Below are 218,247 nucleotides of genomic sequence, written 5' to 3'. Positions count from 1 at the left end.
TTGTATATTTTTTTATTATAAAACATTTTTATATTCTGTTTGTTTATTGTTATTAAAACAAAACAAATCATATTCCTCCTATGTGAAAACCATGTTGGTAATTGTGGTAATAACAGGGAGCATCTTTCAATATTATTGTTACATTTAAGTAAACATTCAGTGCCTCTCATTAAATTAAAGGTAGAAAATATTTGATATATTTTCACATTTTGACCTGTTAACATAAAAAGTATTATTCACGGCAGCAAAGCTCAATATTTATTTATTTATTTTAATATTTTAAATGGAAGAAAAGATCCAATTTCCGGGTTTTCCAACCAGCAGTAACTGTGTTTCCGTTTCCTGTCATTCATTTCTAAATTTATTTATGAAATTATCGTCAGAAGATAAATAACAAATAGATTAAAGTGGGAGTGAAGTACAGACAGTGTGTGGTTTAGTGGGTTAATTTAAAAACAGAAATCAATTTAAACAGAGAAATGAAAGATTGTTATTATTCCGTGTCCTGTCTGCAGGTGGCGCAGTTTGTTGACAGCAGGTCAGTGTCAATATGAAAGCTGTCAGACGGACGGACAGGGCGATGTCCCGTCACTAATGTCCTGCTGTAACTAAAACACCTGGAACAACATCTGGAACAACATCCTTCACTGTAAACTCTCAGTAAGTGACTGTCGGTTTTCCTCCTGCTGCTAACATTAGCCTGCCTGCTAACATCGAAGCAGCTGCTTTCATGTGATGCTAGCTAGCCCGCAGTGTCTCTGTGATGTAGAGGCTAGCTTAGTAAACAGCGTGATGTCTGCGTGACATTATGTGTGACTGTGTTGTTTTGGGAATGCTTACTGTATGCTGTCAGGTTTCACAACCGCCTGCTGAGCTAACATTGACCTGACGGTGCCGTATTTTCCTGTACAGACAGCGTCACACCAAGCCCCATTCAGTAAATGGCAAATTCAATATTTGGCTCAAGTTGAGCTGACTCAGCTTAACTGCAAAGCCTAATGTGAGCTTTGTCACACTTCGTGAAGTTGTTTTGTTTTATTCGGTGTATATCATCTTCACCAAACGGCGTTTAAATACTGTTAAATCTCAGCTATTTACGTTTGATCACGCTGTTCGTTGCCGCCCTCCATCACCCCAACGTCGGGTAGGGAGAGTAGTACAGCGGAAACTGCGGATAGATAATAAAAGGTTAACTTGGTGTGGAACGCCAAATGTTGTCACCTTGAATAAACCCCAACGACCCGTAATGTCTTGTTATAACAGTACTGTGTAGTCAGATAAAGAGTAAGGGAAATGTACAGACTTTTGTGACCGAGTTTGGTGCAGAACGTTCACGGTGTTCGTCACGCCAAACGTAATAAAGCATAATGGCAATTTGAACTATCTCTCCATTTGAACTGAATACAGTCACTTCAAAATCTGAATTAAGACGCCAGCTAGTTTGGGTAAGTGTTTCTCTTTAATTCGGCATATATCTGGTCCACCATACCAGACAGCAAATATTCACAAATCTGAGTTCACTCCAGATGAATATGAAGCAGTTCAGTCCTGAATGCACCTCTTCTCATGTTAATTTTCTGTGGGTTTTTAAATGGTGGTTTTGTATTGACTTTCAGGACCAGTTGAGTCCAGTTCAGCAGAAACATGGCGACCCCTCCTTCTGTCCTGAGAGAGTTCTGCCCGCTCTACTATCTGCTCAATGCAATCCCAGCCAAGGTAAAGAACCATTCCAAACCAGACTAAAACCCAGGCCAATGTATGGAACCGTTCCAAACCAGGGTGAAATCCATGCTAGGGTACTGAACCATTCCAAACCAGACTAAAACCCAGGCCAATGTATGGAACCGTTCCAAACCAGGGCTGAACCCAGGCCAAGATACTGAACTATTCCAAACCAGACTAAAACCCAGGCCAATGTATGGAACTGTTCCAAACCAGACCAAAACCCAGGCCAATGTATGGAACCGTTCCAAACCAGATCAAAACCCAGGCCATGGTACTGAACCATTCCAAACCAGATTGAAACCCAGGCCAAGGTACTGAACAGTTCCATGCCAGACCAAAACCTAGGACAAGTTACAGAACAGTTCCAAACCGGGAAAAAATCCAGGCCAAGGTACTGAACTGTTCCAAACCAAGGTGAAACCTAGGCCAAGTTACAGAACAGTTCCAAACTAGGCTAAAACCCAGGCCAGGGTACTGAACTGATCCATATGAGACCAAAACTCAGGCCACGGTACAGAATCCTTCCAAACCAAGGCAAAACCCAGGTCAAGGTACTGGGGGTGCCAGTAGTTCGATATTTAGGGGCGTGTCTTGGGAACCCAACGGTGGGTTATGGAGACTGGACTGTTGGTGCCAGTTTACCCCCTGGACACATAGATGCACGTGTCTGCGTATGTATTGTAAATAAAAACAAAATAAAAACGTGAATAACTTGAAGGACATGGATAAAGTTTTACATTATTATTGTTATTAATAATGTTGTTTTTATTATATATTGATGACAATATTAATGATAAAGTTAATATTAAAGATGCTGTTTATATTAATGATAATGATAACGCTGACGATGATGAAGGCTCCTGCATCTCTCTCTACCTGCAGGTGCAGCGTGGGTTCAGGTCCGTCCTGGTCTACCTGACGGCTCTGGACAGCAGCAGTGACTTCCTGGCTGTGGGCAGCAGCATTGGAATGCTCTACCTGTACTGTCGCCGCCTTGCACACATGAACAAGTACAGCCTGGAGGTCAGAGCTCTTCTTCCTCTGAATTAACAGTGAACAATAAACTTTTTTAAAAAAAATGATAGCCCTGATGCTCAGTATCCCAGAATGCATTGTGCTGCAGTGGTGTGTTCAGGTGATCCTCATAATGTGTGTGATGATTAATGTTGTTTAATTTTAGAGAATCAACACTTAAACGTGGAAACAGAACACCAGTCTCACTTCCTGTCCGTGTGTGTGTGTTTCTGTACATGTGTGTAACAGGGAAAGACTGATGCAATCACGGCCGTGAAGCTGCTCAGCTGTTTTGATGATCTGGTTGCCGTGGGAACAGCATCAGGTCGAGTTGCAGTCTTCCAGCTGGTGTCTCCACTTCCTGGTCGAAACAAACAGGTGAGAAGTCTGACAGGTGAGTTTCAGAAAGCTACAGCAGGGGCAGTATTCAGATCGTCGATCAGCGCCCTCATGCTTTATATATACTGTTGGTGACTCTAACTTGTCCGTAGGTGTGAATGTGAGGGTGAATTGTTGTCTGTCTCTGAGTGTCAGCCCTGTGATAGTCTGGCAACCTGTCCTGGGTGAACCCCGCCTCTAGGCATTGTCAGCTGGAAAAGGCCCCTCTACCTCCTCCCCCTGTGACACTGTACCAGGATAAGTAGTTATGGTAAATGAATGAAAATAAATTGGGCTGTTTATTATTCTGGGTCTACACTTAAAAATGTAAAATTAAGTGTTTCTAACAACGACAGATGACGCCAATTATCTGTAAAACTACTGTTGTTACTGAAGAGCCACTGTCCCTCACAGCTAGTCTGCAGTGCCAGGAGATTTAGGGGAATGCCACCATTACCAGAACCATCATTCAGCTCAGGGCCTTGAGACAAACTCACCACCAACAATGGCTCTTTCAGACACAACACCAACTCTCTTTTTCTTTCTCTGTTATTGTAGTTGAGGCGTTTCGATGTGGTCGGCCTCCATAAAGGCTCCATAACGTCTTTGGCGTGGAGCACCAACGGGATGAAACTTTTCTCTGGAGACGATAAGGGACGAGTCGTTTTCTCCTCTCTGGACCTGGACCAGGTGAAACCACAATTACACAACAGTCATATTTGATTAGCAGATAAATTAAAACAACTCAGACAAAAACGATTAACTGATTATTAAAATTGTTGCAGATGAATTTCCAGTTGATCAACTCATCACTTAATTGACTTGCAGCTCTACATAATACACACCATCCTGACTGTGTGTTTGTGTGTGTGCAGGGAGTGTGTAAACCTGTGCTGTTGTTGGAGGAGACTTCAGGTGTGGTTCAGATGGAGTACAGTCACCAGATACTACTGATCTCAACGCAGCAGAGATCTCTGCTGTACTGCACACAGACACAGGAAGTCCAGCAGCTGGGCACCAAGCCCCGCAAGAGGTAAACACACCACAAACATCTGCTACAATCACTGTTGTTATCAGATATTTTATACTGTGAAATACTGATATCAGTATTGGTCAGACTGTAGTTTGAACACCTGGATATAGCATCTGACAGACACCTGGAATATATAGAACCCAAGTTACATCAGTACCTTTTCTGTAGTGTGGTGAAGTGTGAAGAGGGGCCTTTCACAAACCAGCTCCTACACCCTCTCCCTACCCACCCTCACTCCGTTTCTGTGTTCATGTGGAGGGTCTTCCATATTGAGTGCTGTCCCAAACCAGCTGGTGAGGAGTGAAGTAAGTTGTAAAACCCTCCAGCAGCGAGTTTGTATCGACGCCAACTGACCATGTGTGACAGCATATTGTGTTCGTCATGAAGACGCTCCGTACAAAAAAAGTTCTGCGACTAACCTTACAAACGTAAACTGCTCAAACTAAGACAGACATTTATTGCCGTTTTCGACAGCCACCTTGGTTTGGACCATCAACTCAGTGCAGCAGGGATTTGGGGGGTTGGCTGCGGTCGGTGAGGCGCCACCACTATCCGCTTTTGGACCTACTCTAGAGAGGGTCCATCTCCGGCGCAGCTTGGTGTGGCACAGCGCGTCTACACTGATAATGGAAACACGTATCGGCACACCATGGCTTTACTCAGCACGGCCAAGAGTGACAATGGAAAAAGTGTATTATAGGCCTATTGTCATACAGATGCTAACATATTAAAGATTATATTGTATGTAGGATAAAATATGTCCTTCTATAGTCTCTAGAAAACAGACGCGCTCATTTGATTGTAGTGTTGTGTATTTATAAGAACTGCTACAAAAACCAAGCTGCTTATATCAAATTGAAAAACGAAAGGACCACCAAAGAAGCTTAGGAGTAAAAAATTTTGTTTATTTAATAGATTTATCTCAATTTATTGAGTTATTTGTTTCTTTTAATAATAAAAAGATCATATAAAAAACTTCAGATAAACAATAGCAGCACACAGAGATTAAATATAAGTGCTTCAAGTATATATATATGAAGAACCTTAAATTGGATTAAGCTTTTTCTCCATGCTCACTAAAAGTTACGACAGTTCCTCTCCCCGGCACTGAGAGTGAAGTTTGTCCCAAAGCTTACTGCTGTGTTTATCCCCTACATTCAGCTGTGAAGGTGACACCAAAGGAGATACACTCCCTGACATAGTTGGAGTGAGGAGGGTCCGGTTTGGGAAAGGCCCCAAGTTTTCACTTTAGTGTGACTGAACCTCCGAACTCAACTGGATGATGTCATCGTGCAGGTTCATGTGTCTGATCCCTAATTTTTGTGGACAGATCTAAATACTTAAGTATCCATGAGCTTCTGCTGCCGTTGCCATGGAGACGAAGGCCGTCAGAGCGGCTGTGAATTCCAAACACATCGCCATGGTTACTGAATTCTACGTAAAGTTGAGCTCAACATTAAAAGTGATCTGATTTAGCGTGAATAACTCATCACACTTACCTGAAGCGTCAGTGACATCAGTCCCCCTGAGCTGACTGGGAGCTACTGTATGTAATCACCACTGTACAACAACTGTTACATGTCATTTTACTTCTGTTGCATTTCTACCACTGACAGCAGCGGCAGGTTCGGCGCCTGCTTCCTGCCAGCTCTCTGTAAACAGAGCGATCTTCAGGTGTTTGCTGCTCGACCTGGACTCAGACTGTGGAGGTCTGACGTCAAAGGACAGGTGGAGGACACCCGGCTGCTCAAACCCCTCTTCAACGCACAGGTACAGTGGGAAAACACTGCTAACACTTACATCCATTCTGTTACTGATCCAGCTGTGAGCAGACGCTTCTGCTGAAGCCACATCATACAGATAGCTTTAGCAGAACTGCTGCTAATGTCACTGCGACTGATCTATGAGACAGGTCAAAGACAGCTGTATGAAGCTTTATTGGCTCTTATCCAGTGACTTTCAATAACTACATAAATTGCAGCCTCTCTGTTTGTTCATCCACCTGTCTGTCTGTCTCAGATTCCTCAGTTTGAGTTGTTTCCTCGTCCTGATCCAATCGGAGCGTACCGTCCAGCAGACAGACAGCTCGGTCTGCTCAGCTGTTTCCTCAGAGAGGGCTGGATCCTCAGCTGGAACGAGTACAGCATCTACGTCCTTGACTGTCTTAACGAGGTGCTACAACTATTTTTATACATAGAACTTGATTTTGTGTGAATGTATACATTGTGTGATTGTTACCCTGTGTAAATCCTGATTGTTTGTTATATCTGATCAGTTTTGTGTTTGCTGTTTTCAGATGATAGTCGGAGCGTTGGAGAGCAGTGGAGATATTGTGTCAGTGTCGTGTTGTGACAATGAGATCTTCATCCTGAAAGGAGACAGAGACATCATCCGTCTCTCCAACAGCCCTGAGGGACTGGCCTCCAACTGTGAGTAGTACTCCTCATAGTAGGTACTAGAGCTAGGCTAGCCAAACAGTGGTAGTGAGGAGTGGGTGAACCCTGCCGTCGGGTCATTAAGACAGATTATCAACCTGTCTGTGTCTCCTCTTCAGTGTTGGACCTCTCTGTCCGTGTGTCCTCGCCTTTGGCCACACCAACAATCTTCCCACCAACCGGATCAGTGGAAACAGCTCAACCAATCAGAACCATGGCGATCATTGTAGAGGGTGGGGGCAGGGAGGAGGGAGGGGGTGGATGGGAGCGGCATGGCGAGGACAGAGAGGAAGAGGAGGAAGTGGAGGAGGCGGAAGAGCAGCTGGAGGTGACTGACAGCTGTCTCCTATATTGGTTTAACTGGCTGAGACATTTACTCATGGACGGTTTAACTTACCTGTCTGTGTCATGTGATCCGGTTGTCCAGGTGACGGAGCAGTTCTGCCACCAGTCCGGTTTATTCACCAGCAGCTCTCGTAGCCGCAGCAGCTCCATCACTTCCTGGGACAGTCTCCATGGAAACACCCCGGTGACCACTTCCTCCGAGCAGAGCTCCAGACGCTACAGCGCCCCCCTGGGTCAGGGCGAGATGCAGCAAGAGCTCGTGGTGAAAGCCATCAGGGTGAAGAAGAAGAAGAGGAGACGACAAGGCAAGCAGACAGACAGACAGACAGACAGACAGACTGAGACGGACTGACTGAATGTTTTGTGTCTCTGTGTCCGTCCTCAGACAGCAGCAGTGGGAACCGCCTCTCTGAGAGCAGCTGCTCAGAATCCATGTTTGTAGTCCAGGACGGCAGCTGTAGTGACGGAGGGAGTGGAACTCCTCTAAGTGACAGAGCCTCCCTTGTGGGTCTGGACCTTCACAACCAGGACTCTCCCGAACAAAACCAGGAACAGAACTCACAGGAGGGAGTGAGTGGAGATGTAGAGATGGAGTCTTCCTCCACCCAGTCTAGGTTAGTACCTGAGCACCAGCGGACAGTGTCACTGTGTCTCATGCTTGTTTCCTGCTCCCACTGAGGTGTTTGTCTCATCCTTATTTCCTTGTCTCAGCTCCCTGCTCCCTCCAGACTCCCTGCTCCTCGAGGGTGTGGAGAACAAGCTGAATTCAGGAAAGGACTCTGGTTCTGGTGCAGAGGCAGTCGTCCCCCCAACCCCGGATGTGGATCTGCTTCTCGAGTGCACCTTTTCCTACATGCACAACACTGAGGAGGAGGATGAACAGGAGCAGCAGCCAGTGGAGGAGCAGGAGGACGAGTTTCTGAGCCCTCTGATTGGACCAGATGAAGAAGAGGAGGAGGAGGTGATGATGATCATGGAGGTTCTGTTATACTTAGATTAGTAGATGTTAAATTTTAACGTCAAATTACTGGGCATAACCGATCCTATCAGAGAACACTTGAACAAACAGCAGATAAAAAACTACCTGAAGTTCATGTAATTAATAAATGAGTTTCCTCTGTGTTTGTGTACAGATTGATGACCTGGCGCCCCCTCCTCGTCTGCCGGACCAGATGTTTTACTCCACTGTATCTAATCTGGACAGAAAACCCAGCATGTCCAGTGATGAAGAAGGAGACATCTACTGTCACAGTCTGCCCCCTCCTGGCAGCGGCGGAGAAGTCCTCAACTATCCAGCTAATCAGGCAGAGAAGACAATAGACAAACAAATGGACCAAGACGCTCAGGACAGAGACACGCACAAATCTGACCAGGTGAGACAAACACACAAACCTGACCAGGTGAGTCTGTCAGCAAAAAAAATATGAATATATTTTTTTGTCTTGTCTCTCTGCAGTTGGCAGAAAGCTGGATGGGATACTCGGGACCAGGATGTGGAATACTGAGCCTGCAGGTGACTGACAGGTGAGTCAGCAGACTTTATGTGTGGTGTGTGGACCAGAGTTCTGTCCGAACCTGATCCAAGTCCAAGAGAGCAGTGACCAAGCCAGGTATCTTACAGGTGACCTGTGTGTTTTAGGTATGTGTGGTGTCTGGACTTTAAAGGAGGACTTTTCTGTAGCCCTCTGCCTGAAACTGGACTCAACTGGCAGCGTTTTGAAGACAACGTCCACCAGGTGGCGGTGTCACCCTCAGGTACCCTCAGGTTTACTTTGACGTTTTACTTCATTTTTCCTTTTAAACCGACTTCATCTTCCAGTTCAAACACTGAGTTGATCTCATGTTAAAGCAGGCAGCAGACTGCCCGGTGTACAGGTGTATGTAGCATTAGCTGGATGCTAACTGTTGCACACTCCGTCAGGTAACCTGCTGTGGAAGGTGGAGCAGAAGACTATGACGGCGTTTGCATGTGCAAAAGTAACAGTTAAAGGGAAACGGCACTGGTACAAAGCTGTGGAGCAAACGGCCTTCGTGGCTCTCAGTGACGACTCCGCCTGGATTATCAGGACCAACGGAGACCTCTACCTGCAGACAGGTAACTAACCACCTGTCTCACTGTTTGTCTCACCTGTTCAGTAACACCAAACTTAACAGGAAGGACAGATAGAAACATACCGGTTTCCATATGTGATGCTGCAGTTACTCTGCAGGGGTCAAATCTAATCCCTCTCAATCATCACTTATGACCAATAAGCAGTGTGTGGCGGTGTCTATATCTGCATAGGCTCTGTCGTGTGCCTGGATTTTCTTATTTCCTTCTTATCTTGGTTTGTTTAGGATGTTTCTGGGTGTCAGCCTTTGGGTCATGGTGTGTAGCCCCCAGCCAACAACAGTGTGAGGTCAGGACTATATGAAAATGTAGCGTTAGCATGATTACTGGCATGATTCCAAGGATGTTGGTCTGTGAAGCCAACACTCTGATCCAGACTGAATTATCTCAAAAAGTATTTGGAAGGCCTGCCATGAAAGTTGTGACTCATATAAACAATATTCCTGCTAGTAATCAGCTTGTTAGCATGCTGATGTTAGCATTTAGCTAAGTTAAGCATTATCTGGTGATGAAAATGCTTGTTGACATAACGAGTTCACGTGTGGTTCGCATTTTCTAACAGCCAAAGTAAAGTTACTCCAACACTAGTCTGAACGGGCGGAAGGTCGCTGAATAGATCAGCCTCTCATTGGGCGGAACGAGCCACCCGCTGAAGTCCCGCCCTACCACCTCCAGTTGTGTAGCAGTTTTCAACCGTTTTCAACACGTCCTTTACTAACTTTTGCGGTGTTTGATCTTGCAGGGATGTAGCCATTTTTCTGCCATGGTTCGCGTCCTGTGGGCGATGTTTTTGTGGGCGTGTTACACCAAAACCTGTTTCCCCCCGGCAGTATTTTTGCAAGCGCACCGTTGCTGTGGCACCGCCCAGAACGATTGTGATTGGTTGAAAGAAATACAAGCAGCTAGGGCGTTTTTTTTCTCCAATCTTAAAGTGAGAGTCGGCCCAGCCAGACCTTTCTTTTCTTGAGAAAGGTCTGGTGAGCGAGACTACTCCAACAGACATGATGAAAAACCAAAAACTCAGAGGTTCATCATGCTGCAGATGCCAATAGAGCGGAGGTTGGCACTGGTTACCATGGTTATGTGTCTCTAATTGGCAAGGAGGCTCTTAGGAAGTGACAGGGTAATTACAGTGCATTCGAAAAACATACATACCACTGTTTATGTACACAAAAGTATGTTTAAAGGAAAGTACACAGTGTGTAGTGACCTCCTAAGCAATGATAGACTAAAAAGTATGGCTCAAGGTGTGTCACCCAATTTTGTTTCCAAAACATGATTATCTCAAGTGGTAGTAAGAAAAAGAAAAATATTAGGAGCCTTCAAGAAAGGTCATCGAATGTTTTCTGAGTATTGTTTTAATGACAGCTGTAGTCCTGGAGGTAAAACTGAATAAGTGACATCATCATACTGGAGGTTTCTGATTGGTTTACAGAAAATTAGAGTCACATTTAACAGACAGATGTATGTTATTCTCCCTTAGATACTCTTTATTTAAACTTAATTTAAACTCTTTTAGTAGGGCTGATCTTTGAAAACACTCAGGATCCTTTTCATTTGATGCTCCTCCTGCAGCTGTAATGTCTCTGTGTGACCACCCGGGGGCGATCTGCTGCTGTAACACCTCAGGTTCACTCTGCAGACTCAGTTTGTTAGTTTTATCATACAGATCACATACGACATATGAAGGTGAAGCTCTGGATGCTCAGCTGATGGTGTGTTTCCTCTGCAGGGTGTCAGCAGGATCCTCCAGGATGTCTTCCTGTGTGTTGTTTCCATAGTAACCATTGTCTCCATGTGTCCGTCAGGTCTGAGCGTGGACCGGCCTTGTGCTCGCTCTGTGAAGGTGGACTCTCCCTGTGTGTTCAGCCAGGTGTGTGTGAGCGCAGGTGTGGTCTGGGCCCTGAGCGAACACAAAGCGTTATTCTACAGAGAAGGACTCAACAGCTACTGCAGCGAAGGAGAGGGCTGGAAGTATGACACCGTCAGGTACGACTCCTGCTGCTACTGCTGGAGTACTGCTGTGCTACAGTACACAGACAGATGTAGTACTGAGTCGACTTCCAGTCACTGATATTTCATTGGCGTTTATGAAACAGTTTATGTTGGTACTGTTTGTTCACACTCAAAGGTTATTAGCATTATTAGCTTGGTTAGCATGCACCATTAAAATCAGTTGGACCTTTAGCTTTGAGCTAGTTTTTAAATGAGCCAAAGGAGAGGTAGCTGTGGATCTATTGGTCACAGTTTACAGATACTCTGTGTTTCTTATTGTGTTACTGTGTGTGTGTGTGTGTGTGTGTGTGTGTGTGTGTGTGTTACAGTGAGGCTCAGGGTCTGGAGTTGATGTGTGTGACCCTGGGAGACGGTGGTACAGCCTGGGCGCTGGACGCCAGCGGCAGCCTCTGGTTTAGAACTGGCATCTGTTCATCCAGGCCGCAGGGCAACGACGACCACTGGTGGCAGGTACGTAGAGACAGGAAGTCTGTCTGTCTGTCCCGATCTCAGTTCAGCTGTGCAGCCTAACAGCCTGTCTGTCTGTCTGTCTGTCTGTCTCTCTCCATCAGATCAGTATCTCAGACTACGTGGTCTTTGATCAGGGCAGCCTGTTCCAGACACTGCTGCAGGCCACCCAGAGTGTTGCCACGGTAACCAGGGCACCGGTGGAGCGGGTCGTGGCCTTCCTGTCCCAGTACTCACAGTGCCAGCCGAGCCTGGTCAGCGCCAACAGCAGTGGAGTCTGGGTGGCCTCGGGGCGGAACCAGCTGCACCTGGCCCGCGGCAGTCTCGTAGGTCAGTAGAGTCCAGTAGAGTCCAGCAGAGTCCAGTGGAGCTCAGTAGAGTCCAGTAGTCTTGGAAAGAACAGTAGAGCTCAGTAGAGTACAGTAGAGGCTAGTAGAGCTTAGTAGAGTCCAGTATAGTCCACTAGATTCCACAGTAGAGCTCAGCAGAGTCCAGTGGAGCTCAGTAGAGTTCAGTAGAGGCTGTTAGAGCTCAGTAGAGTCCAGTATAGTCCACTAGATTCCAGCAGAGTCCAGTGGAGCTCAGTAGAGTCAAGTAGTGCTCAATAGAGTCCAGTAGATTGTAGCAGAGTCCAGTGGAGTTTAGTAGAGTCCAACAGAATCCAGGAGAGCTCATTAGAGTCCAGAAGAGCTCAGTGGAGTCTAGTACAGCTCAGGAGAGTTCAGTGTAGTCCAGTAGATTCCAGCAGAGTCCAGCGAAGCTCAGTAGAGTCCAGTATAGTCAAGTATAGTCCAATGGAGCTCAGTAGAGTCCAGGAAAGTTCAGTAGAGACCAGCAGAACAGCAGAATAGACTTTGGAGCACAGTTTTCTAGTTTTCAGTTTCTTAGTTGTTCTTTGTTTGGTTCTCTCAGGAACTTTCTGGCAGAACGTTGTTCCAAGAGGAACCGTCTCAGCCACCAGGTGGACCTTCATCACGTCTTCAGCTGTGCCTCACAGAGAAGGTCATACACCTCTACACTACACACACCTGTACACTACACACACCTGTACTCCTCTACACTCATCTGGTCACCATCCATCTGTCATATATTACACTAAACGCACTGATCATCGGTCTACCTGTGTGTCACCTGTGTCTCAGGTACGTTCCTGTGGTTGGCTCAGAGCCGGAAGGATCTGTTCTGTGTTTGGGACCAGGATGGAGAGCTCCGCCCCTCGTCTGTCCCTCTACCACCTGAGGTAGAAACACGTGTCACCTGTCTCTGAGTCTGATTCTACTGGTCTCTTTTCACACCAATGGTCTCCCCCTGTGTTCTGCTGATGTTCTACTGTGTTCTGCCTTGTGTGTTCAGATGGAGCTGACCCACCTGTCTGCCTGTCGTGACGCTCTGTGGGGTTTGGACACTCACGGTCGAGTCAGTATCCGTACGCTGTCTCCGTCCTGTCCCTTTGGACTCCACTGGACCCCCCTGGACCTCAGCCAGCTCGGTACGTACCTGAGACATACAGGAGAAAGACTCCGCTGATATTCAACCAGCTGTGTGTCATCGCGTTGTGCGCAGATGAACGTTGTTTGCCTTCTACCAGAGATCCCTGCCCATCCGGTGATGTGGTGGTTCACTTTTACACTGTGATCTGTAGCCTATAGTTCGGCTTTAGCTTCTAACTATCTTTGTCTTTTTAACCTGTTGTTGCTGCTGAGTCAGTTTGACATCCTGGATATATCCTTCAAACACAGACTGTAGACCCCTCTGTCTGCTTCTCTCTGGAATCACTCTTTCATGATAATATTTCTTCAGGGAGTGCAGTTAGTTACAGTGACGGCTTCATGCTTACTTTGACAGCTTGACGGACCATCAATGTGCTGTAGTTTTACACCACCAAAACTAATAAGTCCAGTATGTTATTTCCATGGCCTTGGAAAGTCATATCAATATTTATGAACACAAGCTGCTCTGTCTCAAAGCCAGAAACCAGAGAAGGAAATCTCAAACTTGTGATGTCATAGGTTATGAAGTCTGGAGTTGCTCCATTGGCAATAAATGTGAGCCTGATTTTGTTTGTTTTCTTTTTTATACCCAAATGAGCTTCACTCTACTGTAGTGTTCTCAGTGCTGAAACACTGGCTGCTCCCAGTGACATCTGTCACCATTCATTGTCTATGGAGCAGCGCCAGACTCAATACCCTATGACATTACAAATCTGAGTGTTGGATTTGGGAAAGAGTTGTTCAAGTGTACTAATATTTTTGGGCTGTCTTAGGCCATAGGGATGATGTATGAATTTTGAAAATGGGGGTAGTTCCCTTTTTATGTCTTTAATTATGTAACGAAGTTGTTGGGTCTGATTTGAGGTCTGTGATTGGTCAAAGAGTGAGTGTGTGTTTGTGTTTTGGGGGCGGGGGGCATCATTCACTTGTGGTCAGATTTCAGTTTATCAGACTCACATGTACACACACACACATACACACACACACAGCTGTGTTTCTCTGTCACACTGACAGGTGGAGGGTGCGTAACAGAGTGTGTTCCTGTGAGTGTCTGTGTGTGTGTGTGTGTGTGTGTGTGTGTGTGTGTGTGTGTTCCTGTGTGCGTCATACTGTAACCTGACTGATAGGTCAGATCTGTTTTTAGTTCCTCCACACGTCTCACTAACAGAAACCACATGACTGTCTGTCTGTCTGTCTGTGTGTCTGTCTGTCTGTCATATCTACAGCTGATACAAACCAACATCTTGTTCTGGCTCTATATGTGTTCATTACTTTTGTTTGCACAATACTAATATCGGGCATCTAATTAATTACTCACTTTATTAGTAACTTAATTCTCTACTTTGTTCGGTTCCAGTTTATTCACAAGAAACAGTTAAAACAAACGACATGAGATGTAATGGAGATGTGAAATGAGACCCTGACAATGAGAACAGGGGCCCAGACACGAAGCAGAGAGTATTTAAAATGTGTTTACCAACATGTTGTCTAGCTTTAAGAAAAAGAAAGTATATGTATTATACAGTAACATCTCCAACCTACAAAACTCCCTAAAATGAATCCATGGTGACCCAAACTAGTAAATGGTCCCAGTACATTTATTCCATCAGTCTAAACATTGGTTTAGTAGCTAAGATATATTAAGGAGAGACATGGCAAGTGGAAATAACTGTCACTCGTTTGTAAGAATTGGGACAAAACCTTGTTTTTTTCAATTTTTGTTTAAGTTTTAACTCTTCAGTTAGACTGGGAAAAAACATTTTTAAAGATTAAAGTCTTGACTTTAAAACCTTGTAATGGGCCGACCTCCCGGTGATTTAATTTTTTCTTAAATGGCATACATGATGAATGTTACTGTGCATTCACACCAAAAGCGTCATGAGCGTCATAAGCGGCTGGCAGCCATTCATTTTCAATGTACGCTTGCTACGAAGGGCGTCAGGGGCGTCGGCTGCAGCGAGCGGTGCGATGCCAGCGACCAGAGCGTCAAGTAGAAGTTGAGAGAAGCTGAACTTTATGCAAATGAGCAGCGCCGCTGCCGAAGCAGCAGCCAATTGCACACCGGGATTCGGGTACGGAGGTCTGGGCTCTCCCGGGGCTGTACGAACCGGTGAAATTCACCGTGGAGTTGCCGGGTTTGCAGGACTCTGTGGACTGAGACGGCCCGACGGCTCCGGGCCTTGTGTTTCCTCAGCAAATACGCCGATGCAGTACAAAGGAGGCTTCCGAAAGTGCGATTAATGAGCTCCTGCTTATTTACTACCAATTACATTTCTCAGTGCTCCTACGTGCCAACAGGAGAGTAAAATCATAATTATAAAGGACTCATAAAGGCTATATTGACTGTGTTTATTAGCGTTATTTTAATTGTGCAATGAAAGTCATGCATAATACAAAGTGAAGACATAAATGATATATTTGTTCATCCTTGTAAAATGAACAGCCGTGTCAGCCTTGATGGACACATCTGCAGCAGCCGGCCCCGCCCCTTTGACCGCTGCAAGCGCCTGCTGGAGCTGCTGCCAGGCAGCGCGATGCCGGCGACCTGAGCGACCGCTGGCGCTCATGACGCTTTTGGTGTGAATGCACAGTTACTGTGCGTTCCCACCAAAAGCAACCAATCAAAATCGCCAGCAGTCGCTCAGGTCGCCGGCATCGCGCTGCCTGGCAGCTCTGGCAGGGCTTGCAGAAGGCTGCCAAGGGGCGGGGCTTTCAGGCTGCGATGCAGAAGATCTCTTTCTTTCTTTCACTGTCCCGCCTTGAGAATATTCACGGTCTGCAACTGGCTGCTGCTCGCTGCTGCTTCGGCGGCGTTGCTGCTCATTTGCATAAAGTTGAGCTTCTCTCAACTTCAGCTTGACGCTCGGGTCGCTGGCATCGCGCTGCTCACGGTCGCTCGCTGTAGCCGACACGAGTGACGCTCTTCGTTGCGAGTGTTCATTGAAAATGAATGGCTGCTGGCTGCTTATGACGCTCATGAATCTTTTGGTGGGAACGCACAGTTAGAGGTGAGATCTGGCGGAGTTGACAAAAAGTTAAACATTTATTAATTTCACAGCAGCTGTAGTAAGTCGCTGTTTTATTATTCAGCGTTGCTAAGAGTTTTCTTAAAGCTAATGAAAATACAAATTTTTATCCCTCTGTGTCAGCAATCGCTATGGCCAGAGGCATTATGTTTTCAGATTGTTTGTCTGTCCAATTCTTGTGAACGCAATATAACAAGAATGTCTTGAGGGAGTTTCTTCAAATTTGGCACAAACATCCACTTGGACTCAGCGATAAACTAATTAAAGTTTGGTGGTCAAAGGTCACTGTGACCTTGTCTGTCTTATTTTTGTGAACGCAAGATGTCAAGAACACCTTGAGGGAATTTCTTAAAATTCGGCGCAAACACCCAAGTGATAAACCCGAGTGATAAACTAATAAAAATTTGGTGGTCAAAGGTCAAGGTCACTGTGACCTCACATAACTAATATTCTTACACTTTTAATGCCTTATTGAACAGAGAAATTCAACCCTACACCTTCTGAATTTACGTCTCTTTGTTTCACCAAACTAAAATGAAATAAAACTCACCAAAATCATCTTTAAATATCTTTATTCTTGTTAGTCATCTATTTAGTGAGGCCACTGTTCTAACAAACACTAAGTGGTCAAAATAAACCCTGAATTAACCAAGTTAGATGTGAAAATGCACTGTTTTCCCCCACGGTCTCTCTTTCTGCTGTTGCTGGCCAGCTGTTGACAGTCCAGTAACGTCATCCACACCCCCACCACACTGAGTCTCGTGTCTGTCAGCTCAGCTCCCTGTAACTAGTGTTTTCTGTTACTCTGGTATCAAAAACAACCAGACATTTCCATCTGAAATACACCTTGTGTTCGTGTCCTTCAGATCTCCATACTTCTTTTGTGGTTTATCAAGTTTGCCAGTCGTGTTTTTGAATTCATACTTTAGGAAGTCCTTTACCGATTCTGTGATGGAGTCGCCGAAAACCTTCTTGACAAGTTCAATTAGAGAATCCACCAATATCTTGCTGATTTAGCTGATGAAAGTCCGTGAAACAGCAGATCAGTCTGCTTATTGTGTTTTGAAGATATGTTTTTTGGGCATTTTGCCTTTAATGGACAGGACAGGTAAGCATGAAAGGGGGAGAGAGAGAAGGGGGGATGACATGCAGCAAAGGGCCACAGGCTGGGTTCGCACCTGCTCTACCACTAAGCCACCGACGCCCCAAGCTTATTGTGTTTTTGATGTCAAGTTTGGTCGAGGTAAACCTGTGCTGCACTGTGGCACAGTCGTCTTCACACGCTGTGTTTGTCTTGATTCAGTTTCTTTGCTTGTTTGTTGCATTTATATTTTGTAAATGTTAGTTCGGTTGACCTAAAAGACAAAACGAATGTTTGACATGACGGACAGCTGCAGCAGCATATCATTGACATCCCTAGAGGTCAGCAGGACGGTTGGTCAGTCAGGCCTGAAACATGAAGCTGTTTACCAAAAACAGACTGGCCTGGAATCTGTTCTGAAACAGGACACAGCAACGTGATGCTGCTAACATTCCACCTCTTCACATCCGAAACTGTAATACTGTAATGTTTCTGTTTGGACAGCGCTGCATTTGACCTGATGAACAGCTGGTTCTGTCATATAGGTCACTGTTTGCCACAGCTTGACATGTTTACTTGGGTGGAACAGTATGTGACAGTGCAGTGTGTGACGGCAGTGTGCCAGGGAGCAGCGTTGTGATGTGTGTGACTGAGTGGCGTTGTGATAGCTTGCTTTGTCTGTTGTTGCACTCACAGTCTTACTACACGATGTATCTTCATAGAATGGTTTGTTTGATATCCTTCAAATTAGTGCCCCACGAAAGATGTTACATCCATAATGTACACTTACGTCATTGACATAAAGTTACTAAGGTTAGGTTTAGGAAAAGAAACATGGTGAGGACGTACTTTAAAATGACTCAGAGTTTGCTCAAATTTTACACAGTTACGAATACGCGTCGCCAGGGAAAGTCCACTTTTTTGTGATCCACCACCCCAATCTGCCTCCTTACAAGACTACTCCGGACTGCTTCCTTGCTTACTCCCGTCAGCACATTGGTCACGTGGTTGCAGTTTTTCAAATTACATAGGATATGTATGAATTTGGGTGCATTACTTTTCGTAGGAAAACATATGAACAGTTTATGAGAACAGCTATCTGGGGGGTCTTAATGTACCTGGGTGGATATTTAATCCTTAGGGGTCCATGAGGTTCCTCGGATGATCCATCCATGTAGAGGTTTTAAAGGTTCTTAGGGCAGTTCGAGTGATACTTAAGGGGTTCTAGTAGTCCAGGTTTTTAGGTTTCACGTGCTGTTGCATAAAGATGTAAATGTGTTGACAGGTGTGTTCAGGTAAAATGTCACCTGTGTGTTACAGGAGGTGTTCGTCTGGTCAGTGTGAGTTGCGGAAGTCAGAACGTCTGGGCTGTGGACAGTCGAGGAGTAGTTTACTTCAGAGTCGGAACCCAACCTCTGAACCCGAGCATGATGCTACCGGCCTGGATTCAAATAGAACCACCTGTACAGGTAACAGAGAAACATTGGACCCACATAGAACCACCTGCACAGGTAACAGGGAGGATCCACATACAGTAGAACCACGCTTACAAGTAACAATGAAACTCAGGATCTGCGTAGAATCACCTGTACAGGTAACAGAGACGATCCACATAGAACCACGTTTACAGGTAACAGGGAAACTCAGGATCCAAATACCTGTCCAGGTAACTGTGACATCATGTCTCTGCAGCCAATCGGAGTGCAACTGGTCAGTATTCAGACGAGTCCTAACGATCGTCTTCTCTGGGCATTGGACAACAGAGGAAGTGTCTTCGTCAGAACTGGACTCAGTGATGAGATGCCTGTGGGGACAGACTGGGAGCTGGTACCAGGTACATTCCTGTCCGTCTGATCAACACACCTGTCTGTCTGATCTATACACCTGTTCAGTTAGAACACTGAGTCACGTTCTTCGGAGCTCATGGCTGAGCTGTGTAGACATGGATTCACTGTGAGTCACCAGTATGTTTACTGGTGCTCCTGGTCTCAGTAGTATTGTGTATACTGCATTAACACATTGTGTTTACTGTTCAAATACTGTGTGTACTGTATTTGAATGTGCGTACTTGTGTTTGTGTGGTTTAGGTTTAGCCGTCAGTCAGCTGGTCCTCAGCTCTCGGACAGTTTGGGTTCGGTGTGTAAACGGAGATCTGGCTCGACGCTACGGCCTCTCTGAAAGAAACCCTGCAGGAGATTACTGGAAGAAGATCCCTGGAAACGCCAACTGGTTAACTGGTAAGACTGTGTTCATACATACTGGTGACAGGACAGGTGTAACAGACTGATGCTCAGGTGTCTCAGGTAACTCAGGTGTCTCTTTCTCTCTTCAGTAACTCCGGATGACGAGTTGTGGGCAGTGACTCTGATTGGTGGATTGTCTCGTCGGCTGACCAAACTCCTCCCACAGACTCTATGTAGACCCGCCCCCTCAGGCCCCGCCCTCAGCGGGGACGATGTCGACGATGAGTGGGAGCTCATCTGACCAATGACATCGCTGTGATGTCACCACTGTTTGGTGTCGGTCTTGTGGGTTGCAGTGATGTCACAGTGACACCACTTCCTGTTTACAAACTTGCTCCTGAAGCAGTAAGTGGACTGTGTGATGTCACCACTGGACCGACACTGCACAGGCAGGTGACATCACTTCCTGGGACTTTTAAGACTAGAGGACATTTTTGAAACAAGGTGGCTGCACAGAGGGAGCCCAGGTGGCTGCTGGGAAATGAAGTGAACTGAGACTTTGTTTTATTTTTTGTTTTAGCAGAAAGCACTTTATTCTAAAGGGACAGTGGGTTCTGACTGGTTCCTACTGGGCGTCAAACGGCTCGTTCTTCTCCAGCTCCAGTTCAAACTGGTTCAGTCTCAGTTGGAGTGGCTCAAACTGGTCCTAACTGGTTCTAACTGGTTCTAAATCTACTAATATTTATTCCAGTTTAGTTCATACTGGTTGTTGAGGATATTAAAGGGACATTTCACATTTTACTCCAGTTTTGTTCATTCTACGTCAAACTGGTTTGGAGCGGCTCGGACTGGTTTCTTGACCTGCAGTGAGGTTTAGCTCTGAGGTCTCAACTGGATTTATATTAAAAGATAAAACTCTTGGGAATGGTCCTTTAAACTCGTCGTCTTCTCTCCTCCTCATTTCCGACAGCGTTGCCATGGAAACCTGTGAAGATGTGACTCCGTTGTGATGTCATGGTGATGTCAGCTGATGGGTAGGATGTTCTGCTGCTGACCAATAAGAATTCAGTGTAAACTCCCCTGTTGTGTGGTTTCATTAATTATTAACTTAATAAACATGTTTAAACACAACAGCGTCAGTTTATTGATCAGGTTATTGAATCGGGGGGTGACGCCCACGGCTGGGACACACTTGTTGTTGCCATGGTTTTTAGTTGATGAAGTTATTAATGGGACAAAATAGTAGAGGCGGTAGTAAGTCACACTTCCAAGTCATAAGCAAGTCTCAAGCAAGTGTAGCAGTATCAACACCTCATACAATAAGAGGAGAGCCTGAGCATATAAAGCTAGCAGGGCATGTATCAGCTCTCACAGTGGTGACTGTGTGTGCGTAACGGCACCGAGCTGACAGTGTGTCGCTGGTTGCAAAGCACGTTCAACACTTCATGAGTTATTGAAAACTTAATTCACATGTATCACACGGATAGAACCGAATAAAACCATACGGTGAAGTTTATGATGCTGCTGCCATTCCTCTGAGGAGAGCTGTGGGTAGGAGGACAGAGCTGTGGTAGTACGGGTATGAATATCAGCCAGCAGGTCCTCCCCCGCTGCAATATCATCATATTTTTTAAAAAAAAACAAAGCAAAAAAAAAACAACTTATCAATATCTAGAAAAATACAAATATTAAATTAAAAAAGTCAAGTCCTTTCAAGTCATCTGTCTCAAGTGAAAGTCAAGTCTCAAGTCATGAATACCAAGTCAAGGTCAAGTTGAGTCTTTTATCCAGTGTTAGTCAAGCAAGGCTCAAGTCCTCAAATTTGCGACTCGAGTCCTCCACCTCTGCAAAATATACATCATTAATTGTGGCACATGCTGAAGTGATGTAGCAAATAATGCTGAACCTAACTTGACATTCTCACATGAGAATTCTGATCTGGGATGGGACATGAAGGACAACTGGTTAATTTAATAATAATAATCATAATACAGCACTTTATTTATATAGCACCTTTCATACAAGCAAAGCAGCACACTTTACAATAAGGACAGTACAAGCACTGAGTGCGTCACGCAAAGAAAGACTTAATGGACACATCAGAAAAAGTCATAAAATCAGAATTGTAAAATTAATTAATTTTCTGTAACCGCTTCGCCTGTTAGGGGGCGCGGGGGAGCTGGAGCCTATCCCAGCTGACATTGGGTGAGAGGCGGGGTACACCCTGGACAGGTCACCAGACTATCGCAGGGCTGACACATAGAGACAGACAACCATTCACACTCACATTCACACCTACGGACAATTAACCTGCATGTCTTTGGACTGTGAGAGGAAGCTGGAGCACCTGGAGGAAACCCACGCTGACACAGGGAGAACATGCAAACTCTGCACAGAAGGAATCCCACACCCTGGGTTCGAACAAGGAACCCTCTTGCAGTGAGGCAACAATGCTAACCACTGCACCACCATGCTGCCCTAATAATAATAACAGACCATATTTATTTAGCACCCTTCATACAATAAATGTTTTACAATAAGGGCAGTACAAGCACTGAGTGCGTCACATGAAAATAAACACAATGGACATAAAATAAAAAAGTCATAAAATCATGACATCATAAAGTCATAGAATTGTAAACTATAAATCATAAAATCAAGTAAGATTTTAAAGAGTTGCAGCAGCGTGAAGCACTTGGGTTTTATTTATTTTCAACATGATTTTCAACAAAACATGAGCCCAACAGGTTTCAGACAACACGTCCAACATATTTCATGTTTCCAACATACAAGAAGCAAATGTCTGTCATTTTTTTAAGATAAATACATTTTATTTACATCACAGTGTTGATCAAAGACCTGAGCTGAAGAAGGAAAGAAACAAAAAGAAATGATTTACTTGCCAGGTAGTAAAGTGTACGTCTGATCTTACATCCCGTTGAATGAAGTCAGTGAGATCATTAGGCCTCTGTACGTCCAGAAAACTGGCGTAATCTCCCTTTGATATCCACATTAAACACGTTCCTCATTGTGTTACAGGTTTTTCATTCAGGACACAAGAGTCAGTGCGATTAAAATGGACACCTCCTCTCTCTGCTTCTGGATCGCACATGAACAGACACACTCACACAGAGGAGATTAACAGGGATCAGTTGTGTTTGTAACATGAGGTGTTGTGTTCCTGTATCTGACAATTTATAAACTGAGGGGATGATTAAGTGATATGATTGAGGATATCGAATATATTTTATTTATTTTTGAATGTCTTTTTTTAGACAGGCTGCAGAAATGACGGGAAACAATGATGTCGAGCCGGATTCGAACCTGAGACGTGTTTCCTGTTGTGAAGCGTTAAAGCACAGAGAACTCTTCTTCTGTCTCGTCAGGACACTGAGGTAGAAACATCAGATTTACATGTGTCAGACTCTGTAGGTGACTGACTCAGCAGAATTGATCACTGATCAGTGATCAGGTCTGTTTTTAGTCTTGATTTACATTCTATTTACATCATCAATATACCGTCCAATCACAGCAATCCTGAGGTGATGGCAGTGTTGTTTGCATGGTGACAGATGATGTCACTGCCAGCTGTGTGGCTGCAGGAAGTCAGGCAGCGTGGTGATGTGGTCAGGGCCAGACCGGGCCAAACACCTGAGTGCCTGCAGCAGTAGGGGGGGCGGGGCTAGACCACACAGCCAGCTGAACACTTCATTTCCCAGCAGGCCTTGCCAACGATGTGGCTCGTCCCGCAGGTGGCAAAGCGACGGTGGTCCTGGCAGGAAGAGCAGTAGAAAGTCGAGGCAGCGCTGTGCGTGGCGTCGGTCTGTCGCCTCGGAGGTTACAAGTCGCTGCAGTGCGGCATCAAGGCCGTCAGGCAGCGCACCGTGAGCCAGCAGCAGCAACAGACATTCAGGCCGTGACAGCTCCACCGCCAGCTGCACTGCCGTCTTCCCTGAGTCTGCCACATGTGAGCAGCCGCCACAGCTGTCCAGATAGTTCTGCCGCATGCTCTTCGAGTCACAGTCCTTCAGAGCCTCTACCATCATGCTAAGGATCGACACGCGGTCATAGCGCACCGCCATGGTCAGGTGTGGCGCTCCGCTACTGCGGCAGCAGCAGAAGCTGCAGCGTGGCGGTTTGAGCGCGCTCAGTGAGTACGTGGTGAGTAGGTAGCGTGCATAGTCCTGGTGGTCGTGCACAAGCGCATAGAGCAGTGCCTCAGATGGCAGGAAGGGTCGAGGCTGTCCGTCTTCCCAGCTGAAGACCTCCATACTGCGCATGTCCTCCAGCAGCCAGACTGGCAGCTGCTCCCGCACTGCACAGTAGAACGAGAACGATGTCCGCTCACACTGACGCTCAGTCGGAGACGAAGACAGATGCTCCAACTGAGAGGACAGCAGCCACGGCATGATGATACACCTGGAGAGACACTGTTTACACCTGTCTTGAAGGAGACACGAGACACACCTGGAGAGACACTGTTTACGCCTGTCCTGAAGGAGACACAAGACACACCTGGAGAGACACTGTTTACGCCTGTCTTGAAGGAGACACAAGACACACCTGGAGAGACACTGTTTACGCCTGTCCTGAAGGAGACACGAGACACACCTGGAGAGACACTGTTTACGCCTGTCCTAAAGAAAACACAAGACACGCCTGGTCTGAGGGGGACAGACTCCCTGACTGATCCTGGTTCAGACACAAACAGTCTGCCTCTCAGTCAAACCTCCGTCGTCAGCGCCTTCACACTTTTATAGCTTCTCCTCCGTCACTGCAGCTCCATGTGTGGATGTTTGGCACAGGGGAGGGGGTGTCTCACATTGCATACATAGCGAACATAGTGGCCTATAAATGGCTGCAGTTTATGTAATGAAGGCAGTAAACAACAGTGTGTGTGTGTGTGTGTGTGTGTGTGTGTGTGTGTGAGTGTGTGAGTGTCATCAGCTGATTAAACCTTTTTATAAATCTGCAGCAGTAAAGGTTAAGAAACCTTTTTGAGTTGTACAGGTCCAGTGTGCAGAAATATAATATGGTAAGAATGTTTTCTTCAGTGTATAATGAAAATAAGAATCATTGTGTTTTGGTTACCTTAGAATGAGACGTTTCTATCTACATAGGGAGCGGATCCACTGCCATGTTTCTACATTAGCCCAGAACAGATAGACCAAACATTGGGTCTAGAAAGGGCCATTTACATCTTCCTGTTGAACATTGTAGTTCTCCTACATGTCAGTTACTGTAGTTCTCCTACCTGTTAGCCACTGTAGATATCCTACATGTTGGCCACCATACCATAGTTTGACATGTCGGCTACCGTAATTCTTCTACATGTTGGCAATCATAGTTCTCCTACATGTCAGCCATCGTCGTTCTCCAACTGTAGTTCTCCTATATGTTGACTGCTGTTGTTCTCCTACCTGTTGGCCACCATAGTTATCCCACATGTTGACAACTGTAGTTCTCCAACATGTCGGCCACCGTAGTTCTTCATATATTGACCACTGTTGACCACATGTTGGCCACCATATCATAGTTCTCCTACATGACGGAGACTGTAGTTCTCCTACATGTCAGGTACTGTAGTTCTTCTACTTGACGGCCACCATACGATCATTCTCCTACATATCAGCTACCATAGTTCTCTAAACTGTCATCTACAATAGTTCTCCTACATGTCAGGTACTGTAGTTCTTCTACCTGACGGCCACCATACCATCGTTCTCCTACATATCAGCTACCATAGTTCTCCTATATGTCATCTATCATAGTTCTCCTAAGTGTCAGCTACTGTAGTTCTCCTACATGTCAGCTACCATCGTTCTCCTACATGTCATCTACAATAGCTCTCCCACATGCCAGCTTCCATAGTTCTCCTACATGCCATCTATCATAGTTGTCCTAAGTGTCAGCTACTGTAGTTCTTCTACATGTCATCTACCATAGTTCTCTAACATGTCAGCTTCCATAGTTCTCCTACATGTCAGCTTCAATAGTTCTTCTACACGTCAGCTAACATAGTTCTCCTACATGTCATCTACCATAGTTCTCCTACATGTCAGCTACCATAGTTCTCCTGCATGTCATCTACCGTGGTTCTCCTACATGTCAGCTACCGTAGTTCTCCTACATGTCAGCTACCGTAGTTCTCCTAAATGTCAGCTACCATAGTTCTCCTACATGTCAGCTACCATAGTTCTCCTAAATGTCAGCTACCATAGTTCTCCCACATGTCAGCTACCATAGTTCTCCTACATGTCATCTACCGTAGTTCTCCTAAATGTCAGCTACCATAGTTCTCCTCCATGTCATCTACTGTAGTTCTCCCACATGTCAGCTACCATAGTTCTCCTACATGTCATCTACCATAGTTCTCCCACATGTCAGCTACCATAGTTCTCCTAAATGTCAGCTACCATAGTTCTCCTACATGTCAGCTACCGTAGTTCTCCTACATGTCAGCTACCATAGTTCTCCTCCATGTCATCTACCGTAGTTCTCCTACATGTCAGCTTCCATAGTTCTCCCACATGTCAGCTACCGTAGTTCTCCTAAATGTCAGCTACCATAGTTCTCCTCCATGTCATCTACTGTAGTTCTCCCACATGTCAGCTACCATAGTTCTCCTACATGTCATCTACCATAGTTCTCCCACATGTCAGCTACCATAGTTCTCCTACATGTCATCTACCATAGTTCTCCTACATGTCAGCTACCATAGTTCTCCTACATGTCATCTACAATAGTTCTCCTACATGTCAGCTACCATAGTTCTCCTACATGTCAGCTACCGTAGTTCTCCTAAATGTCAGCTACCATAGTTCTCCTCCATGTCATCTACTGTAGTTCTCCCACATGTCAGCTACCATAGTTCTCCTACATGTCATCTACCATAGTTCTCCCACATGTCAGCTACTATAGTTCTCATAGTTCTCCTACATGTCATCTACCGTAGTTCTCCTCCATGTCATCTACTGTAGTTCTCCCACATGTCAGCTACCATAGTTCTCCTACATGTCATCTACCATAGTTCTCCCACATGTCAGCTACCATAGTTCTCCTACATGTCATCTACCATAGTTCTCCCACATGTCAGCTACCGTAGTTCTCCTACATGTCATCTACTGTAGTTCTCCTACATGCTTGGCACACAGGAGAAGTTTCAGTTCTGCAACCTCATCACTAGATGTCACTTGATCTTATGCACTGGACCTTTAAAGCTTCTGTTTCTGTTTAAAGACTGAAGATGCGTGGTTTTCACCTGACAGCAGTCACATGACTCCTGATAAAAAATCAGTTAGTTTTTCTTATTACTTTATTGATCATTTTACAGTCCCATCAGTTTGAAGTCTGCGTTGTTTGAAAAGAAAAAACTGTTGATTTGATACAGAAACAAACTGAATACCTTCAGAAGTACATAACATACACAACATACAAGTACAGAGACAGTAAAGCTAAGGTATGTTGAGTAAAGATGAATGAAACAGTTATATTTATAAAAATTTATAATGAATACAAATATTTTCAGTGTGTAAAGCTGTGGTTCAAAGTATTTATTACTGTACTGGAGTACAGTTTTTAAGGTACTTGCATTTAACATGAGTATTTCCATTTGATGATCCTTTTGATACTTGTACTGCACCACATTAATCTGACAGCTGCAGTTATCCTGTGGCGTTTTCATATTAAGCATGTGTAAATCATAGAGAATATTGTATATAGGACCATCATCATCATCAGAAATCAACTCATGCAGACACTGGACAGAAACATGATGAAGAGCTCCTCCTGCTGTTCACTGACTCTAACTGCACACATAACTTTTGGAACCAGTCACAGTGCAGTATTGAGGATTCAGTCCAATCCAACAGAACCAAGATCAGATACATACAGACACACAAAGCTGGACGAAGGTCAAACATAAACACTGACAACAGATAGAGTAATAGAAAAATGAGACAAACTGCTGGAATAATTATGGCATGATTAATGTTAGGGAGACAGCTGCAGGTATTTGCTCATATACTTTTTCAATCAGTCAATCAGTCATTTATTTGTCGCTTGGAATTATACAAGATACAAATCCAGTAAAATGTGATCCCATCAGCTCCTCTAATTCGTGCTCTGTAAATTAGTCCTTTTGTGTCTTCTTACATTGTTTTCTGTTGCTTTATAATCATCTTTGATTCCGGATGGTGTTTTCTGGTTGTTGAAAGGTTTAACTGTTCACAGATCCCAACCCCAACAAGATGGCTGTAGGGTCGCTCCACCCGAACAAGGGCAGCAACTTCGCTCTGAGGCCGGCTCTATATGGTGTTTAGCAGTGATCCACAGCAGGAACAGGACAGCACCTCACATTCCCACTGTCACACTATAAAGCACACATGTCCTCTCCTTCTCTCACCAGGGTTCCATGCTCTGTCAGTTCAGCGTATAGAAAAGATGTCACCTGGTTGAATGGTACTGTCCAGGATTTAGCCAAATTTCGTGGGATACTGATATTCAGTTGGAAACTGATGCGGCACGAAGGTAGCTAGTTCAGCCGATGCCCATCCTCTCCATCTTTCCTCGATGTTTAGTGACGTTGACATTTGAAAACCTCAACCTGGCTAGCTAGCAGCTAGCTACAAGTTGGCAGGAGAGTTTACAGACAGGTGAGTTGATGTCCTCATCCTGATGAGTGACTCGCAGCTACAAGCCACCACTGTCCCAGCAAACCACATAAAGCACCACCAACACTGGCTAAACAGATATAAGAGGGTAAATTTAGCACAAATTGAGTTGACAGAGAGGCGACTGGAAACATCAGCATCTATGTCATACATCATCACTGACCTTGTATAGGTGCTTCTGATCCTGATCTTTATATACATGAAGTCATTGGATAAGACAGTCTATATACAGAGTACCTTTATTTGTTTTAATGATATATACATGTGAAAAAATGTATTAGTATATTGTGTATCATTTACAGGTATAGTGAAGTACAATGAGTGTTTGGTGTTCCAGGTTCCTGACAGTATGTGACTGGTTTTCAGTGTTCATTACTGTGACGGCCTGTAGAAATAGGCCTATTACGCCTACCAGAGGAAAGAAGTTGGAACAGGTTGTGTCCAAGGTGTGATGTCTGCAGTGATGTTCATTAACTCTGGAGGTGGAAAAGTCCTGGATGGAGTACAGGTGACAGGTTGTGTTCCAGGGTGTGATGGTCTACAGTGAGGTCACCTGACTCTGGAGGTGGAGAAGGCCTAGATGGAGGACAGGCTACCAACAGTGATTGTTTCAGTTTCAGTCCTGACTGTCCGTTGTAGTCTGCTCCTGTCCTGTTTGGATCCAAACCACGCAGTGATGGACGAGCAGAGAACAACAGGAGCTCCTGAGGCCAGGTTGAATCACAGACAATTGATAAACCAAGATGGCCCACTTCAGATTAATTTCCTTGACCTGTGACACATGGGTTTGGCCTCTTAGGAGAGTAGCTGCGCAGCCCTGAATCTATTCATTCCAATAGGAAAAGTGAATGTGAGTGCAGATTGTGGCCGTTTCCTTCATACTGGACCCATTTTTCACAAGCCCCAACCCATGTGGATATTCTGACATTAAGACAGCATTTTTTCAGACAGACGGAGGAAATCGGAGGAAAATTAAGTGAATTCGTGACATGTCTCTGTCTCAGCAACATACTCTCATCAGAACTGGCAACAACTGACGTGATCTTACACTCAGTTGATATCAGACATAAAGCTAGCAGATAGAAACGAGCGACAAAATAAGGAGCAAATATTAAATTTGTACTGTGTACAGTGTTGTATTGTTTTGAATCTGATTTCATATCTCACGTTGTTTACTACACGTCCAAACAAGAAGGGTCAGGGGGGATGCGGGGGAAAGACGACCATGCCCACTTAGGAGACTGAGGGTGTATACCATTTCATACCATTGATGCAGCTTTTAATGTGTTATCTTTTGTTATAGAAAATCTTTAGTTATACTTCCTGAGCTGGTGCAGGAAGTACACCCTCTGATGGTATCCATGTTGGACATCACTTCAGGTCCTGGGAGACAGTGAATCCCAGAAACCTGAAGGTTTCCACAGCAGACACAGTGTTGTTCAGGATGCAAATATACCAAACCTGGAATAGCGAAGGAATGAACCACCCTACTCTTGCTATGATTGGCTCGTACTCGTTGCCTTCATTGGCTGGATTGGTTGGGTTTCGGAAAGAGGAGTGGGACTGATTAGGGTAAGGGTAAGAATGTCAGGGCAAGCCAATCAAAGGCAGAGTAAGGAAAAGTACAGCGGGCCATTCCGTCGCTTTCCTGTGATATGCAAATTCATGTTCGGGATGGTGGTGCAGTAATGGGTGGGGTGTTTATCCTGAAGGCCATTTTGTTTGTTTTTGTTGTTGCAATAAAAAGTGTATATGTATGATCAGAATATAAACATGTAATAAATGGTTTATAACAGTGTAATGTAGCTGAAAGTAGATATTATTGTAATGTATTATTATTTATATTATTATAACTGGTATTATGTTGTTATTCCCTGTCTGTTTATACAGCAGAGGTATAGTTTATTAACACATTAATACACGCTTGGATCTATACAGATGTTATGTGTTACTGTGCCACGGTTCTGGAGCATGTTGAGGAATCCGTGAAGTCCTCCATGATGTGCGTATTGAGGCTTGTTTCATTTTAGATGAATGACATCACTGATGATGCCTGAGGCCTCGCTGCCTGTCCACACTGCGTGACTGGGTAAGGAAGTGGTCCAGATCTTTGCGCAAGATTTTGGCAGATAAACCCCACAGGTTCCCGTTCTTTTAGTGATGCCTCGATGAACCTCTTAAAGCAGAACAAATATTTACATGCTGGAACAAACGCTGCAGGAAGAAAAGGCAGCCAAGAGACAGGCTACATGCTCTGCAGTCGATAAGCATCATGTCACCTGCAACACTCCCCGACCCCACAGGTTCAAAGCCACAGGATGTTTCTGTACTACAAAACACAATGAAGCCATAAAAAGGCTAAAACCCCCTCTCCAACCATATCACAGGATGCTCAGATTGTAACCCAGGGCATTAGACACTAAGCACCGAATGGTGCCAAGACCCTGTTGAAACTGAAGGAATTATTATGATTACTTATGCAAATGAATCACATGAGGAGCTAAAGGTGATCAAAAACTTACCAAACTCGGGTGTCACATTATAGCTCAGAAGCGCCCCCTACAAAATTTCAACCAAGTAGCCCCTGTGTTACGTTTCACTGAGATGTAAGAAAATTAGGAGCAGAGGTGGGTAGGAACTCGTTACATTTACTCAGTTACATTTACTTGAGTAACTTTTTGGATAAATTGTACTTTTCAGAGTAGTTTTAATGCAAAATACTTTTTACTTTTACTTGAGTTATATTGTTTTAAAGCAACAATACTCTTACTTGAGTACAATATTTGGCTACTCTACCCCCCTCTGAGTACATAATTACATATATATATATATATATATATATATATATATATATATATATATATATATATGTACAGTATATACAAGAATATATTTGTTTCTTGTGCCTTGATTTATGTTATGTTTGTAAAGATTTAATTTATTTTTGTTTTAGTTAAAGGGGCATCATTTAAAATACATGAATTTGCAGATTATTATTTTTGATTGATTGATTACATTCATGTTCTTATTTTACAAATAAATCAGACGTTACTCAACAGTTACTCAGTACTTAAGTAGTTTTTTCACCAAATAGTCTTTTACTCTTACTCAAGTAATTATTTGGATGACTACTTTTTACTTTTACTTGAGTAATATTGTTCTAAACTCACCTCTCTCTACTCTACCCACCTCTGATTAGGAGACACATGTAACATCCCGAGATGTACAAAAGAGTCTCTTGGAGCCAAACCTAAACCCAACAGGAAGTCCGCCATTTTGAATTTACTGTGCAAATTTTGTGCATTTTTGACAATTCACAGGGGTTTTGACGAACTCCTCCTACTGATTTAATCCAACTGACTTCATATTTTGTCTGTACTGTCTAAAGCAGTGGTTCCCAACTGGTCCAGCCACAGAGTCCAGATTTCTCCTTCGTCATTAGTTCAAGGTCCACACAGTTCAATACATGCAGCGTCATACTTGTGTTTGGCCATGTCATTGCGCTGGTTTGCTGTCTTTGTCAAGTAGCTGTCTGTTATTTCGGAGGAAAATTAAGTGAATTTGTGACATGTCTCTGTCTCAGCAACATACTCTCATCAGAGCTGGCAACAACTGACGTGATCTTACACTCAGTTGATATCAGACATAAAGCTAGCAGATAGAAACGAGCGACAAAATAAGGAGCAAATATTAAATTTGTACTGTGTACAGTGTTGTATTGTTTTGAATCTGATTTCATATCTCACGTTGTTTACTACACGTCCAAACAAGAAGGGTCAGGGGGGATGCGGGGGAAAGACAACCATGCCCACTTAGGAGACTGAGGGTGTATACCATTTCATACCATTGACGCAGCTTTTCAAGTGTTATCTTTTGTTATAGAAAATCTTTAGTTATACTTCCTGAGCTGGTGCAGGAAGTACACCCTCTGATGGTATCCATGTTGGACATCACTTCAGGACCTGGGAGACAGTGAATCCCAGAAATCTGAAGGTTTCCACAGCAGACACAGTGTTGTTCAGGATGCAAATATACCAAACCTGGAATAGCGAAGGAATGAACCACCCTACTCTTGCTATGATTGGCTCGTACTCGTTGCCTTCATTGGCTGGATTGGTTGGGTTTCGGAAAGAGGAGTGGGACTGATTAGGGTAAGGGTAAGAATGTCAGGGCAAGCCAATCAAAGGCAGAGTAAGGAAAAGTACAGCAGGCCATTCCGTCGCTTTCCTGTGATATGCAAATTCATGTTCGGGATGGTGGTGCAGTAATGGGTGGGGTGTTTATCCTGAAGGCCATTTTGTTTGTTTTTGTTGTTGCAATAAAAAGTGTATATGTATGATCAGAATATAAACATGTAATAAATGGTTTATAACAGTGTAATGTAGCTGAAAGTAGATATTATTGTAATGTATTATTATTTATATTATTATAACTGGTATTATGTTGTTATTCCCTGTCTGTTTATACAGCAGAGGTATAGTTTATTAACACATTAATACACGCTTGGATCTATACAGATGTTATGTGTTACTGTACCAAGGTTCTGGAGCATGTTGAGGAATCCGTGAAGTCCTCCATGATGTGCGTATTGAGGCTTGTTTCATTTTAGATGAATGACATCACTGATGATGCCTGAGGCCTCGCTGCCTGTCCACACTGCGTGACTGGGTAAGGAAGTGGTCCAGATCTTTGCGCAAGATTTTGGCAGATAAACCCCACAGGTTCCCGTTCTTTTAGTGATGCCTCGATGAACCTCTTAAAGCAGAACAAATATTTACATGCTGGAACAAACGCTGCAGGAAGATGGAGATGTAAGAAAATTGGGAGCAGAGGTGGGTAGTAACTCGTATCATTAACTCAGTTACATTTACTTGAGTAACTTTTTGGATAAATTGTACTTTTCAGAGTAGTTTTAATGCAAAATACTTTTTACTTTTACTTGAGTTATATTGTTTTAAAGCAACAATACTCTTACTTGAGTACAATATTTGGCTACTCTACCCCCCTCTGAGTACATAATTACATATATATATATATATATATATATATATATATATGTACAGTATATATAAGAATATATTTGTGTTTCTTGTGCCTTGATTTATGTTATATTTGTAAAGATTTAATTTATTTTTGTTTTAGTTAAAGGGGCATCATTTAAAATACATGAATTTGCAGATTATTATTTTTGATTGATTGATTACGTTCATGTTCTTATTTTACAAATAAATCAGACGTTACTCAACAGTTACTCAGTACTTGAGTAGTTTTTTCACCAAATAGTCTTTTACTCTTACTCAAGTAATTATTTGGATGACTACTTTTTACTTTTACTTGAGTAATATTGTTCTAATGGTTGTCTGTCTCTATGTGTCAGCCCTGCGATAGTCTGGCGACCTGTCCAGGGTGTACCCTGCCTCTCGCCCAATGTAGCTGGGATAGGCTCCAGCCCCCCCCCCCCCCCGCGACCCTCAAGAGGATGAAGCGGTTAGAAGATGAATGAATGAATGAATATTGTTCTAAACTCACCTCTCTCTACTCTACCCACCTCTGATTAGGAGACACATGTAACATCCCGAGATGTACAAAAGAGTCTCTTGGAGCCAAACCTAAACCCAACAGGAAGTCCGCCATTTTGAATTTACTGTGCAAATTTTGTGCATTTTTGACAATTCACAGGGGTTTTGACGAACTCCTCCTACTGATTTAATCCAACTGACTTCATATTTTGTCTGTACTGTCTAAAGCAGTGGTTCCCAACTGGTCCAGCCACAGAGTCCAGATTTCTCCTTCGTCATTAGTTCAAGGTCCACACAGTTACATATACATGCAGCGTCATACTTGTGTTTGGCCATGTCATTGCGCTGGTTTGCTGTCTTTGTCAAGTAGCTGTCTGTTATTTACTCACTCTACAGCAGCACTTCAAAATAAAAACTGTGCTTGAAATTCATGGTACTGTGGTCCATTCAGAATGGATCTGCGACCCATTTTTGGATGCCTCCAGTAGTTAAGAACCACTGGTCTAAAGACCTTTGACATGAAAACTATTAAAAGCCTGAGTTTTTGTAATCTTGTTATCATGGTGAGACATCAAACAGGAAGTGGTTTGTAACTCAAAGGCACATGGTCCAGTCGGCCCCAAACTTCTTGTTAAGAGCCCCAAACACATAACTGCCAATGTTCTGTTATGGTTATGACGCCACAGACTGGCAACAGGGAATGAAATGTTTTATACTTTGACGTACTGCTCCTAGCAGCTTGATCAGATCCACCGATATCCCATATGCAGATAAGCCACAACTCCTTTGCCTGATAACCGATATCGATGTATCCACATTTTCCCCACCTAATTTTAGTGATCATCAAGTCTCTTCTGTAGTGGAATTACCATCATATTATACATACACGCTCTTATCGTGACGGCCCACCAGCAGATGGAGACGTGAAATATGATACTTTTAAATATATGTAATATTCACTCACTGTGCAAAATAACAAAAAGTATGTTGGCCGATTCTGATAGTTCATTTTGAAGACGTTATCGGACAATACAGATGACGATATTTCATTTTAAAGCATGGAAATATAGATATATTTACTGCTGACAGTCAGTGGAGTATCTGACAGATGTAAAACACATCTGCCTGTTTTATATTCTGTGACCAAAAACATGACAAAGTGTCAGAACTGTCCAATATTAAGATATAAATATAACAGCTTCAGATTATTTTCAACTGAGTGATTGATTCATAGATTACTGATGTGAGTTCTTTGGGAGTTATTTGAAAAGATGGGAGGTTTTAATATTTCTGTGGAGCATAATGAATGTGATCAATGTGAGTTATGATGAGGCTGTTTAACATCTGACCTGTGATGGCAGCAGAGATCACACACACACACACACACACACACACACAGATCCTCTTCTGAGATCGATCAGCCTCAGTGTGTCTAATCTCTAATCAGTTTTACAGCGGTCCTGATCGATCCCTCAGGCTGTGTTGGAGCCTGGGAGTCGGTGTCGGTCCGGTTCTATCTGGTTTGTTCTGGTTCCGGTAGCTTGTTCCGTAACTTTTCTGCCTCGGTGTAAAGCTTCAGTCTCGGGTTAACTGTTAGCATCTTTCGGCTGGAGCTCATCAATCTGCCGTGACCTCCTTTTCACGGATCTTTCCTGTGTTTCACACCGAAACCTGCCTCTGCTCACCGGACCCAACACTCTGCTCTGCCCCGAGGCTACTTAACGTTAGCCGGTTCGGTTCTGACAGCAGGGCAGCTAAGCTAACTAGCTAACTGTTAGCCTGACTTAGCACCTAGCGGTTAGTCCGGGTTGCCTCCGTCTTCCTCATGCCGGCGATGCTGGAGAGAAACCCGGAGGGTCCGGGAAAGAGAAGAGGCAGAGCCCCGGCGGGCAGCGGCAGCAGCGGCCCCGGGGCAGCAGCGAACCCCGGCGGGAAGAGCCTGTCCGGTAATGGAACCAGCACTAACAGCTGCTGGGAAGAAGGAAGCTCAGGCTCCAGCAGCGACGAGGAGCATGGTGGGTAGCCTCGATCACTGTGGTTCAGTTGTGTTCTGTGTGAACTTCTGAGTACTGGTTCTGAGTTCTGCTCTGCGTGTATTTGTGTGTAGGTGGAGGAGGGATGCGGGTCGGAGCACAGTACCAGGCCGTGGTTCCGGACTTTGACTCGGGTAAGTATTTAAGCACGGCTCGGTAGCCTAGAGGCGGAGTGGTAGCCTCGAACAACAAGAGTACTTAGCACACGATCCTGTTTCCAGTCCTCTCAAACTGGTTCCAGTTCTAGAGTCCAGGAGTCAAACTGGTTTTGATTCTGTAATAAACCACAGTGGTTCCAGTTCTGTACTGTATCTGTTAAACATCTTCTACAGTTTCTAGATCTATAACACATCCTGTCTAGTGTCTGTGTTTCTACACTGAGCAGTTTCTTCCTCTGCTGCTGATTCTGGATCAAACTGGCTTTTATTTTCATACTGGGTGTGTTATACTTCTAACTCAGATTAACTTATTTATTTTCACAAATAGTAAAATTTAATACAGTAAAGCTGTAAAGAGGATTGTTTTATACATTTCATATCAACAAAAGAAAAATATATGAAGACACAAACACAACATACAGAAGAAAGACAAGAATATATAAATAAATACAATGACCACTAATATATGCCAACCATAAAATTAACAAAAACATGTCAGACAGCTAGTATAATATGAGTCTGGCAGAGTTGTTTTAACTCTTAAAAAGTCCAGTGTGTCAGATTCAGGGGGGTGTAATGGTATCTCGCTGTGAAGATTGCTGATTACAACCAGCTCAAACTTCTCCTGGTTAGAATTCCTTCAGTGGTCTTTGTTCAGGAGGTTTTTACTGGGAGCTGAATTGTCCGCAGAGGTCTCATCCTCTGTCCACAACGCCAGGGATCAGCACCCCAGGGCTCCACCCCTGTCTGCCGCTTGGCACACAATGCACCGACCCCTGCATCCTGTCGCTGTGGGTGGTGGGCCCGCAGGGTGACGGCTCCATGTTATGTATTCGGGCCCAAGGCCTGGCCACCAGACGCTTGCTGGCGACCCCCCCACCCCTAAGGTCTGGCCCCGGTGTCCCCATACCAGGCAAGGTCCTCAAAGTTCAAATACGCACTTTCATCAAGGTCTTCTTGAATGGAGTATCTCAGGATCTTGTTCACAAGTGAGGGTAGAATGGAGCGTGAGATGGATCACGTCCCAGCCCTCACCTATGGTAATGCTCTGGGTAGTGACCGAAAGAATGAGATTGAGGATACAGTGGTCGTAATGAGTTTCCTCCGTGGGGTGGCTGGGCTCAGCCTTAGAGATAGGGTGAGGAGTTCGGACATCCAGAGGGAGCACGGAGTAGAGCTGCTGTACCTTCGCGTCAAAAGGGATTAGTTGAGGTGGTTCAGCCATCTGATCAGGATCCTCCTGGACACCTCCTGTTAGAGGTGTTCGGGGCACGTCCCTCTGGTAGGAGGCCCCGGGGCAGACCCAGAACACACTGGAGGGATTACATATCCCTCTAGCATCTGACTGTGAACAGACTTAAGTTCAATTTTACTCATTTTCTTCCAGTACGGCTACTACTTCTTCTGTTTAATGGTGGATGACACCATGTTTTGAAGGTGATTGCTGCCCCCTCTGCTGGTGTATTTGTAGTTTAATTATACTGAACATTTATTAAATTTGTTATATATTATAATTGTTAAAAATGATATTGTTACTGTTTTATCGGCCAGCCCTCATAACATGGATGAATTTTGAAAATAGGCATGTTTCCCCTTTAAAAATCACCCAGACTTGTCCCGACAGTCTTTTACAGTAGACATACAATAAAACCCAGTAACCCTGTCCGTTCCTACACACACTTCCTGTGTCTTTTTTTGGGGAGGTAAATGACATTAGACATTGGTGTCATTAAATTAAATGTCCGTCCCTGATGAAACACCCCTGACAACTGACTAAATCTCATAATAGCTCATAAACCAAAGTGAATGTAATAACGCTGTGTGTGTTATCAGAGGTGGCCAAGGCAGCTCAGCTCAGAGATAACCTCGGCATGTTGGTGTGGATCCCCAGCAACTGTCTGAACCAGACTCAGTGTAAGAAATTACAGATTAAACATATAAAATATAACCTGTGAGTGATGTTTGATGTTTGAGATATTGACAGTGTATTTTCTGTTCCAGTGGACGAGTACATCGCCATCGCCAAAGAGAAACATGGCTACAGCATGGAGCAGGTTGTACTCTAACTCTCTAACTGTGCTGTTACGTAGTGACTCATAGAGAACAGTGTTAGTGTGTATATATGTACTGTGTATCTGACAGTAGGCCTCTGTCCTCAGGCTCTGGGGATGCTCTTCTGGCACAAACACAACATTGAGAAATCTCTGGCCGACCTGCCGAACTTCACTCCATTTCCTGATGAGTGGACAGTGGAGGACAGAGTCCTGTTTGAACAAGCCTTCAGCTTCCATGGGAAGAGCTTCCACCGAATCCAGCAGATGGTAATGTATCACCAGTATATTTCTGTCACTGGGACCAGTACAGAGTGTTTATAAAGACTGTCTGTCTGTGTGCAGTTACCTGATAAATCCATGGCCAGTCTGGTTCGCTTTTATTACTCCTGGAAGAAAAGTCGCAGTAAAACGAGTCTGATGGACCGACAGACACGGAAAAACAAGAGAGAAAGAGACGACAGGTGAGCCCCAACCTGCACAGGTGACACTACAGGTGACATTACAGGTAACAATATAGGTGACACTACAGGTAACACTACAGGTAACAATATAGGTGACACTACAGGTGACATTACAGGTAACAATATAGGTGACACTACAGGTAACACTACAGGTAACAATATAGGTGACACTACAGGTGACATTACAGGTAACACTACAGGTGACATTACAGGTAGCGATATAGGTGACACTACAGGTAACAATATAGGTGACATTACAGGTAACACTACAGGTGACACTACAGGTGACACTACAGGTAACACTACAGGTAGCAATATAGGTGGCACTACAGGTAACAATATAGGTGGCACTACAGGTGACATTACAGGTAACAATATAGGTGGCACTACAGGTGACATTACAGGTAACAATATAGGTGACACTACAGGTAGCAATATAGGTGGCACTACAGGTGACATTACAGGTAACAATATAGGTGACACTACAGGTGACACTACAGGTAACACTACAGGTAGCAATATAGGTGGCACTACAGGTGACATTACAGGTAACAATATAGGTGACACTACAGGTGACACTACAGGTAACACTACAGGTAGCAATATAGGTGGCACTACAGGTGACATTACAGGTAACAATATAGGTGACACTACAGGTGACATTACAGGTAACACTACAGGTGACACTACAGGTAAAATTGTAGATGACACTACAGGTGGCACTGCAGGTAACACTACAGGTGACATTACAGGTTACAACACAGGTGACACTACATGGACACCGCAGGTAACATTACAGGGGATACTACAGGTAGCATTACAGCTGACAGTACAGGTAACATGACAGGTGACGGTACAGTTGACACTACAGATGACATTACAGGTTACACTAAAGGTGACACTGCAGGTAACACTACAAGCGACACTGCAGGTAACACTACAGGTGACATTACAGGTTACAACACAGGTGACACTGCAGGTAACACTACAGGTAACACTACAGGTGACATTACAGGTTGCAACACAGGTGATACTACATGGGCACCGCAGGTAACATTACAGGGGATACTACAGGTAGCATTACAGCTGACAGTACAGGTAACATGACAGGTGACGGTACAGTTGACACTACAGGTGACATTACAGGTTACACTAAAGGTGACACTGCAGGTAACACTACAAGCGACACTGCAGGTAACACTTCAGGTGACGCTGCAGGTAACACTACAGGTGACATTACAGGTTACACTCAAGGTGACACTGCAGGTAACACTACAGGTGACATTACAGGTTACACTCAAGGTGACACTGCAGGTAACACTACAGGCGACATTACAGGATACAACACAGTTGATACTGCAGGTAATACCTCAGGTGACACTACAGGTTACAACGCAGGTGACACTACATAGGACACCGCAGGTAACACTAGAGGTGACACTACAGGTAACATTACAGGGGATACTACAGGTGACACAACAGGTGACACTGCAGGTAACACTACAGGTGACATTACAGGATACAACACAGGTGATACTGCAGGTAATACCTCAGGTGACACTACAGGTTACAACGCAGGTGACACTACATAGGACACCGCAGGTAACACTAGAGGTGACACTACAGGTAACATTACAGGGGATACTACAGGTGACACAACAGGTGACACTACAGGTGTGCACCTTCACAGGTGAACTCTTTATGTGAATGTTTGTGGTTTTAGGTGGATTCTAATAAATGATTTAAACTCTGTGTTTCAGTGACGATGAAGTTGAGGACGGAAACCCCAATCCTCCCAGTGAGTCTGAACCTGACCCAAATAAAGACGACAAGAAGGAGGTAACTGTTTACTGACTGTTTACTAATTGTTTACTGACTGTTTACTCTTCACCGTTTATTGACTCACTGTTTACTGATGGTTGATGTCAGACTGTTTTTAAATGACTGGTTTTGTTTCAGGTGAGTTCTGGATCAGAGAGGCCAGAGGTCAAACCAGCTCCAGGACTGAAGGTAACAACACCTGAATCATTTCACCTTTATCATTATTAACACCTGTCTCACTCAGGTGGTACTAACCTGTCTACCTGTCTCAGTCAGGTGGTACTAACCTGTCTACCTGTCTCTCTGTGTACCTGTAGACAGGCAGTAAGGCGTCTCAGCGGCTGAAGAAACGTCCTCCTAAAGGAATGTTTCTGAATCAACAGGACGTTGTTTCGCTCTCGTCTTCATCTGCTCAGGGACTCATCAGACAATTGGACTGTCAACTGGTCTCCATCAAGAGACAGGTTTGTCTACCTGTCTGTCTACGCTGTCTGTCTCTCCTCACCGTCTCACTCTCTCCTCACCTGTGTGTCTCTCCTCACCTGTCTCACTCTCCTCACCTGTCTCTCTTTCTTTCTCCTCACCTGTCTGTCTACGCTGTCTGTCTCTCCTCACCTGTCTATGTCTCTCCTCACCTGTCTCTCTTTCTTTCTCCTCACCTGTCTGTCTACACTGTCTGTCTCTCCTCACCTGTCTATGTCCCTCCTCACCTGTCTCTCTCTCTGTGTTTCAGATTCAGACCATCAAACAGTCAAACAGCTCTCTGAAGGAGAAAATCAGCTCAGGAGTCGAAGAGTACAGACAGCCTGAGGTAACCACGGCAACACACACACACACACACACACACACACACCGTTGTCTGTTGGTGTTGCTTTATGTTAGTATTGCTGGTTGTAGTTTGTTGGTGTTGCAAGTGGCTGTCTGTTTGTTGTTGCTGCTGGTTGTTTGTTTTGCTGGTTGCTGTATTTTTGTTGGTGTTGCTGCTTGTTGTTTGTTGGTGTTGCTGCTTGTTGTCCGGTTGTTGTCAGTTGGTTGTTAATGCTTTAGGTTGGTGTTGCTGCTTGTTGACTGTCTGTTAGTGTTGCTTTAGGTTGGTGTTGCTTGTTGTTGTTGCTTGTTGTTGTCTTTTTGTTGGTGTTGCTGGTTGTTGGTGTTGCTGTAGTTGCTCTTTGTCTTCATGTTGCTGTGTTTTGTTGCAGGTGACTCAGAAGTTTAACACTCGTTGGACCACAGAGGAGCAGCTGCTCGCTGTACAAGGTAACACCTAAACTACCTGTAGCCAGGTGAACTGAGACACACCTGTGGTAATTAAGCCCTGATCACTTTGATTAAACCTCTCAATGACTGGCTGAATGAGTGACTCTATTCCTCTTGTCCAATGACATGCAGCCATCAGGAAATATGGGCGGGACTTCCAGGCGATCTCAGATGTGATTGGTAACAAGTCTGTGGTTCAGGTGAAGAACTTCCTGGTGAACTACAGACGGAGGTTCAACCTGGACGAGGTTCTTCAGGAGTGGGAGGCTGAACATGGGATGGAGGCGGGAGACAGGGGAGGAGGCGAGGAGGACAAGATGGAGGAGTGTCCTGCTGAGGAGGAGGAGGTCACTGCCAAGGAGACAAAGGAGACAAAGGAGGTGAGGAGGTGTTTTCATGTTTACTACAAATCCCAGAATCCTCTGTTTGTTCTAACAGAGTTTGGCTAACTTTATGTGATGGAGGATGAAAGCTGTTTATTGAAGAATAATAAATCACCTGCAGGTGAAATGTATTCTAACTCTTACTAGCCAGAGGCTCTACTGTGTTTCTACTGTAACTCTACTGTGATCTACTGAATCTCTACTGTAACTCTACCATGTTTCTACTGCAGCTCTACCGTGTTTCTGCTGTAGCTCTACTGTTTCTACTGTAGCTCTACCATGTTTCTACTGTAGCTCTACCGTGTTTCTACTGTAGCTCTACTGTGTTTCTGCTGAATCTCTACTGTGTTTCTACTGTAGCTCTACCGTGTTTCTACTGTAGCTCTACTGTGTTTCTGCTGAATCTCTACTGTGTTTCTGCTGTAGCTCTACTGTTTCTACTGTAACTCTACCATGTTTCTACTGTAACTCTGCTGTGTTTCTACTGTAACTCTACCGTGTTTCTACTGTAGCTCTACTGTTTCTACTGTAACTCTACCATGTTTCTGCTGTAGCTCTACTGTTTCTACTGTAACTCTACCATGTTTCTGCTGTAGCTCTACTGTTTCTACTGTAACTCTACCATGTTTCTACTGTAGCTCTACTGTTTCTACTGTAACTCTACCGTGTTTCTGCTGTAGCTCTACTGTTTCTACTGTAACTCTACAATGTTTCTACTGTAACTCTACAATGTTTCTACTGTAGCTCTACTGTTTCTACTGTAACTCTACCATGTTTCTACTGTAGCTCTACTGTGTTTCTGCTGTAGCTCTACCATGTTTCTACTGTAGCTCTACTGTTTCTACTGTAACTCTACCATGTTTCTACTGTAGCTCTACTGTGTATCTGCTGTAGCTCTACCATGTTTCTGCTGTAGCTCTACTGTTTCTACTGTAACTCCACCATGTTTCTACTGTAGCTCTACTGTTTCTACTGTAACTCTACCTTGTTTCTACTGTAGCTTTACCGTCTTTCTACTGTAGCTCTACCGTGTTTCTACTGTAGCTCTACTGTGTTTCTACTGTAACTCTACCATGTTTCTACTGTAGCTCTACTGTTTCTACTGTAACTCTACCGTGTTTCTGCTGTAGCTCTACTGTTTCTACTGTAACTCTACAATGTTTCTACTGTAACTCTACAATGTTTCCACTGTAGCTCTACTGTTTCTACTGTAACTCTACCATGTTTCTGCTGTAGCTCTACTGTTTCTACTGTAACTCTACCATGTTTCTACTGTAGCTCTACTGTGTTTCTGCTGTAGCTCTACCGTGTTTCTGCTGTAGCTCTACTGTTTCTACTGTAACTCCACCATGTTTCTACTGTAGCTCTACTGTTTCTACTGTAACTCTACCATGTTTCTACTGTAGCTCTACTGTGTATCTGCTGTAGCTCTACCATGTTTCTGCTGTAGCTCTACTGTTTCTACTGTAACTCCACCATGTTTCTACTGTAGCTCTACTGTGTTTATGCTGTAGCTCTACTGTGTTTATGCTGTAGCTCTACTGTTTCTACTGTAGCTCTACCGTGTTTCTACTGTAGCTCTACTGTTTCTACTGTAACTCTACCATGTTTCTACTGTAGCTCTACTGTGTTTCTACTGTAACTCTGCTGTGTTTCTGCTGTAGCTCTACCGTGTTTCTACTGTAACTCTACCGTGTTTCTACTGTAACTCTACCATGTTTCTACTGTAGCTCTACTGTGTTTCTACTGTAACTCTGCTGTGTTTCTACTGTAACTCTACCATGTTTCTACTGTGTTTCCACTGTAGCTTTACCATGTTTCTACTGTAACTCTACTGTGATCTACTGAATCTCTGCTGTGTTTCTACTGTAACTCTACTGTTTCTACTGTTACTCTATTGTGTTTCTGCTGTAACTCTACTGTATTTCTACTGTGTTTCTACTTTGTTTCTACTGTAACTCTACATTGTTTCTGCTGTAACTCTACTGTGTTTCTAGTTTAACTCTACTGTGTTTCCACTCTCTGCAGGACTCGTCCTCTCTCATGGACACCGAGAAGCCTCTGGCCTCCTGAGACTCTCTGACTCCGCCTCTCTGGTTTATGATGTCATCAAGATTTTGATTTTATTTTATTTTATTTTTCTTGTGTTGGACTTTCACTGGTCAGGTTTGAGCTTTGTGCCATGAACCTGTAATCGCTGATCTCTCTGGACCAATCAGAAATCAGGCCTGACCTGTCAATCAAAGTGGGCGGGGCCTGTTATTTGTCCTTTTTCCCCTCAGATTTCTATTTTAACAATGTTTTATGTTTTCAATCTTTTTTTCTTTCTTTATTTTCTCTCTTTGTGTTCGTTGGGGTGGGTTTGGGGTTGAACTGAAGCAGCCATGTTTGACGATGTCACTCAGGTAGGGGGCGTGGCTTTTATGACCTTTTGGGGAGTGACAATAAAACCAAAGTTCATCAATAAATGAATATGTTTCTTCTCTATCTCTCCTTTTTTAAACTTCTGTGTTTTGGTTTTCGGAAACAGGTTAACAAAATAATGAAACATATTATCACATGCTTTATTTTAATAATAATAAACTTTATTTATGCAACAAAATGCTTTATGGAATGAAAACAAGGTTAGAACAGCATCAAAATATACTTTAAGTATGAGTAAAAGTACTCATTCTGCAGAATAATATTTATATTATCGTAGTATAATTCTGGATGAATTCATGTGTTCATCACTTAAATGTTGCAGCTGGTAAAGGTGGAGCTCATTTTTTTCCACTTAATGTTTTTATTGATTGTCCACAGAGATACATTCTCACAGACAGATCCCATTTAATCCATCGTAACATTTCCAAATTGTTTGTTCACCTACACCTGCTGCGTTGCCTCTGTAGAGTCCTCAGTCAACAAATATTGAAACCAAAAGTTGCATGTATCAATTAAAGGTAAAATCTGGTCAGATCTGAGTTCCCAAACAACTTAATAAACTACTTTGTGCCTCTTCCAGGACGTCACAATCCAGGGTAAATAGAAAACAAGTTTGATTTTTGATAACTAAATAAATCGTCCTGGTTTTGGTTTACCTCGTCCTGTGGTTTCTATTTTTCTTTCCTCCTTTTACTTAAGTGCTTTTTGAAATTGCTTCTGGGAATACCTCGAGTAGTTTGACCGTGTTAGTTGACTATACACATAAAACAAAAAACTTTGAGAACATAAAAGATGAGCAGAGCCTGCGGGAGTAAACGAGTCAAACATCTACCTGGACAACATCATTACCTATATCGTTGTCTTTTTGTTTTATATTTGAACCATTCGTCCCAGTCTTTTTCAAATTGCTCTTCATTCATCTGTATACTGAAGGTAAGGTTCTCCAGGTGGAGCTCATTTAAATGACTCTTTAGAAACTGCTGCGTTGTTCAGTCTTACATTGATTATATTTTGTATCAATGATCTGAAGCTGTCAGATAAATGTAGTAAAAGAAAAAGTACAATATTTACCTCTGGTGAAGTAGTATAAAGTAAATATACTTGTTGTCTTTATGTATGATTCTGATTTAGTTTATTTCAATGATGAAATACATGAGGAAACATGAGTTGTCCTTGGTAGACCGAGTACAAACAGATTATCTGAGGGATTGATCTCTGATCATCACTGTGATCGATCTGAATGTTTGGAGAGCTGTAACATACTGACAAAAACTATATTCGATGTCAAACAGTGCCCTCCGGTGGTGATTGTGTTTGCAGACACTGGACAGAGGAGTATCTGCTGTGCTAGTATAACTGGATATGTATTTTAAAGGTATGAGGTAAGATCTGTTGTCAGTCTCTCCAGGTACGATATAGACTTTAATATTGTTACAGTTTACACAATAAGAACAAATTTAATAAAGAGAGACATGAAACTGTGTGACTACATGAGAAAACAAAAATAAAATAGAAAATAAAAATAGATAAATACATTTCCTTCCAATAAAGGAGAACTTGCTGTTTCTGTGTGACTACATGAGAAAATACAAAATAATATAAATAAATATAACAAGCAGAAGAATTGGCAGACATTTGGGAATTTAGCAACACAATCTGCCTTTGCATCAGCCGAGGCTTGAACTCACAACCTCTGCGGCTAATGATCAATTTCTATCTCACTGAGCTAATTAGTCAGTGGCAATTCATGTGTAGCTTCACAAATTGATTAAGCCAGACATGAAGGTTTAGCAGCTGTCCATGCATGGAACAGCAGATTTCAAACCACTGTAAAAAAAAATCAGTTATCAAAACAAAAATCTGAAAATACACATATTGCATTTAGACAGCATGGATGTGTTGGTAATTGACACATCCATGCTGTCTAAATTGAATTACATTGACTCCAATTGTTCACATTAGAGCAAAATTCAAAATGCTGTCAAAAATTCAGTTTTTGAGATAAAATTCTGAAATTTGCCACACATCATCTACCATGACTCTAGAATTTTATCATTTTTTTTCATGAACGTCGAAGATTTATTTAGCAAGAATTTGCATGTATATGTTTACAGTACCGCTTACAGTCAAACATTTTGATGCACTGTAGGCTCAATTTTTGATAAATCCAAAATCTGAGAAACATAGTTTTTGTAGGACAGTCTGAAGATGCTCTGTAGCAAGTTTGGTGTCAATTGAGCAAAAATTGTGGGAGGAGATAGGTTTAAGAAGTTTTACAGTTTTTGAAAAAAAAAAACAGTGATGGACTTCATAATTTTTAATAGGTTTAAATGTACAAAAGTTTCTTCAGTATTGGGGCTACAGTTTGATGAAAGTTGTGAAGTTGTAGCACGTATGGTTGATTTGTTGTGAATTTTCAAAGTTTTGAACTTTAGACGCTTGCTGTAGCGCCACCATCAGGACTATTGGCTTGAGTTTGCCGCTGAGGATATCTGGCATGAGACTGGACCTTTGTGCAAAGTTTGGTGAGTTCTCACCCATGGGAAGTATGATTTCCTCGCAAGAAGAAAGAAGAAAGAAGAAGAATACCTAGGATTACAGTAGTGTCCTGGCAATTTAGCTGCTCGGCCCCTAATAAAAAATAAAAATAAATAAATGAGAATGATTGTTTGTGGTGTTGGCCTACAAAGATGATTCTGATACAGGTTAAATGGATTATGTGACAAACAGCGCCCTCTGGTGGCCGGCTCTCAGCACACAGCGCCCCCCGGTGGCCGGCTGTCTCTCTCTCTCCGGGCAGCTGGGGGATTTCCTGGGCGGAAGCAGTAGAGGGGGTTTCCAGTGTGATCAGCCCAGTCCTCCCCGTTGGATCTCTGAACTGGATCCCAGTGACTTCTCTCGCTCGCGCACCCAGGACCGACAGAACCCGGAGAGCCCGCAGAACCCTGAACCCGAACCCGGACCATGAGGAGTCCGCCTGAGGCCCGGAGGCTCAGAGGCAGCGGCAGCGGCAGGTTGACGGTTTGAATCCTGGACAGAGACCGCCGAGCCTCGGAGCTGCTGAGCTGAGCTGTGGCCTGCGGAGGAGATTCATGTGAGTCCCGGAGACAGTAGAACCTCAGTAGAACCTCAGTAGAACCCGACAGCTGCTGCTAGAGGCGGACAACATGTTAGCTGTGTGTGTGTCTGTGTGTGTGTGTTAGCTTCAGAACACAACAGATGCTACAGCTAGCTCCGTGTGTGTGTGTGTGTGTGTGTGTGTGTGTGTGTGTGTGTGTGTGTGATTTAAAATGATCTTTATTGAACAAACAGCAACGAGAAGCTAAAGAAGCTAACAGTCTGTTAGCATTACTCAGCCAAACTGATCAGAAATAATCAATAAACGATCGATAGCTGCGTTTCTGGAGAGCCTACAGCCAGACCTGAACAATCAAACTGATGATTAAAGGTGGAATTATTCGCTCAGCCTCAACCTCAAACACGTCACAGTCATTTTAGTATTATCATTATTATTCTGAATGATATATTGATTATTAATCTGCCTCTCACTGTGGGACCAAATGTCTTTTACCTTATACAGTATTTATGTTAATAACCCTCAACACTGTCATTATAATTTAAATTAATGACATTAATATTCAGTTAACTGAATCAAAACTGGAGCTGCTTCTGTTCTGTTGCTCAACTAATCACTTATAACTCATTTTTAATATTATTTGCTCCAAAAGGGAAATGATACCATCATATATTAAGTTTTTTCAGTCGGCTGTTTGTATAAAATTTTACTCGATTGATCAAATTTAGCTGATTTTAAAATCTAAAAATGGTTTGCATTATTTTCACAATTTGTTTTATTGACGTATTTTAATCTTTTGCTCTGTAAATCATCAGACAGTGTCGTCAGTGTAAAAAAATGCCGTCCTCACACAGATTCAGTTACTGAAACAGAAACCAGAGGCCCAGTGCTGAAGGGATTATTGTGATATCAGCTGTGAGGTCGTAGCTGGTCGAGGTGGAGCTCAGGGTGGAGGATCAGAACATGGAGGCACTGCACATTGTACCTCTGTACAGCACCAGAGTCCATTATTACTGAACATGGCGTCAGTCTGTCAGCTCCTGTGATGCTGCTTTATTTTCAGTTAAAGCATTTTGTTGAGTGTGGTGTCACTGTGCACAGATCATAAGCAAATATATACAAGTAAAGATATTGTTAGTAAATATACAAATGCAATGTAAAGATAATTAGTGTATTAACAAAACGGATACAGACGCTGTTCTCTTTTAGAGTTTATAAAGATAAGAAAAAATATATATTTTTACCCTTCCACAACATCAGCGAGCGTTTCTTAGCTGACACAAAGAAATAAGCTGTTTTATTTTGATTTTTAAATAAAATGAATTGGATCAGATTCTTAATCAATATTTACATGATTAATTATTAATCTGTAGATTCATTTGTTGTTGAATTAAACATCATAAATGTGACTTCTCTGTCTGAGGACTAAACAGCCAAGAAGCTAGAACCAGTCAAATAACTGATCAAAGAAATGCTGGTGATTAAATCAGTTGATTGATTGATTTCTTGATTGATTCAGCTGTTGTTTTAAATGAAGAGCTGTGTGCTCTGTCAGGATAAAACCAGGGCCGGCTGCACAGAACACTCAAAGTTAAGATCTTCTTTAAAGTCTGACTTAAAGGTCCCGTATCATGCTCATATTCAGGTTCAAACTTGTGTTTTGGGTTTCTACTAGAACGTGTTTAAACGATTTACTGTTCAAAAAACACATTATTTTGCTTGTACTGTGCGCCTGAATATACCTGGGGTCACGAGCCCTTTTTAGACAGGAATTGTGTGAATTTGCAGGAAAGCTCAATCAGTCTTCTTTCAGCATTGGCAGTATAAAAACAAAATCGGGGAGTGCAGCAAAATGCTGCCTACCTACTTTTGTTTATACAGAATGCGCCTTTTTCGGGGCAATGGGGGGCGTGAGCAAGTAACAAAACGTGTAGCGGTGATTCTCTCATAAGTCGGCCCGTTCTTCACCGTCCCCGTCATCTGACGGTTAATGGCCTCTTCGTTTGCGAGGACAAGCAGGGCGCACAATTCCTTGTCTCCCCAGTTGCTCGTCTTTACAGTGTCTGTCAGGTTTGTGTTTCCCTCTTGCTACTAGCTGCTCGCTAATTCCTGCTATCAGCTGTTTCCTGTTTATCCACTGCCAGTGGGTCGCACATGCAGCGTCATCAACAGCTCCTCCCGTGGCTGAAGGGCTCCTCGGTCTGTTTAAAGCAAAAAGGTTCCGCCAATATGTCTCCCCTACGAGGTGGAAAATTGGGCACCTCGGATCAACTCGCCAATCCGGCTCTGTGTGTCTAAACACTAGCATCTTGCCGGCAAAACAGCCCAACATTCGCCGAAAATCTGGCAGTGTAAAAGGAGCTACAGTGTGTCTGAAACGATGTGTTTTTCTTTTTTATAATTCAAATCTTTATTGATTTTGTTTAGGTTGGTACATGACAGTTCTACACATCAAATGAGACGTTCAGTCTTGACAAACAAAAATAAAAACACAATACAAACAGGGTGATAGAGATCCGTACAAGACGGGGTGCAGCACCAGTCTGTATCCATAAGCTTTTAGAAAACGTGCACAAATACAGACAAAGTGAACGCAGAGTACAAACAATAGGCTTCGTCCGTCTCTGTATTTAACACTGAGCATAAATCACCCCTCATACTTAAGGAATCCTTAAACCATTGCACAAAGACCTTAGCAACCAAAGTCAAGAAAAAAACCTTTGCTACCTCTGACTGTGTCTTGGCAGCAACACGGCCGAGTTTATGTCAATTAATGAAGACCATAAGCTCATCCTGAGAAGTGTGTGTTCCACAGTCTTACTTGCACTTTTGATTTTACGCTATGGACGTGACTTAAATTAATTTTTGTTGCAGTTTCCTCCCACATTCACTGTTTTCTGTTTGCTGATATTTGCGGATCAAGCCAAGTTTGTGCTTTCCTTTATTGTATCCCTCCAGAAGTTTAATCTTTTCCCACTCTGAACAATTTGCTTTTCTTATCTTCTTATCTTCTGCCATATTTTACGATCTGTAGCCCAACTTTGTGAGGCGATGACAGGTATCACAAGCCTGAGTGCAAGCAAACAAACAGTCTCAATGGAAACTGTAAATTTTACCGAAAACTTGACGGTATAGTTCGGATTTTTTGAAGAGGGCTTTAGGGCTGCAACGGTATGAGATGTTCACGGTACCATAGCCATCTTAGAAAATATTGTGGTGTCACAGTATCACAGTATTAAAGAATTTATCTTACCATCAGTCAGAATGAGCCTTAAAGGAGTGAAAACAGGAGGGTTATTGTTTGTTGAACAAACAGTTTATGACTATAACTGAAACTTGAAAACATTTTGTCAATGGACGTTTGTGTAAAAAGTCTCTCCTTAGAAAATAACTTCATGCAAAGAGAGATTCAACGTCTAGTTGCATTTTTTTCAGTATCGTGATAAGAAAACGTATGATAACCATCAACTTATACATCACAGTATACCTTGAAACTGGTATATCGCTGCAACCCTGGTGGGGTTGTGTGAGGTACTTATCTATAGTCAAGATAACACCTACAGTAAATGACGGTCGGGACACCTCCAGTTCGGAGAAGCAGGCTGGAGTCTGACACAGAAGCTGAGCAATGTACTGCTGTGGACGGGGTCAGAAATAAAACATATTTTAGCCACATAAAAAAACAATATCAGTTTCAGTGTGTGCTGTATTGGGAGTATTTCACTGCTTACTTTAACACCAGACAGCAATGTCAGTCATGGAACTGAAGCCATTTCACTTTCTCTAAAGCCAGACTCCATTGAGAAAAACAGTGATTTAACAGAGTTGAACACAGGAGCTGCTGGGCTACCGCTGCCTGGATCAGTTTTGTTTGCCTGCTTCTCCAAAATGACGGCGTGTTGACCACCATCACATCATCTACTGCAGATAATACGCGTAAATTCCTCATACAACCCCACTTCAAAAAATCTGGACTGCCCCTTTCAGGTGTTTTGTCCAACTGGTTCCTGATCTGATGGATCAGCTGCTAACGCTCAGTCTGTTTCTGTTTCAGTAGGAACTGATGTTTCAGGCTGTTGTTTCTCTCTGGTCAGGTTATAGAGGAGCGCTCACACTGACGCTGTGTTATCAGTTCACTCATACATACAGCTTATATATGTGTGTGTGTGTGTGTGTGTGTGTAAATACTGTGTATGTCAGTATGTCAGTGAGACGGAGATTTGAGGATGTTCGTCCTTTAATGACACGTTTTATGTTGAATTCTATTAAGCATGTCAAAAGCAGGGTTTATGGTTGATGCCAAATTAAGCTTTATATCAATAACAATCTTAATTATTTTTGTAGATTATTAGATAAAGAATGTATAAATTCATCAGATCGCTGTAGAACAAAACGATGTGTTCAGCTCTGAAAGCCTCAGAGGTTTTTCGACCTTATTTTTAAACGCCTTTGCGCGTCTTCTCCCGTCAAGTTGACAAACTGTCACAGTACTACACACAAAACTTCATTTGGACATTCAGTCTTCTCTGTTAAAGAGGCAGGGATAGGCAACACAATGGGTACGGTCACATGCACACTAATATTCCACTGTTATTCAGAATACCATAAAACTTTTCAATTAGTAGCCCGGGCTATCATTTGCTTAAATCACTGCAATCAACAGACCTATATTTGGGACAGGCCTTTCACACAAAACCGTTAATGAGCAAACATCAGAAAATACAATCAAATTATTTATCTGAATCAGTATGAATATTACCTGTTAAAAAGTTAGGTTTCAGGTAATGTATAAATTCTGAATCAGTCATTTGATCTCGCTCTGACAGACAGCACATCAGACAGAGAGTGAGTCATGGCTCTCGAGAATTACGACACGCGGCGTACGGACGCAACTTGGTTTCATTTCTATGAAAAACCCCTTTGATTCTTTGGATCTGAGGACCCATACAGACTTAAGGAATATGAATAACTTACGGGGTGATGGAGGAATGGACACATAATTTGAGATAGCCAACAACCTGGTTTTATACATCTGAAGAACTTTAAAAATTAACTGCTTGACAACCAGACCAGGTGTCTAATTGAGACAGGCCTTTATTTGTGAAATGGTGTAGCCACACTGGGCCAGTAAAAGGGACTGGGCCTTTAATTGAAGTTTTACGTCATTACAGTATTCTGAATTTGATGCTGGTTATGTAAAGAGCATATTCTGTCTGGATTTTCCGAGTTAGCCCTTTTTCCGTATTTAGCATAGTCCGATTTAGACATGTGGGATGTGTTGGTGTTATTCTGGCTTTAGGAGCATTCTTTGTACAGGTATACAGCGCATTCAGAATATGTGTCTGAACTGGTTTTTTACTGCAGTTTGAGACACACGGCCCCTTGCCTGTTAGCAGTTGACTCTGTGGGTTGTCATGGATACGTTGTACACAAACCAACTTGCCAATAGTTTGCAGTGATGGTGTAAAAAAGCTCACACTTCTGGTCTGATGAAGACACACACTGACTTTAAACATTATGAAAGGCTTGGACACCAACAGGATTTTGGGTGTGCTGAAATATCGCAACACCGGCCTTTTTAAGAAGGTGGTTGAAGGAAGGAAAGAGGGAGGCTGTGTTTGCATGGTCGAACAAGTCCGCCGCCATTGTTAGGAAACTATGACAATGACAAGCAGTTCCACTTTTCTATTTTTGATGTGACAAACGACATTGTAATCGGAATATGCACAGCTGTATGTGAACGGAATATATGTTTTCATTAGCCACGTAAACATCTTAAAACTGGACTATTTTGTGCATGTAAATATACTCACTGTTTGAATTGGGGGATTAAATGACGGCTAAAAGAGAACCAACTCAGTTCTCACACCTGATACCGCTGTAGACTCACCTGTATTCTGTGTTTTCCTTTTCTTTTTTGTCGTTTAGAAAGCGTCTCGCGGAAACACTGATCTCTGTGCATCTGCTCCTGGTACAGACATGTACAGTTTTAATGCTACGCTGATGTCCATATCAAATCTAATTAACTAACTAACATTCATTTTCCGTAATCGCTTATCCTGTTAAGGGTCGTGGGTGAGAGACAGGGTTCACCCTGGACAGGTCGCCAGACTATCACAGGGCTGACACATAGAGACAGACAACCATTCACACTCACATTCACACCTACGGACAATTTAAATTCATCAGTAAATCATAAATTGCATGTCTTTGGACTGTGGGAGGAAGTCGGAGAACCCACAGAAAACCCACGCTGACACGGGGAGAACACAAGTCTCTGCTCTTTGCAGACGATGTAGTTCTGTTGGCTTTATCCCACTGTGCCCTCCAGCAGGCACTGGGGTGGTTAGCAGCTGATTGTGAAGCGGTTGGGATTAGAGTCAGCACCACCAAATCTGAGGTTGTGGTTCTCTGTTGGAAAATGGTGGATTGCCCCCTCCAGGTTGGGAGAGAGTTGCTTCCTAAGGGTGCTTTCACACCTGCTTTCTGTGGTTATGTTCCATCAAACCTAAGTTCGTTTGCCCCCTCAGTGCAGTTCGTTTGGGCAGGTGTGAGCACAGCAATCACACTCAGGTGTGCACCAAAACAACCAGACCGAGACCTTCTTGAAGAGGTGGTCTCAGTCTGGTTCCAAATGAACTCTGGTGCGGTTGGTTTGTGGTGAGAAGGTGTTCCGACCTGGATGTGAAGCAACTGCAGTCACATGACACATTGTTTGGGTTAAACATGAGCATGTTACAGTCCTGGAGGATTATTAATGTGCACCTCCTCCTGTACTGCCTTAATATGCACATTCAGCACATCCAATGCATCAAAACATTGTTTTGTTTAAAATCAACCTGCATAGTTGTCCCTCCATTGTGACATTAGAAAGTGTCACATTTATCTTGCAAGTGTACTCTTCTTCAACGTTTGCTTTACTTCCTGGATTTTTCCCACATGGAAATTCTGACCAATCAAGAGCAGCTTTCTCACACAAGGCATTTGATCTGGTCCTCTTGTAAATGCTGCCGTGAGAACACGAACCAACTCTAGGCAATTATGCAGCTTTTGGCAGCCATTGACCATGAGGATGAGGAGAAAGAGAGACTTGTGTTAAATTGTGTGGAGGTGTGTGTGGATGGAGTCGCAGCCAGGAGCGGTGAAACTCCATCTAGCACGACTCTGCACGACTCTCAGCAAGAGCCTCAGTTAAAGGCTGGTTTATAATTTACGCTGCAGGCGAGCCACCTGTGAGACGTGAAAGTGGTGTGACCCCCGATATGACTGTTCAGACTGAGGTGGCTGTGCGTGATTTAGGAGCTTATATGGAAGTGACTGAAATCAGGACGTAAACGATCAGATTCATGTGATGTAACCTGTTCACGCTGCTTTTAAAAGAACAGACTTGAGTCACACAAAAAGTCAGCTTTTGTCTGAACGTAGCCGAACTGTGTTCAGTGTGAGCTACGGGGCTGTTGGAGGGACAAAAAGGTTTTGAGGAGTGTCATTGAGACTGCAGAGGAATGAATCAGAGTCCAGGCAGATTCTGATACATTCACATGTTTGATGCCGAAGCTGAAGTGAAAGCAGCTTCAGGTGAAGTTTCGCTCTGACTGAAGAAACAAAGCAGAAGTGCAGTGGACTTGCAGGGTTTTTCCACGCGGCACGAGTACTGGTGCTGTACTGGTTCCCCGTGTTTCCCGTCTCCGTCTTGTAACTGGTGCTTAATGTGTCTGAGTTATGAGCGGCTGATTTTTGATTGGTTACCTGAAGAGGTGAAGTGAGACCTCAGTGCTGAGAAGCTGATTTCATTCCATTTAGTTCGTTAGTCAGCGAATCGCAGCGCCCTCTGCTGGTCTGAGTGTCTCACTGAACACAGATCCCAACATTTAAAGATCATTTGGAAAATGTTTTCTCCCTGGCTGTGTATGAAGTGTAGCAGCTGTGGTGTGCTGAGGAAACCCCCCTCTGCTGCTGTCAACCGAAACATCCCAGTTTCTGTTTCTGCTGCTCAGTCAGGATCTCACTCAGCGTGACACCAGCGTTTACTGTTCGGACTCTGTACAAATATTTACCACGGTGTACAGATAAGTACTGTACTACACAGATATTTACTACACTATAAAATATTTACTACGTTATAAGAAGATTTTCTACACTATAAAGATGGTTACTACAGTGTACAAATATTTACTACACTTAAACAATATTTATGACATTCTCGAAACATTTACTTCATAATAAAAATATTTACTACATTATAAAAATATTTACTTCACTTTACTATGCTATAAAAATATCTACTATTGTACAGGTAGTTTCTAGAGGAGTTTGCTTTCCCCTGTAATCTGTTGATCAGTTCTGATAGATTCAACCACAAACTGATCAAAGGAAGTCTTGAGTGATGATCAGTTTGTTCCTCAGGTCTCCAACCTGTCTCTCAGAGAACCTGTTTCTGTGGAAAACACTGTGATGAGTGAGTCAGGGAGGAGGAAGAGGTGATGAGGCTTCGACTAACTGATGTAGAGTCTGACTGGTCGGACTAGTGCTGAATGATCCGTGTCACCGGTGAGTCACATTTGAGTCTCTGCCTATAGGCAGGCAGAGGCAGAAATGAGGAGTGATGTGATTTGTTGAAGGGCAGGTGAGGGCGGGTCTTATGTCCGACCCAGAGAGTTTAAACTCATTGAATGTGTGACCTCCAGGCGTTGCATGGCTGAAGTCTTGGTGATATTGCAGGAGGACTTTCCTCAGGTTGGTGTTGTTTAAAAGCAGCTGCCGTGTGTCAGGTCTCTGCTGTCGATGAGTCTATACAGCTTGTCCAGTGCTCAGGCGGTGCGGCGTGTGATGGGATGTACACTGCCGTGAGAACATGATGTAAACTCTCTCTGGAGACAATGAGGACAAAATCTGATAATAAGATGCTCCAGATTAGGATGAAGAATCTGAGCTCCACTGGTTGTTGATCATAAAGCAGAAAAAACAACAACACATAGTTGAGGAGCTTGAGACACGGCAGTCGTCTCCAACGCCGCACACACAAACACACACACACACACACACACACACACACACACACACACACACACGCATGGTGGTTTGAATGGTGGTTTCTTCCCCGAACTGCTTCTTTATCAGCACATTCAGGTCTTTTATTTTGAAGTTTGGTCAGGAAATCATTCAGTTTTTCAGTCTGTGATGATGTCACACACGGGAAGTGTGTGTGTGTGTGTGTGTGTGTGTGTGTGTGTGTGTTAATGATGCAGTCAGTGGAAAAGCCCCTAGCATCCCCACAGCTGAGGCATGACAGGAAGTGATGCGTGTGTGTCTGTGTCTGCGTGTGTGTGTGTGTGTGTGTGTGTGTGTGTGTGTGTGTGTGTGTGGTGAACAGCTGATTCTGAGGTCAGAGGAAAAGTTAGAGGTCACATCTCTTCATATGCTCATGTCGGTTTTGTTCTTCTGGCTGATTTGTGTCCGTCAGCATTCTGTCAGGTTGAAACTGAGTCATGTTTGAAAATGTGCAGCTGCTTTATTTAAGGTTTCATTTAACTGTTTTTTTTAGTGGTGGTCAACGGGCAGAATTTAAACTTCAAACTTCATTTTCTTCAGCAAACCTTCAGCTACAGATGTGATTCAAACTTTAAATGAAGCTCCTGAATTAATAAATTCCAGTCTGCTTTTTAAAAATCTTTTGCAGTTTTTGAAGTGTGCCAGTTTAATGCTTTTTATTGACATTTTCAGGGTACGACAAGTGTGTATGGTGCCAAACAGTGACATCACTGCAGCAACCACCTGAAATACAAAGTCAACGCTTTAACTCCTTTAACTGCTTACCTTCAGTGCTAACAACTGACACTTTAAAGCACTTGCATTTCACCTGACTTTTCAGCTTCTTTCAGCTCTTTTTCACACTTTCACTCCTTTCAGCACTTTGACCTTCACTGACACTTCAGCTGCCTTCAGTGCCATCACCTCCTCTGACTTGTGAACATTTTGGGTCAGTTGTGATTCAGTGGACCTTTTCTACTTGAACTTGAATTTGAAATTGACCCAAATTGTTCACGAGTCAGTCGAAAAGTAGTTTGCCTGTCACACTTTTAATCCTTTCCGACACTTCATCTGCCTACAGTGCTGTTACCTCCACTGACTCGTGAACACCTTGTGTCAGTCCATGAACCTTTTTTACTTGAACTTGAAATTCAGCTGCCTTCAGTGCCATAACCTCAAGGGCAATTTTAATTGCGTTGACCTTTTCTACTTGAATGGGAGTCATTTCTGAAGGTGAAGTGCTGAAATGTCAGTTGAAGTGAAAGTACAATTCAAAATGTCACCAAACACTTCAACTCCTTTCGATTTTTCATACAATATTAAAGCTCACTTAACTTTTTATGGTCACTGTGACCTTGCATCTGTCTCATTCTCATGAACGCACTGTTTCAAAAGCACCTTAAGGAAATGTCTTTAAATTTGGCACAAACGTCCACTTGGACTGAACAATAAACTGATCAGAATTATGTGAACAAAGGTCATGGTCAGTGCAACCTCACAAAGGTTTTTTTGGCCATAACTCAAGAATTCATACGGTAATCATGACAAAACTTAACACAAATGTTTAATGGGGTATAATGATAAAGTGATGGCATATTATATCCAAAAGGTCAAAGGTGATTTGTGATTTCTGTTTAAATTATAGTTTAACGTGTGACCTGGCCTTTGTATCAGCCATAGGCCATGCCCCTCTGCAGGATTCCACTGAGCATGTGCAGACATCCACATTAACTCTCCCCTCCTTCCTCCTCAGGTCATGTCAGCGGGGAGGAGTGCTGACGGGAGGGAGGTGCAGATTCCCCTCCAGCAGGTGGCGCCCTCCCTGACCACACCCCTATCGGTGGTCCCGCCCATCCCTCAGCCCTCTCACCGCCAAGCCAATCCCTGGCCTCCCAGCGACCCCACTGCTTCACAAGGTAAGCACTTGAAACACCCACACCATCAGCTGGTCCCAGCCCTGCGCTGTGATTGGCTTGGTGTCCTGAGCTCAGGTGTGTCTGTGTTCAGGATCCTGATTTCAGGTGTGTCTCTGTGTTTAGGTGTCCCTGCAGGTTTCCTGCCTCTTCACGGAGGATTCAGAGATCACTTTGTAGAAACTCCAGAAGCCAAATACTGCTGCGAGGCCTGCAGGCTGGTCCTGTGTCAGCCCCGCCAGACTGAGTGTGGACACCGCTTCTGTCAGAGCTGCATCAAGGACATCCTCAGGTGAGAGACAGAGAGATAAAGTGTAAGACAAGGAGAGAAAGAGACAGTTAGACAGGAAGTGATTTTCAGGTGTGTGTGTGTGCCATGTAACCTTTCAGCTTCAAAAATAGAGGAGCCCCATGCTGCTCTCCTCTGTCCTCCACCACCACGTCCTCCTCTCCACCCTTGAAGGACTGGGCTCAGCATGCTCTCTTTTTGCATCCTACCTGACAGGTTGCTCCCACCAGGTGACATGCTCCACGTCCTACCTGTAAAAGGAGTTCCACAAAGCTCCGTCCTGGTCCTTCTGCTCTTCTTCTACAGAGGGACACTCTGTGCTGTCACACTCTCATGGCTTCACCTACCACCTCTACGCTGATGACACACAGCTATTCTTGTCACTCCTCCCATCTGACACTCAGGTGGAGGCATTGCTGCTCACCTGGCTGAGGCACCACCTAAAGCTCAACCTGGACAAGACTGAGGTTGTGTTTGTCAGATAGAAAGGGTCCCCTCACAGAGACCTGTCCATCACCCTGACAACACCAGTCATTCTCTGCAAACATGGCAGCAGTAGCTCCTGTCAGTTCCTCCTTTACAACATCAGGAAGTTTAACCCCCTCCTCACCAAGGAGGCAACCCAGGTGCTCATCCAGGTGTTGTCATGTCTCTGGACGTGTTGTTGTCCCATCACTCAGAGGAGCCTGTGGTCGCTCATCTCCATCAGACTATTCTTTGTTGTGGCTCCACAGTGGTGGAGAGCAGCTTTTCACACCTCACCAACCCTTGATAACACTTAATGTCTCATTTAAGAGAAGAAAGCCAAATCTCTCTCATCTCTAAGGACTTGTACTGCAGCACTGAATGTGAGCATTCAGTTGCTTGTTTACAAGGTACACACTCCAGTTTTGGATGATATCGAGCCCCGACGTGATTTGAATGCACTCACTGTAAATGTTTTGAACAAAGGCATCTGCCAAAAAAAGGTGAAGTCATGTAGATGCAGGTTGTCCCTATCGGTCTTCAGTTAAATCAGTAACTTTATGTCCTCTGTCCTCCTGCAGTCACCCAAACCCGGTATGTCCAGCTGACATGGAGCCTTTGTTCAAAGACAAGGTAGGAACGCACGACATCACAACAGAGATAAAGTTGGTATTAATAACCGTTTGATTTTTGATCAGTTACTGAAGCTCTTGTGTTTATGTTTCAGATCTTCCGAGACGTTTGCTGCCATCGGGAGATCATGGCACTAAAGGTTTACTGTCGTAGTGAAGCTAACGGCTGTCAGGAGCAGATGAGTCTGCAGCAGATACCTGTGAGAAAAACAACATGTTCATACAGAGAATCCTGCTCACTGGCTGTATAAATCCTACATGTGTACACCCTGGTGTCCACGCAAAGATGATGACCTGGTTTTAGCAGGACAACTCACTCATTCTGTCTGTCTCTCACTTGTCTGTCTGTAGGACCACCTGAATGTGTGTCCGTTCTACGAGGTTCCCTGTCCATTGGGGAAATGTAAAGAGCGAATGATGAGGAAAGAGATTCCCGACCACCTGAGCTGGAAATGTAAACACAGAGAGACCAGCTGCGAGTTCTGCATGACCAAGATGCCTCTGACTGACCTGCAGGTAACTCATGACATCACTGCTGACCGACCTGCAGGTAGTTCATGGCATCACCGCTGACAGACCTGCAGGTAGCTCATGACTTCACTACTGAGTGACCTGCAGGTAGCTCATGACATCACTGCTGACTGACCTACAGATAGCTCATGACATCACTACTGAGCAACCTGCAGGTAGTTATGACATCCCCGCTGACTGATCTGCAGGTAGCTCATGACATCACCACTCACTGACAATGCAGGTAGCACCAGAGGTCTGGGGACCAATTTCAGAGTTCTTGAGGCCCAGACACACCAAACCAACTTCAGAGAACTAGTGGTGACAAAGGCCCTGTGCTGTGTCTTGACCAAAAAGTTGTGCAGGGATACACCGCAAAGACTACAGCCGATGGCCAACCAGTACCTACGCTGCCTACTGCCCCTGCATTTTGTTTACTTTCCTCACTTCCATTTATCTTCTCTTGTGCTGAGCTGAACTACAAATCAGCGTGATTTCATTCAGCATCGCCGTTCCCAATTCACACACCGCACCAACTAGAGTTACGGACGCTTACTGATGGCCCAACATTGACTGACAGCCGACTGTTGGCTCGCTGTGTCAGGACCTTCATGTGGACTCCTCTTCTGACTTCCTGTCTCTTCAGAGTGGACTGGTCTGTGATTGAATCGATCTAAGTGGACTCGACGCAAACTGACCTGAGAACAGGAAGCTGAGCGTTCCTGTGGTTCTTTGACTGCTGTTGGTTTGTTTCTGTCTGACAGATGAAGCTGTTGTTCTGATTCTGAAGTTTTCTGTCTGTTTTCAGAAACACAAAGAGACGGTGTGTCCAGCGTTCCCAGTGTCGTGTCCGAACCACTGCACCTTCTCGTCCCTTCCCCGCAGTGAGGTACTGATCTTGTTTATCCCTGCTTTGGTTCAGTGTGTATCTGTGCCACTGTTTTACGTGTGTGACTCCAAAATTGATAATTCTGATTGATTTGTTTTGTGTCTCAGCTGTCCAGTCACCAGCATGACTGTCCCAAAGCTCAGGTGAGCTGTCAGTTCCACCGCTATGGCTGCACCTTCAAGGTAACTCCTCTTCCTCCTCTTCTCCTTCTGCCTCTTCCTCTCAGTGTGAATGAACCAGTGTGTTCTGCACGCCATGTGGTCATATCTTTACTGTGTTTGTGTTGCAGGGTTTGAACCAGGACATGAGGCAACATGAGTCGACCTTTGCAGCTGAACACCTGAGAATGATGGCCAGCAGAAACTCCACGTTAGAGAACAAGGTAACCATAGCAACCAGCCTGAGGTAACCATAGCAAAGAGTTCAGTGTGACTGATGTTTGTGTGTATTTCCAGGTGGAGGATATTAAAGGTGAGCTGTTGGAGAGGTATAAGGTGCTTCCTGCTCTCAGCAGTCGGCTGTCTGAACTGGAGAACCAGAACGATGAGCTGAGAGAGAAGAACCGACAGATGGAGCAGAAACTGGCCACCATGCAGGTAATACTGCAGTATATTTACGTTACACACTTCATATACTGTGTCGGTTCAGAGTCTGTTAAAATTCCATAACATGATTAAAGTGGAGAAAAATAACCCACACAGTTTAAACCTTAAAGTGAAGTCAATAGATAGTAAATGGAAATGTTGTGTTTTTCTTTGTAGATCAGATAAAAAGACCGAAGGCCTTTTTACACAGCACCAAACAACAGCATGCTGCTTCAGTGTGTCGTTTTAGACAGCATGCAGGCATTGCAGAAGCAGAAGAGGCATGACATGTAACACAACAGCATCAATCTCTAGTGCGACATATAATGTACACGTCAGCAGTGCCAATAAACAATAACAACGGCATTAACATGGTGATAACAATCCTTTACCGTCCCTGTCATATGGCGGCTGATCTCGTCCTTGTTTCCTGATTTGCTGACATTTTCAGCCTTTGTTCTTCTTCTTTGAGGTAGCTGCTAACTGCTACTTTTAGATCTCATCCTGTTTCGATCCGGACCTGCTGGCTGTCACGTTTATATAGACATTGTTTTATTGCTGTTGCAACTAGGGCTGGATGCTCTAACGACTATGCAATATATTGATATATTTTCAAGCAAGATGTAGATTTAGACAACACTTTATATTGATATAGGGTCAAGTTGCGACACGTAACACATACCAGTGTTCAACGCTCCTCTCTCTCACTCTCCTCACAGCTCCGCCCCCTCACTCAATCACAGTTTCTCCATCAACACTCAGAGAGACACACACTAAATCAGTCTGTGTGTTGCTCCTTTCCTCCCTCGGCCTCTGTTGATGTGCATAATTAAGATTGAAAGCCTAAATGAATAAAACTATTTCAGTCATTTTCCAGCACTAGATTCATTTGAAAGGCCAACGGATGGAAAAACGACTTTTTAACTCCCTCACAGAGATTTCTAATTGTTCCAAACTCCAGCTGATTAAGGCCTGCTTGATACTTTTATACTCATGTTATAGTTTTGTGTCCTGTGCTGCAAACCTTTAAACCTCTGTAGCTCCAGTGCTGTGTGCAAAACATTAATGTACAGCCCTGCTATTTATTTTATATCATTTTTCATTTACGTTGTGCAGCTGTATATTTTCAAACAGGGAATGAAATCCCTGTCTTTGCATTTTATTTTGATCACAGCCTGTAAATACCAAGATGTGAATTTTTGTCCAAATCACCCAGCCCTAGTTACTACCTCTGATTGTTTTATTTAAGGTGACTGCTAAAAGTTGCAAATCAGTCAAAAACCCCAAATCTGTGGCCTGACTCAGTTTTTACTGACAGAAGATGTGCAACAGTGTGGCACTGTACACAGCACTGAACTATATACAGTGCTGCGTACAGTACATCATTAGCCCCATTACAACCTCAGGGACTTTCCGCAGGAACTAGGGACCTTTTGAGGAACTCATTGTGTTTTTACTGCAGTGACCAACGTTTGAATGAAGTTTTGGGGGCTTTCTGAAACTACAGGAACTTTCAGGGTTGGGTTGGCAGAGATAACTGTCATTGATTGGTCAAACACACAGTGTTGCTGTAACAAAGAAGTATTTTAGAATCAGTTTAGGACCTTTTAGAACAAGGAGGGAAACATTTCTCTGTGTTTGATAGCATTACATGTAGAGTTAGACTTTGCTGTCAGATTCCAGACTCTTTTTAGACAGAGAGAAATACAGAGAAAGATCACACCAGGGAGCTGAGAGAGAAACAGTGCTGTGGTTCTGTGAGACAGCCTTGAATAAAATAAAATAAATGTTAGTTTCTGATTGTTTCACGGTGGTTATGTTCTAAAGCACAATAAATAACCATAAAAAAACTCAAGATGATTTACTGTGCTCTTAGTTCCATTTCCCACCTCTGCACTTCATTCATTACATCCGGCTTTCATCAGTACCTTGCAGCTGTAACCGTTAAAGTGTGATAAACCTGAGGTGTGTTTTTTTAGGGCTGCCCCCCTAACAGTCGACCAAACAGTCAAAAACAAAGCAAAAAACAAAAGTGAAACTTTATTAGGAGCTGCACCTTGTCAAAATAAATCCAAACCTATATGACTGGACCATGTGGGACTTTAATTTGAAAGGACAGACACAGGAAGTGTCCACGCTCAGCAGTCAGACAGGAGTCAGGTTAATCTCCAGGGCTGGTACCTGCGGTTATTCCACAGGCTAGTTGATAACATGTCGGGCAGGAAATCCAAAGTGTGGGATCATTTTGAGAAGGTGAAGGACAAACCCAAGGTGATATGTAAACTCATCTTCATTGGTCGACTACAAACATGACGTATCATCTGAAACATGGAAGTAGCTACATGCCCATTAGCCCACAGCGTCATTAACAGGCGGCTCGCTCAGTGTGTGACGTGCACTTGGAGATAAAATATAGGCCTATATTAATGAAGGTTCATTAGTACGGTTTTGTATTTCTCTGTAATGTAGCACAGTGTTAACAATGTTACTGATACTATTCTTTCTCACACCTTCAACTCAAACCACCAAAATATATCATTTAATCATTACATTCATATCAGAAACATGCAGGAGACTAGTCCACTGATGGACCTAAATGACGACTATTGGTCTGCTAGGAAAATTCATAGTCGGGGGGCAGCCCTAGATTTTTTTTTCATAGATAAAATAGATGTCACATTAAACTGCAGGCTGCAGAGTGTTCATCCCTGTGATCACCAGCAGCCCTCATCCCAACATGTTGCTTTTTCATATGTCAGCGGACCAATTTCCAGAATCTTCACGGGTCTTTAGATCGCGGTAGAAACACAAATCAGAATGGGCTGAAGGAACCTTTCAGTTTCTTGGATAGTTGTCCTCTTTGGGTTGAAACAAGGCCATACTTAATATGACCCTAAAGCCAGCCTGTCAGCTGTAAATAAATGTTTATGTTTTTAATGTTGGTGGGAACAATGGCCACTGTGAGGGCAGAACCTTAAAATGGGCTAGGATTCAAACTGTGACACCACTGGTACCAAAGACACCAAAGACCCCATCAACTACACTTGTGTCTGTCAGTCAAACTGACTGGCCCCGCCTCTAAACACGGACAGCCAATCATCTCTCTCTTACCACAGAAACTAATGAGCTCGCACTCAGAGAAGCTCCTGGAGGTGGAGCTGGAGCTTCGTTCTCTCCGCGTGCTCAGAGATGAGGTGGAGAACCTGAGAGGAACGCTGGAGAACGTCCGGACAAGACTGAACGCTCTGGAACAGGGGGGACGCAGCGGGACCGGGTCCACAACACACACTCTGGGTCAGAACACACACACAGGAAACGGGACTGGGAACCAGTTGTAAAGAATTAGTTGCAGAGGTGTGGGGACTCAAACACAGTTAATCTGTAACTCATTGCTAATATTCATCTCTCCACAGCTTCCCTGGAGACTCAGCTAAGTGTCCATGAGATCCGATTGGCCGACATGGACCTGCGTTTCCAGGTGCTGGAGACAGCAAGCTACAATGGGACTCTGATCTGGAAGATTCGTGACTACAAGAGACGGAAACAGGAAGCGGTAGCTGCAAAGACACTGTCCTTGTACTCGCAGCCATTTTACACCGGATACTTCGGGTACAAAATGTGCGCCCGCGTCTACCTGAACGGAGACGGCATGGGCAAGGGGACGCATCTGTCGCTGTTTTTTGTGGTGATGAGGGGCGAGTACGACGCACTGCTGCCCTGGCCCTTCAAACAGAAGGTACAGCCCGCTCACTGGCACTTTGACCAGGTGTTCTCCAACAGAAGTCTCATGGATTCAAACAGGTTAAAGTTTCTGTTGATGCTGACAGACCTGTCTGCCTCCCTGTCTGTCTGTTCATCCGTCAGGTGACTCTGATGCTGATGGACCAGGGACCGTCCAGGAAACACTTGGGGGACGCCTTTAAGCCTGATCCAAACAGCAGCAGCTTCAGGCGTCCTGCAGCAGAGATGAACATCGCCTCCGGCTGCCCTCTGTTTGTGTCTCAGAGCGTCCTGGAGACCGGCAGCTACATCAAAGACGACACCATCTTCATCAAAGTGAGGACACACAACACCTCCTGCTACTCCTCCTTCTCCTCCTTCTGTCCCTCCTGCTGCTCCTGCTGCTCTGCTTTACATCATATTACAGTCATTTGGTAGACAGTTATTTCTAATGAAGACCTGGATATGGGGACTAGTTACAGAGGGACTAACAACAGAGGGAGTAGTTAGAGAGGGATTAGTTACAAAGGGGCGAGTTATGGGGGGTTAGTTGCAGTTGGACTAGTTACAGAAGGACTAGTTACGGCAGGCTAATTACAGAGGGGCTAGTTATACAAGGATTAGTTACAGAGGGACAAGTTACAGAGGGTTTAGCTAGAAAGGACCAGTTATAGAGGGCATAGTTACAGAAGGACAAGTTACAGAGGGACTAGTTCTAGAGGGAGTAGTTACAAAAGAATTAGTTATAGAGGGACTAGTTAAAGAGGGTCTAGCTGGATGTCTGGTTTACAAACTAATCTCTGTGTTGACTGGTTTGATCGGCAGGTTACCGTGGATACCTCTGACCTTCCTGACCCGTGACGTTGCGACCTCTCTGACCTCTGACCTTGCTGGTCTGAGATCAGCTCACCTGTCCATGCCCAGTAAAGCAAAGGATGATGGGAAGGATCAGTCACAATGGAGATGGCTCGTCTATCTGAGAGCGATGCTGACAGCAGAGAAGAAGAATCAGACAGGAAGCAGCCAATCATAGTGAACTTTACAGAGACCAGAGGGCGGGTCCTCTTCTGATTGGCTGCTGGACTATAGAGCTGTGTGTGTGTGTGTGTGCGTGAATGTGTGAATGGATCAGTGTTGCCATGACATCAACATGGTGATATCACTCGGGGCCAACATGGCCACCGCAGCGAGGACGTTGTTGCTGCTCATTACTGATGCCGTGCATCAAGCTTACTTCCTGTTTATTACCTGTTTACCAAGGCATGCTGGGAAATCCACTGCAGCCACAGAGGAGCTCAGAAAACCAGTACACACCAGCAGGATCCAGTGCAGAAACATTTTTTATTAAAATGTACCCAGTCCAAACCAGGGATGACCATAAGACCTAGTACAAACCAGAAAAGACAATAGACCCAGTCCAATCCAGAGACTACCATAAGACCCAGTCCAAACCAGAGACTGCCATAAGACCCAGTCCAAATCAGAGACAACCATAAGACCCAGTCCAAACCAGAGACTGCGATAAGACCCAGTCCAAACCAGAGACAACTATAAGAAGGGGTCCAAACCAGAGACCACTGTAAGACCCAGTCCAAACCAGAGATGACCATAAGACCCAGTCCAATCCAGGGACAACCGTAATACCCAGTCCAAACCAGAGTTGACCATAACACCCAGTCCAAACCAGAGAAGACCATAAGACCCAGTCCAAACCAGAGACAACTATAAGAAGGGGTCCAAACCAGAGACCACTGTAAGACCCAGTCCAAACCAGAGATGACCATAAGACCCAGTCCAAACCAGGGACGGCCGTAATACCCAGTCCAAACCAGAGATGACCATAATACCCAGTCCAAACCAGAGACTACCATAAGACCCAGTCCAAACCAGGGATGGCCGTAATACCCAGTCCAAACCAGAGACTACCATAAGACCCAGTCCAAACCAGGGATGACCGTAATACCCAGTCCAAACCAGAGACAATTGTAATACCCAGTCCAAACCAGAGATGACCATAAGACCCAGTCCAAACCAGGGATGACCGTAATACCCAGTCCAAACCAGAGACAATTGTAAGACCCAGTCCAAACCAGAAACGACCGTAAGACTCAGTACAAACCAGAGACGATCTTAGGACCTAGTCAAGACCACAGACGACCAAGACCCTGATTCACAGATCTAAAATTTAACCTGAGGAAGACCTGAATGAAGCCCAAGATGAAGAGAATAATTTAGAAAAGAGATATGATTGAAAGTGACTGTAGTGATTCATAGTTCAGATCTAATTATAGAACAGTAGAATCCAGCAGATTCCCAGTACAAGGTCTCAGTTTGTCCCAGTATAAGTTCCCAGTTTGTGTCAGTATGAGTTCCCAGTATGTCTACTGGAGTTCCTCTGTGGCCTCTGAGTTTTTCAGTGTTGACAGAATTCATCTGACTCATTTGATTCATTTGCACAGTTTGAATGTTTGTTAAAGTGTGAAAATAAAAATATAAAGAAAACACAATGAATCAGTTTTATTAGATTATATTTACCTCTGCACCAGCGATAGCCGTGGCCGGCAGATCACCACAGCAACCACCTAAAATTTAATATCAAGACTTTAACCTCTTTAACTGCTTACCTTTATAGTGCTTACAAATAACACTTGTCAACACTTACGTTTAACCCGACTTTTCAGCTTCTTTCATCTGTCTTTCACACTTTCACTCCTTTCAGCACTTTGACCTTCACTGACATTTCAACTGCCTTCAGTGCCATCACTTCCACTGACTTGTGAACACTTTGGGTCACTTGTGATTCTGTGGACCTTTACTACTTGTATGGGAGTAATTGCTGAAGTGTCAGTTGAAGTGAAAGTACAAGTTAAAATGTCATCGGACGCTTCAACTACTTTCAATTTTTTATACAATACCAAAGCTCACTTCACTTTCTATGCCTCTGCTGTGGGTGGAAGCACTGTGTTTTTGTGTTTGTCTGTCCTATGCTTGTGAACCTAATATTTCAAGTACACCTAAAGGGAATTTCTTCAAATTTGGCCAAAGGTCAAGGTCACCTTTGTCCGTGTCATTCTGGTGAACAAAATATCTCAAGAACACCTGAAGGGATTTTTTTTTTTTTTTTTTTCAAATTTGGCACAAATGTCCACTTGGACTCATCAATGAACAAATTTATTTATGATGCTCATACAGTACAGGCCAAAAGTTTGGACACACCTTCTCATTCAATGCGTTTTCTTTATTTTCATGACTATTTACATTGTAGATTCTCACTGAAGGCATCAAAACTATGAATGAACACATGTGGAGTTATGTACTTAACAAAAAAAGGTGAAATAACTGAAAACATGTTTTATATTCTAGTTTCTTCAAAATAGCCACCCTTTGCTCTGATTACTGCTTTGCACACTCTTGGCATTCTCTCCATGAGCTTCAAGAGGTAGTCACCTGAAATGGTTTTCCAACAGTCTTGAAGGAGTTCCCAGAGGTGTTTAGCACTTGTTGGCCCCTTTGCCTTCACTCTGCGGTCCAGCTCACCCCAAACCATCTGGATTGGGTTCAGGTCCGGTGACTGTGGAGGCCAGGTCATCTGCCGCAGCACTCCATCACTCTCCTTCTTGGTCAAATAGCCCTTACACAGCCTGGAGGTGTGTTTGGGGTCATTGTCCTGTTGAAAAATAAATGATCGTCCAACTAAACGCAAAGCGGATGGGATGGCATGTCGCTGCAGGATGCTGTGGTAGCCATGCTGGTTCAGTGTGCCTTCAATTTTGAATAAATCCCCAACAGTGTCACCATCTTTTCTGCGTCTCACAAAGACACGGCGGTTGGAACCAAAGATCTCAAATTTGGACTCATCAGACCAAAGCACAGATTTCCACTGGTCTAATGTCCATTCCTTGTGTTTCTTGGCCCAAACAAATCTCTTCTGCTTGTTGCCTCTCCTTAGCAGTGGTTTCCTAGCAGCTATTTGACCATGAAGGCCTGATTCGCGCAGTCTCCTCTTAACAGTTGTTCTAGAGATGGGTCTGCTGCTAGAACTCTGTGTGGCATTCATCTGGTCTCTGATCTGAGCTGCTGTTAACTTGCCATTTCTGAGGCTGGTGACTCGGATGACCTTATCCTCAGAAGCAGAGGTGACTCTTGGTCTTCCCTCATGTGTGCCAGTTTCGTTGTAGCGCTTGATGGTTTTTGCGACTCCACTTGGGGACACATTTAAAGTTTTTGCAATTTTCCGGACTGACTGACCTTCATTTCTTAAAGTAATGATGGCCACTCGTTTTTCTTTAGTTAGCTGATTGGTTCTTGCCATAATATGAATTTTAACAGTTGTCCAATAGGGCTGTCGGCTGTGTATTAACCTGACTTCTGCACAACACAACTGATGGTCCCAACCCCATTGATAAAGCAAGAAATTCCACTAATTAACCCTGATAAGGCACACCTGTGAAGTGGAAACCATTTCAGGTGACTACCTCTTGAAGCTCATGGAGAGAATGCCAAGAGTGTGCAAAGCAGTAATCAGAGCAAAGGGTGGCTATTTTGAAGAAACTAGAATATAAAACATGTTTTCAGTTATTTCACCTTTTTTTGTTAAGTACATAACTCCACATGTGTTCATTCATAGTTTTGATGCCTTCAGTGAGAATCTACAACGTAAATAGTCATGAAAATAAAGAAAACGCATTGAATGAGAAGGTGTGTCCAAACTTTTGGCCTGTACTGTAGGTCAAAGGTCAAGGTTACTGTGACCTTGTCTGTCTCATCCTTATGAATGCAATATCTCAAGAACACTAAGGGTATTTCTTCAAATTTGGCACAAAATTCACTTGGATTTGAGGATGAACTGATCTGATTTTGGTAGTCAGAGGTCAAGGTCACGGTCACCTTGTCTGCCTCATTCTTGTGAATGCAATATCTCAAAAACACCTCAATGGAATTTCTTCAAATTTAATACAAATCTCCACTTGGACTGAAGAATAAACTGATTAGAATTTTGCGCTTGAAGGCCAAAGGTCAAGGTCACTGCGACCTCACTAAAGAGGTTTTTGGCCATAACTCAAGAATTTAGACACTAATTATGACAAAACATCACAGAAATATCTAATAGGATAAAATAATGAAGCAATGACATTTTCTGGCCAGAAGGTCAACATCACTGTGACATCATAAACACATTTCTGGCCTTTATTGAAAAAAGATCCCTCATATTTTCTAAGAATTTTAAGACAAAACACAAGCACTTTGATCATAAATGACATTGCACGTATTTTGAAAAAACAACAACATTAACCCATTGATTAAGATTATATTATAGTTTACAGAAGGATTCGGAAAGTCAGAAACATGTTACAAACACCTCGAATTTCAAAAGCCCTTAACAGGGGAAAAATTACCAATGATATTTCACATCAAAAAATATATATGAAGTTTGTCATAAGTTGAATTTTTACTCCTTAAACTCACCTTTAAATGTGCGAAGACACATAACTGGATCATCCCCTAATAATATTTTAATTTCTTAATTACACCACTAAGAATTCATAATTTAAGGTGTTACATGGTTAGAAACTGAGATTTACGGACTGACACCAGGGGGGCCGGGCTGTCCCTTTATTTGTTGACATGTCGTGGATCTGTGGGTGGATTTCCCTGGAATTGAAAACCAGTGAAACCAGTGTGGCCAGTAACTGTCTGAAGGAAAGAATGAAAGTAGAACTTGTCTATCTCCAGATGGTGGCAGTGGTGCAACTCTTCAGCGTGCAAGTTGCTCTTCTAGCTCAAAGAAGAAGAAGAACAACAACAGGGCCGTAGAAGAAGAAGAAGAAGAAGAAGAAGAAGAGCAGCAGTGGTGTTGTGTCTCAGCGGCTCCAGACTTCCAGACAACTTTCATCAGAGACTTAATTAAACAACCGGAACCACAACATTTCAGCGGGTTGTCCGTTTGGAAAGAATCGTGACTGTTCAGCGGAACTCGGTGAGTTTACCGGCAGGTTCGGCTCTGTAGAACCGGGGACGGAAGTTACTGAAACTTCACAGGTCATTTAACAGCTGAGCTAACAGGCTAACAGGCTAACTGGCTAACTGGCTAACTGGGTTTAAATCAGCACGGTAATAATCAGTTGCCTGTGTGTGTGTGTGTGTGTGTGTGTGTGTGTGTGTGTGTGTGTGTATTCGCTTCTAATGCCTGCACTCTGACGTAATTTAGGGGTTTTTTTGTCCTCAGTGAAGAACCAGTTTCAGACACACTATAACTCATCAAGTCAAATCTCACTGGGCTGCTTAAATATATTCAGTGAGATTATTAATATTTTTAGGTTCTAAAATTCATCTGTATGGTTTGTAGCAGTGACGTCACAGCCTCTACATAAGAAAAATATTACATACATTTTTATAACGTATGAAAATTATCTCCATTATTATTATCTGTTCAGGTTTCTTCACACTTATTTGAGTGGCATTTAAAGAGAGAACAAATCTGTCTGAGCTCCTGCTGTGCTCAGCTGTGATTTAGGTGTGCTACAGCAGCGGTTCGTCTGCATACAGGTTACGATCCGACTACAATCTGGCTGTAATCCGGTTTTAATCTGGCTGTAATACGGCTATGCTCTGGCTGCAGTCCAGCAGAACTGTGGCTGAGCTCTGGCTGCGGTCTGGCGGAACTGTGGCTGCAATTTGGATGTAATCTGGCTGCGCTCTGGCTGCATACCGGCTGTGATCTAGGTGTGCTCCAGCAGCCATTTGTCTACATACTTGCTATGATCTGGCTGATATGCGGCTGAGCTCAGGTTGAGTGCCTGCTACGCTCCGGCTGCGTAATGGCTATAATCTGACTGTTACCCAGCAGTGATTCGTCTGCATCTTGTCCACAATCTGGCTGCGCTGTGGCTGCAATCTGGCGGAACTGCAGCTGCGATTTATATGCTATCTGGCTGCGCTCCTGCTGAACTCAGGCTGCACATCTATTCGTCTGCATACTGGCTGTAATCTGGCTGTAATCTGGCTGTTATTGGTCTGAGCTCAGGTTGGGTGCCTGCTATGCTCAGGTTGGGTGCCTGCTATGCTCCGGCTGCGTACTGGCTATAATATGGTTGTGCTCTGGCTGTGACCCAGCTTCGATTTGTCTGCATACTGGCTACGCTCCAGCTACAATCCAGCTGTAATCCAGCTGCGCTCTGGCTGTGACCCAGCTGCCATTCAGTTCCCTTTTACTGTATCTGTCTTCACACACGTCCTCAGTGGACGAACTGAGAGAAATTTCATCATCATCCTCCCTCCTGCTCTGTGATTGGTCGACTGGCTGCTCGGTGGATGTTTGAGGTCAGTAACTGTTTGTTTGTTTTTTTGTTTTCTCAGATCAAATGTTTCTCCTGAGACGAACTGCCGCTCTGCAACCTCGTATCTCCAGACTGTTTTCCTCTTTACCCACTTTAACTCTGTACACTAAGGTAACAAACCCTCGCATCTCCAGACTGCTTTTTCCTCCACCCACTCTGTTTACTAAGGCAACAAAACCTTGTATTTCCAGACTGCTTTCCTCTTTACCCACTCTGACTGTATGTACTAAGGTAATAATAAATAATTTTCACTGTGTTAACTCTTCAGTACAATAATATTATTGATCGTTGTCTCTGTAGGATCCATGTCCTCTGTGTGATGAAGCTAAAGAAGAGCTGGAACCTTTCAAACACCGGGTGAGACTCGACACATGTTCACAAATTTAAACTCGGTATTACCTTAGCGCCACCTGCTAGGCAACAAAGCCAAATGTCACCTGAGTCCTCTACTCCATTAAATCAAAAGAGAATAGATATATTTAAGAGACAGTAAGGCATCTTCTTCACTGATCTTTTAAATCGTCTCTAAATGTTTCATTTACAGAAAGTTCAGGAAGAAGTTTCAGTTTCTATTGAAGTAAAAGTTTTATATTTAAGTCCAACAGAGAGACATTCCTCTAACTATCCGATCTGTCTCTGTCTCTACAGTTTGTCTTACAGCAGGTGGACATCACTCTTCCAGAGAACAAGGCGTGGTTCAACAAGTACAGGTGGGACATACCTGTCTTCCACCTGAATGGACAGTTTGTGATGAAACATCGAGTGGACATGGTGCTGCTGGACAAACTGCTGCGGGACGCTGAGACGCAGAAAACATGACAGTTTATTATCTGTTTGACTGAAAAAGATCAAATAAACAGAACTGATCGATAAATGTGTCTTTACATGTTTGTTATTTGACATTGATGAGTCAGGTTTCAGCGAGTCAGAGTAGAGGATCATTAGTGATGTCACTGAGGTGTCGATTAAAAACAAGTTATGAAGATTTTAAGTGTAAACTCACTGATCTTTTAACAAAAGTTTAGTTTGCTGTCAAACATGTAACAAAAACTGAGACAACAAACATTTTATTTGTGAAAAATCTTTAATATCTGTGATTGCAGCACACGAAATAAACAATATTCTTTTATAAACCATAAATATAAACACGGGGCTGAAATAATAGGACGGAATCAAAAGGAAAAATACAAAGAAATTAATTCTGCTGCTGAAAATAACACCTGAGTCACCCGATGCTCCGAGTTCATCAATATTTAACTTGCTGATGGTTCGGACTCTCTGGCTGTCGGCCAATCACAGCCCTCCTCCTCCTGTGTGACCTGGAAGTGCTGTGAGGTGGTGTAGAGTGTGCTGGTTGTCACAGAGACGGTCAGGTGTGTTTTTTTGTGAGGTGAAGGTGTGTTGATGGCGTCCAGCATCAGCAGAGCAGAAGATGTTCAGTTTGCTCTGCGGAGAGCCAAGAAAAAGATCAGCAACCTGCAGCAGCAACTTGACAACAAGTAAGAGACACCGAGATACAAGAGATAATTATGTCTTTATATTTATATCTGTAGCAACTATGAAAGTATGTAGTTAGGCTAACGGTGTAAATGTTCGGTTCCTTTAGTTAAAAGTGTGAACTTTGATCCTTAAGAAATGTGAATGGTATGTTCCCTTAGTTTATGTTAAAGGTTTGAAAATGTTCTAAATCTTCATTTAAATGTGTGAATGTTAGGTCCCTCTGACGTGTAAACATTCTGTGAACATTTGGTTCCCTTACTTGCAGGTGTGAATGTTTTGTTATCTCAGTAATAGGTGTGAACATTTGTTTCCCTCAGTTATAGGGGTGAATGTTCAGTTCCCTCAGTAATAGGTGTGAATGTTGGGTTCCCTCAGTTAAAGCTGTGAACATTTGGTTCCCTCAGTTATAGGTGTGAACATTTGGTTCCCTCAGTTATAGGGGTGAATGTTCAGTTCCCTCAGTAATAGGTGTGAATGTTGGGTTCCCTCAGTTAAAGCTGTGAACATTTGGTTCCCTCAGTTATAGGTGTGAATGTTAAGTTCCCTCAGTTATAGGTGTGAATGTTCAGTTCCCTCAGTAATAGGTGTGAATGTTGGGTTCCCTCAGTTAAAGGGGGGAATGTTTGGTCCTTCAGAGCTGTGAATGTTCTGTTCCTTTAGTTTAAGTTTAAGGTGTGAACATGTGGTTCTTTCAGTTAAAGGTGTATATGTTTCATCCTTATGATGTGTAAACATTCTGTGAACATTTGGTTTCCTTATTTACAGGTGCAACTTACAGGAATCAGGTTTTCTTTCCTCATGAACATTCCTTATGAACGTTTTGTTCCCATAGGTAAGGGCTTCAACATTTGGGTCTATGTCTTGTTCCCTCAGATAAAGGTGTGAAAGTCCGGTTCCCTAAGTTAAAGGTGTGAACGCATGGTTCCTTCAGTTATAGGTGTGAATGTTTTGTTCCCTCAGATAAAGGTGTGAAAGTCCGGTGGTTCCCTAAGTTAAAGGTGTGAATGTTTTGTTCCCTCAGATAAAGGTGTGAACGCATGGTTCCTTCAGTTATAGGTGTGAATGTTTTGTTCCCTCAGATAAAGGTGTGAAAGTCCGGTGGTTCCTTCAGTTAAAGGTGTGAATGTCTTGTTCCCTCAGATAAAGGTGTGAAAGTCCGGTTCCCTAAGTTAAAGGTGTGAATGTTTTGTTCCCTCAGATAAAGGTGTGAACGCATGGTTCCTTCAGTTATAGGTGTGAATGTTTTGTTCCCTCAGATAAAGGTGTGAAAGTCCGGTGGTTCCCTAAGTTAAAGGTGTGAATGTTTTGTTCCCTCAGATAAAGGTGTGAACGCATGGTTCCTTCAGTTATAGGTGTGAATGTTTTGTTCCCTCAGATAAAGGTGTGAAAGTCCGGTTCCCTAAGTTAAAGGTGTGAAAGTCCGGTGGTTCCTTCAGTTATAGGTGTGAATGTTTTGTTCCCTCAGATAAAGGTGTGAAAGTCCGGTTCCCTAAGTTAAAGGTGTGAATGTTTTGTTCCCTCAGATAAAGGTGTGAACGCATAGTTCCTTCAGTTATAGGTGTGAATGTTTTGTTCCCCCAGTTAAAGGTGTGAATGTTCCGTCTTTATGAGGTGTGAACGTTCAGTAAACATTTGGTTCCCTTACTTTCAGGTGTGAACATTTGGATCCCTTCCTTACAGGTGTGAGGGCTTTGTTCCCTCAGGCAAAGATGTGAATGTTTGGTTCTTTAGATTATTGTTACAGGTTCCAATGTTCGGTTCTTTCAGTTAAAGTAGTGAACGTTTGGTTCTCACTGTTAAAGGTGTGAATGTTAGGTCCTTATTAGGTGTTAGCATTCTGTGAACATTTGGTTCCCTTACTAACAGGTGTAAACATATTGTTCTCTCAGTTAAAGCTGTGAGCATTTGGTTTCCTCAGTTAAAAATGTTAATGTTCGGTTCTTCAGAGGTGTGAACGTTTTGTTCCTTCAGTCAAAGTTAAAGGTGTGAATGTTCGGTTCTCTCAGTGAAAGGTGTGAATAATTGGTCTTTATGAGGTGTGAACGTTCAGTAAACATTTGGCAACATTTGAATGTTTTGTTCCCTCAGTCAAAGGTGTGAAAGTTGTGATCCTTAAGTTGAAGTCAAAGGTTTCAACGTTCGGTTCTTTCAGGTAAAGATGTGAATGTTCTGTCCTTGAGGTGTGTAAATGTTCTGTGAACACCAGGTTCCGTCACCTAAATGTGTGAGTGTTTTGTTCCCTCATTTAAAGTTGTGAACGTTTGGTTCTTTAGAGGTGTGCAGGATCTGTTCCTTCAGTTAAAGTTAAAGGAGTGAATGTTTGGTTCCCTCAGTTAAGGGTGTGAACAGTCGGTTCCCTCACTTAAGGGTGTGAATGCTGTCTCTTCAGTTGAACGTGTGAACAATCGGTCTTTCGAGGTATCAACAATCAGTTGAAGATGTCACGTTCGGTTCCTTCAGAGGTGTGAATGTCAGGTTCCTTCAGTTGAAGGTGTGAAGTGAAATATAAGAGTTTAATATATCTTCATTATTTACATTGCTCGGTTACATGTTGGACAGAGGAATGCTGGGTAACGTGTTAGAGGACAGAAGAATGCTGGGTAACGTGTTAGAGGACAGAAGAATGTTGGGTAATGTGTCAGAGGACAGAAGAATGCTGGGTAATGTGTCAGAGGACAGAAGAATGTTGGGTAATGTGTCAGAGGACAGAAGAATGTTGGGTAATGTGTCAGAGGACAGAAGCAAGCTGGGTAATGTGTCAGAGGACAGAAGAATGTTGGGTAATGTGTCAGAGGACAGAAGAATGCTGGGTAATGTGTCAGAGGACAGAGGAATGTTGGGTAATGTGTCAGAGGACAGAGGGGATTGAGGAATGCTGGGTAATGTGTCACAGTGTGGTACAGATTAAACAGCCAATAAGCTGCAAGAACCATGTGACCTGCAGGTCATGTGATCAGATGTGTACACTCACTGGAGACCAGCTCAGTTTAACTGGTCCTGCTGAACTGTACTGGTCCTCAAGCAGGGGAGTCAGTCAGTCGAACTGGTCTGATTTATTTTGCTTTAGATATGTAACCCTAACGAAGAAGAAGTTTGGATCTGATCTAAACTGATCCAGGACCAGTCTGATGGTTATCACTGTGTGTTTCTGATGTGAAGGTGTGTTTATGTTTCCAGAGAAACCAGTTTACTCAGTCCAGGGGAGACCAGTTCAACATGGACGCCCAGCAAGGAGCTCCGGGACTCTCTGGTGGACATGTACAGAGGTAAAATATACTACTACTGATACTGACACACGTGTACAGAGGACAGAATACTACTACTACTAGTAGTAGCTACAGCTACTGCCACTGCTACTGATACTCATGTACAGAAGTAGAAATATTCCTACTCCCACTACTGCTGCCACAGAAAACATCTTCATCCTTCAGTCTCTTTTATTTTAAGTATCAGTGACATGTGACCTTATATTTAACGCTACCTGCAGACTGACTAAAGAAAATGTCACACCTGTATATCTCGTGGTTCTGACTCTTTAAACATGTTTTAGAGAAACATCACATCACAGCATTAGAGATGTGCTGAAAACAGGTAGTTTGAGGATGAGGAGGCAGATGACGTCACTCAACGAAGTGAATGATACAGACGGGCTGTGATATGATCCCAGGTTTGTGTTTAAAGCCTAAAGCTTAAATTTCATGGACAAACATCGCTGCAGGAACGGTTTCCTCCATCTGTCAGCTGTTCAAGAAGAAAGTGAGCAGGTGTAGTATGTCAGATTATCCACCAGGTGGAGCTGTGGTCCTTGACTGAGCTAAACAGCAACACTAAGCTCAACAGAGAGGAGGTCAGAGGTCACAGCACACACAACTGCTGCAGGAACACTACTACTACTGCTCCAACAAATAATAATAATAATAATAATAATAATAATTATGATGATAATGTTTGTAGAATAAGTATCTGTCCAACAGCAATCCCGAAATGTCTTCATGTGTTTTTGTGCTTAAATACCAAACAAGAGGCATTCATCAGTCTTACTACAGGTAAATATATAATCTGAAAACTACAAATTACAGTACAGATAGGACAAAAAAATTAAACAGATACATCATCATAACACACATAATTATTGATAGTCAATAAATAATCAAATGTGATTGGCTGAGGGCTGTTGAAGAAAAATAAAGGTTGAATTTAATCACAGTTTTTCTTTTTCATAAGTTTTTAATGACAAAAAAATCCATGATTTGAAGTCGAATGAGCCGAGGAGTAACCGCTTATTTTAGTTTAAGGTGTGATCACACGGTCCTTCAGTTAAAGGTGTAAATGGTTGTTCCTTCAAAGGTGGGAATAATTCAGTTAAAGAAGATGTTAAGGTTCTGTTCCTTCAGTTAAAGGTGCCAACGATCAGTCCTTAAGATTTCGGAATGTTCGGTTAATTCAGTTTAATGTATGATTGTTCTGTTCCTTCAGTTGAAGTGTGAATGTTCTGTGTCTTTAGTTAAAGGTGTGAACATTCTTTTCCTTCAGGTAAATGTGAGAAATTCGGTTATTCAGATGTGGGAATGTTTCGTTCCTTCAGTTTATGGTGTGAATGTTCTGTTTCTTTAGCTAAAGGTGTGAACGCTTGGTTCCTTCAACTAAAGGTTTTAATGTTCAGTTCTTTCGGTCAAAGGAGTGAATGCTCAGTTCCTTCAGGTAAACATGTGAATGTTCTGTTTCTCCATTTGTAGGTGTGAAAGTTAGGCCCTGTTTAGACGACAACTGTTTCTCTAAAAACGGAAAAGTCTGCCCTTTGCGTTTTAAAAGCTTCCACATTTATATGACAACGTCATTGAAACGATCCCCGTTCACACGGAGCCGCAAAATCTACTGGAAACGCTGTGGTATGCACACCAGGCCAATGGCTGGCAGTGTAAACTTGCAAAGCAACATCACGGCATGACGCCACCTGCCTGCGCTGAAGCGCCTTCCTCTACAACGCGGTGATTACAAACCAAAACAAAGAAGACACAATGACGAAAGCACGCGCAGGTAACTTTGTCTGGATGGACGACGAGGTGGAGTTGCAGCAGTAGATCTGCACTTTGCTGGAGAAGCATTGATAAATTCAACAGGGTGAGCGGCACAAACAGAGCTCGGCATTGTTGTTCTGTTGGTCGACTTTCTCGCGCATGCCTAGTGACTGGAACCGTAATGCGCACGTGCGAAAAGTCTCTGTTTTCAGAGGAACTGCATATTGCATGTTTATATGACAACGGAGACGCTGCCGTTTCCAAAAAAATGCACTCTGGAACCCGTTTTCAAAATGTTGTGTTTTCAGGCACCCAAAACGCTGCTGTTGTGTAAACGATCGGCCAAAACGCAACTAAAGTTTACCGTTTTCAGTTGACATCGTTATTGTGTAAACGGGACCTTAGGTTCCTTGATTTGAAGCTGCGAACATTGGGTTTCTCAGATAAAGATGTGAATGTCGAGGTTCTCTTCAATCATTGGTGTGAAGCTATGCTATGAACATCAGGTGTCTTCAGTTAACCCTATGGGCCCGAACGACACATATCACGTGAAACAGCGGAACTGTAGCTTTCTGACAAGACCAGGCACTTGTTGGTAGTCCAATGTTTTCACATAAAAAAAAAGATAAACTTACACTAAAATGATGTATAACAGAGCGTTCATACAGCTCTACACACACATTACTCTTGGATGGATTACTCGCGAATGCAGGATCGCACAGAAATGCCACACATATCACATGAAAGTGCAGGACCAGAGCTTTCCAGTGATACCACACACATCATTGTGCTGTCATCCCATCACGCTCTAAATACAGATCAGTTGTCTATAAAATAAAAACCTGACGAATTTCTTTACAACCCATTATATAGATCTTGTTATCAGTCACTTCATATAGTGAGGAATATCGTATCTTACCACGTCTTAGGCTTGCTTGTGTTTCTCCCTGTCTATCCACATTTGTAGTCCGGCTTTCAAGATGCAAATATCTCCATATTGTCCAGTTGACACTCCATCAAACTTTGTATGACAAGACCAGCCACTTCACCTTTGTGCACCCAGACAACTGCAGCCTAATTATGCATGCTGACAGGGCCGTAGTCACCATATACATTGAGGCCCCCCCCATTTTTTTTTACTGCAAACAATGTGGCAAATATCATCTTGCTATGGTGAGATACATGTAAAAATTTAAGAATTTAGTCATACAGATTTGTTTTTTCATTGATATAAAAATTAATATAAAATACAGGCACATAGAAGGACATGGATATAAAAATAAGATACAGCATGTGCACGTAGCCTTTATAATGACTGTGATATGAGCTCAAAAGTAAAGGCAGGAAAAATACCCCCAAAAAGGCCTAGGGCCCACAGGGTTAAAGGTATGAACATCAGGTGTCTTCGGTTAAAGGTGTGAACGTTGGGTTTCTCCAGCTGAAGGTGTGAACGTCTCTCCGTCCTCCTCAGTAATCTGATGCTGATCAGATCCTCATGAACATGGCAGAGTGTAATCTCCTGTGTAAACCCGTCTGGAGGACGTCAGTATATTTAGAGTTGGTCTTTTCCTTTCTCATTAAACAGGCTGGGTGTTAACACAGAGGATGAAACCTGCTGGAGATCAATGACACCCATGATTATTAGTTACTACGGCAACAATGACTTAACCCTCCCTCTCCACAGCTGTTCATGTTTTAAAGTCATCCACCTGGAGTATGAGCTTGTTTATATCTCACTGGCCGATACATGAGTTGATCGAGCTTCGACTTGGTTGTTTTATTTTGTAGGAGCCTCTGTGACATCACACATGGTGAGGGGATTGATTGAGGGTTATGAAGTGTTGATCTGAGCTCCAGACTCTCATCTGACTCTGTAGTTTGTTCTTTGAGGATTTAACGTAGCGACAGTCTGGAGCACCTGGACACCTGAGAGTGTCATGTGTTGTTGTTGGTTCTGTTGTCTAACTCCTGATCTAAAAACAAAATTGGTTTAGGGCCAGATAACACTGCATTTTACTTTGTGTGTGGGATTTTGTGTCTCACTAAGCGAGGTCATTTTGTGTCTGTTGTATTAAACTTTAGGTGACTCTGATAGTTCTGGTCCCAGACTGGTCCTGAGGCAGAACACTGGTTGAACTGATTTGGGAGCAAAGTGTCAGGACCAGCTGAGTGGGGCGACCTCTGTCCTTGTCCTTTGTCTTTTAACCAGATTAAATATTTTAGTCATTGGATCAAAGAAATCCGAGTTAATGTTAGCAGCAGCTCGACTCACAGTCCCCCGGATCCCCATTTCAACTTAAGAGTGAACAACTTAATTCCGTGTTTTTATCAGTTTAAATCACTTGGTGTTTTGAAGATGAAGAAACCTCTGCGGATAATTGCGTTCCCAGTCAAAATCTCCTGAACAATGAACACTGAAGGAATTCTACCCTAAAAACAAGCAGAGCCTCTAGAGACAACTTGAGCTAATATTAGCAGCAGCTCAGCCAGCAGCTCCTCCTGGTGTCTGGCCGCTGAAGAACGTCACAGAAATATAGACTTTTAACTTCAAGTTAGGGTTGCAGCAGTATGAGTTTTTTACGATAACTGTCTCAGAAAATATCACAGAATTATTATCAGTTACAGTGACCCTTAAAGAAATGAAAACAGAAGGGCTTTTATTAAGTTGAGCAGTCGTTTAATTACTATAATTGAAACGTGTAAAAAGTCTCCTCTTTGAAAATGAATAAAATTAAGGTGAGAGTCTCCGCCCAGTTGTATCCAATACTGTTGATCAGCAAATGTACACAGTATGATAACCATTAATTTTTATACCATGCTATACCTTGGAACCGGTATATCGCTACAACCCTACTTGAAACTCCTTTACACAGTGTTTTAAGCTGTTAGCATTTGCTAACCTATTCCAGGGCAGGTTAACGTATGAGGTTGGGATCACAGCCCATCAACACCCTGACCAATCAGCTCACTGGAAAAATGTGAAAGATTCTGTATTTTTGTAGGTCAGTGTAAGCATTTTATTGTTGCAGGCTTTCTATTTCCAGTCTGGTTTTAGAATAGAGCTTCTAACAAATGGAGATTGTTTACAACTCCAAACACATGATGATGATTTTAGCTGCGTTTTAATATTTTCTCCCCACAGTGATAGCTGACAGTGAGTCTGATTTTACGCTCTGATTCATCACTGCAGCTCAGAATAACACAAGACACCTGTGTGATGAGAGCTTGAAATAAAAACCAAAGATTGTCTTTTATTAGAAAAATCATCCGCACGCAGCAAATTAGCTCCTGTTTTTATAAATGCAACATTTCGGTCAGATAGACCTCATCAGTCATTAACGACTTTTACACCCCTGCTCTGAAGGGAATACACCAGTCCTTTAGTTGTTGTTAGCCACCGACCTGCGTTGTCAGCCATGTTTTAACTTCCTGCTCATTCTTTTTTACCACTTTTTTGTGGGCCGTTTTCACTCCAGCTTCTCTCCAGACTCTAATTCTCGTTGGTTCTCCTCTGCTCAGTCATTTCCTTTAAATTCTCTGAGGTTTGTCTCATTTTTAAACAGTTGAGGTTTGTATTTTCTGCAGAGCTGTAGTGAAGCATGTCTCTGTGTCTCTGTCTGTCTGTTAGAAGTCTCAGTGATAATCCGTCATCTGTCGGTGTCTCTCTCTCAGATCAAACATATGAAACAACAGTATTCAGTTATTCAGAGCCAGACTCTGATCAGACCCATATGTGGTCTTTATTTATGTCTTTATTTCTTATTCTGTGGTGGCAGCGTGCAGTCCTGTATTTCCTGTAGCTCTGTCAGTGTGTGAAATTGTCTCTGATCATCAGGTGACATCAGAAACTGACAACGTCCCCACTTAAGACAAGTCTTTGTAAATAAAATCAATGTGTCAGCAGAATATCATAGGCTCTCTCACCTGGAGCTGTTGCCCCCGACAACCTGGGACCACCGTAAGGTGCTGACACCTGCACAGCAAACTGCTTTCACTTACAAGGACTTTGCTTTGGTGTTTTGGTGCATGATATTATTATTACAGGTTCGGTGTGTAGGGTTTAGGGGGGTTTATTGGCAGCAATTGAATAGAATACAATGTTTTCTTTAGTGTTTAATCACCTGAAAATAAGAATTGTTGTGTGTTTGTTACCTTAAGGCTGATTTATACTTGTGTGTCAGCTCTATTCCCAAGCCTACGCACGTGGCCTACGCTGTTGTGAGCATTTAAACTTGTGCGATCGTGTGTCTTTGTCACTCTGCAGTTACACCTCCAAACACTAGACGACAGCTGGGTTTCTGTTAAGTGCTGTAAAATTTATTTGATATACCCACCCAAAACACACATTAAACACACATTAAACATGGCCTAATAGAGACAACTTCAGACACAAGTACACAAATCAGCTTCACTATAACTCGCAGCATTCACAGACAAACACTTGTCTTTATCTGGACACATTTTCCCCACAAATACAACATGCTAATGTTATTAGCACAAGCCTATGGCATTTTACATTGTATAAATTAGCCTAGCAGCTAGCTGACTTTTCCTCTACTCATATGAAGCCAGGGACAACAGCAACATTTAACAAAAGTAACGTTACAAAATTCAGCTCCATTACAACTCACAAGGTTCACTGACAAAACAACTGTCTGATACTAAACATGTTTTCCAAACAAATACAACATGCTAACGTTATTAGCACAAGCCTATGGCATGTTACATTGTATAAATTAGCCTAGCGACTAGCGGGGTTTCTTCTGCTCATATAAAGCCAGGATAAATCACACACAAATCACACACTGATTGTATGTGCACGCTTAGGGCGCCACCCACAGACCAGAAGTATCACTACAGATAGTAAAGACTACCAAAATAAAACTTAATACATTTCTTTTACAAGCGTGACTAAACTTTATTGATAAAGAGTCACAGATCAGAGCTTCATGTCTCTGATCAATGAGCAGCTGCTACACACACACACACACACACACACACACACACACACACACACACATTCCTACAGAGAGACATGAATAGCAGCTACTTCAGTCTGATCAAATAAACCAGTCTGCAGCCCACCCTCATCTAACAATACAACGTGTGTGTGTGTGTGTGTGTGTGTGTGTGTGTGTGTGTGTGTGTGTGCGCGCGTGTGAGCGTGTGTGTGTGTGTGTGTGTGTGTGTGGACCACCCACTCTGCAGATTAAACACAGTTCACACGACCATCTCCTCCCTCTCTCTCCTCATTCACTCTCAGCCTTGCTCTGCCTTTGTCGTCTTCTTCTGTCATTATATTAATCTACTGACCAGTGTGTGTGTGTGTGTGTGTGTGTGTGTGTGTGTGTGTGTGTTGTCTCTGTGAGTTAGAAAAGATAAATATGAGTAAAAAAAGTTCATATAAAAAACAAATGGAAACAGTTTAAAGCTCTGTCTCTTCAGTGTGCTCCTCTTTAATTTAACTCAGCGTTCAGGTGATTGTAACCATGGTGATGTGATAGGATATTATGGTCTGTAATAGCTAAATATTCAGCAGGACAAAAGACAAAAAAAAAGAAAGACAAAAGCCCCCACAGGGGGGCGCTGGAGAGCTGAAGGGGAGGCAGAGATCCTGCAGGAGGTGAATCAGAGTCTCCTCTTCATCACTCAGTGAAATGTGAACACACACAGACATGAAACACATGTTGATTTCAACATTATCTCTGATGTCTGTCCAGAAGAAACGTCCATGAATCCACTTGGAAAAAAGAATCATCATGTTTTTAAGTTTTCTTTAGTATCAAAGTACTCACGTTGTCAGTACGTCTGTGGGTGCGCTGCAGACAGGAGCTGCTCACACATCACTCAGCACACTTTGACTACACTGAACCTAATGTAGACCATAAAAACATCTGGATAGTGGGGACACATGGGTCTGTTTGCTGAACATCTGTATCGGCCGATATTTGCCTTAGTTGACTGCCATCAACTTATCTGTAAATATGTTAACCGATTGGCAGTAGCTGATGTTTTTCTGTTATGTTGCATCAACTTTGTGCCGTCTAAATGCTGTTTTGGAAGCCAGTGGCTGAACGAGACTCTGACACTCTGCCATGACGTAACAGCTCAACAGGTGCCGCTGCAGGTGTGGTGTGTTTACAAATAAAAGTGAAAGAAAAATGTGTGCCGGGTGGGAGTGTTGCACTGTCTCAGAGAAAGATCAGAGACGTGCAATTTGTCAGACATGCCTCTTTGCAGAGGCCCCATTTCCAGAAAAGCAACCACACTCGGATATTAGAGAAATAATCACCTCTGTTTCCCTGTCGTGGCACAAATGGCACGCAAATACCTATGTGCTCCATGCAGCAGCACGGACGGAGAGCGGCTGTTCAGCTCTGCATCTCATGTCTTGGAAGAGAAGAGAAATAGACTGAGCTGCAAGAAGGCAGAGATGGCTACAGTTTTTCAGTGGTTGTCGTTAGTAAAGGGATACAGGAAGTTGTAGAAAGGCATTTAAAGCTGTGATTTTCAACACAAGAATCTGAAAGAGATTTGTGTTCAAGTTGTGCTCGTTCAAAGTTAGTGTAAAGAAGGACTGAATGACTTTTGTCTTGACCTGGCTCTGAAGCCATGACAAAAAAGAGGGAATCGTTTTAAATGCAGGAAACACAAACACAAACTAAGGTAACAATAGGGTGTGATTATCAGTAGAATCAGTGCTGAAGGCCTGTGTCTGCATAAATAACAACAAAAACAAATTAAAGCTGCAAGCATTGATCACCAGGCACCTTAATGCACGTTGGAGTGCCAGCGGGACATCTATCAGCATGACCATAGAGTGCCCCAAGAATGTAACCTAAAGCCCTGAAATGAGTTAGCATGTTAGCACTCGCAATTCCCTCATTTCAAGTTCAACTGGTTTTTGGTTAGATGCTTTAAATAAGGTCTGCGGTCAACACAAGCTTTGAGAGACTTTCATGTTTTGTTCATTGAAATAATATAGGTCAGTAAATACCCCACTCGTGAATTTTTAAGCTTTAATGTGTGGTTTCCTAACAAGTGGCTAAAGGAGACTACAGAACGTCATCATGCCGATCATGGCTTTGCAGCCTCGTGGTGGTGGCGACGTTGAAGTCATGTGACTGTGATGTAGTTTGCTTACAGCCAAACATTAACTTTTTACTTGTGGTAATTACATTCAGGCTGTAATAATCCTGAAAGAAGTGTTCATTTGTGACGAATATCTCACTGAACAAAACGTGAAAGTATCATAAACTTTTGTTTGCCACAGAATGAGATTATCTGCCCATTTAACTCAATCTGGTGCAGAAGAAGCTCTGTCTTTTTACTTATGGCCATAAAAGCTAAAAACAATACGTTGATAATGTAAATAATTGTAACTGCTTGATTTCAATAAAGTTTACTTTAAGTTGACTCCACGAACACATATAAAACAGCACATGGGATAAATGAGCATTCAGGGCTTTCACAGAATCTCTAAAGAGGAGTACGCTGTGGAGTCCGCTCAACACGCTGTATGTTCATATAAATTTCACAGGTGTCCATTTGTGCGCCAGGTCTCGAGTTTTTTTGGAAAGCAAGACGTCTTTTTGGGCCTCATGGCATCACCTGACCGACCTGGAAGTTGTAATTCCACTGTTTGACTACAATGTCAAATTCACTTTTAAGTCCAGCGCTGTTCAGGAGACCTGCAACAGACTCAGAGAGGAGGCTCTGCCTTTAAGACGAAAGTCAGGGAACAAAGTAACAAGCTGTAGATGTAGGTATACAGTAAACCACCTGAACACAGGTGTGTGTGATCTGTGTATACTCTGCACGCTGTAAACTGTGTGTAGTCTGTTTACTCTGTATTTACTCTGTATTTTGAGTATACTCTGTGTGTACTCAGTGTGTACTCTGTATGTACTCTGTACTTTGTATACTTTGCATACTTTGTGTACACACTCCAGTAAACTGTCCAAATAAATTACACACTGTATATTGTGTACGTGTGTATATAAAATAAAGACGAGCAGAAGCTGAAATCAGTTTAATTATTGGCTGTTTTGGTTAAAAAATGACTTCACCTATTAATCAATTATCAAAATAGGTGCTGATCATTTTTCTGCTGATCAACTGATTGGTTAATGGATCACTTGTTTGTAACAAAAGCAAACTTTAACTCACTGAGAGCTTTTTCAGAGAAGGTCAGATCGACTCTCCGTGTATGTTGTACATTAGTATTTACTGTATGTTTGTCTGTATTAATATATATATGTGTGTGTGTGTGTGAGTGTGCGTGTGTGTGTGTCTCCCCTCGGCTTAATGTCGGTATCTAAATTCATGTGCGGCGTGGCGGCGGCGGCGTGGCGGCGGGCGGATCACAGGCGGATTGTGTTGGATTTGAGCTGAAGCCTCTTTAATCATCCTAACACCGTCATTAATATTCATGCAGTCAGCTGGAACACCCGACACTCACTGCACCAAACTTTCTGCACAAAATGTATTAAATACAGCTTAAAAAATTAATGGACTTTAGTTTATATTACATGAAGAAGAAGGGGGGCGGAGGGGGGACCAACCTCCCCCGCCTCCCCCCTCCTCTCCTCATTGGTTCACGTAGATTGGTCCTCTGATTGGCCTTTGTATTTTCCCTTTTTTCTGCAGATTTTTCCATCTTTGACGAGACTTCAAAGCGAGCGCGAGGCATGAACGGTCATTTAGAAGGATTTAAGCACATTATCACATCTGTAATTGTACATGAATAATAAGGAGAGCCGCCGCGCTCAATTAGCTCTGAGTCCACAAGAAGATCAGGGAGGGGGAGGGGGGCAGAGGACGACAGGAAATGAGAAAAGTTTCAAAGTGAAGACGCTCAAAGAGGAAATTATTCAATAACTGTAACACAGCAGAACCAGGACCAGAACCACAGGACCAGGATCTGTGTGTCTCACCTGAGCTCTCATTCATCGACCGCACACACAGTCAGGTTTCTCAGTTTCTCAGAGTCCGAGCCCTTCTCACCTCAGACCATCAGAACCAGGACCTGATAACTGGTTCATGTGTGCTGAAGGAGGAGAGCACGTTCAAGTTGGAACCAGTCTGGAACCAGCTGACTTGTGTTGCTGCAGAAAAGCCTCAGTGGGTACAGTTACATGCGCACTGGTGTTCCAATACTAAACTGAATACGACAGTATTCTGAATTTCTGTTTGGATTTTCCAAATTTAGCATTTGCTGGTTAAGGCCTCGATCACACAGAAAGCATTTTGCAGGTTGCAAAACACGAGGCGCACCACACTACCTTTTTTTTTTTAATTCAATGCCACTAATAAAAAAACAACACTTGCTGTGTCTTCTTTATTACTTGCTTGGCAACGATTCCATTGCTTCCTTACGTTAACCTTCCCGTGTAAACAAACTACTGTTTTGTTTTCCCCACAGTAATCAGTGTGTAGCTGCTGCCATGTTGAGGCAGAGGGTACTGTCTGTAGCTCTGGTTGAGGGTGAGAGGCTGTCAGCAGATAAACAGAGATCTGTGTGGGTACATGAGACCCTAAAAAAGAGGCTGGATCATGGGGAGTACCACCAGTTGGTCCAGGAGCTTCTCCTCCATCATGGACGTTTACAGGCATATTTTAGGATGACTCAGGGGCAGTCTGACAACCTGCTGTCTATCATCGGGCCATATAACTCTGGGTATCCAGCAACCACTACCACCAGTTTCTCCTCCATTGTTTACCAACTGTAAACTTGTTGTCGCGACCACCACAGAAGGCCCGCCTCTCAAATCATCAGATTTGACAATGGGGAAGAAAGATGATGAAAAAGAAGTGACATGCGGCGCTTCTCTGCTCTGAGTTGAAGTTTTTTTTAACTCGAGGAGTTCAGAGTGCTCCGGCAAAAACGCCCGGCGCCTTGAACATAGAATCAGCGAGCAAAAAGCTTCATTCTCATTAAAAACAATTACTGCTAAAGCTGCTAAAACGCTTTCTGTGTGATCAGAGCCAAAGATGTGAGATATGTTGGTATTATTCAAGTTTATACAGCGCATTCAGAATGTGGGTCCCACTTCTGGTTTTTACAGCAGTTTGCGACACACAGCCTCCTCTCTGTTTACTGCTGGCTCTGTGCGTTGTCATGGATACGTTGTACACCAACCAACTCTCCAGCAGTTTGTAGGGCAGGTGTCGTGATACATGCCCAAAAGAAAAGCCCACATTTCTGGGCGGGAGGAGAAACACACCTACTTTTAAACATTGTGAAAGTCCTGGTTACCAACAGGTGTTTGGGTGTGCATGACTGTCACAACACCGGCCTTTTTCAGAAGGTGGTTGAAGGAATGAGGAGGGCAGCTGTGTTCGCACGATCCATCAAGTCCACCACTGGGAGGAAACTTTGAACTGTGTGGAGTTTGCATGTTCTCCCCGTGTCAGCGTGGGTTTCCTCCAGGTGCTCCAGCTTCCTCCCACAGTCCAAAGACATGCAGGTTAATTGGTGACTCTAAATTGTCCGTAGGTGTGAATGTGAGTGTGAATGGTTGTCTGTCTCTATGTGTCAGCCCTGTGATAGTCTGGTGACCTGTCCAGGGTGAACCCTGCCTCTCACCCTCTCGCCCAATGATTTCTCGCTTGATTCCTCCATTACTGCCCTCTCCGTCCTCTCTTTCCAACCTGTAGAATCTGACACGCCCACTGATGTCGTCATGGTTCACTCTTCAGGTTAAGGAGAACCTGATATGTTTTGGTTCCAGCTTACAATCAACTTTTCGGGTTCTGAACCAGGTTATTTTTTGTTGAAATACCATGAACTGTTAAAAATTGGGTGTGGGAACCAAACCAACTGGTTCCATGTCCAGTTCAGACCAAAGATTCACAATGAGATGAAACCATTTTAGAACGTTGCAGAGAAAAGTTGCAGCGGTGTGAACACGCCGGTCTGAGCTCGACTCAAGCCGGCTGATGGTGTCACCTGCAACTCAGCCGGCTTGAGTCGAGCTCGGCTGGTCTTAAAGCACATCACCTGTTTCAACAGCCAATCAGCTTGTAGTCAAGTCCACTGGTCAAGTCAAAATGACCACAGATGGCGTGTTGGCTCGCTGCTGCTGGTGCTCTGTCCCCAGCGAGCCCTCTGTTTCCGTTCTGACAGTGTGCCGCTGCTCACTGTATGTGCTTCTGTCTTTTTCTTCAGTCCATTCGATGCTCATTTTGTTTTTGTTTTTCACTGTTTCTTCACTACTAATGCAGCTGTAGCCAGTATCTCACTATCACTATCCTCATTCAGATTTTAAGAAATGACAAATTATATTTAGCCACAAAATAAACCTGAAAAGTTGTAAATCAGAGCAGAAGTACAGAGAGTTGTTGACTAGAGATGATACACCGTCTCATCTAGTTGACTTGGTGTGAACTGGGCTTAAATGTTTAGGTGAGCAGGTGGCACCTTGTAAGGCAGCCTCGGTCACCAGTGTGTGAATGTGTGAATGTGACTCTGTCATTTAATGGATGTGAAAGGACACCAGATAGGGGAGGGAGACAAAGAGAGAATGGAAGGATACGGAAATGATTTAAGAGGCGCTGGATTATTGACACAATATTATCATATGTGTTTATCAACATGAGATCATTAGTTATCGTTTGTATTGTACAGATATATGTACACCCCTAGACACATGGAGACGTGTGTCTGAATGATCTCTGTGTGTTTTGTTGTTTACTTTTGAGTTAGCGAGCGTTTAACGTGATCTGTGCCTCCTTTAATTATACCTGCGCTCTGATTGGTGGCTTCTTTAATGAGAGCCATTAACCGTCCTTAACAAGATATTAAAGCCATGTTTGCTCTGCTGATGAGCTGCAAGTATTTAGAAAGCTCGACATGACGACAGGATTACTGCTCGCTAATGATTAATAATTAATAAAGACAGAGAGACGCTGACGCCACAGACACTCAGGTGAGGGATGGACAGGTGGTGTGATGTTCACTGTGTGATTCAGTTTGGTCTGCTTTTGTTTTTCTCAGCTAATCCAAGAGTGAATGTGGAGCTGAGACAGCGACTGCCCTCACCTGCACCACAGCAACCTAGCAACTTGACACAGCAACTCAGCAACTCAATACAGCAACTGTGCAGCCCTGACAGGTAGGACATGTCTCACAGTGTGAAGCTGCAGCCTGATGACGTCTCTGTTCTGAGAGTTTGAATATGTAGAGTTTGTCCTGATGGTGGCGGCAGAGGAAACATCACAGAGTCATTAAAGTTCAGTCGCGTCTGTACCTGCAGAGTTCACACTGTGTGTTAATGACATCATGATGGTTCTTACAGATCTGGGACCAGCCTGAGCCTGGATCACACCGACTGGCCTCAGGGTAACATCCATCCATCCATCCATCCATTAAATCATCCATCCATCCATCTATTAAATTATCCATCCATCATCTATCATTTTATGTATCCCTCCATCTATTAAATAATTCATCCATCCATTAAATTATCCATCCATCATCCATCCATCCATCCATCCATCCACCCATTAAATCATCCATCCATCCATCCATCCATCCATCCATCCATCATCTATCATTTTATCTATCATCCATCCATTAAATAATCCATCCATCTATCCATCATCCATCCATCCATCCATTATCTATCATTTTATCATCCATCCATCCATCCATCCATCCATCCATCCATTAAATAATCCATCCATCCATCCATTAAATAATCCATCCATTAATCCATCCATCCATCCATCCATCCATCCATTAAATAATCCATCCATCCATCCATCCATTAAATAATCCATCCATTAAATAATCCATCCATCCATCCATCCATTAAATAATCCATCCATTAAATAATCCATCCATCCATCCATCCATTAAATAATCCATCCATTAAATAATCCATCCATCATCCATTAAATAATCCATCCATCCATCCATCCATTAAATATTCCATCCATCCATCCATCCATTAAATAATCCATCCATCCATCCCTCAAATTATCCATCCATCCATCCATCCATCCATCCATCATCCATTAAATAATCCATCCATTAATCCTTCCATCCCTCCATCCATCCATCCATCCATCCATCCATCCATTAAATAATCCATCCATCCATTAAATAATCCATCCATCCATCCATCCACTAAATAATCCATCCATCCATCCATCCATTAAATAATCCATCCATTAAATAATCCATCCATCCATCCATCCATCCATTAAATAATCCATCCATCCATCCATTAAATAATCCATCCATCCATCCATTAAATAATCCATCCATCCATCCATCCATTAAATAATCCATCCATCCATCCATCCATCCATCCATCCATCATCCATTAAATAATCCATCCATTAATCCTTCCATTCATCCATCCATCCATCCATTAAATAATCCATCCATCCATTAAATAATCCATCCATCCATCCACTAAATAATCCATCCATCCATCCATCCATCCATCCATCCATCCATCCATCCATCTATCATCCATCCATTCATCCATCCATAACTCAAATTATCCATCCATTCATCCATCCATAACTCAAATTATCCATCCATCCATCCATCCATCCATCCATCCATCCATCCATCCATCCATCCATCGTCCAATCATCCATCCATCCCTCAAATTATCTATCATCCATCCATCCATCCATTAAATAATCCATCCATCCATTAAATAATCCATCCATCCATCCATCGTCCAATCATCCATCATCCCTCAAATTATCCATCCATCCATCCATTAAATAATCCATCCATCCATCGTCCAATCATCCATCATCCCTCAAATTATCCATCCATCCATCCATTAAATAATCCATCCATCCATCCATCCATCCATTCATCCATCCATCCCTCAAATTATCTATCCATCCATCCATCCATCCATCCATTAAATAATCCATCCATCCATTAAATAATCCATCCATCCCTCAAATTATCCATCCATCTATGAAATTGCCATCATCCATTCATTCATTCATTCATCAGATTATCATTGTTCATCCGTCTGTCCGTTTGTCCTTCCATCCATCAAATTATCATCATTCTCCTACTGAATTATTCATCCCTCTATCCATTCAACCATTGATTCATCCACACATCCATCAATTCACCTATCAAATTATTCATCTATCCCTCTGTCCATCCATCCATCCATCCATCCATCCACACAGTAAATGTATCCATGCAACCCACTGTGTTACTGACGGTCGGTCTGTGTCTGTCTGTCTGTCTCCCTTCAGCCCCTCATCACCTCCCAGAGCCTCCTTCCTCCTGCTCCCCCTCTCCTTTGTTCTACAGGAGGTCTGTCTCTCCTGTCTCACCCGTCTTCCACAGGAAGTCTGTCTCTCCCGTCTCACCCGTCATCCACAGGAGATCTGCCTCTCCTGTCTCACCCGTCTTCCACAGGAGGTCCGTCTCTCCTTTGTCCTCCAGACCTCCAGGAGGTGCAGGGCAGGTGGAGATGGAACTTTCACCCAGCCGAGGCCCTTCTCCTCGGGGAGACAGCTGTGGAGACGGCCCTGATGGAGGACGAGCATCCAGAGGTCCTGGTAGTCCCGTCCTCAGACGACACCTGGTCAGCCCTGATGACAGGTCAGATCATCTATACTACTAATTGATTGATTGATTGATTGATTGATTTTTATTTATTTGAGTGTCCTGCCTCAGATGGAGCCGTATAAGCCTACGAGACACTAGACAAGATCAACCAGGATGACATCATGACCAATCATAACATACAGTTCCACAAATTCAAAAAGAAATCATCAAATCTTACTTAGGCAAAACTCTCACGAAAGAGCCAACATAACATGTCACCCTCACATAACCAAAACAAATCGGGGTTCCTCACCTGAATTGCTTCAAACAAATGATTCCTGAAGTCACTGTGCATGGGGCAGTGGAGATGAAATTCATCCTCCACAACACCAAGATCACAAAACACATGCTGCTCTCCAGGAATACCTTTATATCGTCCTACCTCAGTTGCCAGTTCTGAACTGAGCACAAAGGGACCTCTACCCTCTGTGTGAATTAAATGTTTCGTGAGGTTGGATGTAATAATCTGCTTTGATTTGAAAGCTCAGAAACTCTGTCTCAAAAGGAAGATTCTCAACCTTCCATTGTTTCTTATGGACATAGTAGTTTGTGTTTGATCTTGAAAATTATTGCTGAGAGTAAAATGTGAGCGTCTTACCTGCCTGTCAAACAGCATCAAACCATAAACCTTCTCGAGTCCAGATCTGAGTGGAGTTCTGCTGGGATCAGCTGTGAAGTCCAGCGACTTGCTCCGGCGCCTTTCAGCAGCTGGCGACACATCCTGGCACTGAGTATTTACTGGAGTTTACCGGCCTATTGCTCATGCCGCATTTAAAATAATTACAAGTGCGGCTGTTCTTTGCTTTTACTGTCCAGTAGTCCACCATGGACATACTCGTCATTGTCTTGTTTTAGTCATGGAAAAAAGGTTGTTGACGAAAAGTTGTTGTCATAGTTTTCATCAATGAGATTATGACTGTCCTGACCAAGGGTTAAAGTGTTAGCTGAGGTCAGTTGCCCTTTTTGCGCAGAGATTGTGCTATAGGTCTGCTACAAAGTCCCTTCTTCATGCCACCTTTGTATTTTTACACATTAAACATGGCTTATTAGAGACAGACAAGTACACAAATCAGCTTCACTATAACTTGCAGCATTCACAGACAAACACTTGTCTTTATCTGGACACATTTTCCCCACAAATACAACATGCTAACGTTATTTTACAGGGACAACAGCAACATTTCACAAAGGTAACATCACAAAATTCAGCTCCATTACAGCTCACAAGGTTCACTGACAAAACAACTGTCTTATACTGAACACGTTTTCCAAACAAATACAACATGCTAACATTATTAGCACAAGCCTGTGGCATTTTACATTGCATAAATTAGCCTAGCAGCTAATAAATAAATAAATCACACACAAGACTTAAAATGCTATTTTTGTGGAGGCTTTATTGTCTTCATAATTTATTGTTTCTTATCTGTGAAATGAAAGTAAATAAAAGTTTTGTTTCCACTGAGGGAAATGGTTTCAGCTTACAGAAACAGACAGGAGGTCTGCGTCGCTGCAACGTGTAGTTACATTTCTGGGGAGGTGCACGTCAGGCTACGGCGTAGATTCAATGCACAAGTATAAATTCTGCTTTAAAACAAGTACGGCCCCCTCTCCACTTCTTACCTCTCCACTTCCAGCCCCCTTGCTTGGACCACACCCATCTTCTAACTGAACCTTCATTTTAATTTCAACCACTCACCTGTAAAGTTTAGTGACTGCATCTCACACTGCTGTTATGCTAATGGAGTGATAAAAATCTGCCCACAGACAGACGGACACATAACCACCTGACAGAATACTCAAAACAGCTTCTACACTACAGTTGGTGAAACCACAGCCATATTTCACCATGATGACACAAACACTGAGGTGAAAACAAAACCAGCTGTAATGTCATTGTTGCAGCTGATAATAAAACATTAATATCACAATCAGAATAAAACAGAACAGAGTGTGATGTCTGAAATCTAAACAGTATTTAAGACAAACAGGTAGTGTTGATAGCAGCAGTATTAGTACTACAGTGCAGCAACTCTTAGAATAAAAGACAAAGACGAAGGCTGTATAAAATAATAATGATCTCAATAATCTGATAAGTTTGGAGATTTATTAAGAAGTTCACCTTTACATTCTGCGATTCACGTTTTCTGCTTCTTTTGTCTCTTTTGATGCTTTTTCAGATGAAATTTGTGGTATGAGCAGTTTGAGTTGCATCACTGTGTGAAATGTGACCTATTAGATTTGATTTGATTTGATTAGTTGAAGAGAGGGAGACAGAAATAGAAAGATAGTAAAAGCATCGAGGCGGGAAGTTGATTAGAAGCAGCTGAAACAGTCAGTGTCTTATTTACCCGCTTTATTACGCCGTCTGACCTTTAAGGTAATATGAGAGAATTACAGCAGTCAGTTATTAAAGCTCTAACGCCTTCATCTCTGTGCCGCACATCTGATAATGTGAGGTTAAAACACCTGACCTGACTACACACAGGTGAAACTCTAATGAAACACAGACTGAGATGATGTCAGAGGAGTCATGACCAATCACAGCCTCACTGGCCAGCAGCTGACCTGCTGCTGTTTATCTCCTTGCTGAATGCCATGTGATGAAGGTTTAGTTTTCTGTTCATCTACAATAAAATACATTTCGTCTGTCAGTGTGGAAGACAGGAAATAAACCAAAGTGTTCAAAACACATCTTCCTCTTCTTCTTGTAGTCTCACAGCACACGTATTAAACTCACAGGCTGATGCTTTGTTAAAAGTCCTGATTTCACCTTCAGGTCCTTGAATGTAAAAAGTTTCCTGTCTCTGATTCTGGGGATGAAGCAGTTTATATTTCTTCTTAAATTAATCTTTAACATGTTGAAGTGCCGCCCTCAGGACGCCATCAGATCCAACGAGACATCAGAACCTACATTATGTGCTTTTTTTTTTTTTTTTATAAAAAAGGTATGTTTATTGGTAATTCAATAAAGATGTACAGAGTATTGATAAACAAACACAGAACCAGTAAGGACAAAAAGACAACCCCAACCACCCATCAACCCAGGGACAAACAGAGAAAGCCAGACCAGTCAAAGGAAATCTAATAGACAGAAAAGAAAAAATAAATGTAAAAAAAAATAAGATTTTTTTTTTATAAAAAAGAATTTAAAAAAATGTGTATAAAATTAAGAAATAAAAATAAAAAAGGGAAAAGTGACAACAAATTGATTAACTTGTGTGACAGAAGTAGGGGAGTAAATCATGTTTCATTACAACTGCAGCTTCTATATTTGCTACAAATGTTAAAAATGGTTGTCAGGTGGCAAAGAAGTTGATCCTTTAATAAAACAACCGATTTTCTCCAGTTGTAAATGATACGTAAAACATCCTTGATCCAATGTCCATATGTTGGAGGCGAAGAGTCCCTCCATTTACACAGGATGAGCCTGCTGGCCAGACGTGAGCAGAAAGAAACAGTGTCCACTTGGGCCCTACTTGGGTTAACATCTGGAGGAGTTACTCTAAATATTGCCATGGACAGTGATTGGGCAACCAGCCGTCCAAACATTGTTGAAAAGATTTTAAATATTTAATATACTTTATATCCTTTGTTACTGTTGCTTTAATTGAAACTTGTTGTCTCCCCCAGCTCTCATCAGGAAGTCACGTTTGGTCCGAGCACAGCGTCAAGTCGAGGTCCGACGTTTGATCGAGACAAAAACATCTCGTTTTTACTGAAGGAGCTCGACGCACTCAGAGACATGAACAAGAAGGTATGTGGACATACTCTATCTATCTATCTATCTATCTATCTATCTATCTATCTGTCTGTCTGTCTGTCTATCCATCTATCGTCTATATGGGACAGGCTTTTAACTCCTTTTACACAAAACTGTTGCTCCGCAAAGATGGGAAATACAATCAAATTGTTTATTTGAGAGAAGAAATTTGAGAGAAATCATGCTGGTAAATCTGAATGACTTACAGTCTTCTCTGGTGCTCATGGTTTTAGTAAAATGAAGTCAGCCGAGCTAACGATGTGTAGCATCTCCATATTGACAAAAGTTAAAACATTCCTATTTGTAATCTTGATTTCAGCAGCTAACTCCTGTTAGCTCCAGTGGGTAGTCAACAATCTGTTTTTTTTTGTTTTTTTTTACATCTAAAGAACTTAATAAAATGAACTGCTTGGTAACCAGACCAGACTTCTAATTGAGACAGGCTTTTATTCGTCAAAATGTGTAGCTACCCCAGGCTAATAAAAGGAACTGGGCGTTTTATCGTATATATTAGGGCTGTTAAGTGATTCAAAAAAATAATCTACGCATTTTCTTTATGATTAATTAATGTAAATTAATCACATACATCAATTTTTGCCGTGAAAGTGTTAAAAAGATTTCAGTTGAAATGAATTTTGGCAGATGTGTCGTAGTAAAGCTGCTGGATTTTGGACACAATTGTCACCCTGTCCTCTACCACCCAGACTGGTCTGCAGTCCATTTTGGAAGGGAGTTCATTAGTCGGTCACAGGTAGACTTTGGGCCCGTCCCAATACCGCCCCTTAGCCCTACCCCAACATTTGCGCGTTCCCACGAGGGGTAGTGGTGTCCCAATTCCTTTTTGCATGTAGGGGTAGGGGGCATAACGAGGGGTAGCGGGTATGAAGCTAGCCCTTCGGAGCGAGAGATTTCAGATGCTGACTTGCCAGCGAGGGGTAGACATTGCCATGGCTACCACTGAGAGACGGGGAAAAAAGTTCATACATAGCTAACGTTACTGTCGTCAGGTTGCTTGTTAGCTTGTTGCTAGCTAGCTAGCTCGCAATATCTGGCATCTGTCATCTGTCCTGTTTTGCAAAATTGTCGGATTTTTCACATTACGATAACACGCCAGCTAATATAACTATGCTGCCTTGCAATGTTAGCTGGTTAGCTAGCTAGCAAGCTAGCAGAAGTCCCGTGTCCCCTGTCGTTCATCAAACGAAGCATGATGAATGCGGCAAACGCGATCGGTAGGATAAATGAGACTCCACTGTAGATGCCGGTTGGAAATGTAGATGGCTCGCAACTTCCTGTTTAAAATAGTTACGTATGTGTGAATGTAACCGGTGTAGTGACGTAGTGAGTGGTGTCCCAATTCCTAGGGAAAGATTTCTACCCCTACCCCTCGTTGCTTCATTTCGAGGGCCAAGGGGTAGGGCCAAGGGCTAAGAGGTAGTGGACAAGGGGGGGTATTGGGATTGGGCCTTAGGGCGCACCGTACTCAAGCACGGTACACTTGCACTCACACTAGCCAAATAATCTGGACCTATAATCTGAACGCCTGGTTGAGTGTGGCTTGACGAGGCTGTGCTAGCTCAGACCTCTGGGTTCACTGCTAAATGTTTTGCGTTAAGGTGATAAAGAGGACAGTGTTCCTATGAACAGTTCCATCTGGGCGTTTTTTAAAATGTAAATATTTCATTCACGGGGCCAAGCAGTTTCATCTCGTCTGCCTCCATCATGTTACAAAGCCACTGTGGCCTCCAGTGATTCACCTGGTCAAAGGGCACCACTGAACACAATTAACCAGCGTTAATGAAGACTTTGATTTGCTCTTCATTTAGGTTGGGAAAATATATTTTAAAGATCAAAGTTTTGACTATTAAACCTTGTAATGAGCCAGTAATTTAATTTTTTTTGATTAGCGTAAATGATGGATGTCAGAGGTGACTTATAAAAACTTTGTTAGTGAGTGAATGCTAATGAAAATGCTAATTTTAAAACATGATAATAATTCTTTAGTTTGGATTAAGAAGGGCTACAGAGTTGACATGTTGTGGTTGAGACACACCTGATAGCAATATAATTTAATGAATTTATTAAAAGAATCGGTGGGACCACTGTGTTTAACTATATGTCTTTAAATGTTACAGTTACCGCTGAAAATGACAACAGAAAACAAACTTCCTGAATTTTTATGTCTCCACGATTATAATCAACTGCCAGTTTTCTACCTGGACGTGATTGTCGTCGTTAGCGTAACATCTATCATGTCCGTACATACAGTAGCTACCTGTAACAGAACCCGAGGGAGGTCCTCACAGGTAAACTAACACCTGACTGTGTGTCAGCTCCAGGATGAGCTGGTCCAGAAGGAGAAGGAGCTGCAGAGGAGGGAGGTGGAGGAGGAGCTGAGGGAGGAGCAGAGAGAGGCCAGAGACTGGGAGAGACCTGCAGGTGAGGAGAAGGAGACGAAGGGAGGGAGAGGAAAGGGGGAGAGGAGGGGGAGGAGGAGGAGGAGGAGGAGGAGGAGGTGCATGTTACAGTTTACTCTCCTCTTAATCAGATCTGATCCAACCTCGACTTCTTAAATATTTGAATATTTTTCATGCACACTGTTTAATACCAACACACACACACACACACACACACACACACACACACACACACACACACACACAGAGTCTCTAATTAAAACAACAGCAGTAACGAGGTGACAGTTAACGAGGCAGCTGTGTGTTTAACCAGCGATCACACTCAGATGTAATATTGATTTAACTGAGCTGTGTGTGTATGACTTTGTGTCTGTGTGTAAGTGTGTGTGTGTGTGTGTGTGTGTGTGTGTGTGTGTGTCAGTTTAATCCAGCAGGATTACCACAGAAACAGGAAGTCTCTTCGTCCACCATATTTTATTTTATCTTCAGTTTTACATTTCTATGAAGTAAAAAACTGCAGAAACATACATATGTGCATGTGTTTATGTGTTTGTGTGTGTGTATATATACACCAAGACATGTTTTCATTGTTGTTATATATATATGTTCCTCTCCTAATCTCCTTGTCTCCTCTCCTCGTCTCCTCAGCGGTGTTGGAGGAGGTGTTAGCTGCTCAGAAGGACAGAGATCAGGCTCTGATGTCACGACTTCTGTTGGCCAATGAAGAGAGAGATGAAGCTCTTCTTCGTGCACGCCAACTGCAGCAGGCCGCTGAGTATGCACACACACACACACACACACACACACACACACACACACACACACACACACACACACACACACACACAAACACACCAAGGGCACAGGAAGTAGGGTGCCGAGGGTGCAGGAGTTGAACTGCTGGACTCTGAATGTCTGTTTTAAATGTGTGATTTGGTGCCGGTCAGTAAATTGACGAAGAAATGATGTGTAAAATGTGTGAATTTAATGAACTCCTGCGACGTGACGTGACAGCGGCATCACGTCAGGTCAAAGGGTCAGTTGCTGTCAGGTGGCTAAACTTGGGGAGAGATTTGGTGATGGCAGGGGAGCTACTGATGTTGCAGAAAACCAACCAAATTACCGACGGAACAAGAGTTTCTGTTGCTGCTGGAGGATAGACTGTGTATTTAATAGATGCAGCTACTGTCACAACACCCGCTGGTTAGTAGACTCTCGTTTTGAAGTCTTGAGTTCGGCATTTCGGCCATCGCCATCTTGGTTTTATGAAGCCAGAAGTGACCATGATTGGATTAGAGGTTGGAGCTGTGGAGGAGCGAGGGGTGGACCTGACTTACAGACTGTCACTCAAAGCAGCCCTGCCTTTAATTATGCAGAACTTTGGGCCTTGATAAAATGTAAACAGGTGAGTTATAAAATAATTCTTCCCTGCACAGTTGTCATGAATGTTTAAATTGACTTTAGAGACCAAAACTGTTATTGTACCCGGCTGTAAACATCTGCTGTAAAGTTGGACATTGTGACACGGGGGTCTTTGGGGATTTACTTGCTTCTGGAGCCTCAAGAGGCCATTAGATGAACTGCAGTTTTTGGCACCTCTGCATTGGCTTCATTTTTTAGTCTCGGAGGTTGGCACAGGCTTATATTCGGGACAGACGTCTTTAAGAGACAAGCTTTTAATTCCTTTTACACAAAACTGTTTCGCTGAAAAGATGCCTTCAAAATAAGTGAAGTCACACGATGATGATGCTTTTAACTTGGTTTTAACGTCCACAATGTAGCCTTGGGGAAATTAATAGTGCGTCCCGTGGACACATCGATAGTGAGTTTATTGTGTCCTTTAAGATTTGAAGCAACATCACTGAATCAGAGAAATATAGAGAGACGGCTCCTCGGCAGCTGAGGAGGTGAATCAGTCATTTTATTTTGAATCTGCAGAATGTTTCTATAATGATTAATAATGATCATAAGCATAGTTATTGATAACAACAGTTAGATGTTACAAAGAGTTGCAGGCCTCTGTTCAGGAGGTGACTGTTTGTTTGTTTGTTTGTTTGTTTGTTTCCTCTGAGGAGAAATTGACAACATGTTGATTTACTTATTTACATGTTTGTGTTTATACAAAGGACGAAAACAACAACTACCACTTTTCCTCTTTCTCCTCTCATCCTCTTCCTCCTCCTTTCCCCCGCTTCTCCTCTTCCTCTTCCTCCCCTTCCTCCTCCTCCTCCAGCTCCTCCTCCTCCTCCTTTTCTTTATTATTCACCTCCTCAGTCTTGTTAAGAGCTGTGAAACGAGCTCTTGTCCTCCTCGAGGAGCCTCCAAATAGACCAGAAAATCTAATTACAGATAATACCCCCCCCCCACCCCCTCCTCCTCCCCCCCTCTCCCTCGCTCCTCTTTCTCCTCCTCCTCCTCCCCCCCAGGATGAGAGGGTAATTGATATTGGAGGCCACAGTCCTTTTTATGAGGAACAGAATATGGAGGAGCATGTTCCATCTGTCAGGACTGAGAGTGTGTTAATGTCTTAGTGTGTGTGTGTGTGTGTGTGTGTGTATGTGTGTGTGTGTGTGTGTGTGTGTGTGTGTGTGTTTTTCTAATGGAAAGAGGCGGCCTGTATTACCTCTGTAAATGTGTGTAAATGTGTGTGTTGTGTGTGTGTTTGTGTGTAGGCTGAGGTGTGTGTATGAATAATATGAAGCTGCTGCTTTACGGGGTGTGTGTGTGTGCGTGTGTGTGTGTGTGTGTGTGTGTGTGTGTGTGTGTGTTCTCTCTTTACCAACGTTTTATTCATCAAACAGGAAACATCTGCATGTTGTGAATTTGATGATTTATTTTTAATTTAATGTCATAAAAAAAAGGTGTGAACTCAAAGATCTGTTTTAAAAGACATTTTAATCCAGACTTAACTTAATTGTTATAAAGACCGTGTGCCGCCGACATCGTTAGAAATATGCGAGCACATGTTGTGAGCGTAAATGGTGTTTTGCCCGAGCCATCCAGACCAGTTATCAAGCTGTAAACATTATTAAAACTGTTACCAGCATCAGAATGTCTCGTTGTTTTGTGTTAGATTGAATCAGTGTTCCAACAGAGGATTTGAGTTCTAACAGGATTTAAGAGCAGCAGGTGTTTTAGTGTAACAAGTGACCATGTTAACTGTTAACTCAGCCGAATACATCGTGGTTGCTCGTGGTGACGTCAGCCTGTGACAACACGATCAGAACACGTAAGTTTTCTTGAAAAGCCTTCAATTTTACTTAATCGTAAAGACAGAAGATTGTGTATTGTGAAGACAGAAGTTTATTGTCAAGTAAGAAGTTTGTCATCAAGACGGAATTTTGTTTATCAGAAAAAAGGCGTTTGATTAATGCGAAGACAGAAGTTTGTTTATTGTGAAGACAAAAGTTTGTTCATCAGGAATGAAAGAAGGGTTTTTATTTTAAAGACAGAAGTTTGTTTATCGTAAAGACAGAAGTTTGTTTATCAAGAATGAAAGAAGGGTGTTTATCTTCAAGACAGAAGTTTGTTTACCGTGAAGACAGAAGTTTGTTTATCGTACAGACAGAAGTTTGTTTATCGTAAAGACAGAAGTTTGTTTATCGTCAAGACAGAAGTTTATTTATTGTACAGACAGAAGTTTGTTTATCGTAAAGACAGAAGTTTGTTTATTGTAAAGACAGAAGTTTATTTATTGTACAGATAGGAATTTGTTTATCGTAAAGACAGAAGTTTGTTTATCGTCAAGACAGAAGTTTATTTATTGTACAGACAGAAGTTTGTTTATCGTAAAGACAGAAGTTTATTTATTGTACAGACAGGAATTTATCGTAAAGACAGAAGTTTGTTTATCGTCAAGACAAAAGTTTGTTTATCGTAAAGACAGAAGTTTGTTTATTGTCAAGACAGAAGTTTGTTTATTGTACAGACAGAAGTTTGTTTATTGTCAAGACAGAAGTGTGTTTATCGTACAGACAAAAGTTTGTTTATCGTAAAGACAGAAGTTTGTTTATCGTCAAGACAGAAGTTTGTTTATCGTAAAGACAGAAGTTTGTTTATCGTAAAGACAGAAGTTTATTTATTGTACAGATAGGAATTTGTTTATCGTAAAGACAGAAGTTTGTTCATCGTCAAGACAGAAGTTTATTTATTGTACAGACAGAAGTTTGTTTATCGTAAAGACAAAAGTTTGTTTATCGTAAAGACAGAAGTTTGTTTATTGTCAAGACAGAAGTTTGTTTATTGTACAGACAGGAGTTTGTTTGTCATAAAGACCAAAGTCTGTATATCGGGAAGCCAAAGTTTGTTTATTGTCAAGACAGAAGTGTGTTTATCGTACAGACAAAAGTTTGTTTATCGTCAAGACAAAAGTTTGTTTATCATAAAGACAGAAGTTTATTTATTGTACAGACAGGAGTTTGTTTGTCATAAAGACCAATGTCTGTATATCGGGAAGCCAAAAGTTTGTTTATCGTAAAGACAGAAGTTTGTTTATCGTAAAGACAAAAGTTTATTTATTGTACAGACAGAAGTTTGTTTATCGTCAAGACAAAAGTTTGTTTATCGTAAAGACAGAAGTTTATTTATTGTACAGACAGGAGTTTGTTTGTCGTAAAGACCAATGTCTGTATATCGGGAAGCCAAAAGTTTGTTTATTGTCAAGACAGATGTGTGTTTATCGTACAGACAGAAGTTTGTTTATCGTCAAGACAAAAGTTTGTTTATCGTAAAGACACAAGTTTATTTATTGTACAGACAGGAATTTGTTTATCGTAAAGACAGAAGTTTGTTTATCGTCAAGACAAAAGTTTGTTTATCGTAAAGACAGAAGTTTACTTATTGTACAGACGGGGAATTTGTTTATCGTCAAGACAGAAGTTTATTTATTGTACAGACAGGAGTTATTTGATTGTCAAGACAGAAGTTTGTTTTTCGTAAAAAACAGAGGATTGTCTGTCGTGAAGACAAAACTTTATCGTAGACAGAAATTTGTTTGTCTTCAAGACAGAAATTTATTTATTTTAAAGACACAAGTTTATCATAAATACAGATGTTTGTCATGGAATACAGAAGTTTGTTCATCAAACAGTCAGAAGTTTTTTAATCATAAAGACAGAAGTTTGTTTGTTGTAAAAACAGAAGGTTGTCTGTCATGAAGACAGAACTTTATCGTAAAGACTTAAGTTTGTTTATTCGGAAGACATACATTTATTGTAAATACAGATGTTTGTTTATCGTAAAGACGGAAGTTTGTTTTTAACAAAGAGAGGAATTTGTCGCAAAGACAGAAGTTTATTGTAAATACAGATGTTTGTGTATCGTAAAGACAGAAGTTTGTTTATTATAAATACAGTTATTTGTTAAGGGTAAGGATGTCAGTATGTTGAGGAGCTTCCATGCTGATGAATATTGAGTGTTGCAGGTGAAACTTTTCCAGAGTGAAGTGTCTCTTCTTGCTGGGATCGTTTGAAGACACTAATGGCTGCTGTCGCTGGTGTTTCTGTGGAGTGGAGGTGTGTGTGTGTGGGAGTGTTAATGACGGCTGTGCAGCGAGCCGAGCCGAGCCGAGCTGAGCCGGGCTGGATGGGCTGTAAGCAGGGTGTTAGAGGAGCTTTATTGGAGGCGGCTGGTCTTTCATTACCTGCTGTTCCCTGCAGAGCGGAGCCGCCTCGGCCACCTTATTACAGTTTATTACAGAAAAACTGCAGCAGGCTAAATGAAAAGAGCTTCCCAGGAGGAGAAGCAGGAGATCAGCTAGTTACCAGCTCCACGTCCACCATCATGGCTGCTGTCAGAGGGAGAAATAACTCCTGAACAGCGGAGGAGTCCGCTCGGCCGACGCCCTCGCAGCTCTGCGATGATTTTAAAATGATGGAGAGTTTCAGGTGGACTTCAGGGAGCGCACGACCAAATTACTGCACAGCTGCTGCAGCCGCGGCGCTCAGGTCATCTAATAGGCTGCTGCTGCTGAGCCCCAGCTTTAATTTGGTCAGCGGCAGCAACACGGAGGGGGGGCAGGCGTAGGGGTGGCAGTGGGGGTGTTGGGGCAGGGCCGGATTAAAGTGTTAGAGGGCCCCTAACCCCACCTTCCCCCATTATAAATGCAAATGTATTAAAAAATATAAACCAGAATAACAAACATGAAGAACTAAAAGCTGATTCTGAAGCTTCAGGTGCAGATGAACTGTTTATTTTTCATGTGTTCACACTGGTTACATTCTCTATGTAGTAAAACTGGACAGATGTGACTTACATTTATTTATTGATCGTCTCTCAGCAGATATTTTTTGATATAAAAACATGTTGTGGATCTGAACTTGTCTGTTTCTCTTCAGGCTGGACGGTGTTCACCTGGAGGACACTGACATGGTAAAAACACAAACACAGTGTGAACCTACAAACAGTTCAAAAGTCAGATTATCGATCTGATCAGTTCGTTTTTTTATCGGTCAGGACGTGGACGAGCTCCTTCGGTGTATTTGCGACGCCGACTCTGTCCAGGAAGTTGAACAGTTTGGTTCAGTTCTGGTTCAGCGTTTGCGGTTGGCGAGGCAACGGAGAAGTGACATCACCGCTCAGGAGATGAAGGCCGTGATGGAGGAGAGAGACACCTCAGTCGCTAAGGTGAGTCCACTTACCTGTCTGTGTCTTTACCTGTCTGGGACTCACGCTAAGTATAATTAGTGTGATGGCCGTTTGTTGAAAGGAGTTTAACAAAGTGTCGGTACTGGAGGTACTTTTAAGATTAAAAATCTCTTTTTCATTTTACCAAAGTGTCGTCATAGTTGGGCCTACAGTTTAATTACAGCTGCAAAGCCGTAGGCTGTACAGGTGATTTGGTGTGAGTTTTCAAAGATTTGAACTTTAAACAGTTGCAGTTCCTGTTGAGAAAGTTTAGCATGGGACTGGACCTGTGTGACGAGTTTTGTTTATTTTCATGCTTCAGAAGTTAGATTTCCTCGGAAGGAGAAGGAGAATATTGGTAAATACAAGAGCGACCGGCAGCACAACTACGTGTAGAACGGTGTACAAACAAATAAACAGACCAGCTACGTAAAATTAACATTAAGCAGCGCAGGCAAATGCAGCTTCTGCGGGTTGAACACCCCTTGGTGACTTCCTAAAAATAAGCATGTACTTCCCTATGCATTCTCACTCCTAACTCATCACATATCGCCGCTTGGTAAGAGTCCACATATTACACGCTGGGTATCCTGTTTGTGTCTGTTGTTGACGTTCTGGGACGACGACAACTAATGGGTGAAAATCCAGTGTTGTTGGACCCATCCACCACCTCCTGCCCACCCTATGGGGACTTTCCAGCTCCTTAAATTACGTTGTTGTCCGATGGCCTTTCAAACTGACGCCACCACTCAGTGCAACAAGCAAGAGGATGCCTGTGTTTCTTCATTGTCTGACGTGGAAATCAATGACCAAGCAGCGATTTTTGACAGCTATTTTCTGTGAAGTTAAAACAGATATGAAATGATGATTAGACCCCTGCTCTCTGTCCATGGTGCTGAAATATGAGCCAAAAACAGATCTGATGAAAGACATTGACGTTTTTTAGTTGTGCATGATGTGCAAACATGGGACAGTGTGAGAGAGACAAAGAAATAAATGTCTATTAAAACAGTTTTCAGTAGTATAGCAGGTTCTTGATGTCATGTGACGTTGCCATACCGTGGCCTCTGCAGAAAAAGGGCTCCTGTGTTGAAGTTATTCTCGTTGGTGATGTCAGTCAGTCATGGTCAGTGATGAACTCTGTGTTTCAGATTATTCCGGCATGAAGTTTTTCTCCCTCTTATCACCACAGTCTGAGAATCACATAGAAAACATGCTGACAGAAAATACCCCCTTTATATAAACACTGATTCATCCATCCATCCATCCATCCATCCATCCATCCGTAGCAGCATCACTTCCTGGGTGTGTTTCAGGCCTCTGATGTGAGAAACCTACAGGAGGTGGAGACAGTGTTTGTTCATCTTAAAATTAGTTCAAACATTTCTCAGGAATCATCTTCACTCTGAAATAATCAATGACTGAAGTCGATCAGTATTTTTACACCTCTGATAAGAAACAGGAAATGTGACGGACGTGTGAGTCTTGTGTAAAAGGAGAAAAACAGACCTAATTTTCCTGCTCTGTCTCTGCTTCCTGTCTGAACCTCTCACTTCAGCCTGACTGCAGCTAACGCCTCTTTAAGTTGTCTGTTTAACCCAGCTGACGCGGCACTCGGCGTGGTGTGGTGCAGAGTGTCGGCCGGGTTACGGAGGCCCCGGCGGCCCACACCTCAAATATTTGCAGTTTCAATGTGAACATGAATATTTTGAACGGTGTGAAAACAAATATTGAGATCCAGATTGAGTCGACCTGACAAAGCTGACATGAGGCTGATGTTTGCTGAACACTCAGTTTATACACCTGTTTGTCTGCTCAGGTGTGTGTGTGTGTGTGTGTGTGTGTGTGTGTGTGTGTTATTTGAATGCTGTATATTTGCTGATGGAGACAGAGGAGCTGCTGATGGACTCACAGATATTTAAATCAGACAGACAGGTGGACACTGTGCGTCTCCTGATCAGAGAACCGTGATGACATCACCTTCTGTGAACTTGACCAACAACTAACGACTGATTCTTTCATCATACCAATATTTATTTACACATTATGTTCCTGAATTTATCGTCCATCCATCCATTTTCCGAAGTTGGGTCGTGGGGGCAGCAGGCCAAGCAAAGCACCCCAGACGTCCCTCTCCCCAGCAACGCTTTCCAGCTCCTCCTGGGGGACCCCAAGGTGTTCCCAGGCCAGATGAGATATGTAATCCCCCGTGTTCTAGGTCTGCCCCGGGGCCTCCTACCAGTGGGACGTGCCCGAAACACCTCTAACAGGAGATGTGCATCACCTCAACCGACCCCTTTCGACATGAAGGAGCAGCGGCTCTACTCCCTCCAGATGTCAGAGCTCCTCCCCCTATCTCTAAGGCTGAGCCCAGACACCCCACAGAGGAAACTCATTTCAGCTGCTTGTATCCATGATCTCATTCTTTCGGTCACTACCCAGAGCTCATGACCATAGGTGAGGGTTGGACCAGTAAATCAAAAGCTTTGCCTTCGGGCTCAGCTCCCTCTTCACCACAAAATACGGCGCATTGCTTGCATCCCTGCAGACGCTGCGCCAAACTGCCGATCCATCTCACACTCCATTCTACCCTCACTTGTGAACAGGACCCCGACATACTTGAATTCCCAAAAAATGTAAAATGTAATAAATAAATGGTATCATGAGTCTTTTTGCTTGATTCAGTGTTTCCCCTACATTATATTAGGGGGGCACTGACCTGACATAGTTATTGTTATGGACAGACAGTGTGTCAATGACCATCAACAGACTGAGCACAGTCAAACACGCTGCTCACACAGCAGTGCAGCACGGAACACTTCGGAGCAAGCATATGTTGCGTTCAGGCGTTGTCACGTAAATGACACATTCCAGCACCATAGCACAGCACAGCAGTATGTCAAGTGGGCCGAACCTGAGCAAAATTGCTCTATTTTTCATTTGTTATGGAGTCCATGATTTCCCTGTGACACTTACAAATGTTTGCTTAACTGTGCTTGGATGTTGTTTTATGAGGCTCTGGCGGCTTTCAGTTGTCTCTTTGTCTTTAACGTTACATGGCTCAGTTTTCTCTCGCATGCACTCTTCCTACTTTTCCCTGTGCTGTCTCAAGTGCTGATATAGATTGGTTGTGTTGCCGCGGGACGTGGCGACTTTAACTTTTAACTTTTACACAGCACGTCTGTCAGGTACAGCGACGTTGGACAGAAAGATATGCTGTGTAAAAGTGTAAAAGTTAAAGTCGCCACGTCCTGTCTCAAGTGCTGATATAGACTGGTTGTGTTGCTGCGGGACGTGGCGACTTTAACTTTTACACTTACACAGCACGTCTTTCTGTCCAACGTCGCTGTACCTGAATCCAAAGTATCGCCATGTAATAGACGTTGCATTTTTTTCGCCACCAACTCAGCTTGTTCATAGTCGAGCTCATGCTCTTCTTCAGCGTCTGTGTTGGCCACTGCTGCACGCCGGCTGCACGCACCAGGATAGCTTGTGGGCGTGATGTCAACAAACTCCACACACTACAGGAGAGGCAGTCACGTTCACAGGCACACACGTTAACATTTATTTAGCCTACATTAAATCGCAAATCATAGCCTTCTATGCAGTTATGTAATTGCACAGCCTGACATCGCGATTGCGATTGCGATTATATTAATCGTGCAGCATTAATTTCTCAGTAGCGTGGTGGTAACGTCACTACTTCCTGTGTCAAACAGCTTTTCAGTAGCGAAGTTATGCGGTAGCATCCACAAACATTAGGGCAAAGCACTGAAGTGCAGTGGACTGTTTTTCTGTGGAGGGCTGGATAAAAATAAGGATAATAAAACTGAGGATAAGTCATGTGACTCACGCCAGCGCCACACCAACCCCATTTTGACGAGGGAAGCACCTCCGCATGACATCACATACTAATCCTTCAGTTTATTCTCCTTGCTGTTTCACTATTGGCTTTTCTTGGCAAGACCCTCCCTACTCTGCCTCTGATTGTATTGTATTACACAGTGCACTTTTCGGCACATCTCTGACATGTCACACCCGTAGACTGTGTATATTTAGTGGATTTGCAGTGGAAATTTGAGAAATAGACACAACAAGGGCCAACAAGCTGTTGAAATTTTACAAATTCTCAATAAACTATCCAAGTAAAATGTGATATAATACTGTATTTGTATCTTTACTACAAATGTCTCTGAGCTTTACTGCCTCAGTTTTTACTGATGTTCTGTTGTAGCATGTTTGTAGGAGAATATTAACTGTAAATGAAAACATCTGGAGCACAAAACACACACAAACATGTTTCAAAAATGTTTGATGCAGTATTAGTGGACGACCATGTGAATCACATGATGTATTACAATAATAACACCTGCACACACTTTGTTCGCTGGGTTGAGTGGTAAATTTCATATTGATCAGGACGTGCTACAGCAAAACAAACTGTCAGAATATTAAAATATCAGTACATTTAATATAATTTTGAATAAAAACACACCTTCACTGGAAATAATTTTTGACAGGTAAAACAACTTCTTACTTAATAATTAATTCATATTTATGTATAAATTTATCCTATCCATGCTCTAGTCAGCAAATTATAAATATTTAATTTGTCAGTTTTATTTGTTTTTGTTTTTATGTTAATTAAAAACAGTCTTTAAAGTCATATCTTCATGCTGGAGTCCTTCTCCAACGCTCCATCATGTCACATGATCTTCATCAGCAGATGGAGATGTAAATTCAGTCATGTAAGATTTGAGGATGGATTATTTTAAGTTACTACTTTAAACTGTAGTGTGTTTTATACTCTGATGTTTTTTGCTGAATCTTTTTGGGGGGCATTTTTTGATTTCAGATTTTATTTTATTTCCCTCTCCTTCTGATTTTAATCTCTGATCAGAGTCAAAATCCTGTGTCAATAAATCAACAACAGGTGAAGATTATGTTCAGCAACTAACAAGTGAAGAAGTGAAGAATCAGTATCTAAAGAGAAGATGGCGTTCAGTCAGTAATCAATAAGTAAAGATATCATTCAATCAATAATCAATAAGTAAAGATGGTGTTCAGTCAATAATCAATAAGTAAAGATGGCATTCAGTCAGTAATCAATAAGTTAAGATATCATTCAATCAATAATCAATAAGTAAAGATGGTGTTCAGTAATTAATCAATAAGTAAAGATATCGTTAAATCAATAATCAAGTAAAGATATCGTTCAATCAATAATCAATAAGTAAAAATGGTGTTCAGTCAATAATCAATAAGTAAAGATGGCATTCAGTCAGCAATCAATGAGTAATGATGGCGTTCAGTCATAAATCAAGAAGTTAAGATGGTGTTCAGTCAATAATCAATAAGTAACGATGGTGTTCAGTCAGTAATCAATAGGTAAAGGTGATGTTCAGTCAATAATCAATAAGTGAAGATGGCATTCAGTTATTAATCAATAAGTAACAATGGTGTTCAGTCAATAATCAATAAGTAAAGATGGTGTTCAGTCAATAATCAATAAGTAAAGGTGGTGTTCAGTCAATAATCAATAAGTAACGATGGTGTTCAGTCAATAATCAATAAGTAACGATGGTGTTCAGTCAATAATCGATAAGTAAAGATAGCGTTCAGTCAGTAATCAATAAGTAAAGATGGTGTTCAATCAATAATCAATAAGTAAAGATGGCGTTCAGTCAATAATCAATAAGTAAAGATGGTGTTCAGTCAATAATCAATAAGTAAAGATAGCGTTCAGTCAGTAATCAATAAGTAAAGATGTGTTCAGTCAATAATCAATAAGTAAAGATGGGGTTCAGTCAATAATCAGTAAGTAAAGATGTTCAGTCAATAATCAATAAGTAAAGATGTTCAGTCAGTAATCAATATGTAAAGACGGTGTTCAATCAATAATCAATAAGTAAAGATGGCGTTCAGTCAATAATCAATAAGTAAAGATGGTGTTCAGTCAATAATCAATAAGTAAAGATAGCGTTCAGTCAGTAATCAATATGTAAAGACGGTGTTCAATCAATAATCAATAAGTAAAGACGGTGTTCAATCAATAATCAATAAGTAAAGGTGGTGTTCAGTCAATAATCAATAAGTAAAGATAGCGTTCAGTCAGTAATCAATAAGTAAAGATGGTGTTCAGTCAATAATCAATAAGTAAAGATGGGGTTCAGTCAATAATCACTAAGTAAAGATGGGGTTCAGTCAATAATCAATAAGTAAAGATGTTCAGTCAATAATCAATAAGTAAAGATGTTCAGTCAATAATCAATGAGTAAAAATGTTCAATCAATAATCAATAAGTAAAGATGGCGTTTAGTAAGATGATTAAAAAGTTTGCAGTCAGAGTTTGAAGCAGAAGAGTGTGTGCGTCCGTCACTCCTCTGGAGGTTGATTATTATCGAAGTTCACTTCACAGAGTTTATTACCAAAACCTGCAGAGTCCGGGATTTATTACCCACAATTCATCTGGATTCATATCCCGCTCTCTGTGGGAGGATCAGAGGGAGAGGGGGGAGAGAAACGAGGAGAAATGAAAAAGATGAGAGGTCTGACTGATGGAGGGATGACAGAGAGGGAGAGAGGCCAGATGACAGAGAGAGGGGGCGGAGCTCCCAGCATGCCGTGAGGCAGGTGGCGGTTCAGAAGCTCCGCCTCCTCCTGATGTGTCTGATAGATGAAAAAAAACATCAGATCAGAAACCTTCATCTGTTCCCTCACTGTGACTGACTGCTGTCGCCATGGTAACCAACCTGCAGCAGCACTGCTGCACTCTGGAAACCATGGCAACAGTCGTCAGGGGAGCAGAGCAGGGATGGAGCAGCGTGAGGAGATGAAGCGGTACTGCTAGTTGTGAATTGGTACTTTTCAAGTACAACTTTGTTTTCACCTGCTAGTGACTGGTAGCACTTTTAAACATGAAGTGGCACCTGTAGTGATGGCGCTGTACTTATAGTAGTGAAGTGGTACTTGTCACAATGACACTGTACTTATAGTAGTGAAGTGGTACTTGTCACAGTGACACTGTACTTATAGTAGTGACGTCAGTGAAGTGGTACTTCTTGAGATGATGCTGTACTTATAGTAGTGAAGTTAGTGAAGTGGTACTTGTAGTGATGGCGCTGTACTTATAGTAGTGAAGTGGGACTTGTCAAAATGACGCTGTACTTATAGTAGTGAAGTTAGTGAAGTGGTACTTCTTGAGATGATGCTGTACTTATAGTAGTGAAGTCAGTGAAGTGGGACTTCTTGAGATGATGCTGTACTTATAGTAGTGAAGTTAGTGAAGTGGTACTTGTAGTGATGGCGCTGTACTTATAGTAGTGAAGTGGGACTTGTCAAAATGACACTGTACTTATAGTAGTGAAGTTAGTGAAGTGGGACTTCTTGAGATGATGCTGTACTTATAGTAGTGACGTCAGTGAAGTGGTACTTCTTGAGATGATGCTGTACTTATAGTAGTGAAGTTAGTGAAGTGGTACTTGTAGTGATGGCGCTGTACTTATAGTAGTGAAGTGGGACTTGTCAAAATGACACTGTACTTATAGTAGTGAAGTTAGTGAAGTGGGACTTCTTGAGATGATGCTGTACTTATAGTAGTGACATCAGTGAAGTGGTACTTCTTGACATGATGCTGTACTTATAGTAGTGAAGTCAGTGAAGTGGTACTTGTAGTGATGGTGCTGTACTTATAGTAGTGAAGTGGGACTTGTCAAAATGACGCTGTACTTATAGTAGTGAAGTTAGTGAAGTGGTACTTGTAGTAATTATGCTGTCCTTGTAGTAATGAAGTGGTAATCGCCAAGATAGGAGTACTTGCAGTACTTGCAGAGATGAAGCAGTGACTGTAGTGATGAAGTGGTCCTCGAAGACATGAAGTGGAACTTGTAGTAATGTAGTGGTACATGCAGACATGAAGCGCATCTTGTAGGAATGAAGTACCAGTGGAGTATCTGTAAAAATAAGCCTGTACTTCTAGTGTTGATGCAGTACTGTGTATGTAGTAAATAAAGTGGTATTATTAGAAGTGGTGTGGTTGTTGTAGACATGAAGTGGTACATGTACAGATGCAGTAGTACCTGTAAAGATGAAGTGGTACTTGTATAAATGAAGGGGTATTAGAAGTGAAGTTGTACTTTTATAAATAAAGTGGTATTAGAAGTGAAGTGGTACTTGTATAAAAAAGTGGTTTTAATGAAAGTACTTTTATAAATAGCGTGCTATTAGTAGAAGTGAAGTGGTACTTGAATAAATGAAGCAGTATTAGAAGTGAAGCAGTTATTGTATACATGAAGCTGTATAAGTAAAAGTTAAGTGGTACGTGTATAAATTTAGCAGTATTAGCAGAAGTAAAGTGTTACTTGTATAACTCCAGCTCAGTGTCCGCTCTGAGACTGGGAGGTCGTGGGTTCGATCCCCGGCCGGGTCATACCAAAGACTATAAAAATGGGACCCATTGCCTCCCTGCTTGGCACTCAGCATCAGGGGTTGGAATTGGGGGCTTAGATCACCACATGACTCCCGAGCGTGGTACTGCTGCTGCTCACCGCTCCCTCAGGGGATGGGTCAAATGCGGAGAACAAATTTCACACACTCAGGTGTGTGACAATCAGTGGGACTTTTTAACCTTAATAAATAAAGTGGTATTGGAAGTGAAGTCGTACCTGTATAAATTAAGCATTATTAGTAGAAGTGATGTGGTTCATGTATAAATGAAGTGGTATTAGTGAAAGTGAAGCTGTAGTTGTATTAATAAAGCGATATTCGAAATGAAGTGGTACCTGTATAAATGAAGTGGTATTAATGGAAGTTAGGTGGTACTTTTATTAATAAAGGGGTTATAAAGGGAAGTGGTACCTGTATAAATGAAACAGTATTAAACAGTATTAATAGAAGTGCATATTATTTGCTGATGATACAACTATTTTTTGCAGTGGAGAACATTTAAAACAACTTCTGGATACAGTGGAAGAAGAACTGCAGATTATAAAATCTCTTCACCTTGGTAAAACAAAATATATGATATTTGGAAATCGTGCTCCAAACATTCATAGAAAAATTAGAACAAATGAAACTGGAATTGATATAGTCACTGAAATAAAATTTTTAGGAGTAATAATTGACTTTAAACTCAGTTGGAAACCACACATAGATCACGTCAAATCCAAAATGTCAAAATCTATTGCAATCCTGCACAAAGCTCAAGATTTCCTAAACCAGAGCTCTTTGTATACACTTTACCATTCATTCATAGTTCCTTACATGATGTATGGAGTAGAAATATGGGGAAACACAAAACAAACACAAACTCCATTTGTTTACTGCAAAAAAAAGCTATATGTATTGTAAGCAAAAAACCCTATCATGAGCCAACCAATTCATTATTTAGTCAACATAACATACTCAAATTCCAAAACTTAGTAGATTATAAAATAATACAAATTATGTATAAAGCTAGAAATGGACAATTACCACAAAGTATTCAGAGGTTGTTTAAAATGAGGGACAGCTATTACAATCTGAGGGGAACAATCATTTTTGAAAAACCAAAGATCCGTACAAATGTCAAAAGTCATTGTCTATCAGTTAAAGGGGTGAACTTGTGGAATTGTTCTGAAAATATAAAAACTTTGAGTACATTGGCCAGACTGAAAAAACTTTACAAAAATACCTTAATTATGCAGTACACTGTCAAAAAATAGTAAGTATATCTTATATTTGAGCTCATGAATCCATGTCATGTTGTCTTTGGTGTCTTGTCTGCTTGGTGTCTTATGTTTTGGTTGACTAAAAATTTAGCAATTACTATTTAATTTTGTATTTTGGTTGACTGAAAGTTGTTTCTTTGGTTGACTGAAAGTAGTTATGTTTGGATTAGCTCACATTGAGTATAAATGGTTTATTTGTGACAAGGGTAGGCGTTATAAGCCTTTGCTTCAGCCTACACCTTTTCGGTCAGTCCTTGTTTTGTTTACTTGTACTTTGTTGCTGATATTTTTTTTTCTGTTGCTTTTTAATGACCAAAATCAATCAATCAATCAATCAATCAATCAATCAATCAATCAATTAGAAGTGAAGTGGTACTTGTATAAATAAAGTGGTATTGGAAGTGAAGTAGTACTTGTGTAAATGAAGCGGTATTAGTAGAAGTAAAGTGGTACTTGTATAAATACAGTGCTTTTAATAGGAGTGTAGTGGTACTTGTATAAATAAAGTGATGTTAGAAGTGAAGTGGTACTTGTATAAATAAAGTGGTAACAGAAGAAGTGTAGTGGTACTTGTATGAATAAAGTGATGTTAGAAGTGAAGTGGTACTTGTATAAATAAAGTGGTAACAGAAGAAGTGTAGTGGTACTTGTATACACGAAGCTGTATTAGTAAAAGCGAAGTGGTAGTTGTATAAATTTAGCAGTATTAGTAGAACTGAAGTGGCACTTGTATAAATGAAGTGGTAATAGTATAACTGAAGTGGCTCTTGTATAAATGAAGTAATAGTATAACTGAAGTGGCGCTTGTATAAATGAAGTGGTAATAGTATAAGTGAAGTGGTACTTGTATACACGAAGCTGTATTAGTAAAAGCGAAGTGGTAGTTGTATAAATTTAGCAGTATTAGTAGAACTGAAGTGGCACTTGTATAAATGAAGTGGTAATAGTATAACTGAAGTGGCTCTTGTATAAATGAAGTAATAGTATAATTGAAGTGGCGCTTGTATAAATGAAGTGGTAATAGTATAAGTGAAGTGGTACTTGTATAAATGAAGTGGTAATAGTATAAGTGAAGTGGTACTTGTATAAATTTTGCAGTATTAGTAAAACTGAAGTGGCACTTGTATAAATGAAGTGGTAATAGTATAACTGAAGTGGCTCTTGTATAAATGAAGTAATAGTATAACTGAAGTGGCGCTTGTATAAATGAAGTGGTAATAGTATAAGTGAAGTGGTACTTGTATACACGAAGCTGTATTAGTAAAAGCGAAGTGGTAGTTGTATAAATTTAGCAGTATTAGTATACTTGTATACATGAAGTGGTATTAGTGAAAGTGAAGCTGTAGCAGTATTAGTAGAAATGAAGTGGTACCTGTATAAATGAAGCGGTAATAATGGAAGTTAAGTGGTACCTGTATAAATAAAGTAGTATTAATGGAAGTTAGGTGGTACTTTTATAAATAAAGTGGTTATAAAGGGAAGTGGTACCTGTATAAATGAAACAGTATTAATATATTCATAGAAATGAAGTGGTACTTGTATAAATGAAGCAGTATTAACTGAATTGAAGTGGTACCTGTATAAATGAAGCAGTATTAACTGAATTGAAGTGGTACTTGTGTAAATGAAGCAGTATTAACTGAACTGAAGTGGTACCTGTATAAATGAAGCAGTATTAACTGAATTGAAGTGGTACTTGTATAAATGAAGCAGTATTAACTGAACTGAAGTGGTACCTGTATAAATGAAGCAGTATTAACTGAACTGAAGTGGTACCTGTATAAATAAAGCAGTATTAACTGAATTGAAGTGGTACTTGTGTAAATGAAGTAGTATTAACTGAATTGAAGTGGTACCTGTATAAATAAAGCAGTATTAACTGAACTGAAGTGGTACCTGTATAAATAAAGCAGTATTAACTGAATTGAAGTGGTACTTGTATAAATGAAGCAGTATTAATGGAAGTGACATGGTACTTGTGTAAATTTAGTAGTACTTTTTGTTCTGATTCTTCAAACTTCCATCAGTTTCTGCACACCTCCATCTTTGCCGCTTTTGGCTCCGCCCTGTCCAGCTCACACCTTTACACACAACACCTCCACCCCACCATTGCTGCCGTAACAGCCCGCCCGCCTCCATTAACCCCACAAAACTCACTGCTGTATCCGTATTACTTTAGTATCACCCAGTCTACCGCCGCTAACCCCCGCCAATATCACTGCTCCGCCATCTTTTAACACCCCGCCCCTCTGCGTTAACACCACCCCTCCACGGTAACACCTTAATCCCGCCCTCGCTCCGCCGCCGCCGGGCGCTGAAATATGTTTCAAATGCCGCCGTAATCCTCGAAGGAGAAGAAGAAGAGAGAGAACACTCCACGCTGGAGGATTCCTCTCCTCCCCCCCATTGCTCGCCGATCCCTCCCTCCCTCTCCTCATCTCTCAGGGATTATCTCCCCGTCGCAGCCGGGACTTCTGGGAAATATTAGAAAAGTGGGGGAGGCGTCTCCCAGCCAGTCTTTACCTCTCTCCCTCCCTGGGTTTCATATGACAGCTGCTGCTGCTGCTTTTTAATATCAAGTCATTACAGGTTATTACAGGTTATTAAAGCTCACCTGGAGCAGACACACTCCACACACAGGAAGTTGACGGTTAGATTCCCACAGGCAGACCGGACCATTCAACTACACGTCAATAGCAACAGTCAATTTGTTCTGTGATTTATAGTTAGAAGTTCACAGTGGAAATCCAAAATAAATTGTAAATGTAATGTTTTAAATTATGTCCATATAAATGTTTTTGTCTTTATTATCTGGTACATTTATTATGTGTATTTTCAGTCTGCTCTGTTTGCCTGTGTCTCCTCATGTTGGGACAGAATTAGAAAGTGGTGGAATTTAACTAACTACATTTACACATACATGGACAATTTTAAGATACTTGTACTTTATTTGAATATTTCTATTTTCTGCTACTTTATACTTAAGCTCCACTACATCAGTGATGCAGCCTTTGTCAGTGACGCCCCAAAGCTGTTAACACACTACGTATAGATATCAGAGAAGCTAGCTCGCTTAATATTTTTAAAAGAAAGCTAAAACGTATCTGTTCACTTCAGCCTGTAACTAACTCTGACTTTCCTCATACAGGTCTAAAACACTTTGTTTTTACGCTTCATGCTGCTGCGACTCTTTTAAAATCTTACTTTAATTTATGAGTTATAGTTTTGAAAAAGGAGAACACCCACACACTGTTTGCACTTGCAGAAAAAGGTTAAATTTATCAGACTGCAACGTTTCGGTCATGGGCGTTCATCAGGTAGCTCATGATTGAATGAATGATTTATAGTTTTACAACTCTGCTTTTAGGAATCAGTTTGGTTTTATGTCCATTCTGTCTATTTTTATGTCAAGCACTATACTGCCTTTAGTGTAAAGCACTTTCTGCATTTGTTGTATGAAAGGTGCTATATGAATAAAGTTTATTATTGTTATTATTATTATTACATCTCAGAGGGAAATATTGTACTTTTACAACACTAAAGCAGTATATAAAGTAATTAAAATGAGCTGCAACATTAAAGTGATGAACACGTTAATGCATCAGTAATTATAATACAATAATATATTATTCGGTATTTGGAGTACTTTTACTTTCATGACTTCAATTATATTTCGATGTTAATACCTATGTACTGTATAGCCCTGTTTCCACCGAGCAGTCTGGTTCCCTTACAATTCAGTTAAGTGGGCTTTTTTTCCGTTTCCACTGTGAATAGTTGTGGATGGTAACAATGGAACCGTTCCCCCCTCTGTTGGGGGTACCTAGCACACAGATCTGGTACTAAAAAGGAGCCCCTTAGCTGCACTAAACCCCTGAGCTTGCCTGAGAAGGACTAAATGCACAAAGCAACTATTTTTAAATATCCCATGGAGAGAGACTCTCACTGCAGCCTGTGCTATTTTGTTCTCGACTCGTTTTGTGGACAATAAACGAGGTGCAGACTGATAAAGGAGGAAATACAGTGAGTGCTGGACGGAGCAGTGAGTGACAACAATAGTACTCTTTCATGTGGGCGGGCCACATGTTTGCGGTGGAGGTGCTAAGTGGACCGAGGGTCTAGGTACCATGTCTGAAGGGTTACCTTTGGTTCCAAAGGTACCATACTGAAAGTGTTTGGTGGAAACAGGGCTTTACTCAGGCCAAGATTTGAATGCAGGACTTTTACTTGTAACTTTCACATGAATACTTGAGTATTTCTACATTGCGGTATTAGTACTTTTGTCTGCTTCCACAGCTGTATCAGCAGCCCATATTTATTTCTCTGCAGTAGATTTGTGGAAGATGGTGTTAAAGTTTTGATGTAAACCATGAAAGAGAAAACGTGTGATGTTTCTGAGTGAGGACGTGTCATTGATGAACTGAACCTCTAAAGATGGAGTCTGTTGTTCTTCCTTAACATTTCTGTTCTAGTGATGTCATCAGTGATGTGTTAGTAACAATCAGCTGATCAGATCTGATCAATAAATCCAGACTGTGTTTCTCTGCAGTGTAAACGTCTAGAACAGGAAGTAATCCAGGAGCGAGAGCAGAGGCTGAGTGAGGTAAACACAAACACACACACACACACACACACACACACACACACATTTTCTCTCTCTCTCTCTCTTGCATATTAACTGGTGGTCTCTGTGTTGAATGGTGATGATGGGATGTCTGCTCTGTCGTCATGACAACCTGCCCCGGAGACGCTGCAGCTTGTTTGCCAACAACTTGTTATTCAAACAAGGGTCGCTGTGTGTATGTGAGTGTGTGTGTATCTATCTCTGTGAGGACCAATTTCAGTTTCAAACCTTCGTGAGGACATCTTTGCATTATGAGGACATTAAGTGCGGTCCTCACTACTTCACAGAACGGTTGGAAGGTCCAGCTGTGGTTCGGATTAGAATCAGGCTCAGGTCGTGTTTAGGGTTGGGGTACTGAGTTGTGATGATTAAAGTCAGAGTAAAGGAATGCACCATGCAAAGGAGCGTCCCCACAATTGTACAGAGACAAGTATCTACAAACATCTATGAATATCTATGTAAGGGCTACTTTTGGACTACGTTTAGGCTATATGTTAAGGCTAGATTTAGGCTAGGTTAGGGCTACATTAAGACTATGGTAGGGTTATGTTTAGGTTATGCATTTAGGCTACATTAGAGCTACATTAGGGCTACATTTAGGCTTTATGTCAAGGCTACACTAAGACTATGTTAGGACTATGTTAAGACTATGTTAGGGCTACGTTAAGACTATGTTAGGGCTACGTTTGGGCTATGCATTTAGGTTACATTAGAGCTATAATAGGACTACATTAGGGCTACGTTAAGTCTATGTTAGGGCTAGGTTTAGACTATGCATTTAGGCTACATTAGAGCTACGTTAGGACTATGTTAGGGCTATGTTAAGGCTAAACGTCTAGGCTACATTATGGTTATGTTTAGGCTATGCATTTAGGCTGCATTAGAGCAACATTAGGACCACGTTAGGGTTATGTTTAAGCTTTACATTAAAGCTACATCAAGGCTATGTTTAGGCTATACGTCTAGGATACATAAGGACTATTTTAGGGCTACATTTAGGCAGCTTTACAGCTACACTGGGACTACGTAAGGGCTATGTTGAGGCTATGTCAGGGCCACATTTAAGCTTTAAATTCAGGCTACATAAGAGCTATATTAGGGCAAAGTTTAGGCTATGCATGTAGGCTATGTTAGGACTATGTCAGGGTGACATTTAGGTGTAAGTTAGGGCAACATTAGGACTATGTTTGGACCATGTTAAGGTGATGTTAGGGCTCATTTAAGAGTATGTTAAGGTTATGTTACATAAAGGTCACATTAGAGTTACGTTACGTTTGTGTTATGGTTGGACCAGGGTTACTGGAGCTGAGTCAGTAATGAAAAAAACAAATGTTACTGTTCCTGATAAAGTGGACACTGAGTGTGTGATGACATCATAATGAATGTATTAAAATATTTAATAAAGTGAAACGTGTAATAACTGCAGTTAATTCTTGGGTTGTATCTAGTTACATGGACAGTCCGGTATTATTTATTTATTTATTGATTAATTTATGCTTTCAACAGGTACATGAATTTATTCAGTTATTACAATTTATTCTGTCCTTAAATAAATCAATCATTGATCTTGAACTGATTGAGTTGTTTTGTTCTTCCTCTTGCGGCTCTGACTGCGTCTGTTTTCTTCTGCTGAAATATATTAAATTTTGTTATTAATGTAGCACTCACTCTTTTTTTTCTTGGTGAAGTCTGTTAATTAGGCTGGAGGGCTCCGGGGGGATTAGAGCCTGGAGAGGTTTTTAATTTCCAACAGAAACACCAACAGCTGCCGTGACAGACAGTCAGAGAGCCGCCAAAAACACCAAGCTGAAACCAGAAACCAGAGCTTTGAACAGGGGCTTTAAATTAGACCTTTAAACCAGACTGTTAAACTACAACTTTAAACCAAAACTTAATATTGGAACTTTAAACCAAACCTTTAATCCAGAACTTTAATCCAAACCTGTATACCAGAACGTTAAATCAGAACTTTCAGCCAGATTTTTAAATTTGACCTTTTAACCAGACGGCTAAACCATAACTTTGAACTAGAACTTTATACCAGGACTTTCAACAAGAACTTTAAACCAGACCCTGAACTTTATATCAGAACTTTAATCCAGACGTTTACACAGAACTGTTAACAGGATCTTTAAAACAGAACTTTAAACCTGAACTTTCAATCAATCAATCAATCAAACTTTATTTATATAGCGCCTGTCATACATCAAAAATGCAACCCCAAAGCGCTTTAATGGAGACCTTTAAAAGAGAACTTTAAAGCAGACTTTAAACCAAATCTTTAAACTTGACTTTAAACCAGAGCTTTAAACCTGAACTTTGCATCAGAGCTTTAAACCACACCTTTAAATCAGAACTTTGAACCAGAACTGTAAACCAGACCTGAAAACAGGAACTATAATTTAGACCTTTAAACCAGAACTTTGAGGTAGACCTTCAAACCAGACCTTAAAGTCAGGCCTTTGAACCAGAACTCTAAAGCAGAACTTTGAACCTGAAACTAGGACTTTAAATTAGATCTTTAAGACAGACCTTTAAACCTGACCTTTCTATCACAACTTTAAACAAGATCTTCAAAACAGGAACTTAAAACCAGATCTTTAACTCAGACCTTTTAAACCAGAACTTTAAATCCGTACTTCATATCAGACCTTTAAGTCTAAACTTTGAGGCAGAACTGTAAACCAGGACTTTATATTAGAGCTTTAAACCAGAACTTTGAGTTAGACCTTTAAACCAGAACTCTAAAGCCGGACTTTATTTAGACTATTAAACCTAAACTTTAATGCAGAGTTTTAAACAGGAAGTTTGAAGCAAACCTTTAAACCACACGTTTAAACTTGACCTTTGAACCAGAACTTCAAATCGGAACTGTGTGTGTGTGTATTGTGTGTGTGTGTATTGTGTTATAAACTCTAAAACTGACTTATTTAAATGAACATCAAACACACAGCTTCAATACGCTGTCAGCTGACTGGGGGGCTAATTTGTTGTGAACTGCCCCTTTAACTCCTCATGTTAAAGGTCACACAGGGTCCTTTCATTACTCCTCCTGTCCCTCCTCACCCCTCTACCTCTCCTCATCCTCCCCCATCCTCACCCCTCTGCCTCTCCACATCCTCTCCCATCATCCTGTCCCTCCTCACCCCTCTGCCTCTCCACATCCTCCCCATCATCCTGTCCCTCCTCACCCCTCTGCCTCTCCACATCCTCCCCCATCATCCTGTCCCTCCTCACCCCTCTACCTCTCCTCATCCTCCCCCATCCTCACCCCTCTGCCTCTCCACATCCTCTCCCATCATCCTGTCCCTCCTCACCCCTCTGCCTCTCCACATCCTCTCCCATCATCCTGTCCCTCCTCACCCCTCTGCCTCTCCACATCCTCCCCCATCCTCACCCCTCTACCTCTCCACATCCTCCCCCATCATCCTGTCCCTCCTCACCCCTCTGCCTCTCCTCATCCTCCCCCATCCTCACCCCTCTGCCTCTCCACATCCTCTCCCATCATCCTGTCCCACCTCACCCCACTACCTCTCCTCATCCTCCCCCATCCTCACCCCTCTGCCTCTCCACATCCTCCCCCATCATCCTGTCCCTCCTCACCCCTCTGCCTCTCCTCATCCTCCCCCATCCTCACCCCTCTGCCTCTCCACATCCTCCCCCATCATCCTGTCCCTCCTCACCCCTCTGCCTCTCCACGTCCTCCCCCATCATCCTGTCCCTCCTCACCCCTCTACCTCTCCACGTCCTCCCCCATCATCCTGTCCCTCCTCACCCCTCTGCCTCTCCACATCCTCCCCCATCCTCACCCCTCTGCCTCTCCACATCCTCCCCCATCATCCTGTCCCTCCTCACCCCTCTGTCTCTCCACATCCTCCCCCATCATCCTGTCCCTCCTCACCCCTCTACATCTCCTCATCCTCCCCCATCCTCACCCCTCTGCCTCTCCACATCCTCTCCCATCATCCTGTCCCTCCTCACCCCTCTACCTCTCCTCATCCTCCCCCATCCTCACCCCTCAGCCTCTCCATCCTCTCCCATCATCCTGTCCCTCCTCACCCCACTCCCTCTCCACATCCTCCCCATCCTCACCCTTCTGCCTCCACATCCTCCCCATCATCCTGTCCCTCCTCACCCCTCTGCCTCTCCTCATCCTCCCCCATCCTCACCCTTCTGCCTCTCCACATCCTCCCCCATCATCCTGTCCCTCCTCACCCTTCTGCCTCTCCACATCCTCCCCCATCATCCTGTCCCTCCTCACCCCTCTGCCTCTCCACATCCTCCCCCATCCTCACCCTTCTGCCTCTCCACATCCTCCCCCATCATCCTGTCCCTCCTCACCCCTCTACCTCTCCACGTCCTCCCCCATCATCCTGTCCCTCCTCACCCCTCTGCCTCTCCACATCCTCTCCCATCATCCTGTCCCTCCTCACCCCTCTACCTCTCCACATCCTCTCCCATCATCCTGTCCCTCCTCACCCCTCTGCCTCTCCACATCCTCCCCCGTCCTCACCCTTCTGCCTCTCCATGTCCTCCCCATCATCCTGTCCCTCCTCACCCCTCTGCCTCTCCACGTCCTCCCCCATCATCCTGTCCCTCCTCACCCCTCTGCCTCTCCACATCCTCTCCCATCATCCTGTCCCTCCTCACCCCTCTACCTCTCCACGTCCTCCCCCATCATCCTGTCCCTCCTCACCCCTCTGCCTCTCCACATCCTCCCCCATCCTCACCCTTCTGCCTCTCCACATCCTCTCCCATCATCCTGTCCCTCCTCACCCCTCTACCTCTCCACGTCCTCCCCCGTCCTCACCCCTCTACCTCTCCACGTCCTCTCCCATCATCCTGTCCCTCCTCACCCTTCAGCCTCTCCACATCCTCCCCCATCATCCTGTCCCTCCTCACCCCTCTGCCTCTCCACATCCTCCCCCGTCCTCACCCTTCTGCCTCTCCATGTCCTCCCCATCATCCTGTCCCTCCTCACCCCTCTGCCTCTCCACATCCTCCCCCATCATCCTGTCCCTCCTCACCCCTCTACCTCTCCTCATCCTCCCCCATCCTCACCCCTCTGCCTCTCCACATCCTCTCCCATCATCCTGTCCCTCCTCACCCCTCTACCTCTCCACATCCTCCCCCATCATCCTGTCCCTCCTCACCCCTCTACCTCTCCACGTCCTCCCCCATCATCCTGTCCCTCCTCACCCCTCTGCCTCTCCATCCTCCCCATCCTCACCCTTCTGCCTCTCACATCCTCGCCCATCATCCTGTCCCTCCTCACCCCTCTACCTCTCCACGTCCTCCCCCGTCCTCACCCTTCTGCCTCTCCATGTCCTCCCCATCATCCTGTCCCTCCTCACCCTTCAGCCTCTCCATCCTCCCCATCATCCTGTCCCTCCTCACCCCTCTGCCTCTCCACATCCTCCCCCGTCCTCACCCTTCTGCCTCTCCATGTCCTCCCCATCATCCTGTCCCTCCTCACCCCTCTGCCTCTCCACATCCTCCCCCATCATCCTGTCCCTCCTCACCCCTCTACCTCTCCTCATCCTCCCCCATCCTCACCCCTCTGCCTCTCCACATCCTCTCCCATCATCCTGTCCCTCCTCACCCCTCTGCCTCTCCACATCCTCCCCCATCCTCACCCTTCTGCCTCTCCACATCCTCCCCCATCATCCTGTCCCTCCTCACCCCTCTGCCTCTCCACATCCTCCCCATCCTCACCCTTCTGCCTCTCCACGTCCTCCCCCATCATCCTGTCCCTCCTCACCCCTCTACCTCTCCACATCCTCTCCCATCATCCTGTCCCTCCTCACCCCTCTGCCTCTCCACATCCTCCCCCGTCCTCACCCTTCTGCCTCTCCATGTCCTCCCCATCATCCTGTCCCTCCTCACCCTCTGCCTCTCCACGTCCTCCCCATCATCCTGTCCCTCCTCACCCGTCTGCCCCTCCACATCCTCCCCCATCATCCTGTCCCTCCTCACCCCACTACCTCTCCACATCCTCCCCCATCATCCTGTCCCTCCTCACCCCTCTGCCTCTCCACATCCTCCCCCATCCTCACCCATCTGCCTCTCCACATCCTCCCCCATCATCCTGTCCCTCCTCACCCCTTCTGTATCTCTCACCTCCACATCCTGGATGACCCCTCCTCCTCCACCTCCCCCTCATTCATTGACCTTAACTCCTCATGTTAAAGATCTAGGCAGGTTAGTTTCATTACCTCCCCCGCCTCCCCCCTCCACCTCCCTCTCTTTCATTGACCTTAACTTCTCATGTTAAAGGTCAGCTCCGCGTCGCTTCTGCTTACTGATCATCTCATTTGGAAATTATTCTGATTAATAAGTGGGGCGGCTCTTTTGAAGCGTCCCCTCCGGCCCGGCTGGAGAAGACACATATTGACTCTCAGGGTTTGGTTTCTCTTTTGATGTCTCACTTTAAACTCACAGACCTTGAGGGCTTTAATTAGCATAGAGGAGGAGGAGGAGGAGGAGGAGGTCAGGATCAGGGCTGTAATCCCTGCTGGAGTCGACCTCCACACTGTTTGGCCAGAGTCACAGTAAGATGCACCGTCCTGTAACTGTCAGCCCACAGGTTGAATCCCTGCAGCAGCAGCTCTGTTAACACAAGGTGAGGAGGTGATAGGAGGTGAGGAGGCAGGTGATATTCAGGATATATGAGATGCTGTAGGAGCCCTCCTGTTTTTCACTCAGAAGTTTTTATATACATTATTTATACATCAAGCATTTGCACTTTGTCTGCGGATCAATAACCAGCATCACCTCAGGATCATTCACCAAACTGCACCTGTTGAGCTCACTTTAATTCCCACAATGCACCTTGAGGTTGTGATGTGCTGTCTCCGTGAATCAGGAGCTCATGAAATTTAAACCCGCATTAAGAAGTGTGTTGACACCCGTGTTAGTTAATTAGTCAATTACTTAATTAATCCTTTATTTAAACAGGGATCAACAGCTCTGTGTGCACACGTCACGTATGTACATGTAATATGAATTTATGATTGACAGGTATGATAACCAATGAGACTGGACCTTTCATCATTGTCGTCATCATCATCATTCACACGGATCATTTGTTCTGGTATAACGCTGCTGCTGTCAGAAGGTAAATGTGCTTCATGTGTGTTTTATCCAATCAGGTGGATCAGCTGAGACTTCAGAGAGAGAGGGGCGGAGCTCTGGAGGACCGTTCACAGATGGAGGCGGAGCTACAGGTGCTACGAGCCAGCCACAGGTCAGACTATTGAAAAGCAGCAAGCTTTCACCGTGGTGTCTTGAAACCATAATGTCCCCATATGTCTGCTGTGTGGTGGTGATGTCAGATTGTGATGTCACTGCGCTACATTTACTGTCCTGCTCAGTCTGCTCACTGTCAACATGTCACATGTTAAAGCCGTGTATGTTAGGCCTGGGTGTTATCAAGGTATTACAGTGTACCAGGGTGTTTAGAGTGGGTAGATCGAGTACAGTGTACCTGAGCAGGTAGAGTGCAATGTAGCTGATAGATGGATATGTAATGGACTCAGCTACACCTGTTTAAAATGAACTGACAGTAGAAACAGGATTTTGCTTTCACACTTTATTTGCAGTGATTTGTTCATGCAAGGTCACAAACAGAAGCTGTCTCAGTCAACTCATCCACAGAGTGCCACAAAGCTCTGAGTCTAAACAGCTGACCTCTGTAGAGTGAGCGCCAGTGGATACAAGCAGAGCGTTTTTCTAAGCTGATAACTGAACCGCCACTTCTCTCAGTCAGGATTCAGATTCTAAAAAATCAACTGAACCACATCACACACCAGAACGCCTCAAACCTTTACTGCTGTTTCTACTCCTGCTTCTACTGCTATCGCTGTCACTTCTGCTACTGCTGCTGCTGCTGCTGTTACTTGAACTCCTAGATTTGTCTCTTTCATCCATGGTTGTTGTTTCTACTCCTGCTTCTGCTCCTACTCCTGCTTCTACTTCCACTTCTACTCCTGCTTCTACTGCTATCTCTATCACTTCTGCTGCTGCTGCTGCTGCTTCTGCTTCTGCTGCTGCTATTACTTGAACTCCTGGATTTGTCTCTTTCATCCATGGCTTCCACTCCTACTCCTGCTTCTTCTCCTGCTGCTGCTGCTGCTGCCACTTTGATCAATTCTGGGTCTTTTTCTGCTAATGGTGGAGTCTGTGCTCCCGCTTCTGCTCCTTTCTCTCTTTTGAGGCACCATGTCGTTTTCAACACAAACCTCTGCAACTTTCTGCTGTGATGAGCAGCTGTAACACTGAAACTCTAATTTTTGGGGTTCGTAACAGCGGAAAATGTTTCTGAGAAGGAAGCCGGTGTTCCCAAGCCGTATCAGTGATTGTTCCAACTCCTCTTTGGTGGGAGCATCACCATATTTTGGCTTATCAAAGACTTTTGTGAACACAAAGGCACCATCAATCCAGTATGGAATAACATTTTTCTCAATGTCTTTAAGGATGTTGTACTTTCTATTATTTGGGTTTGTGCACTTTCCTCCACATGGAGAGAGGTAAGAGTAGATGAGAAGGAAGTGGTCCTCGCTGTTGCTGATCAGTTGTTGCAAGCTGTTCCTGGAAAGAACTCGAGCTTCTGCGTGCACAGCTTCAGCAGGTTTGGCTACAACCACACTGCTGCCTGTGTACACATCACCACCTGAGAGTGTGTCTTCAACGTTTCCACTGTAGCGGTCTTTCTCTAGGACTTCATTGAGTCTGTTTGGGTCATGATTTAGTGGAATGTTTGCAGCCAGACAGAACTGTCCCTCTATTCTGTACCTGTCGAAGGAAACAGACGCACAAAACTGTCACAATCAGTCGACCTGTCTGTGTAAAATATAATATTCATCAACACACACATTCAGTTACGTTTAGATAGGTATTTTATAGATATATAAATAGTGTCACAGATTTCAGACATGAAAGGATGAAGCAAAATGCTGACTAAAGTTGAGTCTGAGTTGTACAAACTGTCATGTCATCAGATTGTTTCAGTGTGTTGGAGAGATGACCGAATCCTTAATAAATGTCCACCTTCAAAATATGAATTAAAAGTTAATTATCATTGTATTTTTACAAAACAGTGACAGCTGCAGCAGCTCTGAGTCTCAGGAGTCCTCTGGACCTCCAACCTCTTTCACACTATATTTTATTTACAAGTGCACGTCACACACTGAGCGAGCCGCCTGGTAATGACGCTGCGGGCTAATGGGCATGTAGCTACTTTCATGTTTCAGATGATACGTCATGTTTGTAGTCGACCAATGAAGATGAGTTTACATATCACAAGTGATGATGATTTTATTTGGTGTGTGTGATTGTGTTTTGGTTTTTTGTTCTTCCTGTTCACTGACCCCTTTCTTGTCCTGGTAACTGACATGTAGTCACAGTGAAATTTCACTCACTCTTTCCTGATGGCACTGACAATACGAGTCAACCAGTTCACATCCACATCAGCAAAACTGCTTCCAGCTGACAGCAGGAACACCAGCGTCATCCACGGCAGGAGATTCATCTGTACACCAGATACATAACAGCATCACACAACAGATAAAACATGATAACCAGCATGTTAGCCAGCAACGTTGTTAGAAGTTGATATTCAGTTGAATTTAGGTTGTGAAGTTGGGTTACCAAAATTCAATGTCAGGACAACGTCTATTTCCAAATTCAACTTGATTTGGAATACTGACGAAAGATGACGTTGATATTTTGTTGGTTTCAAGTTGTGGTGTAACCAAAATTTAATGTCTTTCAAACTTAGCTTGTGAATGATGAACCTGAGAGAAAATTATGAAACATAGCTCTGTTTTCATCCCGTGTTGGAAAATAGTGAGCTGTATGTAATTAAACTAGTGTTGAGGTGCCCACTAGCTCCTAGAAACTAGAAACCTTGGTGTTATCCTGGACTTAATTTCCACAGCCACATCAAATCTGTAAAGTCATCTGCCTGCTACCATTTAAAAACATTGCCAGAGTCGGAGGAATAATGTCAAAGCAAGACCTTAAAAGGCTCAGCCACACCTTTATTTCCTGTAGGTTAGATTACTGCAGTGGTCTGTTTGTAGGACTTCAAAGTGAGCTGTTTGGCAACTTGAGCTTATTCAGAATGCTGCTGCTCATGTCCTGACAAAAACTAGGAAATGCGACCATATTATTCCAGTTCTAAAATCCTTACACTGGCTACCTCTTATTCAGAGAATTGATTTCCTTGTGACATATGAACCTTCTAGGACCCTGAGGACATCTGGGCTGGCCTACTGACCGTGCCAAGAGTTAGACCCAGACCAAAACACGGTGATGCAGCATTTTGTTATCATGCAGCACAAACCTGGAATAACCTCCCAGAGGATGTTAGAAAGCCCTGACACTTCTAAGTCAAAGCTAAAAATGTTCCTTTTTTACACTGCCTTCTCCACCATGTAACAACTGCAACCTGATTGTTAAACTCAATTTTAAATCATCAAAAGTCCCCAAATACATCCTTAAAAAAACAACTAGTATTTTAACTACATTTTGCAGTAGTTTGCTTGTAATTTAACTACATTTATATTTGTAGTGATTCAAGTAGTTTAATTACTTATTTGACTTATTTTTGTAGTTAATATGGACACTACAAACAGTTCTGGGCCATTAAATGAAAATAATGTTTTTCTATTTTACCCCTTTGATCACAATAAGTAATAAGTATTGATTATTGCTATTTATCAACAAATGTTAAGTGAACTTCGTGTTTTCATCACATCATGACTGTTTTAACCAAATAGGCTTTAAATTCGTCAAATCAGTTAATAAGCAATCACTCCATGTTTCACTTTACATCTATTTTTAACCACTCTTTGTTCAATTTATGTGGATTTTCATCGCCTCCATTTGTATCAGTAAAGTAGTTAGTATAGTAGTATAGTATTAGTATAGTAGTTAGTTAAAGTAGTAGTTTGTGTAACTTTCAGGTGTTTAGCTACAGGTGTCAACAACAGATTTTAAAGGCTATAAAGTGTAAAATGTAAGATCATCTCAGTAAACTGCAGCAAGTTGAAGTTATCTGAAAAGTTAAAAGTTTCTCACCTTTGTCTCCAACAGTCTGTTCGTCTCTGCAAACTGCAACAGGGAAGAGACAAATGAAATGAAAGCTGTAGTAAATAATCTTATCAAGAATAATCTGGTTTCACAGATAAATTCAGATCTGAACAAACTGCTGCTGGTTGTTTATTTACCTGCTCAGGTGAAAGAAGATTTCTGGTGTCTTCAGTTTGTAGAAGTGGAGGAGTTGTGACTGTCTGTAGTGCTTTAGGTGGATTTTTATAAAAAGGGGAAGGGTGGGACGGACAGTCCTTTAAACTGTAAACTTTACAAATGAGGAAGAACAACACAACAACAAAGATGTTATCACTTTAAAGATGTCATTGCTCATCTCAAACGTCACTGTGCGCTGACAAACATCTCCATATTTAGTCATAGTCACAAACTCTTAATATGATCAACTTTATTTCTATCTGATCTTCCATACATTACAGTTTTGTGCAGATGGAGACCGTAGTTAGTTGCAGAGGTGTTGATCGAGTTCCAGAGGCGTTAGACTAGTTGTAGAGGCCTACAGGTTACTTGCAGAGATGCCGGACTAGTTGCAGAGGTCTAAGGGTTAGTTGCAAAGGTGCTGAACTAGTTGCAGAGGTGTTGAACTAGTTGTAGAGGTGTTGAGCTAGTTGCGGAGATGTGAGGCTAGTTGCAGAGGTTTTGAACTAGTTGTAGAGGTGTTGAACTAGTTGCGGAGATGTGAGGCTAGTTGCAGAGATGTTGAACTAGTTGCAGAGGTGTTGAACTAGTTGCAGAGGTGTTGAGTTAGTTGCAGAGGCGTTGAACTAGTTGCAGAGGTGTTGAGCTAGTTGGGGAGGTGTTGAACTAGTTGCGGAGATGTGAGGCTAGTTGCAGAGGTGTTGAGCTAGTTGCAGAGGTGTTGAACTAGTTGCGGAGATGTGAGGCTAGTTGCAGAGGTGTTGAACTAGTTGCAGAGGTGTTGAACTAGTTGCGGAGATGTGAGGCTAGTTGCAGAGGTGTTGAACTAGTTGCAGAGGTGTTGAACTAGTTGCGGAGATGTGAGGCTAGTTGCAGAGGTGTTGAACTAGTTGTAGAGGTGTTGAGCTAGTTGCGGAGATGTGAGGCTAGTTGCAGAGATGTTGAACTAGTTGCAGAGGTGTTGAACTAGTTGCGGAGATGTGAGGCTAGTTGCAGAGGTGTTGAGCTAGTTGCAGAGGTGTTGAACTAGTTGCAGAGGTGTTGAACTAGTTGCGGAGATGTGAGGCTAGTTGCAGAGGTGTTGAACTAGTTGCAGAGGTGTTGAGCTAGTTGCAGAGGTGTTGAACTAGTTGCGGAGATGTAAGGCTAGTTGCAGAGGTGTTGAACTAGTTGCGGAGGTCTTGGACTTGCCAGTACAGAACATTATGTGCAGAACAAAGAACTAGAACAACATTATTTCCTGTTGTTGACATTCTTCACCTCCTGATCCTTAAACATTGAGTGTCTGCTCACACAGGGTTCATGTAATATCATTATGCAGCATTTAAATATCTGTATTTACTTTTTAATGTCTCTGGTAATGACACTGAAACTCAGAGATAATAGATTAATGTTGAAATCATTTTCTCAGTTGATTTGTATGTTTAGAGGATAAACACTTTAACCAGAGCTCGTATGATGTGTGAACATGACGCTCGGTGATTACTGGTGTTTTTCATGTAAAAAGGTTGTAAAGCTCTGCAGCAAGAAGAGTCGAACAGAACAGAGTGAACACGCTGTCTAAACTGTGAGTCTCCATACATCATGAGGATTGATGCTGAACGCCTGCAGAGACCTGGGGGGCGGGGGCGGTGTTTTTTGGAGGAAATAAAGTCATTTCTCCTGTTATTATTTCTCTTTATTTCTCACAAGGATTTGTTTGATTTTGTCCCCTTTATGTGTGTGTGTGTGTGTGTGTGTGTGTGTGTAGTTTTTTTGTCTTAGTTTACAAACTCCAGAACATAAAGTTGCTCTTCATAACTACTAAAGCTCCATTCAGACAGGATGAAGATCACAATCAAATGGGAAGGGCAGCGCTCAACAGAGTTAAATGTTGACCTAGCCCGCATTGTACGCTGCCCTGAACTGCACACTGCAGTAAGGTGTATTCGGAGTGATGTCTCTAAGTAGTATTGAGCATAGTATCAGGGTTAGGTTGATGATAAGGATATGGTTTATAACAGTGTAGTTTTTCAGTTGTAATGCAGTGTGTAACGAGTGCACATATATTTTTCTTCTCTGATCATTTTGAGTATGCTTTTGTTTTAAAACCTGCCCAATCCAATTGATTCAGCATCAACTAAAACTTCTACATCCTCTAAAATTAATCAAAATCAGCCCCAGGAGTTGAAATATGACTACATCTGGTTAAAAAACAGCTATTTTTAATTATGAATATATCAGAAATGGATTCAGCATCCTCATTAACCCCCAAATCCACTCCAATACTGTCCATATCGGCCAAGCAGTTGCTGAAATATAGTCTATATTGGGGATTATGCTAATAAATGCTAATGTTTATTAATTATACAAATTTACCAACATATGCAAGTTATCATTCAGCAGTTTGTCAATGCTGGGGACCAATTATGTACATTTCTTACATAAAACTTTGGGGAACACAACAGTGGAAGGCTAGTGACTGAAAATTCTGTTTTCTGATTTGAGGTATAGTGACGAATTTAGGCCAAAGCGAGTGAAATTTTCAAGATAGAAAAGTTATCAAATTCTGAAGTTTTCTATGTACAAGTGAAGCAGTGATATTAAACACAAAGTGACGAAAAATAATCATTTCTGATGAGAATTTGTCAAACGGACAGTATTTTTTTTGTTTTTTTGGGGATGTTGTGTGTGATAATTTGAAATAAGATGGCAGCAAGCCCCAGAATCTTATTTTGCTACCTTCCCCTTTGTGTCAGGATACTCCTTGCCAAATTTCATACATGTACAGTGTGACTATTTATGTCATTGTAGTGCCTTAATATTTGCATTTACATCATTTTGCCAGAACCATGTCCCAAAAAGGGATTTTGGGCCCTGAGTTGGAGGTGCTCGGTATCAACTTGTGATGGCCCAAGGTATAGGAAATAACAGGAACAGGAAATAATAATGAAGAAAAGGTTGCATAAAACACCACGAGGGCTGGACCTGGCTCCCAGCCTTAACAGGAGGAGAATTAAACATTCACCATGCTCCTCCTTAACTCCTCATTGTAATCATGGTGACACGACAGGATATTATGGTTTGTAATGGGCATGGACATTTAGCTGGACAAAGAAGAAAGAGAAGGACATCCATGGCTTCAAACAGGAGCTGCTGATGGATCATTGCGCACACTTTGAATGCAGACACTTTGAGAAGAGCAGATCTGCTGTCTGTGGATCTCCTCTTTCAGATTTTGGATCTCCTCTTTTGGATCTCCTCTGGCTGTCAGCTGATGTGTGCTGGTTTACAGCTGGATCCCAGCAGGCTGACAGCTGTGGCAGCTTTATTTGATGCAGCTCTGACCTCTGACCTCTGACCCGCTGCCTGTTTGTGCAGGAGCTCAGTGGACAACAGTGCTTTGTGTTTCTGAATATATGAGTTTGGCCCGGTGCAGGTCGAAGCCTGTCTGACATCTGATCAGCAGTGTGTTAGGTCCTGGTGGTCACAAACCCAGCTGGAGACCAACCTGATTTCAGCACCAACAAAATGATTACACACCACACACACACACCACGGTATCCATGGAAACCTGTTGTCCAGTCCGCAGGCAGTTCAATCATGAAGTCAGAAAGTCTAACCAGCTGCATGTTTCAAATAAAACAACAACTGAGAAATTAAAGAATCGGGTTTGATCTGAACCTGTAGCAGTCTGACTCCAGTCTGAAGTGAACTGGGTGAACTGGGAGCTTTGTCCTTTGTTCTGTCCTCTGCTATCTGTCTGTCTCTCTGCCGTGTTTGCCTTTCATTAACCTGAACCTGCTGAGACGCTATAAACATCACAGCTGATTGATTAACTATCAGCTCCTTCACAGTCAGCAGTCCTCGGATCAGATCACACATTTCCCAATGCTATGTCATTCAGCTCAAAACTTTATTTAAACATCCTGTTCTCTGTTCCCTCCCTCTGCTCCTCTCTCAGCTCTCAGGACCTCCTCACCGCTCCTCCCTCACTGCACAGTGATGGCATCTCTCCAGCGGATTCGTTGACGGCAGCTCATCAGGCCCCGCCCCTGCAGGTCCAGGTGCAGCAGCTGGCAAAGGAGAAGCAGAGCATGGAGGCGGAGCTTCAACGTTGTCAGGCGGCGGAGCGAGAGGCCAGAGAGAGAGTCCGCAGGTCAGACTTAACCCTCACATGTCAGCCTGTTTTTATATCTTAATACCAGAGTCAGTTTGTCTCAGGTTTCCATACCTAAGGGACCATGTCCACCAAAGCAATTTTCCTGAAGCCAGCGTATGTTTTAAATTCTTTGGGATATGTAAGTGAATCAGTTTTTGTCCACCCCTAGTATTTATGGAAGAAGGAAAACACTGAGTGTGCTCATCTGCTGTGTGTGTGTGTGTGTGTGTGTGTGTGTGTGTGTGTGTGTGTGTGTGTGTGTACATTCAGTGACTTTTACTGGATACCAGCAAGTCTGTTGATGTGTTAGTCCACACTCACACACAAACACACAGCAGGGTGACAATGACGAGTAAAAACATGGCCGTAAGTTCTAAACTGTTTGATTGGCTGATGATGTTGATTGAGACAGGGATGGGTTTTTTACAACCTGAACTGAACCGACCCGTATAAGTTAAAGTCCAAACCCAGCCAGTCCCAGATCACCACATAAAATACTGAGCCCATGCCAACCAAGCTCGACCGCCCCCAAATCACTAGTCAGCTTCTAACGACTGGGTTCTATCAGCTGTGTGGCGACCCAGGCCACATGGTTTTTGGGCTCTTTAAGAGGTTAGGACACTTTAAGAAATCTGGGCCCTATAAATTGTCAGAACCCTTTAAGGTTTTTGGGCTCTTTAAGAGGTTAAGACACTTTAAGAAGTCTGGACCCTTTAAATTGTCAGAACCCTTTAAAGAGTCGAGACCCTGTAAGGTGTCAGAACTCTTTAAGGTGTCAAGACACTTTAAGAAGTCTGGACCCTTTAAATTGTCAGAACCCTTTAAGGTTTCAGGATCCTTTAAGGTGTTGGGACCCTTTAACGTCTTAGAACCCTTTAAATTATCAGGACCCTTTAAAGAGTCGAGACCCTGTAAGGTGTCAGAGCTCTTTAAAGTGCCGGGAGCCTTTAAGGTGTCAGGACCCTTTAAGAAGTCTGGACCCTTTAAATTGTGAGAACCCTTTAAGTTTTTTGGGCTCTTTAAGAGGTTAGGACACTTTAAGAAGTCAGGACCCTTTAAATTGTCAGAACCCTTTAAGGTTTCAGGATCCTTTAAGGTGTTGGGACCCTTTAACGTCTTAGAACCCTTTAAATTATCAGGACCCTTTAAAGAGTTGAGACCCTGTAAGGTGTCAGAGCTCTTTAAAGTGCCGGGAGCCTTTAAGGTGTCAGGACCCTTTAAGAAATCTGGACCCTTTAAATTGTCAGAACCCTTTAAGTTTTCAGGATCCTTTAAGGTGTTGGGACCCTTTAACGTCTTAGAACCCTTTAAATTATCAGGACCCTTTAAAGAGTCGAGACTCTGTAAGGTGTCAGAAGGTGTCAAGACACTTTAAGAAGTCTGGACCCTTTAAATTGTCAGAGCCCTTTAAGGTTTTTGGGCTCTTTAAGGGGTTGGGACCCTTTCAAGTGTCAGAACCCTTTAAGGTTTCAGGATCCTTTAAGGTGTTGAGACCCTTAAATGTCTTAGAACCCTTTAAATTGTCAGGACCCTTTAAAGAGTCGAGACCCTGTAAGGTGTCAGAACTCTTTAAGGTGCCGGGACCCTTTAAGAAGTCTGGACCCTTTAAATTGTGAGAACCCTTTAAGGTTTTCGGGCTCTTTAAGAGGTTAGGACACTTTAAGAAGTCAGGACCCTTTAAATTGTCAGAACCCTTTAAGGTTTCAGGATCCTTTAAGGTGCTGGGACCCTTTAATGTCTTAGAACCCTTTAAATTATCAGGACCCTTTAAAGAGTTGAGACCCTGTAAGGTGTCAGAGCTCTTTAAGGTGTCAGGACCCTTTAAGTGGCCAAGACCTTTTAGGTGTTGAGACCCTTTAAGGAGTCAAGACCCTTTAAGATGTAGGAACCCTTTAAGGTGTTGGAACCCTTTCAGGGGTCACAACAGACAAAATAATTTCCAAACGGAAGTGTGTGGAATGTATTTAAATGTTCTTGTAATGTTTGTTTCTTGAGAGTTACTGGATGATTTGAAGCACTTTGTACTTGACCTGAGCACAATCTGTGTAGTTAGTTTATTTGTGTTACTGAGTGAGTCTGGTGAATCTGAATTAACCCTTTAAAACATCAAAGTCACACAATAACACATCTGACTGATGGAGGCAGAGGTAGACCAGCAGCTCTCGTGTTCAGGGAGGTAAAATGAGTGTTTTTGTCAATGGAGCCTGGCTCTGAAGAAAGCAGAGATACGTTTCACTTTCAGCTCAGTCATCTGTCAGAAACAAGTGTCTGTTTGTGAAGTACTGAACATATGACCGGATAAGTGAGACTTGGATTATACTGCACGAGTTGTGTGAAAGTTTGTAATCAGATGATTTGACATTGTTTTGCTGTTGAACGCTTTTTACTTCAGTTCATCGAGAGTTTTCTCAGTTCTTGGATTCTTCATTCACCGCGGAGGTGTGAGAGAAAACTTCATGAAGTCAGTGTAACACACAGTGATGCAGAAATGGCCATTTGTATTCCTTTGAAGTATTCCTTTAATGGTTACAAACCAGTGTAACCAGTGACATGATAGAGTGTGTGAGCGTCGACCATGTTTCCTGTCATGAGAAACATGTTGCTGTATCTAACAGCAGCCGTCAGAGACTCTGGGATGTGTTCAAAGACTGGTTAAGCGTGTGGGACTAAAGAGATTTGGTTGTGATGATTCATATTCAGCGGACATCGGTGTGAGTGTCTCTGCCGCCGAGTTGATCAGGAAGAATTAATCCTTCAGATTTCGACTCGTACAGGATGACGGTCGGATGCTGAATAACGTGACTTCTTCTTCTGCTGCTTCTCATCTCATCAGTCTGAAGATGAAGGGATGAGATTCATGATGAAAACAGCTTAAGTCGTCCGTCTGCGTCCCACGCCGTCCTCCTGGGCTCAAACCCGCGGCTTTCTGCTCTAATTTGGCTGCCAGCGGGGGGGCGCCCGGCTCTGAAGAGCCTCCCAAGTTTCTGAATAGAAGAGAGAGGAATATTTGCTCTCTGGAGGGGGGTGGCGGTGTGAGGGGGTGTGTGATAGAAATCTGCTGGTTATTAGAGACGGGAAGTTTAATTTGGTTTGGAGAGAGACAGAGCGCGAGAAAGAGAGCCTCAGTGAGTGTTAGAAAGTCATCCAGGGTCAATTTTCCAACTCCTCCCTTCTTCATTTCAGCTTCAGCTCAGCGTCTGGCTTTTCTCTTTCAGGCTCTCATTATTCTACGTGTTAGTCAGAACTCACTAACAACTTCACTAAAGTCAGAGCCTGGTGACTGCAGGAGACAAAGGGTTAATAACATGACCACTGCTGCAGCAAACAGGAAGCTGCAGACATGAAGTCAGTCCCTGAAAGAATGTCTTGGGGCTTGTTTAGTATGATCCAGGTCTGCTGGGTGTCCGACTTCATTCCGACTTGCACTGACGTCATACAAAAGTAGACAGCGATAATCTCGCGAGATTGAGGCGGATGCAGTTTTTAGAGCCAGGCACTGCTGTTGCTCTTCACCAACTGCAAGACCCAAGGCATGATGGGAAACGCCTGGCTCTCACCTGATCTAACAGCAGATTGGTTTAGATGTTGACTTAAAGGACAACTTCGGTATTTTTCAACCTGGGCCCTATTTCCCCATGTGTATGTGTGCGTATGATTCATAGGTACAACTCGTTCTAAAATTGGTTCAGTATTGAGGGAGGCGGATGCAGCCGGAGCCGCGAAATGAGCTAAAACGGTAACGGGGGCAAATGCGTCCCATATATGTTGGCGCATTAAAAGTGCTTTTTTCCACCACTGACTGGTTCAGATCGCCAGTGCTATGAGTGGAGTCAGCTGTCAGTCAGTGTTGGAGCAGAGAGGGGGAGGGCTGCCCCGCTGGGTACTGTAAGTGAGTATGTGTGTATGAAGTGTGCGTGTTACGCTAGAAGAGTCGGAGTTTGGGACGGAGTCTTTTACGTGCTACCCCTGGAGTGTTACCAGAGTTTTTGGAGTGCTCAAATAAACGGGCCTTTTTCCCGAACGCAAGAACAGGATGTCGCGCAACACCCCGTACAGCTTTCACAGGCTGCCTTTGTCGGACGGCGAGATGCTGAAGTTGTGGCTAGCTGTGCTACAAATGGATGCTAACACTCCTGTCCAGACACTGCGCGCCTTGCAGACCATCGGGTCTGCAGTGCTCACTTCTCCCAAGATGACTACTGCCAGCCGAAGAAGAGAAGACATCCAATCCCGAAACACCTCTTCTTCAAGAAAACGTCTGTCCCACGAGTAGAGAGAGCTACAGACATAGTGGAGCAAAGCTCGTGACATCACACAGCCCAGAGGTAAGGGAAAGGCTAAGTTAGCATGCTATTTACAGAGATAGCACTGACGATCTGAACTGGTCAGTGGCAAAAAAACACACACTTAATACACACATACTGACTTACAGTACCCAGCAGGGCAGCCCTCCCCCTTTCTGCTCCAACACTGACTGACACTGACTCCACTCATAGCACTGGCGATCTGAACCAGTCAGTGGCGAAAAAAAGCACTTTTAATGCGCAAACATATACGGGACGCATTTGCCCCCGTTACCGTTTTAGCTCGTTTTGCGGCTCCCGGCTGCATCCGCCTTCCTCAATACTGAACCAATTTTAGAGCAAGTTGTACCTATGAATCATACGCACACATACACATGGGGAAATAGGGCCCAGGTTGAAAAATACTGAAGTTGTCCGTTAACAACATGAATTTTTAGGTTAGGGGTGGTCGATGTGGCCCTAAAATAATATCACGATTCAGGGTATTTTTGTGATAAAGATATTCTTGACGATATGACAAATTAGTAAAAAGAAAAAATATATATATGTGTGTTTGTTTTATTATTAATTTATGAAAACATTATTGTAACAAAATAAGTGATATAGTTTTACAGTTTGTCTTCAAATATTCAGTAAAAACTAAACAAAAATGATCTCTTATTTCTTTAGTTTGTGAACAACAACAGTAACTCAGAGTGAGATTCAGATTCTTTATACAATATTAATGGCTCAACTAAATCAAATCTACCATAAAAACACATTTAAACCATGAACATTAATTATAGATCGTCTGTAAAGTATTTTAATACTCTGTCATAATTAAAACAACCACAGACTGAGAGCAAACTGATATATGAGTCTGATGAGCCCGGTCTCACTCCGAAGCCGTCGAAATTGACACTTAAAAGGCGTCCTTTAACGTTGGCATGATATGCATCAGGGGAAACACAGCGGGACAAGGACGCAGGTTAAGGCAGTAAAAGTCCGGCGGGGGCAGGCGGGAGCAGTGGTGGATGCGTCCAACAGACACCGACTTTCACCAGAGAGAGCGGTGTTTGCGTCTTGTAAGATTCTAAAGCCAAACCCTGTTCTTTTTTCCTAAACCTAACCACGTGTGTTTTTGTTGTTGAAGGAAAGAAAACGTCAATTTACTGCCCTACTGACGTAGGGCTTTTATTTTGAAAGGGACTGTATGCAAACTCTACATTTCCTGTGAAACAGAAGTGTATTCTGAAAGAAGACAATGCATGTAACAGGCTGAAGTTGACACGGTGTCCCAGAATGTCAACAACCAACACACCCCGGGTACCTTGGACGTTGTATGTGGACGTGAAAATCCATGACCAAAGATATGTGACGAGGTCAGAGAGAGAATGTGTTGGTCTGATAACTTTTTTAATAACTCAACATCAGATCGGACAGGATGTGAGTGTTTCTGTGACTTCCTGTTCAGACTGTAGGCTGCTGGAAACCTCATCTTTCTGTCACCACCTCCTGCAGCAGCAGCCTGATCTCGTTCAGGCGAGGCGCAGTTCATCTCAAACGAGCCTATTAACCTAAATGAGAAACACAAGTGTCTTTAGTGATTACTGCAGGAAACAAACTGGTTAAAACACTGCCTTCTTCTTTCTCCTCTTCCTCCTCCTCAGGCTGGAGCGTCTTGTTGAGGTCCTGAGGAAGAAGGTCGGGACGGGAAACCTCCGAGCCGTCATCTGATGTTTTGCTGAAATCAATGAACACTCAGTTTTTTCCTGTTTTCTGTCGTCAGGTTTGTCTAAAGATTTTTTTTTTTAATTTTTACTCTTTATAAACATGTTGTGTTTTTGAGTATTTCGTCTCTTTTGATGTTTCTTCTGTTTATCTTATGTTTCTACTCATGAAATATTTCTGATAATGTATTTGAATTGATTTTCAGATGTTTGACGGTGAATCAAATAGACTTTTGTTTTTGGTACTTTTGTTAAAAATATGTTTATGATGGCTGTATTCTTTTTTTTTCTTAATTTTGTGTTGGCTTGCAATAAAATGTTATTACTAATTTTCCATTAACGTCTGTAGTTATATTTACAAAGTTAGATCTGAACTTTTCTGTCATTTGTATTCAGTGTTGGGCAGTAACACCTTACAGTAATAATATTACAATAATATTACTAATGTTACACTACACGCCTGTGGTGTCTGGTGGTATTTTACCACCAATACTTGCATTCACATAATGGGTGTAGAAAAGAAAGGTGACAAAGGAAGTACTTTACTGATATCAGTATCACTTTAAGGGCACTGGTATCATAATTCTTGTTCTAGAATCTCTGTAGTGAAGGTTTCCTCCTCCCCCACCTCCTCTTCTTCCTCCTCCCCGTCCTTACCTCTAATTGAAGATCAGTCTGCCTTTTAGTTCATCTGTTGATTTAAGGTTCGTCTTTTAAACTCTCCTGTTTTAAACAGAAACTCTGCTCAGATTAATTTCAGAGGATCGCTGTGACAAATGTGAGGAAGCCGCTCTGACTTCATGTTCCCTAAAAACTTCAAATTAAAATTTAACTTTGACAACTTCCAACAAGTCGGTCATACTGGAAGCAGATGAAGCTTCATCAGACAAATCAGATCAGCTGAACACCAGAGAGAAACCGAACAGGACCATAATGTGGTGGGGGCGTAGCTGGACTCTCCGGTGGCAGTGTCAGAGAGAAGGACGCCGTCTAAGATGCGTGTCATCTTGGACAATGTCTCCCACCCACTCCACGATGTGCTGGTCAGACACAGGAGCACATTCAGTGACAGACTCATTCCCCCAAGATGCACCACAGAGCGCCACAGGAAGTCATTCCTGCCTGTGGCCATCAACCTGTACAACCTGTGCATTTATGATTTGTAATCATCTTTTGGATGCAGTTATTCAACTGTGCAAGATCTTTCAGTATACGACTTTGTCGTGCACACAACTGTATACATTTCACATGTTTACTTTTATTCTATTCTTGTTAACTCTATTAATGTATATATTGTAATTAAATTTCACAAAATTAAATTTTAATGTCTTAAATACTAGTGTTAAACACTGTAGCATAATGCACATTTCATTCTTGAATTTTTAGATTTTATTTTTAATGCACATTTTCATTGCCATTTTTTTTATTTTATTTTACTTTATTGCTTTATATTTACATACTTATATTTTGTACTCTTATTCTTACTTCTTATAATTATCTATTCTTTACATCGGAGCAACTGTAACGAATCAGGAAATGTTGCTGTGCTTACTGCAACAGAACCTCATCATCTGCAAAGAACAGACACTTCCTCAGGACTCAGTCCCGCTCCTCCCTCTTATCAGCCGACAGGTCCTATTCTATGCCTTCATGGTCCTTGGTCCCAAAGTCCAGTTTGTTGGATTAATGTGAACACTGTGTACCATCCATGATCCTGTCTGTGAACATCATGGACAGGATCTTAAGGCGCAGCCCGGGGGGGGGGAAGCGTTCGCTTTGGGGACCTCAGAATTGCATCTCTGCTTTTTGCAGACGATGTGATTCTGTTGGTTTCTGTGACCTCCAGCGTGCACTGGGGCCATTTGAGTATGAAGCAGTCAGGATGAGTCAGCACATCCAAGTCTGAGGTCATGGTTCTCTGCCAGAAACCAGTGGATTGTCCTCTCTAGGTTGGGAGAGAGTTACTGCCTCAAGCGAGGGAGTTCAAGTATCTCGGGGTCTTGTTAACGAATGAGGGTAGAGTGGAGCGTGAGATGGATCAGCAGTTTGGTGCGGCTTCTGCAGTGATGCAGGCACTGTGCTGGACCGTCGTGGTGAAGAAGGAGACGAGCTAGAAGGCGAAGCTTTCGATTACTGGTCCATTTACGTCCCAACCCTCACCTATGGTCATGAGCTCTGGGTAGTGACCGAAAGAATGAGATCGCAGATACAAGAGTTTCCTCAGCCTTAGAGATAGCATGAGGAGCTCAGACATCCAGAGGGTGGTCAGAGGAAGTAGAGCTGCTGCTCCTTTAAGTTAAAAGGGGTCAGTTGAGGTGGTTTGGGTATCTGATCAGGATGCCTTCTGGGCACCTCCCATTAGAGGTGTTCCAGGCATGTCCAGCTAGTAGGAAGCCCCGGGGCAGACCCAGAACACACTGGAGGGATTACATATCTCATCTGGTCTGGGAACACCTCGAGATCCCCCGGAGGAGCTGGAAAGCATTGCTGGAGAGGGACGTCTGGAGTTCTTTGCTCAGCCTGCTGCTCCCACGACCTGGTTCAGGTAAGCGGATGAAAATGAAAAATGGACAGTATACTCGTCAGTCTGTGGCCTGGTCCAAAAGAAAAGATGATCTGGAGTATGGTTCACATCAGGTTTGAAAACACGGTCAGTCTCCTGTGGACTAAATGCAGCATGCGCTGATCGTTGGTGATAAAGTAGGAGGTCAAGAGGGTTGATCATCACATTGTCTCCAAAATATAAACCACAGCAGGCATAATGGAAAGGCTGACTCCATGGCGTTGGCTCAGTGTCCTGTGATTGGCGCTCTTTTCTACACAGTTTCTTTACTAAGATACCGTTAGCTTAGCATTGCAGCAGCCATTTGTCCTGCTGTCCACAGGAAGGGGGCAGCTCCATGTGTCCTGCCTCACAAAGTTCAGCTATAGATAGTAAAAAAAAAAAAAAAAAATGGCAGAAGTAAAAAAGATAAGAAAACCATTATGTTCAGAGTAGGAAAATATTAAACCTCTGGACTAATAATATTGATGCACTTGGCCCTGATCACACAGACGCGTTTTGCAGGCCGCAAAAACTGAATGCCACTAGTAAAAAAAAAAAACGCCTGCTGCGCCTTTTTATTGTTGCCAGGCAACCACCCCATCACCTCCTAACATTCCCATGTAAACAATGTTTATTTCTTTTATTCATTTCCCCGCAGTAATCAGTGTGTAGCTGCTGCCATGTTGAGGCAGAGGGTACTGTCTGTAGCTCTGGTTGAGGGTGAGAGGCTGTCAGCAGATAAACAGAGACCTGTGTGGGTACATGAGACTCTAAAAAAGAGGCTGGATCATGGGGAGTACCACCAGTTGGTCCAGGAGCTTCTCCTCCATCATGGATGTTTCCAGGCATATTTTAGGATGACTCAGGGGCAGTTTGACAACCTGCTGTCTATCGTCGGGCCGTATAGCTCTGGGTATCCAGCAACCACTACCACCAGTTTCTCCTCTATTGTTTACCAACTGTAAACTTGTTGTCATGACCACCACAGAAGGCCCGCCTCTCAAATCATCTGATTGGACAATGGGGAAAAGGCAGCGATGACGTGGGTGCTTTTGGGCTATGGGTTGAAGTTTTTTCAACTTGAAGCGTTCAGAGCGTTCTGGCAAAAACGCCAGAAAGGTGAGGCGTGTTGCAACAAAAGCAAAAAGCTTCATTCGCATTAAGATCAATTACAAAAAGGCGCCTCCAGCTGCTAAAACACTTTGTTAGTGATCAGGTCCTCAGAGGTGTCAAGTTTAAACAGTGCGTAGATACTTAATGTAAAATGCTGCTTCAGAGGCTTTTCACTCTGACCAGAACACAGCTCTCTGAAATAACGATGAATACTTACTGTGGTCAGATTTAAAGATTTTGAACATTGTGCAAAATGTTGTCAACCAGCAGCTTCTGAACAAAAGAATCTGCATCAGACTTCTATCGTAAAACAATAGATGACTTCACCTGCTTGTTTAATAGCCTCCACTTTAGTGGAAAATTATTTTTAAAAAGTCACATTTAATGAAAGTGAGTAGTCGACTGACTGAATGTGGAAAAACAGACATACTGTTGAATTTGTACATATTTTTCTGAGGATATCAGGCTGTTCATCATTTGTTATTTTAATGGTTGACTGTTTTTAGAATGGACTTCTTTACATTTAAAAAAGGGAAAAATTTGAGGGGGTTGTTATTTATAGGTTATTATGTAATGGTTTTACAGGTCTGACTCACTGGAGAACAAACTAGGCTGCATGAGTTTGACACCCCTGTTTTAAAGTAAGTAGAATTTAAATTCTACTTTAACAAACTTCCACACGAGTCCAGATTCACTGTGTTTCAGTTTGACTCATTTTAAATAAATATAATTCATGTCTCCACAAAATGTTTGTTTTAAAACAATATTTAGACCATGAAATCTGATATTTCAAATTCCAGCAGGTTATTATATTAAACACTCTGTCAGAAACACCACAGAAGAAGAGGAACTGATTCACTGCCTCACAGCAATGTTGTCCGTCCAACAAATATCCCTTTAGAAATTTAAACGGGTGAAACTTGAAATAATTTACTGAGAAACACTTCAATGTTTAAATGTAGTGAAGTACAAAAACATGGAAATTCTCGAGTACAGTACTTGAGTAAATGTACTGCTGACGGGTTTTTGTGTGTTTGACTGAACAAACTGCTGACACTGCTGTTTTCTGAAGGTTTCACGAAAAGTCACTTTATATTCAAACACACACACACACACACACACACACACACACACACACACACACATTAAACACACACAGTCTGCTCTGCATACTAACACTGTCCAAACATGAGGACCAAACTGATTGGTCGACCTCTGCTGCAGTCCACACACACACACACACACACACACACACACACACACACACACACACACACTTATGTTGAGATTCTGATGATGTTTGAAACGCTGCTGTTAAATTCGTCCAGTTTTAAGTGCATTCAACAGGAAAATTAAAGAGTCAAAGTTTAACAGACGGAGCTTTACTCTGAAAAGTTCAAAAATATTTAAATAAAAAACAAAATTATTTTATTCTCTCCTAAAACTATTTTTATTTTGACATATAAATCTAAAACGTTGGGGTTATAAATGAAAAATGATCATTTTGTGTTGCATATATATAGAGACATATAATTATGCTTAAAACCTTTGTGTAGACAGAAGTTAAATTAATTCATTTAAAACAGGAAATGAGATCCAACAAAATAAAAGAGTGGAAAAGACTTTACTGATTACCAACCTGTGGCTCGACACCATCCAAGAGGCCTTAGGAGAAATCTGAGAGGTCGTATGGAAAAAAAGAAAAATGCAATGGTGAATTTATACTCTTATTTGTTACTATTAATAAAATTAATAATTAAATTAATAAGAAAAATCCCTGTTTATGATTAATTTCCTGGAAAGATTAATAATCAGAACAGCAGAGAGTCAACTGAACCACATGTCAGTCCAAATGTTGGACGATAAAAATTCTCCAATAACAAATGAATAATAAAAATGTATTTTTTCTTTTATGGTCATTTAGATTTCCCTGTAATTTCTACAAAATTTCAGTTCTTAAAAATCTGTCAACTAAATTTATTTTTCCTTTTTCCAGTAAAACACTGAGCAGCTAAGTGAAATCTGTAAATATTAAAACGACGTCACCAAAAACACTGAAAATATAAACGTTATTTAAAGAGTAAAACTGTTTTATTCAACATGCAGATAAAAAATACATCAGATACAAGTTCTCCACCTGACAACGTCAATATGGAGGTTATATGTGTGTGTGTGTGTGTGTGTGTGTGTTCTGCCCCCCTCCCTCCCCCGCTGACTGGTTACCATGGTAACGGTGGACCACTCGTGGTCGACTTGGGTGTCCTGGTTTTAATCCTGCAGCCGTTAATCTGCTTGTTCTGAAGAAAGACTCAGTTTGTTGGAGCTCCAACTTCTGACGCCACCTGGGAGTGTGTGTGTGTGTGTGTGTGTGTGTGTGTGTGTGTGTGTGTGTGTGTCTTTGTGTTGATGTTTATATCAGGATCGCTGCTCTGTGATTGGCTGTCAGGACTTTTTTCTGGTTCTAAGTTCAGAGTGGTTAAGATAGATAGATAGATAGATAGATAGATAGATAGATAGATAGATAGATAGATAGATAGATAGATAGATAGATAGATGCAGATGACTTCAGTTGAACTCACCTGTTAGCTGTTAGTCTGTATGATAGTCTTGTTGATGGTCTGAATGAGGATCCTATTGATGGTTTAGATGATGGTCTCATTAATAGAATGGTGGTCTTGTTGATAGTGGTTACGTTAATGGTCAAGATGGTGGTCTCATTAATGGTCTGGATGATGGTTTCGTCGATAGTTTGGATGATGGTCTCATTGATGATCTGTATGATGTTGATGGTCTGGATGATGGACCCATTAATGGTTTGGATGGTGAACACATTGATGATCTGGATGATGGTTTCATTGATGGTCTAGATGATGGTCCCATTTATGACTTGGATGACGGTCTTATTGATGGTTCGGATGATGGTCTGAATGGTGGTCTCATTGATAATGGTTTCATTGATGGTCAGGATAGTGGTCTTGTTGATGATGGTTTCATTGATGGTCAGGATAGTGGTCTTGTTGATGATGGTCTCATTGATGGTCAGGATAGTGGTCTTGTTGATGGTTTCATTGATGGTCAGGATAGTGGTCTTGTTGATGATGGTTTCATTGATGGTCAGGATAGTGGTCTTGTTGATGGTCTCATTGATGGTCAGGATAGTGGTCTTGTTGATGATGGTCTCATTTATAGTCTGGATGGTGGTCTTGTTGATAGTGGTCTTGTTGATGATGGTTTCATTGATGGTCAGGATAGTGGTCTTGTTGATGGTCTCATTGATGGTCAGGATAGTGGTCTTGTTGATGATGGTTTCATTGATGGTCAGGATAGTGGTCTTGTTGATGATGATCTCATTTATAGTCTGGATGGTGGTCTTGTTGATAGTGGTCTTGTTGGTGGTCTGGATGATGGTCTTGTTGATGGTCTCGTTGATTGTTTAGATGGTGGTCACATTGGTGGTCTGGATCGTGGCCTGGTTGATGATCTGGATGGTGGTCTTGTTGATGGTCTGTATACAGGTCTCATTAATTGTCTGGATGATGGTGATGTTGGTGGTCTGGATGGTGGTCTTGTTGATGATAGTCTCATTGGTGGTCTGAATGGTTATGTGGTTCTGGTGCCTCCTGTCCCTCTTTATGTCCCTTTAGGTGTTCTTCCAGTTGCTCTTCAGGTGTTGGACTCAGAGTGTCTGAGCTCTGGTTCATGGTCACCTCCTCAGTCCAGGACCTTGATTCTGTCCAGCAGGACTCACAGAACTCCAGTTACATCAGGTAACTTCCCTCCTCACATCTGATCACACATTCGTCTGGAACGAAATCAGATGTACAGATCACATATTGACATGCAATATATCAAAGATTATCAGATCAATAAATCTCCGTCTACTGGTCCCCCGTCCCGCCCCCCAACAGTTGGACAAACAACAGCTGTCTCTCTGTCTGTCCCTGTCTGTCTGTCTTTCTTTCTTTTACTTTGTCCCCTTCTCTCTGTGTATCAGTCCCTTTCTGTCTGTTTCCTTTTCTGTCTCTCGAACTGTTCCTATGTCTCTGTCTGTCTGTCTGTCTGTTTGTCTCTTTGTCTGTCTGTCTGTCTGTCTGTCTGTCTCTCCGCCTCTATCTGTGTCTCTGTCTGTCCCTTTGTATCTGTCTCTTTTTCTTTCTTTCTCTGTGTATCTCTGTCCCTCTCTGTCTGTCTCTTCCTCCGTCTATCGAACTGTCTCTGTCTGTCTCTGTCTGTCGCTGTCTGTCTCTCTGCCTGTCTCAGTGTCTCTGTCTGTCTTTCTGTCCCTGTCTCTCTGTGTCTCGGTGTCTCTAGCCCTCTCCCTCTGTCGTCTTTGATCGTCCTCCTTTCTTCTTCTCTGCCTCTTATTCTGGAGGGGATTTCTTCTTTGCTCTTTTCGTTGCTCGAGCACAATCGTGTTATTGGAGATAATTAATTCCAATCCCCATGAAAAGGTCTGAGTGGCCCCGGGGCCCCTGTTCGTGTCTTTCTAGTGGGGGAATGAAAGGCGAGGGGAAGAAAGGGGCCGAGGGCCGTCGTATTGTGGACGACATTTTCCTCCATAAGGCGCGAGTGGAGAGAAAAGCTTTCCTCAGATGATGCTGGGGGCCCCGGGGCCGCCGCCACCGCCGGAGGGCCCCGAGCAGCCCCGCTCCGCCCCGCCGAGAACATATGGCTCGTATTACAGCAGACTGGGTGGCACAAATATTTAGTTTTATTTTAATGAATGTTTAGAAGCTGTAATTCACACAGAGAAAAATCTAAATATAATAATGTATAAAAACAGATGATTTTATATTAAAATCCAGCGCTTAGTATTTTCAGCGTTAATTTGTTTTAAAGTCCTCAAACACTTCACTGGAGTAAAAGTACCTCAGTATCATTCATCTTTAATGTTACTTTTCATTTGAACCATTTAATAATTTGTTGGCATCATATTTTTATCAGCTCATCATGTTTTCTATGAATTATAGAAATCTCAAAATAATAAAAGTACAAAGAAGTAGTCAGGCGGTTAAGTGCACATTTATTTTAGTATTTTCTGCATAAATATATTTTCTTCTTTTTGATTTTGAATCTTTTGGAACAAACAACACCGAACAGAAGAATAAAAGATATTAATATTCAGACGATATTTAGTTTAGATGAAAGAAATATTAAAATAAATGTCAAAATAACTGCTGATTTTTTTTTCGGTCAAATAAAACGTTAAGATCAACAACAAACATAAACAAGAATTTGAAGCAAATAAAAATCAAACTGAACCAATTCTCAGGATGATGATGATTATTATTATTATTATATTAATGAATATTTCATTTTATCTTTTTGTCGGATTTTATGGAACAAAATGTTCTTTTAAATAAACTTTTACTAAAAATGTAATTATTAGAAATAGAATTGCTGCCTGGTAGAAACCACGTATCTCCACATATGGTGATTTAGAATTTGTGCTTTTTACAGAATTATTTATTTATGTATCTATTAATATTTTTATCATTTTTTAAATTTTAACTCAGGGTTGAACAGCAACGAAAGAGAGACTAGAAATAAAAATATAATTTTTAAGTGTTAATAAATAAAAAAATTAACATAAATGAACTCTGAGATCATTGACTGGTTTTGATGGATTGGGACACTCCAAAACACAAAGAACATTTAACTCCAGTTTGTCTTCTTTGTGGTTTTTATTATCATGTATATTTGTACTAATATTTTGATCTTGTTAGTGAAGGTTAACGTCTTGTTGAAGCTGAGCTTCATCTTTAACATCTGATCTGTTTCTCCATCACAGGGTCACAAATTAAAGTCTGATTCATTTCTTTCCTCTGCACAGTTAATAATGTAGTCTGGAGATACGAGGTTTTCACTGCAGCAGTAAACAGATGAGGAGGGGTGTGTGTGTGTGTGTGTGTGTGTGATGTAGTTGTGTAAACACATATCTTAAACACACTTTTTTTTTGAGTGAAATTTAAACCGATTCTTAAACATGCTAAAACATTTTTTAAACCTCAGCTAAAGTTTTTTTTCATCATATCTTATCATATTTTATTTTATCTCTCTCTTCAGTGATGACAGCTCTGACCCTCCACAATAAAAGCCTCCCTGTGTTTGGTTAAATCATGAAGGTCACCGTCAGTAAAACGGCGGCTGATCCTCAAACCAAATGTCATAAAACATATCACACATATCTGACACACATTACACAACCTGCAGCACATTATTTACTGTTGTCAAATGTCAGTGAACGCATCACACTGACCTAAAGCTCAGCTCTTTGTTCTGGTTAAATATTGATCAGTTAACTGAAAAAATAAATATGTTTTCTTCACAAACGGAATCAGTCTAATTATCACCTCCTAATTATCTGCTCATTGGTTTAATCTTTGGGTTCATTAAACACGTATCAGTTTCTTATCTTAAATTAAAATCTCATTGAAACAAATTAAAACCAAATCATTGAATTGAAATGTCACGTGGCTTCGTTTGTTTGTTTTAACAAAAATAGAACAAACGAAATGTCTGTTGATTTTTTTTCTAAATTATGACACAATTAATAAAAACAAAAGCACACAAAATATTTGATCTTCACAAAGAAAGAAAAACGGTAATTAAAAGAAATGAATCTATTTTAGTTTTTGAACATTTAAACATGAAACAAAAATACTTTAAAAATGCGATGGTGTTTAATTTGTTTACATAAAACAACAAACTGCTCGAAAATAAAATAATAAAAAGGCTTTTATTTTATAAAGTTATCTGAAATAATCATCCGACCACTTTATTTTATTTTAAATGTTTTTCTTTGTGTGTTTTAAATTTATATTATCATGTATAAGTATTTGTGGTTTCATATATTTGTCTATAACCTGCTCACACAGTCATGTATAAGTATATAAAGCCTATAAGGGCCTGTGTATGACCTGCAGGCCTGTGTGTGCGGCTCCTCTCGGCTCCGTGTCTCCGTGCTGTCGGTCCGTGTCGCCGCTTCGGGGATCATGTTGGCGGGTAATTAGCGGCTAATTAGCGGATCATTTGAGACATTTCGCGGCTCTGCGGCCAAAATGTGTGAAAAAGCTTCAGATCAAAGTGAAATCTGTCGGGATGTGTTCAGGTTCACGGAGCGGCGGCGGAGGTTACAGCCCACAAAGACACTCGAAATCCGGCGACAGCGGCGGCGCTTTGAGGCGCTTTGAGGCCGCAGGAGGTTCACCGTGTTCGGCTTATTGTTCAGCAGCATGTCGGAGGAGGGAGACAGAGCCGACAGGGAGCCGAGGGCTGCCGGCTCAACCCGAGTCCCACTGCACAGACACGGACAGGGACGGGGAAATATAAGGAGACAATAACAGCAAATAAACAAGAAGAAAACAACAAATAAACAAGAAGGAAACACGGAGAAAACTTCACACAAAGACAACGGAAAAAAATAGTCTATCAAACAACAAAAGAAGACAACAATTAAAAATTAAACAGTAAAACGAAACAAGTGATGATCATCCATGAAATAAGAAAACATTAAATTTGGACACAAAAATAAAATAACACGCTGATTAACATTTTTTTCTTTCGACGTGAAAAAGAATAGAAATAAAAACGAATAAGCATTAAAAATAAACACACATATTTACATTTGATCTCACTGTCAATGTGGAGACCTCGTATCTCCACACTGTGAAGACAAGCACGCGCAGATTTCATTGTTTTATTCACGTGCATATTTTCATGAGGCCGATAAAAGGCCGAGCATCAGCGACACCGGAGATGCGAGGTTTTCACGCGGACACACCGTCCACGCGCTGTTTGTTAAAACTAAACTAAGACAAACTTTTACATTCAGATTTAATAGGCTTCAATAATAATAACAACAATAATTAAGTATTTTACATTAAGAATAAATGAAGTATTCAGTGTTTCTCCACCAGACTTTTGTCCAAAATCTTCTAAATTATTTTAATTCTTAATTATATGTAATTATTTTGACTGTAATAACTTTATAGACTCTTATTAAGATAGTTAATTCATCATTTATTAACTCTTAATAGACGCGTTATAAACCGTTAACAAGAAGAACTTTGGGTTGCCAGGTTGTGGCTGCTGAAACTAAAAATAATCATTAACCTACTACTGATCAATAACTCTGATCGCTTTTATTAATCAGTCCAAACCACGTTTGTCCAGATGAATGTGTTGATATTGAATTCTTTAGATGAACTGATGTGTTTTATGTTTCCGAGATACAAGGTTTTCATTATCAGACAGTTAAGTGCTTAATTAAAGATAACTGATGTGCTGATCTTTTTTAAATGATAAAAGTGTAAAGTGAAGTTCAGCTGTGACCCGAGCACAATCAATAATCAATAATCAACAACAAATCAATCAATGTTTCTTTGCTTTATTTGAAAATGACAGAATAAGTTAAGAACGTGAAGAAGAACAAGAACATGAAGAAGAAGATGAAGAACATGAAGAGGAAAAGCACATGAGGAAGAAGAACATGGAAATGAAGAAGATGATGATGATGAAGACCATGCAGCAGAGTCAAAAACCGACAAACACACAACAACCTGATGAAGAGGAGGAGGAGGAAGTCTGTCAGCCGCTTTTTTTCCAGAGAAGAGAAGAAGAAGAAGAAGACCTCCCACTTCATTCATGCACATGGTAGGAATAATAATTAATAATCAATAATCAGTGATGGACAGAAGAGCTGCGATTTAAATACACCCAACAGGAAGTAGTTTCTCCTTTTACACACACAGTGAGAGTCACCAAACAAAGAGTCTCCAAATCTGTAGTTCTCAAATCAAGAATTTCTTTTAGACAACTTTTATGTTTTATCTCTGACAAATAATTTATTTTCTTTTAATTCAAATAAATGATTAATTTTCCCAAATAAACGAGGTTCATGAGTCACAAAAGTCACCAATAAGATTTTTTTTTTTCCAGTTTACTGACTAAACATTTAATTATTTTTACCATCAATGATTCTCAACAAAATTTCAGGAGTGAAAATCAGCTCGTAAAATATTATTTATTCTGACCCTTTAAAGTCCAAAAAATTAAAATACTAACTCAGAATTCAAATATTTCATGTTCATTTATTCATACAAAATATTTAAATTGTTTTTATTCAATTTATTTATTAAGTTTCTGATAAATGTCGCTGTTTTTCCTTTTGGAGAACTGATGTTTTCAATTATTTGTATCATATATTACACCAAGACAGACACACGCGGACCTTATTAATCAATATAATCTGTTTGTTTTAATTCAAAATAATGAAGACAGAAAATAATTCAGGTAAAATTATTTTTTGTCTTTATTTACGCATAAAGTTTGTATTTTATGTTTTAAGCCCTCTTTTCATCGATGCAAAAACATCATTGAAAAAAAAAATACATGTACAGACCAAATGGTGGGAAAGCGATTAAAAATCCGCCCGGATACAGACGATGACAAACAGCGAGGCCGGAGAGTGTTTGAGTGAACTGACCCTTTAAATGAGAGGCCTTTTTATCTGTGTGGGTTTCTCACTCTGAGGGTCGCGACCCCTCAGGAGGTCAGCTGAGAGCCGACGAGGTCATGGGAGAAATAAATCCTGATCAAAAAAAATTATATTATTACAATAATCTGTCAGCGTCGCAACCTCATCATCAACAGGTGACCTTTGACCTGTGGGCCGGGGCCCTGTGAGGGCCCTCGGGGTGTTAATGACACTGTAAACATGATTCTGTCACACAAACCATGTCGCCATCTTCTTTATGAAAGTTTTTCTTCCTCATGCTCATGTAAACATAAATAAAAGAACATAAATAAAAGCATCTGTGACGAGGACGACGGGTTGTTTTATTTGAATTTATTTTTCTTTCATTAACTTAATATTTAAATATCTTTAAAGTGAGCTCAGTCTGATCAGCAGGAAAGCCCAAAGCCCCGCCAAAATAAAACCATGCAGTGTAAATACGAACATGTCAGAGAGAGCAGAGAGAATCAAACTGCTTCATTCAGTCACTGTGAGATCTAATGTACAGCATCAGTGTGCAGTGCATCATGGGAGCTGGAGTTGTGTTAGTGGCCTGCAGGAAACAGATCTTAAACTTTGTGAAGTGACTTCAAAAGACCCAACACAGACCCCTTTGTTGGGGTTCTGGATCTGTTGGGGGGTCCAGACCCTCAGGTTGGGATTTTTTTGGGGGTCCCGACCCACAGGTAGTGATCTGTAGGGGGATCCAGACCCTCAGGTTTTAATATGTAGGGGGTTCTGGAGTCCAGAATCTCAGATTGAAATTTGGTGGGGGGTCCAGGCACTCAAGTTTGGATATGTAGGGTGTTCCAGAGTCCAGACCCTCAGGATGGGATTTTTTGGGAGTGCAGCCCCACAGGTAGGGATCTGTCGGGGGGTCCAGACCCTCAGGTTTGGATACGTAGGGGCTTCCGGACTCCAGAACCCCAGGTAGGGATTTTTTGGGGATCTTGACTCAGGTTGGGATGTCTGGCCCCTTTTTAATTTGAAATCAAATTACCAAAAACCAATTGATAGTGAAGTTGCAGTCTTTCGGCTGAGTTCTGGTCTGTGAACAGTTCTTGACTCTCATATTAAACTTGAAGCTCTGGAGTCACTGCGAGGCTGAAATACATCCAGTAAACCAACTAGTACCAACAAACCAGTTTCTGTCTCCGTCTAAAACCTGTTTTATATTATTGGACAGAATGAATGCTGGATATTTATTTATGTTCAGATGGGGTTTTTTAACCTCGAACAGTGTTTTTTTTAACTCTCCTGTTGGACCCTGTTGAGCTCTAAGACCTGTTGGGGTCCCGACTACTGTTGGGTGGAAATCGCTATCATGAGGGAACCTGCTGCAGCAGTGCTGCATGTGACTGCTGGACTGTGAACCTTTGAAACATGAGCTGTAGTTGTTTGTGACTCTGTGTGTAAAAGGAGAAAACAGACCTGGGATCAGTTTGAACGTGTCTCTTAGTGTCCTGGTTTGGTCACAGTGCAGGAGTTCAGACCAGCAGCAGCAGAGTCGATCATCACAGTCAGACAGGAAGTCCAGAACGGCTGCATGCAGAGAGTAAGAGTCCAAACAGGAAGTGCAGCGGGTACTACGAGGTGTTGAGGAGCGGTCTGGGATACACCCCCTGGTAGTAGGATGCCTCCAAAGGCTCCATGGTCCTCCCCCCGAGGCCGGAGGCCCCCCCAGCGCCGTAGGAGGAGTACTGCAGCGCCTCGTAGGCCTTCAGGTCCAGTTTGTGCTGCTGCTCTGAGGACGACATTAAATTATTGATGGAGAACGGGTGGTTGAAGGAGTAGTGGGGGTCACCTTTGAGGTGCAGCTGGGACTCATGCGCCATGGAGTGGGGGGGTAACGATAGGGAGGACAGCAGCTGGGAGCTGGACACCTTCAGGTCCGAGGTCCCGCCGACGCCTCCCCGCAGGTCCAGACCGGGAGGCGAGGTCGTCTGGCTGGAGGAAGGCAGGGAGGAGGAGTCCAGGAGTCCTGGAGGTTTGATGGAGTCCCCAGAGGGAGATGCTCCTCCCCCTCCTCCCCCCTGCTCCTTCCTGCCGTCTGATTTTGTCGACATCTTCTTCTCGCACTTGAACCTCTTCTGGCGGCGCAGGTAGCAGCCGTTCTCGAACATGTTACCGGAGTCCGGGTGCAGGGTCCAGTATGAGCCCTTCCCCGGTTTGTCCGGCGAGCGCGACACCTTAACGAAGCAGTCGTTGAAGGACAGCGAGTGCCGAATGGAGTTCTGCCAGCGCTGCTGGTTCTGCCGGTAATACGGGAACAGGTCCATGATCCACTGGTAGATCTCGCTCAGCGTCAGCATCTTGCTGGGCGCCTGCTGGATCGCCATGGTGATCAGTGAGATATACGAGTAGGGGGGTTTGGCGTGCGGGTAGCTCCGTCGGAATGCCTTGTTGTCACGGCCACGGTTCAGCCCGCCACCACCGTAGGCCATGCCGGGACTCATGGTGGGACTCATGCCCCCATACGGGTTCAGACCCATCGAGGCCTGTTGGGCTGACACCGAGCTCATACTGGATGGGCTCAGAGTCCCGCCCATTGAGGCTACACCCCCTCCCAAACCCGACATGGCCGTTGGGGCTGGGCCACCCATTCCCCCAACCGGGGCGGGGCTCAGACCAGTCCCACTGTATGACATGTTGAAGGAGCCTGACGTGGTCCCGCTGCTGGACATGTAGCCCGACATGGAGCCCATCCCGAGACCAGAACCCATTCCACCGCCTGTCATTGGAGAATACACCTGCAGAGAGACCAGAGACAGACCAGTTAGACCAAAACCAGAACCAGTTAGACCAGGACCCATCTAACCACCTCTCATTGGAGAGTACACTTGCAGAGAGACCAGAACCAGATATACAAGAACTAGTTAGACCAGAACCAATTAGACCAGAACCTATCCCACCGACCTGCCACTGGAGAATACATCCCCAGAGAGACCAGAACCAGACAGTTGAAATGAAACCAGTTCAAGTCGTGACAGACCAGCAGAGACGAGTTTATCTCTTCAGTCTGATCTGTTTAGGTTTTTCTGCTTTAATTTAATCTTCCAGTTTTGTCCAGGTTAATGATCCGCTCCTGATCTGGTCCAGATTGAGCCAGACTACCAGCACAGGCACAGCTAACAATGAGTTATCAAATTGACAAATGCACATTTTATTTATCGATTTATTTGGGCCCCCCCCCCCCCCCCCCCTTTTTTTTCTTTTTACATCTGATTGATCAATTGAGTCATTTTCTGCTGTGACGACAAATTCAAATCTTCCGATCAACGTCAGTAAAACTGCTTCAGTTTTTATCTGAAGGAAACAAAGAGTTCACAGAAATCACTCTTCCAAAAGAAGAAATACCCACCACTGATGCAAAAATAAACCTGAACTCAAAAAGATGAAACCCAAAGCTTTAATTTGAAAAGCTTGTCATTAACAAGTTAAGTAGATTTTAAGGTGTTCATGACTTTTCCCCTAATTATCAGTCTAAGATGTTATTAAGGGATTACAAGGGGCCTCCTTAATTAACCCTTTATTAACCTCAGAACAACAAAACAAACAAAAACCGATAGAAGATGATTTTTAGATTTAAATTAATTCTTCGATTTTAGTTGTTTTTCAAACACTTAATACATCAAATTAATTAATCCATAATTGATCCCCTTAAATTAAATCAGTAACTGATTACATCACCATTAATGGACAAATTAATACACAGCGCTTTATCATAAACAGTTATCAATCAATTTAATCATTTAGGCTACATTTAAAACTGAAACATGAAATAAAATAATCTATTAATTATAACTGCGATTGTTTATTACTATTTTAAATCTGTCAAACCGTCATTTTAATGTCCAAGTTTCACTTTAGTGGACAAGTTTTCATCTTTTGACCATTTTAGCTGATCTGAGACCAGCTCACACAGACAGACAGCTGTTTGACCACATTCAATATTTATGAACACATTTTATATTCAGTATAATAATAAATGTACATAGCATATATAAGAAAAATACTAAATTACGTTTGAATTTCTACAATATTCAATCCCGTTTTGGGGGATTTTTGAATGTGACCTGCTCGCTGCTGTTTCTCGCACTGACGGACTTTAAATATTTCAGCAGTACAACATTAAAATCAGAATATAAACAGTAATATGACACATGAAGTTTATCATATTGATGATAATTGATATTAAATAACAAAGCGAGCTGATTAATAGCAACAACCTGCAGATACACGAGCTGAATTTACATCAGATTTATCAAATCAGATCAGATCAATACATCAAATCAAAAAAAATTCACGATTTTTATTTTTTATCAAATTAATTTTCGCTGATCAGTCACTTTACACACATCTAGTGAAGATGATTTTTATAATATATGTATGATATTAAGCATTTGTATAATAATTAAAGCTCAGCACAGATTTCATAGCGGCCGAGCTGTCAAATAATCCAATAAGATAATTAACTTTATTGTCAGGTGATTACTGTCCTTAACACGTCACTAATAACCTGTCATACAATAGTAATTTTAAAATAAGACACAATATAGAGTGAAAATTTAATCTGCATATGACAGGTGTCCAAAATATGAGTTTGACTTATGGTTTGTATTCAGCTCATTTATTTTTATAAGGATATCGCTTCAAATTAAAATGTATTTCATTGTATATAATAGCATAATTTAATTTCTCTGCAGCTCTCAGCTCTGACCTTATTTATTTATTTATTTATTTATTTATGATCTTTAATGTGATTTATGGGACCAGAATAAGTGTCTACATGAGGTGAAGTTTATAACCTGTCAGATTCATTTTACAGCGTTTTATTATGTCTACTTTTTAAATGTGACTTCCGGCTGAAATAAAACTTAATCCAACATAATAATATCAAAAGAAACTGACTGAGAAACACAGGTTGTAATAAATGTAAAGATCTGATCTGCGATCGGTCCATCACGCGCAGAACTCCCGCAACATTAAATATAATTGTCACTTTCACGCTGACTTTTTTTTTTTTTTTACTTTATTCTAAATAAAAGAAATAAACAGATTTATTATTATTATTATTATTACTATTATTACAGTACAGACATATCAGCACAGTATCAAAGTTTCATGTCTCAAACCTATTTGAATTTTATCTCCACTTTTTGAAAATAAAATAAAGTTTGAGTTAAGTAAAAGAACTTCTCTCTCTTAACGTCACAAACTGATCCCAGGTTTGATCTGGATTTGTCAGGACCTGATCCGGAGCGGTGTGACCCGGGTCTCGGACCCTCACAGTGCCTGTGAAAGCAGCGCTAAAGCGGGCAGAGTGTGACCGACCTCCTCGCTGTAGTATCCGCTCCAGTCCGGAGCCTCGTGCCCTTCCATCTTCACCGTGCCCAGCATGACGGGAGCCCGCAGCCGGAACCCGGATCCTGCAGGTCCCGCTCCTGCTCTCCCGCGCTCTCCTGCTCCTGTCCTCCTCGGTCTGTCCGTCAGTGTGTGTGTACGTGTATAAGGGTGTGTGTGTCCTGGTCCGAGCCGAGCTGAGCCGAGCCGGGCCAGGAGGAGCAGAGAGAAGCAGAGTGTTAGTGAGGCGGAGGAGGAGGAGGAGGAGGAGGTGATGGTGACCTGCGGACTGATGGGATCCTCCTCCTCCTCCTCCTGCTGCTGCTGCAGGTCCAACCCTCCAGGTCTCCTCCTCCACACACACACACACACACACACACACACACACACACACACACACACACACACACACACACACACACCAGTTGAACCAGTTTAATATCTAATGGGAAATATTTTTTTATTGGAAACAAGATGAAGGTGTGAACTCACGTGCCTCTGTAATGATGGAGTGACTCTTCATTAATTATTAATGATCTGTGTTTAATTATCTTTCTTCTTTCTTCATCTTATTCCTTATTTTAAGGGTTTTTGAATTTCTTCTTAACTTAAACAACTGAAACATGTTTCTGAGGCTCAGTGCAGTGACATTCAGATTCTTATTTAACAGACTCTCACAGGTTTGGGACAAATGAGTGGAAATATTTAAGGACTGAAATAAATGAATCACTAAGGGAAGGCCTTTCCCTTACTTTGTACCTTAATTAATAAAGTGTAAATATGGAGTCATTAATAATTCAGTTAATAACGATACATTAAGATCCTTTGAGGTTTTAATCTTCACTGACTGTCGGAGCTGAACAAACTGCGCAGATGAAGACCAGTGAGTGAAAGCTCCAGGAAACATCTCATCAGTGATGTCGAGTGTGTCTGTGAATGAGTGAGTGAGTGAGTGAGTGAGTGAATTAGTGAATTAGTGAATTAGTGAATGACTGAATGACCGAGTGAGTGACCAAATAAGTGAGCGAGTGACTGAATGAGTGAGAGAGTGACTGAGGAAGTTAGTGAGCGAGTGAGTGAGTGAAATAAGTGAGTGAATTACTGAGTGAGTGAGTGAATTACTGAATGGGTGAGTGAGTGAGTGACTAAGTGTGTAAATGAGTGACTGGATGAGTGAGTGGGTGACTGAGTGAGTGTAGTAAGTGAGTGAGTGAGTGAGTGAATTACTGAGTGAGTGAGTGAGTGAGTAGGTGAGTGGGTGAGTGAGTGAATTACTGAATAAGTGAGTGAGTGACAAAGTGTGTAAATGAGTGACTGGATGAGTGAGTGAAGGAAGTAAGTGAGTAAATTACTGAATGGGTGACTGAATGAGTGAGTGATTAAATAAGTGAGTGTGTGAATGAGTGACTGACTGACTGAGGAAGTGAGTGAGTGAGTGACTGAGTGAGTGAAGTAAGTGAGTGAGTGAGTGACTGATTGATTGATTGACTGAGTGAGTGACTAAGTGAGTGAACAAATAAGGGAGTGAGTGACTGAGTAAGTGAGTAAATGAGAGACTGAATGAGTGAGTGATCAAATAATTGAGTGAATGAATGAGTGAGTGAATTACTGAATGAGTGAATTACTGAATGAGTGAGTGACTACGGGAGTAAATGAGTGACTGAGTGGGTGAGTGATCAAATAAGTGAGTGAGTGAGTGAGTGAGTGAGTGAGTGAGTGAGTGAGTGAGTGAGTGAAGTGTCCTCCATGTTGTTGGTCGTATTTAAGAGTTTTAAGGGTTTTAATCAGATAATCCTTAAGAACACATTAAAATAATACTGAGTGAGCCTAGTTAATGAATCCATTAATCATCCCCTTAAAATCCCATCAAATCACCTTAAGTACATAATTAACAGTGGGTTAGTTAATGTGATTTTAAGCGTCTGATCTTTCTTTTCAGCAGCAGCACTGTGAACATAAAACATATAAAACATGTGTGTGTTTAATGTAACTTATAATGAACTGGATCAAATATAAAAATATAGAAATAATAATTATTACACAATGTCACATTATATCACTGCTCCTCATGACTGACCCAGTCTCACAGATCACAGATCAGATTGTGGTGCATGAACTGGTTTGTTATTCTGGTTGACTGGTTCCAGTGTGGTGGTTTAAAGCTATTAATGAGCGAGTAACAGAGCGCAACAACTGATCACTGCTCACCATTATGACACTGGATTAACTGGATGAGCCACTGGATTAAAGGACACTTACACCAAAATGCAGGAAGGAGGAGGAGCAGGAGGAGGAGACGAAGATGAAGAAATTAACATAACTTAAACTAGAAAATATATAGGTACTATTTCAGGGATTTATGAATCAAAACACATTTCAAGATGCTTTGAAACATTTTTACTTTTTTGGCTTCATTGAGATTTAAAAATAAAGTTCAGGATTCAAACCTTGACCCTCGAACAGCTAAAAGTCCTGCTACAGAGTCGTCGACCAGTTGAACCTGGACTCAGAGCCTTTCTGCTGAGTTCGGGACCAGTTGGATCTGTACTAAGGGTGCTTTCACACCTGCTCTGTTTGGTTTGGTTCAGTCAAACTCAAGTTCATTTTCCTCCTCAGTGCGGTCCACTTGTAAATGCTGCCGTGAGAACATGAACCAGCTCTAGGCAATTATACAACTCTGTGACAACATTAGTCCCTGCTTCAGACCAAAGGAGACGACTCTAGGTCTGAAAGCACCCTTAGTCCTCTTGATCTCTAGGACCCAGGGTGAGAGCCCATAGTTGTAGACATTTTGGACTAGGAACTGCCCTTGTTCAAAGCTCTGAACCAGTTAGACCTGGACTAAGTGCTGCTGAGTTTTGGACCCAGTTGGACCAGTCTCTGTCTCTATGGGTCCACTCTGACTGGTCTCTGGTGTTATGAGTCCGGTTTGAACCAAACTCTGTGATTGATGCTCATGTTTGACTGTTTCAGGTTAACGAGGGTAAAAACATGGAGGTCCGTGCATGAAGGTTCCTGTTTGTGGTTCAGGACTCGGAGGTTCAGGGTTTCGGTGTGACTCACAGGACTGTAAATCCTGCAGCCGTCACACTAAAAGCTCCTCGGTAATAATTATGTTGTTACTGCGGAGACTGACTCACCTGTCACCTGTCCATGAACTCCTCACACAGACTGACAGACTCCAGCAGACAGGATGTGAGGTCATGGCAACCACTGACACACAGGTAGAGACTCACCTGGTCCTAAACCTGAACTTGAATGTGGAAGTGAATGCTTTATTAAGGGTCACAAAGATGAAGGTATGCTGTTGTTATTTTGTCATATCAGTTGTTTCATGACGAGTCATTACTTGCGACCTTTAACGAACCATAACCAGGTAGTTTTACTAACCATCCATCCATCCATTTTCATCCGTTATCCGGGGCCGGGTCGCAGGGGCAGGAGGCCAAGCAAGGCACCCCAGACATCCCTCTCCCCAGCAGCACTTTCCAGCTCCTCCTGGGGGACCCCAAGGCGTTCCCAGGCCAGATGAGATATGTAATCCCTCCAGTGTGTTCTGGGTCTGCCCCGGGGCCTCCTACCAGTGGGACGTGCCCGGAACACCTCCAGTGGGAGGCGCCCAAGAGGATCCTGATCAGATGTCCGAACCACCTCAACTGACCCATTTCGACACAAAGGAGCAGCGGCTCTACTCTGAGCTCCCTCCGGATGTCCGAGCTCCTCACCCTATCTCTAAGGCTGAGCCCAGACACCCCACGGAGGAAACTCATTTCGGCCACTTGTATCCGCGATCTCATTCTTTCGGTCACTACTCAGAGTTCATGACCATAGGTGAGGGTTGGGACGTAGATGGACCAATAAATTGAAAGCTTTGCTTTCTGGCTCAGCTCCCTCTTCACCATGACGGACTGGTGCAGCGCCCGCATCACTGCAGAAGCTGCACCGACCCGCCGATCCATCTCACGCTCCATTCTACCCTCACTCGTAAACAAGACCCCAAGATACTTGAACTCCCTCGCTTGAGGCAGTAACTCTCTCTCAACCCGGAGAGGGCAAACCTCCGGTTTCCGACAGAGGACCATGGCCTCAGACTTGAAGGTGCTGACTCTCATCCCAACTTTTATTAACCTAACTGCCTAAACCCCTCGTTAGTCAGGATACAACACGAAGCACTGACACTTGGACAGAAGCTCTTGGTGTCATTATTGTCTCATCCAGGTTAAACAGTGTTTCCCTCCTGTAGAATATCAGCGTGGGTGAACAATGCTCCCGTTCTTTCGTTGCACACATATTCGTTAGGGTTCACTGCGCACCAATATCATGAGTACTGCCCAGGAGGGAGGCCCCTGTGAGGGCCTGGGGCCTGTTTCACCACATTTTGGTATTTCCTTTGACACATTTAACTAATCAAACTTTATATTTGTCCTCTGAGTGTGATCAGTGCTCAGGAATCACTTTTGTAAATGTGGCCCCTGAAAGTGGCAACTTAATTTGGCCCCTGAGTGTGGCTCCTGAATGTGACCCCTGAATATGTTGTTTAAATATGGCCTCTGAATGTGGCCCCTGACTATGGCCCTTGAGGGAGGGGAGCAGGTTTTTAACTGGGGACAGATTCAGGATTATTTTACAAAATAAAAGCCACATAATTCTCAGTTGGTTAATTTCACAGGAAGTTAAACAAACAACTTCCTGTTACAAAGTTACATCATCACATCCATTAATATCTCATATACACTATAAATTATAAACTATACATCCATATATAAATACTGTATATATATACCACATGATATATCAGCACTAATATCTATACTACATTATACAGAATATTATAAACCTAAAGCATATATTAATACTTAATATCCATACAATAACTAAAAACGACACTACACTGTACTATACATAATGTTATATATCAGAGTTAAGGAATTAAAACAGATTTAAGAGCATTGTTAAAACAGTACAGACAAGTTATAGCAGAATCATCACATGAGAACACAACAGGAAGAAGTGTGTGTGTGTGTGTGTGTGTGTGTGTGTGTGTGTGTGTGTGTGTGTTTTGCAGCCTGTTATTAAAGTCACACTGATGGCTTTGTTTCGCCCATGAACTCTTCAACTCTGTTTTATCAGTCCAACTATCTACACACACACACACACACACACACACACACACACACACACACACTTCCTCTGCTGTTCCTGCCGTCAGACGACAGGTGAGGGAGTCCTCCTGAACTCTGTTAAAGTGCCTCACCTGAACATCATGTGACCTTTGACCCTCCAGTTTCACCTGAACTCAGAGATCAGATCAATAAGGTCAGACTACATTACCCACAAACCACCTGCAGTTTATCGGCACTGGTGGAAAGTAGATTCACTCCAGTGCAGCACTAAAGTACAAATATGAGGTACTTGTACTCTACATGAGTTTTTATTTAATTTCCTTCATGTCAGGAGGATAAACTGTGAGTGTGTGTCTGTTACAGTGCACAAAACATCACATTTAACCAGGTCATCCTGAAACTGAGTTTAATACAGGATGATGTCATCTGCTCAGTGAGGGCTGTCTCCTGTCTGTCGGTGCTCTGCTTCCTGTGCTCGCTGGTTCTTATGTTCTGCTCTGCTGCCACCTGCTGGATGAATCATGGTGATGCACTGAGGAGCATCTTCATCATTGCTTCATGTTCACAGTGTGATCACCTTGTTCTCTCAGTTACAGCTGTCTGAGGCCTCCAAGGTCCTCCAGGGTCCTCAAGGGTTCTCCAGGGTTCTCCAAGGTTCCCCAGGTTTCTCCAGGGTCTTCCAGGGTCCTCCACAATTCTCTAGGTTTCTCCAGGGTCTTCCAGGGTCCACAAGGTTTCTCCAGGATCCTCCACAGTCCCCCAGGTTTCTGTAGGGTTCTCCATGTTTCTCCAGGGTTCTACAGGGTTATTCAGGGTCCTCCAAGGTTCTCCAGGGTCCTCCACAGTCTTCCAGGGTTCTCCACAGTTCTCTAGGTTTCTCCAGGATTCTCCAGGGTCATCCACAGCCCTCCAGGGTCCTCCAAAGTTCTCTAGGTTTCTCCAGGGTTCTCCAGGGTCCTCCAGGGTTCTCCATAGTCCTCCAGGGTCTTCCAGGGTTCTCTAGGATCCTCCACAGTCCTCAAGGTTTCTCCAGGGTCCTCCACAGTCCTTCAGATTTCTCTGAGGTTCTCCAGGGTTTTCCAGGTTACTCCAGGGCCATCCAGGGTTCTCCAAGTTTCTCTGAGGTTCTCCAAGGTTCTCCAGGGTCTTCCAGGGTCCTCCAGGTTTCTCCAGGATCCCCCACAGTCCCCCAGCTTTCTCTAGGGTTCTCCAGGGTTATCCAGGGTCCTCCAAAATTCTCTAGGTTTCTCCAGGGTCTTCCAGGGTCCACAAGATTTCTCCAGGACCCTCCAAAGTCCTCCAGCTTTCTCTGGGGTTCTTCATGTTTCTCCAGGGTTCTACAGGGTTATTCAGGGTCATCCAAGGTTCTCCAGTGTCCTCCACAGTCCTCCAGGGTTCTCCACAGTTCTCTAGGTTTCTCCAGGATTCTCCAGGGTCCTCCACAGCCCTCCAGGGTCCTCCAAAGTTCTCTAGGTTTCTCCAGGGTTCTCCAGGGTCCTCCAGGTTTCTCCACAGTCCTCCAGGGTCTTCCAGGGTTCTCTAGGATCCTCCACAGTCCTCAAGGTTTCTCCAGGGTCCTCCACAGTCCTTCAGATTTCTCTGAGGTTCTCCAGGGTTTTCCAGGTTACTCCAGGGCCATCCAGGGTTCTCCAAGTTTCTCTGAGGTTCTCCAGGGTCCTCCAGGTTTCTCCAGGATCCTCCACAGTCCCCCAGCTTTCTCTAGGGTTCTCCAGGATTCTCCAGGGTTATCCAGGGTCCTCCACAATTCTCTAGGTTTCTCCAGGGTCTTCCGGGATCCACAAGATTTCTCCAGGACCCTCCAAAGTCCTCCAGCTTTCTCTGGGGTCCTCCACAGCCCTCCAGGGTCCTCCAAAGTTCTCTAGGTTTCTCCAGGGTTCTCCAGGGTTATTCGGGGTTCTCCAAGGTTCTCCAGGGTTCTCCACAGTCCTCCAGGGTTCTCCACAGTTCTCTAGGTTTCTCCAGGGTTCTCCAGGATTCTCCAGGGTCCTCCAAGATTCTTTAGGGTCCTCCACAGCCCCCCAGGGTCCTCCAAAGTTCTCTAGGTTTCTCCGGGGTCCTCCAGGGTTCTCCACAGTCCTCCAGGGTCTTCCAGGGTTCTCTAGGATCCTCCACAGTCCTCCAGGTTTCTCCAGGGTCCTCCACAGTCCTTCAGATTCCTCTGAGGTTCTCCAGGGTTTTCCAGGTTACTCCAGGGCCGTCCAGGGTTCTCCCAGTTTCTCTGGGGCTCTCCGGGGTTCTTCAGGGCTCCTCACAGTCCTCCAGGGTTCTCCAGGGTCCTCCACATTCCACTGGCTTTCTCCGGGGTTCGCCAGACTCCTCCAGGGTTCTCCAAAGTTCTCCGGGGTCCTCTGGCTGGTCCAGGGGCCCAAACACTTTCACCCAGCTGCTGTGTCAGTGGTTGTTATTTTTCTGTCGTCACATTGAACACATTTTATACACTGAACACAATCAGCCAATCACAGCTCGTATTTCTCACATGAGACACTGAGACACGTTATTATTGATCAGTGTCTTTATTACAGGTGTGATGAGGTCACCTGATGAAGAGCAGCTCAGTAAGTCATCATCGTTAGGAAGAACTAGAACGTTAATTATATATTTATATTAAACACATTTAAAACAATAGATATAACTTACATAATGATTATAATGAATGATAACTGAATGATTACTGCAGTTTGTTTCTGTGTTTCATCAGCATACAGAGATATTGATCTGGTGATTGATTGGAGAGGACCATCACAGCACTTAGATTATTATCCGTGTGTGTGTGTGTGTGTGGTTTGTGCCAACATCACCATGGTAACCCAATCTGTTGCTTCCTGCAGTGTTGCAGCAGACACTGTCCTCCCACTCTGCAGACTGCACACGATATCCCTGACAGCTGAGTACTATGTTTTCTATTGTGACAATCTTTGTCACCAGTCCATTTTTCAGATGGATTCTATTCAAGCAGAAACCGACAGGGCCGAAACCTGAAGCCAAAACCTGCCATTCCTCTAATGACCACTTGAGGCTGGCTGCAGAGGCCAGTCACTCCCCATAGACTCCAAGTTTACAGCAAAAATAAACATGTTTACAGCCTGGCACAAAAACAGTTTTGGTCTCTAAAGCTCATTTCAACATTCATGACAACTGTGTGGGGTTGTGTTTTTCTAATTCACCTGGTTACACTTTATTAAGGCTTAAGGTTACTCATAATTAAGGGCAGGGCCACTCTGAGTGACAGACTGTCTGCTGATAGTGTCCTCGGCTTCTCAGCCAGATCCACCCCTTGCTCCTCCACAACGCCAACCTCTTGCCCAAATATGGTCATGACTGGCCCCAGAAAAAGAAGAGGGCGACGGCGGTAATGCTGATCTCAAGGCGTCAAAACAGGAGTCCACAAATCAATGGGTGACATCGCGGTTGCTATGTCCATTCCTTTTTTTTTTACAGTCTATGATTCTATTACACCTTTAATACTCGTGTCCTTGAACTTCAGGGACCAGTTTGTGCCGTGACAGCCAATCAGCATTGAGATACTCTGGGGACGTATAACGCTAAGGACGTACTGGTGGAAGTTTATTCAGCCATTTCACACGCACATGATGCGAATTATTCACACAGTCAACACAGGAGTCAACACAAAATATTCTAGCACGAGTAAAGGCCTTTGCACACGAGTCTGTTTATTGTTGCATGTCTAGAAATAAATACAACCTCACATTGTGTCAATCGTGTTTGCACACTGTGTCCGAAACTTTGGTCTGTCATAAAGATTTTCGGTACAGGTTCGATTTTCTGTGTTTATCGCCTCCGTCAGAGTCCTTCGAGACGTTTGACGAAGAATCAGTGAAGAAAATGTGGCGGTGGGACGCAGCCCAGGCAAGACAGACAGACAGGGTGCACACAATCATTTCATAACTCAGACAGGTCACTTTCAACAGGTCAGATATTCAGGTAGATGATGAAGAGGAGGAGGATGTGGAGACAGAGACGGAGGACAGCTCCACCCCTTCATGCAGCTGTGGTGCCAAATGAAAGACAGGGAGGGAGTGGTGACAGTCAGATAGGTAACTGCAGAGCAGAGAGGCAAAGGAGGAAAAGTGTCTTTTTATTTTGTCACGAATTGCAAATTTTCACAACAAAACACGTTAGAATCAGTGTGCGAGGTTTCTGTGTGTAATGGATGACAGATTATGAAAACTCATCAATAAAAGAAACTCAGACTCAGTGTGCAAAGGCCTTAAGGTGACACGAAAACTTGCATCACGTTTGGTGTCAACACAACATCACACGGGTGGATGAATACTACATATCATATCTACACATCACATCAGACATGAATCGCTCCCTTTACACTGAACAACTATTTAAACGCAGCACTTTTATTTTTGCTCCCGTTTTTCACAGGTTTAAGTTAAAGTCGGTTACCATGACGACGTGATGTCAGGTCAAGACCCTGGTGAGGATGACGAGCATGAAGATGAGCTTTCCTGAGACAGTTTCTGACGGTTTGTGCAGAAATTCTTTGGTTATACAAACCATTTGTTGCATCCTTTAAAGTAATCTGATTACAGTGAGATAAGGACAGAGTGTGGTGCTGATCATTAACACTGAAACGTTATTTAATGTGACTCGGTTTATGTACAGAATGAATGAACCGCAGTGAACCTGACCTCATCTTCATCCTCCTCCTCCTCCTCCTCTGTGTCCTGAGCTGTTGTTATGACATCATCAGAGAGGTGACCTTCACACAGCTGACAGGAGATCAGTTCATGACTGATGAGAGTGATGAGATGGAACATAAATCCTCAGATCTGATCAGGGAAAAGCTTTTTATAATCAACTTTATTGATCCATCGACTGAGTCAGATTAGCGCTCAGATTATAGCTCATCATCATTATCATCGTCATCATCATCATCATCGTCACTTTCGATGCACCACAACAACAACAACAACAACAAGATGAAACTTAAATGTAAGAAAATATCTTATTTAATAAGAAACAAGTCACCTACAACTCCCAGAGTGCACTTCACTAACAATCAGCCAATCACAGATCTTTTTATTGTAAATAAATAACCAATGAAAATCATCTGTTCAGCAGCTCAGTGGTCAATCACACCTGAACGCATGTTGTCCCAAGTCCACCTGCAGGGGGCGGAGCTAAAGCTGCAGTCTGTTGTCACACACTGGGTGTGTGCGCCCAGGCCGACCCGTTGGTACACAACTGTTCACGTGTTTTCCGTCACCTGATCGACCAATCAGATCTACAAACTCGTGTGTAACCTCTGAGGACCAGAACTAGAGCCCTTATCGTGGCCCCTGATGGACCATCATGGACCCTGGTCGAACCTGAAGGATCTTGGTGGACTGTGGTGGACCATCATGGAAATTGGTGGATCCTAGTGGACTGTAGTGGACCATCATGGAACCTGGTGGATCTTCATGGACCCTGGTGAACCATCGTGGACCCTGGTGGATCCTGGTGGACTGTAGTGGACCATCATGGACCCTGTTGGACCATCATGGACCCTGTTGGACCATCATGGACCCTGGTGGACCATCATGGACCCTGGTGGGCCATTATGGAACCTGGTGGACCTTGATGGACCATCACAAACCCTGGTGGATCCTGGTGGACTGTAGTGGACCATCATGGACTACCATGGACCCTGTTGGATCCTGGTGGACCACCATGGACCATGATGGATCCTGGTGGACCATCATGAAACCTGGTGGATCCTGGTGAACCATCATGGACCTTTGTGAACCATCATGGACCATGATGGATCCTGGTGAACCATCATGGACCCTGTTGGATCCTGGTGGACTGTAGTGGACCATCATGGACCCTGTTGGACCATCATGGACCCTTTTGGACCATCATGGACCCTGGTGGACCATCATGGATCCTAGTGGATCCTGGTGGACCATCATGGACCCTGGTGGGCCATTATGGAACCTGGTGGACCTTGATGGACCATCACGAACCCTGGTGGATCCTGGTGGACTGTAGTGGACCATCACGGACTACCATGGACCCTGTTGGATCCTGGTGGACCACCATGGACCATGATGGATCCTGGTGAACCATCATGGACCCTGTTGGATCCTGGTGGACCTGATATAACCTGACGTTGCACAGGATTTGCAGTCACAGAGCAACACCATAAAAACCCAGTCCTGGTGGTGCCATCAGGGCTCAGACTACATCCTGGTCCTGTCCTCCTCCTGGTCCTCGTGGTGGTTCTGGTCCAGACTGACTCTGCGGCTCTGCAGGGCCGTGCTGTAGTAGTCCAGGTAGTCCAGGGGCTCCTCGGGGGCCTCCATCCAGCGCATACACAGGATCCTCTGGAAAGATCGGCGAAAGTTGTCAGACAGGAAGCCGTAGAGCACCGGGTTGGCGCAGCTGTTGGCGTAACCCAGGACGACGGCCAGCTGGCTGAGGGTGGGGTCGTGACGCTGCAGGAAGACGCCCACCAGCTGCACCACGTGGAAGGGCATCCAGCACACCACGAACACCGACACCACCACCGTCACCATCACCGTGATCTTCCTCTCCGACTTCCTGCGCTGCTGCCAGCCGGCCCGCAGCGCCACCGCCCGCAGCTGGCTCAGGATCAGCACGTAGCACAGGCAGATGGCCAACACCGGAAACAGGAAGCCCATCAGGAAGGCGTAGACCGCGAACACCGCCATCCAGCGGTGCTCCGGCTCCGGCATCTGCATGTTACAGGCCACCGAGCCATCAGAGTTTGGGGCGGTGGAGGAGAAGAGGATGATGGGAAGGATGACCAGCAGAGAGAACATCCACACGCACGCGTTCACCAGCTTGGCCACGGTGGGTCGCCGGTACCGGGACGCTCTCAGCGGGTGCACCACAGCGATGTACCGGTCCACACTGAGCACCGTCAGGCAGTAGATGCTCGTGAACATGTTGATGGCGTCCACACTGAGCACGAGGCGGCACAGCGCGGCGCCAAACGGCCACCGGCGCAGCAGCGCGGCGGTGACGACGAACGGCACGCTCAGCATCAGCAGCTCGTCCGCCACCGCCAGGTTCAGGATGTACAGGTTCGTCGCCGTCTTCATCTTAGCGTACCGGAAGATGACGTAGATGACCATGGAGTTCCCGCTCAAACCGACCACACACACCACCGAGTAGATGGAGGAGATGAGAGCCGCGCTGCCCGCCGAGGGCGCTCCGCCGCCGGACACCGAGCCGTTACCGGCTCCGTTCAGCAGAGAGAAGCCGCCTCCGTCCTCCACAGAGCTCAGAGTGGCGGGAAGAGGAGAAGAAGAGGAGGAAGAGGAGGAAGAGGAGGAGGTGTTCAGCTGCATGACAGAGAGACGATGGAGAGATTCATCCAGGAGAATATAATGAGAGACGAGCCGCTGCTTCAGAGGATCCGGTTCAACCGGAGAGACGCCCCGGTACACAGAGAGAGAGACAGGGAGGGAGGGAGACACAGACAGACAGACAGACAGACAGAGACAGACAGACAGACAGACAGAGGACGATGAGGCTTTTGCAGTTTCCTGGTTATTAAATTGATTGAATATAAAAAAGTTGAGTTTATATTTAAAGATACTGTGAAAAAGTATAATAATAATATTTGATATTTATTTCAAATGTGTAAAAAATAGACAGGAAGTTATATTTACAAATAATGAAAAGCAATTTTCAGTGTAGAGTTACTTTGATTTACATATTTGAAAAGGAGTGAGAAGAAGTAAACTAATTAAACTCCACCTCTTCTCCAGACAGCTTCCTTCTATAGATAAACCTATACCTTATACTTTTCTAAATATACCATCGTTATACCTTATTACTTTGTCCCATAAAAATAACCTATGTATATGTATATAATATTAACTACCAAATATCTATCCTACAGAAACCTGTTGTGGTATATGATATAACCTACCAATACCTGTGACTTACAAATATAAACCAGTCCAAAAGCATATACTAACAACTGTCTTTTCCTTACAAAAAATACATAATATTTATCATTTTTTTTTATTATATATATATTAGAATATTATTTATATAATAAAATATTCTATAATATAAAAATAAAATATATATAATACAATATAACATATTCTATTATTACACACTATGAGTTTTGAATTAAATAATCCCATTGAATTATAACCCTCCTCTCCGTCATGGAACAGATTTTTAATATTTTCATGGTTGCAGGTTATTTCTTGCTTTAAACATTATTTGTGCAAAATCATCACGCCCAGAAAATTTAAAATAAAATCTGTAAAAATAATACCAAGTTTTAAACTCACATCTCAGTGCACACTGTGTCCTTGCGTGTTCATATAATAATGTCACATGACCTGAGGGGGGCTGTCATTTCCTGTCAGGACATTTCTTCTCTTCAGGAAACCACTTTGTAAACACACTGTGGTCACGTTCTGTCCACACTAAAACCTCTCACTCCACCTCAGCTGAATGTTCCAGACATTAAAGGGTGTCCACATACTTTTGGCCACATAGTTTGAACATGAATGAATGACAAACACACGTTTCCTGTGTTTTAAAAATAAAATGTGAAACTTTATTCAAAACAGCAACATTTTTTTTTATTGATGAAAAAGTAAAAACATTTTATCATAATAACAAATTCAACTAATAAAGTCAGTTTAATTTCCTGACGGATAAAAACACTCATAAACAGAATCAGAAATATTGTCAGATTTAATTTAATGTTTCTCTTCTTGTCACTTAATTTAAAGTCATTGACACAAGTTTTTCCAGAACTCTAAAACACATTTACATCAGGTATTTATAAAATAATATTTAGTTTATGCTTTAATAAACTGTTTATTAATTAAATGTATTACATGTACTAATTAATGATTCTGATTAAAGCTTCAGTTTTTAAATAATAAATCATTAATTTTGATTTATTTTTAAAAAAAAAAAAACTAATCCAGAGGTTTCTAAATGTCCTTTTCTGTTATCCCCAGAAAGTCTGATTCAATGGGAACGTTGAGTGTTTATGTCTAATGTTTTAATCTTAAATTTAAATCAGAAAAAAATAGCAAATGAGGTTAAAGAGTTTCACCTGTCTCCAGGTGAGCTCCTGTTACCTGAAACAGGAAGCACTGGAACAGAAAACAAACTTGATTGCAAAAATATTTTCACTTCAGAAAGTCTGGTTTGAGAAAACATTTTCAACAAAGATAAACTTTTTCTAACTTCCTGGAGTCATTTTGAAGACACTCTGATGATGTCACTGCCAAAAACAACCAATCACAGCTCCCTCATGTCGCTACTTTCTCATTGGCTGTTCCATAGGAGTCCTTGCCTTCTTTGCTCTTCATCGCCATCTTCTCCGCCTTCTTCATGGCTCGTTTCTTCGACCGCCTCATGAGGCAGCACTTCACTGTAACTGCGATGATGACCACCAGCACCACCAGCGCTGCCACAGCAATTAGCACTGGGATCAGGATACCACCTGTCGCTGTATCTGCACACTCTGGCGAGCCCTCTTCATGCTGTTTTCCGTCCTTGTCAGAGCAGAAGCACGTGTAGGAGCCCTCAGTGTTCACGCAGTTGTGCCTGCAGGTGGCGCCGCCGCCCCTGCTGCACTCGTCAATATCCACACACTTTCCAGTTGCGTTTTTCTGGAAGCCTTTCTCACACGGCAGGCAGATGGTGCTGAAGTTGGCGGGGGTGTTGTCCAGCAGCCGCCACACAGTAGGAGAGCCCCAGCAGCGAACCTCCACCAAGACATTGGGCCAGCACTGCACCGTGATCCTTTTGATGTTGTCATGGTCCAAAATGATGGAGCGGAAATCATCGTGGGAGGGATGCTTACATGGGTCTGACCCCTGCGCTGGTTCAGAACTAGGATCAAGACCAGGTCCCTGCAGTTCAGATCCTGTTTCACGCGTCAGGTTAGTTTCTTGTTTTGGTCCTTGGCTCGGAAGTTTAGGTTCAGGTTGTGGTGGTTTAGATGTAGCAGATGTAGATTCTGGTGTAGCTGGTTGTTTTGGTGCAGGTGTAGGTTCTGGTGAAGCAGATGTAGGTTGCGGTGTAGCTGGTTGTGGTTTTGCAGGTGTAGGTTTTGGTGGTGCAGGTGTAGGTTCTGGTGGTGCAGGTGTAGGTTCTGGTATAGCTGATTCTGGTGAAGCAGGTTTAACACGGGTCTTACATATGAACTGGTAACTGTCCTTACAGGTGACAGAAATCAGACCCCACTTGGTTACCGTCGATCCATCCAACTCTCCCTTTAGTGCTGCACAGCGATCCGAAGTGCAGCTATACGCTGGTTCCTTGATCCAGCGGTTCACCTGCGAGTCCTGACTATTATCCTCTATCCACTTGAATCCTCTAAGTGGCAGTGTAGGAACAACACACTGCTTCTTGACCTTCCTCAGTCCGACCCAAAAGGTGAACTCCTTCTGTAGTGGGGACGCAGACTTGGAGACAAGCCTGAGGACATCTGTGACCTCCTGGTTAGTGGCGAGGGTGGTGAGGACGCCAGGAGAACAGTCCTTCAGGGCCTGGTCGAAGGTGACATTGCTGGGGCGGATGGTGTACTGTGGTGGTTCAGCCGAGATGTTTCTGAACAAGACCAAGAGATAAATCCAGCAAAACCAGATCTCCATCTTTTGTTATAATGATGATGATGCTGATGCTGATGATGTCAGTCTGTGAAAAACAGAAAAACAAACACATCATGATAATCAGTGATGATGTCAACACAGCTGAACCATGTGTGTGTGTGTGTGTGTGTGTGTGTGTGCATATATAGGTAAATACAATATAATATATAGTAGTTTGAGTATATGATATGACAGTTGGAATATATGGAACGAAAGTTGGAATACATGGAATGAAAGTTGGAATATATGTAATGAAAGTTGGAATATATAGAATGAAAGTTGGAATACATGGAATGAAAGTTGGAATGTATAGAATGAAAGTTGGAATATATGGAATGAAAGTTGGAATATATAGAATGAAAGTTGGAATGTATAGAATGAAAGTTGGAATATATGGAATGAAAGTTGGAATGTATAGAATGAAAGTTGGAATATATGGAATGAAAGTTGGAATATATAGAATGAAAGTTGGAATGTATAGAATGAAAGTTGGAATATATAGAATGAAAGTTGGAATGTATAGAATGAAAGTTGGAATATATGGAATGAAAGTTGGAATGTATAGAATGAAAGTTGGAATACATGGAATGAAAGTTGGAATGTATAGAATGAAAGTTGGAATATATGGAATGAAAGTTGGAATATATAGAATGAAAGTTGGAATGTATAGAATGAAAGTTGGAATATATGGAATGAAAGTTGGAATGTATAGAATGAAAGTTGGAATATATAGAATGAAGGTTGGAATGTATAGAATGAAAGTTGAATGATGATGATGCTGATGATGTCAGTCTGCGAAAAACAGAAAAACAAACACATCATGATAATCAGTGATGATGTCAACACAGCTGAACCGTGTGTGTGTGTGTGTGTGTGTGTGTGTGCATATATAGGTAAATACAATATAATATATAGTAGTTTGAGTATATGATATGACAGTTGGAATATATGGAACGAAAGTTGGAATACATGGAATGAAAGTTGGAATATATGTAATGAAAGTTGGAGTGTATAGAATGAAAGGTGGAATACATGGAATGAAAGGTGGAGTATATAGAATGAAAGGTGGAATATATGGAATGAAAGTTGGAATACATGGAATGAAAGTTGGAATATATGGAATGAAAGTTGGAATACATGGAATGAAAGTTGGAGTATATAGAATGAAAGGTGGAATATATGGAATGAAAGTTGGAATACATGGAATGAAAGGTGGAGTATATAGAATGAAAGGTGGAATATATGGAATGAAAGTTGGAATACATGGAATGAAAGTTGGAATATATGGAATGAAAGTTGGAATACATGGAATGAAAGTTGGAGTATATAGAATGAAAGGTGGAATATATGGAATGAAAGTTGGAATACATGGAATGAAAGTTGGAGTATATGGAATGAAAGTTGGAGTATATAGAATGAAAGGTGGAATATATGGAATGAAAGTTGGAATACATGGAATGAAAGGTGGAGTATATAGAATGAAAGGTGGAATATATGGAATGAAAGTTGGAATACATGGAATGAAAGTTGGAATATATGGAATGAAAGTTGGAATACATGGAATGAAAGTTGGAGTATATAGAATGAAAGGTGGAATATATGGAATGAAAGTTGGAATACATGGAATGAAAGTTGGAGTATATGGAATGAAAGTTGGAATATATGGAATGAAAGTTGGAAGAGTTGTCAGCATCCACTCAGAATTCTCAAGTTTCATTTTAAAAATCTCAATTTTATCACAAATATTATCATTCCATATATTTAAACTCGTATTCTCTCTCTCCCTCTATATATAGATATATTCAAGGTTCATTCCATATTTTCAAACTTTCATTCTATTCATCACAGTTTTAGTCAATATATTCAAATACCATTCTATATGTTCAAAGTTAATTCCATATATTCAGAGTTTTATTCTATATATTCCGTATAGCCACATTTCATTCTGTATGTTCAAGTTTCATTCTATATATTCAAATTTTCACTCTATATATTAAAGTTTAATTTCATATATTCATGTTTCATTTATTATATTGAATGAATGAATGAATTACTGTATTTCGAACCAAAGTTTAAAACAATGTTGTGATAACAAAACAAAAAACAAAACAGAAATGTTCAAAAAAGAGTAGGTAGAAGTCAAACTTATATGTCCCTACCCCTCTTTCAATTTTCTTCTATTAACTTAAATTCTTTGCACCAATATTTTATATTTCCTCTATTAACTTAAATTATTTGTACAATTTCTTACATGTATATATAGTTACATACAACAATTAACCCATTTTTACAACCCAATTTTCTAATTATATTACATTCCCAAATTATTTACAATAAATCTGGTGATACTAAATAAATACAAATTTCCCTAAAACAGCTTTTCCCATTCCCAGTACCTGTCAAGGGTTTGTTTTTTGTGCAGTTTTTAAAAATGGTTTACATTTACATTTTATTTAAGCTCATCTGCCAACCCATTCCACAAATCCACCCCACACACTGAAATACACAGACTTTTTTTAGTTGTACAAACACACTGTTTTTTAAAGTTAAGCTTTCCTCTCACGTTATAACCCCCCTCCCTGTCACAAAACATTTTTTGTATGTTACCTGGAAGTGAATTCTTTCTTTTGAACATGATCAATGGTTAATGCAGTTTCAAATTTGACCAGATCCATACATTTTAATGCATGTGACATTAAAAACAGTGTGTGTGTTCCTTATACCCAATATTATGTATTATCCTTATTGCTTTCTTCTGATGCATAATGGCTGCAAGTGTTGCCCCAAACTTCCACACAGTACAGCAGATATGGTTATACAAGTGAGGAATAGAGATTGCAATGCTCTTTGCCAGTTTTTTCTTATGTAATTGATCTGGAGTTTTTCGTCTACGATCAAAACTCTTTCAATGTTAACATTGTCAGTTGTCATCTGTATATCTGTGTGTACATTTTTGTTCCCAAACAACATAAATTTAATTTTATTCATTAAAGGGGAACTAATGTTTTTTTTCAACCTGGGCCCTATTTTCCGATCTACTTTTGTCTAAATGAGTGATAGGATGTTCAATATTTGACATTTCTCCAGTACGAAGCTCGGGATGAACTGCCTGCAGGCCGTGAGCGCGCACTATATTAAATAATAGGGCACTCAGACAGCATCAAACAACGTCAAGATACATCCACTAAAAGTGCATTTTTGTCACACAGATAGGCTTGGATTGTTAGTATAATTATCCGACAACATAACGGAAAGGAGAAATAAACGTCTGTGTTTACCTTTAGCTGGATTCGGACACGTTGTTCTGCCTGTTGCAATTTTAGTATATGTGCTACCGAAGTAACACTGCTCCCTCTCTCTCCTCGTCCGCTCTTCAGTTTCAATTCGATTTCAATTCAATTCAATTTTATTTATACAGCCCAATATCACAAATCACAATTTGCCTCACAGGGCTTTACAGCATACGACATCCCTCTGTCCTTATGACCCTCGCAGCGGATAAGGAAAAACTCCCCAAAAAAACCCCTTTAACGGGGAAAAAAAACGGTAGAAACCAATGAGCCAACAATGAGCTCTGCATCCGTGTACGTCCGTGTACTCCGTGTTCAAATAAATACGGTCCATCCAGATCCAGTTGGTCAAAATCGGGTATAAATTCGGACTTGTTTGTTGTGGCAAGTCAAGTCTGGTTCTGAAATCTCACGTCTCACGAGAGTTGAGTTATTGCAGGAAGTTACCGCTGGAGTGATCTTACAAACGCGAAGAGTTACTCTGTTTGGAGTAGTCATGGCTGAATTTTTACCTGATTTTGACCAAGTGGATCTGGATGAGCCATTTGAATTTGATGACCGCCCGTATTTATTTGAACACGGAGTACACGGACGTACACGGACGTACATGGATGCAGAGCTCATTGAAACTGAAGAGCGGACGAGGAGAGAGAGGGAACAGTGTTACTCAGGTAGCCTCCCTTGTTGTCAAAGAGCAATCACCCCTGATTTCCAGGCATATTATAGGATGACTCAGGTGAGCTTCCCCTGTTTGAAAGACCAGTAGCCGCCACTGGTCTGAGGTTAGCGCTGTTGGAATATCACCTGAACTTACTGTGGACTGACAAATCAGAGTTTAAACTTCTTCAGTCTAACCACTGAACAAACTGCGGAAAAACCCAGTTGCACCGTTGAGGTTCAATAATGATCGAGGGTCAATGAAAACAATTTCAACGTTCAAGCTCACAGTGTTTTCCTGTGTTGTAAGCCACTCATTTGACTTCTTCTTTTTAGGATATAATATAATAATAGGATCATTATAAAGAAAAGTTTTAGGTAAAAGAAAGCAAAGAAAATTAACTAGGACTAAGTGGACATGAGACATGAGACATCCTAAAGAGGAGGAAAGGAGGAAGCTTCCTGTCTGATGGATCCTTATCACTTTAATTGTTTCTGATAAACTGACACAAATCTGACTTCTCTTACCGTCTGTGTCTTTAGCACAAATCAGATTCATTCAGTGTCTCTCCTCTTTTCTCCAACTTCCTCTTCTTCAGTTTCTCCTTCTTTTCTTCAACTGTTCAGTCAGATGTTTCTCCGCCTTCTTCTCCTTCAGTGTCTTCTTCTCGTCTTATAGTTTTCACTGGTGCTTGCTTCTCTTTTACGTACTTTATCCTCTAGTCTCCTCTCTTCTCCTGCACTCCTATCCTCAACACCTCCGTCTCCTCCTTCAGGTTCCTCAGTCTCTCACTTAACTTCTATAATACGTTTTCCCAGTTAGTCCTGATTTCTCCTCCACAGTAGCTCCACTGACAGACTGACTGCCGGCCTCACCCCTCGAACACCCCCCTCCCGCCCCCCACCATCACCACCACAGGAAGTGTGCTGTGTCTTGATATGGCGAGCCAGTTTCCTCCAGAGAAACACTGCCACTGTAACCGCTGAAACCTGAATCAAGTCTGAATTCCATCATTAGTGTTTCCCACAGTGGGTAAACTTCAGTGCTCCTGCACACAGTGCAGCCTAAACCACATATACGTAATGTAGAGTAACTCTGCTAGTATCTGTTCTGTGATTGGCTGAGAGAAGGAGATATTCAAGGCATGTTTGTAACTCTGACCGCACCTGTCAGAGAGTCCAGAAGATTTATTTTATTCTCACTCCAGGTCAAAACATCATTTATCATGGGCGTCGTTAGGAATATCTGAGTAATTATTGGTACTAAATAGTGGAGGAGATGAGAATAATTTAAGTTAATACATACATATATAGTTTTATTTCCCCCTCCATGAATTGCCATCATAACATGATGGAGGTGTGCATGTCCCTGTGACCCTGGGGGCTACGTTGTCCAGGGTAAAAAGCTCCTGATAGGGTCTCCCAATGCAGAGTTGTCCCAGGGAAGGAGCCAGACTAAAGGTCCTGATCACACAGAAAGCGTTTTAGCAGCTGGTGCCTTTTTCTAATTGTTTTTAATAAGAATGAAGCTTTTTTGCTCGCAGCTTTTCCGTTGCGATGTGCCTCACGTTTCTGCGTTCTAGGCTGCTCCTCAAGTTGAAAAAACTTCAACTCAGAGCAGAAAAAAATGCCACACGTCATCTCTCTTTTTGGTCATCTTTTTTCCCATGGTCCAATCAGATGATTTGAGAGGCGGGCCTTCTGTGGTGGTCACAACAAGTTTACAGTTGGTAAACAATGAAGGAGAAACTGGTGGTAGCTGTTGCTGGATACCCAGGGCTATACGCCCAATGACAGACAGCAGGTTGTCAAACTGCCCCTGAGTCATCCTAAAATATGCCTGGAAATCAGGGGCGATTGCTCCGAGACAACAAGGGAGGCTGAACTTCCCCTAAAATTTCATTGAAGAAATGGTCAAATATGCACTATTGAATTTACATTAAAATAAGAATTTACATTGCATTGAACGTGCGCTAGGATGCGTTTAACATCATGTCTATGATGTTCAAACGTCAGCTGTTTATCACCAGTTTTCAAACACGACCTCCCTGTCACACATTCTCGTGAATGCCTCCCAGCACTCCTATGTGACAGCGCTGAGCACGTTTTTTTTTATGCAGCAAAGCAAGATGCTCATTGGATAAATGCGACAAAATCGTCACTTCCAGCGAAGTTCAGCTTCCTCTGGGACCTAATGCAGAGTGCCGTCCGGAGTTCCTTATTTCCATAAGCCATGTAGCTCATTTACACCATTTGTACAGTACACACACAACACACACCGTAAATAAAGACATAAACGTTGCATTATTGCGACCATCACAGACCATTTTCTGCAAAAGCAGCGGAGGGCAGAATTCATATATAAATAAATGTGTGTTTCAGTAATATTTGAGAATGTTCAGAGAATGTTGCTATATAGCACTGTTTGTTACCTGGGCCAGTGTTCAGGTGCTGCTCGTTTCAGGGAAACTTATTTTGAGAGAAAATCAGTTCTGGCGGTGCGACACAGTTCAGGTGTTTAAACCCATCTGAAAGTCTTTGAGGTGTGTGTTGCTGTGGTTCTGTGACATGAGTGTGGTTGAAAAAATGGCTTCAATTAAATGTTCCTTTTCTAAGTTACTGCCTCGCTACAATATGACACATTTTATGATGGAAACTTAAAGTGAACTTCCCCTGTTTGAAAGACCAGCAGCCGCCACTGCTGGAAATGACCATCATGGAGGAGAAGCTCCTGGACCAACTGGTGGTACTCCCTGTGATCCACCCTCTTTTTAAGGGTCTCATGTACCCACACAGATCTCCGTTTCTCTGTGCCCAACAAACTATTTACTAACAGCATTACAAGCGTTTTTTTTTTTGTTGGTTTGTTTTTTTACTGGTGGCATTCAATCTTAAAAAAGCAGTGTAATGCGCCTCACATTTGGCAACCTGCAAAACGCTTTCTGTGTGATTGTGATTTAATATACCGTGATAAATCAGCTGAGAATGAGCTGGAACATCTCACCCAGAACAGGGAAACTGGGGTCTCTTTCTTGAGCCAGACCTGGGAGGAAGGCCAGCTGGTGAGCGTCTAATGGCCAGGTCTTAATCCATGGGAATCTGTGCCCACTGGCAGGGATAGGCATTGCAGTTGGGTGCATTGTGTGTTGGGCAGCAGGTAGGGGCGGGGACCCAGGCGTACTGACCCCTGGCTTTGCAAACTGGCTCTGGGGATGTGGAACATCTTCTCTCTGGCAGGGAAAGAACTGCAGCAGGTGCAGGAAGTGTAGCGGTATGAAGTAGATATAGTTGGGCTCACCTCTATGCATAGCACTGGTTCTATAACCAAACTCCTGGAGAGGTGCTGGGCTCTTGCTGTTTCCGAAGTTGCTGTGTTGGAGTTCTCCCCGGGGAACAAGAAGGTCGCCTCTATGCGACTATGAGTAGCTGAGAGGAGGTCTCTGATTGATGTTTGTGCTTATGCACCAAACAGCAGTTCAGAGTACTCGGAGCCTCTAGGGTGCATCCTGGAAAGGGTACTGACTGCGGACTTTGTAGTTCTACTAGGGGACTTCATCACTCACATTGGCGACAATGGAGAAACCTGGAAGGGGGTGATCGGGAAGAACAGTCTGCCTGATCTGAACCTCAGTGATGTTTTGTTATTGGACATCTGTGCTAGTCACTGATCGACCATAGCAAACACCATGTTCCAGCATAGGGAGGATTTTAAGAGTACCTGGTTCCAGAACACCTCGGACAAAAATTGATGATCAACTTTGTTGTTGTATTATCAGATCTGCGGCCGTGTGTCTTGAACACCTGGGTGAAGAGAGGAGCAGAGGTGTCAACTGCTCATCACCTGATGATGAATTGGATCAGATGGCGGGGGAGGGTGCCGGACAGACCTGGTAGACCCAGACATGTAGTGAGGGCAAAGAACTTTTCGTGTATCCAGGGGGAGGCTGGGAACATCAAATCAGATGATCAAAACTACTCCAGTGTGGAGGTGGCTGCTAGAAGTTATGGTTGGAAGGTCATCGGTGTCAGTCGTTGTGGCAACCAAAGAATCTGCTGGTGGACACCAGCAGTAAAGGAGGTCGTCGGGCTGCAGAAGGTGGTATTTTCAGGCTTCGTTGGCCCAGGGGTTGCTGAAACAGCACCTGGCCAGAAAGACTGCTGCTATAGCGGTCGCCAAACAAAAAAGTAGGTGTGGGAGGAATTCAGGGAGGCTTTGGAGAGGGACTTTCAGTTAGTCTCAAGGAAGTTAGTGAGGGTAAAAGGAAATGCAAGATGGATTTCAGTGTGGCGTCATTAGTGATACAGGCAAAGAGGAAGCTTAGCCAGAAGTTGAGGCTCTCGATTTCCTGATCCATCTACATTCCAACCATCACCTATGGTCATGAGCTCTGGATAGTGACCAAAAGAATGAGATCGCAGATACAACTGTCTGAAATTAGTTTCCTTAGAGACAGGATGAGGAGCTCAGACATCCAGAGGGAGCTCTGAGTGGAGCTGCTGCTCCTTTATGTCAAAAGGGCCCGATTGAGGTGTCTCAACATCTGATCAGACCTTCTGTGCACCTCCTGTTAGAGGTTTTTTTGGGCATGTGCAACCGGTGGGAGACCACAAGGCAGACTCAGAACACCCTGGAGGGATTATATATCTCATCTGGTCTAAGAATGCCCCAAGATCCCCCAGGAGGAGCTTAAAATTGTTGCTGGACATCTGGAATACCTTGCTCCAGATAGGAGACTTTTAGTAATGAGTTGTAATTTTCTGAATGTAGTTTGGTTCAGACAAGTTAAACACAAATGGGACTCATAAATTTAAGGTTTAAATTGATTTACTAAGATTAAACTTGGCCTTGAAAACATTAGGTTCGTTTGAGATGAGCCAGTCCTGCGCAAATTCGATCACAGGCGATCGGCGCACAATGCATGCCGGTTAGTTTTGTGTCCGACTTCATCCCGACTTGCTCTGATGTATTACAAAAGTGGACGGCCATAAAGCCGCGAGAGCGAGGTGACCGCAGTTTTTAGAGCCAGGCGCTGCAGTTGCTCTCCACCGACTGTACCACCTGGCTCTCACCTGATCTAACAGCTGATTGGTTCAGATGTCGACTCAACAAGATGACGTTTTAGATAAACTACTCATTTTTGTTGAATTCTAGAGATTAAGATTGTATTTGTCTGATTTGAAGGTTTAAGAAAACATGTTGTGTGACTGATGGTGAAAACAAACTGATATATGGGTCTGATCACTTTTTTAATGAACTGACATCATTCCAGACAGGATGTTAGTGTGTCTGTGACTTCCTGTACGGACTGAAGGCTGCTGGAAACTGTCGGGAAACTGTCCGACTTCACCGCAGCTTTCTGTCACCGCCCCCCGCTGCGGCCGCCTGCTCTCGTCTACTTTCCAGGCGAGGCGCAGTTCATCTCGAACGAGCCTATTGCAATGGGTCTGAAAATTGCAGTGGTCTTTGAGGAGGTTACAGTGGGCCTTGACAAGCTTCCAGAGGTCCTCGGAGATGTTTCTGTAGACTTGAGATCATTTATGATTCTTGAAGGGTTTACAAGTGTTCTTGAGGAGATTTCAGTCTGAACCTTCTAATGTTGTCTTTGATTTCAGAAACTTTTCAATTTGTTGTGTGAAACACTTGGATCTGTGTGAGACAGGAATTGTGTGTGATTGACCAGCTACTGAACACACACACACACACACACACACACACACACACACACACACACACAAAGCACACAAAGCACACAAAGCAGCATTGTATTTGAACAAACAATGGAAATGTAGGCTATGCTAACACTCACACACACACACACACACACACACACACACACAGTGGATATGATTGTTGTCACTGCGACCCAGATGCTTCCTGCTTCCTGGAGGAAGTGTGTGAAGAATGGCAGGAAGTCGAAGGGTCGCAGAGGGCGGAGCCATGACTAATGGACCAGCATTGTCATGGTAACACTGTGATGGGTAACCTGACACTGTGTGTGTGTGTGTGTGTGTGTGTGTGTGTGTGTGTGTGTGTGTGTAAATATGCATCAGATTTAATTGAGCTTATAGGTTTGGAGGTTCATTTTGGAGGTAGGTCATTTTTAAGCTTACTATGACATCACAGAGCTGCAGAAATAAAGTGAAAAAACCTGAACCAGTCATTGTGTGGAGGAAGACCAATAAAACCAGTCAAGCCAGCACAGTATTTCATAACGGACTTGTAGTGTAAAATGTAATAAAGATTTCATATAACACCTCATGGTATAGTATGCTACAAAAATGTAATATAAAATGTCACAGAAAAGTATGACATAACATTTTCATTAAAAAAGTCATCGTGTAGTAAGTCACAAACATTTCAATAAAATAGTCATAGTATAGTACGTCGAGAAATTTCAATGAAAAAAATCATAGTTTATTATGTTGAAAAATTTCAGACAAAATATGCATTGTAAAGTATGTTAAAAAAATCTAAATAGAAAAATCATAGTATAGTTTGTCAACAAATTCCAGTGAATAAATTCATAGTATAGTATGTTGAAAAATTTAAATGAAAAAAGTCATAGTATAGTGTGTCGAAAAATTCCAGTGGAAAAGTCATAGTACAGTGTGTTGAAAAATTCCAGTAAAAAAGTCATAGTATAGTATGTTGAAAATTTTCGTAAAAAAAAGTCATAGTATGTTGAAAATTTTCAGTGAATAAAGTCATAGTATAGTATGTTGAACATTTTCAGTAAAAAAGGTCATTGTATTGTATGTTGAAAAATTCCGGTGGAAAAAGTCATAGTATAGTATGTCTAAAAATTCCAGTAAAAATAGTCATAGTAAAGTATGTTGAACCATTTCAATAAAAAAAGAAAGTATTGTATGTTTTCACAGCAGATTTTTATTAGAAACATGAAAATAAAGGCAGTAGCAACAGAACTCACTGGAAACATGTATCTGACTTTTCTTTGCAGGACTTTAGTGTTCAAAGACAAACGTAACAACAACCAACAGTCATTCACAGATCAGAGAGTCTGCAGATAAAGTATTGGGAAAAGCTTGTCCTCACACTCTAAATGAAGAATCATGAACACACCTCACTGTGATCAGAAAATCAACAGCACTTGTGAGAATAACCTCTAGAATGTTTTTATAAAGGTAATTACAATTACAACCGCTAAAATGTGTTGAGCATCACAAAACACAAACAACACAAAGATTTCTGATGATCGATACATTTTCAAACTACTGTGGTGATTCCAAATGAGTCCAAGTTTCCACCAGACTCTGTTGTTATCTTCCTTGCTTGTTTTGTTTTCCTTGCTTGATGATTTTCTGAGCACATTCAGACGATGATCTGATCACACATCAGTCAACATGTTAGAAACAGCTGACCGAGGGACGATGTAATCAGATAGAAGACAAAGAGAGACATTTTCCACCATATAATAACTAGTATTTGAAGATGTAGAAATATCTGAAACAAACAGAATGTGATGTTGCAGCCTTCAGTCTTCACTCAGGGTTTAAAACTAACTGGATGTTTAACATGCATCAAAATTGTTTGTTCTGAACCTACTGCTGATTGGCTGTGACTTGGAGGCTGACAAGCTGTGCTGGCTTGTTAATTAGTTGGTCAACTGGTTGTCAAGAGAACTTAGGCAGCATATGCAAAATAAAAGAGGAAACATAGCGCGAACAGGTGAGGTCAGGCGGCGCTGGAGACAGCAAGTTTCTTTAGGTGATCCATGAACACCTGCAGGCTGACGTCGTCTGTCAGGATGGGAGCTCCAGACTCCTGCAGAGGAAACCACACAACACATCTTATAGCAACACGTCTCATAGCACTACATCTCATAGCAACACAGTGTTGAACTAAAACCCAGTTCAGACCGAAGATTAGCGATGACACGAGTTGAAACAGGCAACTACTTGCAATACGCCATTCTGCAACGTTCTAAAACTGTTACGTCTCGTTGATAATCTTTGGTCTGAACTGGATTTAGAGGTCAAAGTCTCACCTGTCCCCAGGCGTACATGTTGTTGTGGGTCTGGGAGGGGTTCACTTTGGAGAGCAGGAAGCGAGCCTGGAAAACATCATCATCAAACATTTTACTTCCTCTCTGTGTGTACATGTATTTATGTATTTCTACCATGAAACATACACAACACACAGTTTCACCTCTTTAATGATTAATAATTAATTTTACTGTTACTGCAGCATACAATCATGAAGTATAATGTAGCTGCAGCACAAATTTTTCAATGAAAAAAGTCATAGTATAGTGTGTTGAAAACTTTCACTGTAAAAAGTCATAATATAGTATGTCGGAATTTTTTTACTGAAAAAACAAACAAAAAAAAAAGCCATATTATAGTATGTTGAAAATTTCAGTCGAAAAAGTTGTAGTATAGTATGTCGAAAAGTTCCAGTGAAAAGAGTCCTAGTATAGCATGTTGAAAAATTTCTGTAAAAATGAAGTCAAAGTATAGTATGTGGAAAAATTTCACTGAAAATAGTCATATGGAAGTATGTCGAAGAATTTCAGTGAAAAAAGTCATAGTATAGTATGTCAAAAAATTTCAGTAAAAATAGTAAAGTATGTCGAAAAATGTAACTGCAAAAAGTCATAGTATGTCGAAGAATTTCAGTGAAAAAAAGTCATAGTATAGTATGTCAAAAAATTTCGATTAAAAAAGTCATAGTATAGTATGTCGTAAAATTTCAGTAAAAATAGATAGTAAAGTATGTCGAAAAATGTAACTGAAAAAAGTCATAGTATAGTATGTTGAAAATTTTCAGTGAAAAAAGTCATAGTATAGTATGTTGAAAAATGTAACTGAAAAAAGTCATAGTATAGTATGTTGAAAATTTTCAGTGAAAAAAGTCATAGTATAGTATGTTGAAAAATGTAACTGAAAGAAGTCATAGTATAGTATGTCGAAAAATGTAACTGAAAGAAGTCATAGTATAGTATGTTGAAAAATTTCTCAAAAAATAAAAATAAAAAAATCATAGTATAGTTCAGTCATAATTTTATATAAAACGTCATAGTATAGTATGTGCCAAAAAATGTATTGGAAAGTAATAGTATGTCATAAAAGTTTTAGAAAAGTTACAGTATAGTGTGCAAATTTTAAGACAAAGTTAACGGATATTTTCCAGAATTTTCATATAAAAAGTCAAAGTAAGTCAGAAATATTTTATATGAAAGGCCATAGTCAAGTATGTCATAAATGATAGTATGATAGTACCTCATCTTCCTACCAAAATTCGAGAAGCTACCTCAGTCAATTAATTCAAAAGTAACCAATAATAATAACAATAATAATCAATACTAAACCTCAGTAAAGGAACTTATACCCATTCTATGTGCTCATTGTTATGTATAGATACAGTATGTTTTACATACTACTTGTGTTTTAACGTGTTGTCTCCATTTTTTTTTGCATATTTTGATACTCATTATTGTTTAATTTATGTATTCTACGTGTCAAATATTCCATTTGTAATGCTCTGTATGTAGTTAATATATAATATAAAGTATATGTGTAGCCATTTGAGATATGCTTTGTGACTTTGCTCTGTAAAAAACTTTAACTTGATTTTGACATATAAAAGTATAAAGATGAATGTACCCATACATACAGTTGTGTGTGTGCATGTGTGTTAGTGTCCCCACCTGGCTGCCTCCGTGCTCGGTGTCAATGTATCTAGGCATTGGGAAGCGAGTGTGCAGCAGCTCCTGAGCGTCGTCCACCGGAGCCTGAAGGAGGTGTTTGAAGTTCTCATACTCAGGCATTTCCTGGTAACCAGCCTTCCTCCACTGAGCTACAGTCTGACAGACAGAGAAGAGGGATTAATAACCAGCCTTCCTCCACTGAGCTACAGTCTGACAGACAGAGAAGAGGGATTAATAACCAGCCTTCCTCCACTGAGCTACAGTCTGACAGACAGAGAAGAGGGATTAATAACCAGCCTTCCTCCACTGAGCTACAGATAGCTGGTGACAGAGAGATAGATGTGCTTTAGTCCCAAATTCCCAAATGGGAAATTCTTAATCATCTGACAGAAAGAGACAAGAGATTCATAGGGTCACTTTATTTTGAAGGATCTTTTCACCAAACCCTTATTGTGAAGGACACTGTTTTTATACGAGAGCTATAAAGTTAATCATTGATCTGATGTTTATTAATGATGAGCGACATATGATGATGAATCACTGATACAGATGATATAACTGACCTGTGTGTGTGTGTGTGTGTGTGTATGTACCTCCCCGTGGTAGATGAGGATCTGGAAGAAAGTGTCCATTAGTAGGATTCGGTCTGGCAGGATGCTGCTGCTGTCCAAAAGGACCGGCTGAAACACACAAACACATACAGGGGTGTAGAGGTGGATATACAGGTGTGATGGTGTGTTCGGGTGTGTATATATAGGGGGGTAAATACCTCAGGCGGTCCGTTAAATGAATAAGCGTAGAGCACTGGTTGGATCATGATGAGAGCCTGAGTCAGATCCTGTCTGTTGAACTGATGTCTGTAATATGAACTCTCATCTGGACTGTTGTTGAACACCTGCAGGAACGGAGAGCGCCGCAGGTGGAACATGAACTGGAAAAAAAACCAGAATAATTTAAAATCATCTTTCAGGTGTTACAGTTTGAACAGGTGATGTATTAATACATGTTCGGCAAGTGCAGTATACATCCAACCATTGTCATCCTAAAGCAGCAGATAGTGGTGTGTAAAGAGGGCAGAGGAGGAGCGTGCTGGTTTATTTTATTTATACAGAGAACAGTATTTTCCAATTTTGTATTAAGGCGATTTAAATAACTCACTCAAGATTTTTGTTTCAAAACGCCTTACAAGGGTCAGTTTAGCTCGTGGGGGGGAATTGCCCCCAGATCCCCCTCGAGGGTTGGATCAAAGAGGGTGTCGATTGAAAATGACGCCCTCCCATGTTCAATAGGTGATTAAGACCCTGCTGTATGTAGAATGTGTGTGGCAGGTACAGCAGAGTGTTTTGGGATGTAAATCACCTGAGGGTAGAGGGAGAAGGTCTCAGAGAACCTGAAGGAGTTTGGATCGTCTTTGTGGTAATCTCCAAACTTCTGACACTGAACAGAAACAGATGCATTCAAGTTAAAATCATCATCCTGATTATTATTTAAAATCATTATTATAATTATATTTTTATTTCTAACACACCAATCTGATGAGCTGTCGGTCCAACCATCGGAGGACATCAGGACCCTCCTCCGTCTCCGCCCGGTACACCGCCAACCTCGCCATCAAGATGGCCGCCGCCTCCTGATCAAATGACGCTGCGATGCTTTGAATTTGAGTCTGAGCATCTGCCCAGCTGGTAAAGGAGGAGGAAGGAGGGAGGAGGATAAGGGGGAAGGAGAAAGGAAGGGGAGGAAATAAAAAGAGGTGACGGTGGGAGGAGGTTTAGGATGAAAGAGGAGAGGGAGGAGATGAGAAGAAAGTCAGGAGGATAAGAAGAGAGAGAGTGAAAATAGGAGAGGGGAGAAAGAAAAAGGAGATAATAAAAAAGTAGAGAAGGAAAGGAGGGTGAAGAAGGGGAAGGAAAGAGAGAATGAGAGGAGGAATGAGGGAGGGAACAAAGAGGAGAAGGCATTAGTATCAAAGTCATCAGGTGACAGTTTTCTGTGCGTCCATGGGTACACTGCGAGCTGATCATGATTACTATTATTATTAAAAATTAACCAATATACGGATTAAAGTCAGCAACTGGAGCAGGTGATGTTAAAATCACTCCACCTCCACTTCAGACAGAAATCAGGTCTGAATGGAGATCATGTGTTTATGTGTATATGAGTGTGTCTATAGGTGTGTACATAAGTGTGTATGAGTGTGTGTGTGATCGTACTTCCTGGCGGTGGTGGTGACTCTGATGCGTCTCTGTCCTGATGAGTGTTGGTACTGAGTGACAAACTGGATCGCTCCACGGCCGCCCTGAGGGATCGGAGCGTTGTGCTGCAACAACAAACAGCAACAAACCGGTTGAACAGCTGGAAACATCCGGACTGCAGATCAATTAGCAATCAATAATTTGATCCTTCAACTGTGGTCAGGCTGTTTGCAGTCTGTGCGCAGGTACTGGTGTTTTGTTTTCACATCCCACACACCTTGACTTAAATTTGACTGAAGCTTTATTTTAAGGTACTTGCACTTTCTGCATTCCACAACTCCAGTGCCAAAAAAGTTGGGACACTGTGTAAAGCTTAAACAAAAAAAGAATGCAATAATAAATATAAAAAATTATTATAAAAAAAATATATACACTGTACAAGGACGCAGTGTTGTTTGTACTGCCCCTCTGTGACTGTTCGGGAGTTCATCAGAGCGAAAGCCTGGGGGAAGAAAGTGTCTTTGTGACGGGTGGTTTTGGTGGACAGTGCTCTGTAGCGTCTACTGGAGGGGGGGAGTTTAAACAGATTGGGTCAGGGGTGTGAGGGGTCTAGACAGTTTCCTGTCCCTTGACCTGTACAGGTCCTCGATGGAGGAAAGATCAGTACCAATAATCAGATCCAAACCAGACGGTGATGGATGTGCAGAGAACAGACTGGATTATGGCTGTGTAGAACATGATCAGCAGTTCCTGAGGCAGGTTGAGCTTCCTGAGCTGTCGCAGGAAGTACAGCCCCTGCTGGGCCTTTTTCCGGACAGTGTCTATGTGGGAGGTCTACTTCAAGTCCTGAGAGATTGTGGTACCGAGAAACCTGAAGGTGTCCACAGTAGACACTGTGCTGTTGAGGACGGTGAGGCGGGGCAGCGTTGGGGGGCTTCTCCTGAGGTCCACTGTCATCTCCACAGTCTTGAGCGGGTTCAGCTCCAGGTGGTTCTGACCACACCAGAGGACCAGCTGCTCCCCCTCCTGTCTGTATGCAGACTCATCACAGTCCCGGGTTAGACCGATGACCGTGGTGTTGTCCCCAAATTTTCACAGAAGGGTCCCCTGAGGTGCAGTCGTTGTTATACAGGGAGAAAAGCAGTGGGGAGAGGACACACCCCTGGGGGGCGCCAATGCTGATGGACCGGGAGGTGGATGTGATGTTCCCCAGCCTCACTCGCTGCCTCCTGTCAGTCAAGAAGCTGGTAATCCACTGACAGGTGGAGGCAGGCACCGTGAGCTGGATGAGCTTCTTGTGGAGTATTTCAAGGATGATGGTGTTGAAAGCCAAGCTGAAGTCCACAAACAGGATCCTTGCGCAAGTCCCTGGGGAGTCGAGGTGGTGCAAAAAAAGATATCCACTTATTCTGAATTTGATGCCTGCAACACGTTTCAAAAAAGTTGGGACAAGGCCAGCAAAAGACTGAGGAAGTTGCTGAATGCTCACAAAAAGCCTGTTTTGAACAATTCACAGGTAAACAGGTTAATTAGTAACAGGTGATAATATCATGACTGAGTATGAAAGCAGCTGGAAAGCAGCCACTTACGATTGTTGTGAAAAGAAAAGGTGATGTCACACGGTGGTAAACCCCTGTCCCAACCTTTTTGGAAAGTGTTGCAGGCATCAAATTCAGAATAAGTGTATACCCACAAAAAAAAATCCACTATATCTTAATAAAAAAGGTTTCTTTGTGTAAAATATAACATGAATATTAAATATCATTTCATATCTAGGTCAATAAGGATTTGCAAATCATTGCATACTGTTTTTATTTCCACCTTTTTTGGAATAGGGCTCACACTTTGAGGCCAGGGAATTTTAACAAAATAAAGAAGAAATCAGTTTGTGTTGAAGCTGAAAACCTTCATGAAGGATACGCTGCAGGACTGTCGTTAGACTGTGTTAGATTAAGTGTATAATAAGACTTTAACTCATGATACTTTAAGGAAATTTGTCTGAGAGTATTTATGTACAACTGTATTTATGTAAGCAACTACATCTTTTACTTGTAGTGGAGTATTTTCACATAGTGGTCGTCATACTTTTACTGACATGAAGAATTATTACAATTATTATAAGAATACAGTGTAGCAACAGGTAAACATGTGCATCAGTCACACTTGACGTCCACTCTGCACAGTTACACTGAATCTGAAATATAACGTTAAACAAACTGTAGGACAGATCACTGCTCTCTCTGATTGGCTGCTTTACACCTGGACGCAACCTAAGCTCCTCAGTGGTTTGAGTGGTTAAACAGCAGCAGGATGATGGTGATTACACACCTACACACCTGCACACCTGTCATTACCTGCATCACACACACACACACACACACACACACACACAGGATATTGGATGTTGAGGTAGTGTTGACATTAAAGTCAGGTAATAACTTAGTGTGTGTATGTGTGTTTGTGTGTGTGTGTGTGTGTGTGTGTGTCCTCTCATCATCATCTCAGCAGGTGACTGACAGGTGCACCACAGCAACGCTGCCTCTGGAGACACACACGCAGACAGCAGGACACTCCTCGTGCAGTTTGTCCCACTTCAGCCTCAGAGCTGATCAGACTCTGATGGTCTCAGATCAGATTTAAACCACGTCTTCAAAGATCAAACTGATCCCTGATATTGATCACAGACTGGTTTTGGTTAATTTGACCTTTGCACTGTTTCATTTGAGGAGGAAAAAGACTGAACTCTTTTTTTCTTTGGCACGTAGTCGCAGTTTGTGGACATCAGTTCGTGTTTCCACCTCGTTAAGATGAACAGTATGACTGATCAGTGTCGCTCAGCGCTCCGAACTCCACCCTGATCGTTCCAGGCTCATTGGAAAGTTTCAACGCGCAGAGCAGGTGGACTCAGAGTCCTCCAGTGGAAACAAGCTGATGGATTTATAATAACATTTTACATCACACACACTCACTCAGTGTGTTCGGGATCAGTCAGCTCACCACTGTGACTCATCTAACTTAAACCGAGCGGATCATCTCTGGAGCCTGAGGTCCAACCAACCTGCTCTGTTTATATCAGAGTCGTCTGGTGTCTCAGGTCAGGACAACAACATGGAGGACGTGTGATGGCTCCACAGAGCCAGAAAATTTGGAAGCGGGACAGAGTCAAGGTGAAGCTGAGGTGGAAGCTGCAGTAAAGACAGTAAAACAGGGCTGTGCACGACGAGTCGAATCGGATTCATCTGTGAGATACAATTATTGGACTATTCGTTCTTTTCTTCTGTGCAGAGTTTGAGATTCTGAACGGGGTTACGCTGGATGCTTAATGTGACAGTGATACTCACATAATATAGTAAACAAGTTAACTGTGCTAACAACTCATTGGAAATGTGCTACAACATTTTTTTTGCTGACACAAGAGATCAAACAAAAGCCAGAGACTGTCGTATTAAGTTGCTATGAGCTGTAAATTCACCACCGCTAAGCAGAGGGCAGAAGGTAACACTATCTCGGAGACTTACGTTGCAAAGCGTCTCTGGGTCTGCAGCTGCCTGTACCAAAGAGCAGTGTGAAAACAAGGAGTGCTCACTCTGCAACTAAATCTGTGGAGAGAAACGCCCCGAGAACGTGGCACACTGACTCACGAAACAACAAAAAAACGTGACTTCAACTGATAACTCGAATCTCTGACTTTGAGGGAGCAGCCCTGCAGTAGAAGCTGCAGTAAAGAGGGTTTGTGTTGCTGTTTTACTTTAATGGATGTCAGATGGCAACATGACACACACTAAAAGGTCCTGGGTTGTGTTAAGGTTCAGTCGGTTCACCACAGTGACTCATCAGTATAACTCTGTGTGACTTTGTGGTACAGTCTGTTTATATTAGAGACTTCTGTCCAGGTCTGAACCTCAGACTGAACAACACCACGGAGGAGGTTTGGAGTCGTCAGTGTCTGGTTACTGAGGACAATTAACCGATAAGTTAATCTTTTTTTTGGGGGAGCAAACACGCAAATTGAAGACATTAACTTAGGGCTCTAGAAAATGTGACAGGCATTTTTTTTTACTGTTTTCTGGCATTTTGAAATGGTAAGTCAAAGAAAAGTGGACTATTCTGGGATATACTGTGACCTGAGAATCTTCACAAACTATTTACTGACGATTAATCGATTCAGTGCATGATCAGCTGATTCATCAATGATGGAAGCTGTTGCTAATTGAAAAGATTAAGTTTGAACTTTGACATCATCCTGGAGGAGGCTGCGGTGAGACAACCTGCCAATCAAACCACTTTTTTCTGGACTTTTAATCTGAAAATCTGCGTTCAGACTGAGATGAGGATGAAGTCAATGTGCTGAGAGCAGAACTCCGAGACTTTGATCAGAGCAGCATCTCCCCCACGTTCCTGCAGGTCCTCATGTAAAAGTGTCCATCTGAGGATGGCGGATGCTCTGAGGACGCTGTACGGCACTCTGATGGTTCTGTCGGGCGTGGCCTCTGTCTGTGGGAACCTCCTCCTCTTGCTGGTACTCCTCCTCAACAAGGAGCTCCGCACCGACACGCTTGGCCTCACCTTGAGCTTCAGCATCAGCGACTTGGCACTCGGACTCTCCACCATTCCCTTTGGGGCCTATAACAGCCTGGTCCAGCCCTCCTGCTGCCCCAGTGAGGGCGCCTTCTGTCAGGGCAGCGGCTTCATCTTCGTCCTCCTGCAGACCTCCTCCATCCACTCGCTAACCTGGGCCACTGTCGACAAGTTCACCGAAATCTGCTTCGCCCTCAGCTACGGCACCATCTGGACAGCCAGGCGGAGCAGGGTGGTGCTGGTCTTGATCTGGTTGTTCTGCCTGGTGAACGCGGCCCTGCCACTGCTGGGCTTCGGCAGCTACATCTACAGCGAGTCGCGTTTCCTCTGCTGCCCGAGCTTCACCCCTGAAAACAAATGCTTTGTGGTGCTGTGGATGTTGGTGGGCATCGTGGTGCCAATCCTCACCATGTGCTCTCTGTATGGGTACATCGTGTACGTGGCCAGGAAACAGGCCAGGAGGGGAACATTCATGTGCAACGACCTCCATTGCTACTACGTCCCTGCCAACAATTACCTGAGAAGCTCCATCGTGATGGTCACAACATCAGGTGAGTTCATGCTTCACCCAGTTTGTCCGAACTCTTTTCAAACCAACAGAACTTTATTTTAAACTCTAGCAGTGATCACAAAGTGTCAAAAGATCCCACATACCAGGCAGAATTTTGGGTCAAAAGTCTTTAAAATTATGTTTAAAAGTTTCTTCTAATTGTAAATTAGCCGACAGCGGAAAAGAAGTGCAATTTGAATTCTTCTTTCTGTCACCATATCAACGTTACATAGGTTATACGCAGCACTGAGGGACTGTCTCTGAGCCTCTCTCCCCAAAGTCAGTTCACCATCTGCCTGGTAGCGCGAGCTAACATAGCAGTAGCGGCTAACATCCAACAGCAAGAACTTTAAATGTCATTATAACCGTTAATAACTGTAATGTTCGCTCTGTGATACCAACAGTAAGCCCTGTTCCTGTGTATGTGTGTGCAAGCGGACTCTCACCAGCTGTTCCCCAGTGTAGAGCTCACACTCCTGCAGCAGTAGTCTCATGACTAGTTCCCAATTTGGTCCAGCCAGGGCGTCCAGATTTCTCCTCAGTCATTAGTTCAAGGTGCACAGTTAAAAATATTCAGTGTCATACTTGCGTCGAGCTAGTTTGCTGTCTCTGTTAAGTAGCTGTCTGTTAGTCACTCACTCTACAGCAGAAAACAGTACTTCAAAATAAAAGCTCAGTGCTGAAATCCACTGTACTTCAAAATAAAGTGTGGTTTTTACAAACTTGACACATTCCCAGGTCACTTACAGTCCATCTAAAATGGACTCGCAACCCACTTTTGGACCACAACCCACCAGCTGGGAACCACTGCTCTATACTTTGAGTGAATACTGACGTCCAAACGAGTACTCAAGTACTCAAGTACCATGCCCATCCCTACTCATAACCTTAATATTTCTAAAATCTTGGTAAGTAGAGTTAGCGCTCGGAAAATGTACATTAAAGTGGGTCGCGGATCCATTCTGGATGGACCTGAAGTGACTTGCGAATGTGTCTATTTGTGTTTATTTAAAAAAAAAAAACAACAGTTTTTTTAGTACAGTGAAAATCTGGACTAAAGCTTTTATTTTGAAGTGCCATTTCCTGCTGTAGAGTGAGTGAATATCAGACAGCTCCTTGACAGAGACAGCAAACTAGCTCAACGACATGGCCAAACACAAGAATGACACTGAATATTTTAAACTGTGGGACCTTGAACTAATGACCCTGGAAATCTGGGCTGGACCAGTTGGGAGCCACTGACTAAGTATATAGGAAATGTTTGTACCTATTATTTGAGTCTTTATTTGAATGCCAGCTTTAATGAAGAATTCACAGTAACCTGATAGCTCTGTAAATGCAGAAGACAAACAGTGTGATTATAAACCTGTAGAGCAGGTTGTAAATGTCTGATTTATACTTTAATATAATCTGTCAAAAGATATCTGAGTGGTCGGTTAGCAAACATTGTTTAAATGAAGGTGAACTCATAAAACTCAGTACAGGAGAATCATGTGTGCATGTTGCCATGACAACAGGATGTCTAGGGTTAAATCCCGAGATGAGGATCAGCTTCTATGTTTACTCTCATGACTCTCTGTCATTACTCTCATTAAGATGACACACAGTGATGATGTCATAAAAACAGGGAGGGTCAAAGGTCACCAACAGCAGCGCAGAAACCAGACTTCAGTTTTATGTTCTGACCGTCAGTTTGAATCATTTTAACTTTGTTCCTGTGAAATCAGGATTTTTCTGTCAGTGTGGTGAGTTGAGCAGAGCGTAGTTTGCAGACTGCTCTTCTTTTGTCATCATCACTCAGCTTACTAGAGAAGTGTTTCTCAAATGGTGTGCTGCAGCACACAGGTGTGCCGTGATGCCGCTCCAGGTGTACTGTGGGATTTTGGTATAACCACACATTATTATTGCAATATTTAGCTGGTTCTACAAAAAGTTATGACTGAATTTTCAGTTGACTGTATCAGTATATAGTGTGCACTAATTTCCGAATAAATTAACTTCTCTCTCAATACTGGACTAATTTCAAACATTGTTTTTCCCATTAGTCACTTAGACACAACTTGAAGTTTTCTGTCTGTTTCTCAGTGTGTTTGCTGGTGTGCTGGCTGCCCTTCATCTCAGTGTGTTTGTACGAGACATTCAGTGGTCAGCAGAGTCCAGCTGTGACCTCTGCCCTCTCCGCATGGCTGGTCCTGACCAGCGCTGCCCTCAACCCCTGGATCACCTGTATGACGCAGATGTAAGTAAGATACTGCAAAGGCAAAGCTGATCGTGAATGTCCGACTGTATGATGGACTGAGCTGTGAAACGGCCGTAACACACATGAATGACTGACATGCGTTCATGTGTCTCCAGTAGGTACAGGGCAGCGGTGCGTCGGAGCGTCGGCAGGTTTATTCAAATGTGTCTATGTCCTGGGATGCCTCTGGTGTCCCGCCCCCAGAGCTTCACCCTCCACCTGGACACAACCAATCGCATCAGCACGACCACGACGACTACGGCAGCAACACACCCACCGTCATCACCGAAAACACCAACACCACCATGATGACCACGTATACACACCAGCTGTACCTGCAGAGACAAACTGTCACACTGCACCGTGGGAAATGGAGATCAGCCCTCCTCCTTCTTCCTCCATCACATACAGAGCCATCCTCAATTTCAGAGAGATTTCAGACAAACGCTTCATCTGAAGCAGACTGAAGCCAGAGGTTTGATATTTGTGGATGTGTGAACGGTGATGTCAGCAAGTTGGTCCATGTGGTTTAAAGTGACACATCTCAACAGCTGCTGGATGTTTTGTCATTACATGTTGTACAGACATTCGTGGTCCCCGGAGGATGAAGCCTGCTGACTTTTCCTATGGCGCCAACATCAGGTTAAAGTGTTCACTTTCACAAAAATTCAGTCCGTCCCAGGGCATCTCTAAAACTAAACGCTGAAATCTCTCAGCCAAAAGTGGACTGAGGTTAAGCTGAAGTGGTTCATCGTCTGATGTCCCTGAGCCAGAACACACTCAAACATGAGAACAGTTTGTAAGCAACAGCAGGAGCGAGCAGGCGCTGCAGAGGAGAGGACAGCCTGAAATGTGGTTCTGGTTCTTCTCACAGCTAACGATGCAAAGTGTGAAGAGTTTCAGGAGAAAAAGAGTGTCTAATGTCCAGAGGGTCGCAGCTCTGGTTGTATAATAACCCATAACATAATAATAATAATAATAAATACTACTAATGATTGTCGACTTCTGTGGGCTTGTTGCTTTTCTTGTGTGTCCGTCTATGTTCAGATTCCTCCTCTCAATCAGTAAACCCTCAATTCACAAAGGATGAAGAATAAAAACTAGAATTACCACCTCATGTTTGAACGCCTCCGCACACCAGACAAGTTGCACTTACAGTTACATTCAGGTCTGTGAAAATGTGGATGCTTCGCACACATCTTCCTCCGGCAGCACAAAATATTTATACAATCAGCACAGTTTCAAGATGGACACCCAAGATTAGAGTCACCAATTCAGTATCCGACCACGTCTCCTCTTCTGTTCCTGAGTTATAACAGTGAGACATTATGATGTCACAGTGACCTTGACCTTTAACCTTCGACCATCAAATTCTAGTCAGTTTATTCCTGAGTTCAAGTGGACATTTGTGCCAAATTTGAGGAAACTCATCTATAGCCTCCCAGAGACTCTGCGTTTACGACAAACAGATGCACGCAAAGTCACATTGAACTTTAAACTATGACCACCAAAATCAAATCAGTTCATTGTTGAGTCCAAATTGAAGAAATTCCCTCAAGGTGTTTTAAAGATATCGTGTTCACAAGAATGGGAGAGATGTACATACGGAGGGACGGACAGACAGACGGGACAACCCGAAAACATAATGCCTCCAGCCACGACTATCGCTGGCAGGAGGCATAACAAGTAGAGGTCACCTGACTGTGAACGCAGCTATCAGTCAACTACATCTGAAACTTTTCTAAGCTGTGATGATCGGTACAATCAATGGATCAGCAGCTTCAGACTGATCTGAGGTCAGCTGTTCCTACCTGGTTCACCACCTCGAAGTACAGAGCCAGCGTGGTGGTCGGATCCAAACCGCAGATCTTCCACTGACACGTTCCTCCTGTTCCGATCTCCTGTAACACACAAACACACACGGGTTACTGCACAGGACTGTGTGCTACAGAGCACCACAGCATAATACTGCACAGTGCAGTGTACTCACGTTCTCAGAGACACAGGGTCCTTTAGCATTCAGAGACACACACGGTCCGATGGCTCCAGATACTTTGATCTCTCTGGATGTCTGAAACAAAGAGTGACATGTTTATCATCTATGTATTTATTCACCTGGGACACAGGTGACTCGGGGGCGGGGCCTCCAGGTCACGAGTGTATTAATTCAATTCAATTTTATTTCTAAAACCCAATATCACAAATCACAATTTGCCTCACAGGGCTTTACAGCATACGACATCCCTCTGTCCTTAGGACCCTCGCAGCGGATAAGGAAAAACTCCCCAAAAAATCCTTTAACGGGGAAAAAAAAAACGGTAGAAACCTCAGGAAGAGCAACTGAGGAGGGATCCCTCTTCCAGGACGGACAGACGTGCAATAGATGCCGTACATGTCGTAGTAGTAACAAAGGGCCTGTTTAGACCTGTCATTAACATGCATCCTGAGTGATCCAATCACAAGTGGACAGCGCTGAATACAAGTGTAAACGACCACCAGGACACACTGTAATCTGATCCTTGAACCACTTACTGAGGTGGTCTGGTACACATTTAGCCACATATGTTTTGGAGCGTAAACACTAACGCCTCCTGATGCTACCCGACAAAGGTGTAACAGGAAAATATGTCATAAATGCAGAATGTAGTGCTTGTTTTGGTAACAGTGTATCAACACTGGGTAACTTGCTCTTTTTACAATGAGGTAGTTGTTAGTTAGTTGTTGCACAACCATCCATCTTTTTGCCCTATAGAAGGAGGCGGGTTGAATTCTGCTGACAGTAATGTCTCCAGCTGTACCGACACAACCGTTAAGTTGACTATTGAGCATGCTAGCAAGCAACTAGTGAGAATGCAAACTGTGCGCTGGGCCCTTTGACCGTCTAGCATGAGTGATGTAGGCAGTACGGCAATCTGACCACAAGTGGTGAGCTGATTACGCATGATAGACACAGGTGTGAGCAGTGATAAGTCTCAGCTTTCCACCTGTGTTCGGGCACTGAAATGCATGATAACAGCAGGTCTAAATGGGCCCAAAGTGAAGCTGGTTGTGTTGTTAATGTGTAATTGCACCAGAGACTGACCAGTGCTGGATTTTCAAGACCAATTTGATAACAGTAAGTTGCCTGATCTCAAGTCGTAGTGGAACACTGTCTGTCAGAGACTCTGTTTGCAAATGAGCTCAGATCTTTGACTGTGTCGACTCTAAATCGGCTGACCTGACAGCTTGCTTTCGAGAGCCCAACACCCAGTGACTAACTGGTTAATTTTAAAGAAAAGAAAAAACACAAAATGAAATGAAATACAAGAGGCCTTTCCTTTTAATGCACTGCTCCACTGACTCATTGAGCTTTAGCACTGGCTAGCTGCATTCACATGTGGAAACATGGTGCCCACTGCCCACCCTCTGGTCTCCACTGGTTAGCTAATGTTAGCCTTGGTTGCTCTACAGTGTGCAGCAGCTGGGTCAGGTGGGAGCTAGCTAGTGGCACCAATCATTTGTGAATTACAGCTGTGAACACCGTCCTGCCACCATGACAGTGTGGTTGTGCCGACCCTCCAGTCTCCCTGAAGGTTGCCCTGGTGAGTAAAAAGCTTCATTTTAAGCCAAAAAACCTCTTTAACGTTGTTACCTATGTTAGCACCAGTAGCTGCTAAAGGTGCTAACATAGCTGCTTGAGTCATCGAGGTGATCTGTGAGAAGACCGGAGGGTGGGAACAATATTTCCATAGCAACGCTGTTGGGTTGCGATGCCGTTTTGAGCAATACTTGCAGAATGACCAGCACCGCTACCTAGCTCCCGCCACATCCAGGTTGTGAGCAGTGCAGTGAAACTGAAGAGCACCAAAATTGACCTATTGACCCTCATGTGTAACTGTTTAAAAATTTTATCAGAGGTTAACCAATGACATCACTAGTTCATACCTTGACCTCCAGCGCGGCAGCGAAGGCCATCTTGAAGGATCCCTGGACGTCTTTGGTGAAAACTCTCTGGAAGGTTTGTTTGAAGAGAGACGTGTTGAAGGAGTCGGCCATCACCATGTAACCTCTGCAGAGCACAACATACACACTGTTTAAGCCTTTACAGGTGATGAGAGGACAGAGTAACGTCAACAAATTACAGTCAACAAACTCCCAATAGCTCCCAGTGTGTGATCAGTTTATCCAAATAAAGCCTGTCTGGAAATTTGTGCGAATGTTTTGGGAGTGGTGAAGAGCCGCTGGCTGTGAGAGAGCACCCAGGTTGTGGAACAACATGTTTTTTTATGATTTAAGTGTAAAAACTGAGCAACTGGTTTCTGCTTTACATAACGGTTAACATCAGCTGAAGACTGTGTATGAGTGTGTGTGTGTGTGTGTGTGTGTGTGTGTGTGTGTGTACCCGGTATAGTTGGCACAGCACTTCATCTCCAGCAGGCCGGTCTGATCAAGAGCACAGGCGTAGATGTCGATGATGTGGCCGTTAGTGGACGCTCTGCTAGCTAGAGACTCATAGTGCTACACCACACACACACACACACACACACACACACACACATACACACACATACACACACGATGAAATCAATATCAGAATCAGCTTAATTGGCCAAACACTGTGTGTGAACACCAACGAGAAATTCCACTTTTTGTACTTTTTGTACAGACTGGACGGTTATGAACACAAAGAGGAAGAATATATGGAATCAAACTTGAATATATTAAATGAAAGTTTGAATAAATTGAATTAAAGTCTAAATATATTGAATAAACGTCTAAAATAAATAAATAAATTGAATGACAATCAGAATATATTAAGTGAAAGTCTGAATATATTGACAGAAAATTAGAATATATTAAATGAAAGGCTGAATATATTAAATAAACCTCTTAATATAATGAATGAAAGTTTGAATAAACTGAATGAAAATCAGAATATATGAAGTGAAAGTCTGAATATATTGACTGAAAATTAGAATATATCAAATGAAACTTTGAATATATTGACTGAAAGTTTGAATACATTGAATAAAAGTCTAAATATAATGAATGAAAGTTGGAATAAATTGGATGAAAATCAGAATATATTAAGTGAAAGTCTGAATATATTGACTGAAAATTAGAATATATCAAATGAAACTTTGAATATATTGAACAACAGTCAGAATATATTGGATGAAACTTGAGAATACTGCAAGTCTGCAATATGCAGATATTTATGAAAAAAAGCCAATGTTGTGTTTATTATAAAAAAAATAGTACAAATAAATAAATGGTGGATGAATAAACATGGACTGGGTGATTATGCGCATGTTTATATGTTTATTTACACTGTTCAGGATTCATACTGACAGTATCTGACCCCAGCTCATCCTCTAACTGCTCACTATACAAACACAGATGATACTTTAAAACTTAAAGTATTCAGCATTATTCTTCACTCACCTTGGTGGCTTTCTTCATGAACTTGGCGTTGTCCTTCTCAAGGTCGTGCCAGGACCTGATTGGGGTCTTTAGTTCATCCCCCACCACCATGCCGGGGCCTTGCGTGGCTGGGCCTCCGATGAAGGTCATGATCCGAGCGCCCGTGTTCGGGAAGGTGCACTGTGAGTAAAAGACACAGATTCTGTGTGACATGATGCCGACGTGTCACCGCTGCTGAATTAACACCTGCCTGCCCCCCTCACCTCCAGCAGGCCCACAGCAATGGACATGGCAACGCCCAGCGAGCGCAGTGGTCTCTTTCCCTGAGTGACGGGCCAGGGGTCGCGCTGCAGCTCCCCCAGCAGGTCAGTCAGGTTCATGTCGATCTTCTGCACCGGCTGCAGGAACCTAAAGAAAACATATTTCAAAATACTGCCTGCTGACACCCAGAAACACACTTCACACCCTGAGTGACGCCACAAATACACACTGTACTGCCTGAAACACAAGGGTCCTCACAAATGTGCGTGTGTGTGTTTACCTGTTGGACAGAGGCTGTTGGGCAGGTTGAGGTCCTCGTCCCTGAGTGGCTGAAGGTTTGGTCAGACCGAGCATCTCCTGCAAAGCCACAAACAATGCACACCTAGTTAGTTAGCGCTGTTAGCTAACAGAGACAGACAGGTAAACCTGGAGCATGGGGCACATCTTAGACTGCTGCCACCAACACACAGACCCTGACAGGTGGATGTTTAGAAGACTGACCAGCTATTGTATCTGTGAGGACCAGCAGCGACCCGTTGGTCTGGTCCCAGTGTGAGTTAGGTACCTGGAGCTGCTTGGCGTTCAGGTCCTTGGTGCCCCTGAAGACGTAGCTCTTGGAAATCCCCTCACAGCCCAGCTCGTGAACCTGAACCATGCGGCCGAAGGTGATGAGTCCGACCAGCGCGGTGGGAGGCAGCAGAGAGAGGGACATCTGCAGGGACTCCTTCAGAGCCTGCAGGTCCTCGTCCTCCATACAGGTGTCCACCACGTACAGGAAGACCAGTGGCATCTGAGGGCCTCGCTAAGGACAAAGACCACATCTGGTTATACACCTGACAACATGATCTGTGTGTGTGTGTGTGTGTGTGTGTCAGTCTTACCTGGACCACATACTCGATGGTGGAGAACTGAGGCAGCAGCTCAGCTGGTTGGTTCACCTCAGAGATTCCAGCGTAAGATGGAGGAAACTGCAACAGAACAAAGTGTCGCGCTGTGAGTGTGTGTGTGTGTGTGTGTGTGCGCTCCTCATCTATGTTTGTGAGGACATTTAAGTGTGTTTATACTGAACCTGGTTCCTCTGGTAGCAGAAGTTACAGGCCCACAGCTTGGCTCTGTAGTCCACCTGACTGGAACACACAGACAGGTACATGTTAGAGGGATGTATGTTAAATGGATATATTTCAGATGAGTACATGTTAGAAGAGCGTATGTTAGAAGAGTGCATATTAGAAGACTACATGTTAGAAGAGTGTATGTTAGAGTGCATGTTAGAAGAGTGCATGTTAGAAAAGTACATGTTAGAAGAGTGCATGTTAGGGTGCATGTTAGAAGAGTACATGTTAGAAAAGTACATGTTAGAAGAGTGCATGTTAGGGTGCATGTTAGAAGAGTACATGTTAGAAAAGTACATGTTAGAAGAGTGCATGTTAGAGTGCATGTTAGAAGAGTACATGTTAGAAGAGTGCATGTTAGAAATGTGCATGTTAGAGTGCATGTTAGAAGAGTACATGTTAGAAGAGTGCATGTTAGAAATGTGCATGTTAGTGTGCATGTTAGAAGAGTACATGTTAGACTACATGTTAGAAGAGTGCATGTTAGAGTACATGTTAGAAGACTACATGTTAGAGTACATGTTAGAAGAGTACATGTTAGAAGAGTGCATGACTTCACAGAGCTACACTAAATGTGTGAGAGTATGCGGTAACCTCTGACCCTGGACTGTGACCCCCCCATCTGGTAGGCTAGGGCACTATCTACTTTTTTTATACTTTCATACTGACATTACACCGAGCTTTATGACGGTAATTGTGTTTTGTTTTTTAAAAAAGGATGCTGAGCTGCTGGTGATAGAAGTCATTGTTGGCATGGTTACAGTGGTTTATCGTCACACCGGTAACCCTCCGCCTCTAATCCCCATCACCCGCAGTAGCTATTTTTCACTGCTCAGCTGCCTGTTCCGACAGTAGAGACTGACCTCTGGTGGCCAGTGATGCGCACTACATACAGTACACCTCAACAACAGCCTCTCAGAAATATGAGCGTCTGTATTTTTGACGGTATTAAAAATCATACCGTCACGATTTCTATATACCCTGGTATACTTGGATACCGCTAGAGCCTACCGTCTGTGATCTCTGACTGTGATGTTACACGAGTGATTGGTGATGCTTACCACAGTGGGTTGAGCACAGCACGGCAGGTGGCGCGGCTGCAGAGAACCGGCTCGTACTGGATGGGCGGCAGGTCGGGCCGTTCCTTCAGCGGGGTGAACAGGGCTGAAACGGGGACCACCATCCGGGTCGCCTCCAGCCTGCTGGACGGCCAGACGTTCCAGCTGAAGCGCACGCCGTCTCGCTCCTCGTTTGAAGCGATGTACTCTGGGAAAGTCGCCATGGCAATGCAGGCTGATGGGAGGGGTCAGACACACTGTCAGGTAAAAGCTGTGGGGAGGGAGAGGAAACAACATCAGTGTACTGCAGTACTGCTAAGTTTACAGTAGTACCACTAACCATACTGTAACCATACTAACTATACTGCAGTACTGCCAACTGCAGTACTACTAACTATACTGCAGTACTGCCAACTGCAGTACTACTAACTGCAGTAGTAGCTAAGTTTACAGTAGTACCACTAACCATACTGTAGTATTAATAACTGCAGTACTACTAACTATACTGCAGTACTGCCAACTGTAGTACTACTAACTGCAGTACTGCCAACTGTAGTACTACTAACTATACTGCAGTACTGCCAACTGTAGTACTACTAACTACACTGCAGTACTACTAACTTTACTGCAGTACTACTAACTTTAAAACTTTATTGCAGTACTACTAACTTTACAATAGTACTGTTAACTATACTGTAGTACTACTAACTTTACAGTAGTACTGCTAACTTTACTGCAGTACTACTAACTTTACAATAGTACTGCTAACTATACTGTAGTACTACTAACTTTAAAACTTTACTGCAGTACTACTAACTTTAAAACTTTATTGCAGTACTACTAACTTTACAATAGTACTGTTAACTATACTGTAGTACTACTAACTTTACAGTAGTACTGCTAACTTTACTGCAGTACTACTAACTGTACAATAGTACTGCTAACTATACTGTAGTACTACTAACTACACTGCAGTACTACTAACTTTAAAACTTTATTGCAGTACTACTAACTTTACAATAGTACTGCTAACTATACTGTAGTACTACTAACTTCACAGTAGTACTGCTAACTTTACTGCAGTACTACTAACTTTAAAACTTTATTGCAGTACTACTAACTTTACAATAGTACTGCTAACTACACTGCAGTACTACTAACTTTAAACTTTACTGCAGCACTACTGACTTCACAATAGTAGTACTAATATTACTGTAGTACTACTAATAGTGCAATACTACTAATGTCCTGCAGTAGTGAACCCTATACATGGTAACGACCCTCTCAGTCAGGACAAACTCAGTTGAGTCAGTAACGTTGTTGGTTTTTTACTTTAATTTAGAAATTGAACACTTAACTGAATAACTGATTAATCAGTGAAATATAGTCTTAAATAGTTTTTCTTAACTCCACCTCTCCACTAAATAATAATTAGTTGCAGCCCTGCTGTACTTGTGTTGTGTACAGTACTTGGTTAAATGTACTTAGTTAAATTCCACCGCTGTTTTTGGACAATCCTGAAATTCCTCTACCACCGCCCCACCCACCTCAGAGGCCACCCACCTGAGAGATCACCCACCTAAGAGATCACCCACCTGAGAGGCCACCACCAAACTCTGTACCGTTTCATGTAATTAAGTATTTAAAGAAAGGAATCACCTATCATTATCCAGCTTTCAGACACTAGTATTGCAGTAAACATTAAAGTATTTCCCTCTGAAATGCAGAAAAATCAAGTTCAAAGTTGCAGAAAATGGAAACACTACATGTAGAAATACAGTTAAACCACAGTACTGCAGTAAGTGTACCTGCGCCACTGCTGTCTGACACTGTAATAAAGACACTATCAGGTAATCAATCATGCCTGATGATCAATCAGAGCAGATGACAGTTAATATGTAACTCTGATATTTAAAGTCCAGTCTATCAGTCTGAATATAAAAGATGCTGCGACAGAAACCAGGCTGACGTCAGTGAGTACCTGTGTGACGCGTCCAGGTAGAGAAACTGAGTGTCAGTGTCGCACCTGAATATGTTCACTCACACAGAAATAAAATAAAACTGTTTATAATCTGCAGAGTTGAGTTCAGTCCAGTTAGCCTCAGGGCTAACCGCTAACAGCAGCCGACTGAGCAGGTAAACAGCAGCGTCATGAAAAGGTGACGTGCTCGGGGTGACCACACAGGTAACCTGACGGGGTCCAGGTGAGACCGTAGGTCTGTCAGGTCCAGGTGTGTCTCTATATGAAGGTAAATCAGTCACTCACCGCCGCTCTGCCGCCGCCGCCGCCGCTCCTCTCTACTGACAACGAAGCAAAACAACATGGCGGCGGCCCGGCGCCACGTCAAGACACAGATAGAAGAAACAGGAAGAGGTCTCACTCTGGGCGACATTCAGGAACCACATTCATCAATACTAACTGAAAGGAGCCACAAGTGCTTATATCGCAGGCAACTGGACGTGCTTCTTAAGATCAGAAAAAACAACAAAAAAAACATTTATTTATATATATATATATATATATATATATATTGCTATAGTAAACATATTATGATTTATATATATAATATATATACAGAACTCATTTAAAAGTAATAAATAGTAATAAATAATAAAGGTTAAAGGATAAAATATTCATTCATTCCTACTCTAAACACACACACACACATATGCACATACAAGCAGTGCCAACATATGCCGTGAACATGAATAAGTTAAAATTATTTGCACATAAAATAAATAAATAAATAAATAAATAAAATCATTGCACATGGTGTAAGTATAAACAACAAATATTACTGGTAGTAATAATGGCTGTAAAGGTCCACAGACAGAGGGTGTCGTGTGTCAAAGCCCTCTGAAGCAACAAAAAAGAGATTGATGATTTGATTAATATATAAGTATAGTATAGTAGTATAGTATATAAATGATAAAATGTGCCGTGTAAAAAAAAGAAAAAAAAACCCCACATGTATATATTTATCTTTAATAGTTTCTATTGTTATTATGTTATTTTATGTGCTTGTAATTACATATTTATTTTATTTTTACCTTCCCCTGTGTACCTGTACTTTCTCTGTCTTCGTGCTGCTGAATTCCTCCAGAGATAAATAAAAGTTAATCTTATCTTCGGAAACCTTGTTGCAGCTTTAAAGGTCATAGAAAAAGAATTCACATTACAACACAAAGTGGCTGCAGGCAGCTCCTCTTAGAGGGAGTTGTATTTTTTCACAAACGTTACAGTATCACGACATTAAAAAAAATAATATTGTGTACAACATAATTCTGAGAAGAACAATCACACAACAGATTATTTTGACATTAACACATTTGAGCCAGTCGACTGATTTCTTTAAGAATATTTTGACTTTATTTTCTCGATGTCGTTCCTCACAGAGCTGACTCCAGACCTATGTGGGCTGAGAGGTCACTTGAGGTTAACCTCTGGTAAACTGTGACGGAGTCTGTACACACATTCCACGACAGAGTGATTCATCATCTTAACGTAGGATCTTTGGTGGAGACTCACCCACAGTGCTAACCCCAAACATCTCAACTTTTAAAGCAGTGGTGGAAATAGCATCTTTTAAATGTATGCTCAGTAGAAAAAGTGGCGATCAGGAGACAGAGTGTCTCCCTGGGACCGGTTTTGGACTCAAATCAAAATGGAAGATAAGCCTTCATGGTTATGTGACCCTGTAGAGTGATGTATGAGGACATGTGTGTGGCATGTTTTTGTTAGTTAGCTTGTCTTCTTCTCTTTCCTTCTAAACCTGTTTAATTTTTCTTTATGTACTGGAGTCAGCCTCCATATTGGAAAAAATACATACCTTGTATTCTTGTATGCCCAGAAAGTAATATATGTATGTCATGTACCAAGCCTTTCAAACCAATAAAAACTTAAATTCTGAATAAAAAAATATTAATAAAAAAACAACTTAAATTAAATCCGTACTCTGACGTGATGGTGATTTAAATAACGTTTTAAGTCAATATTAGATTTTTTTTTAGGTCAAAATTAAACATTTAATTCAATCTGTCACAGTAATTTCTGACTTAAGTCTTGTAATGTGAACTGTTTTTTGGTTTATGTTCAAAACACTATGAAGGTAAATATCCTCAACATACCCACTCTGATCTGGTTTAAAAAGGTTGTGTGTTTGTGCATAGATACGACATATGATTAGTTATAATTATATGATCATAATTGTCGTAACTATTTTTTAAGTCAACCCATCAAAATGAAATGAAATAAAAACACCGCAGGTTTAAAATGGTGCAATACAAATGTTTATTATATGACAAAAATACTGTCACTACCTAATGTTATCATCATCATCATCATCGTGTGGCGTCTCCTCGTCCAATCAGGACGGACTCTCTGCTCTGTTTAAATCTTATACACAAACATCTTATACAGAATTAAATTAACGAGGCCCAAAAACACCCAGCTTGTCCTCCTCTCCATCATTTAAAGGAGCAGTCCCAACATGTTTCAGTTGGAGGAAAACGGCTCCTTTAAATCATCGCTACTCTTCTTCTTCTGGTGTTTTTCTAAAAGCAGCAGACGACAGAACAAAAATTCAAACATCCTGCTTTTATTTTGTCTCTCAATGTTTCCTGCTCTCTCTCTCTCTCTCTCTCTCTCTCTCTCCGAGCCCCGCCCCTCTCCACCTGTACCTGTCAGGGGGCGGAGCTTTAAGTTGTAGTTTGTATGTTTTAAGGCAGCTTGTTGGTCGGCGGTCACATGTTGTTGAATCCCATCATGCCTTTCATGTTGCCGGCCGCTCCCTGCTGAAACTGACGCATCATTGACTGAAGGCCCGCCATACCACCTTAAAAACAAAACACACGTCACTATGTTAATTGTTATTCACCAGCTGTCTGTCAAGCTCCATTTTTTTATATTAATAAACTTTAATTGATGTGAACTTCCTGTCCGACTGAATGAAGTTGTGTCATAGTAAGATCCTGCAAGTGTGACAGACAGGTGGTCTGGACAGGTAAACCAGGGCTCACCCATGTGGTGCAGGACTCGGGGGTCCATCATTTTGGCCATCTGCTGGTTCAGTTTAGCCATCTGAGACGGGTTCACGTTCTTCGACATGTCTCCTCCTGGAAAACGCCAAATAAACATCAGACACAGGTTCAACCCCCAGACTGCTCAGTCCCCGACGTTCCCCCACGGGGCCCCCTCGTCCTCCCCTCGGCTGCTCTGTCTCTACCTTTAAAGAGTCCCTTGATGCCGCCCATCTTCTTCACCATCTGGGCGAACTTGGTGTACTGAGTCAGCAGCTCCTGGACGTCTCTGGTGGCGACTCCAGACCCCCGAGCGACTCTCTGGATCCTGTTGGGCTGCTTACTGAACAGCTTTGCTCCGTCTTTACTGTCCAGTTCTGAGGAGACACACAGAGAAGAAAAATGAACCACTAAAATTAGCTTCTTATGTAGGAATTATTTAGCTATAATTAAAAACTTGTGTGTGTGTGTGTGTGTGTGTTACCCTGGTCGTTCATGCTGTCCATGATTGTCATCAGTTTTTTCAGTCTGGCCATCGATTCTTGTTCATTTCCTTTACTCATGAAGTCTGTACCGAAACCAGGAATCATCCCCTGAACGCATCACAGACAGACAGACAGACAGACAGACAGAGTCAGTTACTGCTGAAGTCCAGGTCATGTGACTCTCAGGTGTGAGCAGTGTTTACCATGATCTGTCCGAAGGGTCCCATCTTCATGATGTTCTGGAACTGCTCGTACATGTCTCTGAGGGTGAACTGACCTGGGATCAGAGGTCAAAGGTCACTCATCATACCCAAAATGCACTGCATGTTTTAAGCGTAATTTACTGAGTGTTAATCTGTCCTCTATACTCTGCGTTCTACGTGTCATGTGAGTCTACAGGTGTCAGTGATGTCACAACATGATGAAGACTGATGGCGTGTTGTTTGTTACCGTGTTTCAGTTTGTCGATCAGCTCCTCGTTGTCGTCCAGTTTCAGCTCGTTCACTCTGTCGATCAGACCCTCGATGTCTCCCATCCCTGACAGGAAGAGCAGGAGTTAGTGGAGGTTTCCATGGAAACACTCAAGACATGTTCATGGCAGCTCAGTGATGTTGTAGGAATGTTGTGAGTTGTGTAAATAAGGCGGCGCAGTGACTTTTTTAATGTGTTTTGTTGCGTCGTCCGATTTAAAACTGAATCATGAAAACGCACTGAAGATTACTGACAGTCACCACAAGGTGTCAGTGCTCAGGATGAGCATCTTAAATCATTTCATATTCTTGTAGTCATATTGAATTATAATAGAGAAAATAATCTAACGTAAGAATGGTAACTAACGTAACTTTCTGTTGCTGCTGATGTTGTCAGTTACAGCTTAGAAGAAGCACTTTAGGATCATCTCCAAGAGTCTGGAGTCTCCTCACGGTCAGTTCAATGTCTGCCCGTTAGCATCAACGTTAGCTAACACAGCAGCAGCAGGTAACATCAGACACCAAGCCATTCAACAGTCCCAACAAACTCACATCAACACTTGAAATGGCTGGACTTTGTCATTTAACCCATCAATAACCATTAGGTAATGTTAGCCGTGTGATGCTAACAGTTAGCCCTGTCATGTTGACATGTGGGAGGTTGGGTGGCGATTACTCTCTATCAATAGTGAGATCCAAACGAGTACTTGAGTACTCTAGTACTCATGCCCATTCCTAGTCGATACATCATGCTGTAAAAAGTGTCAGTACATCGTTACGCTGTAAGAAGTTAATTACCGAGCAGCTTGCTGATGAACGGCTGAGTCTTAAACGGCTCGAAGTCGTCGATGTGTTCTCCTGTTCCGATGAAGATGATGGGACTCCTGGTGGCTGCCACACTGACAGGAATCAGGAGAAGAAGAAGAACAGCGTCAGCAGGCAGAAGGTCACCGTGACATTACACAGGCTGTGACATCATGAGGTCTTACGCGCTCAAAGCTCCTCCTCCTTTGGCGTGCCCGTCCAGTTTGGTGACGATCACTGACGCCACGTCCACTTTGTCTTTGAAGGCCTTTGCTTGAGACTCGCAGGCTTGACCGATCGACGCGTCCATCACGTACACAATGTTGTCTGGTTGCTATGGAAACACAGGGAGAGAGAGACACACACTTGAGACAATGCATCACTGCAGGTACCGACCACAGAGCACTTCACAGCCCTGCAGTAAGATCAGACACCGACCACAGGCCTGCGGCGAGGCGTTCAGGGACTCACCACAGCGTTGGAGACTTGCAACATCTCCTCGAACAGCGAGTCTTCCTGTTTGTGTCGTCCGCTCGTGTCCACGATGATGATCTCAAAGTTCTCAGCTTTGAACTTCTCCACGCCCTCCGCAGCGATCACCACCGGGTCCATCTCTGTGTAACTGAACACAACACACAGGTGTGACTCACAGGGGTGACACGCAGGGTTAACAGTCAGCAGGGGGCGACACCTGAATGACTCACCTGCCGTAGAACGGGATTCTGGCTTTGGTGGCGTTCTGTTTCAGCTGATCGAAGGCACCTGAGAGGAGAGAGGAGGAAACATTTAAAACACTGACGACTCAAACGGTTTCAGTGAGCGTACGTCAGGTGGCGTCAGGTGAGTGAAGGATGCGTACCAGCTCTGAAGGTGTCGGCACAGATCAGGCAGGTCTTCCAGCCTTTCCTCTGGTAATAATAGGCCAGCTGCAGGAAACAAAGCAATCAGTGTGACTACAGACAGAAGGGGGGACCCTGAATCAAACTACAACACAACCTAGACCAGCACAGTGAGTGGGTTTTATCTACAGAGGGGGCGGGGCTATTTTTCAGGTGTGTGATATCACCTTAGAGCAGGTTGTAGTTTTGCCGCTGCCCTGCAGACCAACAAACATGATGACGTTGTTCTTTCCTTTCGTTGGAGTCCAGGCCTTCACACCGGGGTCCACCAGCTGAAAATACACACAGTACACACACACAGTGGTTGATCCTCAGTAACTTCTAGTTCACAGAAATGAGAAGTGAAAAGTGAGGCTTTATATCATATTTGACATTGTGTGAAAATATTTTCAGCTCCCTGACTCTTCCAGGACTTTTCCAGGCCTGACGGTCTGACCTTGACAAGCTCCTTGAAGACAGCGTGCTGGATCATCCTCCTCTTGTTCAGACCTGAGGCCATCTCCTCCAGATCTATGGCAGACCTGCAGGGACAAAAACAGAGATTATCAATATTCAGCATCATGATCAATCCTTCATTTATTTATTTTCATGTGTGACGTGACAAAGTGGACCAGCTTCATAGTTCTGAAAACAGACGGTTAATCCTGAAGTCACCTCATTAACCTCAGATCCTGCTTTGTACTCCAGGATTCTGGGCTCAGGTGTTTGATACTCACTTGACGTTCTCTCTCAGCTGTTTGACCAGTTTGATGTTGACGTCGGCCTCCAGCAGAGCCGCACACACCTCCTTCAACATGGCATTCAACACCTGGAACACAGACAGGTGACCGTCTACAGGCTGGTTTCTAACATTAGATCACATATGATCAGGCCCTCAGACTAAGATCGGATCCACAAGACTTGTATCTGGTCCACAGGACTCAGATCAGGTCGTCTGGACTTAGATTGAGACCTTGGGACGGAGATCAGGTCCTCAGGACTCAGCTCAGGTCCTCAGGATTTAGATTGAGCCCTAAAGACCCAGAATGGGTCCTCGGGACTCAGATCAGGTCCTTGGACTAAGATCGGATCCACGGGACGCGTATCGGGTCCACAGAACTCAGATCAGATCCTCTGGACTCAATCGATTCCTTGGGACTTAATTCGGCCCAGATTTGGCCCTCGGGGCTCAGATCAGGTCCACGGGACTCAAAACAGGTCCTCGGGACCAAGATCGGGTCCACAAGACTTGTATTGGATCCCTGGGACTCAGATCGGGTCCTCAGGACTTAATAGGGTCCTCAAGAATCAGGTATGGTCCTCTGGACTCAGATCATGCCCATGGGACCCAGATCTCCCAGCCCTCAGGACTCAGAGTGGGTCCTCAGACTGAAATAGGACTATCGCTAGTTAGTGATCAGATGTCTTCAGGTCACATGACCTCATCACGTTACCTCTTCATTGATGATGGTGGCGTTGCTGAGTGACCTCAGCGCCGAGGTGATCTTCCTCCCCAAGTCAGCTAACACCATGGTGGCGGTCTGAACTACTCCTGAGACACACAAACAAACATGATGTCACATGATGAAAGGCTGACAGAAGACACGGCTTCGGTGATGTCATCTTGCATCCTCAGAAACCAGATTCACAGATTATTAACTGATACATAAAAACAAGTTTACTAACTATTAACAATAAATACATAAGCTAAGAGAATAAATGTGATAAAGCTCTTTACATAATCAATAACTTCATGTCCACATCATCAATAACATTTAAACATTAGTGTGAGAGACAGCTGATGGAGCTTACCGTGTGTGTGTTACAACAGAGATCTCCCTGTGTGCTTGTGGAGGGGAACCCCCCTACTGAGCGTGCTCAGTGAGTCAGCAGGTCAGCTGACAGGTGAAGGTCTCGCACGCTGCAGACACCCACTTCCTATACAAAGGAGAGAAGAAGAGTCAACCGATCTACAAGGTCTACGCTCACAGAGGTCTTTGAACACAACATGACATGTTTAGGAACAGCAGGTCTACAGGTTGACCCCTGTTCACTGTGGTTAACCATAGCAACGGGACTGATGCTTCAGGTAAAAATTGTGAAAATAACTCTCACTTGTGACATGTCACTGTCATAAGTAAATCAACAGTAAACGCATAAATATGTCTGTTGGTGTAACTCTACTTTCTGACAGTATGTTTCATGTATTCACATGTCACAGAGTTTGGAAGAGGAGACTGATGAAACTGATAGATTTCACTCGAGTGTATCCTGTGTGTGTGTGTGTGTGTGTGTGTGTGTGTGTGTGTGTGTGTACTACATTAATGACCGTGTTATCATCTCTGTGCTGGTGAAAAGATGGAGCTCAGTCGTGTGAGTGTGGCTCAACAACAGAACACTGATGTCAGTAAATCAATAAGTGGATCAACAGAAAAATAATTATTAACTCTACTGATAATAACCTTTTCAGGTTTCTTCAGCTTACTGCTTTCTAATGTCTCTCAGAAAGAAATTTAGGACTCGTTTTATAATAACCAGAACTGAAGGGGAAAAAAAACATGCACCGACATCAGTTTTGGTGGGTCAGGGACAATTTTGGCCAAATGTTTATAGCAACAAAAACGTGGCTTGTCCCGTGGCACAGACAAGGGTCCAACAGAACTGAGAAATACCTCCCATTTGTCAGCAAGCTACATGAGTGTTGTTGTTTCCACTGTCCTGATCTGTGTGACGTTTATGTGAGAGGCATTCAGTACATTAAAACGATACATATAGAGATGGTTCCAATTATTTGGGGATTTCACAATGTAATGTCATATATAAAATGATTTGTAAATCCAGCTTCCAAAGTCTTAGCATTTTTAAGACTGTCTTATAAAACTTGGATCTGCAGGGTCCCTGATTTTTTATAATTCAAATTTTTATTTATCTATTCAGTCATATCTGAACAAACCAACAGTACTGTTATTGGAACACAACATATCCACAGGCACCTAGTAGCTACACTTTCTTTTACACATGATAGTAATTTAGCAAACACAGCGGTACAACTAAACATGTCTTTGTTACTGTTCAACAGAAATACTACAAACAACTAAGTCTGCCCTTGACCCCTTAAAGCTTTCAA

At 42.7% G+C, this 218,247-nt stretch overlaps 11 protein-coding genes across 15 annotated transcripts in view; 5 read left to right on the top strand and 6 right to left on the bottom strand.

Annotated features, from left to right (window-relative positions):
- The first annotated feature begins 501 nt into the window (after positions 1-501).
- On the top strand, positions 502-20,414 carry tecpr2 (tectonin beta-propeller repeat containing 2). Of its 2 annotated transcripts, XM_049596202.1 has the most exons (27): positions 502-660; positions 1,617-1,716; positions 2,608-2,748; positions 2,989-3,117; positions 3,676-3,807; positions 3,993-4,150; positions 5,767-5,920; positions 6,170-6,322; positions 6,447-6,579; positions 6,705-6,913; positions 7,013-7,235; positions 7,316-7,544; positions 7,642-7,891; positions 8,064-8,303; positions 8,387-8,454; positions 8,570-8,685; positions 8,852-9,025; positions 10,849-11,029; positions 11,365-11,506; positions 11,608-11,833; positions 12,416-12,505; positions 12,646-12,743; positions 12,857-12,992; positions 18,421-18,569; positions 18,793-18,934; positions 19,188-19,337; positions 19,433-20,414. In XM_049596202.1, exons 2-27 carry the CDS (start codon positions 1,645-1,647, stop codon positions 19,582-19,584), a joined length of 4,047 nt encoding a protein of 1,348 aa, XP_049452159.1. In that variant the 5' UTR covers positions 502-660; positions 1,617-1,644; the 3' UTR covers positions 19,585-20,414. The 2 variants fall into 2 exon arrangements, with proteins under 2 accessions (XP_049452159.1, XP_049452160.1); XM_049596203.1 differs by lacking the exons at positions 502-660; positions 1,617-1,716; positions 2,608-2,748; positions 2,989-3,117 and adding an exon at positions 3,172-3,388.
- A 1,556-nt stretch (positions 20,415-21,970) lies between these two features.
- Positions 21,971-24,020, bottom strand: ankrd9 (ankyrin repeat domain 9). 2 transcript variants are annotated; one of them, XM_049596939.1, is made up of 2 exons: positions 23,799-24,020; positions 21,971-23,750 (listed from the first exon to the last, which is right to left on the bottom strand). In XM_049596939.1, exon 2 carries the CDS (start codon positions 23,690-23,692, stop codon positions 22,862-22,864), a length of 831 nt encoding a protein of 276 aa, XP_049452896.1. In that variant the 5' UTR covers positions 23,693-23,750; positions 23,799-24,020; the 3' UTR covers positions 21,971-22,861. The 2 variants fall into 2 exon arrangements, with proteins under 2 accessions (XP_049452896.1, XP_049452897.1); XM_049596940.1 differs by having other exon boundaries at positions 23,847-24,020.
- Positions 24,021-34,852: 10,832 nt separating this feature from the next.
- rcor1 (REST corepressor 1) lies at positions 34,853-44,140 on the top strand. The gene is made up of 13 exons (XM_049597008.1): positions 34,853-35,489; positions 35,582-35,641; positions 37,499-37,579; positions 37,667-37,719; positions 37,825-37,986; positions 38,062-38,180; positions 39,941-40,019; positions 40,140-40,190; positions 40,319-40,465; positions 40,735-40,812; positions 41,201-41,258; positions 41,391-41,638; positions 43,670-44,140. Exons 1-13 carry the CDS (start codon positions 35,300-35,302, stop codon positions 43,712-43,714), a joined length of 1,371 nt encoding a protein of 456 aa, XP_049452965.1. The 5' UTR covers positions 34,853-35,299; the 3' UTR covers positions 43,715-44,140.
- Positions 44,141-46,860: 2,720 nt separating this feature from the next.
- On the top strand, positions 46,861-67,680 carry traf3 (TNF receptor-associated factor 3). The gene is made up of 14 exons (XM_049595992.1): positions 46,861-47,159; positions 57,925-58,087; positions 58,211-58,376; positions 59,420-59,471; positions 59,566-59,670; positions 59,822-59,986; positions 60,789-60,869; positions 60,977-61,051; positions 61,159-61,251; positions 61,325-61,465; positions 64,570-64,747; positions 64,867-65,189; positions 65,318-65,509; positions 65,999-67,680. The coding sequence occupies exons 2-14, from the start codon at positions 57,928-57,930 to the stop codon at positions 66,032-66,034; spliced, it is 1,767 nt and encodes a 588-aa protein (XP_049451949.1). The 5' UTR covers positions 46,861-47,159; positions 57,925-57,927; the 3' UTR covers positions 66,035-67,680.
- A 3,215-nt stretch (positions 67,681-70,895) lies between these two features.
- Positions 70,896-142,505, top strand: mipol1 (mirror-image polydactyly 1). Of its 2 annotated transcripts, none has more exons than XM_049596898.1 (14): positions 70,896-71,150; positions 77,188-77,276; positions 91,027-91,144; positions 91,328-91,371; positions 93,273-93,624; positions 97,264-97,387; positions 99,733-99,832; positions 100,459-100,585; positions 106,146-106,179; positions 106,264-106,434; positions 120,691-120,744; positions 127,917-128,011; positions 135,959-136,153; positions 142,110-142,505. In XM_049596898.1, the coding sequence occupies exons 2-14, from the start codon at positions 77,267-77,269 to the stop codon at positions 142,174-142,176; spliced, it is 1,491 nt and encodes a 496-aa protein (XP_049452855.1). In that variant the 5' UTR covers positions 70,896-71,150; positions 77,188-77,266; the 3' UTR covers positions 142,177-142,505. The 2 variants fall into 2 exon arrangements, with proteins under 2 accessions (XP_049452855.1, XP_049452853.1); XM_049596896.1 differs by having other exon boundaries at positions 99,727-99,832.
- A 13,568-nt stretch (positions 142,506-156,073) lies between these two features.
- foxa1 (forkhead box A1) lies at positions 156,074-160,905 on the bottom strand. The gene is made up of 2 exons (XM_049596015.1): positions 160,679-160,905; positions 156,074-158,094 (listed from the first exon to the last, which is right to left on the bottom strand). Exons 1-2 carry the CDS (start codon positions 160,742-160,744, stop codon positions 156,931-156,933), a joined length of 1,230 nt encoding a protein of 409 aa, XP_049451972.1. The 5' UTR covers positions 160,745-160,905; the 3' UTR covers positions 156,074-156,930.
- Positions 160,906-171,383: 10,478 nt separating this feature from the next.
- Positions 171,384-173,249, bottom strand: sstr1a (somatostatin receptor 1a). The gene has a single exon (XM_049595921.1). The coding sequence runs from the start codon at positions 173,160-173,162 to the stop codon at positions 172,029-172,031; it is 1,134 nt and encodes a 377-aa protein (XP_049451878.1). The 5' UTR covers positions 173,163-173,249; the 3' UTR covers positions 171,384-172,028.
- A 1,490-nt stretch (positions 173,250-174,739) lies between these two features.
- On the bottom strand, positions 174,740-181,276 carry clec14a (C-type lectin domain containing 14A). Its single transcript, XM_049597015.1, has 2 exons — positions 180,929-181,276; positions 174,740-176,499 (listed from the first exon to the last, which is right to left on the bottom strand). Exon 2 carries the CDS (start codon positions 176,454-176,456, stop codon positions 175,107-175,109), a length of 1,350 nt encoding a protein of 449 aa, XP_049452972.1. The 5' UTR covers positions 176,457-176,499; positions 180,929-181,276; the 3' UTR covers positions 174,740-175,106.
- A 5,987-nt stretch (positions 181,277-187,263) lies between these two features.
- Positions 187,264-209,808, bottom strand: sec23a (Sec23 homolog A, coat complex II component). Of its 2 annotated transcripts, none has more exons than XM_049596066.1 (20): positions 209,731-209,808; positions 207,468-207,735; positions 206,364-206,421; positions 206,176-206,262; positions 205,860-206,096; positions 205,575-205,651; positions 205,297-205,441; positions 205,055-205,213; positions 204,012-204,127; positions 203,555-203,678; positions 201,621-201,701; positions 201,442-201,531; positions 192,282-192,388; positions 191,597-191,750; positions 191,428-191,505; positions 190,838-190,999; positions 190,662-190,748; positions 190,069-190,224; positions 188,407-188,472; positions 187,264-188,183 (listed from the first exon to the last, which is right to left on the bottom strand). In XM_049596066.1, exons 2-20 carry the CDS (start codon positions 207,686-207,688, stop codon positions 188,094-188,096), a joined length of 2,295 nt encoding a protein of 764 aa, XP_049452023.1. In that variant the 5' UTR covers positions 207,689-207,735; positions 209,731-209,808; the 3' UTR covers positions 187,264-188,093. The 2 variants fall into 2 exon arrangements, with proteins under 2 accessions (XP_049452023.1, XP_049452022.1); XM_049596065.1 differs by lacking the exon at positions 209,731-209,808 and adding an exon at positions 209,446-209,469.
- LOC125900825 (histamine H2 receptor) lies at positions 192,404-200,035 on the top strand. Its single transcript, XM_049596067.1, has 3 exons — positions 192,404-197,392; positions 199,477-199,630; positions 199,747-200,035. The coding sequence occupies exons 1-3, from the start codon at positions 196,696-196,698 to the stop codon at positions 199,937-199,939; spliced, it is 1,044 nt and encodes a 347-aa protein (XP_049452024.1). The 5' UTR covers positions 192,404-196,695; the 3' UTR covers positions 199,940-200,035.
- Positions 209,809-211,731: 1,923 nt separating the features above from the next.
- The window catches only part of srp54 (signal recognition particle 54), an 8,574-nt gene continuing 2,058 nt past the window's right edge, over positions 211,732-218,247 (bottom strand). Inside the window, exons 2-17 of the mRNA XM_049596776.1 lie at positions 216,933-217,058; positions 216,575-216,672; positions 215,858-215,949; positions 215,578-215,662; positions 215,309-215,413; positions 215,102-215,168; positions 214,947-215,004; positions 214,714-214,864; positions 214,428-214,576; positions 214,237-214,337; positions 213,419-213,505; positions 213,172-213,245; positions 212,968-213,076; positions 212,690-212,860; positions 212,484-212,579; positions 211,732-212,299 (exon numbers count right to left, since the gene is read on the bottom strand). Of these exons, the coding sequence (XP_049452733.1) occupies positions 212,208-212,299; positions 212,484-212,579; positions 212,690-212,860; positions 212,968-213,076; positions 213,172-213,245; positions 213,419-213,505; positions 214,237-214,337; positions 214,428-214,576; positions 214,714-214,864; positions 214,947-215,004; positions 215,102-215,168; positions 215,309-215,413; positions 215,578-215,662; positions 215,858-215,949; positions 216,575-216,652 (1,515 nt within the window). The 5' untranslated portion in view covers positions 216,653-216,672; positions 216,933-217,058 and the 3' untranslated portion in view covers positions 211,732-212,207. The remainder of the gene's footprint in view (positions 212,300-212,483; positions 212,580-212,689; positions 212,861-212,967; positions 213,077-213,171; positions 213,246-213,418; positions 213,506-214,236; positions 214,338-214,427; positions 214,577-214,713; positions 214,865-214,946; positions 215,005-215,101; positions 215,169-215,308; positions 215,414-215,577; positions 215,663-215,857; positions 215,950-216,574; positions 216,673-216,932; positions 217,059-218,247) is intronic.

Source organism: Epinephelus fuscoguttatus, linkage group LG14, assembly GCF_011397635.1.
Source record: "Epinephelus fuscoguttatus linkage group LG14, E.fuscoguttatus.final_Chr_v1".
NCBI lineage: Eukaryota > Metazoa > Chordata > Actinopteri > Perciformes > Serranidae > Epinephelus > Epinephelus fuscoguttatus.
Note: the sequence above shows the minus strand (reverse complement) of the source record. Positions and strands in the feature narration are given on the sequence as shown.

Coding starts and splice junctions, on each gene's coding strand:
- tecpr2 (XM_049596202.1), top strand. CDS start 1,645: ATGGCGACCCCTCCTTCTGTCCTGAGAGAGTTCTGCCCGCTCTACTAT. Junction 3,808..3,992: donor CCTCTCTGGACCTGGACCAG/GTGAAACCACAA, acceptor GTGTGTGTGCAG/GGAGTGTGTAAACCTGTGCT. Junction 5,921..6,169: donor AACCCCTCTTCAACGCACAG/GTACAGTGGGAA, acceptor TGTCTGTCTCAG/ATTCCTCAGTTTGAGTTGTT.
- ankrd9 (XM_049596939.1), bottom strand. CDS start 23,692: ATGCCGTGGCTGCTGTCCTCTCAGTTGGAGCATCTGTCTTCGTCTCCG.
- rcor1 (XM_049597008.1), top strand. CDS start 35,300: ATGCCGGCGATGCTGGAGAGAAACCCGGAGGGTCCGGGAAAGAGAAGA. Junction 40,020..40,139: donor ATAAAGACGACAAGAAGGAG/GTAACTGTTTAC, acceptor GTTTTGTTTCAG/GTGAGTTCTGGATCAGAGAG. Junction 41,639..43,669: donor AGACAAAGGAGACAAAGGAG/GTGAGGAGGTGT, acceptor CACTCTCTGCAG/GACTCGTCCTCTCTCATGGA.
- traf3 (XM_049595992.1), top strand. CDS start 57,928: ATGTCAGCGGGGAGGAGTGCTGACGGGAGGGAGGTGCAGATTCCCCTC. Junction 58,088..58,210: donor CGACCCCACTGCTTCACAAG/GTAAGCACTTGA, acceptor CTCTGTGTTTAG/GTGTCCCTGCAGGTTTCCTG. Junction 59,472..59,565: donor AGCCTTTGTTCAAAGACAAG/GTAGGAACGCAC, acceptor TTTATGTTTCAG/ATCTTCCGAGACGTTTGCTG.
- mipol1 (XM_049596896.1), top strand. Junction 100,586..106,145: donor CAACTGCAGCAGGCCGCTGA/GTATGCACACAC, acceptor GTTTCTCTTCAG/GCTGGACGGTGTTCACCTGG. Junction 106,435..120,690: donor GAGACACCTCAGTCGCTAAG/GTGAGTCCACTT, acceptor GTTTCTCTGCAG/TGTAAACGTCTAGAACAGGA.
- foxa1 (XM_049596015.1), bottom strand. CDS start 160,744: ATGCTGGGCACGGTGAAGATGGAAGGGCACGAGGCTCCGGACTGGAGC. Junction 158,095..160,678: donor GCGGATACTACAGCGAGGAG/GTCGGTCACACT, acceptor GTCTCTCTGCAG/GTGTATTCTCCAATGACAGG.
- sstr1a (XM_049595921.1), bottom strand. CDS start 173,162: ATGCAGCTGAACACCTCCTCCTCTTCCTCCTCTTCCTCCTCTTCTTCT.
- clec14a (XM_049597015.1), bottom strand. CDS start 176,456: ATGGAGATCTGGTTTTGCTGGATTTATCTCTTGGTCTTGTTCAGAAAC.
- LOC125900825 (XM_049596067.1), top strand. CDS start 196,696: ATGGCGGATGCTCTGAGGACGCTGTACGGCACTCTGATGGTTCTGTCG. Junction 197,393..199,476: donor CGTGATGGTCACAACATCAG/GTGAGTTCATGC, acceptor TCTGTTTCTCAG/TGTGTTTGCTGGTGTGCTGG. Junction 199,631..199,746: donor ATCACCTGTATGACGCAGAT/GTAAGTAAGATA, acceptor ATGTGTCTCCAG/TAGGTACAGGGCAGCGGTGC.
- sec23a (XM_049596066.1), bottom strand. CDS start 207,688: ATGGCGACTTTCCCAGAGTACATCGCTTCAAACGAGGAGCGAGACGGC. Junction 201,532..201,620: donor GACCCTGTGTCTCTGAGAAC/GTGAGTACACTG, acceptor TGTGTGTTACAG/GAGATCGGAACAGGAGGAAC. Junction 191,506..191,596: donor ACCGACAGCTCATCAGATTG/GTGTGTTAGAAA, acceptor GTTTCTGTTCAG/TGTCAGAAGTTTGGAGATTA.